This window comes from Puntigrus tetrazona, chromosome 7, assembly GCF_018831695.1.
Source record: "Puntigrus tetrazona isolate hp1 chromosome 7, ASM1883169v1, whole genome shotgun sequence".
NCBI lineage: Eukaryota > Metazoa > Chordata > Actinopteri > Cypriniformes > Cyprinidae > Puntigrus > Puntigrus tetrazona.
Genome location: NC_056705.1, coordinates 12,994,452 through 13,202,897, shown reverse-complemented (window position 1 = coordinate 13,202,897; position 208,446 = coordinate 12,994,452). Strand labels below are relative to the sequence as shown.

General features: G+C 37.9%; 16 protein-coding genes across 29 annotated transcripts; 5 read left to right on the top strand and 11 right to left on the bottom strand.

The window, feature by feature from the left end:
- Window positions 1–4,548: 4,548 nt before the first annotated feature.
- On the bottom strand, window positions 4,549–42,453 carry si:ch73-335l21.1 (insulin receptor substrate 1-B). Of its 3 annotated transcripts, none has more exons than XM_043244270.1 (3): window positions 41,694–42,453; window positions 25,837–29,199; window positions 4,549–5,536 (listed from the first exon to the last, which is right to left on the bottom strand). In XM_043244270.1, the coding sequence occupies exons 1-3, from the start codon at window positions 42,040–42,042 to the stop codon at window positions 5,529–5,531; spliced, it is 3,720 nt and encodes a 1,239-aa protein (XP_043100205.1). In that variant the 5' UTR covers window positions 42,043–42,453; the 3' UTR covers window positions 4,549–5,528. The 3 variants fall into 3 exon arrangements, with proteins under 3 accessions (XP_043100205.1, XP_043100204.1, XP_043100203.1); XM_043244269.1 differs by having other exon boundaries at window positions 25,831–29,199; window positions 41,694–42,452; XM_043244268.1 differs by lacking the exon at window positions 4,549–5,536 and having other exon boundaries at window positions 25,817–29,199.
- Window positions 42,454–43,748: 1,295 nt separating this feature from the next.
- Window positions 43,749–54,521, bottom strand: agfg2 (ArfGAP with FG repeats 2). 3 transcript variants are annotated; one of them, XM_043244272.1, is made up of 14 exons: window positions 53,788–54,518; window positions 53,172–53,265; window positions 51,435–51,550; window positions 51,153–51,303; window positions 50,260–50,380; window positions 49,923–50,027; window positions 49,351–49,383; window positions 47,538–47,726; window positions 47,294–47,378; window positions 47,083–47,129; window positions 46,659–46,742; window positions 45,680–45,790; window positions 45,403–45,473; window positions 43,749–44,871 (listed from the first exon to the last, which is right to left on the bottom strand). In XM_043244272.1, the coding sequence occupies exons 1-14, from the start codon at window positions 53,952–53,954 to the stop codon at window positions 44,824–44,826; spliced, it is 1,422 nt and encodes a 473-aa protein (XP_043100207.1). In that variant the 5' UTR covers window positions 53,955–54,518; the 3' UTR covers window positions 43,749–44,823. The 3 variants fall into 3 exon arrangements, with proteins under 3 accessions (XP_043100207.1, XP_043100209.1, XP_043100208.1); XM_043244274.1 differs by having other exon boundaries at window positions 53,648–53,925; XM_043244273.1 differs by lacking the exon at window positions 45,680–45,790 and having other exon boundaries at window positions 53,788–54,521.
- Window positions 54,522–56,170: 1,649 nt separating this feature from the next.
- acap1 (ArfGAP with coiled-coil, ankyrin repeat and PH domains 1) lies at window positions 56,171–71,791 on the top strand. The gene is made up of 24 exons (XM_043244271.1): window positions 56,171–56,328; window positions 56,496–56,763; window positions 58,529–58,586; window positions 59,337–59,456; window positions 60,471–60,524; window positions 60,664–60,722; window positions 60,865–61,048; window positions 61,420–61,464; window positions 61,591–61,686; window positions 63,521–63,595; window positions 63,714–63,826; window positions 64,290–64,341; window positions 64,583–64,683; window positions 64,915–65,026; window positions 65,809–66,008; window positions 66,086–66,155; window positions 66,279–66,373; window positions 66,716–66,909; window positions 67,795–67,842; window positions 67,934–68,106; window positions 68,230–68,339; window positions 69,022–69,132; window positions 69,243–69,298; window positions 71,009–71,791. Exons 2-24 carry the CDS (start codon window positions 56,711–56,713, stop codon window positions 71,101–71,103), a joined length of 2,274 nt encoding a protein of 757 aa, XP_043100206.1. The 5' UTR covers window positions 56,171–56,328; window positions 56,496–56,710; the 3' UTR covers window positions 71,104–71,791.
- Window positions 71,792–72,521: 730 nt separating this feature from the next.
- slc16a13 (solute carrier family 16 member 13) lies at window positions 72,522–79,919 on the bottom strand. The gene is given in 7 exon segments (XM_043244695.1): window positions 72,522–75,399; window positions 75,946–76,471; window positions 77,186–77,442; window positions 77,522–77,665; window positions 77,772–77,834; window positions 77,837–78,012; window positions 79,267–79,919. Coding segments are annotated over 7 exon segments (1,515 nt in total). The 5' UTR covers window positions 79,284–79,919; the 3' UTR covers window positions 72,522–75,067.
- A 2,246-nt stretch (window positions 79,920–82,165) lies between these two features.
- On the bottom strand, window positions 82,166–94,379 carry bcl6b (BCL6B transcription repressor). Its single transcript, XM_043243339.1, has 13 exons — window positions 93,923–94,379; window positions 88,221–88,347; window positions 87,631–87,695; window positions 87,228–87,435; window positions 86,437–86,667; window positions 85,756–85,902; window positions 85,471–85,666; window positions 84,866–85,089; window positions 84,621–84,733; window positions 84,401–84,541; window positions 83,921–84,051; window positions 83,495–83,632; window positions 82,166–83,405 (listed from the first exon to the last, which is right to left on the bottom strand). The coding sequence occupies exons 4-13, from the start codon at window positions 87,425–87,427 to the stop codon at window positions 83,256–83,258; spliced, it is 1,671 nt and encodes a 556-aa protein (XP_043099274.1). The 5' UTR covers window positions 87,428–87,435; window positions 87,631–87,695; window positions 88,221–88,347; window positions 93,923–94,379; the 3' UTR covers window positions 82,166–83,255.
- Window positions 94,380–95,818: 1,439 nt separating this feature from the next.
- Window positions 95,819–104,458, top strand: trip6 (thyroid hormone receptor interactor 6). 4 transcript variants are annotated; one of them, XM_043245264.1, is made up of 11 exons: window positions 95,819–95,950; window positions 96,374–96,436; window positions 97,658–97,871; window positions 98,694–98,851; window positions 99,265–99,369; window positions 100,031–100,594; window positions 101,581–101,671; window positions 101,782–101,951; window positions 102,055–102,233; window positions 102,377–102,497; window positions 103,106–104,458. In XM_043245264.1, exons 3-11 carry the CDS (start codon window positions 97,667–97,669, stop codon window positions 103,235–103,237), a joined length of 1,725 nt encoding a protein of 574 aa, XP_043101199.1. In that variant the 5' UTR covers window positions 95,819–95,950; window positions 96,374–96,436; window positions 97,658–97,666; the 3' UTR covers window positions 103,238–104,458. The 4 variants fall into 4 exon arrangements, with proteins under 4 accessions (XP_043101199.1, XP_043101196.1, XP_043101198.1 ...); XM_043245261.1 differs by having other exon boundaries at window positions 95,820–95,950; window positions 101,578–101,671; XM_043245262.1 differs by lacking the exon at window positions 95,819–95,950 and adding an exon at window positions 95,957–96,270 and having other exon boundaries at window positions 101,578–101,671.
- A 472-nt stretch (window positions 104,459–104,930) lies between these two features.
- sst5 (somatostatin 5) lies at window positions 104,931–106,516 on the bottom strand. The gene is made up of 2 exons (XM_043245265.1): window positions 106,350–106,516; window positions 104,931–105,582 (listed from the first exon to the last, which is right to left on the bottom strand). The coding sequence occupies exons 1-2, from the start codon at window positions 106,479–106,481 to the stop codon at window positions 105,391–105,393; spliced, it is 324 nt and encodes a 107-aa protein (XP_043101200.1). The 5' UTR covers window positions 106,482–106,516; the 3' UTR covers window positions 104,931–105,390.
- A 1,420-nt stretch (window positions 106,517–107,936) lies between these two features.
- snx15 (sorting nexin 15) lies at window positions 107,937–113,069 on the top strand. 2 transcript variants are annotated; one of them, XM_043243412.1, is made up of 9 exons: window positions 107,937–108,142; window positions 108,583–108,618; window positions 108,702–108,822; window positions 109,009–109,124; window positions 110,298–110,649; window positions 110,733–110,882; window positions 110,989–111,198; window positions 112,466–112,606; window positions 112,772–113,068. In XM_043243412.1, exons 1-8 carry the CDS (start codon window positions 108,041–108,043, stop codon window positions 112,576–112,578), a joined length of 1,200 nt encoding a protein of 399 aa, XP_043099347.1. In that variant the 5' UTR covers window positions 107,937–108,040; the 3' UTR covers window positions 112,579–112,606; window positions 112,772–113,068. The 2 variants fall into 2 exon arrangements, with proteins under 2 accessions (XP_043099347.1, XP_043099346.1); XM_043243411.1 differs by having other exon boundaries at window positions 112,466–113,069.
- Window positions 113,070–118,896: 5,827 nt separating this feature from the next.
- prox3 (prospero homeobox 3) lies at window positions 118,897–123,437 on the top strand. The gene is made up of 5 exons (XM_043245041.1): window positions 118,897–119,216; window positions 120,144–121,680; window positions 122,022–122,129; window positions 122,511–122,711; window positions 122,795–123,437. Exons 2-5 carry the CDS (start codon window positions 120,178–120,180, stop codon window positions 122,981–122,983), a joined length of 2,001 nt encoding a protein of 666 aa, XP_043100976.1. The 5' UTR covers window positions 118,897–119,216; window positions 120,144–120,177; the 3' UTR covers window positions 122,984–123,437.
- Window positions 123,438–123,924: 487 nt separating this feature from the next.
- On the top strand, window positions 123,925–128,896 carry tmem179ba (transmembrane protein 179Ba). Its single transcript, XM_043245042.1, has 5 exons — window positions 123,925–124,086; window positions 125,369–125,559; window positions 126,524–126,661; window positions 126,768–126,846; window positions 127,498–128,896. Exons 1-5 carry the CDS (start codon window positions 123,991–123,993, stop codon window positions 127,651–127,653), a joined length of 660 nt encoding a protein of 219 aa, XP_043100977.1. The 5' UTR covers window positions 123,925–123,990; the 3' UTR covers window positions 127,654–128,896.
- A 3,471-nt stretch (window positions 128,897–132,367) lies between these two features.
- Window positions 132,368–140,149, bottom strand: LOC122349593 (transmembrane protein 151B). Its single transcript, XM_043245702.1, has 2 exons — window positions 139,476–140,149; window positions 132,368–136,650 (listed from the first exon to the last, which is right to left on the bottom strand). Exons 1-2 carry the CDS (start codon window positions 139,533–139,535, stop codon window positions 134,881–134,883), a joined length of 1,830 nt encoding a protein of 609 aa, XP_043101637.1. The 5' UTR covers window positions 139,536–140,149; the 3' UTR covers window positions 132,368–134,880.
- A 151-nt stretch (window positions 140,150–140,300) lies between these two features.
- On the bottom strand, window positions 140,301–145,947 carry mus81 (MUS81 structure-specific endonuclease subunit). Its single transcript, XM_043245703.1, is given in 17 exon segments — window positions 140,301–140,499; window positions 141,122–141,205; window positions 141,500–141,603; window positions 142,165–142,293; window positions 142,414–142,509; window positions 142,599–142,718; window positions 142,840–142,952; window positions 143,499–143,626; window positions 143,982–144,156; window positions 144,249–144,439; window positions 144,517–144,605; window positions 144,683–144,763; window positions 144,850–144,960; window positions 145,061–145,152; window positions 145,223–145,352; window positions 145,472–145,638; window positions 145,852–145,947. Coding segments are annotated over 16 exon segments (1,848 nt in total). The 5' UTR covers window positions 145,610–145,638; window positions 145,852–145,947; the 3' UTR covers window positions 140,301–140,432.
- A 635-nt stretch (window positions 145,948–146,582) lies between these two features.
- On the bottom strand, window positions 146,583–152,647 carry ovol1a (ovo-like zinc finger 1a). Its single transcript, XM_043243326.1, has 4 exons — window positions 152,077–152,647; window positions 149,106–149,344; window positions 148,613–148,898; window positions 146,583–147,793 (listed from the first exon to the last, which is right to left on the bottom strand). The coding sequence occupies exons 1-4, from the start codon at window positions 152,174–152,176 to the stop codon at window positions 147,465–147,467; spliced, it is 954 nt and encodes a 317-aa protein (XP_043099261.1). The 5' UTR covers window positions 152,177–152,647; the 3' UTR covers window positions 146,583–147,464.
- A 2,072-nt stretch (window positions 152,648–154,719) lies between these two features.
- Window positions 154,720–165,736, bottom strand: LOC122348715 (E3 ubiquitin-protein ligase TRIM39). Its single transcript, XM_043244516.1, is given in 10 exon segments — window positions 154,720–156,886; window positions 156,889–157,365; window positions 158,299–158,325; window positions 158,443–158,487; window positions 158,574–158,721; window positions 159,771–160,004; window positions 160,202–160,297; window positions 161,539–162,230; window positions 163,850–163,994; window positions 164,498–165,736. Coding segments are annotated over 8 exon segments (1,779 nt in total). The 5' UTR covers window positions 162,229–162,230; window positions 163,850–163,994; window positions 164,498–165,736; the 3' UTR covers window positions 154,720–156,824.
- Window positions 165,737–165,875: 139 nt separating this feature from the next.
- On the bottom strand, window positions 165,876–177,454 carry si:dkey-9k7.3 (circularly permutated Ras protein 1). 6 transcript variants are annotated; one of them, XM_043244510.1, is made up of 21 exons: window positions 177,317–177,454; window positions 177,009–177,159; window positions 176,306–176,389; window positions 175,970–176,062; window positions 174,545–174,637; window positions 174,277–174,363; window positions 174,093–174,190; window positions 173,808–174,008; window positions 173,669–173,719; window positions 173,484–173,573; window positions 172,100–172,251; window positions 171,393–171,474; window positions 171,066–171,190; window positions 170,403–170,487; window positions 169,000–169,106; window positions 168,794–168,903; window positions 168,592–168,703; window positions 167,509–167,649; window positions 167,332–167,425; window positions 166,417–166,467; window positions 165,876–166,259 (listed from the first exon to the last, which is right to left on the bottom strand). In XM_043244510.1, exons 3-21 carry the CDS (start codon window positions 176,385–176,387, stop codon window positions 166,164–166,166), a joined length of 1,950 nt encoding a protein of 649 aa, XP_043100445.1. In that variant the 5' UTR covers window positions 176,388–176,389; window positions 177,009–177,159; window positions 177,317–177,454; the 3' UTR covers window positions 165,876–166,163. The 6 variants fall into 6 exon arrangements, with proteins under 6 accessions (XP_043100445.1, XP_043100444.1, XP_043100448.1 ...); XM_043244509.1 differs by having other exon boundaries at window positions 177,013–177,159; XM_043244513.1 differs by having other exon boundaries at window positions 177,009–177,117; window positions 177,317–177,407.
- A 744-nt stretch (window positions 177,455–178,198) lies between these two features.
- On the bottom strand, window positions 178,199–185,701 carry tkfc (triokinase/FMN cyclase). Its single transcript, XM_043244517.1, has 16 exons — window positions 185,633–185,701; window positions 185,288–185,477; window positions 184,201–184,493; window positions 184,053–184,131; window positions 183,836–183,925; window positions 181,830–181,864; window positions 181,644–181,728; window positions 181,477–181,566; window positions 181,245–181,361; window positions 180,948–181,064; window positions 180,517–180,654; window positions 180,284–180,390; window positions 180,050–180,153; window positions 179,910–179,943; window positions 179,093–179,185; window positions 178,199–179,001 (listed from the first exon to the last, which is right to left on the bottom strand). Exons 1-16 carry the CDS (start codon window positions 185,684–185,686, stop codon window positions 178,849–178,851), a joined length of 1,779 nt encoding a protein of 592 aa, XP_043100452.1. The 5' UTR covers window positions 185,687–185,701; the 3' UTR covers window positions 178,199–178,848.
- Between the last annotated feature and the right edge of the window lie 22,745 nt (window positions 185,702–208,446).

The following is a 208,446-nucleotide window of genomic DNA, read 5'->3' as shown; positions in this document are numbered from 1 at the left end:
TGTGCCTATACAGTTAAAATGATGCATATATTCTGAACGTCTTGTGATGACATAATTACTGTTAATAGTATTATTTGAAACTTTCTATTTATAGAATAATTATTAAAACATAAATGTGTGTTTTCAAGATCGATAATAATACGGATTATTATGAGAATATTAAAATGTATTCTGAAGGACACTGAAGACTGAAGTAATGATGCTGAAAATTCAGTTTTGCATCACAGGAATACATTAATTACAATTAAGGAATAAACTGAATGGAATACAGTATGTCAATATTATTTCTAAATGATTTAATACAAGCTTATGGCCCTAATAGCTCTGCTAACTAGCTCTGATTATTAGAATAGCTCTAATAACTTTTACTCTACCTTCTGATTATTTTTGTCTTGTTTATCGGTGCAAATGTCTAAAGATTCTAGTACAAAAAGTACAAAATTGTTTGTTCAGTTTTTCAGAGAATAAAACTTGTATGTTCAATTTTGCATTTAAGTAAATTTAGTTCACCAAAATACTATAGTACATGAAAATTCATATAGGTCACCAATATAATATAAGATAATATCTGCAACATTTAATGTCATGACATCAGATTTTCTCTAAGATTTAAGATTTTGTAAAGCATTCACTTGTGACTTAAGAACTTAAGAATCACAGAAACCCTGTTTATTGCAGTTAAAGGAGCCCTAAAGCACACACACACACACACACACACACACACACACACACACACACACATACATACACATATCTGCTGCTGCCAGATACATGACTGTGGCTGCCAGCTGCTGATACATTTGGCTTTTTGTCATCATTTTGTCACTTCTTTTTATGTCAAAAGTTCAAAAGAGTCATGCATTTCTTTTCTGCAGCCTTCAGCCGTGTGCTGAGCCACAGACTCTGGGGACCAGACGGTGAAGCTATAGACTTGTGTGGATTACATACAGGTCACGGGGCACACCTTCACTTCTGTTCGTCCTGTAGCTGAGAGTGTTTGTGTCATCAGAGCAAAAGCCATCGGGTTTTTCCTGCATGTGCTGCTGATGTGTGCAAGAAAATAAAATCCTGCTGCATAGCAAGGGGTTTAATTCACCTCGTCCCGGGGCCACTGTGTGTTCTGAATAATACAAGTACTCCTGTGGTAATAGGCCACCCATGAATATGTGCCCTCACTTCCACTTCTACACGCCCTGGCTTCTACCGATGTTAGTGTGTGCACACAACAAGTTGAAACCAGACCTTCCACATAAAGATCTCTTTTGTGCTGGTGAAACGTGCATGAAAAATTTGTGGAATGACCCTTAAGACTGTATGCTGTATCTATCAACTCTGAGCAAAGCTAGACAGCTTGCTATTCATAGATGTATAGGCCGAGATACTGTTACCAGTCTGTCTATAGAGAGAACAGGACACACTAGGTACTATGGAAGCCGGCTCCGCCTGATAAAAAAAAACAATAAAGGCAAATGTGAGGTAAATTTAAATAAAAATAAAGTAAACCACAATGGCAAGAAATAAAACTGAAATTCTGAGAAATCAAGCTAAAAGTTGCCTAACAACTATATACACACACCATATATACACATCACAAACCTTTCCATTTTAAGCAAGCAGCCTAACAAATACATATGTGTCATGTCATAAATTATTTATTGGCGCCTGGCCCTACGTTAACTTCCGGTCTGTTTGTTCATCAGGCTGGTTACAAACGCAGCTAATGATGAGCAATGAAGTTGGTGTCATGTTATTGTGGCATGTGTTTCCCATACATTTATTTTTGGCGACCTGTCACGATATCCAAACTGACCCGATTTTCCAAAACGCATCGTTGAACAAACACGAGCACGCAATGCACGTTTTAAAACCAAACAGGCAGCGTAAGGCAGCGTTTGTAAGCTCAGGGCTGCTTCGTCTACAGCCGTTACCGGGGAAGCCTCCATTTCTCGTGCTTAAAGCACCTCCTGCTGACAGAGAATACATTTGCATTTTTAATAAATCCGCAGCAAACATATTCTGCTTGTTATCAAAATGTACTCTAGAAGGACTTAATTGTCTTTTCTGATTCTTTGGGATGTCTACAGGGAGGTAAATTAGGACCACAAAAGCATGCATGCGCAGTAGCGTGTGCTTATGTTGTTGTCACGGAAACCTATACAGAAAGAGGGTAAATATATTTACTTTTTAAATTAATCTCTTACTTACCTCATACCTAATTCTGCTACTCGCTGTTTATTCAGCCGCACGCTGAACAAAACTGCAGTTTTAGCTTTGACTCATCTGAACGCCTCTGATTGGCTATTACATTCATGAGCTCAACGCAATCTTGTGTGATTGGTTAAAATGCTCTGAAAATATTGAGAAAGATATAGCAAATCTTGACAGTATATTTGAAAGACTGAAATGGCATATTGGCTTGCCTGCTATTTTTTTTATTATCTCTGTCAAAAGGGTATTAATATAGGCTATATTTACTACAATTCCTATCAACAGGAACCAAATACAGCTTTAGCATAGCTTTAGTAAAAAAGTCCTCAAGATTTCTTATGAAATATGTCAACATTCCTCTCCTAGCTTTCATATTATATTAATGTGTAAAATACATTGTTAATAAGATTAAAAAGGGAAGAGGTCATGTCCTTTCAAACCTGTATGACTATTTATTTCTATTAACGCAAAAGCAGATACTTAGTATGAAATTAGTGTTATGTTCATACAATGAAAGTTGATCACGTTTGCATCTTTTGATGAACTATCCCTTTAATAAAGAGCAACACATTTTGCATTGTAGCTCCAACCTCTCAAAAGCTTCAGTTATATTGGAAACGTGTGTTCTGAATGTATTTGGGATAAGCAAGTATTATTCAGTAATACTCTTCAGCTTGACGTGATTAATCTGCAGTCTGAAATGTATTATCCTATAGGATTTGAATGATGATGAGTGATAAAAGGAGCAACTGTTTATGATCAGTGTGTATTACAGGTTGTTCTGTGTGTTCGACCAGCTCAGTCTGGATTCAATATACACTATTTGTTGCATTTGCATCCGAACAATCACACGTCAGGATGGACCATCCTGAAACAGTTTAGCAGAGTCGAGAACAAACGTAATACATGTACACTAGTGCAAATACAACCATCAAGACACTTAAAATCATAAATATTCATATCAAGCAAAATATGTGTAATTTCTTAAAAGAACATGGCACTTTTTTTTAAATAGGCAAATTTTCCAGGCTCCCCTAGAGTTAATAGTTGAGCTTTACCATTTTTAAGTCCATAATATCATTGTGTCTGCTGCACTCACAGCGGCCTGATAGTTCCTGGTTATATCAGCCTAGAAAATTGCAACTTTTCATACTTTTTCTTAGTACATGATGTAACTATAGAAGGGTTAAAGCTGCAGTCCGTAACTCGTTTTGATTAAAAATGATTCAAAATCAATATCTGAGCAAGTAAATAACCAGCCAGTGTTTAAAAACTATTGCCTTACTTTCGCTTGTAATTATGTTTTCTAATTTGAGTGGAAAATTCGAGCATTGACACTGCGTCTTTACGTCTGTTAACATAAAGAAGCTGTCCCGGCAAGTACAGGCTGTGGACTTCTGCAGGAGACGCATCATTTAATTATAGCTCAGTTTCACAGCAGCTGCATAGAAATTATATCTCATTTATATTTGTATTTAAGAAAATTCTTAATATGAAATCCGAATGACGTGACAATTAGAGATTAGATAGTACAGAAATTTAAACGCGCACGCTAATACACACTATACTCTCACTCACACTTTTAGTCACGCATCAAAGTGTGGCAGACCTATTACTCACTCGTTCAGATGACAATATCCAATAAAAATTCAGATTTGGGTCATATATTCCAAGACGTAGTTTAGAATCTTGCTAAGTACAGGATTACCACCGGTGCAATACCACGTTTACAGTAGATGACGACAAAGCGTACAGACTACAGCTTTAAGTTTTAAATAAGAAAAATATTGCAACTCTTTGGTAATTTTTGCACGATGCTAAAAGTCGAATCAGATTCAATGATAAATGCTAAACTACAGCTAAAAGTTCTTTTGCCAGACTGCTGAATAGATTCAAAAATGGTAAAACTCAATTGTTTAACTCTAGGGGAGTTGGAGAATGAGCCTCTTTTTTAAAAAAATGTGGCGTTTTAAAGAAATAGTTCACCCCCATATATTTTTTTTTTTCATTTACTCACCCTCAAGTTCCAAACGCATATGAGTTTTTTCATCTGCTGAATGCAAAAGAAGAAATTTTGAACAATGTGGAAAAGCAAGTTACCGGTTGCTATTGACTTCCATAGTATTTATTTATTTTTATGTTTTTACATACAATGGTTACAAAAATTCTTCACAATATCATCTTTTTTGCCGAAGGAAGTAAGCCATACAAGTTTGGAACAACATGAAGGTGAGTAAATCATTATAATTATTTCAATTCAAGGCCAACTGTAACTTTTAATTAATTTAAAAGAACATATTAGAAGACATATAAAAAGTAAAGCACAAATGAGAGAAAATCGTGTTTTTAACACTTTTATTTTACCACTGTTGGCCAGCAATGGGTGTCACTGTGATACAGTGTGTGGGGACGATTCCCAAATTATATCCTTTACACTCCCCCATTCTGGACTATCATTGGTACAGCCCAGGATTGGGTCAGCTAGCATCCTTGCGTGCCAGTGGAGGTAAGCTACCGCAGGACACCATCACAGAAGCACCCCACCCATAGAGTAAAAATAGATGCTTAGTGTCACTGAGCCAAACGTCTGTTACTGGTTCCTTTCAGGACGCTACTGTGAAGAGAGCAAAAGGAAGAGAGACAGAAACGAGACAGGCACTTAAGTACTAATGCATGGCTAGAACATGTCACGCACGGGGCGAATGGGTGGAGAAAGGAACACGGAGGACGATGAACTAGTCAGTCAACACATGTGTGATGCTAGGTTAGCTAAACACCATGATGAACACCACGCGAGAGTCGTAAATTACTTCATCTTCGCCATTTTCTCCCGAAGCAGTACCATCAGCGTTGTTGACGTTTCGCAGCAACGCCTTTAAAGGCTCTCTTTTCCAGTCTGTTTTTACATAAAACGAAAGAACAAACACGTCAATCAGCGCCTGAACAATTGAAAGTCTATATTCAGAAAGCGACAATCAGAAACAAGAGGCACTTTTTGTGTACACAGAATATGTTCAACAGTGTTGAATCACTGAATCCTTTTTGTGGACACGGGACACGAACTGTTCAAGCTTCTGTCGAAGGTCAAAGGTCATTGTCATTGGCTCCACTGTCTCCTCTCTGATTGGTTATTGTGCTTGTCTGTTGATAGTCTTTAGAGCGCGGGCAGTTGTTGCTCTGCTCGTTTGGCACATGTTCCCGTTGGCTGCAGCAGCCAATCACTGCAGAAGTCTTTCGAAAGTACTTGTGAAGATTGCTGGGCTTTGTGCACACACAGAGCGCCGGCGTTCTGTTTCCCAGAATTCCATGCTGCTGCGGCATCAGCATTCTAAAAAAGACAAATCAGATGCTTAATATTCTAATACATGTGTTAATTTAGTACTGCTGGTATGCTATTGTAGTTATAACATTTCGGATTCGATTTTATTTTAGTTTTTTTTATTTTATTTTTAGGTTCTAAAACTTTTTAGTTTTGGTTAACGATAATAAACCCGATCAGAGAAGAGTTGGTTAAGAGTAATTTTAAAACAAAAAAAAAATTCTAGCACAAACATAATATGCATTAATGCATGTTGAGGTCTGCCATGAATAAACCTGCAGTCTAAGAATAAGGCGAACTGAAACTCTGGATGAGAGGTCTTGTTACCTCACGCCGTTCAGTGATTTGTGCAATTGCTGGAAAATCAATAGTTATGTTCTATTGCAGCTGTTCTTATCAGAATAACTATTTGCATATGTATCATGGCATTGAGTTGCACAGGGTTACGTGGCCTTAATGTTGTGATGATGCATAAGCCCATATTGATGTGGAAATGTAAATGCGTTCATGAGAGGTGAACAAGGTCACACTTAAGTCACATGCAGGTTCAACACCTGCAACCAAGACAAAATATGCGTGTTCAAGTCACTTAATCAATCCGGTGTGCGTCACTGCTTGGTCCACAAACGAGGCCCCGGCATAAAAAACAATCACTGCAGAATAACAAATTGATGGCCTTTATTCATAAAAGCAAAGATGAGCTATTCTCTCCCTCTGCCTAGTACCCTTTCATTTCCATCCAATATCGTGCTATTTGTAAAGAGTCATTTGGATAAACACTCGCAGCAGAGAAAGCAACCAATTTAGTGGGAAGAGAAGATTTTTTTTAAACGTCTAAATGTACAGCTTTATTGGGTCTGATAGCTTTTGGTTTTGTTTCTAAGGGAACACACAAAATAATGTATTGATTTAATGCACTACCATTATATATATTGCTCTACACAAAAGCTCATATGAATAACTGGGGTACTAATGTACTATATTGTAACTTTTTTTTTCCTTCTTCCTAAAAACATTCTAGCATACTAATTTTAAGGACAGTCCTGAACCAGTCGGACACACAAAACAATTGCAGATTAATTGTTTGATGGCAAATGAGACATACACTAAATTATCAGATTAAAATGAACGTTTTGTTTCCATGGTACTTATTCCTAATTCACTAATAAAAACAAAATAATATAAACAGAAGACATGTAGCACCCACTGATGATGCCAGTAGATTTTACGATCTGTTCATTTGCCACTAAACAGTTGCTGGCAGATGATGATAAAAACAAAATTGCTGAATAAATCTTATATAGACTAAACTCAAAACTCTGTGCCAAAATCAACCAACAGGTAAAATATCAGGTAAATCAAATATCAACAGTACTGGATTAAAAAAAAAAAAAAATGTTCATTTGCAAAAACTGCCGTACATTATATTCCACATATAGCGTGATCTGAAGCATAAACACATTTTGTTACAAAGTCAATATTATCTACTTTCAAGGCATGGGGAGTTCACATTTTACTGCAGAAAACAAGTCCATTTTGATTGATATTACTTGGAATGTGCAATGAAAAAACTTTCTGAAAAATAAAATAAGCAAATGAACTCCTTGTTAGTGATTACCTTAAAAATGACATGTTTTGACAAAGGGGAGGTAAACATAATTATTATTGATGGCCTGAAAATTGACCAATGTTCCTTTTCCTTGTTGCTCTCAATTTTCTAGTCTTGGCTCTAATTGTAAAAAGGTTGCCCCCGCCACCTCTGCTCCTCACTGCGCACAGCTATATTTAGTCCCTCCAGAACAAGTTGTTCCAACCAGAACACAAAGAGACTCAATCAGAAAGAGAGAGAGGAGAAGGCAGAAATCAGATGAGCATCAATACACACCGGCGTTTGGCAATGCAGCGCTTAAAACACAAATTATGCTTGGTGACAGTTCATGCCGGCCTTTTTCTGCAGCAAAAGCAGGAGCTTTCGTTAAATTGCTTACTGTGCGGTACAATTAAATAACTTATTTGCACCTTTATACATTTCTCCGTTTATAATCAATGGTGGCTCTTCAATAACCGATGGAGTAGAAAAGTGTGCAAACTGTTAAGAATCCCTCTCATCGCAATGCTAACTACTTAATGCTAACCACGCTAGTTTGGACGTGACAGCTGCTGTGCTGCAGGTAGAAAGCCATTTCCTGCACTAAGAGCTGTAATGAGATGAGACCACAGATCCATCCATCCATCTATCTCTCTCATTTCATCACGTATCCTGCCATCCGTACACTGATCAATTTAACAATGCCTCTGGGACTTCTCTCTCGCTCTCTTCCCCCTCTCTCACTGTCTGCTCGGTGACATGTTTTATGTTTTATCTGTCTGTCTGGGTCGGCATACATTAGCTCAGTGTGAGTAGGCGTACAGTTCTGAATGGGGAGAGCCTTTTGGTGACTGGATATTTTAGAGTTTTATTAACGTATCTATTGTTAATACACCAACCAAGCCGAACTACTAAAATCTACTAGACAAATGTATATTAATTAGTTAATTAGTACATTAATTAAGTTAACTTGAATAGAATGATGTTTAACTTAATTAAGGTATTACGCTGGAATAAATAAATGCTAAATTAATTAAAGTATATTAGTATATTAATGCAGTATTGTGTAGTATTTATTTCAAGATATATACTTCAGAAAGAGAAACAATGCATTAAATTGACAATGTAATGTCAAAGACATTTGTAATATTGAGATATATATTCAAAATAAATACTTTTGAACTTTGTATTCATCAAAAAGTCATTAAAAAAATAAATCACTTATTTTCAGCATTGAAAATAATAAGTAATGTTTCTCGAGGAAAAAAATTTAATCTACAGGATTTCTGAAAGATCATTTTGTACTAAAGTCCAGAGTAATGATGCTGAAAATTCAGGTTTGCCTCACAGGACTAAATTACATAAATTACAAATAAAATAAGATGTTAATTTGCATTACATAATATTGCTGTTTTTATGCAATTGTTAATCACATTAATTAATTAATAAATAAATTATATGAAAAAAGTTTTTAAAACAAAAACAAAACAAACCAAATAATGTATATAAATATACATTGATGAGAAGACATACTTTTTTTTTATTATTATTATTTTACTGTGTATGTTGGCATGCATTTATGCTTTTTAAGTGACAAAGACAGAAAAGCTGATGAAAGGCCTTAAATAGCATTCTGGCATATAGTATGTAATGCCTCCTGTGTATGAAAGCATGTATGGACAGCTATGTGTGTCTCTGAGTGCCTGCGTGTGAGAGAGTATGTGACATGCTGATCTTTCCTCTGCTCAAGTATGTGAGTGACGTTGCCTTTTCATCCCCCGAGGTTGTCAATCACTGACGAGCATCACATCAAATTTAAGAGTGACAGGGTGATATGTTTATCCAGGAGTATATGTGTGTGTGCCATTCAATGGGGTCTTACAACACTGACATGAAACAACAGCTGTCAAAGTTCACACACACACACACACACACACACACACACACACACATACACACTTCATGGAGAATGTCTTCTGGGAAAACATGTGGCTGAAGTCCATCACATATCAAACACTGAAACAAAGAGCAATATAGACCAAGAGAATGAGTAAATGAACGACTCAAGGAAAGTAAAAGGAAGGAAAGTCCTACAAGTAATGCAGGTTTGTTAGTATGTCTTGAGTGTGTGTGTGTGTGTGTAATGAACATGTAAATGACAAAAATCTGTGTGCTTTGTGACACGGGTAGAAATCAGAAGCACTTCACTGGAGCAAAGCTTTACTGTTCATTTATTTCCTATTTTTGAATACATATTCAGAAAGTTCATACGAATTCAGCTGCTCTTAGCTCTGCTGAAGTTATGTTTAAATCTATACCACAAATGCTGCCAATTTTCCCCTAAAAACAACATAGAAAATGTGAAAAAAGACTGCATTTTCCACCAGGGCCTCGTGAAAACCCAACAACCAGCTCTAAACTAACAAACACTGTTTGCTGACTCATCTGTACCCTCTCTCTCTCGCTCCTCAGGATTAACCACTTTCTGCCAAATGTCTTTGCAGAAACATGCAACATAAATCATAGTTTGTACGTCTCTTTCTCCAGGCATAATGCTGTATAATACAGTGCAGCAATAATGTTGCTGTATAATTACCTTAAATGTCTCAGTGCAGCCCACTAAAATTAGGTGACATCTATCGCATACAGCATATTCGGTGTCCTGTGAAGAGAGTGATCTGAGATCTCGCTTCTCCTCACTGCTGTGCCCTTGGGCTTGACATTTAACCCCCAGGCTGTTTCAGAGAGACAGTCTCTGCGATTAGTGCACGTTTAACACATGCAGCACAGGCACATTTTATTAAAACACTTACAATAAACCATGAAAAATGCTGCACTTTGGGGCCAGTAAGAAAGAAATTAATACTCTTATTAAGCTCGGATGCATTCATTTGATGAAAAATGACAGTAAGGGCATGCAAAAATAAATTAATTAATTGAAAAGCTGTATCAGTATCATGATTTCCAAAGAACTGTGACAACACTCGAGTAAAAGCTGCAGAAAATGCTTCGCCATTAAACCCTATAGTGAAAAAAGTATACAAAAATGTATTTGAAATATATTTAATTTGTGCATAAAACAAATATATTTAGATATTTATGTGCTTAATGAAATACAAATCATATAGTATAATTAATAGTGTACTTTAAGTGTTAAATTGTAACTAATGTATGTGCTTAATTCACTTGAATTGTGAGGATGTAGTATTGAGGCCCAACTAAAGATATACTGAATTGATTTAGCTGAAGTGGAATTGTTACAAATATACTTCATGTACACTTTAAATATCTTGATTTTACAGAGATCATAAAATCACTATTAATAGCGATATTAAAACACATTTTAGGCATAATATTAACAAATGTGCACTGTGCAATAAAGAAATCTTCCTAATAAAATTTCTTTATGATTATGACATATCAGTGATATGTCATTAAATGTGCCTTTTTTTTTTACTTGCGTAGGATTCTATTATATTGTAAAACAACAAAAATGCTTCTTTTGAATGACATTTTCTACCATATTTTTATTTAAACAAACACAGCCTTGGAGTCATCCAAAAACAACATTCTTACAAAAAAGTCATACTGAGCCCAACTTTTTGAATGGTACTGTATGTACGTGGGCTACATTAAAAATACTCTGTAGACAAAACTATTACCGGAGGTCCACTAAGTCTGAGCAAACACTCTTTTAGACATGTCCTTAAAGACACATGTGATTAAAATGTAACTAAAGTATTGCTTTAAGAATAAAACACCAACAATGAAATTTTCTGTACCCAAATTCGGTCTCTTTCAATAGCAGTCCACGTAATTAGGAATTTTACACAATGGCTAAATATTTTTTTATTCAGATTACGCATCGGGTTCAAGTTCGTCAAATGGTTTAAACACGCTAACCATCAGAAAGCTGCTTGGTTAGAAATGATATGAGGTTATTGATATACATTGACTATTAATTTCACAGAAAAATTGCTTAAATTACTGGAAACTTATTTGTAGTAACCATAATTAACATTATACAAAAACACTAGTATTTAGACAGCTGAAAAAGTGTGTGTGCGCGCATGTACTCGAAGTTAGGAAGAGTTTTGCTCTGGGTATTAAAAGGACCCAAGAGTAAGCGGTACATTTATTGAGCAATGCTGACTGAGCCCTTTCAGAGCTTCAGTTTTGGACTGAATTTGTCCACACACACACACACACACACACACACACACACACACACACACACACACACACCAGTTTACTTAACTTTAAATATGTTTAGCAATTAGCAAAAGCTAAACCAAACAGTCTTTGGATTTTTGGAACAACAACATGATTTGGTTTATATATTAATCATTTCTCCAAATGAGGACCCTGAAGGGAGGTTTTGTCAAATTTAGCTCAATTTGTCCCCAAAGCATAGCTAAATAAACACACACAGGCACATACCCTTGAAAGCCATGCCAAAATACAGATCCAAAATGCTGCCTGATCAAATGACTAATTATTAATAGGCACTTACTTCTCTAGTTTTTTTCCTTTCCGCCATCCTCCTCTCTTTCTCTTTCACTGTCATTCCCCCTTTCCCCTGCAAGTTTAAGGTTTCACTCTGTAACTTTATTCTGAAGAGCTTCAGAGAGAATTAAGTTGTCTGCTCAACACACAGGGCAACAGACAGCGGAAAACATGTATTCATGAACAAAACAGAAACGTTTTGTCCCTGGCTCATCACTAAATAACATTCTGTCTTTCTTCCACTGCTTGTACTTTTTCCTTAACAGGCAACACGCAGTTAGACAAAGATTTTATATCAAATCAAGTGCCACATGCAATCAAACAATATTTTTGTCTGAACTAAATTATTAAGTCTTTAAAACAAAAATAATTTACATGATATTTTAGAGTAGATAAACTTAGTTTAATATGTCCATAATTTTTATATATATATATATATATATATATATATATATATATATATATATATATATATATATATATATATATATATATATATATATATATATATATATATATATATATATATATATATATATAGAAAGTATTATCAAGAAAATTTGATTTGCTGCTAAAGAATATTTCTTATTTTTTTATGTTATAAATTGTTGTGCTGCTAAATATTTTAGCACAAATAATGATACATTATTTCACGCATGAATGTTTTGATAAATAGAAAGTTCAAAAGAACAGCTTTTATTTTTTTCTAAATAGAATCAGAGATTTAGAACACAGACTCTCATCAATTTATATGCAACTCATGCAGAACAAAAGGGCTTTCAAAAAAGGAAAAGAAACCTACTGACCCCAAACTTTTAAATACTTTAGACACGTTTTAAAGTGTGCCTTAAGTGTTCAGATACTATTTTGGGGCTTCTGGATGTTGAAAAGAGAGCCTGAAAGACCAAGAGAGACTGAGAAGTAATATAAGAACTTTTTTCTTGTCAGGGTGGCTCATAAAGCATGTCACCTAAACCCTCCAGTATTTAACCTGCCAACACACACACACACGGACAAGCGCACAAACTCACACAGAAACACTTGATGAATGACACAGACATCATTCACAGAGAGAAGCTGTCACATAGATCAGATTAGAAAAACACACTGAACAGAATCAGCCCAGGTATGGCATGTTTAATATAATATGTAAAAGTGCTGAGTGGTTGTTTTCTCCCGTACTCTCTCTTTCACACACACACACACACACACACACACACACACACACACACACACACACACACACACACACCTCCCGGGTCACTGGGTTTAATCTCCACTCTTTCTCATCTCGCTAGTAATGATGAGATGCTGCAAGGCCATTTATCCCTCTGGAGGTTTAAAACCCTGTGTGCGTGTCTGACTGTTTGTTTGTGTGAGTTTGTGCGCATGAGAAAATGTAGCCTTCCTGTTCGCTTTTAAATAAAAAACAAAATTGGACACGAAAACACAAACAAGACTTTTTTTAGAGAGCAATTACGGAGGGAGGTGTAAAGATGGAGAGCATGCAAAAAGGAATAAGGGATGAGTGATGCAGAGTGACGCACACGTTGAGGTAAGCAGCTAGCTGATGTTTTTCAACATCTGTACGTCACTCCTCGAGCCCCTCGGTCACTGCATATTCAAACCAGAACGTGGAGGAGAGAAAAATAAGAAAAAAAGAGGGAGAGGAACAGACAGAAATAGAGATAAAACGCTGAATCGTTGAGAACGAAGACGGCTGAAAGATTAAAAGAACGGGGGTTGAAAGAGAATGTAGAACACAGAAAAAGATGTAAAGAGGCGAGGCTGAGCATCATTCTCCATTATAGGCCTAGTTCAAGCTAAAAAGAAAATTCTGTTATTATTTGCCTACCCTCATGTCATTATAAACAAGCATTTTTTGCTGTTGTTTGTGGAACATAAAATGATGCTCTTGAACTGTTTTGCCGTCATTTTTAAAGTTGGGAATAGCTAGATGTGAGCACTGGTTATATTTAATAAATAACTGCAATTTATTCATTTGAAGGCAAACCTGAATTTTTAAAGCATTTGTAATAACTGCCCAAGATACTTTTGATATAGAAGAGAAAAGAGGTTTGAAAAAATGCAGTCATGTTTTTTAAGTGTGTAGGTGAGTATAGTCTTATTAGCAAAAATGTTATATTTCAATCACACAAAGTTCCACAATTATTTGAATAACATTAGTGAGTATGGACTCATAACCCCAATCTTTTGAAGCGAACCGTCATTGTTTTGTGCTGTGATTCCTTCAGTAATGCTGATCTGGGAATTCATTTTTTGGGTGATCTATCCCCTTTAAGTCTTTGACAGTTTGACACTCTGAACAGTTACACACTGTGCAAACAGCCAGAGTTCTGTGAAAACAGCAGCTTCTGTGTGTGAGACTGTCACATTCGGACTGGAGCGCTGGGGAGAGACAGGTTGATTTAGTTAATTAAATGTATGGGAGTGTTACATAATTTAGCCTGAGGCCCAGTCTGTTCTTTTAGCTCCCAACAAGCTTAAACCAGTCTTCAAGAGCTATACACTTACAGAACTCAATCCATCTTACAAATCCAAAATCAACAGCTTGGCAGCTGTATGAATGAGCATGCATTTAAATTATTGTGGCTATCATTGGTATAATTAAGATTTTGATAACATTCAATAATTCATTTCTTGTTCTGTCAAACAAAATAAATGTTTTTGTTTGCATAATAAATGCATGCTTGATGAAAACGATATATATATATATATATATATATATATATATATATATATATATATATATATATATATTTTTTTTTTTTTTTTTTTTTTTTTTTTTTTTTTTTTAGTATAAATTATATGAATCTAACACACACACCTACACACACTAAACTCAACCATAAGCTACTTAGAAGTGTAATACATATATATAGTATAAGTATTATGCTTTGTCTGCTATCTTGGGCAGTTGTCATATATTTTTAGAGACATAGTTATTTATACCCATAACAACTGAGTATTATGCATAATATTGTGAAGATCTGTTGTATGCCGATGCTTGATTGTGTAACATGTATTTAACTGCATCTTTAATATTCATGTCCCTCTAAAATATTTCTTTTAAGTGAATGTAACTCAATTGTTAATGTGTGTTAGTGTGTGGTCATGTGTTTAGTGTTTAAATTTGTGTGTTTGTGCGGAGAAGGCACGATCGCATCTCTAGAGTGCGAGGATGTGTTTGAGGAGGGCAGTCATGGACAAAGACGGAATTGAGCAACTGAACTCAGAAACAGAATTAGAAACATTAAGCAATATCAAATATTGCAAAAGAACAGGAAAAAAAACTGCTTAAGCAGAAGAGAGTCACAGTGTACTGTGCATGCAATGTAATGTTCATAACAAAAAGTTCCAAGGGGTTTGCAGATTTTTACTCGTCTCAAAGCCTGTCCAAGCTGATTTTTCTCTGACCTATAACTGCTCTCCCAGCTTTTTGAGCTGACCAGTGCTCTAAACCCCTCAGAAAACCCCCCAGAACAGAACAGACTGACCGGGTTGAGAGACTGGCTGAGCATCTTAGGCTGTTCACATTCATTTTGTGAGCTTAAATGGCAAGTTTATGAAAAGCTGACACTTCTTATACTGCTCAGATGAGAAAAAAACACAAAAAAACCTAACAAGTAATCTTACAAAAATGAAATAGTGGACAAATTGTAAAAGCCCTGATTGATGTTTGATAATAGTGTATATTATAACTTCCCAAGATAGTTTTGATGGAGGAGAGAAAGAGTGTTTAGAGAAATTACATTTCTTTTGTTTTTTTAATGACACTTACCGTGTAGGTGAGTATAATCTAATTAGTGCTCTTTTATAGACTTGTAAACCCACACACAGACACACAAACACACATAATCTAAGACCGGAAGTCTAAACAATGCTTTAAGCCATTTAACAAGATTAAGAAAATATAAAGAGATAAGGCAGTCAGACAGTATATGTGAGCTGATTTTAAAGATCACTGTTGAAATCCCATTGACTGCTGAACCAGTTTGATCCCGCAAAAACAACTTTTCTAAATGAGCAACTTTTTGTGTAAAACAGGCCCCAGAACACAACTGTTTGTGTTAAGACCGGGGTCAGATTAAATTTTTTTTTTTTTTTTATAGTATGAAATGTATGTAAAATGAAATGTAATGTATACTAAAGATATTTACCATGTAAAAATATATAGTAAAATATAAGTATAGTAAAAAAATTACAAACATTTTTAAAAGTACAAATATTTTATGGAAATGGAAAAATACGTCCAAAAAATATGAAACTGTTGTCAACACTGATAATAAAAATAAATGTTTCGTAAGCACTAAATCAGCATATAAAAATTATTTATGAAGGATCATGTGATAGCTCACAGTTATCAGATATTTTGCCTAAATGATTTTTTGTAGTATTTTTAACTGCAGTGATTTAAGTTTTAGATAGTTTGCACTGAAAGAGCATTTACATTACATTTTTTACATTTGCATTTGTGCATTTTTAAGGCAGTTTATCAAATAAATATTCTTTAAAGAATATGCGTTTTTCTATTCCATTGCCTTCTGTTTAGCTGTTGCATGAGTCTTATCTAAAGTCATGTGACTGGAAAACCCGATTGTGAACAGAAAACAATCTGATTATACAGTCAACTTCATACAACCCACCCAGCAAGTCAATTTTAAATATGTGTCCCAAACGCAAACACACTTGCGTCTACAACTGTAATAGATCTAATCTGCTGTATTTTCTTCACTCAGGTTGTGTGAAACGCAACAGAAGTGCTTACTGAACAATGACCATGACCCGAAGAGAGCTGTAACTAAGAAGAGACGAACAGCACTGAACACACACCCTAACATGCCCTGGAATAAGTAATGGGAGTGGGTCTTTCCATTACCTTTAACCTGTGAAACTAGATCTGAAGAAGTCTATGTTTACTCCAGTTTCAGCAAAAAAAAACCACATACACGCTCATTTTTCTACACTCCCATATTAAAGAGAAACCCAGTCATTATCCCTCTAACTCACTCCTGTATCCATAACATCCAGCCTAACTAGAAATAGAGTGAAGAAAAACAAAAAAATGCCATGACAGACCCGTGTGCCCTTATTCCTCCTTTCCTTTTCTTATCTGCCCATCGTTCTGTCTTGGCTGTCTCAGCTGACACCCTCACTCTCAACGGAATGAGCCCTGTCAGGTCTGAGATAAAGAGATTATTCACACACACGCACACACACACACACGCATACACATACACGCTCACACATGCACTTAATGGCAATGCACTGTACCTTTCTGAGATTACGATGATCGGTCGATTTAAAAATGTCAGCAGATGTAAAAACAACTCACAAGACAGATGCTCTCACGGTATCTTATGATAACATTTTTTGATCTTGCACATTAACAGAACATTTTTTTGCTGCCAAAGTTAGAATACACACTAATTTTATTTTATTCAGAATTAGGCTTAATAAATAAACTATATTTTTTGGTTAAAATTAGTAAACAAAATTTAAAAAAATTAAATATATAAAAAAACTCTCCATAAACATCTCCATAAACACAGTTATGCTTTTTATGTGTTTTTGTTTAATTTTTACATCATATGATAAACAATAAAACACTTGCAGCAAGAGCATCACAGGAGGGCTGTTTTTGTGCAATCTATCATGGGTTTAAACAATTAAAGGTTTTATATAACCTTTTAGTAAACAGAATAAATTAAATACAATATTGCCAATATTTTTGCTAAATTTTAAGTGAGTCGTTACTTTATTCCTGAATGAATCAGCAGTTTGAACAAACTGAATGAATGAATGAGTCAAAACAAAACATTTTCTGCCACCTGCATGCAATTTTACATTCTTATTTAGAAAATAATTTCAATCAAAAAAATGAATTCTGTCATCGATTACCCTAATGTCCTCTCAAACCTGTATGACTCAACCTAAAGGAAGGTATTTTGAAGACTGCTGGTAAAGATGTTACCGAACAAAAAAAAAAATATGTCTCTCAACTTATCTTCTTTTATGTTTCATATTTATTTTGAGCTGTTTTAGCCTAAATGTTCATAATAAATAATTTGCTGAATTCCTTGTCTACTTTATACTTTCTCATGTAACACAATAAGGACTTGAATGATTTACATTGAACATTTATTTTAATTTGCAGTTAGACAAAAAAAAAAAAATCACTGACATCACTAATATATTTATAATCTATTTTTTTCAGATTGTGTATTTGAAATTAACAATAATAATGTTAAATTGAACTTTATTAATGTTGAATTAACATGGTAAAGTTTGTATTATTTCTAAATTCAGAAAATTATGCTTAAGGCATAAGTCAATATTTTTTGTAACTTCTTTCGAGACTAAGTTAATGTCTACTGAAAAATAGAAGAAGTACATAAAAACCATTCTCAAAAATATAATGCAATTCTTTTGTGATGCGGCCAGTGAAAATATTGGCAAAAAATAAATGTGGACTACTGACCCAAAAGGTCAGGAGAAATAATCCTTGTTGTTAAGCCCTGAACTAATAATAAAAAAATACAGCATGGATGGATGATAAAAAAAAAGAAGAAAAAGATGAGGAGAAGAAATGTGCCAGAGGAAAAAAAGTGAACAAAAATAGACAAGATGTTCTGAAACAAGCAATAAAACGCAGTGAAACTTGAGCAAGAACTCTCTGTGAGGTCACAGAGGAAGAAAAACCGAGACATGGTCATATGCGTCTCCATGGCAACCATGTGTATCTCTGTTTCTTTGACGCAATAAGATGGCAGATCAAACCTGACAACACTCTTACTCTTGTTCTTTCTCTCAGGCTCCACATCGAAATATTGGCTCCTTACTGCGGTGTCGTGAGTCATTGTTTGACCTTGGTCTGCATTGTGCAATAGAACTATTGAAATAAAACTAAATGGGTAGATGCGGTAGGTAAAGGTGCAGCAACTTTTTAAATGCATATTCAATTCTGAAATATACAATTGAACATCTTCCCACAGAAATGGGTGATTATATGATATGATTCATCCATGTCTGCACAATTGCCCATTCACTCAAACATAAATGCATGGTTAAAGCAAGTGAGCTCATAAGCCTGTTGCACGAAATTATCGTGCTTTTGCTTTACTGTGATAAAAAAACCTCAGGGCTCCATTACCTGTGCAATTAAATAAATAGTCATTACATTTTTCACCCTCATGTCATTCATATCCAAAGCCCTTCATTCATCTTCAAAACACAAATTAGTTTAAGAAATGCACAGCGAAGACACAAAAGAGAAGTCATTTGTAAAAATTAAAAAAAAAAATGTGTTTGTGTGTCCGTTGCTGTCATAAGGGTGAGTAATTAATGACAGAAAAGAAATATCACTTTAAACCGGATGCGTTGTTGACAATTCAACTAACGTTAACACATATACAACTTCTTACAGTACAGAACAAGACCATGACACTTCATGTGAAAACAGCTGAGTGTGCAATGTAACACTTTGCATCAAAGCCTTTGCATTCACATCCTTGCATACATATGTTTTAAACTCTCTTTTTCCCTTTCCCTCTCCCTTGCTCTGCTTAAAACGGGGATTGAGTTGTCTATTCATCCTTTACGCACTAAAATCCTCCCATTTCCTCTTTCTCAGCATAGTCAATGGGAGATTAAGCGTCAAAAGACAGTAGCCCTGGGCTCTGACTGATGCTACTCTCTCTCACACAGACACACACACGCTAACCGTGCAATAAACTCACAGCTGGGCACTTGTATAATACATTTACTGCTGGGCACGCACCCAGACACACACTTTGCACAATCTGTGTGTGCGGGTTCGAATTCTACCCTGTTCGTTTTATTCTGCAAAAAACTGCAACTGTACAATCACTTCTGCTGAGTTAAGCAGGCCTGCCGAACAGACGAGCGGAGGCACAAAGCGGTCGAGCGGGTGGAGCGGGTGGGGGAGGGCCATAGCACCTAGCCTCTAAGGATTGTGGGTATAGCTGCAGGTGGAGTGGGGTCAGTATTAGTGACAGATGTAGCGACTTTGACGTAATCACAGTCTGAGCATAGACCTAATACCACATAGACAAACATTACATAACCACATCACTGGAATTAACAAAACATTAGGGGAAAAAATAAATAAAAAACACATGCATATATAAACAGATGTGTATATGTGTGCAAAAATGTGTTTAGTTAGTGTTTAATGCATTAAAATGTTATTTGCAGGTAAATTACACACACACACACACACACACACACACACACACACACACACCTGTGTGGTGGTCTATAAACTGATGAAGGATAGAGTTGTAGGTTTTGTATGGCACGTCAACAGATCTTAAATCTGAAACCTTCGTCAGAATGTTCAGTCTCTAATCTAAAACCCAAACATAACAGCTCCATTCATAGAGCTGGACAAGCAGCCACCAGATATACAGAAACACACACTAGCGCACACACACATACTCACAGTTACCTGGACTGTAAGGAGATTTGAAGCTTTAGTCTTTTGAATTAGGATTGCTGAGCCCTTTCACTTCGCTCACATGCACAAACACCTAATTCAGTGTTTAAATCTTAAGTGTGTCACTGTAGTAATAGTAACAAAGCAAATAACAGATACTTAAGGTTTTTGAATGTAGTGCCTCATCAGGGCTGTATTTATTTGGAAAAAATGCAGTAAAAAGTAATACTGAGAAATAATTGTCTATCTTAATATAGTTTGTAAATATATCATTACTTAAGTTTTCATCAGTAGTCTCTAATGTCACATGATCCTTCAGAAATCATTCTTATATGCCGATTTTCAGATTAAGAAACGTATAAATATCAATGCTGAAATAAGTTTTGATGCTTAATGATGTTTAAGGAAAAAACTTGATTTTTGAAAGTAAAATAAATAAATAAAAATTGACATACTTTGTTTTTGTGAGAGAACATTTAATTTTACAACCTTTCAGCAGGCATAATTTCACATAATTTTACATAATATCTTTCTGTGTTTCGGTTTTCGGCCTTGTTTTCCTCTTTTTCGGTTTTCGATTTTGGCCAAGTTGGACTGTCGGTTTCTATTAAAAGGTCTGTATTGTAACATTATAACAAATATTTTTTTGTAGTGCATTTCTGCTGAATGCGTTTCTTTTCTTCTTAAAACGAAAATAGTTAGCCAGAATGACAGCCTCAGTCATCATTTGTTTACACTCTATAAAAAAAAAAGAGTGAATGGTGACTGAATCTGTCAGTCCCCAACATTCTGTCTAACGTCTCCTTTTGTGTTAAACAGATGAAAGAAGGTCATACAGAACAACATGGGGGTGAGCAAATAATCAATTCTTATTTTTGAGTGAAAATTTGTGAAAACTGCATTTACTTTCCAAGACACCTGGATGCCACTTGCTGTAATTAACATTAAAAGGACAATATAGCATATTTCCTTTCTTTCTTTTTTAATGTGTTGTTTCCCTCTTATTTTTAATAGTTTCATGCCATGCAGCACGGTAGTATTCCATCGCAAACATAGCTAAAATATTCATAGTGCTACAAAATGTTTACACTTTTTATAGAAGCCTACCAACAAAGGACTTATTTATGGTTGTCCTTGCACATAAAACCAGGATTGGAAAAATATTTTAACCAAAAAAATATATATATATACTTTTTGGACTTCAAGTTCTAACAGTTGCCTGAAGAAATCTATAGCCCACATCAACACTCAAATTCCCATTTACTTTTCAAGTATTCAAATGCACAACTAACCCCTATTTTCTCAGAGTATAGACGTTGATATCGGAACAGCCCCAAGGAAAAGAGCAGCTACAGAGCCCAGGTGTGGGCTTTTTAACAGAAACAGACACCTTTGTTCTTCTCTCTCTGCTACATCTGTTCTACAAGGACGTTCAATATTACCTTACCAAGACCGTCCTACTTTCTGCCCTCCTGGACCAGTGCTACTTAACAACTATAGCTGCAAAATATAGCACGTTTAGCTAAAATTAATCAGACTAACTATAAACCTAGGGCACCTCACAGACTTCAATTAAATCCCAGGCATACAGTATATACTGAAACGAAACACAAAATTCTTCTTTCCGAACTGCGATGGCTTTTGCGTCAAAGCAGTGCAGACAAATTTACAGCTGTCTGAGAAGCATATAATCCTCCTTGGATTATTCAGTAGGTACTGCGTGTTCAATTGGAGCGTTCGCTTGTCCACTCTCCAGCTCCACGGGGTTAGTTGGGACATGGATTCCTATGGGACCTTACGTTACTCCGCCCCGTGGACGTGCATAAATAACCACAGATTACCTACTGTCAACTTTAATCTCTTTCCATCTCTCGTTCTCTCATGTATACCCACACTTTCCATCTCTCGCGTTCTCTTGCCGACTGACCGCTATCAAACCAGCTGCAACCAGATTTGGTCCTTCAGGACTGCTAGGCTTCTGGAGCTCTGACTCAGTATTTACTGACTCAATTTTATGACAGCTATCAGTAACAATAAACTTCATCATTTTAGATGAGATTATCAGCTACATGTAGGTACACAGTTCATCTGAAAGGGACGCTATAAATAAAATTGGAAACTGTTGACAGTGTTGGTAAGAATTGAGTGAGTCAGTTGAAAGATTTAAAAACACAGCTGTGTTTGGCCATTTCATGGATTTATACATTTAGCTAAAGTATCACTGACAGTTTCAATGCAGAGAAGATGAGAGGAAAAAGCATAGGCAGATTTCTGGATCAGTGCCTGGTGTGCAGTGTTAAGAACCACTGTTGGTGAACGTGGGATTATAGTTTATTTGAAGGAATATTACGGGTTTAACAGAAGTTAAGCTAAATTGACAGCATTAGTGGCGTTATGCTGAAAATATATATACACTGTACTTTAGAAGTGTGGGACGAGTAATATTTAAAAAAAAAAAAGAAATTAATACTTTTATTCAGCAATGATGGATTAAACTGATCTTAAATGAAAGTAAAAAAAAGTTAAAACATCAAACAAGACTTCTGTTTTATATTTGCTGCTACTGAACTTCATCAAAGGAATCCTGTTTTGTCTTTATAAATGCACTTACATTAATTCTTCTGTTAGAGCAAGGACACTGTATTTTTTGCTATATATATAGATTTTAGAAATTATGGCATGATAACAATAATAGATGTTGTTGTGTGTTGAAAATAACTTTTTTTCTTTAAAATAAAACCATCATGTTAGCACATAATGTTTACGTTTTGTGGTTACGCTTTAAAAAGGTGAGTATACTTTTTGCAAATGGCCACTGTTACTATAAGTATATTTTCCTTTTCACGTTGCATGAATAAATAAATAAATAATGAGGGATAGGTTGAAAATAGTTTGTGTTTATCAACATTACACCACAATAGCTGTTCTATATTTTAACTTGTACTGAACCCATAAAATTGCTTTAAATATTCGGGCCTCTCAAAATCAGTTGGCCAGATGTGGTTGGGTGTGCATGCACTTTGTCAATGCAAAGCATAAATTAAGTCCAAGAGTAGCATTTACAAGTATGCATAGGCTTTAGGGCGCATGAGTGCACAACGGATGACATTCTTCGAATAAATGGATGTGTGTCCGGACGTGTGCAGACTGTGGTGGAAATATAAACTATGATCCAGTTAAGCAAAACCCCCATGAGTAGTTAAAAAAAAGCCATTATTACCCAACAATATCAGTGTAGGGGTCCATTACAAAACTCCTGAAGTGTCTCTGTGTTATATTAGGTGGTTATGGGTATTTATGTGTGGGATTAAGAGATTAAAAAAGTTACCTCAGCCTGACTTCACCCATTTAGGTAAATGTTGTCTTGTGGTTATGATATGGATGAATGATCGTTCTCACTCTCTCTTGTTAACACACTGGCACAGTGGAGGAATTCACCTCCCTCTGTGCCAGTAGCTGTGCTGGTCTAAATCCACTGCTCTCTACGGCAGACTGAGATACACGTGGCACTACCACACAGCAAGAAAGTCCTGCCAGAACTTCAAACAGTCTGAGTGTGTGTACGGGTACGTAGGTGTGTGTTTGAGAGAATTTAAGCTGCATATATTAAGCGGCTGCTTTGCTGATATAAAGTTCCCCCTAATGCGCCTACAAGAAAAAGACTCAAATATACCATCCCATCCCAACAGATATTGTAGTTCTCAGGCATTCTGCTGCCATTCCTTTCACCCTCAGCTTTCTCTCCCACCGCTTTCCTTCCATATCGCAACCTCTAATTCATCTCATTCTCTATTTTCTTTCCCTTGACTGCTAGTGGGAGTTTGGATGTGGCCAGAGAGACCCAATCTGGAGTTCAGCCAGAAAAACTGCTTTCATCGTTGTTCCCCCCAAAAGCACTAAAAACCCAAACAAATGAACCCTGAAATGTTCATACGATTTCCTCAACTCCCACCAAACATGAATACCCGATCCGACCCGAGCTTCTGACTTCCTTTCCATCTTTTCTCCATCTGCCATTCGCACACTGTCTGTCCGTCTCTCACTTTCTCTCTTTCACTCCCATTGTGCCATCTCTTTCTCACCCTTGTACTATCTCTCCCTCCTCCTCTCAATTGCTTTAATCCTTTCTCAGATTGAAGGGAAAGGGGGACTTCCCATTTTACATTCTCTCCCAAAAATCTATTTTTGTCTGTGCTCTCTTACTCTACTCGGACAGAAACGTTTTATTAAAACGCAAGGGAAAAAAACAAGCAAGGGAGCGATGAGTTCAAGCCTACTGGAGCTGAAACACACACGCAAGGGCACAGACACACAATCACACACACATACACGGCAGCCAGGGAGGAAAGCCACGAACAAAAGGATCATTTATTACATGCAGAAAAGGGGGGGTTGTGGTTGTGACCACGTTGGACCAGCGCAGCGTTGGCCCCTTCTCAACATTCACAGCCAGCTCGCCGCATTCCCCCCCAGCGCCGATGCCATGCTGTCCACTAACTGCAAAAGACTCACTGCTGCAAAAATAAGCCAGCATCTTTCTCTAGATTTCAATCCAACATTACATTCTGTGATAATCTTATTATTTGAATTAAGATCAAGCACCAAATCTGGGCCATTTTAGCAAGAAAATAAAAGAGCAATAGTCGGATCAGAGATTTCTACAACCCATTGCAAGCTTTCTCTTATTCCACAAGAGTCACTGTTTTCTTGCGTAACATAAACTGAACACGGTGCTTCAGACATATGCGGTTAGCCTGCTCTGTCACTATTTGTACAAAAAAACAATTTATGCAAACATCCCGTCACTGAATGGCAAACCCCAATCTAGCCACAAACCCACGCACATAGAGGGAACTCGAAAAGATGGTAACTCAAACAGAATGAAAAGACTGTATTTAGCCATATACCCTGTCATTGTAACCCTTCTATATACATAACTATCAAGGACACTTTAATGTTTCAGCTCAAAGATAAACACTGGAAATTTCTAAAATACATTTGAAATGGTAAATCAAATTTAGGAGCCCAGGGAATGACAGAGGCGGCAGACAAAACCAATGGTTATAAGATTTGCAAAAGGGAACTTTCCATGGCTCTCTGATCAGTATTGTTAGCATTGTAATGCCTGGCAGACAGGTGGCTCCTGTATCTAGAGGCACCAGGTGGACATGAATAAAGAACAAAAGTGATCCCTGGCCTCATAAAGTTTTGTTATGGAACAGGCAGTACTCTGTTTCCAGTGTATCATCACAACCTATTATTGACTAAAGTGGAATTAAACCTGAGATAAAAACAGTATAAATAGAGCCACACAGGAAATCAGACACATGATTCTGTCACTCCAATAGGTGTGTTAATGGTGTGCTAATATATCACAACGTAAGTTTGCATACTCCTTGCAGAATCTGAAAGATGTTTTTTAGCTATACATTGAAACAGTTATACAGTTTACTTATAAACAGGTAGATGGTGTAAATGTTATTTTGTTTTGTTTGTATAATGGAAAATAACCTCATAAAATGCTCTAAAGAGCAAAACTAAATAAAAATATGATTGCTATTTCTTTTATAAGTGATTCATAAACTAAGGAGATAAAAGGAGCATGCAAGCTTATCCACTCAATTGTATGACAAATCTGTTTAGTTTGCTGAAGAACTTTAGACTGTATGTGAGATTTGGGATTTTATACTTTTTAGGTTAAACTCATTTGTGAGATTCAGTTCATCTTACCTGTACCTTCTTTACTGCTACTGCTACCTTGGTGTGTCCGCAGCTCCTCTGACTTATAGAAGTCAATGCTAGCATACATGTTGAGGTTTGAAGTACTGCCGCCTGAACCTCCAGTTCCTACAGATCCCCCTGCTGCTCCTCCACCCAGCACAGAGGAAAAGATACGGGCGACAGGTGCGTGGACAGCTGCTTGCCCATCTGTGGCAGTGTGGGAGCTTTCCTTGCTAGCCAGGTCCAAGTCTATGTAATTGAGGCCCTGTTCCATGGAGGACGTCTGTGAAACAGATAGACTGGGTAGTCCAGGGTTGACGTACTGAGATGAGATGTCTGCTGAGCCACTATTTCCCCAAAGCATACCCTCAAAACCAAGTCGACGGGCCACTTGGGTGTGATCAGGGAATGCAGAAGATGATGTTGCAGAGCACGAAAGAAGCGAGGAAGGAGCCTGGAACGTTTCAGAGCAGTGGCGTCGACGACCTTGAGGATCCGCTCTGATTACTTTAGCCCCGTGATCTGGGTTTGGGACTTTGGCAAGTGGAAAGTCTAGTCCTAGTCCCAAACCCAGGGCTGGAACTACTGACTCAGGCTGGTCTGGCAAAGAGGTTTTTGGTGATGTAGAACTTAACGTGCTGCCTGAGTTCAGGCTAAAGGCCATCTTTGTGTAGTCACCACATGTTGTGGGTGAGTCTCCTGGCTGTGGCTCTGATACCAGCCTGCCTTTTCTATGTCCCATCTCACTCTCTGCATCATCAACATTTAAAACTACTGTTCTGTGCTCATCGTGAGCTTTAGGTGCTGCTGCAGGCGTGACAGGAGGAGTAGGGAATGGGGGAAATCCAAGTGACGTGAGGGAGATAGGCGAGGGGGATGGGGAAACCCCTAGCTCCATATTGACATACTCAGAGGCAGTTGATGGAGGGATGGGAGTGGAGGAGCTATGAGAGAAAGGCAAGAACCCAGCTACACAAGAGGTAGGTCTGGGTAAGTTGAGGTGGGTACTGGGTGGAAGAGAAGCATTGTGCCGAAATCCTCTGGTTCCATTACTTCCTGGCTTCAGGTTCCTCTCCCCCTTAAACTCAATACTGACATATTCCCCAGGGCTCTTAGGCTCAGGAGGAAGGGGCGTCTCACGAACTCTGGGTAAAGTGTTGGCTTTAGAGACATCCACAAACAGGCTAAGAGGCCTGACCCTCTGGCCAGGATGTCCTTGCTTTACCCTTCCAGACCCTTGCCTTTGCTGCAAGGGTCCTTGTTCAGCATTATTTGCAGGAGTACTTGCTGCTGCTCCTCCTGTTACTTTGACAGCCTTTTCTTCACCTTCACCTAGGCTCTCACTGCTAGCAGAACTGGAGGAGTAGGAGGACGATGAAAGGGACAGATGTCGGCCAACGGGGGGTTCTTGATGCTTGGACTTGCCAAGACCCCTACCTCCACCCAAACCTCGACCACCATTTACCAAATGCTTCCCTCTTCCTGTCCCTTCCTCAAAGCGTGTTGAACTATTGTGTTTGTAAGAGCGGGGTAGAGAATAGTAAGAATATACCATCTTAGGTGGAGGCTGCTGAGATTGTTTGTCAGATGTATTGTGGGGATCAGCTGGTGGCGGAGTACTATTGGCAGAGCGGGCGCTGATAGGTGACATATTCATGTAGTCGCTGCCAGTTCGGCTATCAGCACTGCTGCTGCCAATCCAGGCTGTAGGGACCCCTCGTTGGTCTGGTGAACAGCTACTGTTGGGAGACATCATCATGTAGCCATCAGTGCCAGAAGGAGGTGGACGAATCTGCCGTGGGGGTGAAATGCTATTATTGGGGGTCATGGCCATGTAGTCATCAGCAGATTTCGAGTCTGAATCTGAAACTGTTACTGAGAGGGAATGAGAAAGGGATACTGGTGGAGCTGTAACTCCTGGCAACATGGACATGTAGCCATTATCCACTGCTCCATTAGCTCCTCCAATGACATCAGGGACACCAGTTTCACAGCTACCAGCATCATCTTTGAGCTCTGCAGCTACCTCCAAGTATCCTGTTGCACTTGCTGATGCTCCAGAATCCTGTCTTGACCCAAAGGATTCTCGGCTGGTGGTGTGAGTCATAATTGCATAGTCGTCCTCTTCAACAGCTTCCTCCCCAGTTCGACGGTGTGGTGCAAGTCTCTCCAAGGCCATGGGTGGCAAGGAAGCCCGCTTGCTCATTATCCTGCGCTCTGCTTCGCATTCTCTAGAAGAGGAGCGCCTTAGAACTCTCCTGTTTTGTGGCAAAGCATTTTGGCCTGGCTGAGGTTTGGAGGCTCCTCTCTGACTCATTAGGATGTAATTGGATGCTTCATCCCCAACAGAATGGCCACCTGAGCTGCCTGCAGACCCTGCCTGCATTGTTGGGGTTAGCAGAGAGTGCTCTCCAGGACTAGAGCCATATTCATCTGAGGAACCGTAGTCACTAAGAGAACCAGAGACCGAGGGCTGTCTGAGAGGTATTCGACTATACATGTTACCATTACCACCCACACCACTGCTGCTTGTCCCGGTTCCTACTGCACAAAACTCAGATCCATGTACTGAGCCAGAAGGCAGGCTTGGTGCAGCTGAAGGAGCAGGGGTTGACGTGGATCTCATTAGAGCATGCTGTGCTTTGACCGGGGTTGGCGCACGAACAGATGTTGATCTCATTATTGGAGTATTGGAACATGACCCGTTAGTTGTGGGACTTGAGCATGATGCAATTCCTCCAGTTGTTGCACCACCTCCATCATCAACTTTTCCTCCATCACTTGATGTTCGTGTTCGGGGAAAGCTGTGGCGAGAAGTTGGAGAAGTGCTATTACAGCTTCCAGTAGTCCCTGGTGGTTCGGTTCGTGGGCGTCTTGTAAATCCAACCTGACTGGGTGGAGGATTGGGGTGATGTCGTCGAGAGGGAACACTAATAGGATTTGATGCAGTGGTGCCACCTCCCGCTCCAGCGGCAGCTGACTGAGACTTGCTACGTTGACGAAATTCCTCACTTAGGGCCTTCATAGCTTCAAGTAGAGTCTCGTGCATATTCTGTGCTACCACAGAATCTTCTACTTGCATCCAGAACTCTCCAGGGCCAGTTACTGCAGAGCGACCCACCTCCACGAAGAAGAAGTTTTCAGAATGACCACAACGCCTCACATTCATAAGCTGGAGCACGACTGCGGCTGCATCAGAGTTTAGCTTGACAAAGTTGACTGTCTTTTCAGTCAGACAGAGCCGGTAGATGCCAACAAGGTTCTTGGCTTGGCCCAGACCTTTAGGCCAAACTTTTACTTGCCAGACTTCCTTGAAGGCGGGACCAGGGGATGGTACTCCATAATCTTCCCCATTCGCACTGTCACAGAGTGCTTTACCTATAGAGAAAGAAAACAAACAAACAATGTCAGTAAACTTTACAAATTTATATATAAATTTAGCAACTTATAAACCAAAAAATAAGTACATCTTAATAAAAAGGTATAAATAATCTACAAATAACTAAGAATCTTTTTGTAATTCATATTATGCATCATGTAGCACCAATGAAAAATGTAAATGTGACCAAAAAACTATTCGATATAGGTCAATATAATTGACCTATATCTAAAAATTAATTCTAGAAATGTCAGAGTAGGCAGAGAGCTTGGCAGAGAGGTTTGTTAGACAAAGCGCAAACAAGGAGGACGAAGGTCACTGATAAAGACTCAAGTTGATAGACCATTGCTAAAAAACTGCAAATAAGCACTTGATACTCCTATGAGATGTACTATAAGACAACAGCCAACACTCAATATTTCAGTATGTGCAATGTCTCCCATAGGGACGGCATTTGTGTCCTACAGACACACATAAAGAATTATGAGCTTAGATAAGCAGATAAGTGTGGCCAACATGCAGTATAAGTAAGTGTTTATTCCAGAATAAGCACTTACTTATACTGCATGTTGGCCACGCCATCAAACTTGCCTCATAGATGTTCCAAATTTGCAAACAGTCAGAGAAACTCCCAACAGATCCCTTCCGCCCACAAACGCCTTAAGGGACCTTTATTGTTTTGAATAAATTACCTGCAAATATTTAAAATAGCTTGCATACTTCACATGATGCCGTAGGCAAGTCAGAGACATAGCATCTCTATTGTGTTGTATGGTCATAAAGATAGAAGATAAGGAAACGTTCCATTAAGTATCTTACAAGCTTTTGATGGTTCTCAACAAAGAAACCGATGCATAGACATGGTTTCAAACATTATGGGAACAATGTGGTCGGCAGTGCCAAACTTTCTTCAGTCCCATTTATTTTCTTTAGAAAAAACCTGACACTGAGGCCATTAGCTTGGTTACTTCTTGATTTTTCCTGCCGAGCATCCCATCTTCAATCCATCAACATTCCTCTCTGCAGGCTATGTTCATCTGCCTGATCTTTCAACAATTCCTTTGTTTTTTCTCTGAAATTAAGTCATGAAGCACCTGGTTAATAACAAAAAGTTACAGATTGCAAATCAGTCGGCAGATTGACGAGGTCTTTGTTGAAGCTCTCTTTCTCTCACTCTCTATTAGTACAAGAGCTGGTAAATTCCTACAACCAACAGTTCTGTGAAAACAAACACTGCTCAAAATCCTGCGGGAACTTGTTCTTTAAGTCTGCTTCAAATTTGAAGGGCTTTCCTAATCTACCCCAGCTTGCTCCCCAAAAGCTGCTTCTTGAAATCATTACACTCTAGTCTGAATAAAATTTGCTTAGCAATAGTTTGAATAATCGTACCAACTGTATCAACACCCTACTATTATCTCTAAATAATGGCGCAAGATGAACTTCTCATTACTACACTATGTAAAATACTCTACCGATAATATATAATTCATGTTTATGTGTTTATGACATTTAACAGAGTCAGGTTCTTAGTGTTCTAGGAAATAATAGCATGCTATAAATGTGTGTATAAATGTGTGCATATTGCTTGAAAATTACAACCACATGCACAAAAAGCACACCAAGCATGTTGAAGAAGGGACACCCTCCTCTGCTGTCTGACCGACATATCCGTTACCCTTTCCAGAATATTTTTCTTGTGGTCACAAAATTGTGTGTTTTTTTTTCTCCGCTCTTTCACTTAAACTTAAGAATGAGCAGCTTCATTCAAAGGTGGTTTGCCCCACCGTATGTGTGTGTGATTTTATGTGATGTGGGCCCCCATGGATGCTTGCGTGTACTTAAGTGAGGCTGCATTAGATGAGTCATAGACAAAGCCGCACATGACTTTTTAATGACTATCCATACAAGGTTCTCTCTTTGTCGGTCCTATATGCTCTTGGTCAGTGCTTTCAGACGTAGACATGTCCAGTCTACATTTTTAAAAAGCAGGAAAATGAGAGCAGTGAAGAGACTAATAGCAACTAAATTAAAGAGATTTCTGAAAAACACTGTTCTGGGTGTCTAGTCATTTTTAGATGGATTCTACATTGTTCTTTGTCAGTGCTAGATATTTAAATGTTGGATGAGATCAAAAAAGCTCACTTGCAAGTCTCTATGATATTACTAGACATGTCTTGGGTCTCTTCTTCAATGCATGGCTTTTTCCTGACATAAGACCATGCTAAACAGCTAACCCCACCCCTTTTTTTTCAAAGGCTCCTTTAACAGCATGCTTGGTGCTCAAAACCGGCACTGGCTTCATATTTTGCACAAGCACCCACCACTTGAAGCTGGCTGTGGTCCACATACCTTTGATCTCCTGAACATAACGTTCCTTGCCGATCAAATCCCTCTCTTTGATATTGTGATAAATAAATCACATCTGAAGACAATCAACATTTTAACAGCAACTGTGCATCCTGCGCCAGAAAAGGTGGGAATGCATGCATCATTCTAGGCAGCAACTGGCTGCTGATCTCATGAGAACAGCATTTCACAGAACATCTACAATTACAAGGGACTTGCTAAACAGTAGCGTGATGACTCCAAAAAACATGGCAGCAGCCTCATATATAAATCAGCATTTTACTAAAGCTTTCATGAGAAGAAAGACACAGCTGTGTCAGCATGTTTTTATGGAAAGACCAAAAAATCTCTGGTTTAATGTGTCTTAAATGTTAAAATGCGCATAGATAACTATAAGTCATTTGTATGTTCAGCTTATAAGGACTATAAACACAGTAAGACTGTGGTGCTTTAAAATAATGCTCTTTTCAATCTTTTCAATGGTCAAATAAACCAACAAAGCTTACAGTAGCTAAATATTCAGAGCGTCTGAAAACCTCACACACACACACACACCCCTTACCTCATACACAAACAGAGACAAGGCAAATAATCTTTTCAAATATTTTTTTCATTTTAATCTAACTGCTTTGCCCTAGGTTTCTCTCTGATTTTGCATGATGGTCATCTACCTTAGCTCTAGATCAGATTAAATATGCCCATTAAATATGATTAATTATCCTCCAGTCCTGGTGTAGCTGTCCTGCTATGGCAGTATTTCTCACATACACACATGTACACACCCATACTCAGATGAAAACTTTAAGGTCCAGTTCTCATTAACTATCACCCCAAATCTTTGAATGGTAATACACACACACACACACACACACACACACACACACACACACACATATATATATATATATATATATATATATATATATATATATATATATATATATATATATATATATATGCTGTATATAGTATATATACTGTATATAGTCGTGCCTGTTATCGTCTACATTTATTGTAGCTAATAAATCTTAATAAACATTACCTATCTGCTATCAGGTGTCTAGATACAGACAAACAGGTCGAATGGATACTAACACGCTGATAATTGTTCAGCACACACACAAACACTACGAAAGTAGGTCACAAATAACAATGCGGTGGAGACTGGCAAGGTCACTGCAGCTGTGGCACAGTGTATGGCACAAACCAAGCCAACAAAATGACATTAAAATCAGCTAGAGGCCACATCCAGATCTAATCATATGTTATTAGTAAAAAAAAAAAAAAAAAAATCCTAATCTTTCGTTAGATTCGTTTGGAACCATGAACCACATTTGATCCAATGTTGTGGCTCCATCTGAGCTTAAGTCTGCCGTCATCATACTCACTCAGCGTTTTGGAGGAGGAGGAGGAGGAGGAGGAGGACAGCATAGCCGTGCTGGCGGTATGCGTGTTACCTTACACCAGCAGAGGGACGGGATGGGGGCAGATCGGGGGATTTGAGGGGAACAGGCACTGTTACATAAGCGTTGTTTTGAAGCGTAGACGCAGCACAAATCGCAGCTGTCTGTAAATAAATAAACACATGTTGACGTAAAATCCGAATACTGAACAACTACACTAAAAATAATCGAAATGAACCGGTTTTATTAAAGTGAAATGTATTATTTACTATGACTGCCTCAGTTTGAGTACATTATGCTATTCAAATAAAAGTAGTTTTGACTCTGGATCCACTCGTTTTATCGTTTTTTTAAAGCGCTAACTTCATAAAACAGGTGTGACAGCGAGTAATATGAACAATCGCTTCAACAAAAGAGCAATTACACTGAGATTTGTGTGCATGTGAGCACATAAGGGCTTTAAAATAAGGACTAATTGCTCTTTTTGGGGCCAAAGTTCAGTCCTGATCTTTCTCTCTGCTGGTGCTTTGAAAGATAAGCACTAAGCAGAATGCAGCAGAGTAGAGAAACAGCTGTGTGTATGAGAGCCGCTCACAGCCAAGTGTCCCTGTCTGTCTCAAGTCTCCCCCTACTGCCTTTTCCCCTCAGCAAACAGAAGTATTCGCACATAAACTCTAAAGAATTTCAAGGTGACATCTAAGTTACGGTTTTGCTTGCGAAACGCTTTAAGACACTAAAGATATATGAATGCATCGTAACTCAAACTAGCTTAAGTGTGTGTAAGTTCAAGCAGCTGTTGTGGTTTTAAGTTTCTTCATTAAGCGTTCTATACGTAAACAAGTCTTACTTACAATTCGACACAAATCACAAAATGTTTCAGTTCCTAGGGTGTCGATGGTGAGATTGTGGCTCAACTCTTGAGAACATTTTGTTCTACCAATATTACGCAACACTCACCAAAGGGAATACTAATAACTTCATGCACAACTATTTACCATTCACAAAAACACTAAACATCTATTCCAATATTTATTATTTGCAAGTCTTATTATTTCAAAAAAAAAAAAAAAAAAATATATATATATATATATATATATATATATATTTATATGGGTATATAAATATATATATATATTTAAGTGCAGTGCAGCAGATGCAACAACATACATTTTGTTGGCCTCTGTAGTTTTACATTATGAGCATGTCAATGGTATGCATTTATGTTGCAGAAACACATGTTCCACATGAGGTTCAAATTTTAAGCCAATGCACATAAACATAATGTCAATATTAAGGGAATAGCTCACCCAAAAATGAATTACTTGCTCAACATTATTCAATCTCAAGCCATTCAAGATGTGCAATAGATGTGTGTATTTTGAAGGAAATGATTTGGAGAAATGTAGCTTTACATCACTTACTCACCAATGGATCCTCTGCAGTGAATGGGTGCCGTCAGAATGAGAGTTCAAACGGCTGATAAAAATATCTCAGTAATCCACAAGTAATCCACACAAGTCCAGTTCATCAATTAATGCCCTGTGAAGTCCACTGATATATTTGTATACAGCTGTTTTTGTTTAAAAATGGTGCCTGATCTGTGCATATTTCTCTCATGATTCAGACGAGATTACTTTTTACTAGATGAAGCAATTATTAAAAAGTAAAAAAATTAAAATAATTTTCATGTTAACCAAACTTGAGTCGTGGAATACTGTGATGTTTTTATCTGTTTGATCTCTATTCTGAAAGTATCCATTCATTCATTGGTGAGTAAGTGATGTAAGAAAGAAATGTATCTATATCTTGGATGGCTTAAGGGTAATTACATTATCATCACGTTTTCATTTTTGTGTGAACTACTCCTTCACACATTTATCGCACGTTCATCATAAATGTATAATTATGTATTACATAACATTTTCATTGCAATTCCCTTAGGACTGAGTGATCTTGATCAAACTGAGACTACTCAACAGTTTGTCACCTTCACAAACAAGCCCAACACAGCAACCTTTAAAATAGTCGATCTAGTTTTTCCACAAGGAATGCACAAGTGTACCCTACCCACAAACACACTATCTTTTTATGTTCCTTTCACATGTGTTTTCTGTTATCACTACACACACACACAAAAACACACAAATGCTGGCACTGCCATGTTAACCCAGATGAACCCTTTGCTGGTCAGCATTATCACGAAGTTTCCAGATCTGCTTGTGGTTTTTAGTTTCAGTGCCATATGGAAGTATATTAGTGGTTCTCGCTCTGCCAAACCAGAGCTAGAGTGATGAAAGATGTAACAAGCGAGAGGAAGAGTCTGCTGTCCACACCAGTAGCTGATACTGACCAATGAGTGCGCACACACTTACTTCAACAGATTTCAGTTAAAAGTCCATTCCGATTCATCCTCCATTGTAAAACATCCATTTTCTCAGATCAACTTGATTTTTAAGGTTAATTGAAGCATTAATGTTTAGTTAAAGCTGCAGTCCTTAACTTTTGGTGTTCTAGCAGGTACCGTAGTGATTCATGACAAACCAAAAAACTCAGATTCATGGTGTGCTCTCTTATTATATAAATCTATTAACAGGAACACATTCTTTGATTTAATGTAATATTTGTAGTGTATTTGTTTTTATTTTGATATAAAACACAAGCACTTCACTTTGTTTTCAAATAAGTTAAAAATAGAATTTCAATTCAGAATTGAAAAACAATGACTTTTCAAAGAAGGACTCTCACGTTATGGGTTAAGTCAATGTAATGTTCTCTCAATCATTCAAACAAATAGTCTGCAATTTCATATTTCCAACTTAAACAACAAGAACTTACAATGTCAAGTTTGGTGGTGAGGGTCCAACTTACAGGAGTTAAACTGCGTTTTTTTGTGTATTAATAGTATTTTATTTTGTCATAAAACCAGTACATGACTTTCTTTTCAAATGATTCAAATATCGAATTTTAACGCATTGGAATTTCAATCAGAACTGAAAAACAATGACTTTTCAAAGACGTTTAGAACAGTAGACTCATATTATGTTCCTGCAAACGCTCAAACAGACTGCAATTCCACTTAATGCCACTAGTGGTGCAGAAATCCCTGACTTCGTTACTTTGAGTCCAGCACAGTGAGAAATAACAAGAAAAAATATGTGATGTTATGAATACATCGTGAGGGAAAATCATCTAAAGTTTGTAAGACAGTGTACCCGACTCAATGGTTAATCACAGTGAGAGATTTGACAAATATTGAGAGTTTGTAGCATCGTCGCTACAAACGGTTTTAAAGGAATAGTTCACCCAAAAATAAAAATTCTGTTATCTGTCATCACCAGGCTGTTTTGTGTCACCATTGACTTCCATGGTATTTTTGTCCTACTACTTAACTCAGTGGGGACCAAAACAGCCTGGTTACAAAGTTTGTTACAATATTTTCCTTTGTGTTCAACAGAAAAAAGAAATTCATACAGATTTGTAACTACTTTAGAGTGAGTAAATGATGACAGAGTGTTCATTTTTGGGTGAACTATTCCTTTAATGTTTGTGTATATGTGAAACACGTTTTATTAAGTAGCTCTTAAACAAGCGACATTAATGCTAGCTCTTGTTTACTCCACACACACACGCGCTTTTCCTCTTCACTCACGGACACATGCTCCCCTCATTAAAGCTTCGGGTGAGCAAATAAAAGAGGAACTAATATTAGCCTACCAATATCCAATAAAATAAAAAAGCAGGTACTACATTATTATATATTATGATAATGTATGTAAAAATTATTATGTAACATTTAATTTGGTAACTAAATTTTAACTGTAGCCTATACATGGAGCAGCAGCTACTGTACTAATTAAGCATAAATCAGTGGACTAGTGTTATAGTTTTTTTGCGGGAGGTTTTCTGTCCCAGTCGACCCTAATTAAACTCTTCATTTCAATAAAAAATAATTTCAGCTGTAAATCAGAGGATTTTTCATTACTTTTTTGGTCCAGTAAGTTCCTTTCTGTGATTGAACACAGGCCATTCGTGTTAAAAATAATACATTTTAGCTGCATTAGATACATTAATGCTGAGTGAGGTTTCAAAAAATGGTGAAAACGAAATTGGTCATGGTGAGACTGTAAATGACGTCGAAGATAATGCCACTCTGCTGTTTGGTACACTGTGAGATATGTCTAGCACACTACCACTGAAAGATAAACAGCCTTTAAAACAAGCCATTTTTACTCAAAACAAGCCATAGAAATAAGAAACTGATTTCCACGAAAGCGCTGCTTTGTCAATCAATTCCCAGAAGTCTTTTCAGTCTAAGTGGTGGCTCCATCCACTCTTTTGGCTAAGTCTAGAATTGTATATATAAGAAATATTGCTCTAGCTCTGTAAAAGTGAACCCAACGACCTTTCTCTGACTCACAATTCTCAAAAATCCACCATGAAAGAAAACAATAGACATCCTTTTCACAACACAGCAAATTAAATCAGGAAGCAATGAAATGAAGTCATCTTTGGCACAAAATACGTGTGAGGGAGTGTATAATGTGAAAAAACTTGTCTGAAATAGCTAACATATTAATCTCTGAGCTAATTTGCATTCAATGCTCTATGCTTATTAGGCTTGTGCATCATTGATTTTAAATGTTTACTATAAATCGACTGACTGCCACTGTTGCATAGAGCTTTGTGTGGTTACCGTCACTACTTCTGACAAACATAACCTACATAAACATTCTTAGAACCATTAGTTTATTCTAAAATTACCGAACGAAAATGTAAAAATCACCTGAATAATAATCTGATGCAAGCTGTTGCTGGGCTACTCTTGTGAATTGCTTTATATGCACTGAGAAGCCTAATGGATATTTTTGTCACAGGCTTACATTTCAGGATCTGGTCATGTTTAAACAGCACTTAAGGACAGGCTAAGTTGTAATGCGGGGTACGTGGGGGTCAGACAGTAGTAAGCGACTCTTTGATCTGCTTCATTACATCAGATTTAGCAGTTAAAATAGAACAAGCGTTCGCTGCTGTTGGCTGTGCGTGTGTGTGTGTGTGTGTGTGTGTGCGTGTCCAAAATCTCACAGAGACAATAATTACCAGCACATTAAGGAGATGAGTGAGGCTTAGGGAAGTTTAACCTTTGAGCATCAGCCGTGAGCCAGACTGGCATCGCAGCCACATACTGTACAAATACACACAGACTAATACACAAACACACTGTGTTTTTCTTGAGACAGCAGTGGCAATGTAGTCAGGCGCTGTGCAAAGTAAAGAAAGATTAGTTTGATTTCACAAAGGTCATTTCTGTTTCCATATAAACATTTAGTCAGAATAGGCTGATCTGACTTTATCTTTGTAACTGACTAAACAAAGCATTAAACTGACCAAAAAAAAGCTTTTTATTTATTTTATTCAGTAGAAAGGCATTTGATCTCAAAACACCAGACACTTCGAATAATAAAGTGTCTGTCACCTGCAAGTAATACCCATATGTGTCCGGTGGTGCCAATGGTGAAAAACCAACCTAATTTCTTCCTCGTGTTTGCAGCTGTACAAATACAGAGCATGTAATATCTGCTCACAGCGCCGAGTGTGCTTGCTGTTTGTTCAATTGAATTTGGCATCAGAAACCCACACAACATGCAGGTGAGTTTCCAAGGACCCTCTTTTTTTCGCATAAAGTATACATTCAAAGATTTTAAGGTCAGTGGGACTTTTTAATTCTCTTCTAATCAAAATTTGATTTGATTAGTTGATGAAAATTGTATTAATAAATATATTTGAATATATTTCAAAAGGCGGTGTATTCCTATAATGGAAAACCTGAATGAGCAGCAATAACTTCAGTATCGAATGAACCTTCAGAAACTGTTCTAATAGGCTGATCTGATGCTTAATAAACATTTCCTATCATCACTTAAAACAGCTGTGCTGTTTAATACATCTTTCCGAATCCCAAACCTTTAAAGTGCAATGCATGTTTTTCGGTCAATCAGATAAACACTCCTCTAACCGCTTTATTCATGTGGAAAAAATAGTTAACACCGACTGTATTTCGCTTTTTCTGTGTGTACACGTGCTTGAATGTTTCATTACATTCAGCTCCTAGCCCAGATCGTTCGGCATTGTTTTTTTACTGTTTTCAAAACTTTCCACTGTTGATGCTTTTAATGACTGTGGTCTCTGTGTTCAGTGCGTGGTTAGTCGGAAATATACCGACAAAACAGACAGCTGCAAGTCCAAAACCTTACTCGAAGGGAAAATATTCAACTGTTTGCATCACTTAACTCCCTAGCCGCAATGCAATGGTTGTTCAGGGTGCAAATTCTTGTGATTTCGTAGATATCGAAAGTTATAATTACCAGTTGAATCTCAGCTGTATGTAAACATCAAAGCACAGATCCATATTTTAAAAGCCTTGTTAAACTTAATAAATGGAATAGCTAATGCATAAGTGGTTGGTTGAAGTTATGTCGATGTGTTGATAACTGATGCATGCAAGAGAATGAATGAAAGAATGCATGAAAAGATCAGTGTAAAGCAAGCAAATGTTTAAAGGAATAGGTCGAACCGCAGACTCGATGAATAGCGAGTGAATGAATCAAAGCGGATGAAAGCGGCAACTGAAATTTCATCCCCGGACGTAATCTGAACAGCGGGAGGGGGGGGCAGATTGCTGTTGGACGGATAGTAATGCTTGTAAAAAAATACGGACAGGGAGTAAACGCATTAAGACTTGTAAAAGTTAGGACGGACAACATTCCCACAGGTCATCTCACAGTTGTCCTGCCCATCAACGGGTCGACCTCGGCAGAAAGCGGCTATGAGGTAAGGCAGATGTCAAAATGTTTAACCAGCCAATCAGCAGACAGGTTTGTTTAGCTTGTTATCCAGTTAGGAGGTTTATGGATGACAACTGGAGGGTCATCTCTAGACTGAGTCTTGTATCTTGTTAAAGCGCCACCTCCTTAACTCACCACCACAGTGAGCCTCAACACACACACACATTGTGCCTCACTGTCATTTTTCCGAGTAATTTCAAAGAGACTTTGAATTGCATTCCGAGTAAATATATGAAATTCAACCCTTTGCTTGCAAACAGAGCCTTTTTTTCAGAATCTGCACATGTGACATTAAGTACATATGCTATGACATATGGTCGGTGCTTTAATTATGCACTCATTGTGTAAGGCAGTAATAGCACCTTGGACTCTTGATATTGGTTTGTGAGGGTTGCGTCACATGTTGGATATGTTAGTGGTATCTCCCGGAGCCAAGGAACATGCAGGGCTGTGTAATTGCTGTAGGAGTCACGGTCACTGCCCTTTTTGTCTGTTTACTCTTTGCAAGTGTACCTGGCTTTTGCCAGTACAGTTTATTCTAAGAGGAGTTCGGGGTTATATAATATCCAACATCTTTTGAAATGCACATTACGTGGAGAAATTGTCTGCGTGATTTAATTAGCAGCTTTTGTCAAGCGTCAAGAGAACATTGAGCTGTGTTCTTCCGCACAGGTGTCACAGCAGAAAAATACACAAATGCAGATAAGTAGTGTAGGCATAAAGGGGTCAGAAATAAATTAATAAAGAAAGCTTTGCAGCATCATCAAACTGCAACAAGGAAACCTGGTAAATATGCAGGTTTGCGTCTTTCGTGCATTTGCATTAGTTATTTTGGCAGTACTGTAACCAGGTGTGGGGAGGGCTACAATCCCTTTCCTATGATCGCAATTGTTGTGAGGGAAAGAGCATGGCATATTCTGGCAGCGGGAAACAAGCTTGTTGCGTTCAGCAGATTACAAAATTTCAGTCTAGTTTTTGCAAACACTCCCGTTATAATCACAGAAGCTGCAGCGACTATTTTTCTCACATCTTTTCTGCACTTTGCTGTTGACAATAACTTCAGCGTTCTCTACAGTGACGAATCAAAGTGTCTCTGATTGGCCACTGCATTCATAAGTTCGACAGAAACATGGATGATTGGTCGTAATGCTCAACACGAACAAATCTGCAATAAACTTAATGCTGCAATCAACACTTTTCATTACCTGCACTATCATTAAATAGAATTTACTATACATTATCCATTTGAAAAAAATCACATAGTTTTCAGAACAAAATGCTATTACAAACACTGCAAAAAAATCTACTTTTAAGACCATTACAAATTGTTTCCTGCAGTGTGTTTGGGGACTTGTTCTATTGGGATTTACAAGCCAGTAATAAAAAGAGACCTACTACAATGTAGAGACCAACAGGTCCATTACAGTTTGCATTAAAACCAATGTAATTCCCATTATAACCAGTAAAACCATAGCAAATCCCGTGATGATTTCTGTTGCTTTTCTATTCATTTGACCTGACGGAAAGATTGAGGCAAACGTTATAGTGAGAAAACACGATAACACGCGCTCGGGTGGCAGCGTGGATAAGGAGCGAGTTGAACTTCTGTAACAGTCCTTCTCTTCTTCAACAGTAAAGGAGGCCCACTCTGCCCAACTTGGGGGGCCATCTACTTAACTGGCGAGGAAGAAAAACACCGCTGTTTCAACACCACCAGCAGCCGAAGACCAAAAGTCAACACGAATGCGTTGAGAAAGACAGTGGATGTGCTCGGATCAACCATTTTTACATGTAGCTACTGAGGGAATGACATGCAAGACGCAATTAAACGAAGCTTGCCACGTTAACACCTAAGCTGACCGATCTTTCGCACTTGCTTGATGCTTTATTTCCAAGACTTACTCTTGCACTGAAGTTCCACCATCGCCTGGTACCATTCTTCCTGGTCCGTCTCGTTCTCCGCCGCCACCACGAAGCTCTCAGCCCGCGTGTAGAGCACTATCATGTGTTTATTCTTCGAGTCGGCCCGTTTGTTGATGTTGAAGCACGTCTCCAGCGCCAAAGCCTTTTTAGGCACCGGCGCTTTACCTCTAAATTTCTTCTCGCTCTCGTAGTACTCGAGTCGGGCCGGGCCGCGCTCCGAAGCCGTCCGCAGCACGAAGTACCGCCGGTGCATGGATTTCTGCTTGCGGAGATACCCGCTTCTCCGGACGTCTTCCGTGCCGCTCTGCGAGTCGGTGTGGTTTTCCATAACTCTGTAGGTCTGTTTTGCTCAAGCACGTTGGGGGAGAAAAAAAAAAGTTCTGCACTTAGAAGTGCTAAAGCGCAATCTCCGTCCACCTCTGTTGCTTCAGAAGAGTCATGTGCGCGAAGCGCGAAAGAGGTTCTGACGAGCGGTTCCTTTCCCAAAATAATGGCATTAAACGCTGCGCTCTTCCTGGCTGGAGTCGAGCAAAGCTGGCGAGCAGACGCGAGCACATGCGCTGCGGCGTGCGAGAAACAGCGCGACTACTACTATTTAGAAGAAGCTTTAGGAGTTGAATAATCTCATTACTGTAGTGTACAGTAGACAGCTCCCCGTCACCCCTCCTCTCCAGCGCAGCGTTCACTGCTACTGTGAAGCTCTGTCACTCATCAGTCTTCTGTAGCGTGTGTGTGTGTGTGTGTGTGTGTGTGTGTGTGTGTGTGTGTGTGTGTGTGTGTGTGTGTGTGTGTGTGTGTGAGAGGAGAGAGAGAGAGAGCTAAAGCTGTGTAGAGCACGAGGTTGCGGATCAGAATCGGATTTCATTCGCCTCTGGACTGTCCTGACTTAACATTGCCTTAAACACATTTCGCTTTTTTTAAAAGGTTAGACAAACCCTTCGTGGCAAATCGATAAAAAAGTAGGCTATCTCTTTTGTTAGTAAAAAAGTAGTAGTAGCAATAATAGTAGTAGCGAGGAATTCGATAATGGGTATCTTTTTCTGTTCAGAAGCTAGTAGCCTACTATAGTAGTAGCCTATTCATTAGTATCCCTTTAAGTATATTCAGTAATAGTATTTATAGCTTCGGAATTTAATTAATTTAAAGTTTGCACCAATTTACAGATGTTTTTTTGCGTTTTAATTCTATAGGGATTATTTAACCAGAATAATAATAAGTACTAGTACCAACGAATTAATAGGCAGTTTCAATGAACATGTAGCTATTAGTGATATATATATATATATATATATATATATATATATATATATATATATATATATATATATATATATATATATATATATTAGAAAGACAGATGGACAGATATACATATACACACACTAAAATAAAATATAGGTTATACACAAAATACACACTTGTTAGTTTGAGGCAATAAATGTTCATTGTTACCTTTGTCATCATAAATCTCTTAATTTATTGCAGATAAATATACTACTGACAGTAGGAAGAGAACAATGGGCAAAAGAGTTTGAAATAAGGCAGACCTAATACTGTTGTATCATCCTTTAATACATTCAGAAAATGCCAAACATTTTTGGTTTTATACGAGGAGAAAAAAAATGGGTTTGGCTGTACAGTATGAATAAGTCACTAATGCCTGTGTAAGTTTTAAATATAATTTAAAAAAATTAAATTGAATTAAAATAATAAATAAAATCTTCAAATTCCTTGAATACTCTTTTAGTCGTATTCAAACTGAATACTTGCGACATCTAGTGAATTAACTGGCCAATTGCAGCAGGGAATTTCACAACGTGGACAGAAATTTGAAATTAAAACTTAAAATAAAAATGATATCTATAAATGCATTTGTAGAAGCTGCAGTTTTTCATCAAAGTAATATTTAGAAGTATATATACATGTAGATATTAAAAAAGTTTTAGATTAAGCATATCGCACTGCAGGGCGACTCCATTAACTAGCTATTTCAGCCAAAACTCTTATCAGTCATAAAAATTCGACTAGGTCAGGTGAGAGGTGAAATTGATACTTTTCATTTTAATTTTCAGTTGTAAGCCCTAATGATCATAGAGTGCAAATACATTCGAAATGCAATAATGATCTTCACAGAAAAATATAAATGATGCTGTCGTAAAAAGATATTGCATGAAATTCCAAAAGCAGCAAATTCAGTTGGATTTGCATCACACAGACAATACACATTGACACAACAGTTATGGATAGCTTTATGCATATGGATACATCTCGATACAAAGACATTCTATATGAATCCTTTTAGCAAAAGAAACCGTCTCTACGTTATACAGAAAACTTGACGATATTAGACAATTTTTGGTCCATACAAGAAACTTTTTTTCCCTCATTATATCTGAAACTGCAGTACATTCAGCAGCTCCCTGCTCAGCTTGAGAAGCGCATGCAGTTCGACAATGCACACACAAATACTTATTAACGTTTTGAATGAAACGCTGACGTCAAAATAAATAGAAATGAGCCCGGCATACGTACACAGACAGAAGAGTGAAGGAAACGCCTGTTTTGTTAATGCCGTCTTTTTCACATGCATCCGAATCAATTAAACCAAATCTGCACTGAGGAGAAATGCATTACTGAGATGATCTGAAGCTACTGTTTTATTGTAATGTGTCGACCTCAGTGACTGAGTGAAATAAGTGGGCACTCAGGTTAGGGCAATATTGGCACGAGAAGTTCTACTGTGTGGAAAGATCAAAGCAGCAGCTTGTGTGTGTGTTTGCGGCTCTCATAAACACCTTTCATCGAAGTTCTTCTGTTATCAGAAGGTTCCTCTGATTTTGGGCAGAACCCACGCAAACACACACACACACAAAGCTTAATTTATAGCATCTGGTACAAAAGGGCACGTACAAACACACTCGCGCGCGCACATACAACAAAGCATGTACAAATAGATACATGTACAATATCTGCTAACACACACACACACACACACACACACCTTTAAACATACATGAAGACACACGCAGAAGTGTTGGGTGTTTTCTGTATGTATGGCAAGGTAAACAAGCTCCACTCCGCTCTCTTCTTTCTCCATGGCCGAGGTTGTTCAGATGAAAGGGTTCAGTGATGCTCCTCTGCTCGGGTAAACATTCCCCTAAGAGAAGTCATAGAAACACTTTTAACCCCTCACACACTCACACTAAAAAACGTGGTGTGCCTGTAAAAATAAGACTAGTGCTGGGGAGACACTGATTTGATCATGATAGTATTGTACCATATTAATCTAAAAATACAATGTATTCAGCGCTTTGTTATCAACAACATGGAGCGTGTTAAACACCACATGATGGCAGGGTTTCACAAACAAAGGTTTGTGAAGGAACTGAAGGGCATAAAGTGATATAAGGCTAAATAAAGTAATATTTGAGGTGTGACCTCTTAATTTTCTGTGTAATTATAGCCACCTGATAAATGTAATGTAATCTAATTACAAGTAATAGTTTTTTGGAATCTGATTTCATCAAATCAGCTACATCTCAGCACTGTATAAGGCACAATCAGTTGAAATTATGGCCTACCAATGATTTACGATATATATATATATATATAAATATATATATAGGCACAGGTTTATTTACTACACTCCATTTATTGACTCTTAGCATAGAAAGAAGATCATGCTTACAGTGAAAGGGTTGACAGACATTGGTCGTGGGACTTTAGGGACAGACTCGGGGGCAGGAAATGAGTTGAAACCTACAAACAAACAAGCCAAAGGACAAAAATAGAAGACATTTCAGTTCAGGTCAACAAAACGTCCTCTCTGCGGTCATCTTGAGTTTTTGCTCTACAGTGTCTCTTCACAAGCGCTAATTCCTGACTGATTCTTTTAATTGATCAATTAAGAACATGGGTTTCACTGCCATTAAGCAGATCTTAAGACTTAAGCTTGCTATACTTGCCGTTTGCTTCCTGGTTACTAGACTGTTGGTGAGAAAAAGCACTTTGGGTGGTGGGTGCAGGAAAAGAGACAGACTGAGGAAAGACGACTGAGGAGGAGGAGGAGGCATCATCTGTCAAGCAGAAAGACATAATGTCTTGAACATTGCAGGTAAGTACAATAATATCTATCTAATCAACCGGTCTATCCATCTATTTATCCATCTGTCATATTGATGTCTATGTTTGTGTAGACATGCAGTCAGACACTATATAAACAGTGTCGTTTTTACTTTGGGTGCAAAAATACAGTTTGCATGTTTGAAGAGTGTTGAACTCAGCGTTCAGGAAATCAAGATGAATGTGCTGACTGCTAAAAAACAAAGTGTATTATTTCCTATAACACCTGGAATACAGCCAACAATAAATCCAACAGACCACTCTCTCTGCATTGGAATTTCACTGGGTGACATCAATGTTTGTGTTGGCTTCGAGATCCTCCACTAGGTTCACGCCATATGCGGGAGTAAGCATTTTATTTGATTTATTAGGAGTAGTTCCGCAACAATAGTTCCGCACGGGAACACCAGCATATCCAATGATCAGATTCATTGCTTTATGGATTAAGTTCCTTTTAAGCCAAGTACACTCTGTCAGATTTATTGCGCTGTAAAAATGTATCCTTCAAAAGACATAACTATGGGCTTGTGTCCCACAATCAGATTAATGCTGACCCTTGGCTGCTTTCAGTGAGAAACGTCCATATGTGTCACTGGGAAAATGAAGGCTTGGGTCAAGAACCTATAGGGATTGAATGCATTCCTTTACAGTTTATAAGATACCCTCGGTCCATAAACATACTTCGTTTGATATATTAAAGATAGAAACTCATCTCATCTTTACAAAAGTGCCGATAACATCCAACTTCAAAAACCCCACTGTGCCGAACTGCAGTCTCCCTGTTTTCTAAAAGTCAAAATATGAAGTTAACACTTCTCTTACCTGAGGCTGTGCTTTTGAAGGGGTTACTGGGAGACAGAACGGGCTGGGCGCAACCGGCTGTAGAGTTGAAAGGGTTTGGGAAATCTAAATCAGAGAGGGAATGAAGCGTGTTTATGCGTCACACTCTGCAGAAGGCCTCTCATTAGCACAAATCGTACTTTGGATTCAATCCCTGTTTTGACTTAATTATTGTGAATTTACAGACGGTTTTGTCTCAGAGATTTTTTTGGAGGTCATCCAAATGTCGCATGTCACACCCAGGCTATGGTTCTGCTTAGAAAAACTCTGGGAAATGGGATAACTGGGGATCTATCTAATTCAGTTTACTTGCTTACCCCCCAAAAACTGCTTTAAAGACTAAGTAAAGGTTGAGAAGGCAAAGGCACTCCCTACTGTACAACACGATCAGTTCTGGGTGGCTCACTTGCAAACGTCTGAGATCCAGAAGTGGTCTCTGGAACGCCTGGGGAGCTGAAAAAGAGAGAAAAATAGATGAATTGCGGAAAACAAGAACAAGCGAAAAATGGCATTAGCCATTAACAAACATCTTAACAGTAATATTGGGTGGGAAGATATCGTTTTCTATTTTGTTCGGGCTTACGTGCAATACCTTCTATTTTATTGAAAGTTTTTACCTTGCAGGGGTGGAACTGGAGGATAGTCTGTTACTAAAAAGGGTGCTATACTGAGGCGGTCCATCAGAGGGAGCTGTTGTAATGGCTACAAAAACATAAAAGGGACGGTCAAATCTATAGACTGTAGCAAAAAAAAAACTCTTTAGGGTTATTTAAAAGATTGAGATTTTGTTTGGAGTTATCTTATTTGCTTAACAATGTTATAAGTAAAAACAGAGATGATACCCAGAACCTTTTTTCTTACCTGTGATAGGTGTGCTGTCTGAGAACACTTTATCAAGCTGTGATAAGGCTGCATACTTATCCTGAGTGACAGGGGGCGGGGCAGCAGAACTTAGGGTGTTGTGGGCGTGGCTTAGACCCCCAAAATCCAAACTCAGCGATTTAGGGAAAGCTCTAAATGGAGCTCCACCCCCAGTTGACAGAGTGCGACCTAAACCAATCACAAAGGCTATCAGTTATTGTGCTCTAAACTCTGTTACAGTCAGTGTTGTTGTTGCCTAAAGCTATTATATAAAATAATTTAACTGAATTGAACTATGTTGCCTTGACAACTAATTAAAATAAAAGTTCAAGTTAAAGCAGTAAAAATACTAAAACTTAAACTGAAACAAATAACTGGAAAAACAAAATTACCTAAAAAAAAACAAAATGCCAAAAGCACTTAATAAATGCATTAAAAAAAACACACACAAAAGTATAGAAATAACGTTTGTTTCTAAATACTAATAAATATGTTAGTATATAACACTTCTATGCAGCACCATTCAGTTGTTGCTAAGGTGTTCTGGGTGGTTGCTAGGTAGCTGCTCACTGGCCCAAGTCAAAAGTACTCACCCCTGAGTTTCTATGATATTCTAGTCTAATCTGGATATGGCTCATGTCCCCACTTTGATGTTAGTTTATAGGATTTTCTGCCTGTATTTATTGCCTGTGAGGTAAGAATCGTAAGTCTGATCACTTCAGAAAACTACACCCCTTTCCTCAAAAAAGCTGCATGAGTTGTGATGATCTTGTCCATAAGGTGATGAAGTTTAATATATAACATGATTAATTCACATCCTAGTATAATATGGTAACATTTTAGTATAGGGACCAATTATTATGCTTATTATTAACATATTAGCTGTTTATTAGCACTTATAAAGCACATATGCTGCATGGCTACATTCAGCATCCCTAATCATACACAATACTTAAACTTAACAACTACTAACTAGTAATAAGCAGCCAATTGGTCATTATTGAGACAAAAGTCTGAGTTGATAGTTATATTAACATAATATAATATAATATAATATAATATAATATAATATTAACACTCCAGTATATTCTGCAAATAATTTGACACATTCTTCCACATCAACAGGTTACGAGTGAGTACAGACGTGAAAGAAAGCAGGCGCTGGTCTGGGCAATTTTCTAAATATACCTTTACTTTAAAGCCTGTGCCTTTTTCATTATCAAAGAGCAGATTGTCTCTCCTTGACCTGGCAGAGCTGTGATGTAGGGCTTTGAAGTAGCTGGCTGGAGCGGGTGCAGGACACATTCAATATCATTCTGTGACTTTAGCATGGCACTCTTGGTATTTAGAAACTCTGTCTGAGGCCACTGCAGTGAGAAACATCCCTGAAGCTGGGCTGAACTGAGCTAAGGTGTTTTTTAAAATAGCTTCTTAATGTTTATAGCTCAGATTATATAATACTGTGAGCACAAACTGCTGACGTGAATGTATTTATCTTACACTTAGACTAGCTTGGTCATTTGATCTTGATCTAAACCATAGTTTTTCCACTGGTTTCCTGTTAACAGCATTATTCCATGGGGGTTCGATTCTGCATAGCGTCAAGCTTTTCCTCTACCTCTTTCTATTTCTCTCTCGATGATATCCTCACACATGCCCAAACGTTATATCTGCACACTAGTGAATGCATTTTCTTTCTGTTTGTCATGGCTGGCTCACTCAGCACTGCAACCAGATGGTCGGACGTATAGCTGTCTAGTGTCTTGCACTGCACAATCACTCATTATCACATATAGAGGTTTAAGTGACTTACCTAAAGTAAAGCTGTTTTTGAAAGTGCTACTTGCTGTGAAATAAAGGATCAAAAAAAGGAAGGCGAGATTAAATGAAACTGTTCAATAGCGTGTAGTGAAGAAAAATTTTAGGGATGACTTTTTACACACTACAGAAATGTAGATATACACTGCAATTTGTAATTTTGAGACTGCAGATTAAAACGCTTATTTTCAATTGAATATAAAAGGTTTTATGATTTTGTCACTGAAAAGTGCAAAACTAAAATGTACGTGAATTTCATATGAATTTCATTTACTTGAAAGTCACAAAATTACAGTTGATTAGTGGTTTAGCAATAATGCAGAATCTGAAATATTACTTTTTTTATCTGAATTACATTGAATATATTATTTTCAATTTTATATAACTTACTTTTCATTTGAAATCATAACACAAATAGTTTTTTTTCACGTTAAGTGTAAAAAAAAATTATTTCCAGGTTAAAATAGAAAAGAAGCCTCAGATTTTCAGTGTGAACTATTTGGGCTCCATTACATACTTCGAGAAATGTATTTTATGTGATATGTGTGTGTGTGTGCGTTTTTGTACCTGAAGGGCGTGGAAGGGCTGGAAATGAGGAGGGATGATTCTGGTGTCCCATTCCAGAAGAAATTGTTCCTGGCCTCTGTCTCTCCATACCACTTAACAACGTGTCTTAGACAGAGAGTGAGGAACGGACATTAAAATATTTAAATAAAGATTCAAAGAATAAATCATAGCCTAATGATGACCCACGGTACAGTATATCCGTGTTAATAATGAGAAGAGGAGGGAGGGGTAGACAAGACAGAATGAGGCGAAGAGAAGACCGGAAAAGAGGAACAAAAACAGATTGAGGAAAGGAAAGAAGAGCAGATGGGTAGAGAAGAGAGTCTGAAGGCTGTACCTTTAATGGGATGATCTCTGAAGCTCTGTGAGCGAGTTGGCCTGGCAGTGAACACCTCAGTACGGCTATCAGCTGGGGAGACAGCAGGAGCTCTGTCCCATATTGACAACTGGGACTGGGACTGTGGGAATACGCACACACACACATACAGTATTAAAAATCAGATCAGCACCCTCAGTGTGACACATTTTGGGGCTGTTTTTTTAAGATCAGAGATAAAAGCAAATTAGACAGCTCCATCCAAAACCCTCTTTCACTCTCACAAACGTGCTCATATCAGTTCATTATTACATCTAGCTCACTGAAGTGAGATTACAGTTTTAGAATTCTTTGCTGACGCTAAACCTGTTTTTCCCCTTTATCTTTATAAAATAATTGCATGTAAATTTGTTCTCTCTCTCTCCTCGCTCGTCACTAATCATGCGATGTATACTTCTGACGCCATATGTTTGAACTTCTTCCTCCTACCACAGTCAGCAGAAGCGAGAGCGTTTTTATTACGTTTGAAATATGGATATTAATCTTTCAATAACACATGGATTCGCCACAGGGGGTCTTTATTCACCCCCCAGAGCCGTGCGAGGGACGTTTTATTACAGATGCCTGCACTTTATTTCACGTCTTCAAAAGTAGATACAGCAAACGCCAATTCATCCACATGGAAAAGCTTGGAGCGGCCATGAAAAATGTAAAATATTACTCTGATTGGATTTGTCTGAAAGAAGAAAGTTCATTTTTGCTCTGTTATCTAATGATAATATAAAAAATAATAACACGGTTCTCATTTAGCGTAATAATAAATGTAATAAACCAATAAAAAAAAAAATACTTTTTGTAATTTCTCTCATTCAAATCTCTTTTTTTCATCCCTGAGCTTTCCTTGTTCGTCTCACCAGCGTACGGGTGGGCCGGGCTGTGGGGTTCAGAGGATGTCCGGGAGGAGGCTGGTTCTGAGCGGGTCCGTGTGGAGCTGGAACGGCCTGAACCCCTGGAGCCCATGGTGACTCATTCACATCCCTGCGGATCTTACTTTTACAGAAATGCCTGGAAAAACAGACGCTTCTTAGTATCGCATTCTTCTACTTTTTCATCCGTATATAATGCAGGGAGAAAAGGCAGAGCGCTTTAAGGCGTGTATTGATCCACACTAAAACTGCTTTTATAATCACACTCACCATTTCTTTCTCTCATATTTGTCCTGCAAGAACTCTTTCAGCTTCTGTGTGTCACGTGCGTCAAAACAGCCATCTGTTTTGGGGTCAAATATGCAGAGCCAGGTCCTTCTTCCTACCTAACGACCCCGTAAACCAAGAACATAGTTAATCTTCTTTTAAAGCTTCAGTTTATACAGTCTGTTACAGGCTAATCATCTAAGTACTTGCTTGGAGACTTCAGAGGAGATATTTTACTTATAAAGCATGTTGCATCTTTGCGGTTATGTTTGCAATTAACTTAAAAGCTTTATTATTACTGCACATTAATAGTTAATGTAAACATGTCAAACTGCTACTGTTTGTCGCATTACAAGGAAACTCTCAGTTCCAATGCGATTTAACAAATTAGACAAATGACAAAAAAGGAGTCCAAATGTAGATTTTTTCCATCGAATAAGCTTAGATGCAATTTCTCAGGCTGGGTTACGCTTTGTGATCTGTGTACGGATTAGTAACGATTTAGCGGTGTTTTTTTTATTCATCATGCGCTTCATCACTAGCATTGATATTTGCTGCGCCTGTCCGTTCCTTCTCATACTCGAAGCGCTTTACTGACAGTAAGAGGAGGAATGAGTCAGATGAATTTTTTGCCAGTGTTATACAAGCAACGGCGCCCACCCTGTGAGCATTCAGAGTTGGCTTCAACTGCAACGAGCGAGAATCCTGTAGTGCCAATCGTGGGTGTGAATGTGAGTATGTGTGTGTCGGTCGGGGAGCGAAAGAGCAGTGTCTGTACTTGAACCCCATTCAGATTTGCTCGCACGCTCATGGGAAAGCCTCAGTATATTATGTGCTAAAAAATCTATCTCTCTCTCTCTCTCTCTCTCTCTCTCTATATATATATATATATATATATATATATATATATATATATATATATATATCATGCTGTGCCCACACACCATTTAAACAGAAATGACTTAACAGAGGCTTAGTGTCAAGATATCTAGCATTTGCTCAAAGCACTACTACGTAACTTGTTTTTGCAGTTTATATTACTGAAGACTTCAAATGTTTTCAGTCTTTCATTTCTGAGGATGGACTAGGTGGTTTTACGTATGCACTTTGACACACATCCACTTAAGAAATACAGCCGAAAATAAACTGTGAAAGTCTATCCCTTATACATGTGGTATTTTCTATTAATAGTATTTAGAGTATGTTACTTATGTGGTTGTTCATATGAGACATAACATATGTCTATGCTAAATATGTTTTACATTTTCTGTTTTAGCGCTGTGTAATCTTTATATCTGTATATGCGTGTAATAGGTTCCTTTTTAATGTTAGTTTTTGCTTAAGACTCCTATCTGAACGCCTCCTTTGCATGACTAGCTGCTCAGTGCTATGTTTATTTTGAAGCTTTGGGTTTACTCGTTAGTTCAGGGGTCAGGAATTTTTACCATTGTGATGGCAAAAAAAAAAAGCTTCCCCATTGATGTTAGTAACCCTATATTCTGATTTTGACATTTTCCGTTATATAATATGGCATATGATGTACAATTTAAAATCTAAATTAACACATTTTGATGATTAACTCGACATATATCGACTCAAAAAAATAAGTCTTTAAAAATATGTTAAAAAATGAAGAAAGAAATTGATTTGAGCCTATGTTGCCTCAAAAATAAAAGCCAACTGTCTCCTGTTCAGAAACTGGCACAGCATCATTTATGTACTAGTAGACCTGTCACTCACCTCGTTGCCATGGTTTTGCAGAAACTCCACTTCCTGTTGGGAGAAGGTTGTCATGGAAATAGACTTAACTCTGTGGGGTGGGTTGAGCCCTCTCCTGAAACAGAAACAAACTGTGCGGTTAAACGCGAAACCGGTAAGAAGCGTTCAAAGGGTTGGCATTTATTTGAACACAAACAGTGGGATAAACGATGCAGGACGTGACGGGGCCGTGAACGTGATAGTAAGCCGCAAGAACCTCTTGCAGCAACAAATTACAAAACCGTGAAGGAAGAGGGCTGCCTTTCCCCCCCTTTCCAGTGTCCGTGAGTGCAGATGCATACTGAAATCGTGCAGAAACTGCGGTGTAAACACGCCATTCCTCCGCTGACATGCAGAAAACGCGCTTAGGTGAATGCCAAACCTGAAATCGTGACGAAACGGTACGTAACGCGAGCGAGGCTTGGGGGCACGCCTGAAAACGACAAAGTAGTAATTACCGACCGTCTTCGGCGTAAACGCGACGTCCCAGAACTCACGCCGACGGCGCCGCGTTGCATTTCCCAGAGTTTGCTGAAGAATAGCCCGAGCGAAAAAAACACACAAGCATCTCGACGCGACCACTGTTATCGCTACTCACAGCATTCCGGAGCACGACGTGCACACGAAGCAGCCCACGGTGATATCGATGTAAGTCACCCCGGGCTGGCTGCACTCGAAGCAGTGCTTGTTCACTCCCGTCTGGGCGAGCTCTCGGACCTTGCGGGCGCATATCTCCTGGTTGTCCCGGTGCTTTCGGTTCGACATGCTGGTGGTGTCCTGCAGTCGCACACACCCCCTGGCCCTCAAGACGTTTCCTCGCCCGCCGCTGCACTTTAATTCCCCCGCCGTAGTAGTAGCCTATGCGTTTTCTCACGCCCGCATTCTGAGAGCGCCTATGCGTCTGGAGGTCTTCTCACGCGCTGACTCGTATCGACACGAAACGATCGTGCATGCGTAGCCTCCCGTGGTCACGACTGGCCGATCCGCGCGGAGTTTTACAACCGCCCTGTTTATTTATTCATCGCTGCGGTTTTCTCCTCTGGGCGCAAAGAAAATCCGGGATCATTATTCTTCCGCGCTCCGCTGATTCCTCTCCGTTCGCGCGGTATCGAACCGTTCCGACTCCGCTGTTGCGCACCCGTCTTTCCTCTCGCCGATTCCGGGGAGATCGCGAACGGAAAGCAAGACGAGGACGAAGGAGGTAACTCCGCGCCTCTGGAAAGCGCGCATGAACGCGGCGGGATAAGTGGGGACTAATCTGCTTAACAATATTTTGTTTGTGATGGCTGCGTGCCGATCATTATTTTGCGCTTATTTGTGTTACCCAGCAACGTGAGATTTTTTTTATATCCTGGAAGCGAGTGGGGTTTATCACGCCCTTCTGTATGACGTTTGAAATAAAAAATGCTGTCCTTCGTGTGTTTATTAACTCTTTGCATGAAGCACCCAATCAACGCGCGGCGTCCCTTATGGACCGCGACTGGGGGAAAAAAGAGTAGCGTGATAACGTTCATCAAATTGAGAAGACTTTAGAAGAATCTGAAGCGAGCGCATCCTGTTCACGCATTCCTGCGCGAAATCACATTAGCGGAGACATCTCAGCAGTTGTACTGATGTAATGTTGGCCTGGATCCTGGGCTCGCAGCGAATGAAAACACACGCTTCCAACCAGCAGAGGTAGCTGTTTCGCCAAAAACATGCGATTTAGCTGCAATTCGTTCGCAGAAATGCAATCAGCAAGGCCGTATTTCCCAGGGCCTCTGAACAAAACGCAAAATACGTAACCTATCTGTCTGGGAGGTATGACGGACATTATTGTTTTAATCATAAACCTACGCGATTTAACGAATTAGCTTCTCGAGTAAATGTAACTCGATTTAAGATTCTTGAGACATTTGCACCGCGTTATGTGGGCTGCAATCGTTTCTGTATGTTTTAATTCCCTTCATACGCAAAGCATTTTGAATTAGCATTGTAAATAATAAAACAAACAAACCGAAAAACAAAGCGACAGGCTACTAGGGGAAAACTATTTTCGCAGTGTGTTTGTTAAACGGTCCGCATTGGTTGGGGACACAGGCATTCAAGCGTTTTTTATTCATTAAAAAGTAACCTGTTGAAAGTTGTATTCTCAAACTTGGGGGAGAAAAATTAGCGTTGCTAATTTTGTACAATTCTCAAAACACGTTTCCATGACACCGACCATCACGAGTGGGCTACGTATTTATGTCGCGTTCCCTTTCAGTTTATTGCGTTTACAAGATGTCTAAAAAGTGTCTAAAAACTTAATAAATCCCGCAGAAACCCCGTTTTTGGTGTCTATGCATACATTAGTTTACCATTAACCTACGTGAAACCGAGTTTGTGTTGTGGTAGGGGACTTGCTACTGCTTTGTTTACATCAGTGAGAGAGAAAGATGGTGAATGTTTAATTTAGCCTGCGTGTGTCAGAAGCGGGCTAAAAGCCGAATGGGATTTTTTTTAAGTTCACATCTCTGACTCAGACTCAGTTTTTGCCCGTGTTTCGGTTTTGGCTAGATTGCTTTCACCGCTGTCAGGTGGGGCTTTCTTATGAACAACAGGTTTAACCGGGACAAGTATGGATAAGCTGCTAGCAGATTTAGTGACAAAAGCGGCGTGGTTTTGGTGACACGTGATGTTAGAAACACTCCCTGAAAAAACCTTCATCTGAAACTGGGAATGATCATTTTCTCGCCTTTTCGTTATGAAATCAGTGACTAGGCGATACGAGACTAAAGCAAAATCATTCAAACGAGATGTATGTTTTAGTAAAAGACCTTCGGTCATCTAAAACATGAATAATAAGGCATACTATTAGAAGCACGCTAAAAGGTCCTCCTGAAAACAGCTAACTGTAACAGCCTGCTTTAATTTCTCTGTGCACCGAAACCCGGAAATAAAGTGCGCTCGCGCGAAGGGGGGTGGACCGACTGTGGCAAATTCAAGAGCGGAAAAAAAAGTTCTCCTGCGAAGTGAGAACAAGTTTAGTCTCTCAAGGGAAACGTACCCGGACATGCAGATTGCCATATCGATGCATAAACTACGAATATGTGGACTACTACATGGATGAAACGCGCAGAATGGAGCTTTTAATGAAAGCGTGCTCTTGAACATTTAGGTGAGAAAATGTACTTGAGGCCATCATTATCGGCACGGTTTACTAAATTTTCTTTTTTAATGTTTATATTATTCACAAATTGTTATTTTATTTTAACTCGTCGTTAAAATAAAACGCAAACTTTAGTTTTGGTTTTGAGAAGATGCTTTTTTTTTTGCTTTCACAAGGCAACACCCGACTGATATTTACAGCGAAACCACCCAATGGAAACGACTGGTTTAATTCATCTTTTCTAAACGAATCCCGATGTTGTCAACGCCAGTGGTCTCACAGCGTTGGACGCTTACATCGTAAACGAACTCTATTGAGGAACACCGCGTGAAAGAACTGTGAGGAATTAAAAGAATTGTGCGCGTCGACCGCCTTCTTTGTATTTACCAACATGACTGTCAAACTGGATTTTGAAGAATGCCTAAAAGACTCCCCGCGATTCAGGTAAGCCTTTTTTATATCACTTAAAATATTTAACAACACAAAATAATGCGAAAGTGATCTAGATAAATAAAATATAATTTCGACTGCTATATTGATACACAGTTATGCGTGTTTTTATATAAAAGGCTGGTCACGTGCGCCACATTAAAATGATAAACTTCACTGTCATGTGCAGAAGGGGTGACGTAGCAGGTTTCTTTCCAAGCAGTTCCAGGATCAGATCAAAGAGTTCAGATTAATGGGTTTGGCCCAGACGTTCTTGATTAAAACTGATCTCAGATCAGCCCTAAATGTAGCCCAACGGCCACTGTAGCGCACGGCAATTTGCTTAGGTCTATACAAAAGGAATGAATGAGATGATGAATTAAATGTCTCTGTGGACAGTATGACAGGGTTTTTTTTTTAATCGTTGTGGCCTTTTTACCATTTATAATTCTATTATTGTCTAGAAAATTATTTATTTAAAGGATATTGGTATAAGAATAACACGTTTAGAGTTGTTTTAAAGTCCCTATTCGACTTGAAATGGTCTTTTTTTTTCTCTGGTTTGGCTGTAGATTTTAGTGGGCAGCATAATGGAAAGTTTGAGTGCCATGTTTTAGTGGCTGCAGAGGGAACAGACTCAGAGGGTGTAGTGAGTTCAAAAATTAGGTCATCGCCACTCAGAAATGTACTTGCATACGCACACAATATCCCTTTTCGTCTGTCGCATGTGGATCTAAACATACAGAGCATCTGGAACATATCTACACCAGACGTACAGCCGCGCACCGCAGCTTCTGACCTTCATACACAGTGAGCAACTGAAAAGAACAAGTTCGCATGAAGGTGTAAGAAGGCTACTGGCTTGAACACTTTCGAGGCCTAGTTTGCTTCAGACTGCGGCTGCCTCCGGTTGCTAAGTGACGGCTGGGTAGTGGTGGGGGAGCAGGAAGTGAGACGAGCGATACTGAAATGATAAACAGAAGACAGGAAGCGCGTTTTAGGGGTGAATTGCTTCGGAAGCTACAACTTTTTCTTCAATACGCACACAATCATGCATTGAAATGAGCGTTTACGACGCGTGCACATCCACGGAGGATCCCTCACTGCCCCAAATTCAGATCGTATCGACCACAACAAATCACGCAATGCTAGATGTATGATAAGTGAAAACAGTATGCGTTTAAATAATGTCTCAATATCTCAAACACGCTTAATACTCTCCAGCTGGATATAATCATAGTCTTTATTACCTGATTTTCTGTGAAATCTGTCAGCTTTGCAGACTTCCAGCAACTAGCATTGACTCTCTTACGCTGAAATTGAGGCAAAAATCACGTAGTGTTTTCCAGCCATTACTTAAATAACATATATTATGGTGCATTTGGGCTTATTTTGCAATATTACGTTTCAAGGTTACTGTTTTTGTATTAATAATTAAATGCATTTTTGAGTGGGAGAATATAAGCATCATATACTGTCTGTCTGTAGTGCATGTGTGAAAAAGCGGGAAACCTCAAAGAGTTGAGCTATTTTTTGGTGTGTTCTTTGTTCGTCTGATGATCTACAAACGAAGATTCGCTGATACAAATCTACAATTTGAATGCAGATGTATATGCACACAACCATCTGCCCTGCTGAATCAAACAGTACAATATAATAGTTTTCTTGAATAACACAGCTGTGTTTGTAGCGTTTTTAACAGGCTTGCGTTTAACATTAAATGGGATTTCATTCTATTTTCACTTCTGTATGTGAAAAAGCATGCGCTGTGTTTCAACAGGGCAGAAATCGAGAAGGTGGAGGTCAACGTCAGTGAGCTGGAGACGAGACTCGAGAAGGTGAGGAAATGCCGAGGGACTCATCATTAAGTGGAGTATCACTCTGACTAATGTTCATACTGAAGAACAAACCACCAACAGTTGGATTTAAATGCCAGAATGAAACCCATTCTATTATGGACGTTATTGACAGCTCGAAACATGTGGCTTGTTAAAGAGGAAAAGTGAATAAGTGTTCAAACTCATTTCCTTGCAACTTGTGAATGATAAAACAGGTGAAAAAAAATCTCATCTCATAATATATAGAGATTCGGGCCACTATTTATTAGAGTTTTGCATGGTCAAGCGCCACACCAACTCTCGTTTTCTTCAGAATATTTAATTAAAAAAAAGTTTACGCTACTGTTTTAAACCATAACAGACGCAGTCACACCATAAATACACAATAGACAACCAAATATCATTGCTGCAGGGTTTATGTGTTTGACCTTCAATGCTCAATTCCCTAAATTGAAACAGTCATTGTTCCTCTCTCCTGGCATGCGTCTCCCGCTCTGTGGTCTTGTGAAGAGATATAGTGTTACGCAGAGGAACTACAAAGAGGAATTGCCAATTGAAAAGCTTTTAACCATTATTTAACATAATTTCCCCTTGAATTTATTAGACTGGATGAATTCAAACCATACTGTTCATCTTGTGATAATTTGTTTAACAATTGGTACGAAAATGTTGTTTCCGTGAGGATTACGCCTATGTTATGAATAACATGACATTATTTAACGTCCTGGAAAAAAACCTGTGTTTGTGTAGTTGGTGAAACAGTGCCACACTATGCTGGATGCAGGCCGTGCCTATTGCCTGAACAGTAAGAGCTTTGTAAATGGCCTCAAAGAGCTGGGACACCACTGTTCTGAGGACCGAACCATGGGGGTGAGTGTATGAACAGTCCTGCAACGATTTCAAATGAGCATTACTTACTGTACACAAAACCCACGTGGGCTATAGCTGACACCTGAGCCAGTAACGGCGTCAAAATAAGAAGGAAGTGATATAAAAATATTACTCACACGGCTGTACAGTAGATTCCAGATCCATATGAGAAATGATAAAATATGGGATGTGAAGATGTTTGATGGTCTGATAGAGGTTGGAAGCATTAAGCAATTGAGACAAAGATTTGAAAATAGGACTAATGAGTAAAAAAATTAAGAGTTTACTGAAAAAGTTTCTCTGGTTTTTCAAATCGTGTGTTGTTTTTGAGTTATACACGATTTTTGTTGTGTTCTGTTCACTGCTGATGACATTTCTTCCGAATTTTAAATAAAATCAGCATTTGGTAACCCTGATTTTTCAAAAAAAGTCTTTATTTTTTAGAACAATTGTCATTTTGTGCAAATGAAAAGTGCTAATATTTTTATTTGAAATTTGGAAGAAATGTTATCAGGCTTTCACTGAATAAAGCAAATATTAATATTTTAATCAAACGTATACTTATTAATTTTAGAGAAACTGAGATATTTCAAGTGGTCTCCTAATTCTTTTTTTAAATAAATGAATACATTTTTAAGAAGGATGCATTAGACTGACAGTAAAGCGATTTATAATTATACTGATTTCAACATTATTAATTATAAGAAATATTTCTTTACATGATAGATCATGGGATGCTGAAAACTGGAATAATGATGCTGAAAATTCAGCTTTTCCTCACAGGAATGAATTATACAGCCAAATTGTATCATTTCACAATATTAGTTTTTACTGTATTTTTGGTCAAATAAGTGAAGCCTTTGTAAGCGTGCAAAACTAAAACTACTTGCAAAAGTGTAAGTGTTTGATGAATCGAACATAAAATTAGAAACAAATGCCTGTGTGTTTTCTTATAACTTGAAAATGATTGAAAGTTAATAGAATCCTAATAGAGGCTGCGCTTCTTTCCTTCAGGAATGTTTAGAAAAGTTTTCTAAAAAGCTGTCAGACATCGTCACCGCTCAAGAGGTGGGTGAAGTTCTTTCTTTTTACGTTTACTGTTACTACTGGTGACCAGTGTGCCAACAATCTCTCTGGAGATCCTGTTCCTGTTTTTACTTTTCTTCTGGCTTATGTCCCATTCCACGAATGATGTCTCTCCCAACAGGAGGTGATTGAAACCACACAAAAGTCTGTGAGGTCGAAGCTACTGAATTTTGTGAAAGAGTAAGGCGTTTTCTTTCTCTGCCTCTTCACTAAATTAACATTTTCAGCATCAGATCTTCTGTTCTGTGTAAATCTCATACATACTTCTGATCCCTTTCACTGCAAATATTAACTTCTCTCTCCTACTGTATCTCTCCTGAAGGGATGTGAAGCGTTTTAAGGATGTCCGGAAGGAGTTTGAGCGCAGCAGCGAGAACCTGGAGGCGGCGCTGAGCAGGAACGCACAGGCACCACGCGGAAAACAGCATGAGGTGGAAGAAGCCAGCAACAACCTCCTGAATGCACGCAGAGCCTTCAGATCAGGAGCACTGGACTATGTGCTGCAGGTACATACATATACAGTGGACTCGAGGCACATTTAAATCTATAAATATCTTTGCACCATATACTGTACTAATGTATCAAACAAACTAAACGCACTGCAAAAAAACATTACGATTGAAACTATAAAACAACACTGTAGATATTGTTCAGAATTAAAAAGAAAACTGTATTATGCAATTTTCTGGTCATCACATACCAACTGTTTTGCAGATTTCTCTTATTAGTTAATGCAATGAAAAACATACTGTATTGATGTTATACCGAGGTAACCCCTAAGCCTCTGTTCTTGTAATAGTATTGTAATAATCCTTTGGATTATTTGCTTTTGCTTGTATTCATGTATTATTGGAATTCTCTTTTCTCTTAACTTTAGATTAATGTCATTGAGTCAAGGAAGAAGACTGAAATTTTAATGGCGGTATGTGTCATAATGTAATATATATTCATATATAATTAAGTATAATCTTATTATAATGATCAGGACTGAACGGTAGCTGAAATGGCTCTCGCTTGTGTGTTTTTCTTCTGTTTGAATGTGTGTCAGATGCTTTCTCTTATGGAGTCCCAGGCTTTGTTCTTCCAGCAAGGATACCAGTCACTCACAGAACTGGAAAGCTACCGCAAACAACTGAGTGAGGAGGTAAGAAGTGTGTCGGTCAGTCTTATCTATCAGCTAATTTGTATGTCAAAAGTGTGTAAAGCTGATTGGACACATGACTGAAAAAAGAGGAAGGAAAGGAAAAGTGTGAACTGGGACAAATGCAATTGTTACTCGAAGAGAGAAACATATCGAATCGATCATGTTGTGAAGTTAAAAATCAGCAGTGTAAAGTTTGAATTGAAAAAGAGGACAGAAAGTCTACTGACAGGAATGTGATGGTACATTCAGAGATCACATGATGGCCCATCATGACAGGAAGTTTTCTGCCAGAGTGAGCAACAACAGGAAACAGTATGTATCACACACGGGTACTGCGTGTTGGCAAACATTTCTGTGCTTGCAGTAATGTAAAATTGCCCGAAAAACAGTGCAAAACAGTTTAAGAGTATAAACAAACACCAACTGCAGTTTGTGGACTTAAAACTTGCGTGCAAATGATAAAATCTGCAAATATCTTAGTTCTTTTAATTCCACTGACAAGATCAAACACCATTCATTTGATGTTTAATAGCTGTTAAAGATACTGTTTTTATGCAACGGTATTTTGACAAAGTAATGACATGATGTTACTGATGAACGCAACGTTGAAATGTAGAAGTTTTAGACAGGAAACTTACTCACCTTCTACTGGCCTGTGAAAACCGCAAAACCTGCTCATAGCTTCCTGTAAGCACAGGAAATGGTGAAAAGCTTAGCAAGACAAATGTCAAGAAAGATCTCTAGAGCCTATTCATAGTAGCGATGTTTTTTTAGAGCCATATACAGATTGAAAATGAGAAGATGGAAGCACTGTTAGGATACAGGGGCAATGTAAAGACAGAGGTGGCTGCGTATTTACAGATTTTATGTTAGAGAACCAGGGACAAGAGGAAATGTGGTGTTTTGATAAACTGACAAAAGAGAAGGGGAGAGAACGGAAAGTCAGTGGAAGATAACAAGGGAAGGTGGAGGTGATCTTCATGACCTCTTCTTGATATAGGTCAGGAAGTTGAGCAAGTGCCAGCACGTCTTACATCCTTTCTCATTCAGTGACATGCGCTTTGACTCTTAACTGCCGTCCAAAAAACCCACCGCATCCCAGATAGACTACAATTATAGCAGACTTATCATTGCAACTCTTGACTGAAAAAAGGCTTGTAATAACTATACACAGCAGCGAGGATTTAGACTGAGCCTCCGTGCATGTGTTTATAATTGTATGATATGCAATTAAACTTCCATTCTGAGCTCTAGTTAAATGCTCCAAACCTCAGTCTCAAAGAGTTTCCATCTTTTCAGTATTTTCTATCCTATCTGCCAAACATTCACATGCCCATTTCTCATATTCAGCTCAAACCTGACGTTTGTGAGGTTGTCACATGATGCTTAAATTGGTAGAAATGTGGTTGTCTAAACAAGCAACATTTCTTTAACTGTATGCGTAAATACGTATAGAAATTATGCATTTGTATTTATAAAAAATGGCCCTTTCTGGGCAATTCTTCAATATGACAATTCATGAATAATTCTATTCACATTAAAGACAAATCATGCCTTCTTTTAAGATGAATATTAGATTGATGTAAAATCAGATAACTTTGTTCCAACCTGACTTTCCATAAAGGAAAAAAATCTTATTAGAATCTTATTAGAATCTTTCTACATATAACACAGTGACCCAGGTCATAATTTAGGATGTCAGTCACTGTGCCATGTTCCACGGCATTCACGCACACACAAATTGGGTCACTCTGGTGTGAACATTGCCTATATAACTTTGATTTAGACATCAAACTGTGAAATGTGATTGCCTTTTTCTGCTCTGTTTCTCCAGTATACTCAGCTAGTCCTGAATTCTGCAAGAGAGAAAAGGGATATGGAGCAGAGGCATGGTGCTGTCAAGAAAAAGGTAGTAAGACTCTCTCTCTCTCTCAGTCTCATACACACACACACACCATTGTATCTGTACACAAAGACACTATACATGCATCTAAGGGAAGATATATTTGTGCATCTGTCTTCTTTAGGATGTGTCATATGATGACTCCATAATGGACTTCAGCCCGGATGCACCCAATGGCATCGCGATGGAAGGTTACCTGTACAAGAGAGCCAGCAATGCTTTCAAAACATGGAGCAGGTACACACTCCAGCAATTTGAGATTCAATCACAGTAGTATTACATTATTGTAAAACAAATAATTACTATGTATACATTAATAAGTGAAGCAGTTATAGCACTTTAAATGAATTTAAGAAATTAATACAAAATGTAATATACTATGCATTAATTTCCTTAGCTATATGTCAATTGTTTTATTTCATAATAATTTTATTTGCTAATTTGTGAGCAAGTGTAAGTGTTTCTGTATGTCTCTCTTCATGCAGTTGAGTTCAGTAGAGGTTTTGTATTCGTTTACATTTATATTTAACAGTGGTGGTTCTTGTTGTAGATACATTTGCCCTTTTGACTTTCCGTTTTGCACATTTGTCAGTTGAATGTTATTTCTGTGAGTCTGTGAGTTCTGAGATGAATTACAATCATATGTCTGACTGCAATATTAATACCTTGCATGGCTGTGATGTGTGTGTTCATTTTGCAGGCGCTGGTTCTCCATTCAGAAGAACCAATTGGTTTACCAAAAGAAACATAATGTAAGTATCAGATTTTGTAACATGTGAAAAACATAGCATTGACCATTAATGACCTTTCAGTTCTCACATACACACACACACAAACACAGATGCATTTACACAAACCACAGACGAAATGTTGGAAAAATTAAAAATTTGAATTGAGAGACTGTTTTAATTGTTCTCTTTTTTGTTCACATCATAAACCACACATGCAGACCACATTTGTATTATTTAAACAAGCTCTCTGTCTCTGTATCAGGAGCAGATCACTGTTGTTGTGGAGGACTTGCGCTTATGCACCGTGAAGCCCTGCAGTGAACAAGACAGACGATTCTGCTTTGAGGTGGTCTCTCCCTCCAAGTGAGTCTCCCTGTGTGTCTGTACACAAATCTGTCAGAACTGGAATATAATGTGTATGTGTGTTTTAGAGGATGCAACATTTTTCTGGTCCCTGTGTTATTGTGTTTGGGTTCTGTCTGTATTTAGACTGTAAACAGTCCTGTAAATATGTTATTCTGCATTTGCACGAGTGTGTGCATAACCCGCCCGTGCTCCAAATGACAGGATCTGTGTGTGTGTGTGTGTGTGTAGGAGCTGTTTATTACAGGCTGATTCAGAGCGACAGCAGCAAAGCTGGATCAGCGCTGTCCAGAACAGCATCGCCTCAGCATTCCAGGACAGAAGAGATGACAATCTTGGCCCTGTATGTCACGCACATCCGCGTTTAACTAAACACCTAACTGTAGGCATACCGTAGATTATTTTGTCAGAAGCACCAGGCCTACACTAAAATAAATATTCATGTAATGACAACAATCTTTATAAAGTATTGGTAGTACCGTCTGCAGCACATGTAGATGTATGCTCTGTGAAGAAGCTATGCTTTTGCTATGGTCAAATGTGATTCTTGGTCAGAATCCCTTGCGTCTCGGCAGCATAGTCAGTTTGTCTTAAGTAAAGGTAAAAAGGAGGGAAAATAAATCACACACATAATGTATACATAAAAATATTGAACTTGTGCCTTAAGCCTTGCAGTGTAAATGTAGACCTGCCACTGAAATGTTAATCAAACTACACTATTATAAGGAAAAAGTGAAAAGCATTTACATATTCCGTTTATTCCTCTTTGTTTGTGATTACCTAAAATTAATTGAAGCAATGTTTACTTTGCTTAATTGAGAAATACTTAAAAAGTAACCTATCTAAATTAAAAATTACACTTTAAATTTTAAAATTAATATTGATTACAGTGAATTTTTGTATACATCATGTTCTTTATAGAATATTCATTCTCATTTAAAATTTGTATTTTAAGATTTTTTTTAGTCAGGTACAAATAAATTTTCTTTTTTTTTCTTTTTAGATTTTTTAAAATTCATGTAATACCTTATTATTTTTACAGTAAATTAGTAAAGTTTCCACTCACACAATCATGCCCAAAAGGTTACTGAATTGAGGATGTGTGTGTTTTTGTGTGTTGAACAGAGAGATCGCTGTAGCTCAGTGTCTGCGGGAAGTGTGCGTTTGAGTGCAGGGGAGCCGGAATCATCCGGTCGGGAGGCTCTGGAGGAGGTGCAGGCCATTTCAGGGAATGGGCAGTGCTGTGACTGCGGGGAGCCTGGCCCCGACTGGGCCTCTATCAATCTGGGCATCACGCTGTGCATTACCTGCTCTGGCATACACAGGTAACACACACATACACACTCAGAATTATATAATGTATCACATGAACGTCCATCTGAATTGGTTTTTGTGTTTGCAGGAGTTTAGGTGTCCATTTCTCGAAGGTACGATCCCTGACACTGGACTCATGGGAGCCAGAGCTAGTCAAAGTAAGCATGGACATCATGCCCATACATATCAGATACATTTTTGATATATGCATTGAATTAGTTCGGGGTTTTTTTATTTATTTTATTCACATTTTTTCTTATTGTTCATATTGCTCTTTCTAGCTCATGTGTGAGTTAGGAAACACAGCTATTAACAAGATATATGAGGCACGTATTGAGGAGATCACAATCAAGAAGCCCCATCCTTCTAGTCCGAGGTACAGTGGGTATTTTTTATATAGTCATCACAGAAAACAATAGAAATGTGTACATAATTACAGTGGTGGCCAGATTTAGAACATGCTAAAGTCAGTTGTTTCTATCTTTTGCTGTAGTTCCTATAGGGAAATAAAGACTCCTTGTGCAAACAAAAATCTCACATGATTACAATTAATGGCAAAATGAATGTTTGGAAACTGATATTTCCTAATGACACACTATAGCAAAACATAGAAATACATAGAAATGACTTGAAACTATTTTTAGCCGGTGAAAATACTAGCGTTCTAACCATTTTGGCCACCACTGTAAATATAATCTGTATTAAACTCTTTTCTCAGACAAGATAAGGAGTCATGGATTCGTTCTAAATATGTAGAGAAGAAATTCATCCACAAGCTCCCGGAGACTGGGCGAGGAACCGTCCTGCGGCGCTCCAGTGCCCGACGAAACAGAGCAACCACGCAGGACAGACCCAACGCACGCCCTGCCCTCAAACCCAAGCCCAACCGAGCCACTCTGCCACGACTCACGGGTACACACACGTGCCAAAAAACACATATACATCCAGTCATGCGCCCAAAATAAAAATTGTCTTTAGTTCATCCTCTACAGTTCAGCACAGAAACACATAGCCTATTAGTAAGCACTACTCACGTGTAATAACTTGACCTCTGTGTCTGTGTGGGGAAGACATCCTACACACAGATGGCAATGAGATGCAAGTTACTGAAACTGATAGCAAAAATGGACACTAATTATACAACAGACACCAGAGAGAACCTTGCACTCTGTTACAAACAAACTTCGTCGTAGCTTGCAGTCAAAAGTGCACAAGTATGCTGAATCAAGGTCGGTTTTGTGAACATTTCGTGTATCCTCTTGTGGTTCTGTTTTTAAATGATGCAACTGAAATTCTGAAGATAGTTGGGAAGTTGGGTAATAATTTAGTTTAAATGAGTACTTGTACTTGAGTACTTGAGTAAATGAGGTCTTTAAAAAAGCTAATGGATGAATCTTGGAAATAAACGCAGTTTTAAAAGCTGCCTGGAATTTCTGTAGTTAGTAGAAATATAGAAAATGAGTTTAATGTCAGTATTTGTCAAAAAACTGGGGAAAAAAAGGGTAAATTTAATCATCATGAAATTTATTTGCTTTCCCAGCTGATTAAATATATGAAAACTAATAGTATGTGGCTTTAAAGTAAAATCTAAACTGTCACTATTGTAAATAAACAGTATCCAAACTACAATCTGTGAAAGAAGTATTAAAAACAAGAATGAATGCATACTTTAGTAACTGTACTTGAGACACACAAACAAGCACGAAGACCCTAGTAAACTGAAATAATCAAAATAAGTGTCTCTTCCCGTTTGTACTGATCTAATCAGTGGGCTGTTGCTTGATGTTTCCCCTACAGGCCTGAACCCAAGTGACATAATGAAGAACAATACCAGCTCTTATAAAGGTTACACACACGCACACAGACACACACACGATGCTCACACATCCATTTGGCCAAACAAACCGTTCCTCACTCTCTCTCTCTCTATGTACAGAGAATGATGAAGAGGAGGATCTGAGTGGTCTTCATCCCGGGGCTTTGCTGTATCGATCTGCGGCAATGCAGCATTTCCCTCTCATGGCAGACGCTCTGGCGCACGGCGCTGATGTCAACTGGGTCAATGTGGCTGAAGACAGCAAAACTCCACTAATACAAGCCGCTCTGGTTGTAAGTGTGTGTGTGTGTGTGTGTGAGAGAGAGGGGAGTGGGAGAGAGAGAGAGAGAGTCTATTGTTCATGATCTGAGTGTGTATTGCATAAGTGAATAATCACTGTGTATTTCTCTCTGCAGAATTCCTTGGCAGCCTGTGAGTTTCTTCTACAGAACGGTGCTAATGTTAACCAGGTGGACTCAAACGGGAGGGGACCACTACACCATGCGACCATACTGGGACATACAGGGTAACACGGGCTTAGATACTAGTTTTGCGTAAAAAATACTAATAATTGGTTTTTCAGAATAATTCTGATTATTTGAACAATTGCAATACTGATTCTTACAATCGTAGCAGCGTTTCCTGCTACTTTTCAGCAGTGGTGCACCCTGCTGTTGAATATGTGATAATGCAGTTGAATCTAAACCATCACTTCATCACTATATATATATCACTAATCAATCAATTAATCAAGATTAATCGCATCCAAAATAAAGGTTTTTGTTTTTTATATTTACATGTATATACATTTATATTCTTATTTTATATTATATAAAAATACATTTAATATATAAACATTTTTATTCAAGAATTAATTAATAGAAAATAAACTACATTTTGTTTTATTATATATATATATATATATATATATATATATATATATATATTTTTAACTTATATAGACATAGTTATCTGACTGTTTTTGTAACTGTTTTTGTACATTTTGTAACTTGTGTGTGAATTAATTTATTACTCGGATGCCTTTGGCAGCCACTTTCTGTCCATGTGTGTCAGATGTGTGCACTAAGAAGAACGTAACATATCAAAAGTTGAAACTAATATGGTTTAAAATGGATTTATATATATATATATATATATATATATATATATATATATATATATACTTTAACGTTTCTCTGTTGTTGTAGGCTGGTGTGTCTATTTCTTAAGAGAGGAGCGGACTACAATGCAAAAGACATTGATGATAAGGACCCAATCGGCATTGCCATAGATAACGCCAACGCGGACATAGTCACGCTGTAAGTAGTCTTAGAGAACATCAGCTGGCAAGGACACTAATTAGCTTACAGTACATTTGATGAGGTGCTTCCTGCTAATAACTCAATTAACATTGTGCTTTTCATCCTAGACTCCGGATAGCCAAGATGAACAAGGAGATGCGGGAGATGGACGGCACTCCATCAGGTCATTCTGAGGGGCGGGGCTCTGGTGGTGGGGGCGGGACTGGGTCTGTGATTGGACACACTAAGAAAAGCTTTCAAACTATCAAGAACCATCTTAGTGGCCGGGCACTTGATGGCCAGAGTTAACCGAAAACTGAGTTAAAAGAGAATTTAAAAAGAGAAAGGACAGTATGCGGATTTGAGCACTTTGATAAAGCACTTTAAAATGTATAGAAACACTGAATGTTAACAGATAACACTATGCATCAGTTGCAAGAAATGAATCTGACTTCTGCTCAGTGCTTTTAGTACCTGTGGTCGTTTTGATCTTATGCAGTTTTATAAATGTTTTATAAAGGTGGTACTAACAGTACTGAATACGGTTTTGCATGAGTATTGTGACATTTTGCATTTACTCGAATCTTGTTTGTATGATTGGGGTTTGCTATTAGAAACACCTCAAGTGGAATGTATAGTGGTTTCTCTCTGTCTGTCTTAGGATTCAAATTCTGAAAATTGAGAATTCTGCTCCACTAACAAGTTATATTTGATTTATTTTACGTTCATTCAGACCTGGTCAGGCATTACAACTTTGTTTAAAGTAATGTAAAGGATAAATTACGGTGCTTGCAAGACATCAGCTCATCTTGTCATTTTTCTTTCCAATTAGCCACAATTACATAATTCAACTTAAACTTTTTCACATGTATAGAGCCCACTTTTTTAATATATATTGAATAGCTCCTTAACAGCTCAATACATTATTCAAATCTATCTATCTATCTATCTATCTATCTATCTATCTATCTATCTATCTATCCTTCTCACTCTCAAATTGTTTAATTATTTATCTACTCATACCATTTATCTAATCATGTTGCCTTGCAAGCACTAGTATTTCCTTTGGAAAATGCAAATGATTGAGCTGTTATGGCATGGGCATGGATATCTGGCATTGATTGGGGTATCATCACCATTCAACCCACATGTTTACATGACCATCATAAATATATTCAAAACTTCAAACTGCAGATGCAGTCTAAAGTTCAGTCTCCTGGTGATCAGTTGTTATGATCACTTATTATTATACTTGTCTTCCCTGTAGGATTCTGTTACTCTGATACTCTTATTGCAGTGCCAGGTGTTTATAAGTGTGCTTTCTTGTGGTGCTTATGCTTTCCGCATCTGTTGTTTTGCTGCGGGGCTTGTTTAAGGCAGTTTGTCCATCAGTGTCTCTGTATACAAATCTGTTTTTGCTGTTTGTGCGTGTGCGTGTGTGTGTGTGTGTGTGCACATCCTGAGACGGGTGGCCAGGTGTCCACTGCTTGCAGTGTGTGTCCTCTGCACTGCGTGCTACAGGTAATTTACTGCTTCCCTATGCTTTTATGTATGCATAACCACAGCACTTATGTACAGTTACAAATCCAAATCAAAGCTCTCCTTCAGGGTGGTGGCGTTCACAACAAGCCGATTCAAACATCTTTTTAGACCTTGTTAAACTCTTTTTAGAATCACTTCCCACACACAGGGGTATAATTTTCACTCTCACAAAGAATATGATTGTAATGCTTAGTCTTGCTTGTTCTGGATGCAAAACGTGAACAGAGAATCACGCAACAAATACTTCAAGGATGCAAAAGAACAATTAAGGTTCATCATATAGTTTAAATTTGTGCTGCTTATTCCCGAGACAGTTTTCAGCTAATAATATTTTTTTTCTTTCCTCCTGCAGGTGATGATACCTATCATGACATTTTCAGGGATTTCTCCCAAATGGCCTCCAACAATCCAGAGAAGCTTAAGCGCCGTAGCACTGATATGAAATAAACCACCTGACCACTAGATGTCAATGTTGCACCAACACACACACACACACACACACACACACACACACACACATACTTAGACATACTCCAGTAGATAATATGAAAAGCTGCATCATTTGGTTTGTCTGGTGTACACAAGTCTAAACATTGGGGTTTTTGCATATTTATTCCAGTTTAGACTTTAGGATGTCATCAGTCATTTGGTGTTTCCTGTCAAGTTATTTTTTTCTTTTAACGGATGTTCTGTAGCCGAATAATTTATAATTTGAGCAAGTTTACATTCCAAATGGCATGAAAGCAAGGCAACAAGCCAGACTGTAGAGATGGAATGGACACATCTGTCTTTCTCATTTAGTTGGCAATGAACTTCTCCTCTTCCAGATGATTTTTAGTGGGCAAGTTGCTTTTCTTCTTTTTATTCACTATGTTGTGAGCCACAGTGTTAATGCAACTTGAATGTAATTGTTACTTTGGGTGAGAGATCACTGTTTTCTCGGTTCTCCTGTATAATTTTTAATATTTTATTTTCTTTATAATTTTAATTTCTCTTTTTATAAGAACAAAACAAACCATTTCAATATGGTCAGTTGTGTTTTGTGAGCATGCAATGTTCTAAACAACACGTATAAATAAATGACCGTGAGAACGGTAGAATGTGTAGCTGAATAAATAAATGATTTGTGACTTATTATGCGACTTGCATTTCATTAACATTAACATAACATCACCATTAACGCTTAAACTACTGTTCACTACCATTCAAAGTTAGTGTTTTTTCAGTGCTTTATTTATTAAATGCACAGTAAATTGTTCAAAAGTGTCAGTAAAGACATGCGTGATGTTAAAAAAATATATTTTAAACAAATGATTTTGATTTATCAAAAATCCTGAAACAATGTGCACTACAGTTTCCACAATAACCACAAATTGATAATAATAATAATAATTAATGTTTCTTGAGTGACACTGAAGACTGGAGTAATGATGCTGAAAATTCAGCTCTGCCATCTCAGGAATAAATTACATTTTAAAACGCATTCAAACAGAATAAAGTTATATCACAATTATATCAAATTTCTTATAACACTATATTTCTGTATTTTTAAAATAATGTATCTGTGTTAAGCATAAGAGACTTCGTTTTAAAAGTCTTACAAAAAATATATATATCTTACCAACCCCAAACCTTTGAATGAACCTGACTTCACAAATGAAAATATCAGTTATCTATCCGTGTGTGTGTGTGTGTGTGTGTGTGTATGTGTGTAATATATCCAGCTGAGTTCAATGTTATTTTTACTTGTCATAATATATTAGTTTAAATTATGTTTCATACTATAATTCTTTATAAAAAGATCATACTATTAGAATATTGGAATCTATGAAGAATCATGTATAAATATAACAAGAACACAATAGCACAATACAAACAGAAATAGCCTTTTATTCAACCACAGTAAAGCACAAATTTGTTTACCTAAAACAGTTTATATGGTACTGCTCCAGTAAAACCTGTCTAACCAACATGAGCTTACCAACAAGGTAAACCTACCCGAATGGCTCAGATGGCAAATTCCATTCAACCTTTTATTTAGATCAAAAGTCACCTTGCGCAGTTCTAAAGCTATAAAGTTCAAAAGACCAGATGATGAAATATTGTTCAATATCACTGCCTGCTTTGGCACTCCAAAGCTAATAGATTTAGAAATTCATCCAAATCTCACTTCTCATACTATGCAAGCATATTGAGGTCAATAGGCTAAAGATCATGTAAAACTGCATTATTACAGTGCATTTAAAGACCACTGTGTGTAAAGGCAGTGCTGTTAATCTCAAAGCAATAAGGGCCTCTCACATGAGAAAGCAAAGTCTAGCTGCAGCTAAGCTCATTGACTCTCAGTCTATGAAGATTAAGGCTCACGTGTTTGGTTTTATGAGAGGTGTATCTTTAAAAACAGCATTAGTGACTAATATTCAAGGTTTACCCACGGGAAGTAGAAAACTGACAAGGTTTAAAATCAACCTACAACAATTTGTGCACAGTAAAGTTCTTGCGATGAGTGAAATAAACATTTAAAAGAAAAACAAAAAGGCGCTGAAGAATGTAATGTGTAACACAAAGGCTTTGACGCATGACATGTTTGGTCAATGATTTCTAAGTGAATTTGTTTTTATCAGCGACCTCTGTGGAAAACATAAGTCAATATTCACACTGAAACCTGGATCTTGAAGATCACAGTAAAAGCCCTTCATGTCGGGCAAGATTCCCATCATACAATATCTAAAAGCATCGATGTAATACACAAATCGCATGATCCATTTTGACCCAGAAAGGGCAACATTAAAATGGCACGTCTCCAACAATGCTAGTAACATTAGTAACATAACACGATCATCATATTCCTCCATATGCAACTCAAGAACAGTCCAGCTGTAATCAAGGTAAGGTACAGCAAGTTGTGTGTAAAAAAAAAAAGTGAAAGAAAAATGCTCTTGAGGAGCAGAACAGGATTAGCATTGTGTTAGCATTTAGCGCTTGCTTTCCTGCTTTTGTATACTGAAGTAGCCTCCAGCAGCAAATTACTGGCAAATTGTTTTTTGCCTTCATTTTAGCTTTTAACAGATGAAAGATACGTGAAAATAACTAAGTAGTTAAAAGCTTGTTTGGAATCTAGAAAACTCTTGCTAGCAGCCCTCGTGTTTTTAATACAAAATGCTCCTCAGTAACTCGTGATTAACGAAAACCACAAACATCAGTCTTTCCACCAAACCCTGAAGCTGTATTTGTGCATGATAATTAAATTCCTGTCAGGGAAGGCAGGAGGTGAAGTGCATCAATAATTTACAATACAAAAATCGCAATAATATATTACAAACTGTCAATTAAAATAAATAGTATTTTGCCATCATACTCTTAGATACAGTAACATGGCAGTATCAAGGGACAGCGTTATAGCGTGGTATTTAATATACAGTGCCCTCAAATTCAAAAAGTCAAAGTGGGGTATTAGGACAAAACCAGCACAAATCCTTATTTGATGGTGATTTTGAATTGACAAGGGAAAACGATGATAATATAAAAAATATATATTTAATAATAAATTAATTAAATGTTGTATATTTTTCAATTTAGAAAAATGATGATTTCAGAACAGAAAAATACTAGAGCTATTAATAAGTATCTTTAAATAATTAAAGTAATAAATATAATTATTTGTGTAATTATATAGACTGGCAGCAGAATAATGGCTTTTTAGAACGAATACTGACGGATGCAAAACATTTGCATATTTTGACAATCTAAGAAAAATATCGGGATATGGACACGGCTGCAGTAAGGATACTGTTGATCGATCACTAAAGCTAAATAAAATGAAAACTAAAAAAATATAAAAACTATAACGGTATCCAAATTATACTACAACAACACTGTAGAGCTGCAGTTGTGATATCTGACTGTGCCAACCTTATATTGTCATAATTATGTAATCAAAAAGAAAAGCTGGTAACTGCAAGGTTACTTTATTGCATTTACATCATGATAAGGATTTATGCTACTATTGTATAACTCAATTCAAGGGCCCTCATTTAACAGTGCATGCCCAAAAACCCGTGTCTACTTGTATATATACAAGGAATGATTAAACAATCCAGATTTGTTTTGAACTTTCCACAAGAAACTGATTATTTTTCAAAATCTTTCAAAACCTGAGAACTTCTATCAAATTGATTGTCTTGTTGTTAGCCGAAAAGCACTAATAGCAAACATTACATTAATTTTTTTTTTTTTGGAATGGAGTATATTTCATATATCCCACAAAAAGTTTTACTGCAAAATGTGGTATAAAACCATTCAGTGCGATATGATTTGCGATTCCAATGCCAAACGTTGCCTATATCCTGCCAGACAATGCAAAATATCTCTCCAAAAACTCAAAACATTAAAAAAATATATAATATTTCCCCTAAATTAGTATGAAGCATAATTTCCTGAGTTATTCTTCTCGTTCTTGCACTAGATGTGTAACATCACTCTTCCAACACACCTTTTACTCTATCTGGGTATCATCCAAAGGACAGAGTATCTCAGGTACTGAATTTGAGGACAGGGTTTGTTTGAGAAGTCCGTCTTCAATGGATTCATGCTGAAACGTATTCTCTGAAGATGATGGGGATGCAGGGGCCGCACAAGACCAGAAATAAGGAAGAGTCATTGTAACTAACATACCTAACACGAGGAAACTTCCAGCAGTGATAAATGATACCGTGTATGTCCCAGTATAGTCCTTCAGCCAGCCTGAGAAAAAAAAAATGGAGGTGAAACAATCACTTCAAACCTAAAGATAAATGTTGTTAGCCATCAACACCAATACTTCCACTAAAAATTTATATTTGCTAAATAAAAATAAATAAATAAATAAAAATACACTTCCTCAGCGGTATAAGATTTAGATTTGGAGGAATTTATCATTATATCACTTGCTCAATAATGGATCCACTGCAGTGAATGGGTGCCGTCAGAATGAATGTCCAAACAGCTGATAAAAATCATCACAGTAATCCACACAAATCCAGCATGCCAATTAAAATCTTGTGAAGTAAAAAGCCACGTGCTCATAAAAAAAAAAAAAAAAATCTTTAAGGCATTTTAACTTTAAAGCGTAATTTCTGGCTAAAATATCGTTTAAAGTCCAAAATATCCAGAATAATGCTTCTTCTTGCTTTTTTATGAGCTGTTTGGTCTTTGAATTTGTTCTGATAAAGAAACAAAATCGCCAACATCTTGGATGACCCAAACTCTTCAATTAAGAAAAACTACTGTGACGATCTCATGAGCTCCTACCGGACAGTGGTGCTCCCAGAAGCCCTCCAACGCTCTCTATGAGCTGCAGCAGGCCAAGGGCTCCCAGCATTCGCTCCATGCCTACGATCTCCGGCACCACTGCGAAAGCCAGCGGCGTCATTGCTCCTGCGCAAAGCCCATAGATCACACCGACAACCAACAGTGCTGAGAAAACCACGCCAACGGGAATGAGCATCAGAGAGAGCCCCAGTAGCCCAGTCCACACCACCAGCATGTGCTGCATCCGCATTTTGCCCAGATCCGAGAACCAGCCAGAGGCTACGCGGCCCACGATGTCTGCCACACCGGTTACAGAGATTACAAAGGCTGCCTGGTACTCAGTGAAACCAATGTGACGGCTGTGGGCGACCAGGTGAACGTAAGGGATGAAGTAGCCGGCATTAAATAAGGTGATGGCCACGGAATAAGTGAGGAAGCCTCGGTGTGAAAGCAGAGAGAGCTCAAAGCCCTCGTAGATACGGGAGAACAAAGAAGAACATTTGTTGATCTTGGTTGAGTTTTCGGTCTGAGAATGGCACAAAAAGAAACAAGCCAATACAGTCATTAAGCCCCATAAATCTATGGTAAACTGCAGAATAGTCATTATAATACATTTATTTTGATTAAATATAAATGCGTTTAATGTACCATTATATATATATATATATATATATATATATATATATATATATATATATATATATATATATTAGTCATCAATTGTTAAATAAATGAACATATTTAACTAAATTAATTAAAACTGTATTACCATTTATTAAAATAAATATTAATAATATATTCTGTCCAAAAGTTTTTATTTTAACATATTTTACAATTTAATGCATTCCTCTGCTAGCAAAGTTTATTTTTCAGCACCATTACTCCAGTTTGTAGCGTCACATGATCCTTCAGAAATTATTTCAACATTATGATTTAATGCACATTTACATTTCTTATTAATAGCCATTTGCAAATAGGTTTACTACGTAATGTATTAGTGGAAACCATTGGATTTTGAGGATTGTATTTTTGTGAAATATATATATTTTAGGACAGGATAAATGCTTTGTCATTGCAAATTTCTGTGTCCGTTTTTTTGGGCAAATATTTTTCAGTATTTTTTTTTACTAACTTTAACTGTAGCTAACTGCATTTATTTAAAATATAAATCTTTTGTGACATTTTAAATGTCATTTTCTGTTAATATTGTTCATATTGTCACATCAATCGAAGCACTTACCTTCACCACAACCTTTGGTTTCCCTAGAGGCCGAATGAGAGCTCCACAAGCAATCATGTTGAAGCTGAGGCCTCCGAGGACAAGCAGTGCCCCACGCCAAGCATAGACATCTATTAGATACTGAAAAAGTGGAGAGAATGCAAAAGAAGCAAGTCCAACGCCTGTGAAGCCCAGGCCCATGGCTAGAGATCTCCGCAAGGTGAAGTACTGCATCACTGATGCAACAGTAGGGGTGAAGATCAGCGCCCAGCCTAAACCTAATAAACACAGTTAAAAACAGGAATCAGGATCCTGACACTGGTTAACATTAAAGACGCTATTTACAAAAGCATCTACCTGAAATGAATCCTATAGTCAGGTAAAGATGTAAAAGAGATGTTGCCTGGGAAGCCAGAATGAATCCCAGGCCTGAGAAGAATCCTCCCATCATAACAACCGGACGAGCTCCGTATACATTAGATGCGGCTGCACTTATTGGACCTGCGGGCAGGCATATGTAATCAACTGAACGGTAAAGCCAAACTGTGTTGTTTTACCCAGTTGTGTTCGCTGATATAGACATGAACGAATGAAGGAGTGAACTTACTCATTAGCTGCTGCATGGCCAAGCCAATGGATGTTATCCAGGACACCGCCTGGGCACTCTCCCAAAGTACTGCACAAACTCCACAAAAAAGACACCCAGACTGCGGATGAGCCCAAAAACCAGGGCAGAGGACACGAAAAGAGACCCCACCACCACCCAGCCCCAGCCACCATCAGGTGCCGCCATTTGTGAGGACGACTGCTGCTCTTCCTTTGTCTTTTGGGGCTGATCCATGATTGCACTAAAAAAAAACGAAATAGTCCATTAAAAGAAAGATCTAAACTGACACAGGCCATGTAAGATATAGATGAGTTTCTTAATGGCACTTAATAGTTCTTTAATGTCTGGCACTGCCCAAATACCAATCCATAATAACGCTTCCATCCCCTGTTATCCTCTTGACTGTGCATATTTCTCTCCCGATTCAGAGAAGATGATTTTTTCATTAGAGAATATATACAATATTATGGATGGGGGACTTGTACTTAGCCAGACACAATGGTTTTAAAATAAAAAAAAAAAACCTTGATGAGAGATGTTTTCATTTATGGACTGGAGTCATGTGGATTATTGTGATGTTTGTATGAACTCTTTAGACAAGTGATGTAATGATACACAAGAAAGAAACTCATCTACATCTTGGATGGCCTGAACGTGAGTAAATTTTCATATTCCTTTAAGAGAAGACTAGTGCAAGTGTACGTCCATAATCTTTAGCTGTGTCATAGACGACATTAAAACATCTTCAACCAAACAATAAACGTAATTAGGTTGATTCAATGTTTCTAGGGTTTGTTTTAACGCTCAGTTTCTTGACAAATAACCGGCCTCGATCATACTGTTCCAGTCTTTTAAACATTACCTTGAAACTAAACACATCTATTTACTCTGCGTCACAGTGCTGTTAAACACCTATCAGTTTATATTCTAAAACTAAGATTCATTGAACAGGTGTCAGTTCATATCCTGATTTATTTACACATACCAGTATGTTATTTTGAAAAAGTAAAGTCTTTCAATGTAGTCTTGAAACGAAACGCTGATCATGAGTCGAACATGAGGTGGACTCTGAACTGTCATTACCAGTGGACTGAAAATTTTAACCGAACAAAATCTGACCGCTCAGCTCAGGATTACCTGGGTCATCAGAGGAAACAGGATGTTCTATTAAACAATGCATTAAAATATGTGCAGTGCACAAAAACACAAAGCTATTACTGTTTTCAAGCGGCACATATTGGTAAAGAAAAGTATTCCAGAAAGACTAGTCCACAAATCAATACCTGCAATAACATTAAAAAATTCTAATTATATGTTCAAGTACTTATATTAAAAATACAGCTGCCACAAATGCACCATCTAACATGATTTTCTAATTTTCTTGACACTATCAAACAAGAACATCCGATTTTAAATGCTGAGGGTGCTCCTATGTGAACATAAATAGGCACAATAAAAAGCAATAGCAAACTTGACTGCTAAAATAAAAACCTACCTTTTGCCCTCTCTCATCAATCTCCTCTGCCTATCGCAGGCGACTCCTGTCCAGATATTTTCAGATGTTAATTTGTGCTCGTACACATTTAAAAGCACATTTATGTACGTTTAAATGACTTCAAATATTTTATTTTGCAGCTTGATGTTACATTTCAGCTTTAAAGCATGCTAGATCTTCGAATTAGCAGCAATTATATGGTGATGTTAAAAAAGCAGTCACACGTAAAAATACGTCCAATGAAAATAAGGCATACTGCTCATAAATATTAATCATGTAACACAACAGCCAATTAAAGAGCGCGGGTTAATTAATATTCATGAGATCAGCCTTGTTGTTCCAATACTATACTGACATAACAAGCCGGTCTCGTTTCTGTCTGTTGTCTAGTATTGGTAATATTTAGCACATTGTAACATGGCAGTGACACGATTTAGTTATGTATTCGCGGAGTATGCAACACAAACGTCCATATTTTTAATCGTGAATGTACCGCACAAACAGACACAATGATGCACAATGAAACACTAAGCCTTTTAGACAAAACAGCATGGCACCGACAGATGGTTTGAAATACAATATACGACTCCGCAATTTGTACAAAAATACCAAGCAAAATATAATTCGCTTGAAAACGCATTTGTAGGGCGGCTGGAATAGACCGGTAGTTACTTACCTAAAACCCGCTCACCCTTTCTCCTGTCGAGTCACCATTAGGTCAAATCAAATAAGCAGTTTCTTTTTAAATGCACAGATAGTCAGCACATGCTGTTGAGCACATCGTTGATGGCTTCTTTGTACTTATTCACCTGCTCCTGACATGAGCGGCTATTTCTCGCACGTGCTGGTTTCGTTTCGTCGAAACTTCGCCTCTAGGGCGCGCTCACGAGATGGCTAGCTTTAGTTTGTTTACAACGACGTCCTCCGGTCGGTCAGTCAGTCATAAAAGTAAGCGTGTAAGTGAATGTTAGATTCAAGACGCGGATACGACACATTGACCGTGCTGCCAGACATTAAAACTAGTCTCTGATTAACCTTTGTCTGCGTGAAATGAAAACAGCTAAGCTATTTTTTACCCTGGTTCTTGTTTATTCCTGGAATCCCGGAATCACTTAAAGCAGCCTAAGGTGGTTTACTCTTTCAAACTGGACTGTCTGATCATGTGGACTATCCCTTAAACCAGCAAAGTGGCTAAGATGAACTACCCTAGACTTATATGGGCGTTTGTGTCTGTTTTAATTATTTCAGCAGGGATGGTAACATATAGCCCATCACCCAACATCAGCCCATATTTGCATAGAGTATATTCTCACCAACACTTCATAGCTACTCCAGTCTTCATGACAAACCCTCGTGCGTATTTTTATATTTAGCATATTTAGCTGTTGACCAAACATATTCAAGTTACGTAGGTTTAATCAGCGTGGTCTTAAAGTCCACACTCGTGATTTGAGGGTATTTTCATCCACATTGCAGGAAAGGTTAAGAAAATACAGCTCTTTAATACAGTGGCAAAAATTCTTCTTGATTGTACATTTGCCTACTGACAAGAAATGGTCAGTCTGTAGTTTTAGTGGTAGGTTTTTAACAGTGAGAGACGGAAAAGCAACACAAATCTAGACAAAAAAACTAAAAATTAGGAATTGATTTGCATTTAATCAAGTATTTCAAGTATTTTAATCAAGTATGTCAAGTATTTAGCCCGTTTGCAACCATCAGCTCCATCCACAGATTTTCTATAGGATTAAGGTCCACTTGAGGACCTTAATATGCTTCTTGAGACACTCCTTTGTTGCCTTGGCCACGTGTTTTGGGTCATTGTCATGCTGGAATACCCATCCACAATTCATTTTAAATGCCCTGGCTAGCTTTAATGCCCAGACTGTACAAGGCCCTGTCCATCTTCCTTTTGATGCTGTGCAGATGTCTTGTCTTACACCACCTCTGTGTTTGACGGTGGGGATGGTGTTGTTGCGGTCATAGGCAGCATTCAGACTTCACAAAAAAATAAATATACAGAAGGCTCACCACAAAGTGCAAACAAGGCCCGATTAGACTTTGCCAAAAAAAACCATTTAGCCTCAAAAAAAACAACATGTTGGCTGTGTATAAACATGGTTGTAGGCTAATTTCTAATTTCTGTAGGCTAATTTTTGTTCAACGTCTTGAATGAAAGATTAAAATTTGTACTTCAGTTTCATCTTTTTCATTTTAATTCTATCCTGGTGTCATACAGAGTCAAAATTATGAAAAATGTGTCACACACACAAGAGCACTGATACTGATCATCGATAAAATAAGAAACAGAGGGTGGTGCACCTCGGTCACCCTAAGAGGAAAACTTCCATACATATGGACAGACAAGTAGTGTGTGCATGGGGCCGGTTTTTGTCTAACACCGGAAACAGGTGCCAGCTGTTTCATTGTTTCTATTTCAGCACCACCCGTAGAGAAGCTGAGACACTTTAGGGTGAGTCAGGTCTAAGTTGTGAGCTAATCGGAGGAAGGAAGGGCTAAGAGGTGAATTCTTTGTTCTTCTGGGCTCCAAGAATCAGACTTTTGAAGTTAGATTCGAAACATTTAACTTTACTAGTAAGTGCCTTGATTGACTACTTTCAGGTTTAACCAGTCCCATAATTTAGGGACTTTCCCACTGTTCACATGGTTTAAAAAAAAGGATTGCGTGAGTACAGCTGACCAAGGTTATGTGTAACTAAACTATAGTTAAGGTTATATTTTAAGTATGTTTTACTGCAATAAAAATGAATAAAAACACATTTTTAAAAATACACAACAAAATTACTCCAATTTCAAAATTAAAATAGAAAATCTATAATAATATTACCATAATACTAAAACAACACTATGTCTTTTACACACACACGCACACACACAATAATGAGAAATTAATTTAACTTTAATTTATATAAAATGGGTCTTGTCTTTGTCCAGCAAAAGAGTGCAACATAGTATTGTTGACATCATTATACTCATCATCATCATCATCATCATCAATCTTTACATGTATATTATTTTGGCTAATGTGAGTCCTCAACCTGCTTGGACTCTCAGCAACTATAATACACCATAAAAATCATGAAATCATGGTCTTTTAAACATAAGTATCAAGTCCTCTACAGATGTTCTTCTTTTTATAAATAAACAACTAAGAGGCTATATTTTGAGTTTTTCCATTCTGGCTGTTCTGTTATCTTCTTAAATAGTTAACAGAATATAGTAAAAACACCAGAAAGCATCCACAAACAAATAAGAGCAATACTTTTGGGCAAAACAAAATAAATAAATACAATTACATTATTAATAAAAAAATCATACAAATGTATATTTTATCTGTTCTTTCCTAACATGCTTAATTCCTTCTTCACACTTCCTTTCATTCATTCTTTCATAATCTTTCATAATCTTTCCCACTTTCTTGCAGAATTCCACATATCTAATCCTTTTACCTTCATTCAGCTCTCTCAAATTCAAATCTGAACTCCTAATAAACGCCTTCACACTCTGCCACAAACCATCTTTGTCATTACAGCAAAAAACAAAACAAAAAAAAGCGAAAACCATCCATATCATTCCATATCTACTAAAGTATTTTCATACAACATGCTTCTTTTACTTCTTTTGACAATTTTCACCATTTTTCCTGCCACAAAAAAGTGGCCAATATGCCAACAAAATAACTGATTAAATAGCACGAGGAACCTAGTATGCAAAGAAAAATAAATAAAAAAATAGTCTAGTAACAAATAATAAAGATAATAGTCAGCACATCTAGTGCAGGACTACTGCATTCTTGGAAGACTATACCTTCAGTAATATAATTATAGTCAAGCCGTCCTCGAATGCAGCACTCCACCTCTTTAAACTCTTTATAATACTGTTTTATATATCCATCCATTTTCAGTTTAGAGCTCGACCTATCTGCGGAGAGAGCATGTAGAAATGGTGCCAGAGATGTTTCGGCATGGCTCTTAACAAGCTTGAAGCAGGGTGGGTCCAGGTTGGTACGGGTCAGCCAGAACCTTGTAGCGGATCTTGGTGTTGGTGATTGCGCCGTGTTTCTGTCTCAGGTGAAGCCTCAGCTGGCTCTTATGACGGAAGTGCAGGTGGCATTTCTCACACTGGAAGAAAAGATTAGAGCTGAGAGTGAGATTCTGCAGTGTAGAGGTATGCGGTTGTAAATGTACACATTTGTTAAAATATAACTGACGCTGTAAGGCTTCTCTCCAGTGTGGATGCGCAGGTGGCTCTTCAGCGTCTGCAGGTGACGGAAACGTGTCCCACAGGTGTTACATGGGTATGGCTTTTCCCCGGTGTGGATCAGAACATGGGCACGCAGGTGAGCTACCTACAACACACACACACACATTTTACAACGGAATTTTAGTTGAATTCTTTTTATTGATGCTTTTTAACAAGATACATCATAATAGACAATAAATCAACATTTATTTTGACACACACACACACACACACACACACACACATATATATATATATATATATATATATATATATATATATATATATATATATATATATATATATATTTAAAAAACCTTCTGCATCTGCACTGAAGAATACATTTTAAATGCTTGAGAATAAGAATGATACATGTGATTCTGTGCAGATGTACCTGGACAAATCTGGCTCCACATGTGTCGCAGCGGTAGGGCTTTTCTCCAGAGTGGATGCGGGAATGAGTCTTTAAATTGGCAGGCCGGTTGAACTGTGCCCCACACACATTGCAGCGGTAAGGTTTGTCTCCTGATTCAAATGAATGAGAAAGAGGTCAGAACTAGTAATAATAAAATGCTAATTTATTTACAGTTATACCTACAATTTTTATTTACTATAATTTAGCTTTTTAACTTAGAATTACAATATAATTAATTTTATTTTTTAGGTTTCATATAGTGCCTTTAAAAGAACCTTCTCAAAGTGCTTTGAATAATGAAAACAGTAATGCAAAAGTATAAAAGTAACTACATAAAGTTATCTTTAAGAGTTAAAACTATTAAGTGACTGTGCTTCACAAATCGCAACTGGAAGCAGATTTCACAACTTAATTTGGACATAAGCAGGTCAAAATTATCGTTTGAGTCAGCAGCCTCACCTGAGCAGGAGGATTTCGTGTTTGTTGCCTGATTTCCACGGTAACCGAGCTGTGTAGAGAGGTTCTCAAACTTGATTGAGTGCTGGCCCAGTAAATTACTCTGATTGGCAATTTGGGTACAAATATAAGGACTGCAGAGACCTTTTAAAAACAAAGATGATAACATGAGTATTTTTGTATGCACATCTATTCATAGTGAAGTTGAGAGATGCTCGCTCACCTTTATCCTCACCGACCGAAAGGGGCAGGGGATGCAAGCTGCTGTCCATAACATGATGGGGACTAAAATATATGTTTTGCTGTGGTGTGTTATATGGCAGAGACAAAGTTTTCCTAGAGGAAACAGAACAATGGTCAATGCATTAAATGTTTTTAAATTTTGTGAATTTCTACATAACAATATATTATTAAACAGTTGCATCAGAAGTTCTTTTATCGATAAAAGTGAAAAGTACAAAAAAACACCTATTATTCAGTCCAGGCTCTTCGGTTGTCCAAATGCTATTTGTAGTTTTAGACGAGACTTCCATCTTGTCATTGTCAAAGGGGGCGTTGCTTTGTGCTTGCCGCTCCTCTTCAGGCCCCTCCTCCTTTATAGGTGTGGCACACAGAGGGTTGAGGACAATATACTTGTACTTCTTCCAGTTACAGGCCTTTGGGTGAGGAGTAGGCTTGGATTCAGATCGCTTCTATGAGGAGGAGATATTGGAATGAATAAATGCTAATTAATTTGCATCAGCGAAAAACATTGAAGATTTACATTGATGCATAAAGAAAAACTAATTCTGAAACGTTTAATGTAGCCTCTATGGAATGCACGTTTTCAATTTGATGGTTGTTAAAATGATTTTAAAAGGTTTTTAGAATGTAGTCTACTATGCACAGCAGGAAAAATGGTAATGCGGTAAAAAATATGATTGCTATTTAAAATAGCTTTTAATTTATTTTCAGATATAAATGGCAAAGCTACATTTTCAGCAAAAGTTAATCCAGACTTTGTTGCCACATGATCCTTAAGAAATCATTACTGACAACTTACTGCCCCCAAACTTTTCAATTAAATTACAGACCTTTAACTGGGGAGACAGACTGCAGCCACTGGACTCAGCAGGTGAGTTGGGTTGCCCGCTGGAATGGGAAGGACTGTCTGGGGATGGTGTGGATGGGGTTGCAGGTGAGGATTCCTCTACTTTTAGGGCCTGAGGCTTGGGGATAGCAATCAGGCAAGTTTCTGGATCTGGCGAGGCAAAGCTCTCACTTGGAACCCTGCAGATACAGTCAATGCATTTTATGGCTTTTTGGTGAAAGTTGTCAAATGCAATTCAAATACTTATTATTAGACCATAACCCTCTACCTGGCTCGGTCTGGGATTGGATCTTCTGCCTCAGCGGTAGGCCTGGAGGGTGAGGAGAAGATGGTGGGATGAGCAGGTGGTGACCTTCCACCGAGTGGTGCTCTGGAGGCTGGCTCCAACAAAGAAGGACTCGCAGAGATCCTTTCACTGCAGAGAAAAAAAAAAACATTCAGACTGTTTTCAGAAGTTGGGTGTACACTTTATGTACTAATATGTTATTTTGATTTACTAATATGTACCATTTAGAGCTACATAAAATACAAAGATGTACCTGTTTTTTACCACAAAAATAGTTTGCACCGAGCTCTTTAATAACATTCTCAAAATGTTACCACAGAAACATTTCAATGGATGTTTTACTGAAATACTGAAGTTAGACTTGTTTTAAAATGTTACAGCTTATACGTTTAATTCAAAAAGTAACGTTTGCAAAATGATAAAATGGAATATTCCAATAATGTTGTTCCCAACGTTCTCTGAACATTTAAAAATGTAACTTTTTGAACGGCTTAAGGAACATTCTGAAAACCAAACGTTCCTGTAATAACATATTTTGGTTAGCTGGGTAGCGTCATATTGCTGCTTATTTGAATAAAGTTTGAGCTCTAATCAAATTTGTCGCATCTGGTGTCGCCAGAAACGGCCAAAATCTGTCTCCTCTGCTTTGATCTTCAATCTCACCTTTGAATAAAAGCTCGGCAGGTGTCAGCGACATGCTCCATCTGCAGATAGGTGGCAGCGGAGAGCACGCCGGATACTGTCCGGGGCGTGAGAGGGAGGCAGGAGGTGTACATGAAGTCCAGCAGCAGACACACGCTGCCTGCGTCCAGCCCCTCGGGGAGAGTGAGAGAGAACCCCCGCTCACCGCCAGCACCGGCCGCTCGACGAGAGAAGAGAGTGTAGAAGAACCCGCTGTGAAAAAAACACGTTTATTTAGGGGCAAGAAAAGGTAACCTAACATGCGCAGCAAAATAAATTATGTAAGATATTTATTCTCGACTAATTTAAGTGCATTTTGCTTAAAATAGGTCAAATGACCTGCCAATGGGGTTAGTAAACTACTAGTGTTAAGAACAGTATACTTGCACCACTGGCAGATTGTTTTATGTATTTTAAGCAAGATGCAATTAATTTAGTTTTTTCTTCCCCCTGGTAACAAGGCTAAATATGTAATTTCACTTATCTAATAAGTGCATGTTAATTTAAGAGATAATCTTAAGACAAAGAAACAACTGACTACAGACACTAAGTGCAAGCAAAAAAAGTGCATCTGCTGTGATACAATGCACTCGTGAGACAAAAGATGTGTCGCAGGCGGAACATGATCTCATGCAGGAGTGAGCTAACGTCTTCAGACAAAGACAAATCTTGGCACAAACAGGAAAACAGGCCGAGGGGGGCAGGAAAGAAGACGTGAGGGAGGGTGACAGAAAGTGAATGGCCGTACATCGTGGCATTCCCTGTTGACCGACCTGCATGCGATGAGCACGGCGCAGTGGGCGCGCAGCCTGGCGGTGCCCACAAGCAGCGTGGCATCTGTAAGGATGTCCCGGTGCCGCAGTTCATTTAAGTTCAGCAACACGTCGTTGGAGTGACGGGTGAACTCCTTAATGTAGCCTTTGACCTCCATCGCATGCTCAGAGGAGCTTCGGTGTCCCTCTTCCATTTGCATTAGTTTTTCTGTTTGATATATAAATAAGATAGTATTGGTATTAAGGAATAATATTATAATTTAATATGTATATGTAACAAAATATATAAGTCAACTAATATATATATATATATATATAAAGTTAATTAAATAACAATATAGTCTAGTCAAATTAATTATGTGCGATGCTTTATCAGAAAATACATTGACAAATTAAACAATACCTGACAAGGATGATGAGACGAGATTCAAAAGTGTCTATTTGGGGAGGCCAGCTCCCTACTCGTACCTGCCATCAAAAAAAACCAAATATAATTCTAACTCAAGTAAAACATCTTTAAAATAAAAAGTCATTGATACGACAACATCACATCCGCAGGTGTCAGAAGCATTCTGCAAAACTGAAATATTAAATATAATTGTATTGCATTAGTCCAGTCATTAGCGAAACATCTAAAGAGGACAGTAAAAATATATTTTTTTAAAATTACTGAATTCCGCACCAACTTTTAGCAAATGCATTGTAATAATTCAGAGTAAAAAAATATAACAGTGGAAAAATTGCCATTCATTCATTGCATTTTGCGTGCAAAGAGCCTCCTCCCATAAAACGCCAAAACCTCATTCATAACACCTTTTTAGCTGAGTAAGGATCCATCAGAGACACATTTTGCATATGGTTTGACCACAGCAATCGAAAAGCATCATATTTTTGAGGAACTAAATGGAAACGTGAATTCATATGCTAAAAATAAAACTAATTAACTGCAAGCAAACATAAAAATGCATGAAAAAGATTGAATGGAAAACTCACCCCGACCAGCAGGGACGAGAACACACACCGCCCTGTTCTTACAGCTCCTCTCCTCAGATCCCAGCTGCACACACACTCTCTAACCTCCCTCACTCAAGCGTGTCTCTGAAAAACTGACCGGTCTGACCTAGGAGAGAGTATCCTTTATAACACCGTGCAGGAAGTCTCATTCAGTCAGGGTGTTTATTTCCTGTGTTAGTAGAAGCTGCCTTTTCTCACTGCTCCTGGGTCAGTTTGGTGGCGTTTCTTATAATGACTGAGGTCCGGATCTAGATGGTCTCTGATCAGGGAAAAAAAAAAACAACAACTCGAAGCCGAATCCCCCCTATGCTGCCCACGCGCTGGAAGCTCAGCGGGAAAAGGCTCCAGGCCCCCGTGTGTCAGTATTTATAGTTGTGTATTAGAGTTCTTTTGTGTTTAATGATGACAGGAAAGTGGGCAGAGTGCTTTTTGATGCATGTTGCGTGTGTTTTGCAAATGTTTGTATGGAAGTGAAGAATCCAGGGAATGTGGGTTTGTGTGTTAGAGCGTGTTGGGCGTGTTGGCCAGCGTGGGCTTATAAGCATTGTCAACGGGTCAGATGTCCTGTCAACACTGTCCAGGAGTTCAGCTAACCAAAGCAAACCTGCACGACCCAGTCTCTGTCCAGGACCAGGGAAACCGTCTCAGAGGAAGTTCGTGCAAATACATCAAGAATTCTTCTGACAAGCTTGTCTTTTGTGAAGTGAGAGCGATGACAGGGCAAACAAATATAAGGTTGGATAGAGCTGCGCAATCTAATGCTGCCAAATAAATTTTTTTATGAATTTGGCAAACTTGAAATCATTTAATAAAAAAAATATATATTGAAATATCTAAAAATAAAAAATTTAAATATGTAAAAAGTGATAGCAAAGCTGAATTTCAGCATCATTACTCCAGTCTTCAGTGTCACTTAATACCCAATATTTTTGTGATTTTATGTTCACTAAGATTTCTTCACTTTCATTATGATTTCTAAGAAACAGCATTCATTTCAAAATGTTTTTAAGAACATAAATGTGTTTACTGGCACCTTTGATCAACTGAATGCACCCTTGCAAAATTAAAGTGTTATATCTGTATATCAGATTTTAAAAATATAATAATATCAGACCAATCAATATTATCATAAACCATTTTTCAACATTCAATTAATTATTTACAGGGTTAATGATATATAAATAAAATTATTTATTAATTTGTCAACTATATCCAACAAAATCCCAACTTTTTAGTCCCAACTTTTATCTAGCTCTGTCAAATGATTAATTTCATCCAAAATGTTATGTCCACTGTGTATACTTATGTATATATAGATACACACATACAATATATATTCTAAAAATATTCATATATATATTCATATATATATATATATATATATATATATATATATATATATATATATATATATATATATATATATATATATATTCATATATATATATATATATATATATATATATATATATATATATATATATTCATATATAATATATGATATTAAAATACATATATATTAAATATATTATAATATATTATATATTATAATATATTATAATATATAATTTATAATATAATTTAATATATTATATATTAAAATACATATATAACGTGAATATTTTTTGAATATATATTGTATGTGCACACACATGTCATGTAAGCAAAGCAAAAACTTTTATTTTGGATGTGATTAATCATTTGATAGCGATAGTTTTTTAGATTTTCCGATTTTTTAATCCATCAATTTACATGCTTAGCCAAAAAAGAACATTAATCAAAAGGTATGTAAATAGGATTTCCATATCTCCATGACCGTACAGTCTAAACTTAACTTAATCAACTCCAGTATGCTGAGGATATATTAGTAATCTAAGTAGGCCATCTGAAATGAGTCTGGAGAGTTAACTTCCTAAAAGTAATTTAGAATGGACTGATTGAACCAGGTTGCACAGTAAACATGGCCTAAACAAAGGGCACGACCTTAGTTCAGACCAAAGATAAGCCACTCAGCGAATGCAGCCAGGTCAGCAGGTACGGCCAAATTAGGCCTCACCTGCCTCTCTCAAGGGTTGCCGGAAACCTCTGTCTGGCTTCCTGTGACAGGAGTGTGTGTGTGTGTGCGCTTCTGGAAGCTTGTTATGTGCAATGAGCGGAAGGAAATAGGAGAATTAAAAAAAAGTGATATGGGTGATATCCCTCTCTCACGACTGAAAAACAACCGAGCGACACCTAGAGAAATGCAGCCTGCAGATGTGCAGGAACTACGGAACACCCCCTCCGCTCCACAGCATGCCCCCCCCCACCTTCCTGTGAGACACACACACACACACAGCCAGAGACAGGGATGAAACGCCTGCGCAGGACATCCGTCAATAAAGCAGGCAGGAGAATGAGACGGGGGATATGGGGGCCCGTGTAGGTCTCCAATAGCTCAAAAACAAACGGAAAGTTACCTCACTTCTTCACTCACGGTTCATGGAGAGTTTGGAGGGAAAACCAATGGACATAAAGACACACAATTAAGACTATATGCAATTTTGCTTTTTAATATGGTTCAGGTTCCTTTGCTTCATTTTCTTCTATGGCAGTTATTTCTCTAATTTGCATTGCTACGGGTCAGTAGGCTATAGATTTTTTTGTTTATTGCTATCAGCTGATATATACTGAGTATAGACATTTATGCTACCTTTAAGATCATTGTATATACAAAAAAGAAAAACAGAACACTAGCAATTAAAGAACACTAAAGACTTGAGTAATACATGCTCAAAAGTACTATAAATGTAACAATTATTTTAATTCTAATAACATTTCACAATATTACTGTTTTTACTTAAATTTTGGTAACCCATAAAAAAAACATGCACAAACTAAAAAAAATTATAATACAGCTAAATATTGTTCAGGTTTCTTCAAGTAAATTTAGTACACTGTTTCATTATCCAACAAACAATGGTTGCTTAAAATGACATAATATGTTAGTAGTATTGTTTTTACATTTTAATTGCCTAGTCATGATACGTTTGTATTTAGAAACCTTAAAAAAAATTATAACACTGCTACATGTAGTGTTTAACATAAATCAAGACAAATATCCTGACAAATAGCCACATGCTGATAATGAATGAATGTTAAACATTTTGATCATTTTATTAAAATAAAAAAATACATATTTTGATGTTACATGTGAAGTGTAATATTTTAGTGTAGTATGCCGTGTATGGAATCTATTAAACTGTTAAGAGCATTTTTATTATACAGTCTTATTAAAATAAGGACTAAATCAATTCAAAATGAAAATAACTTGCATTTCAAACTTCTTATATTGAAGTGAAATGAATAAAAATTCTGCCAGCCATCATAAAACAACATGTAAGCGTTGGGCTTTGAGAAGTTATTATGCAATTACTGAGTTTGTCCTGTGTTTGTGTTGAAACCGTGTTTGTTAATGTGAGTCGGAAGTATCTTTTAGACGAGGGTGTTGAGTGCGTGTGTGTCCTTGTGCTCCTATTTGTTTTGATGCTGACTGGATCAATTGTGTCTTTAGTGCGAGGGGAAAAAAAGAGAGAGAGAAAAAACAACAGAAGAAAAAAAACAGAGGGAGATGTGGGTCTAGGCGACTTCCAGGCATTGTGCGAGCTACGGAAGAGAGGGGGCGGCCGAGGAAAAGTGAGACCATTACTAAACGAGCTCGGCCAATTAGCGGAAACCATACAGTCTGTCAGACTGGCAGCAGCACCGCTATATAGATCAGATCCTCGGAGCTGCGTGCCTCAGCTAGTGTCCGGCAACGCGGCCAGAGTGGGCTGGAACCACTGCATTGTGATTCCCAGAGCTGCTGGGAGTCTAATGAGTTTTTATGTAGCTGCAGCCTAGTTGAGTCACTGTTTCTGCTTTCTAAAAAGCATGAATCACGGAATGAAAAGATGGAATAGTGTTGTTCTCACAAACTTTTTAAAAAGGATTTCACCAAACGTGCAACACAAAAGACATCTTTGTCGTCGTGATCCATACCATATGATAAACGTATAAACTGTATTCATGAGGTGCAGAAACAATGAGTGTACTTTCAATAAACTACCTCTTCCTGTTGAAGCTGAGAGATTTGGACATATAAGGACGTGCTTTGAGCTCATCCGGTGTGGGGTATGGATGAAGGGGGTTGTTTGTCCTCTTGAGGAAGGTGGAAGTAGGTAGGGACATGGACAAAAATGGACAATGAAGAAAATTAGGATGTACTGAAACGGATCACAGGTTGAGGCCGAGTCCACTTTAGAAATTATGGTAACTAGAAGTAACTTTGTAACTACATGTCAACTGCATGTGTGCCAACTCTCAGAGTAGACTGTTAGGGTAGGTTTAGGTTAGTAGAACAAGTTGACCCATCAATATAAAGTGTTAGAAGTTATTAGGCAGACAGTGTACTAATACTCTAATGATTGCTAGTTGCAAAGTTACCAATTGAAAGCAGAATGTCTAAAGTGGACTGTCAAAATAAAGCGTTACTTACATGCACCTTAGTGTTCAAAAGTTGCAGTTTTTTATCTGATTTCAGTGCTCACAGAGGCTGCATTTATTTGATCAAAAAATGCAATAAAAATCTGTAATACTATTTAATTATATTACAAGTTAAAGCTGCAGTTCGTAACTTTTGGCGCTTTAGAGGTTACTAAGCAGAACTGTGTTTGTGTTTTGGATAATTATTGTAGCCGGAACTACTTCTCTCTGCATATATCCGTTTATGACAAATCACACAGTTACTGGTACAGCTGTACCTACCCGAATCAGTCTAAATAGTCTGAAATAAACACTTATTACAGGTGTACTGTAGACGGTTTGGAAAATGAATTCATGGTGTGCTCGTTTAGTATATTCATTTAGTAAATAGTAAGACTTTATAATATTGTTTTTTCTATTTGAATATATTTTTTATGCAATTTATTCCTGTGATGCAAAGCTGCATTTTCATTTCTTAATTCATTTCTTTCATGTAATAAATAAACCAGATACGAGCCAGAAATTATTAACATTCCAAACCCCAGAAATCTTGACGTAGGTGCTCCCTGTATAGAGAACAATGTTTCTCTCAAAATGCTGTGCCAGGATCATTAGATGAGCAGCCAAGTAATCAAGATGTTTTGCTGAATTATCTGCGGCTAAAAATGTGTAAGATATTTCAGGTCATGAGTTACCTGTTTCATAACCACCACAAGGCTATTCATAGAACTTAATGCAACATTAACAATTATCAGCAGAAGATCTAAGAAAAATTCCCACAATCAACAATACCCTATTCATATCGCTGTCAGCAAGTATTTTTGAAGAAAACTATGCCAAGAGCAAACTTTTGGAGTATTGTGTCTTTGGAAGCCGCCACAGTTTTCTACAGTTCCTATATGAAGGTACACAGAAATGAGTTAATATTGTGATACAGAAGTAACCACTGCCAAAAAAAAAAAATGCGGTTAGTTTGTTTGTAAAACCTGTTTCATTACAGGAAGTACACTAAGAATCAACTAGAATCAATTAATATTCTATTAATCCTAATTCTAATTAATTCACACTTCTTCTAAAAAATACCAGAATATCGCTTTATGACGAGCAGCAATGAGAGCGACCAACCTGGTCAACATGCCGTATTAAGTGTGATTTTTCTAGAAAGCGACTTTGCAGCCTACCTCTCTGTGGCGTCACCAGCAGGTGCTGGCAGTCATCAGCAGTCAGAGAGATGAGCGCGAGGAGGAGACTCATATGAACTGTCTGTGGGGTGTCTGATCTTGTCTTGGTAGTAAGTAACCTTGGCAACGGAAAATCTGAAGGAGAAAGAGGAGAGGAAAGACCGTTACTGGCTCAGGTCAACTATTTCCTCTCAAGGGCCCTTGAGTGGACGGTCACGTAGGGTTTCGGGGAGCCGTGCTGGAGAGAGTTTCTTTCACGTGTTGGCTTGGAGGTAAGAGCGCAGATATTATCTAGGCAGGATGTTAAAGTGGATCACAGAGTGTAAGTATCATTAAAAATCGATTTGTGGTAATTAGCTAGTTATTGATGAAACCAAACCTCAAAGTCGCACGCAAGGGGTTGGTTCTATTAATTGATTAAAATTTGATCCAAAAATTAAGTCTTAACCTCTTTACCAATATGATTTATTTTGTATGTTTATATATTATTTTATATTTTAGGTATTATTCAGTTGATTTAGCACCGACTGATTTAACCCCAGGGGTTAAATGGGTTAAATTCATCCATCAAGTTCAACTGAAGACAGCTCAACATTCCGTTTCATTTTGAGAACAAGTGATATGCCTGGGATTAAGTTGCCCTAGGCGATAAATAAATCCCTCTTTCTCTCTGCCTTTACTATGACTGCCACCATATGCCATTCCAATATGGGACACACACAGCGGGTATCCCAAAATACACTCCACAACACCCTGACATCTATGGCAAGCCAATTTAACATGTATTCCTTTAAATTAACTTTTGTTTCTAGCGCTTGAAAATTATTTTCAGTAGTGACCTTTTTAGTTTTACAGTGGCAGCATATATAATTCATATAATTATTTCAATAATTTACAAATAAAAAGGTAGCCTATGATCAAAAGGGTCATATGATGGTGCTGAAAAGAACATTATTTTGTGTATTTGGTGCAATTTGTTTAAGGTGCAAAAAACACATTGTTTTCCACATACTGTACATTATTGTTTCTTTATGGAAAAGCCCCACTCATCATTGTAAAAAAGCAAGGTGTGCCCTGATTGACAGCTGTCTAGTACGTTGTGATTGGCCGAATACCTCAAACAACTGATGGAAATGTAATAGCCCTTACTATAACGTGATGTCCTCTTTTGGAAGCACAAAGTAAGTAGTTTCACTTCCGAACATGGCACAGATGGCAACACTACAGCGAGAATAATAGTTCCACCTTTTTTCTTTGAGGCGGTGTTATGAAAATAAACCCACTCTGTGACGCAGAAAAGTGAGGACATGTTTGAACCAGATGTTTTAGTGGGGCGTGGACAACTCATAACTTTTAAAAAGCATTCGCCATTTGCGTACAAAGCATTTATTAAATAGGTTCACGGTATTAAAGTTTGGAAACAAAATAGTTACAAGGTAAAATATCATTACATAGTCCACATTGTATAATTAAAATATAGATTAATTCTTGTTAAAACGACAAGGCAATTCAGTCAAGAGCAGTGAGTGATTTAATTCTTTTTTTCTGGATTAACAAAATAGTCCCCAGCGTCAGCTAGTAAATAATGCACGGCCACTTTAAGTTCACAGTTTACGTTGAAACATAACACGCAAATACTTTATTGCGTTCTTTCACATCTGCTTGTGATCGAATGCTTTAAATTACCCTGAATGTTTTAACTGTCACGGCTTAAAAACAGTGCAAATGGCAAACTTTCATGACAGCCCATCATCTGCCCTAATCTGACTTGCAAGGAGGCCCCCAACATCCATGGAGAGCAATTTATGAATAGTTAATTGTTAATTGAACCAACTACAGATCAAATACATAGTTAAACGAAGATACGTTCTATTTCTTAAGAGCCATTTTAAAATACCGCACTGTAACGTGAAAGTGCGTCGCAGTTGGTGTGAAGGATAAATGTTAAATCGGCTTGCCACGTGACGTCATGCGTCTGGTTCGCTCCACACAGGCCTCTGTCAGCCGCTGCTGGATCCTCCAGGAAAAGTAGGTTACTAAAATGAAACCGACAGAGAACTAAAAAGTACTTCACAAGCGTATTAGATTAGCCACAAACATACAGCGAACTAAGCATGCTGGTAGCATTCACCTGCACCGCACGAGTGCTCCTTTAGGCGAAAGAAAAAAAATCTCGGTTAAATCAGCCGAGGCGACTTGCAGTATTCGCATTATCTGACAAACAAATAAACAATGTAAACTGCATGCTTTGTTGCTCACCGACACGGGCGACTCGTTTGTGTTTTATTAAATGCGCAGAGAGTTTGTTTGTGCCATTCAACAGTTTCATTAACGTATGCTGCTTTGTGGTAAGTGCACGGTGCTTCTGGGGTTGCATGAACTGAACTTTACCGTTGAGACGCTATAGACGCGGACGCACGGTTCGTTTCACGAGCTGATTATATTTTGCAGATGAAAGCGAGGCGAGGCGAAGCAGATGCTCGTTAGACTGGGAGCCCGCAACGTTTTCAAGAGGTACGGGAAATTGTTAATGTCCTATTGTTTAAATATCCCAATAAACACAGGACGCAAGTTGCCATAGACGAGTTGTTGTTATCGCAAACTCCCACGAGCGTGACGTTCGCGCGCGGCGGTGTCTCGCTTTGGTCAGTCGGCGTAACTTTGCGACGCTACACTGGCTGTTGGAGTAACACTAGCCCTGCGCGTCGCAGACGAGTGGGTTTTGAGCGATAAAAGCGTTCTCGCTCGGGGGGCTCGTCGGCCTAACAATCCCCGGCTTTGAGTGCGAGTTTTCGCTGATTGCGGTGCAGTCCGAGACGGCGAGATTGGACATTTTCTCTGGCGGCAAACTCGCACGCTTGTTTGGATGCGGTTTAGTGCAGTGATTAGCAGAGTAAAAGTCACAGGTGGAAAAAAAAACTATTTTTAAGAAGCTATTTCTTTTGTTACAATCATCATCATCCAATACCAGCAATTAGTTGGTTATGTCGGGGTGGTCAAACTGTTTTTGGGGGACGTGTTAACCATCAGCTGGTTAACAACCAGTTTAGACACCAGCTACTGTCATATTCAGCTGGACTGTCCTGCAAGTGTTTGTGTTAATATTTACCATTAGATGGTGACTTATTGTGTTTACAGCAATTGTTGGCCTCTTATATTGTTGTGAGGTTTATTTGCTTTGTTTTCATAACCTTATAATAACAAACACTCCTCGGCACTTGGATATGCAGGACATTGTCCAGTGGACACCAGATGGCTCGAATGAGAAGGTGATCGTTACGCAACATTTCCTATATTATTTTCATGGACAGACTCTGTAGATAAAGGGTTGTGGATTAAGTGTTGGGGACAATGGCTATTGTACCAGTGGGAGACTTGGGAGAGGAGCGAATACATTGCGATTGCTGTGCACCTGTGGGAATTGTATGTATGTGCGGGAGAGAAATGCAATTCAACCGAGGAACCCTGGAATTCCCCTTTCGGCTGAGAATGGTTGCCTTTTCCTGCTTTTTAACTTGGCACCTATTGTTATTGTGGAAACCATGCGTTGCCAGTGGAAACCCAGCATCAACCGGTTTTGTGTAGTTGTAGTTATTTCATTTTCACCAGCTTGGACTGCACTTGTTATGGCCTTAACTCTTAACTCTGTGAGCACACACATTTAAAATAAAGCACTTAGAAATTGAAAAAGTTGCAAAACGGTGACCTCACACACACTCTGCGCTGTCCTTGTAGAAGCCTGGTATGTCTGCGCCCAACTGGCTCCCTCCAAGAACCCTGGGTAGCCCAGAAAGAGCCACAACACCAATGTCACACTCTGGCCCCGCTCTCTACAGACCCCCCAAGAAAGGTCTGCCCGACCAGAGGCCCAAATATAACATGTATGACCAGAATGGTGGAACGGGAGGAAACGGTATGCCTATAAGATACATGGCTACTGGACCTTCAGGTAAGAGCTTTGTAGTCTGTAACATTTAAATCTTTCAGTGCATATTTATGCATCATGCTTGTTTCTCTGAGAAAAATGTTTAGCTAGGTAAGATTTTGTTGAAATTAATCCAAATAGAGTTAAATATCTTATGTTATATTACACCAGCCTGCATCAAATATGCTGAATTTTTGAGTCAAATATGCTGAAATCAGTTTTGAGATGCTGTTTCCAAAAATAGTGGTGGGTTTGCTGGAGCGTTGTCGCACATATTATTCTCAGACTATTTTCACACACATCATGATTTTTATCACAGATTTTGTGAGAGGGACATTTAAATGTGTTTTGTTTATTAGTTTAATATACTTAATATTTATTTTTTCTTTTATTTTTCATTGCTTTGAAACTTAATTTTCAAAATCTGATCATTTAAACTTTTTTTTATTTACGTTTTTTGACATTTTTGATTGATTTTTGGACATTTCAAAATAGGTAATATTGCTTTATGAAATACTACTCCTTTGCAAAGCAGCAAAATCTGATTCACGATGCAGGGCTGTGTTATCAAATATTATATTAATATAGTATTTGGTAGTTTCTGGCAATAAAAATACAACTAGAGAATCTAGCATTGCATAAATAATAACATTATGCCTTTCCATAATGGTCCAGTATGTGGCATGGTTATCGTTTAAAATACAGATTTGTCAACCTCACAAATGTAGTTAATATTTTATTTGAAACTCATATGAGTCTCATTGAAATGAAGCTTACAGAATCTAAAGCTGAAATACTATTTGGCAGTTTGTGCTTCATCCTCTGAACTAATACTTGTGTGCTCAGGTGGAATCATGCAACACCAGCATCAAGATGATCGCTCAGGGTCTACTACCTACAACCCCTTGACTTCCCAGTTAGGAGACCGATACTACGCTCCAGGCCAGGGGCCTAAAGAAGATCACCATACATGGAATCCCCGCATGACCAACCACGAACTTCACGTCAGTGACACCCACATGTTTATTCATAGCTGTCATTCCTCAGCAGGGCTTGTTGTTCACAACTAAATTGAAAGATGATTTAATTAGTCAGTTATTTCTTGCCTAAGAAAGTGTCTTGCAAAAAGTGAAAGTCTTCTGAACATTTTCTTGCCCTCATATCTTTCCAAGCCTGTATGACTTGCTTTCTTTTGCAGAACACAAAAGATGATATTTTAAGAATGTTGGTAACCATTCGGCTCCCTTTGGCTTCTAATATAATGTTTGTCTATATATAATGAAATTCACATACAGGTTTGAAACAATGTGAGAATGGTTAAATGATGATAGTATTTTCATTTTTGCTTTACCCATCCCATTAAATTTGTATACATGAATGTATCATAATGTGAGTTTTTGGGCTGCTGTTTGCTCAGAATCGGGGACCAGAGAAGCACATCTCTACTATTGATGCAGAGATAGACTCTCTTACATGCATGCTGGCTGATCTGGACAGTCACCCTCAGAGCACAAGCGCACAGGTACAACACACCAATACTGCTTTACACCAGTGCCGGGCATATTAATGAGTAAATGTGTTAGAATAGGATAGAATACACGCTAGACTTTAAAAAATCTGGACAGACTTTATACGCTTGCTAACGTTATACTCTATTGCTAATCACGGACTGAAAGACTGATAGTTGCACACTGCCAGACATTAAAGTCATTCAGTGCAGGTGTATGACAAATGGAAACCGTGCTCATCATTAGTGGTCAACAAATATATTGTTAAGCTAATATAGCGACCAGTATTTGACATTTACAGTTAATCTCCAGCATTTAACACTTAAGTTACTCAGTTTAGCTGATGGAATTATTTGGAATCAGCTTTAGCAATCAGCAAGGCTTCAGCGGCCATTCCTGAAACCTGACAATTTGTTGTTCTCTGCAAGAAATAATGAAAAAAATTGAAAACGAATTGTTGGAGTGTTTTCACTATGAATGGAAGGAGAAAGACAGGTCTGTAGTTTTCAATAAGGGAGGTGTTTAATGTAGGTTTTTGAGTAGCGGAGTTACCCGAGGCTGCTTGAAAAGAGAGATGTTGTTGATGTGTGGAGAGGTTGCTTGGAGAATGATGGGATTGGGTCTAGAAAATGTTTGTATGCAAATAAATGTAATTTTTTTTCCTTTCTTCCACAGTTGTATGACAATGTGCCTTACAGCAAGCACCTCCCTATCGACCGCTATAACCCTCCCAACCAGATGGGGGCTCCTCCATCAAGCAGGCCCTCGATGGGCTACCCCCCTCCACTCCAAAACCAGTACCACCCCGCCCCACCTTACACTTCTTCACCTCAACCAGACTATGTTTACTCCTCCGCCGCCTCGTCCGTCCACAAACCTTACCCCCAACCGGTGCCTGCCTCCTACACCACCGCCTCCACTCCGACCGGCCCGCGCTTCACCGTACAGGTGAAAACAGCTCAACCTGTCACCTATTCTCAGAGCGGGAGGCAGGCAGAGCAAGCTTACACCCCTCCACCACCCCGTCAGCACGCCTCTCGCCCCCCTCAGCAGGACCGGCCGCATTATGAGCCGCAGGGACAGGGCTGGTACCCACCGCCTCCTCCTCCTGTACAGGAGCCCCACGGAGATCCTGCTGCTTATAAGGGAGGATCAGGAAATATGTCAGGAGCGAGAGCTGGCCAGGGACCACCAGTGAAAAAGAGTCAAGAACAAGCGGCAGCATATCAGTCTAACAAGGTAAGACTTGTAGCGGAGATGGGAACTTTCTGTCATGAAAATGAATGTTATTTGCAAAGAAGTAGAAAAAAAACCTTGCCTTAAAGTTATTTTTGTAGCGCTGTCAAACAGTTAATCACAGCCATAATAGAAGTTTTTGTTTACATATCGTGTGTGTGTGCATATTTATTATGTGTATATATAAATGAAAAACGCATGCATCTATATATTTAAGAAAAATGGTATGTTTGTATATTTATTTAAATAAAAAAATGTATACACATGTAAAAATATATACTGTGCGTTTATACATAATAAACACAGTACACATGTATTATGTAAACAAAAACTGATTTTGGATGTGATTAATCATTTGACTTATATTTATCTTTGTGGTTTTATTTTTTATTGTAGGTGAATAGAGCTTTGATAACTTACAAACAAATAACAAATAGCTATAATTCAAGAAAATGTGCTGTGTCATTTAGATATGTGGCTTGCTTCAAAGAAATTCTTCAAAATAATCCAATTAATGAAATATATAACATTAATTATTCTTCAAGGCAATTGAATAATGTATTACAGTTTACATTTACATTAATGCAGTTCAAAAACTTAAATTTAGTGCTTAAATTTTACATTAGTATTTTTTTATTGTACTTGTTTAAAAAAAAACAAAAAACTATTATATGCAAATACATTTTTAACAAAAAAAGTGTACAAACAACACAGTTAACTAAATGTAAATCTTAGCTGTTTCAACTGAAAGAAAACTTGCACTTACTGATCTTAAAGCGTGCCAGTGCCTTTAACGCTTGCCAGTAAAGATATTTTTATAAAAATTAAACTATTACCTAATCTTGGCTTAGACTAATCGCTGTAGGTGATAGGAAGGAATACATCTGTATAAGATAGATAAAATATTTACAAGTGAAGAACAAATGTGTTTTATATTTTACTTATTTACTTATTATACTTATCAGTGTGTTTCCATGTTCTGCCAGCAGGGAGCAGCACCACATCCAGAGGAAGAGTTGGATCGACTCACAAAGAAGTTGGTGTATGATATGAATCATCCCCCTACTGAGGAATATTTTGGTATGCTCCAACATTTTACATCATCAGTGGTGTACTTTTTTGCTTTTACTTCCTATATGTATTTCAGTAAGTGTCATAGATTTTCCTCTGTCTCCGTCTTTGTCCCTCAGGTAGATGTGCTCGTTGTGGGGATAATGTTCTGGGGGACGGCAGTGGCTGTATCGCCATGGAGCAGGTGTTTCACGTGGAGTGTTTCACCTGTATCACCTGTCACGCGCGTCTGAGGGGACAGCCCTTCTATGCACTAGACAGGAAGAGCTACTGCGAGAACTGCTACATAGTGAGCTCTGTTTCTCCGCTCACTTCTCTTGGTTGCTGATACTTTTGTTTTTTTTCTTTCTACATTCAAACTCTTATTGTTTGTTCTTCCTCTCTGCTCCTAGAGCACGCTCGAGCGCTGTTCAAAATGCTCTGAGCCCATCCTAGACCGGATCCTGAGGGCGATGGGAAAGGCTTACCACCCTCGCTGTTTCACATGTGTGGTTTGCGGCTGTTGCCTGGATGGCGTGCCTTTTACTGTGGACGCCACATCTCAGATCCACTGTATTGAGGACTTCCACAGGTACAGCTTTTTTCTGTTTCTTGGTGGTCTCTGTTTTTATTGATAAACGATCAATAGATAATTTAATACATCTGAAGCGCCACCAAATGTCTAAACTGCATGGTTTTTGTTATTATAACCTTTTCTGCTGCTTCTGTGAACAGGAAGTTTGCCCCCCGCTGCTCGGTATGTGGCCAGCCCATAATGCCAGAGCCTGGGCAGGAAGAGACGGTGAGGATCGTTGCACTGGATCGCAGTTTCCATGTTAACTGCTACATCTGTGAGGTAAGAATTTTTCCACCTTATGTTGAATCACTGATGTAATGCAATCTCACATATTTGAGAAGGGTTTATTTAAAACATGCATGCAAAGTTGCAGCTGCATTTTTTTTATTTATTTTTTTAAGCTGCATTTTATTTCTGCAATACAGCCCAAAAAAAGTGTTTTTCGAAGGAGAAAATAAATTACTGGTAAGGGTGGTAATTATACATGGATATTACCGTACAAGTTTAATAAAGTCATTAAAAATATAATGTTTAAATACAAGGCACTATCTTAAGTGATTAAATATCCAGTATATGCATAATATGCATAAATGTAGGAACATGGAACATAAATGATTAAAAAATTCTCGATTATATACAGATATTACCTTCAAAATGTAATTTTAATGTAGTTATGAAATACAATTAATGAATTTTTAAAAAATAACTTGCTTAAAAAAAAAATCTAATGAAATCCTCATTTACAAATATGCACCTGAGATATTTAAGATGTATTTGCATATTGTTAAATGCAGCTTAGAAGTGGCCTGGACACATTTACACTAGGTAAATGGGTAACAATAAGTGAAATGGGCTAAATGAGTGCTGAAAAACTGTTTGTGTTGCAGGATTGTGGTCTTGTCCTCTCTTCAGAGGGCGAGGGAAGAGGCTGTTATCCCCTGGACGGACACATCCTGTGCAAGAGCTGCAGCGCCCGCCGCATCCAGGATCTTTCTGCCAAAATCTCCACTGACTGCTAATGCCCCCGTCCCTTCTCTTCTTCACAGTTATTCTTCAGAATGTACCGCTATCTAAACGTATACCACCTGGCATTTCTTCCATCCTTGACTTTACATGTCGATCGCACAAATAATATGAAGACGTCCCTCTCAGGGTAGCATAGAGCTGAGGAGAGAGAAAAAATAGCTCTCGTGCTTTTTAGAGTAGTTCCACTGGAAACTGTTTCCTCAAAGAACACAGAAAAACAGGTGGTGAATGAAATATAACGGTGTTTGTGTATAATCCTCAGCATATGTGTGTTTATGCAAAACGTGAGCCGCGTAAACAGGGTGCATTTCTACCTTTTAGTGAAGCAGTCACTTTTACATCACTAAAATAATAACCTTTAATGGGAATATAGTAACGCGTCACAGTTTCCTCAAACAGTGCCCTAACTCTGCTGGCAATTGGGGTCACTTCATATTTTTCCCCATTCAGATCATCTCTTTTCTTTTATCTTGTGAAAAACAAACCTGATCTCAGCTGGATATCCAATGCTCATTATTTTAATACTTGAAATCATGATTGTTGAAGGATATTATTACTGTATTTCGTTTACTGACTTGATATTATCATTACGTCCAGCGCGATTCTAATGATAATTCTGGTAAAAAAAGGTTGGAAAAGTTTTACACGGGCAGCTGTTTTGTTCTGTTTTCGGTGCAGTCTCTAGCTCTACGCTGAATTAAAAAAAAAAACGGTTACAAGAGTGTTGTCCGTTAGGAATAATGTATTTAATGACCGCTTTAATGAAGGAAATCTTTAGACGGGTGTGTATTGGATCAAAGTGTTGACAGCAGGGTGGAGTGATGAAAGAAACGGAGAGCAGTTCAGAAACGCAATCTATAGGTTAGATGAATAACAAACGTGGCTTCTTGTTAGAAAACTTCTCTCATCACACCAAGAAACTTAGTCACGATGTTGTTACTAAATATAGACGGATGAATGGTTAAGGGACAGTAAATGGTCAGGTATCAAGGTTACAAGGAGGTGAAGTACGTGAAATGAGAAACTAATTTCAGATCGTTACGCGTCTGACTCCTGTGCAGAGATTGTTACCGGTTGGCTTTATTTTTTTTAAATCTCATTTTCTGTATTTGCTTTATTTTGTGTCAAAATGCGTTTAATTGTCTGTCATTTGAATGATGTGTAGCAGCGAGCATCCATTGCTTAATGCCATTATATAAAAAGGTTTCAAATAAGGTGTTGGTTGTTTGAAGCGAAATAATTAAGTGATAGTGTTTGCGCGGACGAATAGTTACAATTATCTAGAAACTAAAAGCATAAAGTGGTTCAAATGGTCGCATGCTTTATTTATTGGTCTGTCTGGAATATTTTGTAAGACTATTCCGACATAGTGTCCTTCTGGTCCATTTGCTGCCAAATTTCTATTTTTTCTAAACCTGTCATTGCAGATGATCGGTAATTGATAAAGTGCCCTGGTACTGCACCGTCTGTTTTAATGGCTGATTTACTTTTTAAGTTGCCAGTTTTATTTCAGGGCACTTTTTTTTCCCCTGGTGTTGATTTTAGGGAGAGAAAAAGACCAGCTATATAAATGTATGTTTTTACTGCAAACATCTGTTGACATCTAGTTTGTACTGACTGTTTTTTTTTTTTTTCCCCATTTATGATTTGATGAAATGTAAAAGGCAAAAAAATCTGACACAAAAATTTTTGTCTTCTTGCTGTTTATATTAAATCCCATAGAGTCAATCACGCATAAACACTTTCCCTGATCACACTTTAATACAGAGGACTAGCAATCCAATGACACTGTTGCAAGGTCAACACAAAAACCTCTATATCAAGATTTTAAACGTTAATCGTATAATCTCTGGCCATCAATCCTAATAGTATCCATGATACAAACATTTTATAGCATACGCTGCATAAAAGAGTTAATCTCTCTTTAGACTGGAATGGTATTTCTGGTGTCATTACTATATGTGCTGGTGATTTTTAAGGAGCATTCTTAATAGAAAAAGAAACTGAAGAACACGTAGGTTATTACAATCCATGATATATGCACAGGACCAGAATACCAAGAAATATCCTCTAATACACCAAGTGATTTCGATGGTTTCGACTACAGAAGTGTAACAACAATGTTTGTAAGGGTCTTGCAGGTCGACTAACAAGAGGTGAAGGTCTTCCAGTAGAAATTCCGGCAGCCCGCTTTGCGTTCTCGTTGGGAGACGGGAATCTGGCGAAGCACTTCATTGCGAACCTCAAGATCATCAATGCTTTCAAGAGCGTCTTTCTCCTCAGGCGCCGCAGACTCGGAAAGCTGCTTCAGAAGCAGCAAACGAGAGAGATCCTGAAGCTGAAGAGAAAGGGAGATGATTCAGAAACCTTTCGTTTTTTTTAAAAAAAAAAAAAAGAAAAACATTTTAGTTGAACTTTTTTTTTCTTAGAAATGCATATTATTTTTTTCTATTATATCCACACTGATACTACCTTCAAAACTGTTGACTGTAAAAAAAAAAAAAAATATAATAATTGACCAAACTATTTCATTCTAAGAATTTTGTCAATCAATTTGGTGTTTCTTGGTAATTATTATTAGCAATATCTGAGTGAACATTTTTGCAAAGCAATTAAATTTTGTCAGTAATTTTTTAAAATAAGATTTAGATTCCATTAGACTTCATTAGACACTTCACTATGTAAAGAAAACTGTTAAAGTGTTTTTACCTTTATCCTAATTTTAGTATTTAATAATAGAACCAAATAATCTGTTAAATCATCATGCATCTCTAAAATTATTTAGTGGAATTGTACTTACAGCCACAATGTGCAGCAACACTTTACAGTCACAGTGTTTCATTATTTAACATTAACAATTACCAATACATTTGTTACAGTATGTATTCATCTCTATATAAGTAATAAATGAAACGTTTATGAAAAATGAAAAAATTTTCACTCAAAAAGAAACAGTATCAAGAAATTCTGAGACAGAAAAACTCCTTTGCCGATTTTGTTTCCATTGTCTTCATTTGTAAGTCACTTTCATTGCACACTGAAAAATTACGTGGAAACAGTTTGCACTGAAGTTGAACAAAATCTGCGGAAAAGTTTGCGTTATACCTCATTCTCCTTGGGATCTGCTTCTGATTGGAGCAGCTGGAGCAGCAGGTCTCCTCTCGGTGCCGAAGTGACGCTGCAAAGCAGCAGAGACATGGACAGAGTCGCCACAAACACCTGTAATGGAGAGAACATCCTTTCAACGCTAAAACGCTGCCTTTTAGAGGGGTTTAAGGATGGCGGGCTTTTATAGGCACCAAAAGTGGGATCCTGGGGTCTTTCAGAGAGCACTTATTGGTCGAAACATAACCACGAAGGATGGTGGAGGTGGTGGTGTTGGTGTGTGGGTGTGGAGGAGCAGAGGTAAAGGGTAAAGAGACATTTGTGCGTGAGGAGGGACTCCCAGGCCCAGTAGGAAAGATGCTTGATAAGGTCACATCGAGGTGTTGCTTTCGCATTTGAAGCCTTATCAATGCTGCCATTTGCAATAATATATAATGGTATCATCTGGGACTTAAATATACTCCTGTCTGATGGTGAAATGATATTAACTTCAGTGGCGAGGTATACTAATGAACTGCTGGGGTGTTAATTATTACAGGGTGATGATGCTATTATGCGATATTAAGGCGTGTGGTGTCACTTGTGATTTGGAGAGCCGTGCATTTCTGAGTCTTGTTCTCACTGTGAGGTCCTCGTTAGGCTGTGGAATTAATGATGCGAAGTGACTCAAATGTTAATTGGTCTGCTTAGTCATTATTTCACACCCTCCTCCATCTCTGCTCATTTGCTTGACTGCCTTGCATATATATAGAGAGAGATCCTGTCTAGCCGATCAAAGTTGACACTTGTGCGCGGCTGATATTGGACATGTTTGCAGCTGGGTGACATTATAGTCCTTATTGAACCCACATGAACTAAAACTTCGAGATCTTAGAGGGCAATTACTCAGACTTGGCCGTCTCACTGGGTGACCATTAACATTTACAAGGAAGAGGTGGGCATGTCAGTGCTTTAAGCAACATGCTGGGCGCATCAATGAGGCCTGTGTCATCCTAAGCATAATATACATCCATCCATCCATCCATCCATCCATGGATTTAGCTCCATGTTTTGTTATATTCTGACCTGCAATTTGTGGTATATGATATATTCTATAACTTTTGTGGAAGGTGCAGATAACCCTTTTTTAAATATAGGCTAAATAAATATATAAATATTAAATAAAAATGTGTGAATAAATACATGAATTTTATCATGAAAGTTATCACAAATCTTGTTTGATGTGGGGAGAAAATAAAGATCCACTGTGCGTGTGTGGATTAGCATTTCTAATAGAGGAACATCACTACATGGCAGACTCACAATGGTTTGATTTAACTTCATTTATGAATATATTGAACTTTTATAGATTAAAAGGTGCATAAATTAAACATTCTTTGTACACATAGGCGCCCATATGGTTGTGTTTCTCACTTCTCTTCTTTGCATGCTGTTGATCCTCAACAAGGTCAAACGCTCTCGTTTAGCAAAACATTTAATAAAGAAATAAAAACCTTATTTTGCCTGGAATGACTTTTATTTTGAAGGACTTGGAAAGTAGCACCGTTACCAGTCTGCGCATGCGCTCTTCTCAAAGCAGGAAGTAACTGCTCCAAACTGTCAACAGTCCAGCATAGTACCAGTCACGGCGCTTGATTCTGTCCCCTTAATTATAACATTGTTGTAAATTTAAACGTATTTATGTGACAGTGATGTCTCGAAAGGCCAAAACAGAGGAATATTACCGCTTCTTCACTGTGACAGATCCACGCACACACGAAAAAGGACACACGGAATATAAAGTATCAGCAAGGGTTAGTGATATAATGATATAACGTTATTTTATTACGATATTTACGCTTCAACTATTTATCACATATACTGTAGATACTGCATAGTTATTGACTGATTCTGGAGTGTGTTTGGAGTGGACTGTTATGTCCATTCAGTATTTATTAATATTCAAATAAATAACATGTGAACATTAATAAATTCAATATTTATTGATAAAGAATTTATTAAATAAATACAAAAGGCATAAATCAGATTAACTGATCCTCATAGAGGGGGTTAATAACTACTAGTACAAAGCACTGTTGATCTGGTTTGCAGTGAAACTCGTGATTTAAAGAATCTGGGACGAGGTCACGTGACTTCTGTGTCTCCCCTTCCTCATTAATGCTTACAATCAGCCCTTTCAAGTCCTCTGCCTTTGGTATTGTGTGGTGTAATTTGTCTGTATCTTTCTTTGTAGTTTGTATCAAAGACACAGCCAGAGAATGTTAAAGAGGTATGAGCATCCTTTTAGTATTTGTACACGTGCATGTTGGATCAGAGCTGCATCGGGCTCCTTGTTGGTTTGATTGTTGGCAGGTTGTGGTGTGGAAGAGGTACTCGGAGCTGAAGAAACTACATGGAGAGCTGGCGTACACTCACAGGAACCTGTTCAGACGACAAGAAGAGTTTCCGTCTTTTCCGAGAGCACAGGTTTTTGGTAAGGTCATAAGAATTGCTAGACATTATGTGGTAAACAAAAGCGAAATGGCCTGGTTTACCTGTTAGTTTGATTTGTTTTATACATTTTTTTTTGTAACTTTATGCCGTATGTTTGTTTGCATATACTTCACTAACATTTCACTCTCTATACTCTGTCATGCCCTCCTGTTTCTGTCTGTCACAGGGCGTTTTGATGAGGCTGTGATTGAAGAGAGGAGGAAAGCAGCTGAGGCCATGCTGCTCTTCACTACTAATATTCCTGCTCTGTACAACAGCCCTCAACTCAAAGAATTCTTCAGGGTAAGACATATAATGATCTTCTATATATATATATCATGCAGCATATATGTTGAAAACATTTACATGCATATACCTTTTTATGCTTATATATAAATGTATTTAAGGCGCTGGGCAATATATCATATAAAATTCTGTGACCCTAATTAGCACCGTTGTCACTGGCTTGAACTTGATCACGAAGAAGATTGAATACACTTGTATGAGCACGTCAGTACAGTCTGGTAATCTGCAACCTCTTCTGTTGTGTTCTATCCTATACTGTAGCCTATCCTGGGAAGAATTTTGGTCTAATATGAACAGTACAGCTGTTAGAATAAATCATTTGTATTTATGTATTCATTTTAAATTGATGGAAATGAAAGTACAAATGTAAAATCTAAAAGTATTACAACATTTCTAAATTAAATAAATGGCAGTTAAACATTGTAAAAGCTTTACTGTTCATATTAAAACATTTTGTGTATTTAATTGTAGTTTGTTTTATTTATTTTTATATATATATATATATATATATATATATATATATATATATATATATATATATATATATATACACGTATATAAGAGATCTGTTTTGAACAGTTTATTTGGCACACACGACTAGACTGTATTGATGAGCTCATAAATGTTCATGATGAGCGCCTTGAACCTGTAAGCTGTTTGTGTTTTCAACTCTGTGATCGAGTTCAAGCCAAACAGTGACAACAGCACCAACTAGGGGTCAAAGACTTACCACTGATCTCAGGAGCTGGCTTTACTGACAAGATTCTATATATATATATATATATATATATATATATATATATATATATATATATATATATATATATATATATATATATATATACACATATATATAATTCATGTATTTATGTATTTGTATAAAAATACCACATATATTATGTAAACCAAAACTTTTATTGTAGGCATGATCAATCGAGATTAATCATTTGACAGCACTAGAAATTATATTTAAATTTATTTGATATGTCCATATAAAATCTGTACACTACCATTCAAAAGTTTGGGATCCATACAAGTTGTGTCCATACAAATGTCCTATATTCTTCTAATTTTGAGTCTCGTTGACTTCTCATTGTCATACAGGTTGGAACAACATGAGGGTGAATAAATGACAGAATGTTTATTTTTTGGGGCTTTCTCCTGTCTTAGGGAGCAGAAGTGAGAAGACCAATGGAGACAGCTGCCGTTTCTACTTCTCTTCCGCCTCCTCTTATTCCTCTACCTGAGAGAAACGCTGAGCTGCTGGCGGAAGAGGAGACGGGGAGAGAGGCTCCTATCCAGGCTCAGGAGCTGGACTCCAACCAAAGACTGACAGATCTAACCCAACCTGAGTTGGCAGTTGAGGCTCTCAGTGACGCAGAAAGCAGCCCCACACAAGAAACGCACACCGAAACAGAAATACAAGGACTGACAGAAGAAGAGAGAGAGACTGACATCACAACACATCAGAATAACTGCACAGACCAATGCTCTGCTGCTGCTGCAACCGACACTACAACACGTTAGTTAGTTCGTTACAGTTATCAGTCCTATAATGCCTTATTTGATTTCCATCATAGCAAATTCAAGTTTTTCCTCTTCTAGATGCCTTGCTTGAAATTCCGGGTTCTCCAGTCGACCAATCAGAGGAGCTTGATTCATTGTTCGACTTGGGATTGGACGAACATTCATACAAGGCCCCACCTCCTCTTTCAGATACAGACCTCGCTATTTTTGACCCATGTGCCAAAGAAGGTAATGAATTCACAGTTTAACTCATCGCTTCTACATATAATTGGTTTTCTGCATTCTGTTTTTTTTTTTTTAATGCAAACCTCACTCTCATCACCCAATCTTCCAGATCAACCGTACGGATCACCCAGCCACGCTGAACTCCTGTCTGTTCCTCTAACCGTTCCTGAGGGGACTGACTCTGCTGGAGATGTGAGCTACGTATACCAGGCCAATGAAGAGCTGAATGAGGCCCAAGAAAAAGAGCGAAATGGCGAATACAGTTCAGCAGTACAACGATATAGGACGGCTGTTGATATATTTATGAAAGGAGTGCAAGGTAAGGAGGCTGTTCTTGATGGTAGACTAACAAACGGAAGTGTGTCATGTATATACTGTACACACTGTAAAAGATGTCTGCATGCATGGTGTACCCTGACACTATAAATTACATTTATCATTGTGTATTCAAAAAAGCATACTGAAGGAACTATTGTATCTCACACTGCATGTCATTGACTTAATTTATAGTGTTAATAATTAACTAAAAGTTACAATGTGCAAAAAAAAAAGTACCCATGTTTTGTGGTCGGTAATATTCTTTAACGTTTAGTGTATTCTTTAAAGGAACACCTTTTTTGGAAATAGGCTCATTCTCCAACTCCCCCAGAGTTAATTAGTTGAGTTTTATCCATTCAGCCCCAATCCATTCAGCCCATCTCTGGGTCTAATGATAGCAATTTTAGCATAGCTTAGCATAGATCATTGAATCCTATTAGACCAGTAGCATTGTTAAAAAAATTACGAGTTCAAATGTTTTGCCTATTTACATCTTGACTCCTCTGTAATTCTATTATGTACTAAGATTGGCAAGTTTGGAAAAGTTGTGATTTTCTAGGACAATTTGATAGGCTCCCATTGCTCCCATTCCGGTGTAATAATCAAGGAAGTTTCCTGCTGTAACATGGCCGCAGCAGATGCAGCGATATAGCACAGCGCCTTAAAACAGCAGTCAGAGACAAAAGAAGAGTACTTATTTGAAACAGGAATTTACACACCCTAAACTTTTGAATAGTAGTGTATAATAATCTACACCTGGATGACATTTTACCAATTATTAAAAAATAAACACCCCTCACTACCTTAATGGTTGCAGGCAGATGTGTTGGAAAATAGTATTAGGAGTGAATTATGAGTCCTGTACCCGGTCATAGCTTGTTAGAACAATTTTTATTAACACTGCGGTGTTTCAGTAAATTGCATGACCAAACATTGCTGTTTCAGTTTTCTGTTTCTTTTTGTTTTCCATCTAAATAAAACTGAAAATGAAAAGCTGGCCCCATATGCAGATTATGGATCCTAAATCAGCCAAATGCCAATTTGCTGTGGTCAGGATGACCCTGGCATGATTAAATTATTTGAGAGGAGAGTACCTCTCAACACAAGGACATTAACATGCAATGTTTTTTTTTCCTCAATGCAGGAAATGAGCTCTCTTTGGATGCAATGCAAAATATTTAAATGGCTGGAGGAAACTAAACCTCACAACATCCCTTTTGTTCTGCCCTTTTTCTCTTCTCTTTCTATTACTCATTCTCTCTCACTAGGAGATGTAGATTTGAAGAGGAGAGAAGCAGTGAAGAGGAAGATTGCTGAAATCCTAGAGCATGCAGAGAGACTTCTCTCCATACAGACTCCCACTCAGGACCACAATACATAGAGCAACAGTTTAAAACACACACACACACATATACTTATTAACTCAAGCTTCATCAAACCTGGGACACCCAAGCACACTCCCACATATGTACTCTCATCAACTAAGTTTTGACTAACACACACACACACACACATTTAACAATTCTATCACAGTTTCACTTAAGTGCAACTCACCGGCCACCCACACAGTCAACACACACACACACACACACACACTTGACTCCCACACTTACCTTCCCGCTTACTCAAATAGTTACACTTGTAGAATATGTCCGAAAGCATTATACTCCCTGCACTGTAAGACCACCACAACAGAGTTTTACTTGATTTGACACTATTTTAAATGAATAATCTGATACATTTTCTGAGCCTAAGTAACTGGAAATGTCTTCTTCTTTTTTTTTTTTAATCCAACGGTTGATCTGTTGTGTACATGAAGCTGTTATGTAAATGACTGTTGCCTTTTTAATGAAATCCGTCTGTTTTGTAAATAAGTGATTTCATATATAAATTATGATCAACATGAACATGGCATTTGTGATCTATTTTACTTCCGTAATGTGACATCAGGGTAGAACAGGATGTTCACTGTGCATTCAAAATGCAGAAAGGGACTTGATTCCATCCATTGGGAATTAATTGGATGGTGGGCGTTCCAAACCAGAGTTTGCAGTTGATTGTAAATGGGGTTATTCCACTCCTGAAACAGTGTGCTCCATTTTGGGGAGGCTGTTGTTATTAGCTGTGATGGCTGTCGCGTTTATTACATTAGCTTTAGCTGGCATTAAATTGCGGCATGGGATGTACTCGCCTTCAGGTTATGTTGGCGCGTTTGTCTTTTCATCTAACAGATTTGGAGATTTGGATTTGGCAGGAAATCACTTGCTCACCAATGGATCCTTAGCAGTGAATGGGTGCCGTCGGAATGAGAGTTCAAACTGCTGATAAAACACTGACATTCACAAGAAACAAATCCATCAGAAAGGGTTTTTTTTTTCTTAAAACCGTTACATCTGGCTAAAATACAAGTCTTTTATCCATATGGTCTTTTCTGAATCGGGAGAGAAATATGCACGCTGTTTACAAGCAAAGGCGGTTTCTAAATAAATATGTATTATGGACTGGTTAATGTGACGTTTTTATCAGCCGTTTATCAGCTCCCATTCTGACGGCACCCATTCACCGCAGAGGATCCACTGATGAGCAAGTGTTGTTAAATTTCCTCAAATATGTCAAAACCAAATCATCTACATTTTAAGTCCTTTTTAGATGAATCGTTCGATCTATTCAATGTTTTTGAATTTGGAATGTTAATTTAAATGATGTATATATGCCTTTGGTTATCGGTGAATATTAACCAATAGCCAGCAAGGCCTCAGTAACTAAAAGAAAAGGCGTTTAAAAGACCGACCTGGTGACTTGTGCACATTAGGACCGAGAGTAGGTCAATTTCCCCGTCACGTTTCTTAATCCACCAGCAGATGTCGCTGTTTTGCCTAGACTCGATCAAGACATCAGCGCAGATAAATCCCTATCTCTTAGGGCCATCGTGTTTAAGTGAGTCCTTTCGCACGTTGGCTCTGTTTCTGGAGTGGGGTAAAATGGAAGGAACGAATATAAAGGGCAAAAAGGATTACACGGCAGAAAGAACTGAGGGATGAACAGAGGATGAGCGTGGATCATCTCTATTGTCAGTGGATGGAAAATATCCCTCTCCTTTCCCTCCTACTGTTGTTTTCTCTCTCTTTCTCGCTCTCCCGTCGGGCTTGTGTATTTGCTGTTTTGGCTGCCTGGAGAGAATGTGGAATGGAGAGAGGTTACCGCACCTGTGTGTGTGTGTGTGTGTGTGTGTGTGTGATGAAGAGAGTGACAAAAAGGAAAACGGGGGGAGATGGAGTGTGTTTGGGCATTAGCATGCTGAGAGTGTCAGCTCTCCATGTCCCTCTCTCCCCCTCTCCATCCCTCATTCTATCTCTCACTCACCAATCCCTCTCTCCTCAGTGTCCATGGCAATTATACCATCAAAACACTCCAGCCAAAGAGGATAATTGCAACCTGAGTACTGCGGAGAGACTGAGAGGGAGAGTGAGTGAAATTGTGTGTGCGTGCGAGCGCGTTTTCTCACGTCTGTGGGATCCGTGCGCGGCTGAGAGCGCGAGTCGGTGCATTATATTGTATTCCTGAGGTTCTCCACCGCATTGTGAGAGTCATTCCGGTCAAAGATCAAAGAATATGTTTGCGGTGCTGAGAGGACAAGGACAATCCACTGAAGACATGCACGCACTCGCTGTTTTAATAACGTGCATTACCGCAGTGAGCTCCCCGAAGCTCAAGGTCAGAGGCGTAAACTCAAAGCCGGGCTTCAGTGAAGAGTAGTTTTAGCAGAAAGCTGCTGAAAGAGTCGCTCGACTGGATCCAGCATCCAGTGGCGTTATGGTTAAATTCAGTGCTCGACCGATGAAGCAGGGTGATATGATGCAGATGGAGGACTAGCTCAAAATACTGTTCTTTTACTGTTTTTTTTTATGTGCGCGCTGCGAAAAATGATCAAAAGTTGAAACGGGGTGTTGCATTTAGCTGTTAAATTATATTTTAAACAATACTTTTATGCAGGAAGGACGCATTCAATTGTGACAGTAAACATATGTAACTATGATGTTTTTTTTTGTTTTTTTGTTGAGATATTTAGATATTTTAGATTTGTTTCAAACAAAAGCTGTTATTTTGAAGAACTTTCCAAAAAAACGCTTTCAACATTGATAATAATAATAAGAAAAGTTTCTCGAGCATTAAGTCAGCATTTTAGAATGATTTCTAAAGAATATTATATATATATATATATATATATATATATATATATATATATATATATATATATATATATATATATATATATATATAAAAACACAACAGGAATAATGTATGTGTGTATATATATAAAATAGAAAACGGATATTTTAAATTGTAATAATATTTAAGTTTTTTTTTTTATATATGTTTGCATTTATTTATTTTTGATCAAATAAATGCAGCCTTGGTATATATATATATATATATAAAACACAAAGACATTTCTTTAAAAAACACCTAACGCTCATCTAACAAATATTATTAAGTGAACCTATATACAATGTACGTGTACAATGTATATACTATGCATATATACAAGTTTTGTTACAGCACACTGACAAAAATGGCTTTGAAACAGTCGTCAGGTTGTCAGGCACTGAATTAAATGCCAAATTCATTAACTGAGGCGAACAATTAGCTAAACCTTATTGTTAAGGTCACTAAAGATATTTTAGGAAACAGATCTTGTGATGTGCATAAAGCTTTTCGTAAGCAAAATGACCGCTTTTTGGTCACCCAGCACATTTTCTGTCTGCTAATCTCAAAATATCTCCCACTTAATCAGCCTGGCAGATATATCCATCTATAGATAATATCCTCTTTTTTTTATATATATACTATAAACGCTCTGACATCCTGCTTTTGTGGATTTGTCTTCCCTGGGGTTTTGACGTCTATGTGGTACTAATTCCTGAGAACTGGATTCATTATTCTGTCCCTTCAGATTGAATATCCTCTAGTTCAACTGCAGTTGTCACTCACTGTCTCCCCTCAGTCACCTTGCCCAAGGCTGAATGTGTGAGTGCTCTTTCCTCTCATACACACTTTCCCTCAGAGGCGGCCAATGGGCAAACACTTTGCCTGTCCATCGACCCCCTCAAACGTCTATCTCCACTCCTGCTTTCTCTCTCTCTTTCTCTCTCTCTCTCTCTCCCCGCTGGATACCGCATTTTCATTCCGCGCATATTACCGACTCATAATGCAATATGTTTGATCGTGACTCATTCAAATGAGACATTTTGATATGTCTCCCACAATTTTGAAAGGATCGACATTCGTGTGGCATTTTTAAAACACCGCTCGCAAATGGCTACGTCCCTTTGGTGTATTTCATAGCTCTTTGTTAGAATTGCTCATGCATTTTAATATTGTTTGCTGTCAGTCATTTGGCTTCGGTTCAAAGCGTTCAGTGTGAGTTGCTAATGTAGTTCAAAAGCCTTTCGGCCTGACCTTACGAAAGGTGTGTGTATGTTTCGCGGTGCAAATGGACTGTATTAACGGACAAGGAATTTAGCAAGGAATTTAACACCTGTGTTGCACGCCGCTTTAACAGAGAAATAAATGGAGTCGGAAATGAAACGGACAGGAATGCATTTAGCATTACTTGTCAAAGTATGCAGCCTGTCTGTATTGTATCCGTCCGATATTAGCATATTTTAGAACTTCATTTCGCCGCATTTGTTTACTCGGATCGCTCTGTAGTCGCGAGCACCTTTTATTAATAAGGCTTTGTGTCACATTTCTTGTTTCCATAACAACAGGAGCCAGTGGTTATTGTGAACAGTTTGGTTGGTCGAGGGGTGTTTCAGTGAAGTGGGGGAGAGAGGGAGTGATGGAAACAATGAAAGAGAGAGAAGGGGTGCTATGAAGAGGAGTGGAGGGACCGATAATCAGCTTTCACACATTGAGGGGTGGAGGAGTCTCTGATTATGAAGAGCTCTGATGCTGCTTTTTCATTCCAGCCTTGGCATACAGTCTCATAGGGCACATGTTCGGGGGAATACGTAATCAAAAAAAAGTTAATTCAGTAAAACAAAAAAAACCCAGACCCTTTAGCGCTGAAATATTGTGTGTGTTATTATACATCTCTGCCTATTAGCTACCATTTGTATGCACACTAGAAAATATCCATCCGCTCTCAAATCTCTCAATCAATTCTATCAAAATTGTAATCATAGGTTTCCCACATACTGCAGTCAGTGTTACTATAATATATCGCTTTTGTGCACTGTGGAAAAAAAAATTAACTGTAAAAATCTTTATGGTTATGACAGTAAGTTCCTGTAATATATACAGTGGAAAACTGTAAAACAAGCAGACATTTCACTTTTTAGTTTTACAGTAAAATGCTGTTAACTGTGCAAGTAAATGGAACAAATAAACGTTTAATTTACAGTCAAAAACCAAACTTCCCCGCTTGACACTGCACATTTGAAAGTATTTTGCTTACATAATCTTGTGTTACCCGTTATATTCATTTGGGCTTTATGTTACATCTTCTGCTGTTTAATGAATATTTATTGCATTATTTAAGTGTCACGTGTGTTACCATGATGGTGTTTTGTGTTTGCCTGAATGAATGTTGGTGAATTTACCGGTTTACATCTAAATTTTAATTACAGTTTTATACAGTTTGTTGTTGTCGTTTTGGCCATAGATGTGTTTACAGGTTTATTAACAAGATTATTCTGGCAAACACAGCTGGCAAATGTTTTGTTTTGTAAAAACTACAGAATTTCTTTTTACAGTGTGGTATTAGTTCTAATTGCCATGAAAAAGAAAATGAGAGAAAAAAGACATTTCAAAAAAAAGTAAACGAATGTTTGCACACATTCCTATTAGGGTTCTATAACTATTTAAAACCTCTCTTAAAGCATTCCAGTGGAAACCGAAAAAGAATCCTAAGAGAAGCAGATATGGATAAAGCAATTTATTTTTTTATTAGTAATTTGTTGTAATAATAATTTAAAATTGTGAAAGATCTTCTTTACGTTTCTTGTGACATAAACTTCTGTTCAGAGGTGCGCCTTGGTAAGATGTATTAATGTTTTTAAAAAGGTAAATTTATTTAAAGGTAATTTATTCTTGCAATGCAAAACTCATTCTAATATGCATTCTAATTATTATTATTATTATCAACGTTGAAAACGGTTGTTCTGCTTAATATTTGTAGGGAGACTGAATTTCTTTTCAGATGGGATTCTCTGATTAATAAAAAATGTCTAGCTATATATAGCTAAATCTTTCACTTCTGATCAGTGTAATGGATCGTTGTAGAACAAAAGTATTAATTTCTTTTAAGAAATAAAATCAAATCTTACTGTCCCCATATTTTTGGGCATTAGTGTGATGCAGGGCATTTTATCGTATATGTGAACAATGTTCTGTGTTAAACTATAGACTATGCACCAAAAAGAGGGGGGAGGGGGGGGTCTCTTCTTTTAGAATCACTTTCAATCATAATTCCATTTGGATTTATGCCATTAAATAAAACCAAAAGCTTCTTAAATTGCTTGAATGAGATCCTATAGCAGTAATCAGCCATTAGTTAAAAATATAAGTAATTTTGTCAGAAAAAGGTCACCATGGTATACTCACCATATATGTGCATCAGATTATTTTAGTAAATCGGGTCGTTTTTGATTGGTGCAGGCTCCTAACCAAGTAGTTGCCCCACGTGGAGAGTGTGTGAGAGAGTTAAAGAGAGAGAGGAACAGTAAACCGTGTTTGCGTTTTGTGTGTGTGTGTGCGTGCGTGCGTGCGCGCTCGCGCAAGAGGGCAGCGGACATCCCTCCCTCGCGACTCCACGCCTACTGGCTGATCACCACGCGATAGAGTGCGCGAGGATGAGAGATGGACAGCGAGAGACAGGAGCGACAGCAATAACAGGAAACTCGGTGGCGCTTTTAACGCTGATGCTGCCGGTGACCAGCGGACACCTCGACGAGACCGAAACATAACGCGACGGGACAGCGACCGACCGGGGGATGCTTTCTGACTGACCGTTGTGTAAGTTTTTTGGGTTTTTTTCCTGTTCCTTTTTACCTTTTGGGGCATGTGCGTATTTGTTTGTCCTTGTCAAACGCGCCTCATCTGTTTATCTGTTAATGAATCTGCGACACGGGCGAGCAGAGTTTACAAATGTCCGCTCTGCGCCGGTATTCAGGCAGGAGCGATAGATCCGTCTTCACAGCAAGAAGAAAACTTTGATGTGAACTCTGCGACGTTATTTGCGGCGAGTTGGTTTCAGTAATTAACGCAAATCAGTTTCTATAATTTATCCGTGAGGGTGTTGTCCCTCCATCTGTTACATTTTTTTTTCACGGCAGTTAAACGGCTTTATATTCCAGCAGTAATCTGATGACATCTGTGGCATTTTTGCCAATGAGGAAAAGGCATAAACGTCAGTTTAGGAGAGTAATTTCTATTAATCTGATTTTAGGATAGACTGGGATTTTAGCAGCTTTTATTCTCTATCTATCTATCTATCTATATATCTATCTATCTATCTATCTATCTATCTATCTATCTATCTTCCTGTCTACCTATATGTCTATAAACAAAACTCTATTTAGTACTGAAATTTATGAATTAAGTTAAAATGCAAATTTAGAGCTTCGGGACTATAGTAATCTCATTAAAATATTTACTGTCTCACCATGCATGTATTTGTGTTGTGCTGAGTATATGTGTGTGGGAGAGAGAGAGAGAGAGAAAGAGAAAGAGAGAAAGAAGGATGAGAGCAATAGAGTCAACAGTCTGAACAAACACAGGGTACAGCTGTCAGCGGATAGATAACGCACACATGCAGAGAGAAAAAAAAAACGAGCCGATGATGATGCTGATAACAATGAGAGGATTATGAGCAATTTTTAAAGCCGTCCAAATAGCTGCATATTTTCGTCTACGATTATGCATTTGTTACTCTCTTTAAAGATCCTGAAATCAGATCAGAACGGAAAAGGGGGCTATGGATTCCCCTTCGGATCGATTTCATCAGCAGCCTTCCCAGATGTGTCCCTTCGAACTGTATCGCAGCCTGCCAGATTCCAACCCCTCAAGCCACCGATTTTCCCCCGGCAGCCTGTCTTCCCACCCGCTCTTCTCCCCTCTCATGCACCCCAGCAGCGCATCCCAAAGGTGGGGTAGTTTCCGACAGCGCCAGGGCTTGTTCCCTGGGCTTCTGGTAGATGATGATGTAAGTGAAGAGGATGTGTTTGGGAAGAGAGAGTTTGCCATTGGGGTATCGTCACAGCGCTGTCCTGGAGAGCGGGGACAAGGTTCGGCTCCCGAGCCTGGCGACTGGGGGCAGGATTTTGCCAGAGTTAAGAGACTCAGGATGGACTCGGCAGCTAGAAGTGAAGAAGACACGAGGAGAGAGGGGAAGAGGGGGAGGAAGAGTACAGCTTCGGCTAGAATGGACGAGAGGAAGGCAGCGGAACAAGGGAACAGGAGGGAAAGCAGGGAAGGTAGGAAGCGGCAGCGGCAAGAACTGAAGCTCCAGCTCGAGGAAACCAGAGGGAAACTTCTGGAGCTCCAACGCAAGGTGTGGAAAGTATACGGAGGGCAGGCGGATGATGAGAAAGGAGGAGAGGAAGAACAAGAGAACGGGGCGATTAATCTCGATGAGGTTGCGGAGATGTTTTCCGACAGTGATGATCCGCTCGCTGGCAGCGGATTTTCTCCTCCGCGCTGTTCGTCTAAGAAACCCGCTGAAACCAACGGGAATGCTGGGATGTTTCCAGAGACCTCCGTGGACCTGGATTTGGAGTTAAATGGCGATCAGGTGTGGCTGGGATGCAGCCTGGTCAGAGGTGAGTGGGAGAGCGTGGAAGGAGGGCAGAAGTTTGCACAAGCTCTAAAACAAGAGCTGGCAAACGTTGTGGCTCAAGTTATCGACAGGGTCGTCCGCCTCTATGCCGAAACTGACCCCTCGGCAGTCGCATCCACCGCCGTTTCCCAAGAAACCGGCATGACGTTAGATCTAAAGCCAGACCGGAGGCCGAGAACTCACGCAGCAGAGCAGGTGGAAGCGTTGCCACTTGTCACAAAGAGTCCTCAAGACAAGAGGGCCCCTATTGCTCAGAGTGTACACAAGGACCTCCTCCTCCCTCAAGCCAATCCCAGCCTCGCTCCGCTACCCCAGCCTCCTCTCCCGGCTCTTTTACCCCCAAGGAGCAAAGAGCACTTCCTGCCCTCCTATCCCCCAGACAACGCCGTTCCCCTGCCCCTTCTTCACTACACCATGCAGAATCTCTTTACCCGCTCCCTCTCCAGTTTGCCTCTTCATAAGGACTGCCTGTCTGAGTCTTTCATGGACTTCCGTTCGCACAACTCTGCGTTCCCACCCCTCCCGTTGCTGGGCCAGTTAGACCCCTCTCAGTCGGATAGAGCCAGGGAAGGAGGGATGAGAGGAGGTGGAGCAGGGGTGGTGGATGGAGGAGATGCAGGGCTCTATCTTGCTGCTGGGTCAATATCCTTTTATAAAAGCTGTGAAAATAAATGCACATGTATACGTTTATATATACGCTACTGTGCTGATGTTTAGGGTCACTAAGATCTTTTTTTTAAAGAATTGAATAGTTTTATTCAACAAGGATGTTTTAAAATGACAATGAAGGCGTTTGTAATGTCACTCATTATTTTGAATAAATGCTGTTCTTGTGAACTTTCTATTGATCAAGGAATCCAGAAGAAAAACAGTTAATGGTTTTTAAATTAAAAAAATTACTTAAAAAAATATCGTAGTCCCCTATCATTTGAATGCATGCAGTATTTGTTTATTTGTAACAAACATTCCTTAACCATCTACACTCTCAGGAAGGTCTCTCTCCGTGCCACCTGAAGAAAGCCAAACTCATGTTCTTCTATACACGCTACCCCAGCTCCAGCACACTCAAGACATATTTCCCTGATGTCAAAGTGAGCATCATTCATATCCTGGACTCAAAATAGTATAGCTGTGTGTGCACAACCTGCACAAATTATATGGGCTAATGACTTATTGAATGAATTTACGCTGACCTATATACAGCAGTGTGGCATGGTTTCCTTTTGAAATGCTTTGGCTCAATTAGAACAGTCAGAAAATGTTCCTGCGTTTATAATAAATAAATATCTATGGATTTTTTATTGAAATTATATGTATTATATTAAAGCACTATTGGTGGCTTTGTACTTTAATCATTACACAGCGTGTTAAAAACATTAAAACACTGAAAATGTGCTTGCTTGCAATCATTATAAACCATCTTTTCAAATGCCGCTGGAATTAATTTGGCTTTTCTGTTTTTCTCTACACAGTTCAATCGCTGTGTCACTTCCCAGCTGATTAAGTGGTTCAGTAACTTCCGGGAGTTCTTCTATATCCAGATGGAGCGCTTTGCCCGTCAGGCAGCCAGAGAGGGGCTTGCATCTGCCAGGGAAAGAGCACTCCGCCTGGGCAGGGACACTGAGCTCTACCGCATTCTCAACATGCACTACAATAAGAGCAATGATTACCAGGTCAGTGCGTGCATGTGTGTAAATGGTCGAGTGGTGCATGTAACCGTTCAATTATGTGTATAAACATCATGTGCGTTTTCTAGGTTCCAGAGAGGTTTGTGGAGGTATCTGAGGTGGCCCTGAGGGAGTTTTTCTCTGCCATACAGAGTGGTCGGGATACTGATCCGTGCTGGAAGAAGGCCATCTACAAGATCATCTGTAAATTAGATAGCCCGGTGCCTGACAGCTTCCGTCTGCCGGGTTGCCCCACGGACTCTTACCGGATGGGTTAAATAGAGTTTAGTCACACACGCACAGTCATGCACAGCCTCATAAAAACACTGTGCATAGATTGATATCATGTGTGTGCACAGACCAGTTAACAATTTGAATTAATGGCAGAGAACTAAGAAAATACTAAACTGTGCTGTATAGATTGAGAACACTAAATAAGTGGTTTATTATCATCATCATGATGAAGCATTACTTGTTTAAACATTATCTGACTGATAATTCTACATTAGTTCAGCATTACTCCAGTAGGCACTTAAAAGCGTTCTGATTAAATGGAAAAAATGTTCTCATTTTATTTGCTGTCACATTAATGCTTATTAATTTATCTGAAAATGCAGGCCTGGATGGCTTATGATTTTTTTTTTATATATATATATTACTTGTTACTTGTCATATAATGTTGCGAGTTTCTGTGAACCTGTGGTGTTGTGTAATAAAATAAGTCAAACACTCCTTTCAGTAAGTCAATGCTACAATGCATATTGTAAAATGCATATGCAGCCTTACATGATATATTGTCTGGGTATGCTAAAAACAACATGAACATTTCATATGCTCTACTGGCCCTTGCCCTCAAACCATTAAACTGTGACAGTTACCCTGAAGCTAAGCCCAAACACCTGACAGCAGTGGAATGAACATCTACTGCAGTCAATGCTAAATTTGCACTATTTTACATTTAAGATAGATTAACTAATTATTAGAAGAGCAAGGGCTTTTTTAGAGTGTGAAGTGATCTTGGGAAACTAAAATAGTGATTTACAAGTGATAAGGTCTTGATTAGTTAATGTAGTTATACACTAAAATCTAGTTAGAAGTAGGTAAACAATACAACTATTATGCGTTTAATAAAATAAGGTGGTATGGTCATAACTGGCCTTTTTTGATGTTATACTTGAGAGAAATGCAAGGGAATGTGTTCGTGTTCGATCACATGATTGTCGTTAACCCCGACTGTGTGTGTCTGCGCGTGGCCGCGGCTGGTTAAACACAGTGTGGAGATATAATGGCGCTGCCGAGGCCTCTGCTGCTGGAGCTGCTGTTATACGCCAGCTGTTTTATCTGCGGGATCATCACAGCTGCCTCAGTTACGATCTCACAGGTATTTGCATTTCGGGTTTTTTTTGTTACGTAGAAAACTGTAACAGACTTCGCCTCGGTCTTACGCGGGCATTGCGCTCGTGCGCACAAGGCACGCTTCAAAAGTTAATAACGCTTTATAAATGTTTTTTTTGCAGGGAATGCGTTTCGGCGTTTTCCTCTACAACATCGATATGTTTAATCGTAACTTTCTCTGGAGGTGTTTTGCGCTCGCACTGACACGAGTTGCCTTCAGAATCGTCGGAGTCATGTGACCGAAAAAAGTTAGACTAGGAGTTTTTTTTTTTTTTTTTTTTTTTTTTTTTTTTTTTTTTTACATTTTTAAAGCGTCGCTTGTATTTACACAAGCTGTAGAAGAGCTAATACATTTTAAAAGTAAAACCCGGAAGTGAAGAGAAACTGAAAGCGTGACAGGAGAAGCTTCCACTTCTCTCACTCTCTTCACTTTTTTTTCCTGTCATGTGACCAACTGAGAACCTGCACTCAAGAGTAATTGGTTTATTAAAGTCAGATGAGTGCTTGAAGGCGCCTCAGTCAGGTTTTATACTTTTACTTTATCCTTTATTCTAGGAAAAGAATAAAGGAGTGGGGAAAAATAACAGCGACATATACTGTCCAACAAAAATGCTGGTCTTTATGTAGTACTGCCTGATTTTTAAGTTATTCTTTTTCAACCGCTTACACAAAATCTCAAACAATTTCTTATACCTGACACAAACACGCATTTCTCTGCACAATATGCAAAAGTCTAACAGGAATTAATGTTTGCTTTTGAGATGTGTTTGTGATATTCTGAATGCATGCTTCATTTTGCAAGAGATGCGAGGCATTTTTTTTGTGTGCAGTTCTTGGATTTGTGTGTAAACCAAAAAAAATCCCCCCAGTATTAAAGCACCCTTAAAGTATCTAGTTTGAAACACACATTTATATTCCACTCCTTCATTGTGATTTTGGTATTGACTTATTTGACTTTTGACTGAGGTGTTAAACATTCAATTAACCATCTGTATTCAAAAACTAAAACTATCATAATTTGAGAATTTATTAAGTTGATATTTGGCGCATTATTCCTAGCATAATGTGAAGTAGTCTCATTACCCTTTCTAGCCTTTCTTGTGAGTTTTTTTTAAACAAATTGTGTACTAAAAAAAGAAAAAAACTCAAGAATTAATAAAAAAAAAAAAATTCTATTCTTTGTTGTACCTTATTCCTGAGAAGTGTTTACTTTTGGTCATAAGATGCGTTTTTATGACAGAGTTTTATCTTTTGTTTTACTCAAACAGGGCAGTTTTGATGGGAAGTGCATGCTGTATGGTTTAGTGCATCTGAACTCCTCATCCATCGACGTGGTTTCATCCAGTTCTCCTTCTCTTTGTTACTTTGTGTCAGCCATCTCGGTGTGTGTGGCCATCTTCTGTTTTTCACTCACTCTCTACTGGACCTACATGGCATTTGTTGACGGAGAGGTGAAAAGGTACGTCCAGGAATTCAGTAAATCGTGTGCTAGTGAGTTTGGTTTAGAAATGAAAACAGAGGTTACCTCCGTTTCTGTTTCCTGTTTTGCCATGCTCTGGTATGAATGGATTGCAGGAGGAGCTGTGAACGGACATGATGCTCAAAGTTCGTAGTATTTAGATATGTGACACTGGGGTCAGTAAGATTTTTTTTTGTAACTTTGCGTTAAACTGATCGAAAGCGATGTCAATTACTCAAATAATGTTAAAAAAATAAAAAAAAATAAAAAATCAGATTAATAAAAAATAAGAAAATTAAGCAGATTTTTTTAAACACCAAATCAGCATTATAAAATGTATGTAGGAAATCAAAATATAAAATATGTCATAGGTGTCAATTTATACGTCATCTGGACATTTATAGATTTCAATATCTGGAATCTGAGGGCACAAAAAAAGATCACCTTTAAAGCGGTCTAAATGAAGTCTTTAGCAATGCAAATTACTAATAAAAAAAATCAAGTTTTAATATATTTAAGAAAGATTAGGATTATTACTAATGATTTTTTTTTTTTTTTTGACCTATTGCTACAAATATACCCCAGTGACTTAAGACATATTAACATATATTAAAAAAGAAAACGCATCTTTAAAATTGTAATAATATTTCAAATTAATATTACTGTTTTTACTGTAGTTTAGTCAAATAAATGCAGCCTTTTTGTGACCCCAAATAATTAATTGGTAGTGTATTTATGTCAATAATAACATGCTGTTAATACATTTATAATCTAAACAAAATGATAAAAATCCCCTCAATGGGCCATTATTAATTGTAAGGGAAAAGCTATTTTCAAATGTATTAAGTGATGGTACAGCAGTCTGTAAACAGATGTAAACAGATGAAGATAATTAGCAACAATATATATTTATATATTTTTCTAAAGTGTAATGCAAATATTGTGCAATGTTGTCTGCTCTCAGAGAGAAATTGTGGATGAATGTTACTCTTGGCTTTTCTGGAGTCTTCCTCTTCTTCCTCTTGGTGACGGGATGCATCCTGAAAATCGGCCGAGACACACTGTGTGACTCAGTGATTCGCGAAGTGAAAAATATAACCAAGTGAGTGTGAGCGAGAGACCTCCGTAATAGCTTTTGATCATTGCAGGCAGACAGTACTTACCAGGATAACAACCGTAAATGACTTGTAGGTTTTGTGCATTTGCAGGTGTGAAGAAGCACAAAATAAGATTTGGAAGAGCCCTATAAATGGGAGTCAGTTCTTCTCCAGACTACACAGCGCGGAGGTACTGTGCCTACAAATCTTGATCATAAACGCATTGAGATACTGTAATAGCATTTCATATATATATTTTCTTGTTTTTTGTTTTTTCTTGTTTAGTTTAAAATTCTGTAAAAAAATGTAGTTTTAGTTTGATGTTTTTATTAGCTATATTTTTTTGTAAAATGTCACACTTTACACATTTTAAATAGTTTTTTTAATGTAATTATATTTCAGTTACTTTAGTACAACAAATTAATCTGAATTAAAATGAGAATTTTTGTTTTAGAAACAACATAAATATAAAAATATAAATTTGATACATGGCAAATTAAAAATAAGATTTTACTATATCATGAAGTGAGTTAGTTTTATTTTTAATATTATTGTATTATTTATAATTTAAGTTGTACTATTATAATTATATATTATTATAATTAATTATGCAATGTTTGTAATTACAGTGGCCTACAAAATATTAATATCTATTTATTTGTTTTTATTATTTATTTATTATTTTATTCTTTACATTTTTTTTTTTTTAAATGAAACCTGATTTTTTTTTTTTTTTTTTTATCATGAAATAATTTATTAACTTTCTTTGCCTTTAATAACAAAGAAAATGTAATTATTTATTTATCATATTTAAGAAACTCCCTCTCTCTTTATCTCTCAGACGGCAGTATGGGTGAATTTCTTCCTTTGGTTGATCATAGCAGTGCTGATCCTGATCCAGCGTAACAAAGGGTCAGAAATTCGGTCAGAAGGAGAGGACCCGTCAGCGACCCCTTCTGAAACGGAGCCCTTTTTCAACCGCCCAGGACGTTCTTAGTGAACAGAGACACAGCTAATCTATGTCTCTCCACACTAAAGCAGTCTATGTGCCGCTTGAACACACACACACTCACACGTACATACGCTCGCGTTGACAATCACGCTGCTGGCTAGCAGTTGGCTAGCTGAGCCGAGAGGATTTTGGCAGCTGCAGTATACGGTCTTGATTTTGTTCACTAGCATTGCCAAGGGTTAGTTGCCATGGTTACTGATCTGTGGCTGGCAGCACAGACCTGGCAGGTGATAGTGTGCGGTTGCCAGATTGGTGGTGTGACCTGAACTGATTGAGACACAGCTTTATGTAAAGAGATCAAATCTGACAACATTGTCGGTGTTTTCATAAGCTGCAAAACGTTATCGAAAAATTTGAATAAACCTTGAAGAGGTCACACTCAACCCTTCAGAAAAGGCTATAAAATATTTTTACACAATGGCTCTCTGGCTTAAACATTTCATGAGTACATATGTTAATTCAAAGACTTTTATAGGGTAACCATTACGTTTAACTTGACTGACCTGGAGTCAAACCAAGTTAACCACTGTACTGTAACTTTTAACTTAAGCCTGCTCTTTGTTAATGTACAACATTTTCGCCCTCTGCTGTCTGTTTTTATGAATTACTCCATAAATTCCCATTAGACTGTGCACGTGATGTGTGCCTATTTTGTGGGCCAGGAATCTCCCATAAGTGTTTTTTCCCCCCCAATTTCACATTTCTCCTACTCCTAGTCCTTGGCGTCCTTAACATGAGCAAAACTGCTTGAGAGTGTCTTTCTGAGAGTGTTTGGCTATTAATCTTGTGCCCAGTAGAGATGTCATTTTTTAATGGCTTTTTCCTGCACACAGCCACGGGAGGTAGCAGAGTGTGTGTGTTGGGGATGACAGGGACATAAATCCATAATTTGGCCTGTGATGGTATCCGCTTTCCATAGGCGAAGAGCCAAACCCGAGGTGCTGCCCACAGCACTAAAGTCCTCAGAAACGCAGTGTCCTTCCGCCCATTCCAGCAACACAGTGTCCAGGTCCAGTGTCCACGAAACGCTCTATCATCGAATCACTTCACCTCCTCTTTTGGTGCAACTTTTTGTACATTTTCAATTAACTTGCTACTATCGTTTTAGAACTGCTGGTTATGGATTATGCACTGATGTGTTTTATGAATACTAAATCTGTTGTATAACCACCTATGTCAAGAGTTTATGGGCGTGTGAACATTTCGAAATAAATTGGTCCGCCAATGGCTTATGGTCTCAATGTTTATATATTAAAAGGTGCATGATGACTTCTTTGATGTTTTTATTTTAAAGATTTAATATAATGGCAACCCATTTCTGAACAGTTTGGCGAGATGATGTAGTTTGTTTCAACACGTTTATAGAGAAATTTAGAATCGCGTCACTTGCTCACCAATGGGTGCCATCAAATTAAGATGAAAAAAGCTGATAAAAACACTTAGTAATCCAGTTCATCAATTATATAGGCACTATGTTTGCATGAAACATCTTACAGAGAGTAGATTGTAATTTTGAAGTGATATTTTCCCTTTTATATACACTATTAAATAGTGCAGAAAAGCTTGTACACTTATTAGAGGACTGCATTGTTTGCTCTCAGTAAAACTTTATTTGTATACTTAAATTATATAAATAACACAGTACTCTCTTTCTCACACTTAGCTTTCTTGAGATTCTAATCTGTATGTCCATTTAGACTGTACTCTTTCTTCAAAGCTGCTTGCTAAGTTTCCGGGTCTGTCTCTCTCGGGCCTCGTAGGCGTGTTTTGTGTCTAGAAGCTCATCTAGTGTCCGTCGGAGGCGGGCCATGTCCAGCTGCGTGGCCTCACACTGTTCCCTCAGGCTCTGGGTCTCCTCGTGCAGCTCCACAGCAGCCGCAGCCAGCTCCGCGCTGCGTTCCTTGCACTGCGTTTGTATTCGGACAGCATCCGCCAGCATGGACTCCACACTGGACACCACCGAGTCGGTCTGGGCCTTTACTATCTCAGTCATCGTCTGGCAGAGAGAAAGAGGAGTGGGTAAAAACTGAAAGTCAAATGAGGAAGCTTAAAATTTTGACTTTTGAAAGATGCATCTTATGCGGCTCAAGATTGGATTTATTTGAGCAAGTTTCTGATGCTGATATTTTGAAGAATGTGAATAAACGGTTGGTGTAGGTGTAGACATTAATAAAAGACAACCTGATGGGCAGAACAATTAATTTTTTGTTGGTTTCTGGCTATAGCTGCATCCCTTCTAGCCACAACCATAAACAAATAGTTACTGTATTTACATTTGTGTGAGTATAGGTTTAGGGTTGGGGTAGATGAAGATGTTAATAACTTAAAACTTCCATAGTACTGAAAAAAAAAAAGCATGCTATGGAGGTCAATGGGTACCAGTGCTGGGTAAGTTGCTTTCAAAAAGTAGGCTAATTAATTATGATTACTAATGCCTATTCTATTTAAATGACTAATAACTCTGTCTGAAAAGCAATTTAAGTAACTCTATAATTTAATTATTCAAATCGCTAATTAGGCTACATCTTCAAATCCCTATAAACCTTCAAGCGTATACAATAAAAATTGTACTCTTGCGTCTTATACTCTTTCATTTTGAGTCAAAGACATTGGGTACCACGAACGGTGTGGTCACCGACAGTCTTCAAACAGCTTTTGCACGTTTGTGCGTTTAACAGAAGAAGCTCGTTCAGGTTTGGGACACTGTGAGGGCGACACAATGTTTTGGGTGCACTGTCCCTTTAAGACGACAAACCTTTGGTATGACTAAAAGTATGCCTGTCAATATATGCAGGTGTATTGAAAACTCGTGGTAAAACATATGTTGACCAAAAAGAAAGTGTGGTTGTTTCTTATAAATGCAGCACCCGACAGGAACTCACGAGCTCAGTCCTAAAGTATGGGTGATTTATATAGCGCTCTCCAAGGACTGTCATTAAATGCATACTAGCAGACACGAGTCGGGCATTTGCACTCGGTCAAAGTGAACGCGTCAATCATCAGTCGCGACGCCTCATTATACGGTAGGGGCACTCGGTTTGATCCGCCGGGCTTCAAGCGGTATCAAGCGGCTTACAGAGGCTTACCGAGGCTCTCTCACATCAGTCACATTTTACTGATTGCGAACATTAGCTCACGTTAAAACACGAGAGCGTATAAAAACAGCAGCAGATAAAGCCGTGACAACTTCAATGACTTTATTCAAAAAAAGGTATGGTGAGCGTTTTGTATGCAGTTCTCGTCTTTGACTTACTCAGCATCCAAAACAAACGTACATTTGAACGCAGACAACGCACATCACTTTTCACGTTAATCGGTGAAGATGCCGGACTTACCAGACTCTTGCTTCGGTGTCGGTCATGCGGTTTTTCTGCTTGCTGTCTCTGAGCGATTCAGCCTGACTGCATGAGTTAAATCCGCGATTTTCTCTTAACGAGTGGCTTAACTCTTCTTCACCTCAAATTAAATACGACAGGATTAAGAGAGACAGGGACAGGCTGAGAGGGCATTTTCATAACATGGCCCTGTTTGCAATTTGTACACCTTCGGCGTGTGAATAAAAATATACTATACTGACTAAAAGAGAAAGGCTCTTAAAAGGGAGTAAATTAAATTTAATCCCGAGCTATTAGGTAAATGTAATGCCATCAGTATCCGCAAGGCGGCGTAACACGACCTCTGTGATTCTCCGCGGAGCAAAAGTGGGCGTTTCTCAATTTCTGGGTGTTTTCAAACCGCTGGGTGTTTCTCAATCTTGCAATCAAAATGATCGTCCTGACCTAACAGTACCCCTAAACCTACCCTCAGTAGGATGTCAGCCAAACAGGTACATGTTGTAAAAACGCTGATTTGGTAACGCCCATTACGCTGGTAATAGGTCTCTTTCTGGCAAGTTAATGGAAGCATTAAGATAATTTTGATTGCACGATCGACAAACACCCAGGAGTTTAAAAACGCCCAGACATTGAGATATACGCCCCAGTCTCTCCCCCTAACCTAACTCTACCTCACTATGATGTCAGCAAGCCAGGTAACATGGTGTAAAATAGCCCTGATTTGGTAACGCCCATGCTGGTAATAGGTCTCTGCGGGCAGGGTAATGGACACATTAAGATCCCCCTGACCTAACCCATTCATTAATTTTGATTGCATGATTCACAAACGCCCAGAAATTGAGAAACGCCCGCTTTTGCTCTCGAGAGACCCCAGTCTCTCCCCCTGACCTAACTCTACCCCTAAACCTACCTCACTATGGCATCAGCCAATCAGGTAACATGGTGTAAAACCACCCTGATTTGCTAACGCCCATTACCTTCTTGCGCAGAGACCTATTAAAGCTGTGATTGGTTAATCAATGGCATGGATCCGTTTTTTACTACTGCTGTTGCTCCAGGTGTGTTGACCTCCACAAACTTTAACACTCTCTTCATTAAGTAGTGCTGGCCCCAATGGGGACTTAGACTTAAAAACATTAAACTTAATCAGTGACATAAGGTAGCATCTCTTCAAACAAGGTCTGACAAATTGTGGGAAGCACCACAATGGGAAAATCAGACGCATTTTGACTTTGCAGCCTTCCAGTCGCAGTGCCATGTTTTTCATTTTGATCAGACATTCAAAACACAAATTATTAAATAAGCAGTCAGTCAAGTTTACAAAACGATAACGAGACACTAAATTGATAATGTCAGAGCACAAATAAGATTTTAAATCAAGCTGTTTATTATGTACCATCAGTATTACGTTTATCAAGATCATCAGCTGTGACAATCCTTATTTTCAGCCTGCCCTCCAACACACACACACACACACACACACACACACACACACAATCTCTTACATACCTCCTTTCATAAATCCAAGACAATTCACTGTAAGACATAGTTCAGGTAAACCTGTTTGAGGCATAACAGCAATATTTTGCTTGCGAACAAACTCGTAATTTTGGGAGGGACAAATGTAAAGCTCCTGTTTATTTAAACAGCACAAATGAAACATTCTGTATCCTGCGAACGTCTCAGCGAATTTAGCTACATCTGAAATGTCTTTGTCACAAAAAGTATTGCTTTTTGATTTTAATGCTACCATTAAATGTTAAAGGGAGTTTTTATGTCAGTTTCAAAAGGGCAGACGAAAAAAAACAATGAATAAACACGCTCGCCAAACATACAGTGTATTTCAAGACTGCCTTAACCTTCTGCAACTTAAAAAAAAAAAAAAAACACTTTCATAATCCATCTAAACTCCAGAAAACAGTTGTGCATCCAATTGAACAATTCCGATTTCTATAAATTCAAGTATTCCGGGAATCCAAGTTTCCACCATCTGGGTATCAACAAGAGGCGAATGGATGAAACACACTGCACTGTCAAACACAGATGACATACTTTACATTCTCATTGTGATTTAAACAGACACCACATCACTGTTAGATCGACATTCACATTGTGACAGAACATTTTGACAATATTGCAAAAACATCGTCTTTTTCTTAATCAAAGGTGTTTTAAATTATTTGCAGTACAGTTGCAACATCTACGTGACCTGCTAAAGGATAAATGAGAAAGCATGTCTGCATGCTGTAGGCTTATGATAGGACTAAGCGTGTGCGTTTCTGCTTCCAGTGTGTATTTGCAGATTATATTTGAAGCTTGACAGCATAACACAAGTAGGAAGATTTGCGTTGCATTTTCCAATTATTAAACATTCACATGTGTATGCTGCAATGAACTCACTACTAAGATGTCTCACGAGGATCCACAGTTACCAGGAGATAGATGTATCTTGGCACACTAAGCAGTCTCATCTACGACTGGCCTATTTATTCACATGACGCTTCAGCCAATCAAAGACGAGCACAGAGGCTACGATGGAGGGCAACATGCTGTACCATTATTTATGTCTGTGAGGTGCTCTTCTGTGTCAAGCTCTTCATGAGGCAAATTGGTGATATGATGTACAAATAAACAATTATCGACTAACAATAAATATAAAATACATACAGTGAACAAAACGTGATTACAGCACCTCACAACAGCAAGATTTAGTGCTGTAGTTTCAGCTGAGGAAACATCTCCACAAACTTTTACTAGTTTTGTGATAAGCGAACCGAAAACGTGTTACTGGGACTTGCAAGCCTGCAGAAAGAAAAGACTCTCAATGAAGCTGCAAGAAAATGGCTTAATGGTTATATTCCTCACAATAATAATGGAATACGTTAGTTCTGTCAAAGATCTGTTTCGTAAGAACAGGAGATGCAGTGAGAGTAATAATAAGAAAAAAACAATTAAACAAATAGTTACAACGAAAGGTCACAAGAAGCTGAATCCCGACATTTTGTGCAAGTTAATGAAGTTCCTCTTTTTTCTTCTTTAAGTAAAGCAAAACTTTTTGATTTTTTGACTTGTGGGACACAGCTATATGTTGGCTATGTGTATAGATTAATAACATTCCATGATGAACTGAATTGTTCTGTTCTCTTCATGATCTTTGGAAGACTTTCCAATAGTCTTTTGTCTTTTAACAGCATGTCTTTTGTTCCATGAACGGAGGTGCAGTTTATTGAAGGTTCTTCTTCTGTTGTGCATCCCCTTACATTTTTACAAACACACTCTGTTTCTTTATTGCATAGATAAGTTTATATTAATGTCAATCAATGTTTGGTCAATTTATGCATCAGTCTTAAACTGAACCAACTGACCATTCTCTAAGTGCTGCCTTAAAAAACATTGACCAATCCCACTTAGCAACTGTTGCCATTCATTGTTTTCTGAGACAAGCTTTTTTCCTCCAGTGGATCTGAGAGATTGGATCTTTTAAATGCAATTTAACAAATATTATGGTAAGACATTGCTGCCAGGTCCATAGAGTTACAAGCTTCATTTGTATTTTTTTCTGTTCTTTTACACCAAATGCGTATCAATCTTTTTTTAAAAAAATGGTGTATTTTCGTTTTTTTTCATCGATTTTCACTTAAATATTTTATAAAACTATTTTATTATATGCATGCATTACAATGTAAAAATGCACTGGGTATGTATATCCCAAATTCATTCCTATGGTATATTTTCTGAAGTTTGTCCGAGTTAGCAACAGTGACTAAGGGGAGTGGAGCTCAATTCACAACTGACTTCCATCACATTCTATTTGGCCACGACTTTCCTAATCATCTATTTTTTCCCTGCTACCTCAAAGCTTTTTGATGGGGGCTCTTCAGGAAATGTCCTCACCTGAATGACAACTCTCCTCTCCATGCACAATCAACACAGGGAAGAAAAAGGCATCCTGATAAGTAGGAGGTCTGTCTCCTTCCCTTGCTTCCTCCTCTTCTGCATCCTCCTGTTGCTCTCTTTCCTCCCCGTCTCTCTCTTCGCCGCCTTCTTCTCTTTCCACCGCATTTGGCACCTCCTCATCCTCATCTCCCTCTCCCCCCAGCACTCTTCTGCTCTCTTCATCTTGTCTAGCTCCCAAACCTAAGAAACCACCTCCCCCACTCGCCTCTTCTCCTCTTGTTGCAAGTCCTCCACCTACACTTCGGGAGTGGAAGAGGGACGACGGCCGAGGAGCCTGGAGCCTCCCCAATGAGAAGCCGCTCCTGCTCAAAACCAGCCGCCCCGGGCCTCCAGGGCCACCTCCTGATCCACTTGCTCTCATCCCAGCCATGGTTCCACTCAGCAGGGCTGCAGTTGGGCCTCTCAGCCGGGACGGCAAGGAAGCACTGCTTGTAGTGCGTCGGCATCGAGGACAGTTCTGGAGCAAGTATGCCGAAGCGAAGGCCACTGGAAGAGTCGGGCCACCTGTTGTTGAGTTAGTCCCCTGCCCGGCTGGAGGAGTGTTGGTACCTTGGTTACCCCCCGAACCAGGATCCATCAGCAGGGCCTCAGAGTAGCTAGGCACCATTTGCTGGTTGCAGCGAATGTGCCACTCCAGCTCCGTCATGTCTACAGTATTAACACGTGAAATGGCACGATAGCTCGATCCGGTCCCAGGTCCAGGTCCGTTTCCATTCTCGTTAGCCGTACCATTCTCAGTCACGTCACCCCTGCTGTTATCATCAGCATCGCCGAACAGTTTCTCTACGTGGTAGTGCACGTACGCAGTGCGATACTCCGCAACAACCCGAAGGGGCCAGGACAAGAGCAGAGCCGAGGCCAGCCAGAAAACTTTACGCCTGGCATACCAGGGCTGTCTGGCCGGGTCCGGGAAAGCAAGGATGTGCTCACGGAAGTCCACGTTCTTCAAATGCATTCCCTCCCGTGCCTCCATGTAATCATCAAGCCCTTCGTTTTCACCGAAAAAGCGTGCACGTTGGGTGAGGTAGGCAGCCTCCGCTCGGGCACTGGCGAAACTAAAGCATTTGGTGAAGCGCAGGCGCACCGCTGGGTAATCCATTAGTCCTCTAAGCTCCTTCGAAACATCTTTGACACCATACCTTGCATAGTCAAACTCTGAGCTCGCAGCATGTGTGTTCACACGCTCATGATACACTTGCGTAGTTGTGTAAGCGTCCCCGTTGCGGTAGCGCGTTACCTGCCTTGTGCGCCGAACGTAGTGGTAACTGATGGCCTTCCACCAGATGCACGGCGTTGCTTGCTGCAGCCTTTGCACACGCTCATAAACCTCCGCAACCTCTGCTTGAGCCAACATGGCCGTCTTGGAGTAGCAGTGCCAGCATTCCACCAGATAGACCACGTACAGCATTGCCAGGAAAGCGAGAGGAATATAAATGTAGCCACTGGAACAAGGACTATCCAGATCCACTTCTAGGGGGATGTAGACATCGGAGCTAGCTGAGGTCGTAGAGGGGTCTCCAGGCTCCACAACCGCAGCCTCGGGCTCTGTCGGAGCTAGCACTGGAACTTTGCACAGCTTGCACCAGGCCAGTGTGCCAAAACAGCCGAACATGAGCAGAGTGAGGAGAAGACACTTCCAGTGAGACTCACGACACAGAGACGCAGCCAAGGACTGCTTCACCGGACGCTGCTGCAGAGAGGAGAGGGCAAAAGAGAATATGTCAGAGTGAGCAAATGCATAATAGGTTATAATAATTAAGTCATTGTTACCTGGAGAAAAACAGATATCAAATTATATTTGCAAATTATCTGTATGGTTAAATTACAAAACACTCTTGGCCTGGACTGAAATAAATTTCATGCACATCAGGACTTAATTAACTTTCACCAACCATGTGATTCCAGACAAGCACTTTTTAGTGCAATTGTCAGAAAAGGTATGCTAACACTTGTTGAGTGGTTTATTTTAGAAAATATTTTTTTTGTTTCTAATGGATAACATTATGCAAATTAAATCTAATTATCAAATGTATTCTGAATTTTGAAGCATTTTCAGATCTGCCATGACAAAAGAGAATTAAACCATTAGTTCAAACATTTAGCAAAATGATCTTATAAGTACTTCAATACTTGTATTGTAATCTGAGGTATTACTGCAAATATTTAATAATTCTTTAGAAAAAGAATAAGGAATGCTGAATGCTTATTCTGTGCACATAAGGGATGCAAAAACAATTATAGTAAATCTTGTCTAAGTTGATACATAACCCCTGCACATTCTAGATTTAAAATGTGCATTTGCACTCGTTCAAACACTCTTTGTAACAATCTCTCTTCCATAGTCCCTTTCACTCTATTTCTATTAATGAAACCACACATTCAGAAGTTAACATTGGAGTGGAAGTAGAAAGAGGATTGTGGCCTTTGAATGACTGCTGTAGCTACTTGAATCTTAAAATTCTGTACTTGTGGTTTGGTTAATTGAGAAATGACTGAAGAAAGAAAGGAACATAATACAGAGAAAGACATTGGCTAAAGATGGAATACGATACATCTTTACAGTCAGAGAGATAAGTATGTTGGCAGGAGGAGCGATATGTCAAAGCCAGATACTCTCTGAGCATCCTTCATTTGACTTCAGTCTTTCATCATCCTTCAGCAGACTGTGCCACATTAATGCCATACTAAATTGTACAGAAATAGCACACTATCTGTTGTAGCCTATTATTGCTGCCAAGCAAATTCATTTAAAACTGCATTTCTGATATGACTCACAGCTTTCTTCCCTTCAAGCTGTCTCCATTTCTATTGATCTTCATGTAACAAGAGACAGGAGGTTAACTCAGCACCAATGAATGAATAGAGAAAAGAGAGAGAGAGAGAGAGAGAGAGAGAGAGAGAGAGAAATGCTGTAGTTTGTTAATATAGAGAGCCTGGAGGTCAGTGCTGACTCTGGTCTTGAGCATTGTCACAGATTTGTTGACCTAACCGAAGTCATTATCTGCCTTGAAATAACACAGACCTCCTTTGATCAGATACTGTACCAGTGAGAGGACATCTATCAGGCATGATAAATGTAAAAACGAAAGAGCTAAGTACAGTGGCAGGCAAAATGAGAAAGAGATGTTGCCAAGAAGGCTGGTAGTAAAACAACAGCCCCAAGACAAAAGCTCTGCCAAGACCTGAGGGCAAAGACCTGCATATCACCCTGAGCGGGAAAAATATATCACTTTATGATATATGCCATTCTACTACCATGTTTTGTTTTTTTTTTGTTTGTTTTTTAAGTACTTTATATTACCATGTAAACTGTTGTGTGTATGTATATACAGTATTACATATATTAGCATATTGATACCATCAATGGACATCTACAGTATTTTTTTGTGAATTAAATGTTGCGCCAATACAACCTCTTCTTTACAAAAGAGAACAGATAGCCAAGGCAGAAAAACTGCAGTGCAGAGATAAAACATATGGTTAACAATGAATATACTGCAGAATGTTTGCTGTGGAAAAACTATAGTCGTAAACTAAAAAATATTTACGACTAAAAACAATTGTAATACAATTGAGCCTAAAATACTGGAAAGAGTATAGCTTGATTATGCCACATGACAAGTGTTCTTTCAGATCTTAATTAGATGGTTAGATAGATTAGATAGCCAATCCTATTCCTAATCCATCCTTATTTTGCTGAATTTGGTGTTACTAGGTCAACATATTTTGTTGCAAATGTTTCCAAATTGTTCCATTGTTTTGATCAAAAAAATGTGTTTTAACCAAATCCCTATACCTAAACCTATCCTTAAATAATCTGCTGAATTGATATATTAATAACACTGATGTACAATCTCCAAACACTGATTGTAAGCCTAAACTTAAAAACCTTAAATCTGATTGGTTAATCACAATTTTTTTCGAGGGTCAACAAAAGATATTGATCCATGAAAATGTTGCACTCTGTAAAATCTCTCTCTCACTCTCTCTCTATATATATATACATACATACCAATAGGCACTAATACTTAAATTTGCTTTTGTCACGTTGTAATTGCATTAATAACTTACTTGGATATTAGTACTTTTTAGTATCCAGTGACCATTCAAACATTAAAGTATCTGTTCCAGTATTCGTAAATAAATATAGATAGATAAGCCGGTGTAGTTACATTTTTGCTAACATTCATAATCTAATTATCAAGATCGTCTAAATTAGACATTCTGACTAGTCATGACATATGACAACCAAACACTCAAGAAATGCTACTAGTTACAAATGCTAAAGATTTGTCTCGTAAAAGGTACTAGTAAAGACGGCAATACTCATCGGTCACGGTAAAAAAATGGTCAGTAACAAATGTTAAAATGGCTTGCCATATACGTCGTGACAGCCTTTCTGCGCTCAACAATATTACTGAAGGCTCTACAGAATACCAGCTAACCTGTAACGTAAACAAAAAAAAATACACCATTTATTTCGGACTTGGGAGAATTTACACGCCCTCGTCTCACCTCTTCCCTCCCAGCTCCGTTGAGAATGGGCTCCTCTCCATCTGCCGTCGCCTCCTGCATCTTTCCTCCGTCCCTCTAGCCCCACGGAGGCACCCCGGGGATGGCTTCAGGATGTGGCGGCCCTCGGGTAAGTCACCCCATCCGCCGCTGGTCCCGATACGGTTGCTCGAGAGCGGCGAAGTCGCGTGAACAACGCCACATTACCCGCCCGCGCTCTCCGTCTCCTCCGTGCCCTTCACACATCAAGTGCACGCGTATCTTCTCAAATAGTCTCTCGGCTGTGACCATCTCACCACCAGCTTCATCACCTTCACTGTGGTGAGGATGATGAGGTTGTTGTTATGGCTGTAGGTCCGGAAACATGGATGGTGGGAAGAGAATGCATCGAGGATTTTATAACGCACGCGCCTGTCTGGATGCTGGATGCGGGCAGCAAAACGTCAAAACACATTTCCACGAAAGCAAGCAGCGTCGATCCAAGGCGCCCTACTTGTTTTTGTCGATATGCGTGTTTCTCCTTGAGGGAGATTCAGAGGACGTCAGCGGAGTCCCCCTCCAATCTCCTGTAAGGCAGAGCAGCTGTTACCTCAACACTGGGCTCTCTTAACACTGATGTCACCCACCTGCCCCATGCTGCTTGTCCCAATCCATTGCACCAATGCCCCTCGCAATTCTTCGCCTCATTTTAATGCACATTTCGCCTTTTTAGAATTGCTACGCTTCAGTGATTAACGCCAAGGCACAGCAAGTTTGCAGATTTGGTTTGGAAGCATACAATCGAACTGCAATACTCCAGAGGGGCGGGAGAAACTGACGGACAGCAAGTTAGAAAAACTGTAATTTATATCTTTATTACTTTAGACGTTATTTGAGAGTCGACAGCTGTACAGAATGAAAATGGAAATGCAATGATTAAACCGAAATGCGACACATTTGAGTTTGTATTAAGGCCTAGGGCTACGACAGAGATCCACGTGTACAGTAGAGCTGATATATAGTGCGACTCAACGCTGGTCCAATATTTCTGCAATAAACAAAAAAAAAAATATACATCATAATATGGCAACTGAAAAAAAGAAAATTCAGAATTATAAACGAATATCAAAAACAAAATTGGGAAATATTACTATTTAAAGCTACTTTAAAAACTGTTTTACTACATTTTAAAATGTCATTTATTCCTTTGATGCAAAGCTGGAATTTCAGCATCATTACTCGAGTCTTCTGTGTCACATCCTACAGAAATAATGTTTATACGCTGATTTGGTGCTCAGTATTTCTTGTTGCTATCAATGGTGAATAAAGTTGTGCTGCTTAATATTTCTGTGGTAATTACTTTACTTTCTAAAGAACAGAATGAATTCACTATTGACTAGAAACTTAGAAGAAATGTTGCATCTCTTAAGTTTCTATTCATTAGTGAATTCATTTGAAATAAAACGTAGGTCTTTACCATCACTTGATTCATTACATCCTTGCTGAATAAAAAAAAAAAAACTTTTTTTTTTAATATTCTATCGCATTATAAGACCCAGTCCCATAAAGCTATTCTTATCAGATCAGCAAGCAAACAATTACATCCATTAATTCTAAATTCAAATGCATACATGCAGAAAGACGGACAGAAAACCAGTGCAAAAACAAACCTTCTGAGTTTTCCATACTTGATGGATGAAAGAAGTTTCTCTTTTTCTGTTTCATTGGAGCACCGATCATATGCTTGCAGTAAACTAGAGAAATAATAAAATATATTAAAAAAAAAAAAAAAAAAAAAAAAAAAAAAAAAAGAGAAAAACATCCATCTGTGTTACATTACCAAACGACTCTTATGGAATAAAATAATTGTAATTTCATACAGCGAGTAAATGTCTGGGATGGTAGAATATAAATGAGTGATTTAATGAGTGCGTGTCTGTGATGGCGGGCCGGTACACTGTAATTTAACGAGCGCGTGTCTGTGATAGTGGAATGTAAATTAGTTTTAATGAGTGAGTGTTTCTGGAATAGTGGAGAGTGAGTCACACCTGCTGACTGTGCTGTAGTGTTCAAGAACAGCGGCTGCTTTATCACCAGAGACTCCACTGATCTGCATAAGCTGCCGTGCAAATACTTCCCGCACTGTCTGGCACTGTTTGTACAAGCAGAGATCTTGATTACAAATTATAGTAGTTATATTTATTTTGTGAAGAAAAAAAAACAGTCTGAAATACTTTTCCACACGATATATAACAGTACATCAAAGGTCACCAGCAGAAAAAAAAAAAAGTTATATAGATGCTAGTGCTGTCAAACGATTATTTGCATCCATATACATATACATATATACATTTATATATACACATAATAAATCCAACACACACGTAAAAACATATTTTGGATGCAATTAATGATTTAACACATATACATATATACACATACATACATACACACACACACACACACACACACACACACACACACACGTATGTATGTATACACAGGCTGTATTTCATACTTATTTCAAACCAAATATTCACACCATACAGTACAATGTTGTGACGTCTAAATTCACTTACATATTATATTTTTAGTATGTTGCCATATTTTATCTCAACAATAATTATTTTCATTTTTCATCCAATCATACAGGGCATTCTTTTAATATCACTGCAAACCAACCTTCTCATGTTTACTGATTTGTTGACATTACCTTGTTCTTAATAGCCCCATAGTTAAATTCCGTGAAGGCCATGAGAGAACAGGAGAGGTTTGCCGTTTGCTCACTTTTATCTTCTCCATCACCCTCCAGTTCTCTGGAGCGGCAGAATAGTGTGCAATTCTGAAAAGAAAAGCAAGCCAGAAAGTCTCAAAAATAAAGCACATAAATCGGGGGAATAGTAGAATATAACAGAGAGGGGGTGATTTAAACATACTGCATTGATTTGGTTTTAAAACAAACCTGGTAGAGTTTCTGGAGGTATCTGGTCATGATGGTGAGGTAAGCAGCAGACTCTTTCACATCCTGAACACGCTTCACAAAGAAGCCATCAACCACCTAAGAGTTACACACTTATACAATTACAATCATCATCATCATCTTCATCATTCACTACTGCATGATGGTCCTTAAGGCCTGCTCTATACCTGTGTATTGACTATAGCCTGTTGTAACGTACTCTCAGGAATACTGAGATGAGCCGCTGCTGATCCACACTCCTCCACGAGATAAATGGGCTTACGCAGGCCACACCTCTTCAGCCGAAACTGAGGAGAAGAATGCAACAGAAGGAAATAGACGGGAAAGCAATAAATCACAAATGAAGTAAAACGGCATTCAAGGAATATTTCCTTTTATTTGACTTTTTTTGCGCGTCATGGTTCAAACCTTCTGCTCTTTGAAGCGTCCATCTATAATGCTTCCACACAGATCATCCATCCTCTTCCTCTCAATTACGTAATCAAGCACCAGCTCTTTTCCTGCAGGCGGACGCAGCTGCCCTGGGTGAGGACACGGTGCTTATTTGGAATTTGTAAATAAGTATTTGAAAAACCTAATTGATTTAGTGGTTCTAAATGAGGACCAATAAATCTTAAAAATGATTCATCCACACATGAAAATAGGATGAAAACGTAACCATTTGGCATTTTCAGTTTAATTCATCAACAAAACAGATTTGGAAAAAAATGTGCATTTCATAACTCTCTCATCAGTGCATCCTCTGCAGCGAAGAACAAAAATTCAAACACCTTAGAAAAACATATAAAAATGTAATTTATCACAATGAAGAAAGTTAATAAATGTTAACCAGTTTTTATTTTTAGGATGAATCTTTTTTTTTTTAATATTTATATGACAAATTGGCATACTTTAACATTTTAATTGTAAAAAACTATAAACATAAATAAATATGTACAATATTAACCTGATAATTTTCATAAAACAAAACAAAACTGTTATTGTGCATTTATTCTACGAGCAATGCTGCCATCTGCTGGTTAGTAGCTAGTCAGGAACTTGAATAAAAAAATCGCAAGTCAACTTACCAGGAACAGGTGTGACTTTCTCACGCGCTACCCAAAGGAAGTCTCCAACATTCAGTTTCCTGACATCAAAGATCACACCATTTCTTTGCAATTCCTTAACCAATTTATGTTTTCGCCACTGCTTCCCCTGTCAAGTTTAAGAAAACCGGTCATAGGGGTAATTTTTTTTCAAACTAAAATTTACACATCATCTGAAAGCGGAGGAATTTTTTTAATATTGATGTAAGGTTTGTTAGGATAGAACAATATTTGGCCGAGATGCAACTATTTCAAAATCTTGAATCTGAGGGTGCCAAAAAATCCAAATCGCCTTTCAAGCTGTTAAAATAAAGGCCTTTGCAATGCATTTTACTAACCAAAAATTGTTTTGATACATTTACAATAGGTAATATATAAAATATATATTTTGTACCGTGATTTCTACTTAATGATTTTCGACATACAAAAGCAGTCAGAGGTCACGTATAATCGTTTTCCTCTTACCCTGTTGTTTCGATGAAGTCGACACACAACACAATGTCATAAGAGCCAGGTGAAAGATGCCAACCCATCGCCGTTCTCCCCGTTTCTAAGGTCTTGGATTTTTCTGTGGAGCCTGATTCAGAGACGTGACCTCCGGCCTGGTTTACAAAAAGAGCCGCTGCAGGCTTTCTGAAGACTTGCTGGACCTATTGGTGGACGATACACTTAATACATACCCCTACGGCACCGATCCATACCCTCCCGATATGCAAAACATTTTAAAACAACATCCTGCTTCTACTCACCAACTCTCTTTCTCTTCCTGCTCCACCTCATCCTCCAAAGTCAGGTCTACAACACCTGGTCCATCCTGAGCGTCCTCTTCTTCACTCACGTTCTCCACGTCTTCTTTAGCTATCTCCGTCTCTTCTGAATCCAGCTTTCCGGCCAGAGACAGGCCCTGGTCAGTCAACGAATACCTGAAATAAAGCACGAAGGACAACCGAACTCAAGTCAAAGCAGAAATCCAGGGCAGCGGTCGCATCTTATATCTCACCTTGCGGGATTGTGCGTCTTCACCAGAAGCTCTTTCTGAATGAGCGTGCTAACTGACGACCATGCAGTGTACTTGCTACCGAGATCAGGCTGTGTAAGAGGAAAACAGCATAGTCGGTTTATAGTGAGCAGTCTGGTAAGACGCGTGTTGTTGTTGTTGGCCTTACCACTGTGAAGGACTTATCACACAAGGGTTGTGCCTCGGTTTGCAGTTCATTTCTAAACATAAAGCCTTTACTGCCAGGCATCTAGAAAAAACAAGATACATCTTCTGTGCACTAGGGCCTGCATTTTTTATTACGTAAAGCAAGATGAAAATAAATGCTCGTTTTACCTGCGCGTGTCTATACAAAGTGAGCAGTACAGCATAACCTCCAGACCTCTTTTGTGGCACATATTCTCTCTTTTTCTTGGCTCCCTTCTCTTTTATCGCTTCTTTCTGCTTCTGCAAAACAAGACATTCGTTTTCTAATTCTGATTTCTAATAATAAATAACTGCAACTCCTCTCTTGCTTAATGCCTCTCTTTTTTTATATGTACCATACCACACTTGCGTTCCGAGGTTCCTCCATCCCTTTGGAGGAAGCCACGCTGCTTCTATGGCAAGAAGCAGCCGAGTGGATTGGAGCATCAGAACCTTTCAGGAATAAAACAGAAGACTGTAAACGCGGCAAACTAGCAGATTAAACCACGCTGGAGTCCCTTACCGTTTTCGCGATAGTGCTTCTGCAGCCGTTCGTCCAGAATCTTGCAGATCCCGTCGCCGAAATTCTGCAGGATCTTCGCCTCCTTTCCGTTCTTCAGCGGCAGGGGGTACTTTTGCAACGAGTTTATGGCCTGCGTCAAAAAAGCACAGCGTCGCATTCGCCGAGTTCAGTCGGTTGCTACGGGTTTATTTACGTGCTCGCGGTCGGTTAAACCCCATGTCCGAAACGAAGTCCGACGCGAGCGCTCACCTTCTGGTAAACGTACTGCGTTTTCAAGCCTTTCTCTTTGGCGCTGTCACGCAGCTCCGTTAACCACTGCAGGAACAGAGGGTTTGGGCACGAAGGTACAGGGCGCTTCCGACCCAAACACACCTGATCCGTCGGCATATTTTTGCATCGAAAGTGCGATTCACATCCTAAAAAGTAAAAGAGGTTAATGCTGCTTATATTTGTAATGCAACTGACTTTATTATCACTACACAATGATATTATACGCATATACATTGTACGCATAGCATGTCACGTTACATTAAAAACTAAATGAGCTTTTGCACGTTTACTTTTTGGCTTGCTCTTGATAAATATAGCGTATTCACCATTGCTTGTCATTATTAGAATTATTATATTACCTGCTATGTTTACCTTTAGAACTCTACCTTGCCTTTATTTTAGCTGCCCACCGTTTCCCCGCTAGTGTTTTCGAAAATATTGCAGTTGCGTCATTTCCGTCCATGGATGCGCGAGCAGCGCCGCTTAAAGGGCTGATAGTGCATTTATTTTAGTAAAGCTCAAAAAGTTAGTACATTGCATTCTGCGTGCAAATTATTTGGACTGAATCGACACAATAGGGTTAGATGATGCTTAGATTAATGTTCTGCTGCGATTTATAACAAGGTGGTTTCGGGCTCGATTAATAAGCATGTTTAATCTCACTTCAATCGTGCATGCTTTAAACGAGAAATTCTTGTACAGCGTTATAGTTTGAAAGGGTGTCACAGAATGTGTCGGTGCTGTTGAGAATAACGGTTCTAAAGGGATAGGCACCTTTGAGCCGTTAATGCCTGATGGCCCCACAATGAAACAGCCGCTGAATTCCACAAACAAGACCAAACAAGGATCTGGAATCCGCCAAACATCCACCCACTGAATCTCTTTCTCTTCTGCCCTCTCTCTTGAATGCAAATTCTAAAATACTTTATTGGTCTAATCTGCCTCCATAAGTGTTTGCACGCATGCATCCATGCATAAAATGTGCTTTAAAACATCAATAATTAAGTTCTAAGTAGCTGGGTTTCTGGTATGTTCATGTTCCTGAAATAATGCAATGAATACAATGAAGTATGAATCACACTTCTTTTTAAACCATCAACAAAAACATTTATTGCGTAGGTGCGTTGTTATAGATTGACACAGAGCTTACTTAATTTAACAGTGACAAGAAATGTAAATGTTATTACATATATGATGCTTCTGAATATAAAAAGTACAAAAAAATTATGATGCAACCCAAAAAAAACAACAACAACCAAACAAAAAAGCACAGTGTTACAAGTATTAAAGGTTGTTACATGGGAAAGTAAATGTATAAAATCTAGCAAAACAGATACCCAGGAAAATATAAAAACTACACCAGGATAAATATAAATCTTTTATGATACATTTACGCAAGTATATATTACATACAGTAGCAAATCAACAATACAAAATTAATTTCCTTTTTATAATCCCTTTTTCAAACATTCAGGGACTGCTGATATGTAACTACCAGTCGCCGCAGAGTTCATTTTAGTGTTGAAACATTGCTACATAAAATCATCGTCCCACACAGGAATAATGGAACTATTTAATGTCACATTGATCTGTGTATTTCTCCTGAGTTGTGTTTCATCTCGTCTATTTTAATAATAATATTATTATTATGTAAACTGAAGTAGTGCATATTTATGCTGTAGACGTTATCCTCTGCTGTTCTGTGTTTCACAGAGAAAATGTACAGCCTGATTCTGCAGCAAAAATGTAAACTGAATCTCAGCGTACTGCCATTAAAACAGCATTTTGCATGACTTCATCACTTTCTCTTTTTAAATTACCTCTTCCCTCGTGTCTGTATTCTGAACGAAACAATAATTCATCAGAATTACTCTCTCACAAACTTTTATGTGTATATTTTATATATACACATATAAAAAATAAATATATATTTTTTTTAGGAAACATCCCTTTCTCTACCTCCCTCCTGATCCTAGAGTGCTAGAGTGTCATCGCTATTGTGAGAGAGCGGGGAACCAGGTTGGGAGGTGTCATCTCTGGTAGCGTTCATCATTGGTGACTGTCTTCGTGCCCCCTTGGCCCGCAGGAGGGCACTGTTTGGATGATCAACATGGAGGTGACGCAGCAATGCATCCTGGGTAGAAGCTGTGTGGCCGCACTCTTCACAGACATACAGCTTGCTGCGGCGCTCCTTGTAAGCGTACTGCTGCATGACGCCGTGGATCTTCTTCATGTGGGACTCCAGAGAACAGCGCTGAGTGAAGGCCTTCTCACAGAGATTGCACTTGTACGGACGAACACCTGCAGGAGGAACAGATATTCTGGTTTGAAAAAGGTGGAAGGCTGTGCATGTTGGTATAACACAGCACTTTTTATTCTAATAAAATACTCAATTAGGTTTTCTTTAATATGCTGATTTTCTGCTCAAAAAGCTTCACGATGCCATAGAAGAAACTAAATGGTTCCGTAAAGAACCTTTAACATCTGAACAAACAAAAGGTTTTTTGTGGCGAAAGGTTCTTCAAATTAAAAATTCTTTGGAGAACTTTTGATGAAATGGTTCTTTGTGAAAACCAAAAATGGTCCTTCTATGCCATCGCTTTTTTTAAAGTGAAGGACCATTTCTTATTATCAATGTCAATTTTTTGTTTTTTCATGTTAAAATGTTTACATTCTTCTTATTATTTTTATTGTAGGAACTGTGATACACCACCTTTTAAATGTTTGGGGTAAAAAAATAAATGTAGTACAAAGGTATATAAATAAATTGATCAAAAGTAACAGTAAAGACATGTGTATTGTTAAAGAAGATTCTTTAGAATTTTCCATTCATTAAAAAACCCTGACAAATGTGTATTATGATTCCGACAAAATATCAAACGGCAAAAACTGATCGTTTATAATAATTTGTACACCAAATCAGCATATTACAATGATTTCTACAGGATTATATGACACTGAAGACTGGAATAATGGCTGCTGAAAATGTGTACAGATTCTAATTATTCCTTAATTATCCTGTTTTTGTATCTATATTTAAAAATACATATTTTTTTAACCCCAAAATGCTTAAATCGCAGCCCTCAGTTATTTGTATCGCAAACACATGAAGCTCTTTACCTGTGTGTGTGCGGACGTGCCTCTTGAGATCGAAGGTGTCATTAAAGCCCTTCCCGCAAAAGTCGCACAGGTGTCTCTTCTGCTCGCTGTGACATTTTAGGTGTCTGTTCAGCATGCGCTGGTACTGGAAAACTTTTTGGCACACCTGGCAAACATAAGTACCACCGCTCGGCTGCACTGGCGGTGACTTAGGAGGGGAGCTAGGAGCCACTATAGGAGCAGGTGGACTTGTAGTTAGGCTAGGAACAATAGGTAGAACCTCTTTAGGAAGCTCACCTGTGGTAACCTGCAGCGAGATAACAAACAAAGGCGAAATTAGAGGTAGTGTAAACATTCAGACTAGTAAAGCGATACGAGCATTACCCAGACGCACAGCAGTTAGCAAATCAATTATGTCCAACGGTGGCACAATGGCTCTGAATATGAGCTTATTGCCACCGTAACTAGACCTTAGATCAACATAGTAAAAGTAAACATTTTCCAGAAGCCTCACCTTTATTTTAGTGCGCACGTAAGTGTTGTTGTGTGTGCTTCGGATGTGCTCGGTCTCTGGACTCTGGCCCAGAGCGGTGCACGACGGGAGTTCAGCCGCAGGAACCACTGCACCGGGGTCATTGGTGTACATGTGGTTGTATTTGTACATGCTGTGGTCCTTGCGGGTGGACAGGCACAGCGCCACCTCCGCCGGACTGGCTTCGGTCTCCTCGCGAAGCGCAACGGGAGACATGGAGACTGGAGGAAGAGAAAGACACGTCAGCGTCGGATTTTAGAAGTACACTCTGAGGCAGTGCAAAAAAAAACAAAAAAAACATCGTTCTTTGTCACTACCGCAATATTTGCTTTGCATATCGGGCCCGAGCATTGTGTAAAGAAGACAGATGATGACAGGCGCAAGATGTGCAAATCTTTCCAGCGTAACATCTTTGGCTTCGTGAACAAGTGTGGATTACATCCTACATAGCTGAAGATGAAGGACGTGATTGCTAGACAATCAGAAACTGGGTGTGTATGTGGCTCTCGAGGCTAAGGGGGACAGTTGTGCCTCTGGGCCAGGTGTGTGAGAATGCAAGTGTGAGTGGGTGGGTTGGCTGGTGAGCATGAGTGTGTGAGCGTATTGTGCCGGGTTGAAGTCAAACCACTCCTGTTACTGCTTTACCAGTCAGACCAGCTGAGCTAGAGGCACAGGCTCGAGCTCTCTTTATACAAACCTCCGCGCAACACAATACATCGGATGGATAATCTGCAAATGTTTGCCAGCAAAATATCATGTTCTTTTCTAAGAGGCCGTTCGATCATAACCTACACATATACTGAAGAGATTATCAGGTCACAGGAGAGGGACAGACAACACTGGTTGGTCGCATGGAGATTTCAGATGATCAAACTAATACTAGTATGGCCTGAACAATGAATCTGTTGATTCTGGTGTGGCACAATCGACTGGGTTGCAAATTATAATGCAAATATCCGATGTGTGCGATGCCTAACGGTAACATGCAACAATATATATTTTATAACAACCATATAATCTACTTGTAGAGTTAGTTGGCCTCTTGTCACGAAGAAACCAAATGACAGCTTAGTTGTTTCAGTGCTGAAAAGACCGGGCTATATATATTTTTATATATAAATATTTTATTCTTATTTTTAACCTTTTAACACATAAAAACAGTACATAGCAGTGATTGTTTCTTTTTGCCTTTGCCCTGATGTTTGCCAACCCCTCCCTTCACAGACAGTCACACCACAAACAATAACATTAAGATGAACGACAACCGAACGGATTTGATCTTGCATAGCACAAATAGATTAGATTCTAATTTGGTATACATTTTTGATTAGGCTATTTTTTTTTAAAGCATTTAAATTAAACGCATCAACTAGCCTACATCTCAAAATATATACATCTCTGATCTTGTCACGCAATTCAAAGTCTGCAATAATCCTACCTGTAATTTTAGCGAGACCTAATTACTGTAGGTTTTATAATAATAAAAATGATTGCTATTTTTTTTTAATTGTTGCATTTCCTGTTATCAAACATTCAAAGTCAATTTCATAATTTGTTCGTGTCACGTGCGAGGCGAAGAATAAAACGATTAAAAAAAGAGAACGAAACCGAGTTAACGAATGGGTTAAAACAAAAGCCATAAAAAGTGTAGGCGACGTCGATAAATACATAACAATGCCTGTCCTCCGGGTTTGTTCAGCTGATATCGAAAAGTGAGGTGAAAGGTACGCTTGCTCTGTGTGTGTGTGTGTGTGTGTGTGTGTGTGTTTGCTAAGGGTGTAGCGGGAAAAGGGAGACAGCGCGGAGAAGCCCGTTATTTCCTCCACCGCTGTAAACATTAACCCAAAACCATATCACGGGCGACAAACCAAACGACCACGACGCGTTAAAACGGATGCTGCGTTGATTAGAACAACAAAAAGGGGGAAGAAATGAAGAAAGGAAAGAATTGCGTGTCCGAACTGCTGCAAGAAGAATATCAGAATCGATTTAATTCACGATAAAGCGGGTAATTGAACAAGTCCGTGATCGTTATGGCAACGAACGAAACGGGTAGCGCAAGCTCCTGACATACCTGCGTGAATCAATGCTATAAACGTCTGCGTTTCAAGTTGGTTCAGTTCGTGAATCGGCTTGTTATGCAAATGGATTCAACTTTCGCATCTGAACGCATTCTTTTAAAAAATGTTTCTACCAGCACGCACACATTAAAAGCACCGTGCTTAAAATGGTCGCAGCAGAGATAGAGCTATAATATAATATAGCTGTAATGAGATGATCCGTGTGGAGATTGAAGAGGGGGGGCTCGTGGTGAACGTTTGTATCTAGGCTATTCCGTTAGGTGACCCGTGGTAATATGATAGCCGTTCAGCTCCAGAAAAACAGTTAAAACGGGGCGTTTATCGGTGACTTGGTTGTAATACAAGTAGCCTGTATAAGTATCACCATATATATTATCTAAAAGTGATTGCAGTGACTAATCCACACATTATTCAGTATAAAATAACGAAGAGAAAACGCATATCGCTTTTATTTCAGACTATAAACGTTTTGTGTAGGCCACTGGCACCGTGAGGGTTTCTCGTTATAAGGAAGACAGTCGGGTCTGAAGGTCAACCAAAGGAGCAATAACGGCCCTCTTACGCGCAAACTCATTTTTTTAAGAGCATTTTTAGTTCGCTTGCTCGCAAAGACATTGAAATTTGGGTACGTTTTGTGCGTGGCTACCTTTTTGAAACGGCGCAGGCTGCCAGCCCATAAAAGAAAGCCACGCACTAAAAAAAAGTTAAACTATTAAAAAGTAGCAACAAAAAATGTTAATAAGGTCTGTTGTCGCGCACACCGCTGGACTCGCTGGGAATAAACCTGCGTGTTGCCGAGCGTGTGCCATTCCGTGCATCCGTACCGTTATCCAGATTGCGAGCTAAAAAGGTGTTTTTAGGTAAAGTCTCACCTGGAATATAAATGTCACCGCGTTCGTGATCTGGCAGATCGCTCCAGTTTCTCTTGCCGGGCGAATTCCCCGTTTTCTTCACCAAGAAAGCCCGTGGCATGGTCTATTCCCGAGGTCCTTCCCCGCTATCTTACGAAATTAAACGGCAGGCTTTTAAACACCGACCCAGCTACTTTAGGAAAAACCGGTCCACGGTGCAAAACAGGTGTAAAGTCCTTCTTATACGATGTCTTCGGTTGCCTTTTCCTCGGCTCGGAAACGCAAAGCCGGTTTCTCAGCTCTACACGCACACCTCTCGACTCAAACTTTTTTGTACCTGTACAGGTTTCCGTGGAGTTTCCCACTACATTCACCCGCTTACTGCTTACACCTTCCGCCGTCTTCCGCTACTCCGGATTCACGAAGTCTTGTTCGGAAATGCACTCGGCCCGTCGGCTCGAGACTCAGCTCGGTGCCCTCGTCCAGGTGGGAGGTGATGTTTGCGGCAGGTAAATAGTCCAAACTGCTCAACCGACGCGCACAAAACGAATTTCAGCGGCTCATTAGGGCGCAGGTACACATTTCATGAGGAAACAGGTAACAACGCGCATGCGTCTGAATATAACGGTGACAACAAACCCGACCCAGTCCGGCCTCTACGCCTTACCTGTCCAACCGGTTTTCTCTCTCTGTCTCCCCCCTTCCCTGAACGATTCCGCTTCAAGGTGGCAGCGAAGTGAATGTAGAGGTAACGCGGCAAAGGCGAGGCGAGATGGGACCAAAAGCGAGCTTAAAGGAAATCTTACACCGATTGTATACAGTTAAAGTTGCTTATTACGTCATGTAAAAAAAAATGTAGTTTCTGCTTTGGGGTTTTCTCTTAAGTGCGCGTATGCATTTAACGAAACAGCTCATGTTTTTTTGTTTAGCGTGGACACTAACTCGAGTTAGTTCATTTAGACCTTAGGAAGAGCCCTGATAACCAAACGCTATTGCATGCACGGTGTTGCATTGAAACCTCCTAGGCCTAATCCCCCGGATTTTCGCGCCTTGTTTATGGGGCAATCGATAACGACAGTTAAAACTAACAAAAACGCCTCAAGTGTACACAAAACAGCAGTCCACGATGCTAATTGAACTATTAGGAAAACGCTCCGTTCCAGCGGTTTCGTGTTGGCCTGCAAGTTTCTGAAGACCTTATCGGTTTCGCTTAAGATGAAGTGTGTCACATTTATATTTTGCTATTTATTGCATGCATATTTTGATCAAGCTGTGCTTAGGCCTGTAGAGTGCTTGCGTGGAAAAACAAACTTTACGCGAAGTCTTAAAATGCTTCCCTCATTAGCTGTAAATGACCTAGATAATGGGCGCAGAGAACGATAAATGCAAAGCAGTGTCAGTTTTTTTAAAAAAAGAACAGGCAGATAGATAAAGACGTGATAGCGCAAATGAGAAAGAGAAAGACTTTGAGTGAAAGAAGGAGTGTGTAGGTGTGCAGAATGACAGGTATGCTGTCCGGGCTGTTGGAGCGGTTGAGGCTGAACATTGGCTTAATGTGTTTTTTTTTTTTTTTTTTTTTTTTTTTTAAATCAGCCTCTCCATCCATCCCCAATTAAAGCTGCTCTTCAATCCTTAATCTGAGAAATGATCACAACTCTAAACTCCGGGGATCTATAAGTGACGATAAATCAACGTTTCCGGACTCTGCGGGCCCCGCGTCCTACGAGCCGCTATAAATCAGTTCGGCCCCGACACGGAAGCCCCGTACTGTAACCTTACTGTTACAAATATAGGTCTCAAAGACGGGAGACGTTGGCTGCCTTGCAGGTAGAGCTGGCAGGAGGGCAAGAGTCAAAACATTCAAGCTCAACCTGATAGACCATTTCTCTGACAATCGCCCCGTCCCTTCCCCCCATTTTTCTCCTTCCCGTCTCGCTCCGAGCTTGCTTCTCTTCATTCACTTCTAAGCCGTAGGAATGACTGGTAGTGACTTTTACTAAAGCTACGGGTTTTTTTTTTTTCCACAGCTGGGTGGAGTTGTGACCAGCATTATTACTGTCACAGTATTTGTGTGACATGACTTCTGCGTGCGTCACACCTGTTGACCAGAATCGATTTGCGGTCTAAAAAGGTAGTTAGGAAAAAAACTCTTCTCACAGATCCACATTCTACGGCGCATTAGTGAGGAATGTTCGCTACCATTGAAATATAGTCACAGTCATCACAAAGCATGCTCTCTCATCCTGCCCATTATGTCAGTCGTGTGTTCCTGCTCGGCTTGTTACACCTGTGATTTCTGCCATGATGAAACTTAAAGTTCACATGATGCTATTTTTCTTTTTAATCATCTGTTGAACCTCGTAGACTGCTTCATAGCTATTTATTCTCATCACTAGCCTGTTTCCCTTTTTATTATTTAGTGGCAGCATACGCCACGCGGAATTGTTTTGATGTTTATTTCTTTTATCTTATGAGGCGTACTGTCGTGTCAAATATTAAATAAAGTCATTTTCGTTATGAAGATCATATAGGCTAGCTGGTAGTCATCAAATCAAAATGAAAAAAGTAGCTGGAACTAATGGCAACTATATATGGAATAAATAAGGAAATGTAAAACTGCTATAGGCTCTGCTTGCATTTAAAAAATTGATTCATCTATACATATACTGTATATGCTCACATTTTAAGAGTTTTTTTGTGTTATCTGTATGTTCAGAATTGCCATAGCTTTAATAAAATGATTTTAACGAAAGCATATTTCATGTTAGTTACACATTCAAAAAAAAGCACAGCTTAGCCGATCATGATATCTACAGAGATATTTAAACTTTTTTGAAAATATATATATCGACCAAGCACAAAATATCAGTGACATAAATCAAGTATTCAAAAATAAAAACAGTAAAAGGAATTCACTGCAGCATTTTTGCTACTACAATTTTATTATTGGTATCTTCACTCAAGCTACTGTTAATTTCTATCCACAATTCCTATTTTATTCATTTTCCCAGACTTGAATACCCATCTATTTGTTGAATTCAAATGGGATATTTACAGATGCTACATAAGTTACTTATGCACTAATTTCAGATGTATTCAATTTGTTTTAATCAAATTTTAGAAGTGATACCGTCAAGCGTAACTAACATTAAAACGTGGAAACGGCTTCTGCCAAAGAACAGGAAAAACCGAAAAGATTTATTAAATACAACAGCCCTAAAAGTCCAAAAAAATGGGCCACAATGTTTGTGTTAATATTAAGGTATTTCCTGTATTGTTTTTTTTTCCCACAGATGTTTTACCTGTTTTGTACCGTTTCAGTTCTTTACAGTGAAACAAAACAGAAATGCAAAACATGAAATGCATGTGGATGAATTAAATAGCAAAAGCATTTGTAGAGACCGGACTAGATGTCACAATTTTACTCTAGTCAATAATTCTCATTATTTACATTTGGAAGTAACTTTATGAATAAACACATACCTCACAATGTCAAACTTCCATTGAGTATATTATCATATGCTTTTAGGACTAATTTAAACAGTAAAACTACTATAAAATACAGTGACTATCCTTGGCCTCCCTTATATGGATCAGTCTGACAGATTGGCAGTGGCCTCTCTTGGCAGGTCAGCATCTGTGAAGTTTGCCTTGTGTCGTTTTTATACGCCAATAAGTCATAAAGAACCGTTTGGATAGATGGAAGACAAATGCGACCACGTGTTTGCGTCAAGAAACGTTAGCCCCAAAAAAGTGCAGTAATAAAGTCAGCAGGAGCGACACCTGGCGGCGCGTTAAAGAAGCGCACTCTCTCCGTCTGCGTTCAGCCCTCGGGTATTTTCTCTCCGACAGTTACTTTTTGACATGCTACAACACGAACGATGCACACAGAGAAAATACCGTTAGGATTTGGTTTGGGAGTTACCTTGAGCGGTAAAAAAACAACAACAACAATGTAAAGACAGTTAGCGATTATTACAGTGTCATTAACAGACGCGAGGCGATTGTAATGGTGTTATGCAAGCGTTAGCAGTATAACTTCAGTCTCACTCCACTGTTGAGAAATAGGGCTCTGTCTTGGTACTAAAGGGTGGCATGTTATAAATGACCTGCAGAAACTTGCCGCCTGACACGGTTGCCATGTTTGTTTCATCGTGTTTAAGTGCACTCATCACAACAGAAACTTTAAAGTGCAGTGTGTGAGGATTAGGCTACACTTCCAGACAGGCCGGATGAACTGTGTAGGCCTGCTACAGCGGATGAAGCAAATTCAGAAACGAAACAAAAATACTGATCTCGTATTAAAGTATTTATTTACTCTTTAATGCCTGAAAAGTAATGGTTGTTCGTCATTATAGTGGATTGCAGTGAATTAAGCTTGAATTAAAGATGAATTAAAAACTCTGTTTGAGGGCCGTTAACATATCTCTTGGCAGAAAAAGAGTTTTTAGAGCCCTTTCGTCCTGGACATGTCCTGGCTTTCTAAATTGTCAGGGATTTCCCTTTGCCTTGTAATTGTTTTCATGTTTGCTGAAAGTCGTTACTGAAAGGTAGTTTAACCAGTGGCGTGAAGGCTCTGTACATACAATGCATGAGGACTGTAGACGGCATGATAATAAGAAAACAAAGCTAAAACCTGGATGGTTATCCTGGTGACCCAAGCTCTTATCTCATCAATGAAAATGAAGTGCCAATGTGGCAGCATTTAAATCATCGAACAACATTTTGAACCAGAGCTTTGCTCATAAAACATTTCCAGGTTGCGCTGTTCAGCCCAGAAGGACAGGCGTGATCACTAGCGGAGCCTCATTTTGCCGGTTTTGTTGGTACAGGGACTGAAAAACGGATAAATGGTCTCCGTAAAGTTGTCCATAAAGGTGTAGATGTGCATCTTCACGTCCACGTTGTAAAAGGACACTTGGCCCTTTTCGTAGTCCACGAACAGCCCTATCTTTTGAGGTTTCAGGCTGAGGGGTAATGAGGTGGAAGGTTCAGTCCTGAAGGCATAGTTGTTCTTGTCCCGCAAGCTGAGAAACCAGTATCCGTTGCTGGGGCTGACTGTGATCTTACCCTTCCTGTTGCAGGAATGACTCGCCACTCCTAGGTCCCAGTCAGTCTTTCCATCCACCTCTACCTCCCAGTAGTGTCGTCCGCTGGTGAATCCCTCGCAGCCCAGGACACAAACTACACGATCAAAGCGCTCACGGTTGTTGGGAACTTGTTGGTGCCTTTCACCACACCACACCTTCTTCTTGTCTTCTGATAGGATGAGTCGAGGATGAGCCGTGTTGGTGTCCAGGGTCACTTCCACTGATGTAAAAAGGTAAAATAATCTCTTTTTATATTTTATATCCATCTATACACACGCATACACGCTCTTTGAGGTCACTGCTTTAAATGACCAATCACCTGAGAGGTTTGGAAAAATTAACCACTGAACGAATCGTTTGGGAATCCTTGAAAAATAAATGTATATTATAAGAAAATTAATTGACACTTTTTAATTAAATTTGTATAGACTATATGTGGTCACAAAGTCATCTTTAGCCGCTGGAGTGTATTTGTAGCAATAGCCAAAAATACATTGGATCAAACTTACAGATTTTCTTTTATGCCAAAATTATTAGGATATTAAGTAAAGAGCATGCTCCATGAAGATATTTAGCAAATTTCCTACCATAAACTTATACGAAATGTTAATGATTGTTCATTTTAAAGGCGATTTCCCCAATATTCAGATTTTTTTGCACCCTCAGATTCCAGATATTCACATAGTTGTATCTATTGTCCTATCCTAATGGAAAAAAATTCAGATTCAGCTTTTAGACGATGATCAAATTTATGACTGGTTTTGTGGTCCTGGCTCACATATGAGACAAATTAACTAATCACTAGTAAATGTTTACTTTAGAAAGTGTAATCTATGATTGGTCTCAATTAGCATAATGGCGTATAAAAGCATGCATATACTAATTTATTATATAAAAATTTAAAATGATTATGCAAATAAAAACATGCAGTAGAAATAGCACGTCATGCTGCTTGACACGTTCACAAATGCTCAAAAACATTCAAGTCAAGAACAACTTGAAAGAACTGAAATTCTTATCTCAGCAATTTAGGACTTTATACATAAAAGGGCAAACCTGTTTAATGTCTTGAGAAAGAAAAAAAAAAAACTTTACAGCTCCTGCTTCGTTATACACTGCAATAAAACAATAAAACTTAACGTCTAACACATACCTGCATATTCCTGTATTCTCTTCACTTCTGCAAAACATTAAAATAAGATCGTTTGTTGAAAAGATTAAGTTTAAAAATGTATTTCGTAATTGTAGATAATGAATCGTGGTAAGACGAACACTTGTCGGAAGAAGTCTTACTCACTTGGTTGTGACTTCAGCGGTGACTGGTTAGCGGACACAGAGAGGCCTAGAGCAGGAAGAAAACACATGAAGTGAGTCCTCCGTGTGCCACTAGATGGAGCTGTAGTGTAGTATTTGACAGCTGTCACTCACAGACTGCAGGTACTTTCTGAAGGTCTTCCCTAAACTGCTCTAGTATCTGACAGACAGAGGTGTAAACTGCTTTAGTTCCAAGGTCACAGGTCAGTGAGACGCCCGTCCAGTCTTTCATTGACATGGGAGCGCTGACGTCAGAGTAGTCCTGTTGAGGGAGACCAGGAGCAATTGTTGAGCTTGAAGCTTGATATTTTTTTTTTTGCCAACTCATGCTAACATTCTCTTCCATTATCATAGTTTGTCAGTTATTCATTGACTGCTCCCATTTTAACTCCCCTGGCAAACTAATAAATATATTCTAAATATTAAATATAGCTGTTTAATAAGCAGTATTACATGTCTGTTTATCAATTATTTAAATAATAACATTTTATATTTAACTTTATATTTTATATTTAATATTTAATTTAGCAAAAATGCATTCAACTGATTAAAAGGGTGATTAAAGGCTATTACATCAAAGATTTCTCTTTCAGATTTTGAACTTAACGAATATTTTTGTTTAAGCTGCACAACTCTTTTACCCCGTTTCACAGACAAGGCTAGTCCTAGACTAAAATGTAAATCTGAGCTGTTTCAACTGAAAGAAGCTTGCACTGACTGACCTAAAAATATATCAGTGCCTCTGTTTTATTCTCAAAAAGCACATCAGTAATGTTTTTTTTTTACTAAGCATTGTTATAAAAAAACTACTTAAATGTCTTGATTAAACTATGGCCTAATTCTGGCTTAGTTTGTGAAACTGGGCCATACAGTTATACAACAATATTACAGTTTTTGATCAAATAAATGCAGCCCCGGTGAGCATCCTTTAAAAACATTATAATTTTTTTTTTACCAACCCAGAACTTTTGTTGGTATTTAATTAATTTATTTAATTAATATACTGATAACTCAATGTTTTTTGCCGGAGCAAAGCACTGTTGTATTGTGGTGCTGTAAATGGTTGTTAAGGGCTTTGGTATGCGGTTGCTAAGGTATAGGTATAAGGAGTTTTTTTCTTTATGTGTATGTGTTGCTTTGCCTTTGCCATGGCACTGAGGTGATTTCTTACTGTCTCGTGTCAAACAAACCCACTTCAGTTTCTACGGCCTTTAAAATGAATTAAATAGTGGAACAGACTGAAGAGATGACTTGGACAGTCTGCTGCTCAAGTGAAATCTGATGCGTGAGGCGTGTGTATGTTGTTTAGACCTTCAGTCCTACGATGTAGTTTTCAGTGTGGGCCAGTTTAGCCAGCGCCGTGCTTCTCCTCCTCAGCTCTGCGATCTCCTGCTCCAGCTCTTTGATCATGAGCTCAGCCCGGTGCTCTGTTGAGCGCCGGTTTATCTCCGTCACTTCCATCAGCCCGGCCTGACTGCGCTCCAGAGAGCTTATCACTGCTCCGAACAGCTGCATGCCGCGCTGAACCTCATGCTCTGACAACATCTGGAGCACAGGGCAAGCAGTTTTCATCATATATCTAGATTAAGGGTGATGTAAAACCCTGATACTCTATGAGCAGAGCTCCAGTGCTTGTTATAACTAAATATTACAACTGTATCTGTTTATTTTTCTCTTTAAGACTTTGGGGATTTTTCATGGCCTGGGATGAAGAAAACAAGTGCAGCTGTTACGTTACTCACTTTGATGTCAACTAGTGATTGTTTGATCTCGTCCACTTTCTGCATCCTCCCTTTTGTCATCTCCTGTATCTCGGTCTCTGTGATACCGATCTTCATCTGTTTGAAACGAAACCGGGAAATGATGTAGCAGGAAGGGCACCACATTTAACCTGTTTAATTAAAATGTTTACATGTCCGTGCTTCCTGAATTATTACCGGACAATTTTGCAGCCCATGTAGTATTTATTTTATTTAACTGACAGCTTCCTGATTTTGAATAACAGTAGAGGCCAGATATTAGTAATATTTAGTGAACCCAGGAAGTATGTGGACACTTAAGCCACTCTTCTAATTGTACACACTATGTACAAAAAATGCCAGAATTGTAGCTTTAGGGGTAAAACAGCTTGCCTCAGACTCAGTATCATCAAAGGGACACTTTGTATATAAAGAGTAAATATTAGTCCCTAAGTGCCATATATTACTACCTTAAGGGTACTAATACTTTAAGGTATGCTCCCTTCAGGGGTTAAGAAATTATAAAGATCTTCTGTGTCTTCCTGTGACAAGCTGTTGTACACCTGAAGACACATTTTTTGCACATTTTTTTGCGTCTGTGTATGAACACCATTGGATTACTTAAACCAAGCGTTTTGTTTTTTTTACTATGTTTAAATATAAAATTCACAAGCAGAATTTTCAAACAAAGTTTCGTTTTAGTTTGTTTATGAAACACAAGCACAAAAATAAAATTATTATGATAATATATATGATATTTAAATGTAATATATATATATATATATATATATATATATATATATATATATATATATATATATATATTTTTGTTATTTCCTTTGTTTTATATAGTCTTATTTTAATTTTAAAGACTGATTGAATAAACAAAGAATTTCTATTGTTTAAAAATTAAGACAAAAGGTATTTGGAGAAAAGACAAACAAAAACATTCAGTATTAGTTCAGCATCAGTTAATTTCATCCTACCTTTCTATTCTGTTGTTTGTTTGTTTTTGTTTTCAAAATATAATACAAACATACATTTAATTTTACTTTATTTCTTTTCTTTTATTCTATTCTATTCAGGTAACCAATTACTAAGTGACACCATTTAAAAGTCATTTCTGAAATTTAGAGTATGTATGTAAAATGGATGTATTTATTAGTAAATGCCACTTTAATATGCATTTTCTTTTTCTTTCTTTTCCTTTTCCATTTCCTTACACAATAAAATTCAGACCTTTGTAAAGTGACTTCAATAAAACTTTTTTTTGGGGCCACTATGTGGTTTATATCTAAAGGCTTTTACATATTTTCTTTTAGCACTTAGTTTCATCCTACCTTATGGATCTGCCACTCTTTCTCGGCACATGTGACGTCATGTGACTGGTGCTCTGTTTGTCCACACTCAACACAAATACACTCCAGATCAGATCGACAGAACAGCTCCAGGTTACGGTGATGTTTTGGACAAAGGGGCACTTTGATGGCATCTGCCGCCCCACTTAGGGTGTACCTGCGCAGGGATACCTGTCTGGCCAAACCGGGCGGCTGGGTGTCACTGGTACCCTCAGTGTTTGGCGTGACAGGTAGTTCAGACCCCATTTCATTGTGAGAGGCCTGAGAATTGCTGTGTGCCCTGTGCCGTGTGAGTCGCTGTTTCATTTCCTCAAGAAGATACCCTGGAAGTTGTCCCCGCCGTACTGTCCCGTCTACTGAGTCTTGTTTTTTTACGTCTTCCTCAGCATCTTTACCTGCCCCATTCCCTCCAGAGGCCCCCGGGCTTTCCTTTATGCGCTTGAACTGTTCAGTGATCTCGCGGAGAGTTCGATTGATGTGGAGATCGGGCTTTCGCTTGAAGGTCTGCTTGCAGAGGGGGCACTGGCAGTGCTTCACCGAGTCCCAGTAGTGACCGATGCATGTCATGCAGAAGCTGTGGCCGCATGGCGTCGACACGGGATTGTCAAACACATCTAAACAGATGGAGCACAGCAGCTGCTCTTCAGACAGGAAGCTTCGCGAGAATGGCATGGCTGTGCAGAGCGACAGAAAAAAATACAGAGGAGATGCTGAGATTAGAGATGACAATGCAGGAAAAATAAAAAAAAAAGAAAGGAAATGTAAAGGCTTGACTGGAATAGCATGGTTAGGAAAACCAAAACAGGTCCAATGTGAAAAATATGACTAAATATAAAATAAATATAAATATGACTAATCAACCTGACATATTGAGTTACACAAATGTTATAAATTTCTTTTTTACTAACAAATATGCCTAATATTTCTTTTAATTCAGTAAATGAACAACCCTTTTTAAAAAGTATAAACTCTATAAAATGTAAAAATATAATACTGTGGATTCATGTTCATTTATATTAATTAATGTTAATTTGTAATATATTAAATATTGTTCATTTGTTATATGCTAATTGTAGGAATGTAGGAAGTGCATTAATATATATGAACTTATTTTTATGTTAAAACAGAATTTACTTTTACAGTAGACCAATAGATGTTGTCTTTTTTGTTATTTTATTACTGAGTAGTATTACTTTATTACTATTAGTATTTTAATATATATATTTTTAATTTAAATACAATTGCTTTCTAATAGAACTATCCACAGCCAGACAGACCTTCTTCTCAAACCTTATCAACAGTAACTTTTTTATTTGTTTTTTTAATTTAAATTTCTTGTCAATACACATAAATCGTCAACCTACTACCTCAGAGCACTTCACAATTTTTTTTCAAAAGTGCACTTATCTGTTTAGAAGCAGATCTTTCAGAAGTGGTGAACACTATAGGCCGAACAACATCACAGCACAGAGATGACGCTCATTAAGATAAATTTAATGATACATTTAAATTTAGGCAAATAGTCAGTGCTAGTTCTGTTATATCTGATTTGACACTGTTCGTCATATTCTAGAGTGACTGGAAAACTGGGCCAGGCTTTCTAGGACGGTACTCAAATGGTGCAAGTCATACTTAGAAGGGAGAGGTTTTTATGTGAGTATAGGAGAATATAAGTCTAAGTGGATATCCATGACATACGGAGTCCCACAAGGCTCAATCCTGGCACCGCTCTTGTTTAGACTGTATATGCTCCCACTAAGTCAAATAATGAGAATAATGAGCTATGCAGATAATACAGATAATGATAATGCAGATAATACATCTCTAAATTATTATAGCCCCAAAGCCAGGAATCTTGGTGCAATTCAGGAGTTAGGCCTTAGTTACAGTAGTTGCCATTAATTAATGAAATTACATTTTTTATTTATTGATAAATAAAGGGGATGTACTATTACAATGAAAGTGAAATTTTGTGCGATTATTTCTTAGAAAACAAACATTTATAAATGTTTTTAAACAGCAGTGGTAGTAGTCAAATATCACATACATTATTCTAGATAATAGTAATATATTTCTTGCACAGTATCTAAACCAAACTTTCATTTCGTAGCACAATGATTATAGCACGCTTGTTAAGCTGTTAATCTTCACAGACGGAAAAAACCCTATAGAATTACTGGGTCGCTTGTATGTTAGTAGCAATAGTCCAAGATGCCGGTTTGTTTCATTGAGATGATTTGAAATGTTTCGTAAATCTCGCTAAATAAAACAGAATATAAAATGGTGTTCTCACCTCTAATCAGCAGTTTGACACTGGAATGAGGCGCTACTGGCTAAAGTGTGCACATGTTATGCAAGAGCACTTCAGTGGTATGTTCCTTCTTTTAGCCGACAGCTCAGTCTTGTGGAGCAGCTGGGTGGGTTCTGGGAATCCAAGCCTATTTCAAACAAAAGAAACAAATGAACAAATGCAGCCATTCAGTTGTAGTATTATGTCGGTAACATTTAAAACTCCAGAATGTCATTGAATACAGACAACCAAATGTCAAACCAAGATACACCTGCTAATAATTTATCCGCTTTCTCAGAACAAACCATTTTTTGATTTTTTTTTTTTTCCAAAGTGACATTTAAACAGCCAGTCCCATGATTATACGTATGACGTTCACTGAGGTTCAGTTTGTCTCTGAATCATGTTTGACAAGTGCTAAGATATGTTATGTCCCTTTTACAGCAAAAAAGGTTTGGTTGAGAAGTATTTATTTACATCTTGGTTTCATTCATCATCTGATCAATGACATTCATTCATTTTTAAGTGTGGCTTAAGTGTTAACTTTTATATAATTTAGCTTTTATAATCATTTTTGACTTACATGGTTAACCGCAAATATATATTAACAGTCCTAAAATTGTATTTACACTAAATCTCAGAGTAAATTACCTCTGTAAGACTTTTTTTTTTCTTTATCTGGTGGTCTCTCACTTTGTCCTCGTGTTGTATCCAGCTGTACAGGTAGCGTATGATCGAAAATCTTACATGTTGTTTGCTTTTGGTTGAGCGATCAGCCCCTCCTTTCTCAGCGCTCGTTCTCTCTATCCTTCTCTCTCTCCCTCTCTTTCTCTCTCTCCCAGATCTTAAACCTGTCTGATGAGATTCCAAACAAGATTACATGCTTGTTTCAGACACACTTCGTTGTCAGGTTTTGTCAAATGAATCATGCAGAAACATAAATAGTTTACATTTTGTTGTAAGTAATACCGACAATGATCATGACCAAACAGAATATTCAAGATTTTTATTCTATGTGGTTCAAAATAAAAGTTAAAACAGTTAATATATTAATATGAATGAAATGGGTTGGATAAATGTAATTGCTACATGTCAGAAAAATTGGTGAGACTACAGTATAGGGACTAATTCTTAACTGGTTGCTTATGAGCATGCCTATTAATAACATACCGGCTGTTTATTAATACTTATTAGTTCTTTACATGCTCTGTGTGACCAAAATGTATATCCATAACAAAAGCTAAACTTAACAGCTACCTTTACTATTAATAATCAGCAAATTATGCATTTATTGAAGCAAAAGTCATGATTAATAATTTGACAATAGCGAGAATTGGACCTTAAAATAAAGTGAGACCAAAAATATCGTTGCAAGGTTTGGCATCATTTGTTTTAAACTTTTTGTAAATATTAAAGGTGCAGTTTGTGGGGTGCAAAACAAAAGCTCCTTATGGAAAAACCTGACAGTGTTAAATCTAAAACAGATGTTTTTCTTATGGGAGAACCAGATGGCATTGGTGACACAGTTTTGTTGGTACATACCGTCTGCAGAGAGACAGATAGAATCGCCTCATTTCAAGAATGGCATCTCAAAAGTCAAAAACTACTAACATTAAGGAAAGAGAAAGAGAGAGAGAGAGAGAGAGATAAGAAAGAACACAGTGTGAGCGATAAGGGCATTTTTGTCACGTACTTCACTAAAGTTGGTATGTTGACACACTTTTACCAGCCTTACCCCCAGTTTCACAGACGAGGCTTAAGCCTAGTCCTAGACTATATATAAATCTGACCTATTTCAGCTAAAAGAAACTTCCACGGACTGATCTTCAAACATGTCAGTGCCATTGTTTTGTCTTAAAATGCACACCAGTAATGATTTTTTCTAAATGTCCTAATTGAAATACGGCCTAATCCTGGCTTAGTCTAAGACCTATCACTGATAGGCCTTTATCCTTTAAGTCAGCATACATGAAAAAATTATTTGAAGATTTTAATGTTATGCAAGTAGACAGAGTAAGAGGAATCTCTCTGAGATTTCTATAAAACATGTTTTATTTGATTGCATTATATTTAATACAGTCCCTAGCATCTAAGCTCGTAATCTGACATACATTTACACAAGTTACTCACGCAAAAATGTCTGAAATGCATGACTAGCCTAAGATAAATACATCAGTGATGGCATGACAAGACACGCACCGGCTAGATATTATCAACTTATAGTTTGCGTATATTTTATATTGCAAGCAGTATTCACTGTCCATAGTTTGAGATTGATATAGCAGCACATTTAAATGAGTCTTGGTGACATCTGAGCTCAGTGTTCCAGCATGGCAGCTCTCTGGCCCTTTCCGCTCACGCTCTTCGCTCTCTTCATTTGGTAGACTACTTTGGCGGCTGCGTCTGAGAGACTCTGAAGAGGGAAAAACGTGATCCATGATATTTCATTTTATGCATAGCTGTTTTTCAAAATCCTAAAGAAGTTTGTGTGTACATCTGAGTTTAAATTAGATTTATTAATCCCACATTGTCTGTTTTTATGTATAAAGTGTAAGAGATCTTTAACTTACCGCAGTGGAAGGTGTTCGGGATGCCGCTATGGCATCGGTTTCTGTTGTTTTCTGTTTAGAGTAAAAGTGAGTCAGGCTTTTAGCAAAAGGACTTTATCGTTTAGTCACAATGATTCATCTTTGACGCTAATATGGCGTAGGGCACTTTTGGAGCTGAGCAGATTTCAAAACACGTTGAATGTTAAGCACAATTACTGACACAGATCTACAAGCGTGTGAGACTGTGCCTATCCTGACTGTGGTATGCTTATTTAAATAAACAATGACAATACTTTATACATTCTCTGTACTTTCGATGTAGTTTTCATTATGTATGCATAAAAATGATTTTTGAAGTTATAAAATGTTTAAAATGTATTTATATTTGAACAGCACAACCTACTGATTAGTTAAATGTTTCATAATATGAATGATTATATGCCATCTGGAATTTTGGAATAATTCAAATAAAAAAGAAAAACATTTTCCACTCACCCAGGCTGCATTATTCAAACAATACAGTAAAAGCAGTAATATTGTGACATATAAAAGTAACTGCTTTCTGTTATAATGTATTATGAAGTGTAATTTATTTCTCTAATGGCCATTAATCCAGTCTACAGTGTCACATGATTCTTTAGAAATTTTTAGAAAGGCAAATAAATGCTGTTACTTTCATAAAAGAATCCTAAAAATACCGCTGTTTTGTACTTTCATAAAATAATCTAAAAATGCATCACAGTCCACAAAAATATTAAGCAGCACAGCCATTTCCATCACTGATAAAAATGAGAAATGTTATGAGCAGCAAATCAGCATATAAGAATGATTTCTGAAGGATCACGTGAAAGTGAAGACCGGAGTAATGATGCTGAAAATGTATTATGAAATCAAAAAAATAAACCATTTTTTGGATAGTTGAGGGTGCATTCACACCTGGTTGACAGTGGTGAGGTCTTCACAGATCATACTCATGGTGCTGATCCAGTTCCCATAGATGCTCTCTTCTTTAGGGCTTGGCTTCTGTTGACTGTGAGATAAACATAAAGAGTGATATATTTTATGCACACACATATGATGTAGAACAGGGCCGTTTGGATAGGTTTGCCATACCTAATGTCTTTGAGAAGGTCCTGCTGAGCTCTTAGTTGTCTCTGTGCTTCCTGTACCCGGCCCTCCATAGTGAGCCTGGCACACAGCTGGGCACAGTGAACGCCCAGCACAGACATATTTAAACTGCCTGCCCACACCCAACTATAAAACACAGAGATGTAGAAAGAATTTATATATAAAAGTTTATATATATATATATATATATATATATATATATATATTTTTTTTTTTTTTTTTTTTGAGGACATTTTGCATGTAACTCTTCATGTAAATCTTTGTATGTGTGTGTGTGTGTGTGTGTGTTTACACATATAGAGCAGGTAAAATATTTTTCGAAAGCGATATTTCAACATTTCTAAAGGTGAAAATGTATCAAATTTTACCAGATGCTGGTAACAACCCAAATATTCCATACACACAAAGTAAACAAAAGAAATAAGTTCAGAAATTTAGTTATGCATAATAAAATGAAATGATATAGGGACAAAAAAAAAATGAACACATGAAGAAAGGGAGGCATTAGAAATGTATCAGAAATGAAAAAGCAATCAGTGGATATTAATATTAGCTGGTTTAGTCCCAACAACAGGATTATAGAACATGAGACATGGGTGGGCATTTCAGCAAGGCAGTGATCCCGAACACAGCCAATGGTTTCAGAGGAAGAAAATAAAGCTGCTAGAATGGCTCAGCCAGTCACCTGACTTGAATCCAGTAGAAAATAAGAACTTCATGGAAGTTCATGGAAAAGGCCCATAGATCCTCAAGGATTTGACTGTTTGTGTGGAAGAAAAGGCCAAAATCACACCTGATACAATACATTTCAGTAGTGCCATTCCACTTTATTTCACAGAACTTAATTTCTAAACTTGTTTAGTTTTATTTGTATGTATGGATTACTTTGGTCGTTAGCAACAACTGGTGAAAATTTCATCAACAGCATCTTTAGACATTCATTTACTGTGAAAAATGGTGACACGTTCAATACTTATTTTACTCGCTGTATACTACTATAAAGTCAGATGAGACAGTCATAGATTTGGAGGGTGTTTGCTGTTATCGTGCAGTGTTTTAGCGGTTTGCCTGCTGGTGGTGACGCGTTTCTGTTGAGTGATGACTCTCGTCACTTTCTGCAAATCTCGAGTCTTGAAACAAAGCTGCAGCTGAAAAGGGACCCGGTCCCGTTGTTGGAAACCTAAAAACACGCGTTTAAAAAAATTCGACATTTTGTGTTGCATAGTTTCAGTTGATTCTCTTTTTATTGCACTGTATATTTTGTGCTTACTTTCCACTTTTTCTGGTCTGACTGCAAACTGGAAGGTGATCTCAGCACTGTCTGTTACGTTGCCAATCTCTCGTACTAACCTATGATTATCCTCCTCATAGGGGAAGTACCTATGTTGATCAGAGAAAAATAGAGATATATATATATATATATATATATATATATATTATATTGTGTTTACTTTGAGGTTATTAAAGAATACTTACATGCCATCCGGTGCAAGCAATGTTGCTATAACACTAGTTGCTAGAACATTGTCAGCTATAGCGCTCTGAATCTCCGTGGCAACAGTACCAATATTTACAATATTTATCTGAAGAGTGGATGAAACGTTCATAATTAGTTTTTTACATAAGATGACTTGTATATAATATATATGCAATTTTGCCTTCAAAGAAAAAGACAACCTTCAAAACTTTGGGGTTGGTATAAGATTTTTTAAAGATGTTTTCAAAGAAGTCTTATATAGAATAATCTAATCAAATTTTATATAGTAATATTGTGAATAACTATGTAATTTATTTCTGTGATCAAGGCTGAATTTTCATCAACATTACTCCAGTTTTCAGTGTCAGGAGAAGTAATGAGAAGTCATTTTAATATGCAGTTATGCTGTTTAATGATTTTGTGGAAAATGGGATACAAACAGAATTTATTGTAAATAAAAATATTTTACGATTACAAAATCTCTGTACTATCACTGTTGATGAATCTAATGCAAAACGGCTGAATAAAACAATCAATAATAATAATAAAAAATGACTGAATGTTTGAACAGCAGTTCTTATTATTCAATTATTATTCACTTGTGGTGCGCACTACAGAGATGGATGACAGTAAAGTGATTGATGTCTTGCAAACATTGCACCAGTTTCCTATTATCATTGTTTCAAAGCCAGAACTCCTTTTCAAATACAGCTGAAGGGAAAATACTGAACACAAAATAGTCCTTGCTTGTAGGTGTGGGTGTCACTGCTGGTAAGTATCAGTTTCTTTAAAACAGGCTTCAAGCTACATGTCTTAAAGAAATAGTTCACCCGAAAATGAAAATTCTGTCATCATCTACTCACCTTCAAGGTAGCTCTAGACCTGTATGAATTTCTTTGTTCTGTCAAACAAAAAGGAAGATATTTTGAAAAAAGTTTGTAACCAGGATGTTTTGGGAAGTCAGTGGTGACCCAAAACAGCATGGTTACAAAATATCTTCCTTTGTGTTCGGCAGAACAAAGGTATTCATACAGGTTTGGAATTACATGAGGGTGAGTAAATTGTGACAGAATTTTCATTTTTGGGTGAACTATTAATTTAGACCCATTAAAAACAGATTAGGCTTTTACACACGAGGCTGAGGATGTGCTTGAACTCTGCGATACAACAGATGTAGTTGCTGTGAGCCGATAACAGAGCAAAGGGGTCACGCTGAAATTGTGAGCGTTTTCCGCATAGTTTACAATGAGCTACAAGTAACCGAATTAGACAAAAACAACACCCTGAGGAAAAAAAAAAAAGAATCGTTGCTGCAACCTTTTTGTACCTCAAGGTTCCTCTAAAGTAATCAGTCTTTACCATCTTATCTGATCATTGCTGCAGATAAGCAGCAGTAACTCACTCTGCCTCCTGTTTGGTCAGCCAGCCTCCCAACCTCTGCCAAACGACAGTCCTCTCCTTCAAAGGTCATCACGGACACGATCACACTGTAAACAAACACAGCAACAGAAATTGACTTCATGACCACAATAACATGTTACGTGACGTGATTTCATTAGGTACGCTGGCTCTTGTTAGCTACAACCAAGTAACTAGCTACTCTGAAGAAATAATCAATTATTAGCTAGTATTACCTCTTCAGGAGTGCATTTAGATTACTTCACCAAATGTTCTCTCTAATTATACTGCATTCCTTCCTAAATCTAAAATCAGCCTCGACCAGTTGGATAATACAAAGATAGACATTAAATTCTTTTACATAAATAGTATGAAACCGCACAAACTATTCTCGAACCGACAAAGGTATTGAAGGGAGAATGGTAAATTAAAACATTAACATTAGATGTTTAGTTCATTACTGTTTTATATATAATTGCGCTATATATTGTATTTATTGCAATTACAAGTAACATTAAGTAGAAAAATCAAGAGTAATCTCTCACTTTTGTTTTTAAGGGAGAGCAGTTAAATTACAGTGAGTAATTACTTAGTAATGCATCACAGCGTACACGAGGAGAAACAGACATAACATTCAGAAAGAGATTCGTGTTTTTCAGTCGCTCACCCCTTTTCAGCAGCATAATGGGCTAACTGGTTATAAAAATAAGGTGAGTTGGCGGGGCAATGGGAAGACTCTTGATCTAATTGGCCTAGGCCTATGTTGGCCTGCCCATCTGTGCAAATTATAACCTGGAAAAAACACAAAAAGCAATTACACAAATACATGCATATGCATAGTATCAGTACGCACCAGTAGCTAAAGCAAATATTTGTATAAATATGTGATATTTGATAATTGTCCTCGTTTAGACTATTGCTTAACTCAAAGTGATTAGTGGGTTCATCGCTGCATCACATTTTTATAGTAAAAACACATAACTATGGTACAGACTTTTGACCCTGTGAACTGTGATGCCATGGCAACAGAGATGAGGGCAGCAGGTCCCAGTGCTGTGGCTCCATGCTCTCTGAGTCTGAGAAGGAAAAAAAAATTATATTGACTTGAGACTAAAATATACTGCTTTTGAACACGGTTCCAAAAAATATATATATATAGAGGAATAACAATAAACATAGAAGTCATTACTGAATTAGTTGAAATTGTTCTTGGTTAACAGGGTATCACTATGGAAAAAATTTCTTGGTGTGATTTCTTGGTGTGACTTTATCGGTTCTGGTATATGGTTTTCAATAGAAACCATAACATATTTTCTTGTAATTGGCTCTACATGGTTTACAATGACGTAAAGTAATAAAGCTGATATGATATCTATATGCTGCCTTCAAATGCACATAAATAGCCGTCCTAGTCATTTTTGGGGGTTTGGAGTTTACTGTCTTTTTGAGTCTATCTTTGGTATATAACATATTTAACTGGATGTAGTGGTTATATAAAGCTGTGGATCTTTAAGCAACAGTTCAGACGCAGACAGAAGCACAAAACACAAAATCAAACTAAGAGCAAAGAAGCTCAGTGACAAACTTACAAAATACTGCCTGCTCACACACACATACACAGAGCGCAGAACAAATACAGATGAGATGACGTGACCTTTGACAGATATGCACACAATAAAAGCCTAAGAATGTGCCACTCACTCCTTGATTTTCTGGGTGAGAGGTTGGATAGTCTCTGCAATGCAGTGAGGGGTGCTGTACTTCTCACCCTCCTTCTTCAGATAGTCATAGTCCACCAATGCCCAGTCTCTCAGAGTGAGAGGAACCTTTGTGCCATCACCATATACTGTCACCTAAAAACCACAACCACAAATGTTCTTGTTTTTTTTAACTGTATTCTATTCACGTGACATAAAAAAAACACTGCAAGAGCTCTGTTGCTATTCTTTATCTCTGTATCTAGTTCTCTGAAAGGTTTTTGTCATTTACTAAACTTAGTAGTTTCACAGATTTAGTTCCTTCTCAGCGAATTTTGATTTGCACACACTGGAAACCTCACGCGTTTCAAAACCAAACAAGAATGGGAAATGCTCAGTCAGAACTTGATTTTTTTATAGATCTGTTAAATTCTGGCTTCACAAGTATGCGGCGATTGAAGTTATTTTTACACAGTATGTTTTACTGGGTGTACTCAGCCTGGTCCCATGCTGCTAAAATCTACCAGCATAAACTCTGGACCACAGCTTATTCTGACAAAAAATAAACCTCTGAGAAAGGAAGTGACACTAAGATATACCGAGTTCTTTTTTTTAAGCTACCCTACATATAAAATAAAAGCATCTATATTTCCATGTTTACAGACATTTATAACAAATAAGAAAAATCTTGTCAATATGGCAACATGTTGAAAGTTAAAAACACATAAATTGCATAAGGCAAAGCAACTATTATTTTTTTTGTGTTTGTGTACAAATTTGTATTTGCTTTTTTTTCTACCTAACAGTAGAATAATATTGTGCAATGCAATATAAACATGAATTCAGATGTGAATGTAAGGTAAATAAATATATTTCTTATGAATGTATTTCCAGTAAAATTACATCTAACAATTCTATCATATGTAATAATTAATGCTGTCAAAATTACATCTAATAAACATTCTATAATATATGTTTACTGTGTATATTTATTATGTGAATATAAGTACACACATACAGTATAAAATAGAAGTTATTTACATGTATTTATATTTTTATATTTCTATAATTTATATTATATATGGATATATTTAATAAACCAATATAACTTATTTCTCTTAAATATATACATGCATGTGTGTGTGTGTATATATATATATATATATATATATATATATATATATATATTTTGTATTGGCACAATAAAGCAAAAACTTTAAATAATAGTGCAGCATTTTTTCAAAACAGGTGTACATAAAAAAATATCTTTTTATCTTTTGTAATCAGTACTACAAATAATAAATGGTTTGTGCACATCAAATGTAAAAAAGCAAAAAGCACTTGATGCCATAACCATACCACTCATTTTCCCCTTTAAGTCTCTTTACCTCATTGTTAAATGTCACCAGAGCCACTCTTCGGTGAGGTGAGGTTTTCTGCAGCGAGGACAGCACCATCTGAAGAGCTTCCTGGACCCCCTGAATACAAAAAATGGGAGTATCATCACATTTATTTTGTGCCTGTTTATACAAGCAAAAATCATTTTTATTTGAAGTCAGAAGTCACCTCTCACCTGCAGTCGTGAAACATACGTGGGCGATCGTGTGCTGTTACCGGGAGAGATCTAAAAGGAAAATTTTACGTGGACATTAAATGAATGTGCTGAAATAACAGTAACAGCTCTGGAGATCTGTAATGAGAGTCATAGGCACCTCAGAAGTGACACTCATACTTCCGGAAATGTCCACGCACACGACAATGAGCATGTCGTCTAGATTCTCATAATCTGTGTCCTCCTCCTCGTCATAGTAAAGTATATCCCTGCCTGGAGGATTGCGCAAAGGAAACCGGCCGCCCTTCAGTGTAGTCTGAGGGTAAACGTTCTCCTTCCCACAAAACTCACAGCTCCATATCTACAAAAAAGGCACAGGAAACACTTTGAACAAAAGTAAGTGGCGTATAAACACAGTGGTTTGGCACCTGCTGGTATAACTTACTATTGTTTTCTGCTGCGTCTCTGGGCTGCTTGCTGAGGACATGATGGCACTGCATTTCCCACAACGCACTGGTTTCTGGCTGCTCTGTATGGCAGATGCTACGGAGGCAGTAAGTGAGTTAAACGGATGTAACGTTTAGGATGTTTGTGCTTTCAAAAAAATATAGTTTGGCAGTTCAGCACACCTTTACCAACGTCCACAAGGCTTCCCACTTTTAGCGACACTACATTTACGTTAGCTTTAAGCTGAGTCTCTCCATTATTCTCCAGACCTGAGAGAGAGAAGGTGAAGTCAAATAATACACAAAGGTTGGAACGCAGAGCTTGGGCTGCAATTCAGCTCACAAAAGCACATTAACCCATCGAATAAATGTAAAATAGATGATTATTGTATCGCTTTAGTTTTGCATAACTTCTGTGAATTTTTCAAAGGGAGTTTAAGTGATCTCTCACCTCTCGGTGGTACTGGTGGTGGGAGTAAACTACAGACGGTTTCTCTCCTTTGTATGTTACGTGGCGGTACAGGTGGCGGAGCCATCGATGGAGCTGTAAAAGATAAAAAACAAATCTAATGAATGCAGTTTTTAACACTGATAATAAAAACAATAAAAACATTATTAAGCACTAAACCAGCATTTAAGAATGATTTTTGAACCAGTAAAAATTGTAAAATACACTAAAATAGAAAACAGTTACTTTAAGGTTTACAGCAGTACTATTTTTTTATTACATTAAAATATATAAGAATCCAATAAATGCAGCTCTTGTGAGTATAAGAGACTTTCATTCATCAAGATTTAGATTTATACAAAGGTTGGACAAAATAACACCCAACCAATATTTCTTTATTAATGCATTTGACCATAATTTGCCTTTAATACAGCTTCCGGCCTTCTAAGACTAAATTATCATTTTAAAAATACAGCTTTGCAATACTTTATCTACATATACAGTATGCCATTAGAATATCATCTGTAAAAGAGGGAATTGGCTTCTACACGTTAAAACTGTCCACAGTTATCTTCCAGGTTTTATGGTCATGACACCATGGTTTTTGCATTTTATCATCGGTGTCTGTGATTTCTGTTTCAGCAGTTGGTTTTGTGATGTTCTTTGTCGTCAGATTTCGGGTCTTCAAGGTGACTCTGAACTTTGCTTTGTCTTTTGCCGCAGTAGTCCTGTGTTTTTCGGACATCCTTTTAGTAATTCACAGTCAGTCACTTTCGGTTTTCGACAACTATTCTTTCTCACCGCTCAAGTCTTGCCATGCTTTGTGCATGCAGTCATAATCTAAAAGACTGCTGTTCTTAAAACACCAAACGATTGGGTTGTAAGGTTAGAGACACTTGCTGATTTGTTGCTTGTGGAAGTCTGTCAAGTCACCCATTTCAAAAACCACTAGTACTAACCACCGATAAACACTTGTACCAATATACAAACCAGAGAAAAATTAATAGATAAATAAAAACGAATTTGCAATGTTTTGTTATTTCACTGCAGCCCACGCACATTGTATAAATCTCTCCTGTCTAACAACGGGCATCTATGTTATTTTGTCACTTTGTATATAAATCACGCAACATTTGCACCAGTGAAGTTTCTCTGTCATCGCTTTTACGCACCCACAAAAGGATGTGATCTTATTTTTTCCAACCAGCGTTTTTTTTGAACCAAAAGTGTTGTTCCACTCAACCTTCAAAGTCAACTGATTAAAGCTGCAGTCAAACAGACGCTGTCAGTTCATCTGTTCTTCGTCAGAACTAGTACGAAAAACTGCCACAAAGACAACATTAAAGAAATAACAATTTCTCGCACGTACAGAGAGAATGCAAGCCGCGTTAATAAAGCGATGCTAAGATGAAAAACAAATTTACTCACCTGGTTTCTGAACGACAGTGAAGCGGTTGTCGTAAGGATGATCGGAGACAGACTGAGCTCTGAACAGGCCACACGGAAGAGTGGAGGCAGAACCTTCAAAACATGAGCATGCGTGAGGGATGGATGGGCTATTGGTATAATATAATACAATATAACATAAAAATACACCATAACACAAGTTGTCAAAAAACAATTGACAAAACTAAATTAAATCTGACATGTATAACTTGGCTATTTTTTCCCTTGATACATATTCTTCATTCAGTAATACTGTCTCTTTACACGTTATCTGTGCTGTATTATTAAACGTTAATAACTCTACAGCGTACTACTGACCTTGATTTGAGACTTTAGCCTCATTTTCTGTTAAGCTCTCAGACCTCCAGTTACACACTACGTGACTGCAAGCGAACTCCATCTCTGTGGGTGAGGAAAAAAAAAAGTCTTCGTAAAAAAGCAGTCAGAAATTACGCTGACATCAAGTTCTGTTTTTACAGTCAAATTAAAATAGAAACCTGTAACTCCCGGGCACTTTAAAATAACTTCAGCAAGTATTTCTTAACACGTGTTAGTGTACACTAAAAATACCAGTTAATGCTATGTTTTTCTGTGCTGTTTAGGCAAGACGGTTTTTTTCTCTCTAAACTTTCATTTCCTGCTAAAATAGTTTTACTTTGATCTCAGTTACACGTGAGGCTAAACACTGCGGCACAGTTCGATTTCCTTCTAAAAGGATCACAATAGTGTGATTAATTATTAAAACAGTGCTATTGTGTGCCTTGGTCTTATCTGCGTTTTTAACACTTCTTCTCTGTTCTTTAGTTTTCTTTTCGGTGAACGTTTGCAAAACCCCAACACAACCCGACGTTACAGTTTATATAAGATGTGTAAAATAACACAACGGTATTCTGGTGGTATATATTTAAACTACAAGCAAAATGAGCGAGGGGTTGGCTTTACTTGTACAAATATAATAGAAACAGTCTATTAAAGCACGGAGGCGTCAACTCGGATGAACTCTACAGCGTTTGAAACGTACCTACCCGGGGATGGTGATTCAAAATAAACCTTCTCTCATTCAGCTTTCACAGAAAGACGGCAACATTACGGTCCTTCTCTTCACACGCTTAGTGTGCATGTTTGGCTATCTACTTAAAGACACAGGAAGACAGGAAACTGTGGGTGCATGACTAGAAGAAGAAAAAAAGGTAAAGAATAAGAGCGAGAGAGAAACGAAACAAGATGCCCAGCTTGATTGTGCGTCTCTGTTTATATTTAAATACAGCCGTCTTTGTTCTTCCTTTTTATGGACGTGGACTTTGATTCGTGATTTTGAGTCAGGCTTACCTTTACATAGAAAGATAATTCGGTCGTTTATTCATTAGCGGCTGTGAAAGTCCTTCGCGCTGGGCGTGATATAAACAGTAAGGCATCGGACCCACGTCAGGTTTGTCGTGTAAACGTGTACATACGGGTGAGAGTATTACATGGAAGCCCGTTTCCCACGTCGAAAAAGAGGTTGTTGCCTGTCAGGTTTAGATTATAAAAAGAGATATAAACTCACAGTTGCAAGTTATAAAGTCCGAATTGGGAGATATAAACTTTAATTGTGTGATATAAGGTCGCATTTCTGACTTTTTTTTCCCTCAGAATTGGGAGATATAAACGTGTAATTGCGAATTATAAAGTCCAGTTATGAGCGGGAAAGACTAACGTGTTCTAAGAATTCTGACTTCATTTGTCCGTTTATATCAAGCAATTCTGACTTTTTTCCCCTCGCAAAGTTGAAATCTCACAATTGCAAGATTTCAACTTCTAAAAAGTTGAAATAATGGCGGAAAACAAAGTTTTAATTGTCTCTCAGTAGAAAGAGTCGACTCTGAATCGTTGAAACAGGTGCCACAAGTCGTTTCATGTTGACGTCACATTGGAACATTAGCATATTGCCCGCCCACTTATTGTGCCCGCAGACCTGGGAAAACTTGATTTTCGTGTTGGTCTGTATGCAGACAATGTTTTTTGACCTTGCATGTAAAAGTATAGTTCACGCAAAAATTCAAAGTCTGACATTTTTTAGAAATGAAAAAATGGAAGTTGGTTGTAACAAAAACTAACATAAAGCAAATCATACTGATATAGAATGACATGAGTGTAAGTAAATGACGAAAAATGAGGGAATTATGCTTTTAAAACTTGATTATTCAAAATGATATCACCACAGATTAGAAGTGTTTTTTATTTAGTTTTTATTAGTCACATTCATTCATTTTACAACTGATTTGCTTAGATGTTGAACGTGTTTTTAGTGTCAAACAGACATGTAATCATGCTCCTTTTCTATTCAAACATTTTTTTAAAAAGTTAATTACAAATGATGTTGATCGTTTACAACAGTAAACAAAAACAATTCAACTACAAAGCGCTCTCATTTCAACACTGGTTTTTATTGTTTTAATGGTAGTGTATTGATTAGTTTTTTATCATTTTAAGCATTTAAGCTAAAAAAGAAGTGTTAATTCTGATTATTATTCTTGGAATAAAATCGTACAATCAACTGAACCATTGCTTCTATGTGAGCCAAACACTTGCTCGGTTGAATGCTGAGCATCAGTTTTTACAGCCCTTTAAGGATGCCATTCTATTAACACCACATTTAACAGCGTGCGTATTTTAAAATTAGACATCATCTCGAACATCTGCAATAATCAAATGTTAGCAAACACATGTTTTGTTCGCAGCCTCTTTCTTTACTGTTCCTTAAAATGATAGTTCGCCATTTGTCTTTCAAACAAACAAATTCAGAGCTATATTAAATAATGTCCTTTCCGTTTTTGGGTGAACTATCCCCATTAGGAAACTGTTGCCAAGCTGCTCTTCCTCTACGCCTTCAAGGCATTGAGTATGGCCTTCATTATGGAGGCCACCGCTACGGCACCAGGGTCAGGCTGGGTCAAATGTTGAGAAGCAACGTAACTGGCACGTCCGGCCCTTGCAGTGAGATTGCGAGTCGACTGCGCTCCCAGGTCTGCTTTCTGTTGCACATAATCAAGAGGGCAATATTACAGATGCACAAAATTATGAGGACAAAGGAAAGCTAAAAATGGCTGAAGTGGTGTTCCATACCTCCACTGCAGATTGTAGTATAGCTATGTGACCACCAGGAGGAGCTGTGGAGAGCTTCATCAGCTCTTCCACAGCTGGGCACAGGGCATCAAGCTAAAAGGTAGAAACACACAGTTTTATTAATGATTTGCAAGTAGCAAAGGTTTCATTTAATGATGGTACTAGGATACAACCTGCAGGTTAATTATTTCAAAAACACAGCTCAGGTAGATTTTTATTTGTGTCAGGGATCAATCATTGATATTCACAAAAAAAATGTGTTGATCAATAAAATGTATCATTTATCATAATTTTTCATGATTAAATGCACAGTGTATTTTAAAATGTAAAGAGGGAACTAGACCACTGTTCAAAGAGTCAGAATAATTTTTAAAGAAATAAATACTTTTATTCAACAAGGATGCTAAATAAAGACTTTTACTTTGTTTTAAAATATTGTTTCAAATGAATGCTTTTTTTTAAACTTTACATTCATCAAAGAACCCCAGAAAAAAGCAGCACAACTTAAAAATTAAGTAGCACAACAGCTTTTAACATAAATAATTATAAAAAATGGTACTTGAGCAGCAAAACAGCATGACTGGAGGAATGATGCTGAAAATTACATTTTGTAGCACAGGAAGAAATTAGATTTGCAAGTATATTAGAATATAAAACTGCAAAACTTTAAAAATATTTTTTTAACTTTTAAACAGTAATGTAATTCATTTATATGTTACCTAATATACATTTACAACTGCAGGACTACAGATTATGAATTTGTGTAAAACAGTTACTACAACTAGAATATGATTTGTATTTCATGCCTCAATCATACCATGGTCCGATCCCCTGGTTCAGCGCCTCCATATCTGTTGGAAATATTTGCAATAAACGCCACATCAGTTTAGTACATTTTATACTGAGATGAGCGAACAATTCAGACTCAGTGTGTCAGCTAATACTTGTGTCACTGACCTCTTCATGGCCTCTGTGCCAGCGTGCAATGCCTTTGCCCAAGCTGCACCATCACAGTTTTGTTTGAGATGAGGGGCGGCCGCAGACAAAAACAGGCAGTATAACTGTGAAGAAAAAGATTAAGGGTCATTTGACCGTTTCTTGAGAAAAACACACAGATTTTTAGGGTTAGCTAATCGGCTCAAGCATTGCTTTAGTGAGTCAAGTGTTTGAACCTGATATACATTCACATACCGCTCCTGATGACCCTCCCATCCTTTCCCGGACCAGAAGAGCAAGATCTGCCAGCAGCTGGCCAAGGTTTCCAGGGATTCTGCTAGTCTGGAGCCACTCCTGCATAGCTGACGTAAGACACATTGTGAGGCACAAGTAAAAATTGTTCAAAAAGCGTAATACATATGCACAAAATTAAACAATGCGCTGGTTTAAATGATATGTGCATCGTTTGAATGCGTGAAATGTTTTACCAGTAGCTACGAGAGCATGCGTGCTCCCACAATCTCCATCTCCTGCTGCACGGTCCAAAGCATTGAGTTCCTCTTGCTGCTGCAGGAGGATCTCGCACACAGACTCCAACACAGGTCGAACCACTGAAGACAGCGAACCTGCAAAATATACATCATTGAAATCAGTAAGATTTTTCTTTTTAAACAAGTGAATATTTTATTCAGCAAGGAAGCATTACCTTGATCAAAATGACAGTAAGGGATGACACGATATTAGTGTTAAAAACATGAAAAAACTCTCACCAATCACAAACTTTAAAAAGGGATATTATTTGTACCTTTTTTTTATTACACCTATTATGCTTATGCTAAAATTTGAATGAACTGCATTACAGGAAATACAAATAATTTGAACAGTGCACGTTTTGATTGTCTCTCCGTCTCTTCCCTACCTTCAGTAAAATCATCTGAAGCTGCATCGAGTTTTTCTTCAGGTTCTATAAAGAGGTTCCTCCCACTCACAGAGGCTGTGCTGAGGTTAGGCCAGGCCGGGGCTGTGGTTTTAGCGTCTGAGAAAAACAAATCAGATACTCTTCAATGCATTTTCATTTTAGAGTGTACCGGCAAAGTAATTTTAGTGTTTTAAATAGAGAACGTGCAGTGCATGTTTTTCTATTATAATAAAATTAACTAACGATTCCAATCTCAAGCTAAGCATGCTTGTAAAATTGGTTTTAAACAGAACACACCAAACAGTCTGAGCATCTCTTCATCGACCTTCATTAAAGAGAGAGACATTCCCGCCATCTCCAGAGATGTCATAAACGATCCAGACATCACCCTCACAACCAGCACACCACGCTCCTCTGAAAATGACAAACTTTGTTCACGCAAAACGGTACTGTCTAAATAAAGCATGTAAGGCTAAATGTTGCACATCTAATATATGATGTAGAGCTTGTTGTGCTACTTGAGTCTCACCTAGGCAGTGTACAGCTGCTTTAGAAACCACAGCTATTTCCAGACACGAGAGAGCGCCGAGATTATTCACACACAGCACCACCTTGTCTCCTGAAAGGCAGGTTTAAATACACGTGTAAACGTGCTCATTCAGAATCAACCATGTTCACACGAATTACGCATTGTACCTGATTTTAGCGGCAGATGGGATATGTTCGAAGAATCAGTCATGTGACTTATCATAGCTTTCACAACTTCATCAGCGGAAGCCAGCTGTAAAAAAAAAATAATCAAAACCATCAATCTCAAAAGGCCATACATTGCTTCTTCTTTTTTTTTTTAGAGATATTATCGGAACATTAAAAAGGACTCACTTTTGATCTCTTAATACCTGGTTCTCCATGGATCCCTGTACAAATAAATAAGCAGCGCAAATTGTATTGTGCAAATATGATATAGACACACTAATGTTCAAGTTTTGGGTCAGAAAGAATTTAAATGCAATTAATACTTTTATTCAGCATTAAATTGATCAAACTTTAGAGTAAAGACATTTATAATGTTGAATTTCTAGTGCAGATGAAATCTGTTCTTCTTAAAGCTGCAGTGCATATGTTTTTTCTCTCTGTTGACATCTATGTTTGAAAACTTGGTATAGCAGTTCCTTGCTGAGTTATATCCCATGTGCGGGTTGTACTGCAGCGTGGCTCCAGCTCGGAAGAATCGAATGGTTTGCGCTGAATGTGTAGCTGTCAGTCACTGCACTGGTGGTAATCCTGTACTTATTAATCACAGATTATAAACTACGTCTTGGAATATATGACCCAAATCAGATTTTTCACTGGATATTATCATCCGCATAAGTAATAGTTCTGCCACACTTTGATCTGACAAACTGAGAGAAAAAGCATTACAATAAATTGTGATTACATTAATTAACTCTAATTAACTTAATTAACTAAATTATTATTATTGTTGTACTTTATTCTCAAATTATTAATGTTAACAACATCATTATTGCATGGCTATGTCACATCATTCAAATTTCATGTTAATAAATTCTTTTAGCCCTAAAAGCAAACTATGCTCCCTTCAAACTGTTTTTTTATATACAAATTTAAATGGAATATAATTTAATTTAATTCACATTACAAATGATTTTTTTGCCATTTAATTATCGAAGCTGCTGTGAGACTGAGCTGTAATTAAAAGATGAATCCTCAGCTGAATGAGTTCATAGCATGTACTAGCCAGGACAGCTTCTTTATGTTTACAGCCGTGACGTAAAGACGCAGTGCCATGATCGAATTTCCTGTGAAAACCTACCTGTACCACTCAAATTAGAAAACGTTATTACAAGCTAACCGTTGTGAATCGGGGTAAAGTTAGGTGAGAGCTTTAAACACTTGCTGGTTATGTACTTGCTCAGATATTAATTTTGAATCATTTTTAACCAAAAAAAGTTTATATTCATCAAAATAATGTTATGGTTTCCACAGAAATATTAAGCAGCTCAACTGTTTTCACACTGACCATAACAAATATTTCTTGAGCACCAAATCAGCATATGCTGAATCATGGAGTAATGACAGCTTTGCATCACAGAGTTAAAATATTAAACTGTTACAATTCATAAACTGTAACAACATTACTGTTTTTACTGTATTTTCGATCACATACATTTAGCCTTAATGAGCATAAAACTGCTTTTCAACCGCTCAAAACTTGTGTTTGAATAGTACGTAGCACACTCCTTTCTTAAGAAAACTAAATGAACTTAAAGGTTGCGAGTCAGAAGCACCCGACTGTCCTTGCAGAGTTGAAACTGACTCACTTTATCACCTCTGTGCAGAGCCAGCATAGGCTGCTCTCCAGGTTCAGGAAATAATATATGTGCTGACCACACGCTATTCTCTGTGTCGAACTGTTCTGGAACAGTGTTGTAAAATACAACTTAACAGCTGATTTCTAGTTGTGTCCTCTTTTGGAAGCACAAAGAAAGTAGTTTCATTTTTACGACACACAGCGTCTCCTGAACATGGCACCTGCAGCAACACTACAACCAGAATAATAGTTCCACCTTTTTTCTTTATGTAAACATTTGGGCGGTGTTTGAAAAAAAAAACAAAAAAAACATTCTGTGACATAGAAAAATGGGGGCTTGTTCAAGCGCGTTGTTTTAGGGAGGTGTGGACAGGTATAACTGTAATAAAGAATATCTCTTTGGTTTCAAAACTTTAATCTTTGCAACTTTAGGAATCTTATCTCGGCACTAACAGCCTGTAACACTCCAAAAAGAAAAGGAAATGTCAAATCGCGTTATATGTCCCCTTTAAAAAATTATACATTTTTACACTTTAGTTATATAAATATCTCATACCCAGTCCCAGCTCCATCTCTCCTGGTGGAAGCTGGAAAGTTGGAAGGCATCCAGGCACACTGCATGGAGACAGACTAACTCCCAACGTACCTGTTAAAACAGCAAAACATTTTGTACGTATGACAGTGACTGTACTTTCACACTGAATACAGATATAACGCAGGACCGCAACATGTACGCTAAACAGCCCAGATAGCGCTATGCTGGCATTTCTCACCAATATTTTTTGTTGCTTCGTTCACCCGTGCAACAATTTCACCCAGTGGGCAACCTTTCTCGGCCAGAGCTCCAGCTACCTAAAAATAAAACCACCATTGATTCGATTGTCAATTCATTAACGTTGCCACTCAAACTCATTATGGTACCTTATGAATGAGCACGGTTCCACACAAGCCTCTCCTCCCGGCCTTGCTGGGCCGAGCGAAGGCACAGTCATCGGCCACAATCACCATGTCCACCTGGACTCCCTGTGAACGGGCCTGTTCTGCAGCTATGCCAAAGTTTAGGCGGTCACCCGTGTAGTTCTTCACGACGAGCAGGACTCCCGAAGCGCCTCTCCTCCACAGAGTCAGAATAGCAGCCAGAACGCTGCCTGGAGGAGGAGACGCGAATACTGCTCCAGCCACAGCTCCAGACAGCATTCCCACGCCAATATAACCTGAACGAGAGTTACATTCATTACGCGTCATATGAGTTCGAAATAGCATTACGCGGTGCTAGCGACACCAAGGACATGGGTTCAATTCTCAGGGAACGCATAAACTGTTCAAATGTACAGTGGTGGCCAAAAATTAGAACGTAGCAAGGTTTTAAAGTCAGTTATTTCTACCTTTGCTGTAGCGTGTCAGTAGGAAAATAAGTTTACCTTTTTTAAACATTTATTCATTTTGCTATTAATTGTTATCAGTGAGATTTGGGTTTGCACAACGCGTCTGAAACAGCCAGCGCGCCACACAGAGACCTGATCTGATCATCATCCAGTCTGTCTGAAATGACATGAAGAAACTGAGACAGAGGAACTGTGCCAACGTCTCCAAGAGGCTTCAGGAAACCTACCTGCAAAGCTACGGTACTGTTAAAAAACTTTTTAAGAGAAATGCTGTCAAATAAGGATGCTATTGTAATTATTTTGGCCATCACTGCACTGATCCAAATAGGAAAATGGCACATTTGCACTTATTGGGCACATTGGGATACATAATCTGAATAAGCTTGTTGTTTAATATTAAACTATAATTTATACAAAATTCAAAAAAATAGTATAAATAAATAGCATATAATATTATGCTATGCTTATGGTATAGAATGTAATTTTTTTTATATTATACTGATTCCACCTGGCATGCTAAATAAGGACGCTTAAGCGACTGGATCTGTCCCAAATGGACACTTCTCGTGCACTGGCGAGGGTTTGGGTTGCATTTGGGACAGGACGTGTGCATCACGCTTTACCTGCATGCGCCGGTTCGTGGCCAGATCCTCCTCCGGACAGGAGGGCTACCTTTCCCTTAACGCTCTCCAGATCGGACCGCAGCACAACTCTGTGCCCCCGCAGCAGCGCCAGACCCCCGTTACTCCCGACGAGACCCTCCAAAGCCTCATCCACACACTTGTCAACCGAGTTCAACAATTTCCTCCGCACCTGCTCCGGCCATACAACAATAACACATTTGCATATCGGTCACTATTTAGCACCGTTTCAAAATCACCACAGAGACCAAACGTGCTCCCTGCGCAGTAGAAACATGCCACTGTTTGCTGAAAGGATCCTGAAGGAGAAACCGTTAGCCTACATACCTCCATCATGCCTGCATAACCACAACCTTCGTCCCGTGATGCGTTGTCGTTCATGAACGATTCGTTCGATTCGAACTGATCCGTAACATGACTCGGGAACAACGAGTCATCTCAGAGAGGGATTCGTTCATTTCGCGTTGACCGCGCGTGCATAAAATCCTATTGGATCTTCAGCAAAGAGATATTATTTATTTATTTATTGTTAAACATTACAAGCATAACACAGTTACAATTATACATAAAGACGCAATTAAAAAAAAAGAAAAATAAATAAATACATAAAAAAATATACACTCAGATTTTGCAGGTTTAACACCAAAAAAGCAGCAAATTACAATTTAAGACAGAAAAGATGAACACAGGGATACTGTTTTCATATCTTTCAAATTTGTAGAATTATGGCTAGTTCCCAAATATTTATCCAATTTAACTTTAAAAAAAGAAAATAGAGGTTTATAGTCATATATAGTAAACGTGTGTTTATTAAGGTGAGATTTTGCTAACAGAAAACATAAATTATATATTAATATTAATTATTATTAATATTAATTAGGTAATATTTAGAAAACAGAAATGATCATTCACCCGTGGGTCTGAGTCTTTTGTCACGTGATGCAACAGCAGTATTAGATACAGAAAAGTTAATAATTCACAACCTTCCTTACAAACACATTAACAGTCGGCCTATGCTTTTCTGGGCTCAGGTTTTTTTTTTAATGTCTCAAAATGATGGTGGTAAAGAAGCTTTAAACCGCACTTTGATAAAGCATAAACACGTACATAAACATACATACAAGGATACCGTTAATGATAAACGTTTAAGTTGAAAGCTGGCTCGTGACAAAAGAGGGAACGACTCGTTTCTGGACTGCATAGCTTCAGTTTATGGAAATGTAACGTTACAAAAGAACGATCAACAGATTGGGATTATGACTAATTATTATGACTAAATAGTCTGCATAAATTTAATCGTTTAATTCTCATAATCTGGTCTTGGTTGCATTGTATTTTTTATTGCATTCACAATTTGGCTATTAACAATTAATTATTAATTTGCTGAAACGAACGGGACGAACGAAATGTCTTGAAAAAAGATTCGCTCATTTAGATGAACGAGATTCAAACGAGTCAGTAAAATGATCCGATGTTCCCAACGGGATATATCGCCCTCCGAAGGGCACTTCGGAAGTCCTGACTCGGACTGAAAACGATCATGGTCGTCATATTGAAGGGTCGTTTCAAACAAAGCGTTTAAAACCAGCCACTTCAAAGGGCCCATTTGGATGAAGGAGGTATTATATTCATGATGGACACGGGATGATGACGCAAAAGGACACTTCACTTCCTCCACACCCTTCAACCCTTTAAAACTGTTGCTCCGGAGGGCAAACCCTTTGAAGGGATTAGGGATAGGGCGTAGGGATGATCCCTATGGAGCGCAGGGTCCGGCTTTGATCACTTCCGCAAACAAGCGTCCGTGACGATGACGTCACAGAGCCCACCCCAGATCATGTTGAATGGGTCTCGGGAGAAAAAGGATCTTGAACTAATATACTATTTCGTAAAATTCATACATAACTTTGAGTTTTATCCCTCCTTTAATCCATCTTTATTTTTGCATGGACGTTTGCTTCAATGCAAATCATTTATTCCGCTTTGCTGTTTATTGTGCCCTGAATGTTATGAATAATAACTCATAGAGGCTGGTGAATTTCTCTAATACACCTTCCCCACCCTCTTTATTATTAAATATAATATAACACAACATTGATGATTCATTCATACTTTTTTTATAGTAGCATTACACTGAATGTGTTTACTTAAAGCAGATCAACAAAACTAATACAATTATAGTCGTAGTCAACTATAAGTAAAGAACTACACTTTTTAAAAACATAGAGGCCACCACATTTTTAGGAAGACTCTTTTCTAGCGCATGGCAATTTCTGTCGCTTGGACAAATAGAGTATGGACTGTATTACACTGCTTGGTTGCATTATCAAGAAATTGACACCCCCCAGCAGTCCAAAGGAATCATTTGCCAAATATTTCTTCATGGCGACCTGGAAGATTTCAATGCTGTACGGAACAGATAAGCAAACAAGAATGGCAGTGATGATTACCAGTGCCCTCTTTTTCTGACGATGCATCCTTTCCTTCTGTGTTTCACCAGGACTTGGTCTCAGCAGGACCTTGAGCACTCCTAGACTGCAAGCTGTGATCACCAACAGGCTGGATGCTAGGGACAATATGTAGAACTCAATCGCAGGCCGTGGATAGGTGGAAAAAGCGATTCCTCCATAAACCACAGATATCAGCCAGACCAGTCCTGCAGCAACATATCTGCGCTTCACAAAGGCTGGACTGCGGTATATCGACGGTTGAGCCACAGCCATGTAGCGTTCAACACAAATCAAGCAATTCATAAATGGACGTCCAACCAGGTAGCTTCCAGAGAAGAGTACAACAAGCGGTATCGTGGATTGAAAGTAAAAAGCACAAGCGACATTGCTAGTGAAATAAAGCACAATCACAAAAACCTCTAGTACAGATAGGTTCATTGTAAAGATTTCTGAAGCCGCTAGATGTCCCTTTATTCTGGCATTACTTATGCCCAGCCAGAGGACCGAGATTTGGATGGGCAGGAGGACAATCGTGCCCAGTGCAATTACGAAAATTATAAATAAATACCCTGGGTTGGATCTGCTGCATGGAAAAGCAAGAGAGAATGTTTGGTTGTCGGAGACGGTGCTGTTCATGTTTCCTTTTAAGGTTGAAGACCTGCGAGACATAATAGCAGCAGCACATTCCAATTTCAATACATAAATAGTTAAGAAATGTTATTCTCTGTTGTGAAATGCAGTAAACCGCACTGACCTGACGCTGGGCCTTCAGAGTGATTCGGGTGTTGTTCCTGCAGCTCTTCTCATCTAGCTTTTGTCACAAACTGTATGTTTGCATCTGTGTGTCTAAGTGTAAATTATGAAAGCTAGACACGGAAATATGCAAATATGGCCATCTGTTCTCTGGACTTTGTGTTTGTAAGTTTTAAACTCTTATAAAATAAGAAAAGCAATACTGTAGCATACGTAGTAAAATTCGTATTTTATGCTCCGATTTGTGACATGATGCTTAATGACATTAATGAATCACAATGTTGCACATTTTCATCTAATCATGATTTCTAATGCATTCGTTTTTCCAATAAAAACGCCATGTAGCCTATTAAGGAAGGTGCACATCTTCTCTTGATCTTTTTAGATCTTTTAGCGGGAGTAGAGGGATGGGAAAGGGATCATGAAATGGACCCTGACCCAGAGCTGAGACTTGTGTACCGTCTACCCCAGTGGTTCCCAACCTTTTCTTGTTTGAGGCACCCTTGGAAAGCCTTTCAAAAGTTCCCGGCACCCTTATAAGGAAATAGATATTTAAAATCTCCGTAGCTTTTTTATTATTATTTATTTATTTGTTTTATTTCGAGAGTTTGCATGCAACAACACCTTATACCTAGTCCTAGATGATATGAGAATACTGTTTACACTGATTCTGCCTTAATAAAAAAATTTTGTTGAAATTTTGGCTGCACCCTCAAAAGATCTCACGGCACTTAGTGTACCGCACACCGGTTGGGAACCACTGGTCTACCCGTTATGTATGTTTGGTCTGAATATTTTGTATATCTCAACAAAATCATTTATTATTCTTCTGTTCATGGTTTTGCTTTTTCCAATCTAAGCTGGAAACTAAGGTAGGTATAAGGCAGATATAACAGGGTCGAGGTACACAGGCAGGCAGCAAACAATCAGAATAAACGATAAACAGACCAAGGTCAAGACGGCTTAAATAGCTGATCTAACAATGCCTGGGCAGGTAGGGTAAGGGCATTATGGGAAATGCAGTTCTGAATGTTAGTATTCAGGAGAGGGTTCATGACATTATGGACATGGACTTTTAGCTGCTGTTTGTGTAAAGGGTGGTTACTATTGAAATGCAAAATATGTTTACCAACTTTTAAGGCACTGTATAATTCTGTTAAATCGTTTAAGATTTTCACAAAGTGCATGATCATATGTTTAATAACATTTTAATTTACATGAAATAATCATCTATTAATCATTAGATAAGTTTAAGTTTATAAGTAAATATTAACCACCACGTTATCGTCACAGCTGGTGCTGGCTATTTCGTCTTTGCCATCAGAGGGCACTCTCCTGGTGTCTTTATTTGTGTGTGTGTGTGTGTGTTCTGGACTACATTTCATAAATAACCATTGCACTCATTATTGATTTATTACTGCCAGCTTTTTCTCATTGTCTTACCAGCCTCACCCTTTAAATACCCAGTTCATTTTGTGTTATGTTGTTTTAGCGTTACTTCTGTTTTCCGTGGTTGTTGCCATTGTTTCATGTTTTACTTACTTAGAGATGAACTGAAATTGGATCTTTTTTAATCCCAAATTAAACGTCTGACATACAAAAGACCACCGCTTCAACCTCTTCTTTTATATTAACAAGAACTTTATCTGATGCATTAAAACCTATCAAGCTTGGATAGATAGAGCAAAGACTCTAGTTCAACTAGAATTAATCACATGTTGGTGCCTAGCATCCTACTAAGTATTATAAGCTAATTATCTCTTTATACTAAAAAAAAACAACATATCTGTGCCACCAGGACTTGGTCTCAGCAGGATCTTGAGCTCTATAGACTACAAGCTGTGATCTCTAATAGTCCAATAAAGTTCCCCTTCTGTACATGTGAAAACATGAGGAGATGTTTTGTTTCGAGTAAGTGGTCTTGCTCTTCATCCCAAACAACTACAAGTATCTAAAGAATATGAAGAGCAACTGAAAATGAAACGGTGCAAGTAAACTTTTTCAAAGCAATAGTGACAGCTATTGTATTTATTGCATACTGACCTAGGACTAATAACTAAGAAGTGGTTCTATAGCTTTCACGCAGTGTAGTTCATCTCATCTGGTTCTGCTGAACTTATACCAGCTCTGTGTCTGAGGATGAATTATACCTAGAACATATGCAAATATAAATCAGCCCTTCAATGTTTTTTTGTTTTTAGTCAAATGTTTCTACAGTGCCAAAAAGAAAAGAGAGCTGATATTGTGACATTTGAATGTAAATTTCACAATTAATAACTTGCATTTGTAATTATATCATTACTAACCAATAAACATTTGTATGTCTTACTCCATGCCCTTTGGCTTTGGCAAGCATAGTTCGGGTATAAAATCCACTTAATATTCAGTAATATTTTTAACTGGTCATCGCTGACATCATTTGATGAAAACTAAATAGAGTTAAATGATAACACTATTGTTTTGTTAGAGCTGTTTCACGTCAGAATTTAGATTTGCCTGGTCTATTAAATAAACTGAATGATTTACTGCAGTTTTTTATTCATACCAAATTACTACTGTGTTTTCTAGGTGTTTTATTATTATTGAATTAAAAGGAATACACACATATTCTGATATTGTTTGAATATCAAATTAGTTACAAATATTTTGTCTGGCAGGTGGCCTCTTGGAAATTTCTATACAGTATTATAAAGAATAGATTTTTCCAGAAAATAGCAATGATATGTTTTAAATAAACAATGAGAATATGTACAAATTCTCATATCTAGATGTATTGTAAATGCAGCCGTATCTTTATCACAAGATTCATATCACACAGAATCAATTTATACAGTTAATGATTTTGGATTTTTGACAGGTAGATATAAGGTTGAATTGCAGCACTTGGGACAAGGGTGCACCAGCTTAAACCTAGAGCTAAACAATAAGTGTCGTATGGGATATGATCTCTCAGCAGAATAACACATGAGACCGTCCCATAGCCAAACAGCAGCGTGATCAAGATGACCGTGACGGCTACAAAAGCCTTTCTCTTCAGCTGATAGGCTGCTTCTTTATCTCCGTCCCCTGGCTTGGGCCTCTTCAAAACCCACAAAATCATGACAGAACAAGACGAACACACAACCAGCATCGCTAGAAACAGTCCTGCCTGAAATTGTGCTATTTTAGGATAGGAATCCATAATAAACCATGCAAACAGCAGGACAGACAGCCAAACCAGACCAACAAATGACATTTTACATTTAGGGGTTTTCATGTATTTTAGGTAAACCAGTGGATGGACCACAGCCAGGTATCTCTCCATGCAGAAGTAGGTTTGAAAGAGCGGTCGACCCAAAATTAAAATACTGGACGCATAATTAGAAACAAGAATAATAACTTTCACACCGAGCACAGAACCTAACAGATGAGTAAGCAGGCTGGCGTTGCCAAAGACCTCAGCAACAGACAGATTCAAAATGATAAAGTCCGAAGATGTGATGTGTGCAGTTTTTCCTGCCAGCCACAGAATCCAGCCGTTCAGAGGCAGCATTAAAACAGCATTCAGAATTATGGCGAAAACAATGAGAAAATGTCCTGGGTATGAGTCTGCACACTCAAAAATAGCAGAGGAGTTACTTTCAGACAGGGGCGTGCAAAGAGAAGAAAACCCATTGGTGTGATTCACCTCCATATTTTCCCAAATTTTCATTTATTTCCTGTATAGAATAAAAGTGAACAATAAAACCTTTCGGACAATATTAGAACATTCGATTTTTGAAAGGAGAGAAATCAAGAAACATACTCACACGGGAACAGTTGCACGCATAAAGCCTGTGAGGTGTTGTGTGGATTTTGTCTTTGTATTTTAATATGATAGCTCCTCCCTTCACCCTCAAAACTTGTCAAAACTTGTGGTATTCACTGCTGAAAAAAACTGATAAAATCAGCCTAGGTCTTACCTTTCCTGGCTGGTCCTAGCTGCTCAGCCTAGGCTGGTTTTAGCAGGTTTTTTTTGTCTGGATTGACATGCAAAAATAGACTTATGTATACATGCATATAGTACACAGATTTTTCCATTCATATTATGCAAAATTTGTTGGCGTCTTTGCCTCACACCTGCAATAGAGAGCTTCATTATTGTTTCAGGTGTGTTTAATTAGGGTTGGAGCTAAACTCTCCGACCAAGTTTGGACAGCCCTAATTTATATGCATATTCATGAGATCGGGTAGAATTTTTATTTCGCTAAAGGTTATTACTAAAAGCCAAATGGTCAAAATGTACACGTCAGAAATGAAGAAAAGAATGAAATAGCTTTTGTACATATCACAAATATTTTGTGAAAGTGATTTAAAAAATTAATTTTAATTTTAGACTAAAGTTGTTTAGAAAGCTACAAGCTAGGACAGAGAGTACAAAATATAAAATGAAAAATATTGAATAAGTAAAAATCAACAGAATTCAGTCAACAGCGTGAAAATGATAATAGCGTGACCTAAATAATGTAAACTATCCCATGACACATAGAGTATGAATGCAGACATCGCTACATAGTTAAGGTTAATGGCTTTTGATGCATTGCAACTTGCCTACTTTTGACAGATAGAGGTAAGGCTGAACCAGAGCACTTGGGACAAGGGTGCACCATCTTAAACCTAGAACTAAACAATAAGTGTCGTATGGAATATGATCTCTCAGCAGAATAGCACACGAGACCGTCCCATAGCCAAACAGCAGTGTGATCAGGATAACTGTGACAGCTACAAACGCCTTTCTCTTTTGTTGATACCCTCCTTCTTTCTCCTTCTGTTTGTCCCCTGGCTGGGGTCTCTTCAAAACCCACAAAATCATGGCAGAACAAGACGAACACACAACCAACATTATAATTATCTGTCCTATGAAGAATTGTGGTATTCTAGGGTATGAATCCTTAGTGAACCATCCACATAACAGGACCGACAACCAAACTAGTCCAGCAAATAATAGTTTAAGATTAGGGTTTCTCGTGTATTTTGGGTAAACCAGTGGATGAACCACAGCCAGGTATCTCTCCACACAGAAAAAGGTTTGAAATAGAGGTCGACCCACAATTAAAGTACAGCACAGGTAAGAAGAGATAAGAATGACCACTTTCTTCTTAAAGATAGAACCGAACATAAAAACAATGATGCTGCTGTTAGCAATGATCTCAGCAACAGACTGATTGAAAATGATGAAGTCTGGGGAAGTAACACCTCCGGTTTTTCTTGCCAGCCACAGAATCCAGACGTTCAAAGGAAGCACTAATACAACATTCACAAGTGTGGAGAAGCCAGTAAGAATAAGCCTAAGAAAGGACTCTGTGCACTCAAAATATACATCATTAGAGCAGCTGCTTTCAGACTCCGAGGTGCAGTTGGAAAGAAAGTCAGTGGAGCCGTTCACTGCCATAGTTTCTCAGATTTTCCTTTTTTCTGTTTGGAAAACAAGCAAAATGGTTTGTTGTTCATTCAAAATAGAGAGCAAGCTGAAAACTATTTTATAATAATTATAATAGTTATAATAAATTTTTTCTATATATTTATTTTTAATTATTGTATTTAGACATATATATTTATACATTAGCAAATACATTTGGTTTATAAAAGAGAAAAGAAACGGATGGACATACTTACAAATGAAGTGTTGCACACATATCCATGAAGCCTGTAATAAGAGTTTTGCATTTATACCATGTATTTTTACATGACAGCACCTCCCTCTATCATCAGAGAGATTTATGACTGCAGATTTTGCAGATCTATATGTATATATATATATACATTTCATACCTCTTTATTTCTGTGTGACACAATTTATTCAATTGTGATAAATCAATTTATTTATAATTAATGAATATTGTAAAACCCCGATGCTTTTGGATTTAAATCTTTTTTTAAAACGCATTGCAAACAAACGGCTGCTATTATCAGGTCGTTTTGCTGTCGCGGTAGTCCCAGTTCAGATTATTTCACTATTAGAAGCACTGGCACACGCTAGCCCGACAGTGGAAAAGCGGATATTAGGAGACATGCATTTTGCCTGTGGTAAAGTGTTTCATCATTGCCAAACAGCTTTGAGATCTAATGCACAAGTAAAAAATATAGCTTCAGAAAATGATTTAGAAAATATATCAAAGCTATAAATGCAAACATAAACTGCAAAAATGCATTTACAAAGAGGTACAATGCCGACAATATCTTGACACATTTTACTTTGTTATTAACATTTATTATTATTATTTACAGTTAATGCCTGTTTTTACTTAAAAAAAAGTTATATATTTCATAAACTTTTCTATCCCGTAAATTATATATAAAAAATAATCGTTCCTGTTACTTTTGTAAAATAGACCTCAAATAACAAATACAGATAACACTTATTATGTTTTTTACATTTTTAAAAAAAGCTTTATTTTCATTTCATTTATGCATATTAATTTTATGTATCATTATGGCTTTACATTGATGTGTTAATGTATAGAGGTTGCTAGATTGCTCTACATTTGGATAAACCAATCAGATGGCACCGTGGGTTTGTGCCTTCTGTATAAACACATGTGTTTCCAAGCCTATACACCACATAATAAGAAAGGTGACAGTAGTAACTGATGTCATAGAAAAAACATTTCATAATGAAAATATGCATATGAAGCAACAAATGCTGTTGTTTATAGTATATTGAATACAATATTGTACTTGATCACACTTAGTCATTTATCTTCCAAAGTGACTCACAAATGAGAAAATAACAACAACATGACAAAAGAACAATATGACAAGTGCTAAAAAAAAAAAAAAAAAACAAATATGTCAACAATGACTAGAATAGACAGCAAAGAGAATACATTTATATGTTCACTCATTCTGAAATGTAAATTATGTATCAATACACTTACACATCTATAAGACGATGCACATTAACAACAGACATATTCAAATGTTAACAGCTTTTGATGCACGTCAACTTGCCTTCCTTTGACAGATAGAGATAAGGTTGAACCAGAGCATTTGGCAAAAGGGTCCACCAACTTAAACCTACAAGTACACAAAAAGAATTGTATGGAATTTGATCCCTCAGTGTAATAACACTCGACATTGTCCCATAGCCAAACACCAGTGTGACCAAGATGACTGTGACGACTACAAAAGACTCTCTCTTCTGTTGATATGTTTCTTCTTTCCTCTTCCTTGCCGGATTGGGCCTCTTCAAAACCCATAAAATCATGACAGAGCAAGATGTGCACACGGCTGACATTGCTAGAAACAATCCGGCGTAAAATTTAGGTACTTTAGGGAATGAGTCCATAATAGACCAACCAAACATCAGGATTATCAGCCAACCCAGTCCAACAAAAAGCAGTTTAAGTTTAGATGCTTTACTGTTTTTAGGGTAGACCAACGGATGGACCGCTGCCAGGAATCGCTCTACACAGAAGTAAGTTTGAAAGAGCGGTCGACCCACAATTAACATACTGACCATGTAATTAGAAATACGAATGATAACTTTATCATTAAGGGTTGTTCCTAACAGATAAGCAAATATGCACGCGTTGCCAATGACCTCAGTAACGGACAGATTGAAAAAGACAAAATCCGAAGACGCAACACTTGTTCTTCTTGTCAGCCAGAGAAGCCAGCTGTTCAGAGGCAGCATGAAAGCAACAATCAGAAGTATGTAGAAGGCAATTAAAACATTTCCTGGATATGAGTCCATGCACTCTACAATCTGAACGTCAGAACCGTTGCTTTTAGACTGTGAGGTACAATTGGAGAGAAAATATGCTGTGTTGTTCACTGCCATATTTGCTCTGATTGTCCTTTCTTTTTTGTATTGAAAGAAGGTAAAATGGTTTGTTGTCTAGCAAAAAGAAAAGGGAACACCCATATGTAAGCGTGTTTTGTACTTTTCTATAGTACATTGGTACATATACATAAAATATGACAACAGTAAAAAAAAACAGTAAAAATATAAAAAAAGAGTTATCTGTTTATATATATATATATATATATATATATATATATATATATATATATATATATATATATATATATATATATATATATAAAGTATCAGCTGTCATACTCACACATGAATAGCTGCACTTTATATCCAAGTCTGCTATGTGTTGTGAGGATGTTGCTTTTATACTGTTTATATTGTTATAATAACCCCTCCCTTTATCCAAATGGATCATATGGGAATGTTATTACTACTTATTTTGATGGAATTTCATCCCCTCTTTGAAATACATTTGCAATGCATGTTAAAACTAAATAGGGTTTAAATTAGTATTTTAAATAGCACATTGAATTGCATACGTAATGGACAAAGATGTATATCCTGCTGACATAATAAACACTGATGTGACAGTTTAAATAGGTTGTCACTATAGATTGAGCTGGATTCAAATGAACTAAAACTGATGCACTGTGGGTTTATGTGCACTGACTTTCCACCAAGCCTACAAACCACATGCTATCAAAGGTGACAGGAATAAATGAAGTCATAGTAGATAGGTAGCCACTGAGATTTTATATGAATCCAATGAATGGAGTAGTATTTAAAACATATTTTAAGTAAAATTATTACAGATAACATATATTCAGACAAATAACAGATCTCTTCTGGCAAATTCTATATAAATGTAAATGAAAACATATTCTGTACAGGATCACAACTGATGCTTCCACAAGGTATTATAAAATTATATATTGATACTAAGATTAATGCATTTCACACTGTTAATCCAAAATATATATATCATCAAACAATCTTCATCAGACAACTTATTATTATTAAACATTTCTGATGCATGGCAACTTGTCGACTTTTGACAGATAGAGGTAAGGCTGAACTGCACCGATTGGCAAAAGGGTCCACCAACTTAAACCTAGAACTAAACAAAAAGTGTCATATAAAAGATGATCCCTCAGCAGAATAACACATGAGACCGTCCCATAGCCAAACAGCAGCGTGATCAAGATGACCGTGACAGCTACAAAAGCCTTTCTCTTCTGTTGATAAGCTCCTTCTTTCTCTCCGTCCCCTGGCTTGGGTCTCTTCAAAACCCTTAAAATCATGACAGAACAATATGAACACACAACCAACATCGCAACGACCAGTGCCGTGCAAAACCATGTAATCATTTTAGGGTAGGAATCCACAAAATGCCACCCAAAAACCACGATTAACAGCCAGACCAGTCCAACAAAAGTCACTTTACTTCTAGGATCTTTTGTGTATTTCAGGTAGAGCAGTGGATGGACCACCGCCAGGTATCGCTCCATGCAGAAAAAGGCTTGAAAAAGCGGTCGACCCACCATGAATGCACTGCACAGGAAAACACAGGTGAGTGCAAGAGCTTTCGTATTAAACAAAATGCTTAAGAAAAAAGTAGAGAGGGAAATCCCACTAATGATCTCAGCAACAGACTGATTCAAAATGACAAAGTCTGAAGATGCGACAACAGCAGTTCTCCTCACCAGCCACAGAATCCAGACGTTCACAGGCAGCATGAGAACACAGTTCACCAGTGAGATGAGGCCAGTGAGAACATTTCCCGGATAAGAGTCCATGCACTCATAAAATGGATCACCAGAACAGTTTCTTCCAGGTTGAAAGGCGCAAATAAAGTTAATAGTAGCGTTTACAGTCATTTTCTGTCAGATTTTCGTTTCTATATCAAAAAATGGTAAAATAATTCCATACATATTTGTGCATGCTTTGCTTGAATGTATCATGGAGGTACAAGACAGAATCGTATGCAAACAACACATTGATCTTTATTCAATGAATGCAATGTTTGGTCGAGAGCAATACTGAAGAGTAATTAGCTTAACTGTGCTTGCAGACGGAGATGGTGAATCCTCTGGAGTGAACAACTGACTTGAACAATTAGACAAACGATGGAGGATTGTGGAAACACGGGGGGAAAAGCGGCAGGAGAAGATTGCTGGAGTAATCGCAGTAGGTAAGTAGATAGGCAAGTAGTCCAAAACAAGCAGATCAGACAGTGAACAGAAGAAGGGCATGTGTGCTTTTATTTATGCTGGAGATGATGAGGGTGCTGACTTGGTGCAGGTGCAGGTAATAATCAGGAGTGAGGGAGTGCATGAGGGAAAACACTGACAGGGGCTTGAGTGCATGCTTATTGTGTCATTTTAAAAATAGTCAAATTAGGTCAAATAAAGCCACAAAAAAATCTCATATTTCTCATTTTGCAAAGTATTACACAAAAAGGTGAACAGCCACTGAAATGCACAATGTGTAATACTACTAGTAAATAATACAGTAACATACAACATTCATTTATTTTATTTTCCTTTTTTTAACATAATTATTTTACAATAACAAAACTGCATATTTAAATACATATACTACTTAAATAAGAAATATATATATATATATATATATATATATGTATATATATATATATACATATATATATATATATATATATATATATATATATATATATATATATATATATATATATATATATATATATATATATATATATTATTGTTAAACTCATGAAAATCCATTTTATTTGTTCCTATATTTCTATATTGTTTTAAATTTTTATGGATTCTGTGTAATCTTTATAATTAAAAAAAGCAGTCTAATTATATAAATAAATATATCTTTAACAGTTTAAACAAAGTAAAGTGTAATGAAAGCAATTTTGTTTAAGATTCAGAACTGTATATTTTAATAAAATGTATATTTTTTTCAAATAATGTTGTTATTAATCCTGATTATTGCATTTTGGTCATCTCCAGTAGTTAATTATTCATAATTTATTCAAGTAAAACCAGACTTTTATTTTGTGGGGTTGTCTCAAAGGTCTTTCAGACCCTGGTAGGCCAAGTCACCAAATTCTATTAGGAGCTATTAGCTATTAGCTATTAGGACAGCTTAGAGCTCATAGATCTATATATTGCTTTATCTACATCATATCTGAAGTTTTCACACATAGCTAGGAATCAAACATGTTCTTAAGCAGTTACAGAAAAATCAAACAGGCCGCATTAATGAATATTCATCATCCAATCATTCAGTGTATCATATATATATATTCATTATTTATTTTATATATGTTTCTAAATTATGCATTTCTTAAGCTTATTTAAAAGTTACTAAAAACAAATAATTCATCTGTTTTTTTTATCCATCCAGGACATAACAGTGTTAAATTTGACTAATTCATGGGGAAAACAACTCTAAAGATCATGTTTCTGATTCTTAATGATGGAAAATACAAGGCACACATGATACCTTGACAGAAAAAGATTTGTTTTTGTATTAGTCAACCAACACATACCTAGTTTAGGCAAATCAATGTCTGATCATTTTCCCAAAAGAAAAACAGTGATGTGCCAATGTAAAGAGCGTGTCACTACAGACTGCACTACATTCAAATGAACTGAAAATGATGAGACTGTGGGTTTGTGCCTGCTGTGAGCTCCATGTTTCCACCAGGCCTTATAGACCACACGTTGACAGGGGTGACAATAGCAAATGATACCACAGAAAATAGTTTTTCTAAGAATATTTCCTTTAATAATGGTGTAAATTACAAAATTATCGGTAACGAGCATTTACAGATTTGATTGTTTAAAAAAAAAAATTATTATTATATCTTTGTGCAAGATTTCTCCACGCATGCAAAATTCACAACTGGATTTGCCCTCCTGGATAACCACAGTGTGCTTGCTTTTTGGCTACCTACCGCTGTCTTTAATGAAACACAAAAACAATAACTTTCTTCTGCTGTGCTACAGTGGTTACTAGCCATGTTATTGTAGATTTTTTCTGCAATTATTTTTTCTGCTGATAAAAAAAGATCAAACAGAGCATTATGTATTCAGCACACTTTAAACATTTCTGATGCATGGCAACTTGTCCATTTTTGACAGGTAGATGTAAGGTTGAACAGCAGCACTTGGCGAAAGGGTCCACCAACTTAAACTTAGAGCTAAACAATAAGTGCGGTAAGGAAGTCGATCTCTCAGTGTAATAACACATGAGACCGTCCCATAGCCAAACACTAGTGTGATCAAGATAACCGTGACGGCTACAAAAGCCTTTCTCTTTAGCTGATAAGCTCCTTCTTTCTGTCCGTCCCCTGGCTTGGGCCTCTTCAAAACCCACAAAATCATTACAGAACAAGACGTGCACACCACTAACATTGCTAGATACATTCCCATGAAAAGCCGTATAGGTATGTGAGGGTAGGAATCGACAAGACACCATCCCAAAATCAGAATTAACAGCCAGACCAGTCCAATAAATGTCAATTTACTTTTAGCGTCTTTCGTGTATTTCAGGTAAACCAGCGGATGGACCACAGCCAGGTATCTCTCCACACAGAAAAAGGTTTGAAACAGAGGTCGACCCGCCAGGAATGTACTGCACAGGTAACTAGAGATGAGAATAACTACTTTCGTATTAAGCAAAGTACCCAACAGAAAAACTGTGAGAGAGACTTCACTAATGATCTCAAAAACAGATTGGTTGAAATTCACAAAGTCTGAAGACGTGACTCGTATATTTCTTTGTAGCCACAGAATCCAGCCGTTCAGAGGCAGCAAAAGGACGGCTCTCAGAAGTATGATAAAGGCAGTAAAAAAATTTCCTGGAAAAGAATCCATGCACTCAAAAAACTGAACACCAGAGCAGTTGCTTCCAGACGAGCAGGTGCTGTTTACTGCCATGTTTGATCAGATGTCTCGTTGTCTATGAAATAAGGGTAAAATACATGTATTTTATATATATATGCAATACTTTCAAGCTGTGTAAAGGGTCATATTAATGCGAATAAAGCCGCAATAAGATTCATCTCATGTTCAAACATTTCTGTAAAAAAAAACTAATTATCAGTTTCAGATAGAATAAGATACAGAAAAAATATTCTTTAGATACTACAACATAAGTTGATCATTTTAGTAATCATTAAGACTATTTATTGTCTTTTTGTCATTTTTTTGAGATGAGAAGTAAAAAAATCCACTCACATACTCACGTGTGAATAGCTGCGCATGTATGTGTGCAGCTTGTAGCGTGTTGATGGGTTTAGGATGGGTTTCATGTTGAGCAGGCCACTCCCTTCATCCACAAAGTTTATATGATTACAGCAAACAGTGTGTCATTTACACATTTGGAAGGAAAAAACATATTATACATTCACATAATATCTACACTATACCTATAGCTTTCACACATATGCAAAACAGTTACGATTAAAAAACAAGTTCTTGGACAGTTACAAAAATGAAGGGAGATTGAACAAGTTTATTCACATGCAGATGAAGTTTTATTACAAGGCATACCTGGGATACTTGAATCTGTCAATCACAGAAGCTAAGTTAAACACAGTCAAGTATAAAATTATGAAAAAAATGCAACTATATTAATTGATACAATAAAAAAAGATTATGTGTTAGGTTTTAGGGAAGCAAGAGGAGGAACATCCAGAAAAACAGAAATCCTGACAGAATAACTGCATAAAGACAACATGAAACACAAGGACTTAAATACACACGCGTTAACAAAGAAATAAGATACATTCATTGAAACAATCAAAGGAGACGATGATCAAAGAAACAATAAGGGGATCCGGCAACGTGAACTATAATAAAATATCCAAAAAATTGGGAACATGCGGCCTTATGCTGTATAACAGAACATAACATAAAGGAAAATAAAGTAGTATATGAGACAGATATCCAAATTATATTTATATTTAAAACAGATAAAACCAATATTATGCTTCAGAACATTTTAAGCATGTTTTCTTACAAATAACTATACAATATTATTTGTATTCTGTAGTAGAATTACTGATATCTACCCTCAGAACAATATTTTATAACATTGTACTTATGAACTAACCAGTTTTTATAAACATATTAAAAAAATGTACACATTTTCTGTAATCTTTTGCTTAGCTTACACAGAAAAATTACCTATAAGGATCATTTCTGAAAATCATTTTTGATGCAAGGCAACCTGTTGGTTTTTGACAGGTAGAGGTATGGTTGAATGGCACTGCTTGGCAAAAGGGTCCACCAACTTAAACCGATAACTAAACAAAAAATATGGTATGAAAGCTGATCCTTCATTATAATAACTGAGGAGACTGTCCCATAGCCAAATGCCAGTGTGATCAAGATGACTGTGACGGTTAAAAAAGCCTTTCGTTTCAGTTGATACGCTCCTTCTTTCTCCTTTCCTTCCCCTAGTTTGGGCTTCTTCAAAACCCACAAAATCATGAAAGAGCAAGATGAACATGCAACTAATGTTCCAAGATATACACCAAGGAATAGCCACAGAGGCAGTTTAGGGTATGAATCCACAGTACACCATCCAAACATCAAGATTATCAGCCAGATCAGCCCAACAAATAATACTTTAGCTTTAGGGGCTTTCATGTATTTTAGATAAACCAGCGGATGGACGACCGCCAGGTAGCGCTCAATACAAAAAATGGTTTGAAAGAGCGGTCGACCCACTAGAAATGTACTGGAAAGGTAATTAGCGATGAGAATAACAACTTTCTTATTAAGCAAAGTACCCGTAAGAAAACAGTGAGGGAAACCCCACAAACGACCTCAGAAACAGACTGGTTCAAAATGACAAAGTCTGAATATTTATTCCTCCACACCAACCACAGAAGCCAGCAGTTCAGGGGCAGAAAAAGCATGACGTTTAGCACTATGTAGAAGCCAGTGAAAACATTTCCTGGAGAGGAGTCCATGCACTCGTAAAATGGATCACCAGAAAGGTTTCTTCCAGACTGAGATATGCAACTGGATAAAAAGTCAACGGTGCTGTTCACTTCATATTCAGTCAGGTTTGCACTGGTATGAAATAGAGGAAAAATATTCCATACATATGTTTTGCATATACCGTTTCAGAAATGGTCATGTTATTCCAAAAAGTCACAAACTGTTAATCTTGCACATTTAAAAGATGTGAACTATTATAGATCTGAATCTATTTTAGATGCATTATACTCCAACAGCATAAGCACACATTGATAGTAGATAATACAGAAAGCCCTGTTTAAGATCATATCACACAAACTGTTTTTACTAGATAATTTGAGAAAGAATTACCCCTGTACTTACACATTCATAGTTTTCATGTATATGTGCAGCCTGAAGTGTATTGTGAGCTTTAATGTTTTCTACTGTATTGTTCTGATGGCTACTCCTCTCACACACAGTGAGATGTAAGGTGACCAGAGCAATCATGTGTGTTTCACACACAAAGAATACATGCCTTCGTTATAAAACACAACTGCAAATGAAAGTTATCAAAGAGACTACTTCAGACATCAACAGTGCCATTCAAACATACTGTCAGAAATCAGCAGGTTACTTTGCATCAAAAATATTTAAAGTGTCCCTGTTGTTGGTTATGAAAATTCATATTTTGGTTTTGGGAGTAACAAACACAATATGCATATTTTTTTACCTTATTTGTTCAATGCCTCCCAAACAGTTTATTCTATGATTATTTTTTTTGTTTCATTTAAATCAGTGTTTAGAGCTTTTAACGCTTCAAAAGCAGCGTCTAGTGGCAAAGAATGAATTTGCATTTTTATTCAGACCAACAGAAGTGGGCGGGCAATATGGTAATATATCATTTTGACTTCATCTGAATTATAATATGTGTTATGTTTTCAAATATAAATACTTATAAACATTAATATTAAAAATAACCCTTTCTCAAATACTAGTTTTGTCCCCATTTATGTGTACAGCTTCTATGCTGTAGTTCTTGCACCTCAGTTTACAGTTTCCTGTGGTGGTTTGTCCAGTCCAGTTTATTTAATCATTGTTTTGTTTTTTTTTGATAATTTCAACAGGTATGTGTGTGCACGTGTGTGTGTGTGTGTGTGTGTGTGTGTGTGTGTTTTGTTGACATTGTGTAACATTATAGTGGCCACCAAAAACAAAAATGAACCATCTGCTCAAATAGACAATAAAAATTGACACATATTGTGACAATTTCTTGTTTTTAAACAGTGGAACAATCACTGCGACACTAGATACGTTTTTGCAAAAATCCACCTATTCTGCATTCTGCATGAACTGATTATTTTATACTATTGATTTAGTGAAATGACAATATTTTAAAATTACATTTTGCTACCAAACTTTGCAAGAAGATTTCTCAAAACTTTGAGAACAAAAAATTCTTTATGCACTTTTGACAGATAGAGGTAAGGCTGAACTGCAGTGCTTGGCAAAAGGGTCCACCATCCTAAACCTAGAACTAAACAATAAGTGTGGTAAGGAAGTTGATCCCTTAGTACTATAACCAATGCAACCGTCCCATAGCCAAACACTAGTGTGATCAGAATGACCGTGACGGCTACAAAAGCCTTTCTCTTCAGCTGATATCCTGCTTCTTTATCTCCGTCCCTGGCTTGGCCTCTTCAAAGCCGGCAAAATCATGGCAGAACAAGATGAACACACAACCAGCATTGCTAGAAACAGTCCCATTGCAAACCATACAGGCATTTTGGGGTAAGAATTCACAATATAAAATCCAAGCAGCAGGATAATCAGCCACACAAGCACGACTAAAGGCAGTTTGATCTGTGAGGTTTTTGTGTATTTCAGGTAAACCAGTGGATGGACCACAGCAAGGTATCGCTCCACACAGAACACGGTTTGAAAAAGCGGTCGACCCACCAGGTACGTACTGCACAGGAAAATAGAAATAAGAATAAGAGCTTTCATATTAAGCAAAGCACCCAAGACAAAGGCAATGAGGGAAACCCCGTTTATGACCTCAGCAACAGACTGATTCAAAATGACAAAGTCTGAGGATGTGACACCAGCCCTTCCCTTCACCAGCCACAGAATCCAGACGTTCACAGGCAAGAAGAGGAAGGTGTTAAACAGCAAGCTGACAGCAGTGAGAATATTTCCAGGATAAGAGTCCATGCATTCATAAAATGGATCATCGGAAAAGTTCCTTTTAATTTGGAAGGTACGGTTGAATAAATCCATAGTGTTGTTCACTGCCGTGTTTGCTCAGAAGTTCTGCGTGAAGTATGTGTTAAATTAAATCAGTTCATAAAATAGATATACAATGTATAAAATGCATTCATTATTAAATTGAATTACTCATGTAGGCACAATTTACGAAATATTAAGACACATCTTCTTGATACAGCATAAACCACAACAACATTACCCAAAATCTTCACAAGCTATCATAGATGGTTGATATTTTAAAAAGGAAAAAATTAATACTCACACTGTACAGACTGTAGGGTGTTGTGAGGATAAAGTGTGTGTAAATACATATGTCTGTATGATAGCCACTCCTCTCATCCATATTAAAAAGGACGTATGAGGAAACTGATTTAAGTTTATAGACACTTTAATCTGCATTGCTTATCTATAAATGATGCATAAAAATGAACATGTGTTTAAGCATGTTTTTATGATTTGGTGCTGAAAATGAACATAACCTAAATGTTTCTCTGCTTAACCAATTTTAATCACAATCCTTTCACTTTGATGGTATAAATTAAAGGGGAAGTGCAATGCTGTAAAGTCTTCAAAGATGGTAAAAATATGATTTAAGAGTTGAAGAGTTTAATGTTTATTATTTGTAAATGAAACACGACAGGTCACATAATGTACAGTAATTGACACCATTTCTGCATTATTACACAGTTCTCATAGGGTGCTTTTTAATGTTTTTAGCCCCATTTCTACATTAGATAAAGCACAATATTAAGTTAAATGTAGGCGGCTGCATGCAAATCCTTCAGTAGCGACAGAAATGTTTTCAATACAGATGTCACAATGATGAAAGACACAGTCAAATTATTAGATCGCTTATCTCCACAACCTATGCTCTATAAACAATGGTAATGTTCTATTTAGCAATGTTATTCAATAAAGAATATTCAGAAGTTTTATCAGGTATTATCAAAAACTTCAGAATTTTAAAAAAAAAGTTTATGCAGTCTTTACAAGTTACACACAATCTGTTATATTTGCTATTTTTACTCATGATCCCAGTTAACAGGTCTCATCTTTGTAACAAATATTCATACAGTCATCTTTCACCTACACAGATCTTCCTTTGTTTATGTTTTCTGTAAATATGGCAGTTTGTTGTACTTGGACAAATATAAGAAAGGTTGTGTAGCACTACTTGGTCTCAGAAACCACATGCTAATGCCTGCCATCAAACAAAAAGTATCATATGAAACGCCTGCCTTTATAAATCCAGTTACCAGTAATAAGAAATAGGACAACAATAACTGAATGAGAATGTGTGTTATGGCCAAGAGGTTCCTCTTTCTCTTATTGCGCATCCCTTCTTTCTCTTTATCTCCAAGACTGGGCTTCAACAGAGCTTTCAGCACTCCTAAACTACAGGCAGTAATGAACAAGAGGCTGACTGAGAGAATGATACTGTACACTTTCAGCGGGATTAGTGGAAAAGTGAAAATGGCATATGCTCCAAAAGACCAGGTCATGAGCCAAGACCCTGCAACACATACACATCTGACCTTCAGAGTACTGAACCTGTGGAAAACCACGGGATAGACGACAGCAATGAGGCGCTCCAGACAAATCAAGCAGTTCATTATGGGCCGTCCAATTAGATAGTTCCCAAGCAAGAACATAGCGACGTACATGGTCCAGTAAACTTTAAAAACAATCGAAACAATACACATGAAAAAGCCGAAGAACGCGATAATTTCCATTACAGACAAGACAACTGTGAAGTAGTCCGTAGGTGCAATGCCTTTCCCTTTAGTCAGCTGTTGGAAGCACATGAAGAGAATCCAGAAATGTAAAGGCAAAAAGAAAATTAAGTCTAGAAGTAAAGAGCACAGTGCTATGATAATCGCCGGGTAAGAGTCAAAACATTCATAAATGTAGGATGTTTGGTTGACAGAGACAGTGGTGTTCATGTTCTTATCCGAATTGCTTTCGCTGAAGTCTAAAGAAACAAAGAGGAATGATGATAAAAAACTAATTTGAACCATTTAGATGAAATAGAAAAGCAGGGCTCACAATAATAAAAAATATCATTATCATGAATTGCTTTTCAACTGATGTAAACACAGTATAAAAACACCTCGAAAGTGGCCAACTAACCTGGTCGAGTGTTTACAGAAACCTTGAGATGATATATCTGGCGTTCCTCACACACATAAGGTTTGTGCCAACCTGGTCAGCAATGTTTCTAAGGCAGCTATGAGATCTGATATAGTTTTATACCTGAAATTATCATATTCAAATGCTGCTGGAAATAAACGCCCACTTGTGCAATTATATTCAGTTATAGATTTCAGAGGGACTGATGTAATCAAACCTAAGACTAATCACTCGCATTTTAAACTTATTAGACTCAGTAATCTATAGGAATTAGGTTCTGACAAAGTGATTTATAGGCTTTTCAAAATCATACTGTATCAAAACTGCAGGTTTCACACCAAAAGGTTTATCTCTCAACAGATGACAGATTTCCTCAAAGTATAATGTGCATTAAGCATTTCATATGAAACAAATTGAGCATTCATACACATTCTGTCCATACTTGTACACAAAGTCCAGACCCCATGTGAGATATAAGACAGGACTAAAGAAATAAATATTTTTTGAATATTATTGAATTAATATAGTAGTACCATTTTGTAGTTCAACAGTTGTAGCTGAAATTCCCATTGATTGTAAAACTTTTAAAATAATCAGCACACATATTGATAAAAAAAAAATGACAAAAAGCATCCTCTCTGTAAAACCATAATCACCCTTTACCATTCCCTTTGGATCATTTAAACAAATCCATTTTCAGTCCAGTGATTCAACCGTCCATTCAGATGGACTTGCTGCATCCCAAATCTGTATATACTATCCACCCTACTGTCTTCCCTAAATAGTATTCAA

Excerpts from the sequence above, each read along its gene's own strand:
- si:dkey-9k7.3 (XM_043244510.1), bottom strand. The coding sequence starts at position 176,387 with ATGGAGTTCGCTTGCAGTCACGTAGTGTGTAACTGGAGGTCTGAGAGC. Across the intron at positions 176,063-176,305 it reads GGCTAAAGTCTCAAATCAAG|GTTCTGCCTCCACTCTTCCG; the intron begins GTCAGTAGTACG and ends CATGTTTTGAAG. Across the intron at positions 174,364-174,544 it reads ACCACCAGTACCACCGAGAG|GTCTGGAGAATAATGGAGAG; the intron begins GTGAGAGATCAC and ends TCTCTCTCTCAG.
- sst5 (XM_043245265.1), bottom strand. The coding sequence starts at position 106,481 with ATGTTCTCTCCATTACAGGTGTTTGTGGCGACTCTGTCCATGTCTCTG. Across the intron at positions 105,583-106,349 it reads CAGATCCCAAGGAGAATGAG|CTTCAGGATCTCTCTCGTTT; the intron begins GTATAACGCAAA and ends CTTTCTCTTCAG.
- prox3 (XM_043245041.1), top strand. The coding sequence starts at position 120,178 with ATGGATTCCCCTTCGGATCGATTTCATCAGCAGCCTTCCCAGATGTGT. Across the intron at positions 121,681-122,021 it reads TCTATCTTGCTGCTGGGTCA|TCTCAGGAAGGTCTCTCTCC; the intron begins ATATCCTTTTAT and ends AACCATCTACAC. Across the intron at positions 122,130-122,510 it reads CATATTTCCCTGATGTCAAA|TTCAATCGCTGTGTCACTTC; the intron begins GTGAGCATCATT and ends TTCTCTACACAG.
- bcl6b (XM_043243339.1), bottom strand. The coding sequence starts at position 87,427 with ATGCAAATGGAAGAGGGACACCGAAGCTCCTCTGAGCATGCGATGGAG. Across the intron at positions 85,903-86,436 it reads TGCCGAGCTTTTATTCAAAG|TGAAAGGATCTCTGCGAGTC; the intron begins GTGAGATTGAAG and ends TTTTCTCTGCAG. Across the intron at positions 84,542-84,620 it reads TTCGGTCGGTGAGGATAAAG|GTCTCTGCAGTCCTTATATT; the intron begins GTGAGCGAGCAT and ends TGTTTTTAAAAG.
- LOC122349593 (XM_043245702.1), bottom strand. The coding sequence starts at position 139,535 with ATGCAGGAGGCGACGGCAGATGGAGAGGAGCCCATTCTCAACGGAGCT. Across the intron at positions 136,651-139,475 it reads ACGGAGCTGGGAGGGAAGAG|CAGCGTCCGGTGAAGCAGTC; the intron begins GTGAGACGAGGG and ends TCCTCTCTGCAG.
- trip6 (XM_043245261.1), top strand. The coding sequence starts at position 97,667 with ATGTCTGCGCCCAACTGGCTCCCTCCAAGAACCCTGGGTAGCCCAGAA. Across the intron at positions 98,852-99,264 it reads TGACCAACCACGAACTTCAC|AATCGGGGACCAGAGAAGCA; the intron begins GTCAGTGACACC and ends CTGTTTGCTCAG. Across the intron at positions 100,595-101,577 it reads CAGCATATCAGTCTAACAAG|CAGGGAGCAGCACCACATCC; the intron begins GTAAGACTTGTA and ends ATGTTCTGCCAG.
- ovol1a (XM_043243326.1), bottom strand. The coding sequence starts at position 152,176 with ATGCCACGGGCTTTCTTGGTGAAGAAAACGGGGAATTCGCCCGGCAAG. Across the intron at positions 149,345-152,076 it reads CGGTGACATTTATATTCCAG|TCTCCATGTCTCCCGTTGCG; the intron begins GTGAGACTTTAC and ends CTCTTCCTCCAG. Across the intron at positions 147,794-148,612 it reads GCACGTCCGCACACACACAG|GTGTTCGTCCGTACAAGTGC; the intron begins GTAAAGAGCTTC and ends TTCCTCCTGCAG.
- si:ch73-335l21.1 (XM_043244268.1), bottom strand. The coding sequence starts at position 42,042 with ATGGAAAACCACACCGACTCGCAGAGCGGCACGGAAGACGTCCGGAGA. Across the intron at positions 29,200-41,693 it reads GGTGGAACTTCAGTGCAAGA|GTAAAGCACTCTGTGACAGT; the intron begins GTAAGTCTTGGA and ends CTTTCTCTATAG.
- agfg2 (XM_043244272.1), bottom strand. The coding sequence starts at position 53,954 with ATGTCGAACCGAAAGCACCGGGACAACCAGGAGATATGCGCCCGCAAG. Across the intron at positions 47,727-49,350 it reads CAAAAACAGCTTTACTTTAG|GTCGCACTCTGTCAACTGGG; the intron begins GTAAGTCACTTA and ends TGATTGGTTTAG. Across the intron at positions 47,379-47,537 it reads AGACAGCACACCTATCACAG|CCATTACAACAGCTCCCTCT; the intron begins GTAAGAAAAAAG and ends ATGTTTTTGTAG.
- tkfc (XM_043244517.1), bottom strand. The coding sequence starts at position 185,686 with ATGAACGACAACGCATCACGGGACGAAGGTTGTGGTTATGCAGGCATG. Across the intron at positions 183,926-184,052 it reads CGAAGCAACAAAAAATATTG|GTACGTTGGGAGTTAGTCTG; the intron begins GTGAGAAATGCC and ends CTGTTTTAACAG. Across the intron at positions 181,865-183,835 it reads AGAGATGGAGCTGGGACTGG|GGATCCATGGAGAACCAGGT; the intron begins GTATGAGATATT and ends TTATTTGTACAG.
- tmem179ba (XM_043245042.1), top strand. The coding sequence starts at position 123,991 with ATGGCGCTGCCGAGGCCTCTGCTGCTGGAGCTGCTGTTATACGCCAGC. Across the intron at positions 125,560-126,523 it reads GTTGACGGAGAGGTGAAAAG|AGAGAAATTGTGGATGAATG; the intron begins GTACGTCCAGGA and ends GTCTGCTCTCAG. Across the intron at positions 126,662-126,767 it reads GAAGTGAAAAATATAACCAA|GTGTGAAGAAGCACAAAATA; the intron begins GTGAGTGTGAGC and ends GTGCATTTGCAG.
- acap1 (XM_043244271.1), top strand. The coding sequence starts at position 56,711 with ATGACTGTCAAACTGGATTTTGAAGAATGCCTAAAAGACTCCCCGCGA. Across the intron at positions 66,156-66,278 it reads GGGAGCCAGAGCTAGTCAAA|CTCATGTGTGAGTTAGGAAA; the intron begins GTAAGCATGGAC and ends TGCTCTTTCTAG. Across the intron at positions 67,843-67,933 it reads CAATACCAGCTCTTATAAAG|AGAATGATGAAGAGGAGGAT; the intron begins GTTACACACACG and ends CTCTATGTACAG.
- snx15 (XM_043243411.1), top strand. The coding sequence starts at position 108,041 with ATGTCTCGAAAGGCCAAAACAGAGGAATATTACCGCTTCTTCACTGTG. Across the intron at positions 108,823-109,008 it reads TCCGAGAGCACAGGTTTTTG|GGCGTTTTGATGAGGCTGTG; the intron begins GTAAGGTCATAA and ends TGTCTGTCACAG. Across the intron at positions 111,199-112,465 it reads ATTTATGAAAGGAGTGCAAG|GAGATGTAGATTTGAAGAGG; the intron begins GTAAGGAGGCTG and ends CTCTCTCACTAG.